This window comes from Erpetoichthys calabaricus, chromosome 4, assembly GCF_900747795.2.
Source record: "Erpetoichthys calabaricus chromosome 4, fErpCal1.3, whole genome shotgun sequence".
Lineage (NCBI taxonomy): Eukaryota > Metazoa > Chordata > Cladistia > Polypteriformes > Polypteridae > Erpetoichthys > Erpetoichthys calabaricus.
Window position 1 is genome coordinate 205,663,369 of NC_041397.2, and position 288,358 is coordinate 205,951,726.

The 288,358-nt window shown below is 37.8% G+C and overlaps 1 protein-coding gene and 1 pseudogene across 1 annotated transcript; both read right to left on the reverse strand.

Annotated features, from left to right (window-relative positions):
* Positions 1–24,298: 24,298 nt before the first annotated feature.
* Positions 24,299–146,045, reverse strand: sim2 (SIM bHLH transcription factor 2). The gene is made up of 13 exons (XM_051926864.1): positions 144,582–146,045; positions 84,351–84,433; positions 79,873–79,962; positions 63,658–63,766; positions 61,072–61,157; positions 44,656–44,855; positions 43,229–43,335; positions 40,703–40,850; positions 39,294–39,459; positions 34,325–34,327; positions 31,978–32,377; positions 28,777–28,803; positions 24,299–25,481 (listed from the first exon to the last, which is right to left on the reverse strand). The coding sequence occupies exons 1-13, from the start codon at positions 144,754–144,756 to the stop codon at positions 24,790–24,792; spliced, it is 2,286 nt and encodes a 761-aa protein (XP_051782824.1). The 5' UTR covers positions 144,757–146,045; the 3' UTR covers positions 24,299–24,789.
* Positions 146,046–249,102: 103,057 nt separating this feature from the next.
* On the reverse strand, positions 249,103–287,280 carry LOC114651193 (mesencephalic astrocyte-derived neurotrophic factor-like; annotated as a pseudogene).
* Positions 287,281–288,358: the final 1,078 nt, after the last annotated feature.

Here is a 288,358-nt window from a genome sequence, read left to right on the forward strand (position 1 = left end):
TGCATTTATGTTTTATATTTGCGTTGGAGGTATTGGTTGTGTTATTTGTTTTCGTTCTTTTTGGCTCTGAAATTCACACGCGAATACTTTTTAAACTTTTACTGTGTAACACTTCTGTAAAAACAATATTTGGAATTACCTTTTCGTTAATATCGCATTGAATTTTGATTCCGTGTTTGGACTTACATCGTGACAACGCAATATATAACTGCCCGTGAGTGAATATCGTTTCTTCCTCTCTACATGAACTGTGTCTGACAATAGCATTCACAAGAATGAGAAATGATTGTACCGTGTGCATGGTTGTGAATGTTTGAGATGTGGGCAAGACGTTTCCAAATCTCTTTGTATATATAATTTGAATTCAATAAATCTGTTAAAGCTAGCTGCCACCTTTGTTTTAAAAGGTTTAAATTTCATGAAGCACTGAATTTAAAAATGCCCTTTGGTCATGTATTGGATTGCAGTTATATGTATTTGGTGTTTCATTGTTGTTTTTGTTAATTCTGAATGACCTTTTATTTCTGATGTTAGACAGGTGATGATTATGTTCTGCTATTTTACATGTGTTCAGAGAATTTTCAATAGGATTGGTAGATTAAGTAAAGACAAAGATATATGCTGGCGTCCTAACTGAGGAAACAAACAATAATTTGCCAAGCAAAAGACAATAAACAAAAATCAAAGTTGTAAATCAGAAAGTAGTGAGGACACCATTAAAGAAATCAATAATTTAAGAACACACCAAAATGTTAAATGAATCTAAACACGCAGAAGCACCTAGCGTCTAATGATGGTTCTTATAGGGTCACGCCATTATGACACATGCGGCAAACTCCCAGAGCATTCTGGGATGGAAACCATAGCAACTGCCGACACAAACGTCCTATAGTAACAATGTGAAAAACAATGGAAAAAAGTTTTTCATGAAGTAAAATAGTGCAAAACAAATCTCAGAATTAAATTCTCTATGGTACAAAACAATAGACTAGTCTCCTAGAAAACTCTGAAACACCACAGGAAAGTCACAAAAAAATTAATAAAATACACTCATCATAAAATGTAGTTAATGTTGACTGTTCATGGTGGGTGGAGTCTCAAGAGGTGGGACCTCTGTGACATCACCATTCCTGGATCCTCTCTCTGGCTGTATAAGTGAAACCATAAGGCCTAGGAGGTGAGTTTTCTGTAGGTTTGAATTTGGTTGCTTAGGGGTTGCCTTTGAGGCAACTCCTTTTTGCTTCTTTTCTACTCTTTTGAGCTTTACATTTTATTTGGAAATTTTTGTTAATGAATCATTCATAATAATTCCTTGCTTGCTTTTCCAGTACAAGGTTGATAGTTATCTTTCTACCTTTCTCCTTATGGGGCTTTTGTTATAGATTATGTGATTTTAAGAGTTGCCTCAGGTGGGCTTTGCCTTGCTGTGACCCCGCTCAACTATTAGTTTTTCAGTCTGGCAGTTCAAATAGATGGAGAACTGTGCTGGGAATTAAACTGAGCTCTCTGCAGCTACCAGGCAACTCTGCTGAACTCCATTTCATTACATTAGTTTGGAGATTTTCTATAAATATACACAGAAAACACAGTATTTACTTTGTTGAATTTGTTTCACATTTTGTTCCTGTTATTAATTTGAATATATTGAAACAATGTTATAAGCGGTTACTTTTTTCTGTCTCCCACATCAGGTCATCCTTATATGCTTGATTTTTTCCTTTCAGTAAATATGGTCCAAGTGATTTGTAGCCCATAGCAGATAAGTAATTCTTAGTGCTTCACTTTTTCTCTTCCATTTATCTCCAAATAGAGTGGTTTACTTTTCACATTTTGTTCCTGTTACTCCTCCAAATTTTAATGCATTGAAATAATTATTCTTTCTTCATCAACTTAAGGGAAAACAGGGGTTGGTGGCAGGATTGGCACTCCATTGTAAAAAAATTCACACTGTTCCAGTGTGATGCTGAGGTGTCACCCACTGCACTTGGGTCCCAATCCGGGTGGTTTGTCATGTGGTGGGTGTGGCAACGCACTATCGGTGCATGCTCCCAACCCCTGTCTCTTTCTATTACTAACTGAATAATAATGTTTATGAGTCAAAAAATGTATTTTTTTTATTCAAGAACATTTGTTTCTCCAGGATGAAAGTCTTAACATTTCTTAATTATAAAAAATATTCACCCCAGTCAATACCATTAGCAATAACTACAGCCGGGAGTTTTCTTGAGTCTATGTGAGCTTTGCCATTTTAGATTTTGGAAGATTTACCTGTTCTCGAAAACAGATTAGATGGAGACTGTCAGAGGACATACCACAGATTTCCAGTTGCTATATTCAGTATTCTTGAACGATTATGACCGTGTTCTACCAGGACATGTGGTGTGTGCCACTTAGAGATCATTAAGAGAATGCAGTGTGAATGGAATTATGAATGTAATGGCAAATATCCAACTAAATTCAGCAATTAACAATAATTGTCAACCATTCAGAAAGTAAAAATCATCATTTTTGGTGTCCAATGAAGTGTTAATCGGTGTAATTTGCCAATGCGTTTTTCCCAGTGAATTTGCTGTGTTAACCAGTGACCTGGTTTGCTGAATATTTTCCTGGAAATTCATCTTGTTGCTGGCTTAGACAAACATTTTTCCCCCCAGCCTCTCATGATGCTTTGCAAGGCCAACATGACATTACAGAGCTGTTGCAACCAATGGTAGATGACACCCCCCTCCCGAGGATGTAACGCTGATCCTTGTAATGGGCTTAAAACTTGTGAACACATTTAAACACAAAATATGCATTTAGCTTTGGTGCATTTGCACACCCCATGCTTGAAAAACACTGCCTTAGCATATCACGCCTTCACATTAACTTTTATGTGGAAATCACCGTAGTCATTGAAACAGCATTTGTCCTTAATGCTTCTGTCAGACAACAAATTGACCAGCTCGTCTGCTCAACATTATTCTAGATGACCTTAAGCATGGTGGGATGGTAAAGATTTAAACGTCTCAGGGAGCACAAGTGGGTAGTAGCATCGGCTTTCAATCTAATTTATATGTGATGAATAATCAAGTGCTTCCTTTATTTTATTAGTCACTTCTATGCCATTCTAACTCATTGAACAATGTTCAAATTGTAATAAGTATACAGTAAAGCAATTGTGGTCAATAGCAACCAACAGATGAGGGTCAATGTGTCATAAATGGTGGTGTACAGTACTGGGAACTGTCCTGCCCCCCTTCCTGTGTACCCTCTACGCAATGGGCTTTCAGTATAATACCAGTCTTGTCATCTATAGAAGTTCGCAGATGACTCCTCCATCACTCGGTGTATTAATAATGTAGAGAAGTCAGAGTATTGGAGGCTGATGGAGGAGAGCCATGTGTAGATGAACATCAGCATGACAAATGAGCTGATGGTGGACTCTCAGCATGTTAAGGAACCCCTAAGACTAGTCACCATTCAAGGGGATGCCAGTGTGTTGATGTACATGGTGGTATCCTGCAGAAGCAACCTGACTTCAGGTGATGTAAAGTATCTGAACAAACCTACCATGAAAGCCTGTTCCCATCACAGGACTACTGGACACTGGAGACAGTTGTGGAAAAGGGAGTGGTGGGAACAAGTGGAGGCCATCATAAACAATGCTTCCCCTCACCTCTAGGGGGCACTTTCTTGGGGTACTTTTTTCTGCAGGCTCATTCCTCCATGGTGCAATAAGGCATTTCTCTAAGGATGTTTTCTGCCCGCTGCCATTAGGCACTTCAGTGCTTCCTCCTGACATCTCTTCTTTTACTACAGCCATGGCCATAGGAAGATAGCAGAAACTTCAGTGTATAACAGTTATTTGCTATTGTCCTGTTTATTGCAATAATGTTTTTTTTTTTGTTTTTTTTTACTTTGCTGTCTTATATTGTACTGTAAGCCGAAATCTGTGTTATTTTGTGTTTTTTTTTTTTTGTTTGTTTTTTTTGCTGCAGCACGCCTTTGGATTTTCTCTTTGGGATTAATATGGTTTATCTGATCTGATCTAAAATTTGTTAGATGTGCATAAGTGGGCACATAAAATGTGTACCAGTGTGGGGTGTTGAAGGGAGATTGACTGCCATGATAGGAGTAGTTAGATGAATTTGTTTCTAGAAGTACTGGGCAGTAAAAATCAACTTAATATATGAGAAGAGCCATATGTGGAGTGACCTTTTTTTTTTTTTTTTTTTACTTTTGTAACAAGTTCAGAGTGTTTCGCAAATTTTAGTTCATATCATTATACTGTATAAGTACTGTGTATGAAGAAATGCAGTCTAGTCATGGGGTGGGGATGTTTCAAGCAGACATCCCATAGGTTAAAATCAGAACAAGAAATGGCTCTGACATTGCAAGTCTGCCTTTTGTGTTGGCAGGCATCAACCACCGTAAGGGATTTGCTAACCAGAACCATTACAGTAATAAACTGTAAATGTTGATTTGCTAACGTGAAATGGAATCTGTTATTATTTCATTTCCTCTCAGTTAAAACTAATGAAGTGTGGACAAGCCAGTGCACAGGTGAATGTCATGAGTGCGGAACTTCCTTCTCAGATGTTTTGAGAATCAGCGTGGGGGTTTTTCAAGATTATGGATTTTTCAGTGGCACTTCATTTGTCTTTGAACATTAATCCCAGGTTTATGTTTGCCAGATGAAGTGAAAATGCGTAACAGAAGCTTAGGAAGGTAAGCATTTACTAGAAAGACTTGGTGTTGCAAAGTCAATAAGTATTAAATTTTTTACTCATTTGAAATGTAAATTTCATGATTTCCAGAAAATAAAAATTCTAAATATGTTTAAATTCTTTTATCAGCTTTCAGTGTTCCAATTCAGTTTATCCCTTTCTGTCAGGTTATGCAACTAAAGGGACAACTGTTAGAAATATATCATCACTTAGAAGACAAAAATACTGTATTCTGTATGCAAGATTTCTCAAATGTATGTTGCAGGTAGCTGTCAAAAAACAGTGAAGAGGCGATGAGGACAGGACCTGCATGACCCACCAGCCTGGCAGAGAGAAGCAAAGACATCGGTTTAGTTGGAGCCAGAGAGGCTCCAGGATTTTGGTCTGTTTTGTTTTGTTCCTTTGTGTTCTTCCATCTTTTCATCTATTCTGTCTATCAGTAAGCCTTTGCCCAACTCACTTTGTGACTGTAGACATGTCTGCTTTATCAATCTTTGGCTTCCTTGTTTGGTTGAGCATTAACTAATTCTCCAGATGACCCTCTGAAATGTCAAGACTGTCCAGTCAGTCCCTGACATCTGTGCATTGTTCGGCACTGGGCAGATTTTCAAGAGTGAGAAATCCAAGGCTACATCTCATTTCAGTAAGCCTGTGTGCCCAGCTCTGATTTCACCTACCAAGAGGATTAGCACTCTCCTGCTGGGTCCCTTTTGGTAACTCCACTGACAGTGAAAGCACATACGTCCCCTGTCTGCACAGGTTTCTTCTACCAGGGTTTTGTCTCAGTCTCCGGTTCTTGACGGACTTTACACCTTGTCCTGCACCACCCAGTCATTCTCTCAGCCAGTGGGTAACTCTCCACTAAGGATGAAGGAAACAGGTTAAGTTTTGTTGTGAATACTGTTTTGTGAAACAGACACTAAAATTAGTTCCACAGGTAATTTAACAATTCTACAATACAAAACTCGCTTAAAAAATTTTGTTTAGAGGTATTAAAGCATTTTATGGAATAGAACACAAGGAATTTTACTTCCTAAAGCCTCATTCATACTTCCGTGTCTACCTGTCTTGTTTTCTGCAGCATTGTGCTGCATGTAATCCATACCACACCAGTAAAATCATTTCTGTTTCTGCCTCTTGTTCAGATAAACATGAAGGAATGCAATACTTTTTCTTTCTTTTTTGTATTTTTTTATTGATTTTATTGAAATCACACAACATACCATACAAAATGTTATTGATGAGATCCTGCCAGGTTTTGAAAAAGTTCTGCACAGATCCTCTCAGTGAGAATTTGATTTTTTCCAGTTTCAAATAATATAAAACATCAGTTACCCACTAACTTAGAATAGGAGAGTTAGGATTCTTCCAGTTGAGCAAGATAAGTCTACGTGCCAATAGTGTAGTAAAAGCAATCACAGTTTCTTTGTCCTTCTCCACTTTATGCTTATCTGGAAGAACACCAAACACAGTTGTTAATGGGTTAGAAGGGATTGTGACACCAAGGCTGTCTGATAGGCATTTAAAGAGTTTAGTCCAGAATGATGTTAATTTGGTGCAGGCCCAAAACATGTGACCCAGTAAGGCTGGAACTTGACTGCAACGTTCACAGGTTGGATCTTGCCCTGGAAACATTTCGGACAATTTTAAGCGAGACAGATGTGCTCGATATATAATTTTGAGTTGAGTAATTCTATGCTTTGGACATATGGAGCTCAAGTGGATTCCCTGCATTGCTACTTTCCACTCCTTTTCTGAAATATTGAGTGAGAGATCCTTTTCCCACTGTCCTCATGGATCATTGAAAGGGAGGGACGGTAATAATAATAATAATAATAATTCTTTGCATTTATATAGCGCTTTTCTCACTACTCAAAGCGCTCAGCAGTTGCAGGTTAAGCTTAATTTTTTCCATACAGACAGCAAAATTTTGTTGATAGCGAGCTTAGTCTACTTGTGGTGTTTACCCCTAGGTATTTAAACTGATCTGCAATGATAAAAGGGAAGGTGTCCAATCTAATATTGTGTGCTTGAGAATTCACTGGAAAGCGCACACTTTTAGTCAGATTAATTCTGAGACCAGAAATCTTTTGAAATTCTGTAAGTGCTATTAGGACTGTAGGCACAGTATTTTGTGGATCTGATATATACAGTACCATATCACCTGCATATAGAGAAATTTTCTGTTCAAGTCCTTCTCTGATAATCCCCTTTATCTCATAAGCATTTTGACAGTGAACTGCCAGTGGCTCAATGGCGATTGCAAAAAGCAGTGGTGACAAGGGGCATCCTTGTCTGGTACCACATTCTAGTTTAAAGTAGTCTGAATTAATGTTAATACAGAATGAAGCTTCTGGACTAATACAGTAGTTTGATCCATGCACAAATGTTGGGCCCAAACCCAAATTTCTCCAATGTAGTGAAAAGGTAGTTCCATTCAGTCATATCAAATGCTTTTTCTGCATCCAATGATTATATTATTTCTGGGGTGTTTGACTTTGCAGGTGATAATATTACATCAAACAGGCGTCGAAGATTGGAAGCTAAGTGTCTGCCTTTAATAAATTTAGTTTGATCTTGTGATATTACCAAAGGTAGGAATGCGATACCTTTTAATAATTTTAAGTTACTTTTTAAAAAAAATGTGACACCCCAAAAATCCCATTGTGCATAATACTACTTTTTCTCCACAGGAGGAACTCTACACAAAAAGTTTCTGCTATCACACCCTGGCTCCCCCACTGTTATTCGGCAGCAGTCTTATCCTAGTTGAGGATATGCCCACTTCTGGGGATTTTTTTGTCCATTGAAGATCTTTGTTTAAAAGCTAAATGAAAGGCAGATACATGCAGAATGAATGCCTGAAAGTGCTTCTAGACAAACCAGATATCTTTCTGTTTTTATGAATGGCACAATTTTGCTGGAAGTAAAACACAATTTATTCTGCAAATTTTTTTGCAACACAAAACTCTTGAGTTTCACTGAAGATTGCACAGATTGTTTAGTTTGTCACTACTCCCCACAATATTTTGCCAAATTTACACACACTTTTTTTTTTTTTTTTTAGCACTTATCAGGACAAAATAAAAGGACCTGTCCAAAGGGATAGTCTCTCAAACTAGGAGTATCTCCGGAAAAACTGAGGCTCCGTCCATAATGGACCTGATGAAGCGACATCAACAGCTCACCTCCATAAAAAGAAGCAGGCCTCATGGAGAAAGTCTGTTTAACTTGCGTTAATCGCTGCTGCTCTTATTGCGATATTCTGCCTGATGAGCCACTGAGCTCTATCTGGGATGGTGTTGCTTTCAATTTAGGGGGTTTATCCATCCATCCATTTTCCAACCCACTGAATCCGAACACAGGGTCATGGGGGTCTGCTGGAGCCAATCCCAGCCAACACAGGGCACAAGACAGGAACCAATCCTGAGCAGGGTGCCAACCTACCGCAGGACACACACAAACACACCAAGCACACACTAGGGACAATTTAGAATCACCAATCCACCTAATCCGCATGTCTTTGGACTGTGGGAGGAAACTGGAGCGCCGGAGGAAACCCACGCAGGGAGGACCTGGGAAGCGAACCCGGGTCTTCTAACTGTGAGGCAGCAGCACTACCACTGCGCCACCATGCCGCCCAGGGGGTTTATGGTTTCTATTTATGTCCTGGTTGGGGTGTATTTAAAATGGCAGGTTGAGTGGGTGCCTATTAGACACCTTTTTAGGGAGTGGTGTCAATGTGCCAGGAGTGCCCCTCTGACTGGCATTTAGCAGCTTTGGGTATTTCTATCAGGCTGTTTCTCTTTGACTATTTGGTCAATATGGGGAGCCCTTTCCTGCCATTACTCACCTTGGGGAGTTCTACTAGTGTTCTACTAATATCTAGTAACCTTTGTCTTTCTTTAGTGTTCTTGGAATGATTACTTCTTTCTAAACTGCTGCAGCCTCCTTTTTTAATATGCCACAATAATACTGTTTAATATGTGCCTACATGCATAATATGTGTTTACAGTAATACTTTGGTTAACAAGTCATCTGATAACAAAGCTCTTTTATAACAATGTTGGCACTTGTACAGTACCTATCTGCTAGAATACAGTAGTAGTCGTTGTCTGTCATTGATATCATGCATACTTTAGAAGTTACTGTGTGTGAGTTCTTAGTCAATACATGTGTACTCTAGCTATTTTACTACTTTTATAAAGTAATAAATGTAATTTGGTCAGTATGTCACAAAAAACATTCAGCAATATCTTTAAAAACTAAAATGCAACTTATAAAGAAGATCAAAGCAGGAGAACAGAAATGCCATGTGGCAGAATCGTTAGGGTTAGCACCAGACCATGAAGGGAACTGGTTCTGAGCATGTATGAGGGGAGGCAGATAGGGAGTGCCTAGCTGTAAGACCTTCAAAGGCTCTTCTCCTTTGCTAAAACCCATTGGCCTTGGGTGAGGGGCTATTGGCAAGTCTCATTAAGGATCCTGACTTCGATTAACTCACGGAGTTACAGAAGTGAGGCAAATGGTGTTACCTCTGACCTCAAGTGATGTGCAAGGAGCAGCTGTCAGCAAAAACAAGCAGGCAAATTATGAGGTAGATGTGAGTGAATGCACTGTGGGTTCAGAAAGTGCTAAGACCACTTAACTTTTCTCACATGGTAAAATCGTTTAAATTATTATTTTTTTCTCTCATCAGACAACAGTAAACACCCTAGAATGACAAAGTGAAAACAGGATTTTAGAAATTTTTGCAATTTTTTTTTTTTTAATTTTATTGATTTTATTGTAATCATTCCATACAAATAGATCAATTTTTGCAAAAAAATTGGATTGAAAACAAATCAACCTCCACCCCTGAGAAAAAGAGCATGGCCAACGGAATAAAACTAAAAATAGTAAAAATAAATAAATTGATTTATTTATAAGTTTATTAGTAGGATACAGATAAATGGAGAAGAAAAAGAAATGGGGAGAGAATCTGCTTCCTCAGTGCTTTAAGAACTTATTCTAAAATATTATTGATTAGATCCTGCCAGGTTTTGAAAAAGTTGTGCACAGATCCTCTAAGTGAGAAGTTGATTTTTTCCAATTTCCAATAATATAAAACATCAGTTACCCACTGACTTAAAAGAGGAAAGTTAGGATTCTTCAGTTTAGCAAAATAAGTGCAAATAGTGTGGTGAAGGCAATCACAGTTTGTTTGTCCTCCTCCACTTTTGCAATTAAAAAATTGAAAAATAATATTTTCACCAGATATGCAAACCTTTTGGTATGATCCTTGAAACTTGGCTCATGTGCATCCCTTCCCATTCCATTGTTCATTAATGAGATGTTTCTGCACTTTGTTTGAAGTCCACCTATGGTCAGTTCCTTTGATTGGAGATGATTAGGAAGGCACACATCTGTCCAGATAAGGTCCAACAGCGGACAATGCATGTCAGAGCAAAAAAGTCATAAGGTCGAAGGATTTGACCACAGAGCTTTGGGGCAGAATTTTGTTGAGCTATAGATCTGGGGAAGGCTACAACAAATTAAGCAACATCGAAGTTTCCTGAGACCACAGTTGCCTTCATAATTGTTCAATGGAACAACAACAACACTCCCCAGAGCTGCTGGCAGCCTGGCCACATTGTGCAATCAAAGCAACAATGGCCATGGTGAGGGAGATAGCCAAGAACCAAGAAGGCAGAGCTCCAGAGAACCTAAGTGAAAATGGGAGAAACTTCCAAAAGGACAGCATTCACTGCAACACTCCACAACTCTAAGCTTTATGGCAGAGTGGACAGAAAGAAGCCTCTCCTCAGTAAAAGACACATGAAAGCCCACTTGGAGCTTGCAACAAGACACCTAAATGACTCTCAGACTGTGAGAAACAATGAAACCAAGCTTAGCATCATGCTTGGAGGAGACCAGGCACTACTCATCACCTGCACAATACCATTCCAGTGGTGTAAAATGATGGTGGCATCATCATGCTGTGGGGTTATTTTTCAGTGGCAAGAACTGGGAGTCTATATAGGGGTTTAGGAGAAGCTGAACAGAAAAAAGTACAGAGATGTCCTTAATGAAAACCTGCTCCAAAGCACTCTGAACCTCAGAATGAACTAAAGAGTCAAGTTATACAGGACAACGACCCTAAACACAAAGTAAAGCCAACACAGGAGTGGCGTAGGGCCAACTCTGGGAATGTCCCTGAGTTGCACAGCCTGAGCTCAGACTTGAACCAAATTGAACATCTCATGGAGAGACCTGAAGACAGCAGTCCACTGATAGTCTCCATCCAATCTGACAGAGCTTGAGAGAATCTGCAGAGAAAAATGGCAGAAAATCTCCAAATCTTGGTGTATGAAGCTTGTTGTGTCAAACTCAAGAAGACTCCAGGCTAGAATCACTGCCAGAGCTGCTGCAACTAAGTACAAAGTGAAAAATCTGAATATGTGTGTCAATGTTTTCTAATATGCGAGGGGTACCCAAAAATAACCACAATTGGAAAAAAAAGTTGTTTAATAATTTTTTCTTACTGAAACTTCAATCTCCTTCAAAGTTCTCTCCATGTGAATGAATGCACTTGTCCCACCTTTTTTCCCACTGGTGGAAACATTTTTGGAATTCCTGAAGAGGAATGTTGTCCAATGCCTGCAGCGATCTTTCTTTTAGTTCCTCCATGGTACAGAAACTCTTTCTTTTGAGTTTTTTTTTTTTTTTTACATATGCGGGAACAAGAAAATGACGCACAGAGCAAGATCAGGCGCATAGGGAAAGTGGCAAGAACTCAAAGTCACACTTGTCAATTCAGAAATCTCTTTTCACAGTCTGACAACGATCTCCGTAAATTGCATTGCAAACTTTTTCAAGATTTCTGTTATTCCTAATTGTGGAAAGTCTTCCAGATCTTGGTTGGTCTTCAGGTGACATTTCCCCCCATTTGAAATGTGAAAACCACTCGAAGACCTGTGGTTTGCTTAAACCTTCCTCTGTAAAAGCAGTTTCGAGCATCACTACAGCTTCAACAGTTGTTTTGCCTAAGAGAAAACAATATTTTGTGTAGACTCGCTGTTCTTTATGATCACCTATCACAAAAATCGCAGAACACGTTTAATAAGCGAGAAAAACCGACACGGTATGCTTTACGAACAATACAGAGCAATGCCACTTGGCAGACTGCCACAGAATACTGCAATTACGCTACACCTAGAGTTGAAATTCGCAACTAAGTCTAGACTTGTGCACCAGGAGCAGATTATGGTTATTTTTTGGTACCCCCTCATATTTGCAAAAAATTCTAAAATCGTGTTTCCAATTTTCTCATTCTGGGGTACTGTCATTTGATGTGAGCAAAAACTGTAGCTGTCATTCCAAATTTGAAAAATCCTTTGACTTTAGGGCCTGTTCCTTCTTTCAAATGCTTCCTTCATACTTCTTAAAGATTCTCTAAAACAGCAGATGTGAAAATGTCCTTTTCTACCTTTAAAATTCTTCCACCACTTGAATGCTTCCATCTTGTTTTGTTTTTTTCCATACACTTGAGATAAACTTGCTTGAAGTTTCTTCTTCAGCTGTTTGTATAATTCAGTCACATATCTTTGTCGTGCAGTTGAAGAAACGTCACTCGTGGCCACCTTCGATATATGGGGTTAAACTATTGGTTTTACAAGTCAAGATTAAACAGAAGCCCATTCCACTAATGGTACTCAGTCTTGAAGCTTTTCAGTCGTCCCTAATGCGTGTGTGTGTGTGTGTATAAAAAGCATTTGTGTGTGTATATAGGCACACGTGTGTGTCTGCGCAGTGCTGCCGGGGTCAGCTGTGGTCCCAGGGGATGCTGAATTGGATCAGGCTGTTTTGAGAATATTCTATAAAATGTATGGGTAATAATTGAAGTAATGCTCCCCTTAAATATATCGGTTCATAGCTGTTTGCATTTGCAGAGTGATGTTAGAACACTAGTTTTAAATTATGGATTATGTTTGTAGTTTTACTGTTGACTGAAAAGAAAATGTCAATACTTCAGTAGTGTGAGTTCCATTTGTCTACCTCACACTGCTGATCCAGCAGCATTTCGAAAGTTTATTAAGTAAACAGCTTACCTATCAGCTCTATTATCTCCGTATCCTATTAGGGAATTTAGAAATGGGGTCTGTTGGGTCAATAGGAATCCCCCTTGATAATGGCTTTCCAATATGAGCTGTGTAATAGCAAATTATCCAAAGGATTTTTCTGCTTTGCAAATACGCCTGGCTCAGCTTTCCTGTCATCTCTGACTGTCTTATATTAGGCTGCCATTTGAGTTTTAACTCACAATTCTTTGAAAAACTGTAGTGGGAAATATTTGCTGTGTTCTGAGAATATATTACTCCTGAAGGGAGTTTACATGCCCACTGTACATAACAAAATCTTTGTTCCTCAATCTTGTGTTGTATTCAAATATGACATTTGTGTGAATTTTGTTTTCATGTTTTTTATAATCTAGAATAGTAGATAACAGTAAACTGTAATAACAGTACATGCTTTGTAGAAAATAAGTTAAAGCATCAAACTAAAAACTAAACTAGTCGATTACACCATGTTTTTTAATATAGTGCCTTTCACAGAGCAGTCTCACACCCCGTTCTTGGGTTCTCAGGATGACTCTGATCTTTCTGACAGCGCCTCTCTATCTCTTTCTCTCAGGTCCATGTGGTCTGATCAGAATTTTTAGACCAAAAAGGTGACTGCAAAGGGACGCTCCATGTTTAATCTGAGTGAGAAATGGGTGCCGAGTGAGAGGTTGTGCAGGTGGAGGAGGGCTGCTGTAGGGCGGTGGTGCAGTGATTATGTGCCAAATGCCCAGCCCTCCCTAAGATGCGATGCAGTAGCATTAGTGGGGAAAAGTAGGAAATGGTGGTATGCGTGCCATGTTCCTGTGCACTGTTGTACAAGGCTGGTAGGTTCATGATGCCATACTGATAGCAGAGCTGGTATCTTTTGTGTTGTTATTTTCAAAACATCAGTGTTTTTAGTCATTTTTCTATGTTGGTGTTTCTTCCGTCTAATTTTTTTTCATTTGAAAAGCAGAACTAGGCCTAAGGTCTTGGAGGCATCTACCTTTAGGCCATTCTGGATGTGCGCCCAGGGGCCCATGACAGCAAGGGTCTGTTTCACCATATTCCCCCTTCCCTGATGAAATGATCGAGTCTCCATGTGCCAAAAAGAAAAAGAAGACCCCCCCCCCCCCACTCAATGAAACAGTCAAGAGAAATACCACAATGAATTAATAGACCGGGTGTCCATACGCAACAAAACTGAACTCCTGCAAACTTAAGAAAATGAGCTCCTGATGGTGATCTCATCAGACCTTCTTCTTGGCCTCATCTTTGATTCTTCCAACACAAACCACATTAAGAAACTTTCTTTGTTTCACATCTGTAACATATCCCGTGTTCGTATTTTCTTCTCCTTTTCTAATGCTGAGAAACTTGTCCGTGCTTTTATCGCATCCTGCATCGGGTATTGTAACTCCCTACTGGCAGGTGCCCCTTCTAATCTTGTATCACAGCTCTAGCTGATTCAAAACTCTGCTGCAAGAGTCCTTACACAAACCAGCAACAGCGAGAACATCACACCCATCCATCCTGCTTCGCCTTCACTGGATCCCTGTGTCTTACAGGATCGAGTATAAAATTCTAAACCCACAAAGCTTTAAATGGCCTTACAGGAGAGTACATCAGTGACCTCCTCCATCACTATGCTCCTGTTCGCTCACTAAGGTCCTCTGATTCTGGCAGTCTTGTTGTGCCCCACACTAACCTGCTCTCTGTTTGTGACAGGGCCTTCAGCTGTATAGCACCCAGACTTTGGAATGACCTCCCGAAATTAATTAGATCAGACAACTCCATTCATTCCTTTAAAAAGCAACTTAAAACTCATCTGTTCAGGAAGGCTTTTAACTTAACCCTAACACTCGGCCCCTTCTTTCAGTTTACCTCTTCTCTGTCCAGATGCTCAGGATAACTTGTGTGTGTGTGTTATATCACAAATGATATGATTTGTTCAGGCATTTCTTTTAATATTGAATGCAGTGTTATATACTGGTTTATATATTATATGTGCTTCTGTATATTCTATGTTTATTTGTTTTTTCTATGATAAACTAAAGCTAGCCTACTCCAAGATAGTGCAAAACAAAAGCAAACATACAGTAGAAGAAAATAATAAAATTAAGGAGATAATTTGCTAAATCAGATAAAATTAACCAAATTAAAAAAGTTAACTAAATTAAGTTAAAGTCAGAAAAAGTAAAGTATAAAGCGGCTATGCAGTAAGTTACAGTGAGTGTGCCCTGAGTTTTAGGTTCGAATGTTTCTTGGCGTGTCAGAGTTCAGGATCCTGATGGCCTGAAGGTAAGAGCTCCTCGTGAGTCTCTCGGTCTTTGCCATTAGGTCCATGACTATTTTACTTGTCATCAATTCCCAAAAGATGATGTGCAGCTCTGTGTTAGGATGTTCTCTATGGCACTGGTGTAAGAAGCTTTCAAAATGATTGGTGAGGACTCTTCAGCCTTTTCATGTGATAAAGGAGGTGTCTTGCCTTCCTGACCTGAGTTAGTGTGTGCTGGGCTCATGTCAGGTCCTCAGAGATGTGCACGCTTAGGCACTTGAAGCTGCTCACCCTCTCAACAGGAACTCCATTTATGCTGATGGCAGGTGCTTATCTCCTGAAATCCGCTGCTAGCTCCTTGGTCTTGCTGACATTCAGTAAGAGATTATGAGCCTGGCACCATGCTGCCAGGTTCTCTACCTCATCCAAGATAGGCCTCCTCATCATTTCTGGAAATGAGACCTAAGACCACTGCGTCATCAGCAAACTTAGCACTTGCTGGGTCATACAGTCGTGTGTGTAAAAGGAGTACAGCAAAGGACTCGGTACACAGCCTTGTGGAACTCCTATCTTGACAATGATAGTGTTGGAGAAGCTGCTTGTTAGAAAATCCAGCACCCAGTCACAGAGGTGGGGTGTCAATTCCCAGGTCTTTAAGCTTTGTGGACCAGAAAGTGAGGGACAATGGAGTTAAAGACTAACATGTATTCTATAAACATCAATCCTACATAAGGAAAGAGCAGATGGAGTCTTTAATAATCCCCTTGAGTTACTTCATGACAAGAGACGTGAGGACTGCAGTGTGGTAATCATTCACGCACGTGGGTTTGTTGTTCTTTGGTATGGGTACAATAAAACAGGTAGGAACCACAGAGTGGGCTGAAGAGTCATTGAGGATGGATGTAAACACTTCAGCTAGCTGATTGGCACAAGAGTTAAGAATGCGCCAAGAGATTCCATCTGGACCTGATGCTGTCCTGCAGTTCATACGCCTCAGAGTGCAGAGAACATTGCGTTCTGCAACAGAGATCTCAACTATGTTGTTTTGAGTGGTCCTAATGCCAGGCCTATTATCCTTGATAACTGGCCAGTTTCTAGCTTCATTAGTGTCAAGCCATGCATAGAAAGCGTTTGTCATCCGGAGAAGAGTCGATACATACAGTGGGTTTACCTCTAAAGTCCGTGATGATATGCAGTCCTTGCCACATTCGTCTGCTTTCCCCCAGATTAAAGTTAGACTCCACTTTCTCCTTGTACCACCTCTTTGCCTTCTTCACAACCTTCCTTAGTGACTAGCAGGCTGCCTTGTACTCACTGTAATCTCCAGTCTGCAATCCTGCGTTTTAAGCCGCAGTGCATACGTTCATCCCAGATGGTTTTGTCCACCCACGGTTTCTGATTCGGAAAACACCAGATTGTTTTTGTTGGAACATGGACTCCACTAACACAGCAACAAAGCTAACTGCTACATCTGCAAACTCAGTGTCATTAGAGTTGAACCAGAATGCATCCCAGTTCACATCATCAAGCATGTCCTCTAGCATGTTTCTGACTGGGCAGATCAGCGTTTGATCTCTCATTGTCACTGGACCCTTTCTCATAATGCATAGTTTATACTTGGGGAGAAGGAAAATGGCAGTGTAGTCCAACCTGCTGAAAGCCAGTTGTGTAAGCATTTTGGTGCCTGACTTAAGTGAGTGTAACAGTGGTCCAGTGTGTTTCCCCCTCTGGTTGGGCATGTGATCTATTGGTGAAAGTTGAGTCTGACCCATCTGAGGTTAGCTTTCCTAAAGTCCCCCAGCACCATAACCACTTTGTTCGGGTGCTTGATTAGATGTTCACTAAGCACATTGTGGAGATTTAGACAAGGCCTTACCTACATTAGCTGAGGACTAATATACACAGAGGTGACAATACCAGCAGAAAACTCATGCGGTAGATAACGAGGATGGCAGCGGAGCGTCAGATGTTGCAGATCAGTATAGTAGGAGTGTGAGAGAGTCCAAATATTCCTGGGGTCGCACCACTTATTGTTTATCATAAAATAGACACCTCCACCTTTAACTTTACCGGACTCAGCCATTCTGTCCATCTGAAAGACAGAGAAATATTTAGATGGGGTTTACAGCTTGGTCTGGTATTGCAGGTGAAAGCATTGTTTCAGTCAAACAAATAACATTGCAGTCAATGATGTCTCATTGGAATTTAATCCTGGATCAGAGATCATCCATCTTATTTTTGAGTGACTGGACATTTGTAAGCAGGGTACCAGGAAAAGGAGGCTGGTGTGGTTTATTCCTTTCGTCTGTTCTGCACACCGGCTCTTTTGCCACAGTGTTTCTTTCTCCATTGCCATAGTTTGGTACCTGTGGCGCCTTTGTTATTATTCCCCTCATCATGAAGGATCTCATGGAGAATCTCACCTGGACGCAACAGGTCAATATGTAGGTCACCTCAAAATAGGTATGTAAAAGTTCCCAATGTTTAAAAGTATGACCCTGTCATAAATAATAAAAGCAGTGGTAGAACAACGGAATCTGAATGATGTGTCATTGAAACGCACAATGAAACAAGAATTTCTGTTCACTTCCTTGTTCTGCTGTTTTGGATCACTTAAATGCCAACAACAAAAAAGTCTTAAAAGGGCATTTGATGGTCGAAACTAGCTATAACATGAAGCCAATTTGTGTGCCACATTTGCGTTTTATCATTCACCGCTTTTCTGTAAGAGATGGCTTATGCACATTTCCAAGCATGAGCCCATTTTACTTATGAGGCCCCAGGTCCTTAAGGCAGCCTCTGCGCTTCATCCCTTTAAAAGGCAAAACTGTTCCATCTCTTACACCTAGGAACCATAAGCTGACACCCATCTGGCCAGGTTTCCTGAACATCACTTTCATTCTATTTTGCTCTCCTTTGAAAATGTCCTGCCGTTCCCTTAAGTCACGGATAGTCACTCATGTTTCCAAATAGGAAGATGGACCTAACAGATAATGAGACTTGGTATCTACCTGTATTGATTTGTTGTGTTTTCATTCACACAAAACAAATTTTAATTTTGTTCTAGAGCAGGGATCCTCACATTTTGGCCTGAATGGCCGCATTGGCTACAGGTTTTCACCTCAGCCAGTTTCTTAATTAGAATCCATATATTTTCTGCTACAACATTATGTTTTTCAGGCTTAACTCAATTACAGTATTATAATTCATCACCCTGAAATGTCTGTACTAGTTTTAAGCAGATGCATTTAGGTTTGAATTGTTTTGTGTTTCATACCCAGCCATCAGTTAATAATGACGGGTAAATGATAAAGGAGCCACCAGCTCTCCAACTAACTTGGTTTCAATTACAATGGTGAATGTGCACCATGAAGTATTTGAGTTAACTAAATGTTTAGAAAGAAATGAGAAAATCTGTTCCGGTCCTCAAAACATATGGATGATGTTCTTAGAAAAGGACATTTTACAATGTAATCCTCATTTGTCTTGGATGAGTGAAAGTACTAACAGCAATATAGTTAAAGGCCAAGTTTTATTATCAGAAAGGACTGCCATCTAATTAGGAATGAAAACCTGAAGCCAGGACTGTGAGCGTCTATCTCTGCCTTAAGTGAAAAAGAAGAATCGTTCATCTCTCAGCACGCTTATGTCTCCTCTTGGACTGCTTCTCTCTCCGATGCCGACACCTGTACTGATGTTCCTGCTTCTTCCTAGTATACTTGCAGGGCTCACATTGTCTTACTTTTTGAGTTTATGGCTCTCTTTCACTGTTTTACTGGACTCTGTTAAAAAACCTTCAGATATTCACCGAGTATTGTTGTCTTACACACTAACGTTTGTCCTGGGTATCTGCAACACGTGAAGAGCAAACAGACGTCCACCATCCTGCACAGTCACTTTTCACACTAATTCACATTTGTGCAAGGAGATTTTGACAATTTCTATTCACAAATTGTCATAATAAATCAAACTTCATAATTGTGTGTGTGTATATACTGTATATTTATTCATTCTTTTTTTGTGTGTGTGTCTTTTGTTGATATTGTATTAATGGACTATTAATGGTAGTCAGTATTTTTGGAACTGTATGTTGTGAGAAGTCAAGCCCAATGACACCTTTTATTGGCTACCTAAAAAGATTACAACGTGAACGCTTTCGAGGCAACTCAGGCCCCTTCTTCAGGCTCGTTGTAATACAGAGACACCAGGACAAGTAACAACGTTGGTAAATCTTTAAGTGAGACATCTTAAATGTAAAAAATTAATAGACCTCTGCAGGCTAAGATTCATTTAATGTCGAGTCAAATGAGTGAGCACCTTAAACGTTTAGTTTTATTTTATGCTTTTTATTCCATAGTATATAAGAGGTAAGCATATCACAGGATTTGTAATTGTGCTGGCGAGACATAAATGACTTTTGACTTCTGTTTTTGTATTTATAAATTCTTTTGGCAGCCTCTATTAATTACTCATATTTGTAATGACCAAGTAAAGGAATCTCACAAATGAGAAAACAATAATACCAACATTTCACTGTCCTTTACAAAAGATTTCCTTAAAATTATATTCTTTATGTAATTTTTAGTATAACCACAATTTAAGAAAACTGATCATTTGTGGCAGACAGCGTAATAAATGAAATGAAACTGAAACCAAGAAAAGAAGTGCGTTAAATATACTGTACATGGAGCAGGATGAAGTGCTAACAAGGTTCCATATCTGAGTAAACAGACAAGTGAGACTTTTGAATACTTTTTCTTTATTTCAAAGAAGCCATTTTGGTGAAGTGTAGCAACAGATCTTACATTAGTTTGTAATTAAAATGTAATTTATTTGTTGAATTAAAAAAATTCCTTTTAATAAAATAACATACAGAAGATCAAGTGCACCAGTACATCAGGAAAGGAAATGTGCAAAAACTCCACAACGCTCTCTGATGTCTGAATGATTTTAGTTTCTACTCTAAAGCTCACACTTTGGGATTGTGGATGATGACGATGACGTCACGGAGAGGTGACGCCCTAAAGATGGAATGACATCTCTGAGTCTGAATTGTGCCAGGATGTGTATAAACTGGCCTAAAAATTGTCCTGTCTATTTTAGGATTCCATATTATTCATATTGTATGTTTACATAGCGAATCATAATAGAAATTAAAGGTTATTTTTGTTACATAATGTGTCAAAAGTGTTGGAAGTAAAAACTAATTAAGAAATAAAAGTACAGCAGATTGGGACATCACTGACTTATCCTCACCTTGCTAAAAACAAGTTATAAAAAACAAAACATTATTGGTAGACTTCAACTATGGACAACACACAAATGCAAATGAAATAAGTGCAAGTTCAGGAATGCTCAAAAACAGAACAGTACATCATGATGCAGGTTGGCCGAGTTCTCACGCTTTGTGCCAGGCTGTATGGGTCGTTGGCTTCATAGCGTCGTGCCCTGAAAGGAGTCCTCTGAACTCGGCCTGCTCAGTCTCGAGTTTTTGTCCCAGTTCTCGTCTGCTCGTTTCCATACAACAGAAAACTGGGAGAGAGCAGGACCCCCATGTCTAAAACACAGATGAGAGATTGATGCCCCATTAGTGCTTACACAAGACACAAGCAGACTGTACGAATTTCCTAAGGTACACTAAATAAACATATTCATTTATATTGTTTCATTGGCTCAACAAACCTCATATTAGGCCATAAATACAGGGGTGGGCAAAAGTAGGTTTACAGTTATGTGTATGCAAAACACAGAATTCATTCTTGTATTATTATCTGTTTATTTTATTCTTTGTCTTCTTCTTATTGTTATTAGCAAGTGGACTACAAGAATGTGTAAATAATAAAGGCCAGCAATTTGAGCATTTACGAGATTGTACCTAAGTCAGTGCACTGTGCCATTGTGATATTCTTTTAAGTTAATAAAGCTGTTGTAGTAATCATAACTTGCATGTGTTTTTCCGTATGAACAACTGTAAACCTACTTTTGCTCACCCCTGCATTTTTATAGCAGAAACTACTATACCATGGCATGTTTTTTCCTGTCTATCCTATTAGATTCTAAACAGATTTTCACTTTAAATAGTAAATCAGACTGTTATTTTTTCTTGCATATACTGTAGTTGGAACATTTCAAAAATGAAGAGGCTTCTATTTGTAACAGTTTATCATATGTGGGGAATCTTCAAAGACATTCTTTGCAGTAAATGGATGTATCGATATGTGTGTCATAATATATTTAATGCTCTATGAAACCTGAATGTTGTTTATAAAGATGTGAAACAGCAGCCGAGCTGGCTACGTGTATTTTATGTGCTGCACCAATTTGTGACCAGGGCTGGATTAAACAAGGCTGACAATGTCATTTTGTCTTTACTTCCATCCATCTCTTTGCTAAATCGTGTATTTAGTTCAGGTCGATGGTAAGCCTGTGCCTGTTCCTGGACCACCAGGTGTAAGATAAAAACCAACCAAGCCGTCTACCACAGGGCACAATCGTGTAAAGCCACACTTTCTCACATCTGATCATTTTACAGTCACCAATTAATTTAACACACAAGTTAGGGATGTGGCCAAAAAACCAGGGGACACACACACACACACACTGGGAGATTGTGGACCTGTAAGGTGGTAGTGCAGACCACTGATCTGCTGTCTGTACAGAACTTACATGGTGAATAACATACACAGTTATGTACTGTATCATATACGTGTATTGTTTCTCTATGTGAATATAATATAACATGATATATGTCACCTGGGGTTAGAATATGGTGATTGTACCCCTTGCTTGTTGTAAAATGCGACTAAATGAGGCTGGAGTTAGAAAGGCCATCTGGCTGTAAAAACAAAAATTCATTTGGGAGGGACACAACTGGACAACCTGGGTGAAAAACAAAATGGCTGTTAAACTGGTAGCAAGAATATAATATGATACAGTGTTTCCCAACCTTTTTCTACCTAAAAACATCCCAACACACACCACTATTTTACTAACTACAAACACATTATATCTCATACACATGCTCTGTCTGAAGGGGATGAAGCCAGTAAAAAAAGCAGCTCCAACATCAATAGTCACAGACACGGCACTTAGTGGGCACTTTGCAGGCTCCCCACTGCTTTGTCCCTTTGCCCACCACTCTCCGTTTTCAGGGGAAACTTGTATGCCCTGTGATACTCGCTAGTGACCACACACACAGGCAGATGGGCTCTAGCAGCCTGGCGGCACGTCTTATAGGCCAAGTCTGCAGCATAGCGATGACAGAGCTGCTCTTGTGCCAGCTTCCCCTGGTAGTTCTGTCCTCCTCAGTCAGGTTTGGACCACCCGAGGAGCGTGTTCAGACCCAGTTGGGCTACATAATGACTTCCATGGCACACCTGGGCAGCTCTCATGGTGCACCACTGTGCTGTGGCACACTGGCTGAAAAACACATATAATATGAGTTCAAAGCTGCATCACCCTACATTTGCAAAAATAAAAAATCTGAAAAGTATTTTACACCATGGCAAAAAACAAAACAAAAAAATATAAACTTGACAAAAGGGGTTCAGCTTCAACGTTGTGTCTCTACACCATTCCTTTGTATTTTTCCCAGTGTGAAATGGAATTTACGTGTTTTTTTCACCCCTAGGATACTGTACATGTAAGTGTACAGTATGTAGAGGTGTCACATTCTCCTTGCTCCAGTGTGAATTTTCCTTCGGGTACTCTCGCATTTCTCCCAGGTTCTAAAGCTGTGACTGTTCTCTTGATCGGCCAGCATGTGTGTCTGTGTGCTGGGCTGGACTGGCGCTCCATTAATGGCTGATTCCTGCCTTCTTCTAGATGCTGCTATGGTACACATTGGATAACAAAGAGGCCCTGTAGGAGAGAAACAGAGAAGGAGGCAAGAAGGAGGAGAACTCTGGTGCAGTACTTGGGCAGTGGGTAAGCTATTCTACCTATTAGTTAGGGATTGGCTTGTGTTTCCTTTCTGAGCCAACTTCTACGTACTTTGTATGCTCGTTTGTTTATTTATCTGTTGTGCGGTTGTTCTGAAGGTTGTGAAGAAACCTCAAGAAGGCCCCGTTATAATAAACAGATTAATGGATATGTAAAAAGACGAGGGTAATTATAGAAAAACAGACAGAGCAGTAGGGGTGACCTAATGATAGACAGAGACAAGCTAATGATTTATAGATCAATTGACCAAATCATGTTCTACTGTGTATGCATTCATTTTGTTCTGAGTACTTTGTTTTTTCTTTCCTATTTGAAAGTCATCTATTGCTGGGAAATCTCTCTGTTTTGTATTCTCAAAAAGAGTTAGGCCGTGAGCTTGGGGTCTGGAAGCCAGAAAGTACCAACTTACCAAGAGGACTTAAAGGAGCTCAAAAGATCTGCCAGGTATTTCTGGTTCTAAGGCCCAAGTTTGTAACCATTCTCTCTGTGTGAGAATACAAAACAGACAGCAGTATGAGTCCTTGGGTGAATTGCTACAAGCGACATTTAGGGTCTCATCTGAGATCAGTCAGGTGGAGGAGGTCAGTATAACGAATGGCAGCAAAGCTGAACAGAGGTAGCACACCTGCAAATATAACAGCCTCACAGTTGCGGTTAGAAGCCCACTTGCTCTATTGAGAAACTGAGGTCCCCTTGTACAGTAGCCCAACTGAGTTAGCCACTGCTTTCTGACTCCAAGGCAATGAGTTTTGGGCCGGAAAGGTTAGATTAACTGGCATCTCTAATTTGGCTAAAGTTAGGTGTGCCCTGCAATGGCCTGACATCCCATCCATGGTGTCCCATTTCTCCTGAAACAGGCTTCAGCTTTCCAGAAATTGGAATGAGTGGGGTGCAAAAGGAGGATGGAAGAGTCTTGTATATCATTTTTGTAAAAAAAACTGTCAAATAAGAAAAAAATCATTTAATACTGAAATGTTCTTTTAAAGTAAAACTATTTATGTCACTGCTTTAGTAATGAAGGGAGAATATGGCCTGACTGGTGTGTTTTTGGACGTTTTGTCACCAAGGAAGATTGCTGAAGGTGTGATTGAGTTGTCCAGGGTTCTATCTGATTATCATTATTTAAATTACTTAATGGTGTGCTGAAAAATAATGTATAGCCTAGTCTGCTCAGTTTAAAATGTGTGCCCTGTAGCATGTTTTGGGGACGGATAAGGCTGGGTAACTCAACGTCTGCTCTGGGATTGGGGGGCTTGCTGTTGATCTTAATCAGAAGCTTGTATTTGAGATTAATCAGACCACTTGCTTTTCTGTTTCTGCACACACAGAACCAGCTTGAAGTTTCAAACATTGGCCCGATGTGTGACAAGGAATGGACCCTTCTCCTGTTAGAGTCTCGATGTGTACTTCCATTTCCCTTACAAAGACAATTTACGATTAAGGGCCTGTAACAGAGCTGGGTGAACTAAACTTCCCACACAGGTCTCAGATTGCCATTTTGTATCCTCAGACTTGGTGTGGAAGTGCCAAGTGTATGTCAGCATTTAATAAGACACAGAACTCATCTCTGAGTAAGAAACTGACTGCAGTGAGAATCTGAAACCCCTGTGGCCCTCAAGAACTGAGACTGAGCACAATGAACTCCAAAGAAATGCTGTTGGTATCTGCTTGAGTCCAATTTGAGACTACACCTGTCCCATCCTGTCTGTGCAGAGTCTCCATATTTTATATTGTTTTCTTTGGGGTAATTTCTTGCTTGGATCCTGTGACCCGCAGTTTGTCACCTTTCATTAGTTATAATCACAGATGTCCCTATGTAGTGTGGCACTCCTGCTTCTCTGTGGCTCTCCGGTGAAGAGTTTGAAGCTGGACTTTGGCTTTTATAAATATATGGGTTCATCTCTTCAGACCTATAGGTGTAGCCTTCTGTTACGTGGCCTGCAAGTGCATAAGGAGGTCTTTGGAAGGAGCTGTGCTTGGCGATGACATGATGAAAGTTAACCGACACATAAGGCGCTTGTCCAGCCAGCCCCATTCCCACAAACATCTTCTGTTCTCCTCCATTGTCATGCTCAGTTAGCTTTGGTGTTTCCCTGCCGTTGTTATCCATTTGCTCTAAACAACTGTGATCACCTGGCGGTCCATAAGGAGGCTCTTTAATGCAGATTCTCCTTGTGTGTTCAAACACTGCCGGCATGGCTATGTGCTGGTTTACCTGCTTTGGGTGGTCACAGTTTGACTTCACAAGCATAGAACCACTGAGCGTCACAGAGAAGGGCTTTTCATTGCCTCCCAGGGTGTCCTCAGTGTCACGGATGAATGCCATTTTACTTTCTTCTTTAGCAACCTGCTGAGGAGTGTGCAGACTGGCTTCTATTTTGTTCTGCCCAACCGTGTTATGTTCGTAAGGTTCTTCCTTGAACCCGCTGTTAGGTCTGGAGGTTGAGCAGCTGGAAAAGCCTTCAGGTAGGGCTTCAGCACTGTACCTTCTGTTTGGCACGGGCCCTAGAGTTGAAATGAAATGGTACGTTACATACAGCTGAAATCCAACTCATGACATCATAGGAAAAGTCAGTTAAATGAAACTGCAGACAAAACTTGACTTTACTTTTTTCCTTGGGATGATTTACAAAACACATAAATAATAGTCTGTTCTGCCTTTTTATCATACTTTCATGCAGATGACAAATCACAGCAAAACTTTACTTCTACACGTTACAAATGTTGCTTTTGCTTATTTTTCTTTTCTGATAGATAGATAGATAGATACTTTATTAATCCCAAGGGGAAATTCACATTTTATGCTCTGTGATTTAAAATCCTTCATTCAATAACTTTCTTTACAAAAACAGCAAAACAACCCCCTCTGTAATTCAGGCATCTCTTTACTTAAGAGGGTCTCCCTCTCTACATAAATACAATGAACAAAATATGCAGCAATATTTGCAAGTTTTGTTTTATGTGACTGTCAAGGTCAAAGTCCATAAAAGTCAATAAAAAAACTGCTGATGTTTGAGGTGCCAAATAAGGGTTAGTAACTAGTCTGGAGTTAAGGCTATTAATATCTCGGGCAAGGATTGGAATTCAGTTATTCAATATTCATAATATTCATTCTTTATCATTATGAACAAAATTCATTCATCTTAAATTTGTACATCAGATGCACCTCTCCAAATTGAAATGACCTACAACACTGTATATCAGAGATTGTAACCAGAGCCATGCAGTGTATGTCCAACCTGTTTTTGGGACTGTATTAAAGAGGATTTCTGAGGAAAATGTTTGATTATCTGTCAGATAGTGCTGAATTTACAATCACCCCAAATCCTCTTGGAGATGTATTGGATGGGTTAAGACTATCCAGTGATAGACTCATTGTGATCTGCTACACTAAACTGTTGGCACATCTGTTAATCCATCTCAACTGAAAATAATCTTAATGTCAATAGGAAAACCTTATCTTATACTACCTAAAACTGAAATAAGTCAGATTTTCTTTGTGTGGAAGCAAGTGTGAGACTTTCTTCAGAATCTGGCAAGGATTCATTGATGTTATTACAAATAAGTCTGCTTCCGGGGTCTCTATTAAATCCCTGTTGGTCTATTCACCGTGAGGAAGTATAACATAATGGGCTCTCGTTAATAATTAACTCCCTACACTAGGTTAGGGGTATTGTAACTTTTTCTGTCATTTATTGGATTGTATATTTTTGATTGGACTGATTTTGCACCTTTTGGTTAAAAATATTTGTGTTGGATTGCCGTAAAAAAAATAAAAGCTCAACCTGTTTAAACTCCAAATGGAAAGGTGTGAGCAGTGGCTAGGTAGTTTAACTTGTAGGGATATGGTCATTCACACAAGCTCAATAAGACTAAGCAGGAGTATCGCCAGAGACAGTTGCTGAAATTGTCAAAAAGCTTGTTATCTGCCTGCATCTTCTTATGTTCTAAAGCCATCAAGTCGAAGGAAGATCCGTGACCACAGCCAGCTGCACCTATCTGCGCATCAGCACTATGTCGCTGCCTCCTGACTCCCAGTGAAATGCCAGGTGACCAGAAGTGAAAGAAAGACCTGTTATTGTTTTGAATGTGTATGTTCTAATGATCATTGCCAGTTTCTTGCATACCTTTCACAACTGTCACCATTAAACGGGGGTATCTCCTGGGGCCTGAAACCTTTTTCAGACCTCTTTTTTCTTTTTATAGAGCAGTGGTTCTCAATCTGTGTTATGGATGAAGAGAGAGCAGCTGTGTCAGTTGCCATTACATGGTAAGAAGCTCTTCAAAAGTTTGAATTTCAGTACGGGATTGTCTATTATTTGAGAAATCACACTTAATAATAAAATAATAAAGTATGAGTTTCCAGCTACGCTTTCAAGCCAGAAAAGGCTTTCATCATGGCCTCTTTGAAGCTATTATAAAATTAGAAATAAAAACACATGAATTGTGCATGTTTTGAGAGTGTGATGCAATGAACAATCAACTGTCAGTTGGATGAGTTTACTGAGTGGTGAAATTATTCACTTTTTAATACAGTGCCATTAACATAGCTGCAATAAAAGAATGGAAGCTTCACGTTTATCCTTGGTTTCTTAAGAACATGACTACAGTTGTCTATCCAACTATTAATTTTCTGACCAGTATTTCCAGCTAAAGGTTGCTGGGAGTCAGAACCTATACTAACTGCAAGGAGAGCAAGACAGAATTTAACCTTGGATGGGGTGCCAGTCTCGCACACATCTGTTCTTTTCAATTCTGCCATTGTCACCTTCTCATGCAGTTTAATGTAAGGCAGATGCAAACCACAGTAACTTTGTGGAGGTTACCAATACATTAATTTTTTTGTTTCACCAGCATGTATGATGTCATAAGTTTTTGATTAAGACCAAGATCAAGGATTTGTAAGTAATTATGCTGCAGACACTCTTAGCATTTTATGTTTAGATTAATTAAAAAAGATGTACATAAGAGAAATGAAAATGTGCACACACAGACACAAAAATTATCCATAACACTTAGTTAAAACTTCCCAAGTACAATATTTTTAGGCAGATTAAGTTTTGCCTAACAACAGTTCAGTACATAACAATTTAAGAGAGAAAAAAAAAAAAAACTGCTACGGCAGAGCATTTAAATTCATGGAGACAGTATACCAAGACAAAAGGTTGACAACTCCTGTTCTAGGCTGTAAAGCACAATGTTTCACTCATCGACTCACTCATGTAAGCCAGCCTGGGCCACCAGTCACTAAGTAGCCATGCACAAAGTTTAGTCAGTTGGTGTTCTCAGTTTAGAAAATATAATGTGAAGTTTTGTTTGGGGTCAGCACAAGCAGTTTTGAGATATCATCTTGAAACATCCTGATTAATTAAACCAGTGGGTTAGTGGGTTGCAAAGTCTATGGGCACTGACATTATCATTTGGAGGTTTCTTTACATTTTATGAATGTAAAGGCATTAGGGATATTTTAAAATCACTTAGAGTCATATTTACAGATCTGAGCTCAAGCGCATGCAGAAGGGGGTAAACGTTAACATTTAACATCATACAAAGTTATTGTCTGTTTTTTACCTGCATTATTATCAATCTTTAATTTAATATTGTTTATTGTATCAGTATGCTGCTGCTGGAGAATGTGAATTTCCCCTTGGGATTAATAAAGTATCTATCTATCTATCTGATCATGTTCCATCTTGACTGATTCTCTCATTACAGCCTTACACATCTTTATAAGGCTGTTGATCCACTTTGTAACCCAACTCATAACTGTCTAGTGCTGTTGCCTCTGAATCTGCTTCCGTCTTGACATAATAATGTTCACATGAAGTAGTGACTCCCTAACTTCCTGCCTCGTGTCCTTTAACACGCTATATCACATTTTCCCCACCTTTTATACTCTCAACAGTTTCATCAACCTTTTTCACTTCTCTTGTTTTTACTTTTCTAATTATTTTTGTCACATGTTTATTTTGCAGCTAAAGTGTCTCTGTCTGAACTACAATAATATGACTATTTAATATCTTGAATATAATGTTCAAGCTTAGCTTTTTTTCTTTTTCACATCTATTAAATCTTTAAAGCTACCTTAGCACATGGGCAAAACTAGTAGACTTAAACCTAATGGCTAGCTAATTTGCATTCTGTTCATCCTGACCTAGTGTACATTTAACAGCATGTCCATTTCACTCTTCTCCCTTATAACTTCCTCTCTTAGAGCCGTTCAGGGTCTGTTCTGCTTTAGCTTTAATCCCAATATTCTGACTGTTTTTTATCTGTTTGTATTTTTCTGACATATAAGAATTATAAGATTGATTGATTTGACCCATACTGGCTCAGTGGTCAGCGCTGCTGATTCCTGCTTCTGAATCCCAGCCTCTCTTCTGTCTATGTGGAGTTTGTACTTTCTACCCCATCTTGTGGATTTTTTTCCATGTACACCACTTTTCCCCCTACATGCCAAAGACATGGACATTAGTTTAACCCACAGCTGTAAACTGGTCCAATGGGACATCGTTAAAGTGAGTGTAACAGCCTGTTCTGTGGTGGTCCCTGCCTTGATCCCTAATGCTGTCACACCCCAGAGCTGGGGAATGGATGGATGGATGGATGGATAGTGAACAAATAGTATCACTTTAGAAAGGCTTACTCATTTGGCTCCACGGGGCTGAGAAAAAAAGACTTCAATATGTACAGTATATAGTTTCCACATATATCAGTGAGTTGTAAGTAAGTGCAAACAATGATGCTTACCCACAATACTGTGCCAGGAAATAAACCACCATTTAGGCATAACAAAAGATAAATAAAAGGAAAAGGCCAAGGTTAAAATCAGGAAAACAAAGAACAGATTGTCAGAGCACTAAGCCAAAGAAATTGTTGATGAAAATTCTTAACTACCTAATAATGGAAGTATGAGGATTCACATTGTTTTTTAATTGTCTTTATCCAATGTTAGAAACCAGAAGTGCTGGTTTACTGTAAGAGTATTCAGCATGTGACTGTGTTAAGGAGCAGTGATGGGAATATTCTGATATTTATCAGGGACATTAGAAAGATTTTTATTGTTTCAGAGGGAACTTTTTTTTGCAGCAGAAAAGTACAAAACATAAGTCAGTGTTACACTGATACAAAAAAGTAAGCCATGACACAACACTGACAATGAGTGTTATCATAAGTACACACTCTCACAGTAACTGAATTACTACAAGTAACTGAATTCAAAATGCTTATAGCTCTAGGAATACAAGAGTTCTTAAATTTTTTGCTCTTTCACATCGGAGACCTACATTTTTAGCCTGATGGCAATGGCTGAAATTTAGGAAAAAGAAGATGGTTACGGTCTAGCAGCATTGAGTCAAACTTCTTTCTTACCTGTTTGTAATGCAGCTCAGTGACAGAAGTCTGCTGCAAACCAATAATTTTACTGCCAACTTTTACAGTGTTGTCAAGATGGTTTATATTGTTAATGGACAGGTTGCCAAACCAACATAAAATAGAAAATGTGTAGAACTATGTCGGCATTGCCCATTCTGCTAGGCATTAGTGGCATACCAGGCCTGTAGATTTAACAGGTAAGCAGACATCCAGTTTCTCCTTCCCCCTGTCTACATTCTAGAAAGTGGCGGAACTGTGCAAACCAGAACCAGCCTGTGTTTTATCTGATAACAAAATCAGAGCTGAACTTAAATGTTTGTGGAGTCTCTTTCTGGCTAGATGGTGCAAAATAGACACCCAAGGACAAAAAGCTATCATTTTGCTGATGGACAAAATAATACGCCAATGAGAAGACACTGGTTTTGTAACTGGAAGTGACTTTAAATCCAATTATGAGAAATTATTCATTCCTTGAAAACCTAGCAGCAGTCAAACTTGAACTCTCAGGGTCACTCTTCTCACACACACCCCAAAATGACTATAACCATGTTCATAAGACATGAAGGATAAACATAAAGCTTCCATTCTTTCATGACAGCTATGTCTGTGGCACTATATTAAGAAGTAAATAGAATCAACACACAACTAACTGTTGATAGTTCACTACATTATACTCTTAAAGTATGCATAAATTGTGTATTTGTATTTATAATTCTATAATGGTAACAAAGGGGCAAAAATGAAAGCCTTTTTCGCCTTGAAACCAGAGCGAGAATCTCATGCTATATGAAGTTAAAGCAAACGTGATTATGTAAGTTAACAGGCAATCCTACTTTTGAATTCAAACCCTGAAAGTGCTACTTGTTGATTAACTGCAACTAAGGCTGCTGCTCTATCTTCCTCTTGTGCAGTGGGTCTCTCTATTTCTTTCTCCCCCTCTCACTGTGTCACTGGTGCCTGTGACTCCCCCCAAAAAACACACAAGCTTTTTTTGTGCCCCCTTGCATACCACTCAGTAATTCTTCACATACTATCAGTGGTATGTGTACCACAGGTTGAGAACCATTGATCTAGTGCACATAGGTACAGTACTTATAGATAACACACTTGGCATTGTTTATATTTTGCAATTTGGTATATGGAAACACACGCAGGCTAACACAGCATCCATGACATTTTGCCTATGACCATGTTCTGACCATTCTTCTGATATTGCCAAAAACTGTGTGCCTTATCCTTCTGAGTTACAGGAAGTTTAATGAATGCACTATTGTTAAATATGCTTTCACCTTGATGGGTCAGCACTGTCCCTCACTTAGTTGCTCTATCCATGCTAAAGGCCTGACTCGTACCTAGACTAATACAGATCATGCTTCTGTTGGATGCAAGCTACTCTCTGTGTATCCCATACCCATTTTTCACCTTACACTTTAACCTATGTGTGACAGACACTAATTCACATGAACACAATCAGGAATTTCATATCACTTGGCATAGCCTGACTGACTTAATTAAAAAACTTTATGCTTAAAGTTCATGATTTAAAATAAAGCAGATTGATATTGCTGGACTATAAAGCTTAACAAGAGAGTACCTTGATACAGTCCTGCTGAGTTTTGATGTGACACACTAATCGTCTGGCTGTGCATTGTCTTGCAGGCTGTGCGAAGTACACTAGAGCTGCCATAGTTCCAATGTCCTTCTCCCCTGCTTTGTATGGAGCTCAAGAGGTGCCGAGCCATCTCACATGGTGACCCTTGAGTTTGTCTTAGCTTGGAAGGCAAGATGGGTTTCTTTCCACTCAGCAGCTGAGACTCTACAGGAATGTGTCCATATGGGTAAGAGAATGCAAGTCCATAAGGTGATGTGCACACCAAGTCATTGCTGTCTAAATGGGACCCTTGTTCAAGGGGTGGTGAGCTTACATAGGGTGGGCTTTCCTTCCAGATGCCAGTCTGGTTACAATCCAGTTTTTCACCTTGAAAAGAGGTGAACTGTGGAATAAAAAAAGAGCATTGTGTTAACTGTAGTTTACCTTTAGCACCGGACTGTCTGAAACCATACCGAGTAGTTTTGTGAGACTAATTCTAAGTGTCTCTGCTCTCTCTTACCTGATGTACAGTAAAAAGTCTCGTACTGCAGTATTTGCTGAATTCTGTGACTTCAATGTTTCATTTTAAAAACATGTTGTATTACAGATCTCATATCACATTAAAAGAACTTTATGACTCCATGCCATCATGTTCATTTTTAAACTGCTTGATTTGTGTTGCATTTCTCTTTTTGTTTCTTTTTTGTTGATGTTGTAAATTAGATTATTGTAAATAAAACAAATGTATTTATGCATTTCAAAGTTAACTTTAAATAGCCATTGTGGAAATCCTGTTAACATATGATTTACAGGTGATAAGACAATAGCTGATGCTTCCTTGACCTTGAACTAAATGGCACTGGACAACAGAATTCAAAATAAAGTCACAAAGGATGGAGGATCAAAGGTATAAAATGCACACATGTAAAGGAAAAAAAGGCAATAAACACTGCCAGGCTACTTAGCAGTTTGTTACCCTCGAAACTGGACACAGATTTACCAGATATCTTCTGGTGGCACTATTGTCTTAAGATTTTCTTCCCTGTTGATTTGTTATGCTGTGTAATTCTTGAATATATACAAATTTAAAGAAGTTCAAACCTATTTAACCCTTTACCACTTGCAAGTCTGGAGATAAAAAAAAATACTCCCCTTGTATGTTTTCCTTTAGCAATTATTACTTTCAAGAAGCCATTCATTCTTTTCTAATGGATGCTGACAACGCATCATCTTCCATAACCTAGCATACCCTGACTAGAGCTACTGATTAGCTGTTCAAACTGAATTTGTGTTTGTTAGTTATTTTTACATAAATATAAATAATACAATATTTTTAAGCCGTTACTAAGCCTCATGTATTTTGTTTCTCCTGTTTGTAACTGGCTGTGACACTTGGTGCCACTGCTCTACTGCCAAGCTGCTCTCTTGCAGGTGGAAAAATCATCTTGGATAAAGGAACATAGGAATCATTGGATGGAAATATTCTCTCATCAGATTGGACGGCCAGCACAGACTCCATCATAGAATGCCCAGGAGCAGGTAGGTGGCCACTTGGCTGAGGTCTCCTGGACTGTGACTTTGTTTTTGATTTTCTCTTTTACAATTTTAATCTACTCCATTGTCAACTGGCCATAACTTATGAATTAATCAATGGATTGATATATTTGATTTCCATTTATGTTTAGTCAGTTCCTGCCTTGCTCTTCATGTGTTTTAACAAATCTATATTTATATGTGTAGCAGTTCTGAATTTATTAAGTCCGTCAGTCATTTTCTAACCCGCTTATTCCTAAATAGGTGGGTGCTGGACCATATCCCAAGCAAGCATAGGACGCAAGGCAGGAACAAGCCCTGGACAGGGCACCAGTCCATCACAGGGCAAACACACACTCACACTCCCCAACCACACACTAGGGCCAATTTGTATCGCCTGCCCACCTAACCCACACAACTATGGGAGGAAACCAAAGCACTTAGAGAAAATCCACACAGACAGAGGGAGATCATGCAAACTCCACATTGGGAAGAACCAGGACGCAAACCCTGGTCTCCCTACTGCAAGGCAACAACACTACCACTGCACCACCATGCCACCCTTCTGTATCTAGTAAATAGTGTAATCTATATTGTATTTTAACTGGAAATTATTCACAGCGCTCTGCGCCTACATTCGGTGAAAACCACAATGCAAAAAAAAAAAAAAAAAAAAAAGTTGTATGCTTTTTTTCAGCACTTTTTTGAACCTGGGTTTTTCATCATTGGAATTTTGCAAGTGGTCTTGTTTCCTTATTCTCTATTTTATGGACTTTGCTTTGGTTATTGGATATGTTTTTGGATTGTGGACTTTAACTGTCTGGTTTGTTACTGACCTTCATTAATGTTGTCCTTAATTAATTAAGCATGTTGAAACGCTGCTAACTTTTAGGATGCCACAATATCTTGGAGTGATTATTTCACATGAAAACATTCAGTTCTTTGCTCAGTAGATGGGTTGGGTTAGAATGAATTACAGTATACCATAATTCGCTCACTGTAAGGTAATTTTAAAAATGCAGTAACAATTATATATATGGATTGGCAGACTGGGGTGGTGGTCCCCCTCTTTAAGAAGGGGGATCGGAGGGTGTGTTCCAACTACAGAGGGATCACACTCCTCAGCCTCCCTGGAAAAGTCTATTCAGGGGTCCTGGAGAGGAGGGTCCGTCAGATAGTCGCTACTCGGATTCAGGAGGAACAGTGTGGTTTTCGTCCTGGTCGCGGAACAGTGGACCAGCTCTATACCCTTAGCAGGGTCCTGGAGGGTGCATGGGAGTTTGCCCAACCAGTCTACATGTGTTTTGTGGACTTGGAAAAGGCATTCGACCGTGTCCCTCAGGGAATCCTGTGGGGGGTACTCCGAGAGTATGGGGTACCGGCCCCCTTGATAAGGGCTGTTCGGTCCCTGTACGATCAGTGCCAGAGCTTGGTCCGCATTGCTGGCAGTAAGTCGAACCCGTTTCCAGTGAGAGTTGGACTCCGCCAGGGCTGCCCTTTGTCACCGATTCTGTTCATAACTTTTATGGACAGAATTTCTAGGTGCAGCCAGGGCGTTGAGGGGGTCCGGTTTGGTGGGCTCAGGATTGGGTCACTGCTTTTTGCAGATGATGTTGTCCTGTTTGCTTCATCAGGCCATGATCTTCAGCTCTCTCTGGATCGGTTCGCAGCCGAGTGTGAAGCGGCTGGGATGAGAATCAGCACCTCCAAATCCGAGACCATGGTCCTCAGCCGGAAAAGGGTGGAGTGCCCTCTCAGGGTTGGTAGCGAGATCCTGCCCCAAGTGGAGGAGTTCAAGTATCTCGGGGGTCTTGTTCACGAGTGAGGGAAGAATGGAGCGTAAGATTGACAGGCGGATCGGTGCGGCATCCGCAGTAATGCGGGCTCTGCATCGGTTCTGTCGTGGTGAAAAAGGAGCTGAGCCGCAAGGCGAAGCTCTCAATTTACCAGTCGATCTATGTTCCTACCCTCACCTATGGTCATGAGCTATGGGTAGTGACCGAAAGAACAAGATCGCGAATACAAGTGGCTGAAATGAGTTTCCTCCGCAGGGTGTCTGGGCTTTCCCTTAAAGATAGGGTGAGAAGCTCAGTCATCCGGGAGGGGCTCAGAGTAGAGCCGCTGCTCCTCTGCATTGAGAGGAGTCAGATGAGGTGGCTCGGGCATCTGATCAGATGCCTCCTGGACGCCTCCCTGGTGAGGTGTTCCGGGCACTTCCAACCGGGAGGAGGCCCCGGGGAAGACCTAGGACACGCTGGAGGGACTATGTCTCTCGACTGGCCTGGGAACGCCTTGGGATTCTCCCGGAAGAGCTAGAAGAAGTGGCCGGGGAGAGGGAAGTCTGGGCATCTCTGCTCAAGCTGCTGCCCCCGCGACCCGACCTCGGATAAGCGGGAGACAATGGATGGATGGATGGATTATATATATATGTACTTTCATATTATAATACAGTAATCCCTCCTCCATCGCGGGGGTTGCGTTCCAGAGCCACCCGCGAAATAAGAAAATCTGCGAAGTAGAAACCATATGTTTGTATGGTTATTTTTATATTGTCATGCTTGGGTCAAAGATTTGCGCAGAAACACAGGAGGTTGTAGAGAGACAGGAACGTTATTCAAACACTGCAAACAAACATTTGTCTCTTTTTCAAAAGTTTAAACTGTGCTCCATGACAAGACAGAGATGACAGTTCTTTCTCACAATTAAAAGAATGCAAACATATCTTCCTCTTCAAAGGAAACAGAGAGGAAAGCAAACAAATCAATAGGGCTGTTTGTTTTTAAGTATGCGAAGCACCACCGGTACAAAGCTGTTGAAGGCGGCAGCTCACACCCCCTCCGTCAGGAAGAGAGAGAGAGAGACAAAGTCAAAAATCAATACGTGCCCTTTGAGCTTTTAAGTATGCGAAGCACCGTGCAGCATACTTAAAAGCTGCACACAGAAGGTAGCAACGTGAAGATAATCTTTCAGCATTTTTAGACGAGCGTCCGTATCGTCTAGGTGTGCGAACAGCCCCCCTGCTCACACCCCCTACGTCAGGATCACAGATAGTCAGCGCAAGAGAGAGAGAAAGAACAGTAAGTTGGGTAGCTTCTCAGCCATCTGCCAATAGCGTCCCTTGTATGAAATCAACTGGGCAAACCAACTGAGGAAGCATGTACCAGAAATTAAAAGACCCATTGTCCTCAGAAATCCGCGAACCAGCAAAAAATCCGCGATATATATTTAAATATGCTTACATATAAAATCCGCGATAGAGTGAAGCCGCGAAAGGTGAAGCGCGATATAGTGAGGGATCACTGTAGTCCAGGAACTCCTTGGAGTGGAGGGCTGGAAGAGAGGCAGTCTGACGTTGCATCCATTGAAGCATGCCATTTGTAGCTTAGAAGCTGTTTCTATCCACAGGACAGAGGAGTATCCTTCTGTTTTTCAGTGAGATGCAATAGCTTCATATAATCAGAAGGTTATCAGTATGAGAGTGCAAGGAGTGCTTACAGAGCAAATCCCTGGATTAAAAAATATTGTGGTTTATTTTATATCACATTAGACATGGACAACATACCAGAATATCAACTAGAAACACTTTACATTACCTACTAATTGACTGAATGAAAATTTCACGCTAAAAACACACATTTAACATAAGTATGTTCAAATTGTTTTTGCTCTTTATTCCAATTTAAGCTTTTGTCAGACTATACATGTTTAGGTTCAGAGCACCAGTAGTAACTAGTAATGACTAGCTACTTAGTCTTGAAGCTCCTTTGCTCTAATTTTATAATGAAAGCAATTTCTAATAAACTAGATTTTTGTTTAATTATATATTTTTTTATTTATCAGTTGTTGTTTTTTTTGCAATGTCTTGTTTTCTTTTTGATTGGATTTCTGCATGTAAGTGTCACTCTTTAGTCCAAAAATAAAAAATGTCCAGTGCAGGAGAAATGATGGAGAATATACCCAGGACGAGACACCTCTTGAATAAGTGGCTATAGTGTTTGTTTAAATGAAAATATCCAGAATTGTCTTGGAATTCATTGATTCAACATTACAGATATAATAAATGTGTGAATTTTTATTTTTAGTATACATTTTATGCAGTATTTTTCAGATACTGGAGTGAAAAAGTCAGAGAATAAATTTACATGTATATGCTAAGCAAGGATAAATCAGTTCATGCTGATACTATTCTTTATAATTCCTATTCTGGAATCCCCCCAAAATTACAAACTCCCATATTTTTTGTTACACTGGTAGGTTTCCCACCTCTGCCACACATAAAAATTCAAGTCCTGCATTGTACTTTTACATTTATTAATGCCAATACTTGTTTACTTGAATGATAGTTATATAAGTAACTAATGGATAAACCAGTATTGTAAAACCTGTTGTTATTTTATGTATATATTTTGTATTGCATTATTTCAAAAATGGAGGTACCTTAATATAAACCCATTGAATGAGATTTCTATTTTTGCCGTACCATCACTGGTATCAGTATCAAATACGGAAATTCTGTGTGAATATGTATATACATCTTAGATAAAGAAAATATTGTTTCTATCCATCCTTGACTTTTATTTTGTATTTTTCCTTGCTTGTTGTTTTTGTAATTTAATTATTTTCAAGTGATTTACTTTCTCTCAGTGAATTGTCATAATGTTCCCCATATTTTCTCATGTACTTGTGCTTAATTGTTTTCAGCTTGTGCCTTTAGATGTGGAGCCCCTAAACTCTGTAGTTGTGCTGCTGTTAGTACAGTCACCTGAGGCTGCCCTATTTACAAACTCTTTGAGTCTCAGTATAATTGCTGGGGTGTTAAGTGTTCTTCTCTGTCTTTAGCTCGTCATCTTAATTGGTTTATATTTGCCACCTGACAATACTGCTACTACTTTAAGTCAGGGTATATATTTTTTTCTGTTTTGATGACTAAAGTATTCCCCCTCTCTTTAAAGAATTAAACTTAAAGCATTTAGCTTTGGGGCTTCCTCCCATCCTTTTCAAGGAACTTTTTTCAAAGAACAAAGTAATAGATTTTGGAATTTTTCATCTGTTTGATCTGAAATTAGCCTGAAGAATTCTCCTCATATGTGTAAAACTGAATTTAATTAATGAAAGTTTTTGGTTATAGGTTTCATTTTTTTATTTTGAGGGGCCTCGTTCTGTTGGTTATGTTTGCTTTCTTCTTTACTTTCTTTCTATGTTTTTTCTTCTTGCCAATTCAATGTTTTTTGTTTTGGGCAATATTTTTTTTTAATTATCCGGGCATGATCGTGGTTAACTGATTATTGAATTCAGTAAATTTCCTAAAAACATAACCATCACATTTTAGATTGAGGGTCTCCTTTTACTTTCTCTTAGCACTCAACAGTCAACTAATCACAACAGGTTCTTGTCTGTGTTGACCTTTATAATTTACAGGAAACCCTATTTAAGACAATTTCATGGGAAAACTCTTGTGACAGGCATTCAGATGGTTGTCATGTGAATTTGCAGCCTTGTCATCAGCTGAGCTAGTGTGAAGACCCATTTTTCTTAGCAAGCAATGGAAGCTGCGCAATGCATGTGATGCGTATGTACAGTATGTATGTACTACTCTATATATTTAACACAATAAATCTGTGGAACATGTATTTAGTTGGCTGTCCTGTGAGTCATATATAATCCTTGTCACTACAGTAATTGTCTAAATCTGAATGTATGATCATTTTGTCCAGTTATGCAACCTCAAAACATCTCGCATGAACAATGGCCAAGCTTAATTATTTCGCATATTGTAAATCTAGTACCTGAGGGTAAGGAGATGTTTTAAATTTTGGTTTCAATTTTATGGTTTTAGACTTCATCTGCTTTCGGGTATCCTGTGAGGTAGACAAGGAGGTACGGTATGTAAATGAAGGCTTTGATACTGTAGATTGATCCAAGGATAACTGGAGTTCCTTGTATTCAATATCCCTGCAGAAGAAAAACAAAAAAAAGGGCATCCATTCAGAATTCTAAAGTGAAAATTGTAAACTTTAAAATACAAAACATACTGAATTTCCACACTGACGAGCAGAGAATATGTAATTATTTTCTATCTGACAATCTATTATCTAATATTTTGTTTTAATTTTAGAATGTCCATATGTCAGTATGGACATCTGATGAAGTTGTAGGCCTTAAGCTTTTGCACAGATTATTTATTTCACCAACAAATAAAAATTGGAATATAATGGAATTAAGCTGAGGGTCCGTCCAGTGTAATCCACTTGATCGGACACTTCCGCACATTCATGCTGCACAGCTAATCCATTCTTTGTCACAGGCCTTCTGGGTTTTCACTTAACATTCCATACATATCTCCGGTCGCATCCATGATGCATGACCTTTACCTGTCTGCTTTCCACATATTGCCAGTTAAGCAAAACTGGAAGGAACATGAGACTTTAAAACAAGCAATCAAGGTGTTTGCCAAATGTAAAAATATAATGGCAAAGTTCAGATGAACACTTTTTTAGCTGCTGCAGACTGTGATCCATTTTTTAGCTTTCAACACTGTGACATTTCTCCTTTACATGTGATGGGTAACCTGATGTTGTGAGTAGTGACTGAGCCCAGTTACATAAATAAATTACAAAATTACACTAGTTTACTGTCACATTTTTGTAAGGTTTCCATTTGATAATTATAATTAATATATTAATATAATATTATAATATTATAATTTCTGTGGTGCTGATTATAACAATGTTGTATTCTGAAATCTGCTTAATCCATATCTGAGTTGCAGAGATGGAAGCCTATCCCAGCAGTACACAGTAAAAGATAGGAAATAACTTGGATAAGCACCCAGTCCATCACATGGCCCACTCACACACATCTATTTAGGAATTACCAGTTAACCCAAAGTGCATGTCTTGGGGGAAGAGAACCCAAACAGACATGCACAGATTATGCAAACTCCACAAGGTCAATGACCAAGTAAGGGATTTAAAACCAGGATGCGAGATCTGTCCTGTTGTAGCACCACCCATTGCACCATCAGTACCTGTTCTCAGTTAAATAACAAAATCATTATGAAAGTTATATTCAGTTCCTTTAGAAATTAATTATATGAAGACTCATTATTTTAACACTTAAAACATAGGCAGGTAAGATAAGTTTAAAATGTGTTGTCCCCTAATATGCTGAGAAAGCTCATAGCGCTGAGACTTACGTTAACACATAATTGACACTCACTATACAGTGAGGTCTGGATGACCGACTGTTGTGCACAATGGTGGCGTAGCTCTGGATCCACACCCAGCCTCCATGCTTCGTGAGAAGCCTGTAGTATTTTGTGGTCACTTGACCTTTTACCAACACTAAAAAAAAAAGCAAATGAACACTATTTTATACAAAACACCATGTATACAGGGAGCAAAAAGAATTATTATGTTGCTAAAAATCTGCTTGAGCTTGTACGCACTAATCCATTTTCTGTGACTGCTCTTTTGAAGTGTTTATCCCATTAGCATCAGGTAAAAATAGGAATTAACCTATGGCTATGAAAAATGTGTGCAGGAAGAATTAGCACAGCAAAAAAAATAAGCTCAAATTAAAAGGTTCACTTCATCCTTTCTGCCAGGCATTCGTCATTCATGTTTGCCAGAATGCATTCAAAACTACTTTCCTAGTGGCATATCTAGTGGATTGCTTCCATAAAGGGCAGTAATTTAGTTAAGTGGACACTAACTGTACTGGAAAAACATTTCATTGTTTTTCAGTCTATTTAGGACATCCTCCACCCCATCTGACAACACCCTTCCTCTCTACATGTGACAAAATGCCAGTTGCTCTCTGGTAAAACAACATCCTCCCTACTATCTCTGTGAAAATGGCATCTGTCCTTCAGCAAAATTCTCCTTCCACCTATGAAAATCCACCTTTTTACTACTGGTCATCAGAATAATGTAGAGACTTTAAAAAGGACTGATGGCTGTCTTGCCAACATACAATGTCTTCTTCTTGCATTATCATGATTTCTGTCTGAGGTAAGAGGTAGGATGGGTTTTTGCTGGAAGTTAGAAATTGGATGGCATTGTTTCAGAGATGAGAGGGGAATTGTATTGATGGAGGATGCACTACTCCTGCGTGTTACAATGTTATTAGCTTTTAGGTTTTATGGCTCTTGGTGATGTGACCTTTTCTATAGAAAAGCTTAAGGGATACTTCCACTCCAGAGCTAGAGGTGTCCTAAATCAAGATATGTCCAGCTTAAAGGAATATTCAATTTCCTCCAAAAATGATCATTTTGTAGTAATTGCCTAGACAAAAAGTTTAATAGCATGTTTTTTAGAGAATAGAGGTAACAAAATTCTTGACAATACAGGTTTCTTTGAGGACCAGTGCTGAAGAAAAAGCAGCCAATGAGGGAAGCGGTGGGTCCTTAATTCAAAGGTTGGTCACATGCTCCCCCTCGATTCAAAGAAGTATTTTCTGGAAGTAGTATATTTAACAATATTTTGGTCAAAATACATTCGTTTGGGACATTGTGAGTATACGAGTGGATGCCAATTATGTGATGTGAGGAAATGGAGATTGTTTTTTTTGTGGATGTTTTAATATTGTTTGCTGTTTGTGCGGCATTGGTCCATATGGAAGCCTAATGTATCAGGAACTTTATCTCTATTCTCTATAAAAACATGAGATTTAAAGATTTTCACAGCCATTACTACAAAGAAGACAGGATAAATAACATAAAAAATCATTTTTAGATGGAATATTTCTTTAATCATAGTTAATATCATTATATGGACAAGTACTCCCATTTAGAATTTTTACAAGATATTGCTCAAAATGTGGTGTTATAAACTGAACAGTACAGTTAATCTTTTATTTACATGGTTTTGGGCTTTCTCTCCATTTATGTGTAGTTTCTCCTCACATTGTAAGTTTTCATTTTGCCATATTTTCATTTTCATTCCAATAAATACAATTCTTTTCATTGGTAAAATCATAATTTACCTAATATTAAATACAAAGATTGTACTTATATGTGAATCCATCTGTAATCTGCAAAAATCATTACAAAAGAGGTTAACCTTACCTTACATGTTTTACATTTTTGACTTCATTTGTTGCTGCTTGCTTCTATTGATGTGTTGTAATTAGTTAACCTAATAGATGCGTACCTGGGATGTCAGAAGAATCTCCAGTAATTGTTGAAATTTGAAGAGCATTTGCAGTGTGAGAGTGAGGCAACAGCTCTGAGGGTTGCTTACAGTATGTATAAAATGTGCATGTATGAAGCTTAGTTGCCTTCCTAGTCTGTATGTTAAAAAAAAAATCAATTGCCTTGTGATAATGGATGCACAAAGACCAATTTTCAGCTCTTGCAGAACACTTAAAAACCATGGTACACTGAATCTGCACTTTTGCAGCAATATATTGTATGACAAAAACAAACCTGATGGCTTTTTCTGTGTACATGTTCTACTTTTTCTGAGGCTATGTAAAAGTATTATTTTTTTTTAAGTACACATGACAATAAAGTATGTTTCTCCTCTATAACCAATTGAAAAAATATTACAGCATTCTTTTCCTTGAACGATTTTACATATAAGCAAGTAGAGTTTTTTTTTTTTTTAATAACGTTGAACCAAAAATGTTTCCCAATTATATGATTCAGCTTTTCTTTGAATGTTTTAACTTGTTGATGTATGTTAAAAGTTGCTGATGCTTAAAACAAAAAAAAACTTACATAAATGATGAGCGTACCGCAGATGAAACACATCACATCCATGAACATGATGATACAAAGTCTTCTCAATCAGGTCCTGAGGTTCATAACCTGTTAGTTCTGCCACCCTAGAATGCAGGATTCATATGTATTGCATGAAGTACATAAAGTACAACAACAGCAGCTACTAATTTTCTTAAGCTGGTTGTCATCAACAACAACATTTATTTATATAGCACATTTTCATACAAATAATGTAGCTCGAAGTGCTTTACATGATGAAGAAAAGAAAAAATAAAAGAAAGTAAGAATTAAAAAAAACACAACACTAATTAACATAGAGTAAGAGTAATGTCCGATGGTCAGGGGGGTACAGAAAAAATAAAAAAAAACTCCAGACAGTTGGAGAGAAAAAAATAAAATCTGTAGGGGTTCCAGACCATGACACCGCGCAGCACCCTCTGGGCACAGCTGTTTTGATGCAAATTATTGGTACTAATTAAGAAGAGGTGGTATTCACAGCATTGGCACGCACACAAGTAATGTCACTGAGAACAGGCCTCTTTAGCTTCTCCTAGTAATGCAACCAACCATCACTGAAATATCACGGTGCCTTGTTGCATGTCAATTGACACATGCAAGTAAGAAGTTCACTGTACTCTGTGCATTTGACAATATTGACCCTATAAAGGTATAAACATTCAAACTTCACATACAATCAGCAGACAAGACCTTCCCTTCTGAAGCTCTGAGGTAGGATCACTAACTATTGCACCACTCAGAAATTGTCACTTCTACTATAAGTCACTTTTTTTTTTTAAGAGTATTACAGCTAATTCTGTACTCATATGAATTCCAGGCACAGTTCACTTTATTTTAAAGTTGTTTTTGAAAGACAGATTTCTGTTAATAAACTAAGAGACATTCCTTTATTTTTAGAATGATGCAGGCAAGACTGTAGTATGTTGCTATTTGGATATCATTCACTTCTGAAAATCATTTGTACCAATTGAAATAGAGAGTTAATCATTGTCTAGGTTGTATATCAAATAATAATAATACCAAATTATTTTATTTTGTTTAGATAACATAGATGTATGTGTCATTAGGAATTAACAAAAGAAGCTAATTTGTGTTAAATGTCTGGCTAGCAGCAGTGTGACTGGTGTGGCTATTTAAAGTGTGAAGTTTTGTATGCAGGTGTCTTTTTAAGGAGGCCCTTGGTGGAGTAGGACAGCAATGTAGTGTAATGCAAGGGGTAACCACATCTGACATTGGCTCATTTCTTTTCATATTTCGGTGATGGAGGCGGACACTGGTAAATGGTGCAAGATTTATCCATGCCAAGACAGATGTCTGATATGAGTGGTTTGCCTCTTTAACTTGCCTAGTTCATAAATAACCATTTGTATTTGTTGCAGTTGGCTGATGATTCATTGGTCACTTACTTTGAGTCCAAGAAAATGAGCTTCAGATCCAGGCTTGCACGAAACATGAACATGTTGCTGTGGAGTTTGATCTCTGTGATGGCACTAGGAGGCAAAGAGTGCCCTACAGCCACTAGCCCTACAATCTGGTAGCAGGAGTCATAGAGTGACATGTCCATCATGAACTGGCGGATCTTCAGATAGCCACTGCAGTGAATCACCTAGGATTAGAATAAAGAGATAGGAGGAGTTATTGGCTTCTGGAATATATAAAGTAAGATTGTGTAATTTACGCCTGAACAATCAGAAAAAGTGTTCATTTTGCTGGGGTTTAGGAGTATTCTAGGATTCAGATGTATTGTCCATATGTACAGCATTCATATATTCTCCAGAGTATTAACAGAAGCAGTTAACAAATTAAATAACCTGGGAGCATAACTGAAAATTAGGCAGGCTGATATGTGTTTTTTATTCCATAAAATGAAGTTTATCATGAACCCAGAGAGTGGAAATGTGTTGCATGTTGGTTGAACATGAAAAGTACAATTTCTCTGTACTTCATACATGTGACAATACTGCCACTAGTAATTAAGACAGTTGCTGCCTTGTAGTACTGGAATCACAGTTCAATTCCCTACAGAAGCACTTTCAGAGTGTGCATAATCTTTCTCCTTTTGTTGGTTTTGGGTGCTCTGGAATCATCAGCATTGCAAATTTGTATGTTGAGCTAACGTATGACCCGAAAATAGGCTGTTATGGTTGATTTTTGAATGTGCTTATGTATCCTCTGATGGCTGGCCCCAGGTCCATGATTTTTTAAATACTTGCACCTTATATTGCCCTACATGGGATTAACATATTTAAAAAGGGATAGATTGAATCAGTTATAGCTGACAAGGTCACACTGTGTATATGGTATAAAATATATTTTTTAACTTTTCACATTTGATTCATTTTGTGTTGATATTGTAACCACAGATGTGTGTCATTTTACTATAAGTAGCCCTGTTAGTGTGTGTGTGAGTGCTAGGATGTGATATCTGAAATTTCACTTCTGGACTAGAACTTTATTGTGTGAGCTAGAGCATCTGAATTTTGTTTATAGATGGAAGGGCAATTACTGTTTACTGTAAAAAAAATACTTCAGGTAGAAATATTGATTCTTTATTGTCTGATACCTGTTAAAAAAGTCTTGCCTTGAAGTTATCTCTTCTCCTCAGACCCTTTTAAATATTATTACATTCTCTGTACAATTAAAAAGGCAAATAAAATATTTGGTCATATTGTAAAAAAAAAAAAAAAGTTGAATATGCTTCCTCTTGAGCAGAGGAGGCTGGTGTAGAGACCTAATCCAAGTCTTCAGATTCTCATAGGCATTGATAAAATGTATCCAGCAGAAAACGTTCAGGTAAACAGTCAATCATATATGTAAGGACACTGACTGATATTTGAGGGGTGGTTGGGGGGAGTGCAATTAAATCACAACTAAAGAAGTATCACTTTAAAAAGACTTGTGGGAAGCTGGAACAAACTGTCAAGTGATGAAGTTAAAGTAGAAACATTTACAAGTTTTAAAAAAGTTTCTAGATAAGATATTGGGACACCTTAACTTTCAGTTAAAGAAATGAGGCTGATGGACTTAATTGTCTCCTCTTATTTGTAAGACAGGTCATGCTCTTACTGATGCAATCATTGTCTACATGTTGGTGATCTGATGGATCAAAAAAATTCTCATTAGCCTGTTTGTTTGTAGAGGTGCTGAAGTAAATGGTTGGTTTGTGAAATTGGACACTGTGTTTCGCCTAGAGAGTGCATGTTAACACTATCACTCAACCCTGTTGAATATTGTAATTACTCTTTGGATAGAAATAAATAAAATTGACTACAGGCTTATTAGTTAAAATTGAAGATAACAACATAACTGACACTGCAAGAGTTGGATGTACCCAGTGCTTCCAGGAGAGACTTTAGCCCCACTATGACCCTCAAATGAATTAAACAGACCTGATGATGAATTGGTTAAAAACAACATAAATTCTTATCTTTACCTAGAAAGACAAGATATCACACTTGAGAGGTGATGTGTTGCATGTTGATTGGACATGCAAGTAAGAAGTTCACTGTTGTCTGTATATGACAATACTATCACTGTACTACTGCTATCAAGTACTCTGAATTAAGAAAAGTTTATTATACAATGAAGTACAGTAATTCACAGTGAATTCTGTAAAGACACTGGAAGGAAGGAAGGAAGGAAAAAAACAAAATAAGTGCCAGGAGTAAGACTGCTAGGTGTCAGGTGTTAGGTGTCATTGTTCATATCGGAGTCCCATTAAAGTTAACATCATTGTGGTTTTCTGCAACAAGTAGTCTTTACTTTTACATTTGCAAATGTTTGTTTTGTTTGGTAAAATAACTATTAAGGTGGTTGTGTCCATGTGTAGTGGTTAAAGCCAAGCATTCAGGTAAACAGCACCTAGGGTATAAAGTCAATGTGAATGGAGATGATCTGCTGTGAGAATGATTCAAACTGCCTTACAGTCTCTAACCCCCACATTTGTGTTATTTGACTTTTGAAAATGGCTCTAATGTTAAGTTGAGATTTGACAGAAACATTTGCTCCCTTACAAGATGCTTTTTTCAATTATGAGTGAGTGTTGTTTTTAGTCTGAAAAAATAACTGCAATCATGCTTGAAATGCCTGAAGCACTATCATCTCATTTATAAAGCTAGAAAATTCTATCAATCATAATTTAAAAATGAAAAAGGAAGGAAAACATCATAGTGCCTTATATATAAATATGCTTCCTGTTATAGAATATTAGTTTTTTGAATTCTTTATTAAATCAGAGTTGCTATGTTTTGACATAATTAGAAAGACATTTTGACTGGAATGTATAGTCTGGATGGATGTATAGTCTTGCTGTAAGGATGAGTCATAACTGTAATGAGCAAAATATGACTCCAATAGGCCTATGGGGAAAACATAAGACCAGTAAATAGTATAGCATTACGTACTGCAGCCTAATGGTTCAATGCCCGTGTTTGCTCACCTGTGTGACTTTGAGGAATTCCCTTAAGCTGGCAATAAAAAAACGAAAATAACTGTACCAATTGATTTGTAAATTGCTCTGTTTAAAGGTTCATTGTATTCAGTGATGGGCATATTTAAAAACACTGTAAGGACACACTATATTTTGCGGAAACTTGTAGAGTGGACTTGGACGCCAGTCCATCATACAGACAGTGATAATTAAGTATTCCCTTAATTTTTTGAGCATTGTATGTCTGAAGAGGACAGCCATTCAAAATTTGGTTATAGATAACATGGATCAATGTTAATTGCATGTATAGTTATGTGCTTTCATGTTAACTTCAAACACCTTCCATATAATTTCAAATCATCTTCTTCAAGGTTTACAATGTATTTTGCAGAGATAATTGATTATGTCATACATGTGATAGCTGCATATGCAGCTCCTTAGTCATTGAAGCAGTCCGTTATTAGTAATCAGCAATTAATTCTTCTGCCTCATAGCTCTAGGATCATGGGTTCAATTCCCAGCTTGTTCATTGTTTGTGTAGAGTTTGCATGTTTCTTTGTTGACCCAAGGGATTTTGTTGGCTCACTTTCAAATCCCAAGGACATGTGGTTTAGGTTAATTGATTACCCCCATATGAAAGAGAGTGAGAGCACATGTGAGAGAGCCCTGTAATGAACTGGAGTCCCGCCAGGGTTAGTTCCTGCATTGTTTATTGATGCTGCCAAGGTATCAGCAACCTGCAAACATGAAAAAGGATGGACACTAAGAAAACCTTAAAGCATATAGGCATTAAGAGTTCTGAACCCTAATAATCTAAGTTGTAAACAAACAGCACTAACTACTATGCCACCAGTTTAATTTGTTCAACCATCCATCCTTTCATTTTCTGAACCAGCCCACCCTTTTCTGGTATATGTGGGAGGCAGCACCCTATCCTGATACCATCAAATGCAAGGCAGGAACCAATAGGTTACTTTAATATTACCCATGATTGTGTCCTTGATCTTCTTTCAGCTTAAGAATGAAATATGTCATTTTCTCTATTAAAGCTACAAAGCAGACAAAGACAAGTTTAACTACTTTTTTCTTTAAACAAGGCAAGAAAAGCATCTGAAATCCTTTTTAAAATCTTGTGGTTGCTTGGATTACAGAACAGCAATAACAGATAACAGCTATGCTGTGTGTGGTGATCCTGGCTCATCCCGTTTCTTATTGTATGATTTCGGACACATGCTGACACAAAGCGTCTTTTGTGGCTCCCTTTAAAGAACGATCCTTCTTTGACTTGCATCCAGAAAACAGCTACCAGCCTACTACTTTAGTTAAGCCGATTTAGCTTGAAAAGAAGAGCCACACGAAACAAAGAGACCTCTTTGCAGCCCAACAGCATTTCAAGCGATCACTGAAAATATGGAGGCAGATCTTAGTGGGTGTTGGTACTGACAGTCAAGGAATTTTTTACTGTTTACATTAACTGTGCAATGCCTGCTGGGAAATGCACATTTCCGAAAGACCAGCACCATGCCACATCTGGTTCTGTGCCCATTAAAATCCCATGACTTGATATATAGTAGTGTGCGTATTAGTGGCACTAATGTGAAATTGTTTGGAGATTATGAGCTGCCATGCTGGCGGCAAGTGCTGCCACAAGGATGCTGAAATTGGCATAATATTTCTGTTTGCTTAATTCTATTGAGCTCTTCACATTTTATTTATTTTTCTAAGGAGTTCTGTCATTCATCTGAAACCCTCCATAAAGAATAACTTATGCACTCCTTTAACCTGAATTGGTTATTTATTGCAGTGTCAACGAGTGGAATACTAAAATCATCATGTTGGCCGAATCTATTCACAAGTACTTTTGGAAGAAGTGAAAGAGCACTGTTTTTTTTGTTATGTATTTTTTTAAACATTTACAGTACGTGGTGTTATAAAAACACAGGGATGGCCTGCCTTCCCAGATGGGATGGATGGACCCTTGTCTGGCTGGAAGGCTCATATATTGGAAAGAAATTGAATGGATGTCCTGAACCTGGCTGGCTTCCAACAAAGTGGAAGGATGTGGGAGACTGCCTATCAGGGCTGTATACTCCCCTAGTGCGCGAGGTGGCAGAATCTCTTTACTGTATCACTCGTGCACACCTACTGGGCAATCTAGGAATTGTAGCCCTGTTGGACAGCTATGGTGGATGTTGCTAGTGGAAGTTGTAAAGATTAGATGCCCTTATATGCTCCTGATTCAGTAGTGGTTGCTCCATACAATGTTGTGACACTGGAAGTATTCAAGGGTCTGACATAAAATGAGGAAGGCAAAACCTGCAGAGAGGAATGGAGGATAGTAAAGAAAAGAAACAGAGTTATGCATTATGTGTGTTGTGGAGGAGAACAAAGACTGTTTAAATGTTATCTCCTTTAATTAACCCTTTAACCGCCAACTCCCTAAATATTCCCCAAGCCAGGCGAAATCTGAACAATTTTTGTTTTTTTACTTTTTTACATTTTTTTTACATTTTTTACATTTATTCAAGCAGTATTGACCACTAAATGTTGTGCAAGTTGCCAGTGTATACACGAAATCTATAAATGTAACCTGAATTCTCAGCTAAGCAAAACATCTTGATACCAAACCGTGCCCTTTTCAATGGTAGATACTGTCGAAACTGTAAGCGGCCCTTCCATGACAATAAACTTTCATCAACTGCAACTGACGGTCCTGGCATGTAGGGCAACTGAAATGCTTCAAATAAATGATCAATCAAAGGACGTAGCTTGAACAAGTGGTCGCGGTTTGGATCTTTCTTATCTGGCTCGTTTCTGTTGTCATTCAAATGAAAGAATTTCAGCAGCAAAGAGAATCGGTTACGTGTCATGACAGCTGCAAAAATAGGTGTTGCATACATAGGATCTGTAGACCAGTACATCTCAATATCTGGTTTTCTGATTATTCCCATCAACATCAAAATCCCAATGAATTTTTTCATTTCGTTTTCATCAGTGTCAAACCAAGCACGAACACGGGAATGTGGAGGTAAATTGGGATTTTTCTCAATAAACTGTGCTGCATACAGATTTGTCTGATGAACAAAATGTCTAATCAAATCAGGTGACACAAACAGCTCATAAAACTGCTCAGCAGTGTAATTGTTTACATCAACAATAAAGCCACACGTTCCCTCAAACGAATGCAGAAAAGGTAGTTCACCACGGGCAGCAGTCCAGCTGAGATGCTGGGGATACAGCCACTCAGCGCCGTCATCCGATGCGTCTTCATTCACAATATCATGCAGCGCACGTTGCTGCTCATCACTGTCACTAAAATCTTCTTCAGAACTGCTACAATCATGATCAGAACTGTCCAAAATCGCCTGCAAAGCCTCACTTGAAGTCAGTTTACGTTTCGCCATATTCACAGCTGTTACATGCGAATCACGTCACATGACGGCCAAAACAACCACAGACTTGTCGAAATACAACGTAGTAATAATACCCACGCCAAACCGTCAGTTATACTACTTGCCAGGCATTCATATAACCACAGGCAAATGTGCCGGATAATTCCGGCAGTATGGCGTTAGCATTAAAACAGCGGTGCCGGATATATCCGGCAGAGGGCGGTGAAGGGGTTAAAACATCACTTGAACCCAAAACTAGATTTTGAATAGTTGTGCGAGGGATTTGGGAAACAATGATGTCCCCTAGAGGCTACAATTGTATTTGGCAATCATGTCTATGTCACAGATCACCAAACGCCAGATACAATTACTCATACTCTAGTTTCGGGTTTAAACAATGTTTTATTTAAAAGAGAAACTTTTCAACAGTAATTTTTTTAAATTCTATTTCTTTTCATTTCTATCCTCCACTCCTCCCAGGTGAGCTTTGTCCTCCTCTGTAACTCTGACTCCCAGTGTGAGCTGAGATAATTCATTTTATGTTGGACCTGGGAATAATTCTTGTGTCATAACATTGCATGGAGGAAGCAATTCTGGGATAGGAGGAGACTCCTCAAAATAGGGACATCTACAGTATTCTCACCAACTTCCCCTAAATGATACTGTTGTATCCAGCATGGCTGTAAAACAGGACAACAACTCCTCAGTTGCCCCAAGGCTGTGTGCATGGGTGATTCAGTAAAATGATACCATCACCTAGTGCATTGAGGGAGTATATAGCCCTGATACTGTAAGTGGGCCCTGTCATCCTTCCACTTTGTTATCCCTCCTGGATAAGGGGACTTTAGCCCCTCCATTACATGGGTCTTCTGGCCAGGCAAAGGTCCAGCCATCACAGTCGGGAAGCCAGTCAGTCCCTGCCTTCTTTTACAGTGGCACATACAAAAATGACACAGTCTACATAATTTATAACAGACTAACACCTAATGCTTTATTTGTAATGCCCAGGTTAGCATGTGACGAAGTGGTCAGAACTTACCTATCCAGTGGGTTCTTATCATCAAGATTATATACTGTATTTTCTATCAATTAAAGTGAAATAATGTATTTATGCTATTTTCTGGAATCTGCACATGTGACAATGCCATCACTACCGCCACTATTAGTACTGTTATGATTATTGTTTTTTTCTATTTTATTTCATTATTATGTTATTTTCCTCCTCCTAGTAACATCCCAACTATTGGAAAACCATTCCTTGCCAGGAGATACAGTATGTGCCCTGAAACAGACAAATAAATGCCTTGAGAAAGAGAGTTGCTGGATTAATTACAAAGTTTTCTGCATACTGTGAATGACAGGCTGCTTGTGGACTGTTTTTTATAGCATATATATATATATATATATATATATATATATATATATATATATATGGAGAAACTAGGTATAAACATGGTGGAAAATACTTAGAAAAGACTAAGAGTTGAATGGTAATTTGGAACAGACAAATATATTGTCTGAGGAGGGCGGGATTGTTAAGTCCAGATAAAGATTTGAAAAAACGGATTGTAAAACATCCTAAAAGAACTGAAAAGCCTCCACCAGCAGTTTTTTTTTTTAGAATTTATTTGAAAGCCTGCTACTAGGGCTTCATGTTTTATATCAATGATGTTAGCTGTCATGTGGGCAGCAACAGGTGTCCTTACTATACCCAGCATAGTCATGGTAATGAAAAGTGAATGTAAAATGGTGGCACCCATGAAACAAACATGATCCAAAATGGCAGTGAGATGATTTGCCCTTATAACAACAATATATATATATATTAGTGCTGGGCAGTATACCGGTTCATACCGAAAACCGTTTTTTATTTTTTTTTATGATATGGATTTTTCTTATACCGCAACACCGGTTTAAATTGCCTAAACAACGTTCGCAACGTGGCGCAACGGGAAACTGTTCAGCAGACCTTTTTCACTGCTACACCGCTAAACACAGACTTGTTGCACTAGGGCTCTTTTTCACTGCTACACCACCAAATAGTGGGCGGTAGTATAGGTATGCCGTGCAATGAAAATGAACAGAGAGCCGAAAAAAAACAGTCACGTCTGTCACCTGGAGATGCTTTAGTTTTAAAAGGTCAGATGTGTAAATACTGTTTCTATACTACTGGATAATACTGCAAGCCAAGTTGTACTTGTTTTATTTGTTTTCAATACAGTGTAATGTACCTGGGTACTGTGTAATAGTGTGACAACATTTTGACTTTATTCTCGACATTTCCACTTTAATCCTGACGCTTATGACGAGAATATATTCTTTTGACTTTATTCTCGTAATTTGTCATTAAAGTAGAACATCGTAAACTAAACTTAATCATAAAATGAATATTTAATTTACTAGATTTTCTCAAACCCCGTCATAACTTATATAGCACATTAAATGCTTTGTGCTAAGTGATTCGTTCAGAGATGGGCGCAACTCTGACTGGATGGCATAATTAAACATGTATAACGAAGATATTTTTAAAGTTCTGAACACTCCGTGGGCTAAGTTTATAACTAGTTTTAATTTCACAAAGACGTTTATCGTGTGGTGATTGGTTATGTGGTGAAAGAAAAAGGAAGGATAGGAACTGGGGTTTTGGTAGCCTACGTCAGATAGAGACAGCATGCATGCAATAAAGATAGTCCGCTCAGAAGAACATGCATTGAATTCTGTGTTCGTGTCTCCGACCAGCAGATCACAAACCCAACATTTACACAATATTTAAGTTAAACCTGTGCGATAGCTATTCATACATCCAGTTTTTTGGAGCCTCGTCACACCTGCCATAAAGTTCTCTACACTGAACATACACCTGGGGACCGCTTACTGCGAGGGAGCAGCACTACCGCCTCACTACCGTGCATGTGTAATACCTGCTTTAATGCATTTCATCATGAAAGTGATATCAAGTATTTATCTTAGCATTCTAAATTTTCAGAAAGCAGGAATATCATGAAGTGAATGGATTCTGTATGGTGATCGCTGTCTTCTGTTAGCACGGAGGAAGTCAGTTTAAGAAGCGTAGTGATCAACCACTGGGTCGGGGAACGTAACACAAAGCATTTAATGTGCTGCATTAATTTATGACGGGGTAAATTAAGTAATTGATTAAACATTGATTCTAGGAAGAAGTTTAGTTTACGACATTCTGCTTTAATTATGAAGTAAACTATGAGAATAAAGTGGAAATGTCGACTTTAATCTCAACATAAACGGCGAGAATAAAGTGGAAATGTTGACTTTGTTCTCGACATATAGTTTGTTTTTTTCTTCCCAGTATAGCTTAGCTTGAAGCAAGGTCCATATTAATGCAGTTTGCCTAAATGATGGTTCAGCTGGTAAAGATGTCATCACCAAGGTGCACTTGTTTTATTTTATTTTAATTTGGTGAATACTGTGTAATGCACCTGGGCTTGAAGTCTTGAAGTAATAGTGCAACTATCAGTAATAATACTATTATTTATTTTATTGTTATTATTTATTAGTTTAAATATTATGCAGTTTAATGATGATAAAGTTGTTTAAAAAGTCACTTTAACGTGTCGGTGGACAGAGATTGTTAACATTAACAGAAAGTGTAGTTGGTTTACAAAAAATATTTACTATTTATTCCTTTTCTAAGACATATTCGGTGCAATACAATTTTTGACAAGCACTTCTGGATATTTTACTAAGTCTAAATGCCTCTTTGTATGGTTGAAAATATGTTGTCAAAATTATAGTTTGTTTTTGCAAAATTTGTTCAATAAAAAGGTTCTATATTTTGACTGCATCTGTCATGCAATGTGACACCTTCTCCATTAGTGCCACCCCCTTGAAAACTATCACTTTATGGGGCAATGCAAAACTGTATTAATACTTGGGTGCACATTAAAATGTTTTTTTTTGTACAATGTACAATACTCTTGACAGTGGAATAGGTTATTCTTAGCCAGTAATTGCAGTGGAAAATGTGGTTAACATCCATTCATGCATGGGGAAAAAAATACCGTCCAATACCGTGAAACCGGGATAATTTAGAAAAATACCGTGATATAGAATTTTGGTCATACCGCCCACCCCTATAATATATATATATATATATATATATATATATATATATATATATACAGTATATATATAATATACTGTGTATGTATATATATATATATATATATATATATATATATATATATATATATATATATATATATATATTATACTGTGTATGTGTGTGTGTATATATATATATATATATATATATATATATATATATATATATATATATATATACTGTATAAAGAAGAACAAAATATTTGTATTACAAATGTGTCAATTATTAAGAACAGAAAACTATGTGGACTTTCTTTTTAACACTGTGCCCAATCTAATACACCCAACATCTTATTACCTGTTTTATATATGAACTGGTTCAACACTCTGTCTTATATTAATTGTTCATGTTGTTCATTATTATTCTTTCCAACACTGTTTGTTAGTGGTTTTCAGATTAATTAATATTATTTTTAGTTTTGAAATAGTACTATATTTTGCCTTTATTGTTTCTTTACATTTCACCTTCATTATTGTAAATTGCATATTTTAGCACCCCACAATTCAATAATAATAATAGTAATAATAATAATATTCTACTGGTATCAAATGTAACACAAACTCACAGCTGAACTTGTTCTACCATTTCAACAGAAGGCCCCAATTTAAATGTTTGCAGTTTTGAGCAGGTTTTCAAATAAATGTTACAATTTTAGTGCAACTTGATGATGAATGAACATTTTTCTCAAAACAAAAATGGGTGTTTTAAGCAGACCTCTTGTATGATAGGTTCTACTTGACACCAAGGGGTTCCTGCAATGCAGCTAAGGCTGTCAATTCAACACAACTGGTTAACCAAGACTTCATGCTTCTACTTTTATCATTATCTTTATTAATATTATTATTCCATAACAATTTTAGGATAAAAAGTGAAGATATTGAAATAATAGTTTTTTATTTTATGAAAGAAAATGCTTGATGTATGCAAAATTACTTTAGTCTTCCAGGTGCTGTGCAAGCAGCAGCCTTTTTACAGAAGATCCATATTTTTCACTGTTTTTCTTTTTGTTTCTGAAATTATTTACTAGATTCTAGTCTTATTTAAAATTAGAATTGACCAGACTTCTGGCTTGTCACTGATAGTAGTTACTAGAAATTGGATAAATGGATTTCAAATGGATCTTAAATTTACCAATGAATGGCAATGCATGAAAGCCCAGGTTCTGGCTTGTCTTGACTGAACTTCAAATGGGCTCTGAACTTGGATGGAGTTGCGAAGAGGAGCTGAAGGCTACCTTATTTCTACAACACCTGAAACATTTAAAAAAAAACATGAATAAAATAAAACCGGTGTGTATTAAATACTCCTATAATCAGCTATTTGCATTGCGATAATGAGTGCCTAAGCAGCTCAGTTACACTTTATCGCAGGAGCGGTTTGTCCACAGATGGAGAGGGTGACGTTCTGGCATGAGAGTAAAAGCAAAGCGAAAAAGATTTAGAACTGGTCCACCATCTATTATAATGGGCAATGTTCGATCTCTGTCAAATAAGATGGATAAACTGTCCGTGCTTATAGCAGATCATGGAGCATACAAGTACAGCAGCATTTTGTGCTTTATGGAGAGCCAGGAAAAACCAGATATACCTAACACTGTTTTAATGCTAAATGGATTTAATCTTATTCGAGCAAACAAAAACCCAGTATGGTGTGGAAAAAAGACAGGAAAGTGAATGGTCATCTGTGTGAAAGAGGAATGGTGTAAAAGGGAGCATATTACAGTTAAAACTACAGTTTGTATTTTAGACATTGAAATTCTGGCTGTCAGAATTTGTTCTCAATATTTGTGAATTGCATCATCCTTATTAATATTTATATTCCTCCCTCTGCAAATGAGGACGTAGCAATGGAAATAATTCATTCTGTCATCTACACTTTAATGATGACTTGCTCCGACTCTGCACTTAATATATGTGGTGACTTGAACCATGTGATTTTGGAAGGAACAATGGCAAATTTCTACCAGTTTGTGACCAGTTCCTCTTGAGGAAATAACAGGCTGGACCTGCTGTATTCTAATGTCAAAGATGCCTTTAAATCTATTCTACTGCTTCCTTTAGGCAAATCTAACGACAACCTGTTTGATCCTATTCCCAGCTACAGGCCTGTTATTAGACGACAACCTGTTAACACCAGACTAGTGAGGAAGTGGAGGCTGAAATGGCTCTGAATGACTGCTTCCAAGTGACAAACTGGGAAATGATGTGCAAGTCACATGGGATCGATATTTACGGACTCTCTCACTGCATCACAGACTTAACTTTTGTGTTGTCACAGTGGTACCCACAAAAACAATGCATTGATTTCCAAACAACAAGCCCTGGATTAGCAAGGACCTAAACGGTCTCCTGAACGAGAGAAAGACAGCATTCAAATCCGGTGACAAAGAGGCTATGAAAGTACTGGAATCAGGTGGAGAAGTTTGTTTCTTGGTGCAAAAAGAACTGTCTGCATCTTAACATCAGCAAAACCAAGGAACTGATTATTGACGTTCACCACACCAAACAGCCTCTGTGTCCTCTCACTATTCAAGGAGTGGATGTAGACGTAGTCAACTCCTATAAATACTTGGGGACCCACATTAATAATGGTTGGATTGGTCTTGGAACACAGTGGAACTATGTAAGAAGGGCAGTGCCAGCTTTTTTTCTTAGGAGACTGTGTTCTTTTAATGTGGGAAGTGACATCCTTCACATCCATAACTCTGTGATGGCCAGTGCGATTTTCTAGCAAAGGAGAGAATTAAAAAAGAAAAAAAAAACTGAGTGCCATTATGAACCATGCTGCACATTTTCTCTCTGACACACTAACACTGAGTACTTTCAGCCAACAAATTATTCTGCAGTAGCGAGTCAAGAAACACTACTGGGACTCCTTTATATAAACAGCAATACTTCTGAGAATGCCTTACTGTGACAGCTTTTTAATTTTCTTGCTTTATAGTAATTCTGATGTGTGTTCAGGCGAAAGTGTGTGTATATTATTTATCTACTTATTAATTAATTAATTATTAATTTAAAGAGCTTTTGTAAAACATCAAATTACCTCCTAGAGACAAGTAAAGATCTATCTGATATCAGTAAATCAATCAATTATTGTTTATCTTTTATAGCACTCTCTTCATAGAGAACGACTCAAAAAACCCATGTCAGAGTAACAAGATGACATACAATACAGCAAGTAAGCAAGTTAAGTTTACTAATAAACTGAAGGGCAGATAAACAATATGAGTTGATAATATTGTTTAGTCAGAATCAATACAGAAGAGTTACATTAGAGGTGACGTCATTTAAGAAGCAAAAGAGTTGGGAAGGGTTTTAAGTGCCCACAGACTGAACCTCACCAAAACACCTAGAAAAAATCTTCCATACAATAGGATCCACAAAGCTAATAGCTTCTTTTTGAGTCATTGCAATGGAAAGGACACTGGTGTCAAAAGTTATCAGTTGTCTAGCTGCATGGTATATAATAATCCTGACAGGATAACTGAATTAAATGTCATCTTTCCAAAGTCAATGATTTTAAACTCCATTTTGCTTAGAAAGCCTGTATAATTGGTGCTCACCTTACAAGGATACTAATCCAAAATACATATTACTCTCAAATATATGCAAATCACCATAATCTGAAAAGGAATTAACACTTCTCATGGGATCTCAGATTAGGATTTGCTTTATTGTATGGCTGTTATGTACCTTCATACGAACCAGAGAGTTCATCCTTTACTGACTTCTCAATAATCTCAATTATTAGCCTGACTAATTATTGTACTTGTCAATATAACTTAACATTCTCAAATAAACTTACAGTTACACAGATTTATTGTCCATGAACCTAATACTCACTACTTCTGAGACATGGGAGGACACCCATGCAGATTAATAAAATGTGTAAACTTCACATGGTACAACAATCATGCATAGGATTTAAACCCTGGATGCTGAATCCATGAGTCAAAAGTGCTAACCATTGAACTGCAGTAGCTCAACATACTTATTAGGCCAATGATGGGCTGGTGCTTATTATATATAACAAACATATTTCCAGGTCTTACTTAAATTAAAGCAGAGTTAGACACTTAGCTGTTTCTTCAAAAAAACACACAGATGTGTATGCTATTTGAATATCCAGCAGTAAATGATGTGCAAGAAAGACCTTGAAAGCTTTTGAATCAGTCAGGAGTATCAAGCTAGTCACCCTGCTGGAAAGTAGGTCAACCTTTCATTTTCATGTGTTAGACAAATAATTGTAAAAAATCTTTTATCTGAACTCCAGTGTTTAACGAAGATAACATGAATAACGAACGTACATACTAAAATATATATTGCTTCATTGTTTATTAAATGAAATGTGTTTATTTAAGAGAAACTCAATGATCCCTGAGAGCAAAACTGCATGAACATGAATTCAATAAGTAGTGGCACCTCTTAGCAGCTATAACATAAACCAAGGTTTCCTCCAGTTACTAATCAGTCTACCATCAATGCTGAGGAAATTACAACCACACGTCCTATACAATATGACTTCAGTGACTCCACTTTTTTGCCTGCCCATATCTCATTTTGTGACAGCATTTGAAATGGGTTGAGATGTAGAATCTAGCCTCAGCTACTATAAATAAGATTTCATCCATTTACCGAATCTACTTATTCAATCTAAAGATGATAAGGCTGGCAAAATCTATCTAGACAGCATTTTGGCAGGAGTCAATCCTGGATGGACTGCTAGTCCACCACTTTGCACACCTATATACATAGTTCAGAATCACCTATCACTATAATACATACCTTCTTGGAAAGTATAAGGAAATCTGGAGTAAATGAAAAAAAGGGAGAATGCAAAATTTCACCATCATGATATCTTTTGCTGCTGCAAACGTCTTGCAAATTTGCTGAAATGTTTAAGATTTTGTTCATGCTGGGAGACCCATTTTCAACTGTGCTTCAAGTCTTGGATATTTTGTTGTTTTTTTTGTTTTGTTATGAATTTACTGTGCCCTCAAGAATGAGATCTCCTATAGGGGCATGTGCAGAAAAGTAGCCCTAGACCATAATACTTTCGTTGACATGCTTGATAGTGTAGGTAACATTATTTTGGTTAAATGTGATTTCAGGGAGTTTTAGAGCCGTCTCCAAACAAATGAGGGCTTATAAAACTCTTTCTGAGGTCACCTAAGGTTTTTTAAATTGTGGCACGGTGTATTAAAGCTCAACTTTCACATTAACCTGTGTAGAATTAATTTAAAAAACAGAGTTATCACAGAAAAACTAATGAATTTATCATTTAATATTTCAAATGTATGTTTTTTTTTCTCAGGCACTCCCTTGCTTTTATCCAGTCCAGGGAGCTTCAGTACATTAAGCCACTTTTCGTAGGACACAGTCACACTTCAAAGACAACTGCAGAAGGTACAGTTTACATATAAAATGATGACACTAGCCTTATCAAACTATTTATGCACAAAATTGACATATGTTTTTGCAATCAAAACAATCAATCCATTGATAAAATATTTTTTTTCTTATTGTGCTCTTCCACTCACATAGTCCTGTTTTCAAATACATTAATTTGATCAGTATTTATAGTAGTTTATAACTTGATTTGTGCAAAATTTGGAAATGTTAAAATATTTTAAAACATGTGAAACTGTTTGCATGTGCTGTGCATTTGTTTTATTCATTGTCAGGTGTAATATACATAATACATAGCAAATAAAAATACAATTTCAAATGTTATAATTCATTGTATAATAACACCTGACCTGTCACTGCTGCTACTGTTCTACCTAAGACAAGGCTGTCGTTTAAAAACAAAAATAGCGAAAACATATAGTGGACAGAGGTTTTATGTCATCATCTACCTTGTATCCTCCACATGTTAGTCCAGCATTTCTTTTTGCTAAGACACATTTCATTCTGAGAAAGAATGATCGTTCCATCTCATATTCTATGAAAAAAGAAAGCAAGACAGAGTATAAGCATGCGTTGTGCAAAACCTTTATACAATCCAGATGTCAGCCTCAACATAAGATGCCACAAACTAATCCTAATTCACCACTCTAGTAATTTATTACACTTTAAAACTTCACTGCCTTATGCTTGACCATACTCTTTTTCTGCACTTTCTATTTGCTGTTGACTTATAATGACAATTATTCTACAATTAATTATATCAGTGTTGAAGCTGAACCTTTTATTTCATTACTTACTGTCTCCTTTAGTTAATTAAATAGTTTCTTCATCTCTTTCCTCAATGTGCTTCTTGCTTTCATTGCCTATGACTATTACCTTTTCCTTTTCATTCATGGTTGTGTTCTTATTCTTCTTTTTATATTTTTCCTATACCTGACCATATCCTTTGCCTGCTGCGTTATGTTCATGTTTATTGACTTTTGTAAGCATGACTTTTTCCATATCTTCCAACAGGCCATTTCACTAAATCAAATTCATATTTGCAATTTCAGTCTGGCCATTTCTAAGTTATGTACCCTTAGTCCTGTGATGATTTATCTCTAGAGAAGTCACAGAAAAACTTCACTAAGCTGGTAAGCAGCACCCTAGGCTAGACGTGATGTGACAGAATGTGCACACCTATGCAATTTCAAGTGTCAGCTACAAGAAAAACTTAACCTTAATGATTTCTTTCTCATTTTTCACCAGTAAAATGGCACTGACTTAGAACTTTTTTTACCCTTATTTTTCATGAGGAAAAAATTACAATTCTATGGATGGCATTTGTAAAACTTAAACACTGTAGTTTAAAAAAATTTAACTTTTATGTATATAACTATAAGTCAAAATAAAATGTTAAACTCAAACCTGAACAGTAAATTTAGTAGTAGTAACTGCAGTAGTATTGTCATGTCTAAAAATTACTATACAATTCTTACTTGCATGTCTGACGGAAATGCAACACTTTGTCACAATAAACAAGAATATATTAAAGTATGTAACTTTAATTTTAACAACATTAATTTATTCATTTGGTCTCATAAAATTGCTTGGTTACATTTTCTCCTGTTCATTACTTTTGGTAATGTCATTCCCAAAGTTTTTGTATACTTCAAGGCATTTCTCACCCCAGCCCTGATAATTTAATGGACTGCTGTCCAGAAGTGGCTTGTGACTCCTGAATATCTAACAAGTTTCCAGCATACCACAATGTACTTCTTTCCTAAGAACTTGACAGCTCTTTTAAAAGAAATTCCTCAGTCCGTTTTTGAGATACTCACCCAGCATCAAATCACTGACCCTGCTTTATCCAGTTTCAGGGTTACTGAGAGCTGAAGCATTTTACACAAGACATTGACCAACCCTAAATGGGGAGCCAGTCAGTTACAGGGTACACTCACTCATTCACACACACATACCCTTGTACTGGGCAAATTAGCATTGCCAATTATACTAACGTGCATACCATGATGAAAACCTGAGACAAGCCACATACAGACACATGGGAAACCTAGAAACTCCTTACAGACTTTGTCCAGGCAAGGACTTGAATGCAGGATTCTGGACCAGAGCTTACCACTACATCACTGTTGAACTGTGTTTTATTCGACTCACACCAATAAAACCAGTCAAATTCTGCATATAGTTAAAAATCCAATGTAAATGCATTCTTTAAGCACTACCTACAGGATGTAGAGGAGCTTTTTGTTTTCTTACTAAACATTAGGGGTTGAGGTTGATGTTGTTTTTAAATTGCTCTTTGTATATTTTAGCACATATTTCAATAGAACACATTTGTACAAATAATAGTGAAATCAAGTGTCAATGGTCTGCTGCTCAGTACAAAGAGGTCACATGATTATCAACTATTCCCAAACAATGAGCTGTGCTACTGCTGCAGACGTATTTTTACAATGGTCAGGCAGAAGACTTCTGAAAATACAAAAGGGCTCTGTTCTGAGAACATAAACATTTTTTCACTCATGTTTATAATGACATATTTTTTCAGTGTTTCTGATTTCCTGTTCAACACAAGAACAAGTGGGGGTGTTTGTACTCTTCAGCTATAAGAACATCAAATTATCTTATGGCAATTACAAAGGACCTGCAGTAAGCAAGGAATATCTGTTTTACCTGTCTTTTTTGTGACTTTTATTGTTATCATCCATTCTTGTATCTAGATAAAACATAACTTTTTTTAATCATTATGTTCACAGAAAACAAAAGTGGTTAGAAGCCAGCTGAGCTATAAAAACAAAATTTATGATTGCAGGAGCCGTTGTCAGGAACATTAGCAGGAATTATCCCTAGACCCTCTGCTAGTTCATTGCAGGGCCTATTTAGGCATACATTCACACTTACCCAACATCAACTTAGAATTGCCAAGTAAGCAATTAGTTCTAATCTTTCTTTGAAAATTTGATGTTTTTTTTAAATCTTGGAATCCTACACCAGTAAATGAAGTGGGAATTGGCCATCAATTTAAAAATGATTACCTTGAAGCAGATGATGATGTAATGGTTGATGAGCTGTCAAAACTGAAGTCATCTCATCATGATCTGAAGGGTGAATATACTCATAAATACTGTTTCCTGTTAATTCCACCTAAAAAATAGACATAATGATTTATTACAAATATCTGGGACACTGTTCCCATTTTTACTATGTACTCTGTTTAGAGCTAAAGACACAATCTCAGTCTTTTTTCTTCCTTTTGTTGTTATAGATGCTATACTCCTTAGAGCTGCTTCACCAGAGTCACATTCTAATTTCATGGTCTTTAATAATAGCAAAACTAATTTTTTATTGCATGTCTACAAATATAACTTTAATGATTTACTTATATTTTAAAACAAACAACTGGACTCTTTACAGAAAGCAAAAAACACAGGAAAGTGTATTAAATTAAAAACATTGACATGACATTAAAAACATTGACATATCTACAAAAGTGAAATTAAAGGATCTTTTTAATTTCATGTTAAATTTTTGTATTTATTGGTAATGTTTTGGATTTTTTTAGGGTTTAAGATTGTCTTGAATTCAATTATTTTTTTATACTTTTTGTGTGGTTAATATATATTTTTTTATACATTGTCTTTTTTGAGGCATATGTTGTTAACAATGCAGATCCGTTGCCATCACATGACACCTATTTTCATCATATGACATTATCTTCTGAAGGATATTTAAAGTGGCCATACCAAAATGTTTAGTTAAATACAAACAAACTTTGATGTGTTCAGTAACCTTTCAGAGAAAAGATTATAAGGCAAACTGGATTTTTGCTTTGTTTCTTTTCTGTTTTAAGACTTCACTTTTGTTTTGCCCTTTGCCTGCATCTTCTGGTCCACCATGATGATAATAGTCTTTTAGGAAAAGATTTTTCCATAAAATCATAGTTGATGTATGAGCAAAAAAGTAAGCCAATTACATATAAACACCATGTCAAGGCATTTTATAATTTCAGCTGTATAGTACAATGGTTCACATTTTTTTCTGGATGAAGTTATGCATTTGATGCCCCTTACCCACCATGTGCTTTGCAACTTCTCAGCCTTGGAGCACTGAGTAGTCATACTGAGGATAAACCATTGTGAGTGAGAGAAGCACAGACAAGGTGCTACAAAAAATAAACAATTGTTTATTAAAAACAAGTGATAACAAAATATCAGTTCGTTACAATTATTTAGTGAAGTTAAAAAGCACACCAATAAGTCCATCCAAAACGTCACAGTTCATGTATATGAAAAAGTAAAAACCAAAATAAAAAATAAAAACATCAAAATAAACAGACCAAACATAATGACCCAAGTGCCGATTCCTTCTCCCTTGTTCAAGCTGCACAAACTGACCACCAAAAACTTTCAAATTCCAAAAATATTTTCCCTCTTCCAGGTTATGCAAAGGTCCCAAGGACCTCTTAAAAAGATAAAAACCTCAAATCATATTAATGTCCCAGCTCACCACATTATCCCCAGTTCACAATACTCCTGGGGATAATTAAAAGTATATGCATCCCCTCCTGTTCTTTCTTCAGTCTGCGCAGAAGTACCATGGTGCCTCCAACACTAGTGAGAGACCTTTTTTGAAACAAAGAAGTCCTCTGATGTCCTTCTTCCTTTACTTATACATCCTTGGGATACCTTCCAATCCTAATGGATGCCTCGTTCTGCTCCCTGTAATTAATAAGTGTGCTTACTGAAAGAACTCTTTGTACAGTAACCTGCAAGGAAGCTTTCAGAAGTAGTGATCTCATGTGTGTACAAACAATCACAGACACCCGAACCTCTGATTACTCTATGGTAAATAACCATTTACATGTCTCTCTCTGGCTCCTTTTCTTTCACTGAAAAGGCTTCACTAATTTTTCCTTTTACACTCACAGCTTGGTATCTTGCGCCTGGATGCCTCTTCATGTCCTGATCAGGCTGACTCATGTTGCGTCCCAGGAAACCAAATAAATCAACCCCGCCACCCACCCCCCCACGGGCACCCACACAGTTGAACTGCCATTTCATTCTCACTCCCAGAATTCTTTCTGACACCACCTCACAATGCTCAAGGAAAGTGCCTTCCATATAACTATTTAAACTACATCAGCTCTATAAATAATTAGACACACACAGGTAAACACCGTTGTCATAGCATTGCTTACCATAATGCCATGAAACAAACAAAAAGGGTCTAAAAAGTCCACAAAGAAGGACAGCTCTCATTCTTTTTACATGATCTCATGACTTAAGTGGCTAATTTAAAAATAATACATTAGCTATTTATTTGCCTGCTGGCTGCTCCAGAGACATTTGAGAGATTAGATGAAAAGCTTTTCAGTTTGCCATATTTACTTGAGGTGCCCGCAAAGTTAAAGCATCATTTAAGTACTTTCTCATTTTGCACCTTCATCAGGACTTGAAACACACCACAAGATCACAGATATCCAGTACAAATTTAGTAATTCCCAGTAATTCCCACACATCAGTATTTTTAATGTGCAAATTTGCTGCACACATATTTATTTGGCAAGCAATTTCTTTTGCTTTGTGCAAGAATTGTTCCTAATTTATTTTTTACTAATGAATTATTTTTTGTCTTTGTTTTTTTAAGCTCACATGTACAAGGTGTCACCTACTTGTTGCAGTTGCTCTTGACCAGAGAGTTCAACTGAGGAATGTGTTCATTTGATCAACTGTTCAATGAAGCACAGGAATGAAAGACATGAACAGCACATGATGGCCTGTGTTTAAACTGCGCTTTACAAAATATTCAACCATCCATTATCCAACCTGCTATATCCTAACTAAAGGGTCATGGGGGTCTGCTGGAGCCAATCCCAGCCAACACAGGGCGCACGGCAGGAAACAAACCCCGGGCAAGGTACCAGCCCACCGTAGAATATTCAACCAGACTTTGTTAAATTGAAGGCTAAAGCAAGCTAATGTATATTCTTGAGCAAAAATTGATATCAAAATTAAATAAACTGATTTGGACTGTTTAGTGAATTCATTTCAGTTATGCCCCCTTTTTTGATGAATGGACCAGTGCCAATGTGTGGCTATGTTGTAACTAACCTTAAAGACATTAGTAATCGTGATATCTTTAACATGTCTTTGGTGGACTAATTGCTTGCCTTTAACCCTGATCTGAAAAGTAAAATTACTGACAAATAAAAAGACCATCAATGCTCAATTATACATTTTAAGAAATTCAGCTGTAGATATATACATGACTAAGGCTGCCTCTAACTTTGGAAAAATAACATTTCATTATAAAAATAAGGACTTCTTAGGACACTTTTCCCTATGATGGCACATTTAACAGTCTTTAGAAGAGTTTGTTGGTTTTTGGCAATATTTTATAGTAATCTCAAAGTAAATATATTCACTGGCAAACTAGTAATAGTCATTGTCCTTATAATAATAATGATAATAATAATAATACATTTTATTTATATAGTACCTTTCCCATTCTCAAGGTGCTTCACAGAGTCTCATAAAAAAATCAGTTATATGTACCATTGGACACATGTTTCCTGAATAGAACATAGGTAGATACAGGATATACAAATACATTAAATAGAATAAAAGACAATAAACCAGAGTAAAATACTAAATTCAATAATAAAAGAAAGCCTAGTAAATAACATAATTTGTGATATAACATGCACACAAATTATACTGAGCATCTGGACAAGGAGGAAGACTGAAAGAGGAGGTAGATATAGTGTATATCAAATGTTAGTATGTTAGTCTATGGTAGAGTCATGTATACTGTGGCTAGAAACATTTAATTTGTTGTTGTTATTTTGACTATTGCGTAGCTATTATATATAAAGGTAAAATTATGTTTAACTATTGCAGTTGTAATTTCTTCCTGCATCATAATTACATATGATTGTGTATAATTTCATTTAATCTCTCGCATTTTACAGCTGTTGTGACATGAATATTTGGACTCGACAAAAATTGCAAGTAAACATTTTATATTATGCAAAGTAATTCAGGTTTGGAAAGGCTAATTCAGCTGGCATCAGATAATTCTTGACCAATTCTTTATTTCTTATGTGTTAAATACGAGTGTATAGTACTTAGTATGCAAATCTACTTATATCACAAAATAATAAGGCATTTCTTCTTTTTTGCATGCCTCCATCCCAAAACAAGAGTGCTTAAACTGGCCAAGTTTGCATATACTCAAAGATGTATGAGTCACTCACAGGTTTTTGCAAAATATTGACCTAAATAATGAAATCTGTCCTTAGCATTGTAAGATGCCAGAACCTTTGACGAGTGTTCATTTAGTTGTTTAGCTCTCAGTATCTAGAGCCGTTGCTTTGAGTCCTTTAAATCAAGGCTTTAGACTCATCTACTGTTCCTTCCTGGACTTTAGAACAGACCTTCTTGCACTACCTCTCTGAAGCTGTCATCTTTTATTGTTCTGCTGCTGCTTTTCATAAAAGGACATGCACAATTTTTAATATTTTTTTCAGTTTAATTCCTTGCACTATTTGTTAAGCTGAATTAAGTAACATCACCTTCAAACTTGCCAATTAAAGAATCTGGTCATATAGTATTCAAATTTTAAATGTCATCTTTGTTATAGTCAGGATTTAATTCTTGCAGCATTTGGAGGCTTCTGGTTTTATGTCATAGCATAGAAAATTCGAAGTCCTCTATAAAGCAACATTCTGTATTTCCTTTACTCTTCTGTAAACACTGCTGCATGGCTGTTTACACTGCTGCATGCACTGATGAGCGACCAGCAGAACTGTTCATGGATGCCAGTTCAGGAAGGTAAGATAAACTTGAGCACAGTAATGGTGTAGTGCAGGGGTCCCCAACCCCCGGTCTGCAGCCGTCTGACAGCCGGGCAGCGAGAGAACTGCCGGCAACGGAGACTCACTCAGACTTTTCAGAACGCTTGGCGGGCAGGGCTTTGCAGCGGCGCAGAGAGACCGAGGTGAGAGAGTATTACAACAAAGTATTTTGATGGTCCCGGCAGTTTCCTCATATGACATGAGTCTATAGAAATCTCGTTACTACGAAGTACATTCGGCAGATACTTTCATTACAATGAAGTGACTTTGAAATGCTTGAATGAATCATCCGCAGAGCAGTTAGATCTGTGGTCGCAGCTCAGATGTGCACATTTGCACAAAGATCCCCAAACAGAAACATTGTTAAAAAAATTCTTTCTTCGAACTTTCCTCGTACTGTTTTTTTTTTTTTTTTTTGCTGTTTTTGTTTTCTGTGGTTTTCAGTGATACCTTTTGCTTATTGCTTGTCAACATCTGAAAAACATCCATTGGAATTTAACTCATTGTCACCCTCCTATAGAAATGGCAGACACGAAAAAACGATAACAGTGTTAATGTCTGTGATGTGCAATCTATTGGAATGACAAATGCAATGCATATGTCTTTGTTATATGCAAAAAAAAGAAGAAAAATCTTGGGTTGCAAACGTATGCGAACTGCTTAATAACTTAATAATAATAGAAATGTAATGTAAATTGTGTATACAACTGCCCTACGAACCCGCCCTGAATTCTCAGAATCCCGCCCCTGGAAAAATTTGCTTCTAGTAAATTGGTCCTTGCTGTCAAAAAGGTTGGGGACCACTGGTGTAATGCCTATAAAACATATTTACTGTTTGGAAGTTCTCATGTTATTCTTACATAAGTTGAATAAATATAGCTTTGTCAATAATCAACAGAAAAAGACTTTATTATCAAACTGAAATCAGATCTCTGCAATATGGTCTAAATTAATTCAAATATAAAACACAAAACTATTTATCACATAAGTATTCATCCCTTTAATATGTGACCTTAAGCTACACAACAAAAGCAAAAGAATAACCCAATCAACTCTGTAAAAAGATGACTGAAATACACAAGTTAGGGGATGGATTGAAGAAAATACTAAAGTCACTGAACATGATTTGGAGTCCAGTTAAATCAATCATTATGAAATGGGAAAAGTATGGCACAGCTGTAACTCTAATAATAATAATAATAATTACATGTATATAACACTTTCTTCACTACTCAAAGTGCTTAGACAGTGGAGAACCACTTCAACCACCACCAACGTGTAGCACCCACTTGAATGATGCGATGGCAGATATTATTGCACCAGTATGCTCACCACACAATAGCTATTATGTGGTGAAGGGGTGAGAGAGAGACAATTAGAGACAGTGGATGCTTGGGGGGGCCAGATTGGACGGGGCTAGGAGATCAAGATAAACCCTAGTGTTATCAAAAGCCGCCCAAGGATCTTTAATGACCACAGAGAGTTAGGACCTCAGTTTTATTTCTCATCTGAAGGATGCTGCAATTTTTACAGGACAGTGTCCCTATCACTGCACTGGGGCATTAGGATCCACACACAGACCACAGGGTAAGTGCCCTATGCTGGTCTCACTAACATATTTTCCTTAAGCAACCCAAGCTTTTCTTAGATGGTCTCCCATCCAAGTACTGGCCGAGCTTGAACATGCTTAGCTTCAGGTGGATGACCTGTTTGAAGTGCATGTGGTACAGAGCAGGCTATCCACCAAAACTGAGTAGTCGCGCAAGAAGAAGAGTTGTGAGGGAAGCCACCAAGAGATATATGGTAAATCTGAAGGAGCTACAAGCTACATTGGATGAGACTGGAAAGATTGATGCAGTCTGCACCTTGGGGGAAGATTTACTTTCCAGCAAGATAACGACCCCAAACATAAAGCCAAACCATACAGGAATGGCTTAAAAACAACAATGCTAATGTCCTGGTGTGGTCAAGTCAGAGTCCAGATCTCAATCTAGTTGAGAATTTGCGGCTGGACATGAAAATGGCTGTTCACTTAAGATCCCCATGCAACCTGACAGAGCTTAAGCAATTTTGCAAAGTATTGGAAAAATTACAGTGTCCAGCTGTGCAAAGCTAGCGATTCTGCAATTATTTATTTAAGGTTTATATTTGAAATTAATTTAGACCTCTTTGCAGAGATCTGTTTTCACTTTGACATTAATGAGACTTTTTCTGTTGATCAGTGTCAGAAAAGCAAAATTAAGTCTTCTGTGATTCAACGCTGTATTATAATATCTTGTGAAAATATCCAAGGGGTTAATACTTTTTATAGACACTGTACATGGAACAAAAAAATTATATGTTTACCAGTTTTATCAGTCTAACACTTGCTGGTATTAACTTCTAGTCAGTTTTATTGTCTGGCTTCTTTTTCTATGTTTCTTTTCCTATTTTGAATGTTTGCATACTGATTTGAGTATGGGAGTGGCATTCAATACATTCTTTATTATTATACTTTAGCTAGAAATGTATTTTATTGTCTGTTTGTTTAATGCCTTGACAGATTAGAAGACTGCTGGCACCGTAAAATTATTTGGAGGGGTGTAAAAGAACGCTATATGAAATGACACGTTTTCGTATAATGACACAACTTGAGAGATGGCCCCTCACAATATATTTAAATGTATCCTCTAAATCCCATTGAGTGTCAGAATTTAAGGGTTTGGAATGTGCAGAATCCCCTTATGCATGCATTTTGTGTATGTATTTTCGTTTTGATTATGTTATTTTAATTGTTATTTGTGTTACAGTTTAACACTATTATTCTGTGCTATTGGGCAGTTTAAGAAGGCAACAATGCTGTCTCTGGCATGTACCTTTCAGTTTATAACAGGGGCATCATGCATGTTTTGCTCTAAGTGAAAAGCCAAGAATGTTGTCCATCTGTGATAGTTTGCCTGCTCTAAGTTTACAAGTATTGATAATTTTGTCCTTTGAACGATCTGGGAATGTAGTATATCAAAAGTGAGTATCATTTATTTAATATATCTCAGCCACCATTAATAAAATAGTTTAGATCAGAGACTTCCAAATTCTGCGGTGGGTTGGCACCCTTCCCGGGATTGGTTCCTGCCTTGTGCCCTGTGTTGGCTGGGATTGGCTCCAGCAGACCCCTGTGACCCTGTGTTCGGATTCAGCGGGTTGGAAAATGGATGGATGGATGGACTTCCAAACTTTAAGTCAAGGTCATTCAAAATCTTCTGGTCAGGGCCCCCACAATATAACGAAGTGGACCATGATCTCAGTTGCTGGTCACAGCAGTCACACTGCATGATTTAGTAATCTGCATGATAGCAGATCCATTAATCAAAGCAAATGCTTAACTACAGTAGACTATTAACACATACAGTATGTGATTAAATGTCAAGTGGTATCTCCAGGCCAGGGGTTTTCAATATTTTTTCTTGGTGTGTCACTTCCAGGAATTGAAATATTTTGAAGTACCACCCTTTTCTTTCAGTCTTAAATTAGTAAGTACTAGATACAATTAAAGTGACATTTCTTAACTCCTGTCCTTTCTCTTATATTTTAATTAGGGGTTTTAACAAGTGTTTACAGGCAGTTTTTGGGTGGTTGTGTAATAATAATAATAATAATAATTCATTACATTATGTTGTAATGCACATGAAATGACCCACTTGCCGGGATGGAAGATCATACCTTGCCTTGCCAGCAGAACACCATGCTAGAGGGAGACAGTGAGATGGATAGGCGTCCAGGTCAGCGTTTTTGCTGCTCTGTGCATCAAATTTAAGGTAATGGACTGTTCAATGAATTGACCCCCAGTTAACTAGGTGGCGGTGCTTTGCTTCCTCCCACAGACGTTCATGGGAGTTGTCGTCTGGGTGGTCAGCTGGATCGGGTGCCCCAGGGCTTGCCAGGGACACTGCCAGGGAAAGTCTCCAGTATTTTCTGGTAGCCCTGCCTGATCCGGAAGTGATTATAGAGTACAATGCTGTGGTATCAGAAGTACTCCTGGGTCCAGCATAAAAGGAGCCACACTCAGGTAGTTGGAGTCAAGAGGAGGTGGACAAGGCTTGCTTTGAAGAGCAGAACAACAGTAAAGGGAATAATCGGAATGCATCATCTTAATAATGTACATAATTCGCCTGCCTCCTCACTCACTCATTCACGTCCGTCCGAAGCCGAATGCGCAGTTGCCTTCTGCGCAGCTGCCCGAAAAACCTTACGAGACCAACATCCAACCCCAACATCGCGACAGGCGGCGGATTTATGGCCGCAAAAATTCAAAGAGAAAGGCGACTTCAATTAAAGCTCTAGAAGCCTTGGTCACGTGCATGTTTATTTAAAATCTAGGCAACTTAAAGACAAACTTTCAAATTGGAATTGATTTTTTTAAATAATAATAATTTCAGCATTGCTGGGGCTGTAGTCCCCTGTTTGAAAACAATGTATGTGTTAAATGAAATTAAGGGAAAAAATACATTATATCTATGAAAATTAACTGCATGCATTAAAGCACTAACTTTGACAGCCTCAGTGTTAACAGTCATGTCCATTAATAAAAAATGTACCATTCAATCTGACAGACTAAATAAATGCCTACAGGTTGCCTATATGATTTCTTGAAAGATACTGTAATGTATCAAAAAGAAATATTATTGCCTGTAAACATACTTACTGCCACTACTGTGGTGTTGTGGTAAAGGCTTTGGACTGACATTACTGTGCTACTGACACTGTGTGATCCTAAGCAAGTCATTTGACCTGCCTGTGCTCCAATTGGAAAGCCAAAAGAAAGGTAACTTATTGTACTGTATCATAAATGTTGTAAGTTGCCTTGGATAAAGATGTCAGCCAAATAAGTAAAAAAATAAATTATTATTTAGACTTCATTTTTCATCACTTTTGTTTAACAGTTAACACTTCAGAAAAAAATAGATATACTTTATTTTTTTTTCCATAAACATCCCTAAGCTATGCATTAAAATGCTTTAGAGTGTTTACTTTTTCCTTACTTAACTCTATTCATCACATCTCATTTTCGATCTGTTTCCCTTGACAAGGGTCAGGCAGCTATGGTAGCTTATTAACTGCCGGATATTCATAATATGAATCACTGGTCCAACTCCAAAAACTTCCAGAAACCATCCACTGTTTAATTCTCAATCTGGTGTATATGAAATGATATTGATATATTTTATTTTGGTAGCATTAAATTTTGACAGCTAACTGCCCTCTTTCAGCCTCAGTCAACCCGTACTGACACATGGAGGAGGTATCACTACTATCTTACTGAAAACATCTTGCCACATATAACACAAAGTAACACAATATTTTCAAATCCACTTAACCTAACACAGGGAAACTCTTATAGCAGGTGAGAGCCAATCCCAGCAGCATCAGGTGCAAGGAAGAAACCAAACCTGGGGCAAGTAGCCAGTCCATTACAGTATTCACTTATGCACACACCCACACCGGACCAATTTATAATCTCCAACTAGTTCAACAAACACATATTTATTATTAATAATAATAATAATACATTTTATTTTTGTAGCACCTTATTTAAGTGTGGTTGGAAAACACAACATACATGGAAAGAAAGTGTAAATTCAACATAGAAAAGGCCTGACTGAGGGATTTAGACCCCAAGTGCTTGATCTGTGAAGCAGGAGTGCTACCCATTACATGACTCAGCCTCCCTGATAAATAAAATAGAAGTAAAATAAAGTTTTATTCCTAGTAAATGGAATTCTATACAAAATGGTGTTGTATTTTATTTTTACTTAGGACTATTTTACATTCTTGTAAATTTTTGCAAATACTTTGTGAGTGCAAATATAAAGCTTTGGATCTATTGATAAAGGGGTTAGTTTATGAACAGCATTACCATGTGAAAAAATCAGCGGCACTTTGATGTATTTTCTTCTTGAATTTGAAGGTCAGATGAGACACTAGGCAGGTCACTTCTCAGCACTTCAAGTACAAATTGGTTTCTTTGCACTTCCAACTCCATGGGATTAGCTACACCCTTTGAGGTTGCAAATCTTTCTGATGGCTGCAAATGCTCCAGTGTTACAAAGTCCGGCAAACCTGAAGTATAATATATGGTCTACATCATCTCCATGCATAAGAGAACAGCAGGACTGACCAGAGCTAAATTACCTGGTTTCACACATGGCAACTGATAACAAAGTTCTAAATCTTTCCTCAGCCTTTAGAAGTACGTAGTAGTATTGTCATGTTTTCTGTAGAATTAAAAATTTCTGTTATGAAATATATCAAGAACATAATTTATAGAACACAAATGTCAAAATTTTAAATAAGGAAACAAAATTCTATTTTCCTTTTAATTTCTCACCTATTTTGAAATCAAAGTCTTCAACCAAAGGACTTTTCTAAACTTGTATTACTTCAAAAATGACACTTTTGTGAAAAGTATCCTTTCCAAGAAATGTTTAACTTTAATGTTGATTTCTGTTTGAACCAATCTATTGTACATTTTAAAACCCCTATTTTCTAAAGACTAATACTCTTTATTAAAATAAGGTTATCTCTGGCAAACAAGTGAAAAAACAAGTTGTCATTTTAAAACACATTCCAGGATCTTGCACATTCTAAAATGTCAATGTGAAAGCACATACAGTAACAGAATTATTTAGATCCTGTGATGCACCAAGAAAGCTATACTACTATGGTCAGCATGGTGAGTACACTTTAAAGTATTCTTGACACGGCACTGCTTTTGCCATGCATTAGTTCTAATGCTATTGCAGATCTAGGAAATAAAAGGTAATATTTAAAGGTGAAAAGGGTAGACCTTTACCTACAAGACAACTGCAGAAATATGACTGGAAAAGGAAATAACTTCCAGCATCATAGTCATTTGGAATGCTAAAGAACAAGCAATGAAAACCATGGGTGAATTCAATGTGGCTATAAGGTGCTAGAAAACCAAAAAACTGTAAAGGCAAGTCTGAAACTAACATGACCCCGCTTACTCTGTCTGTTATCAGACTAAAGAACATCACAAGATAACACAGCAAAAAATAAGTTAGTGTGTCTTTCTGTTAATACTTTACTGTGTTCATTTGTCTTTTTCCTTAATTTTTGTCATTTTGCAATACACATAGGAACCATTTTCAAAATCAACTTACCCAATATCTCACATTGAAGCTGAAAATTGCAGTAATTGCATATCTTGTACTGTAGCTGGAAAGTGCAGTAACTGGTAATGCAAATGTATGGTTAACAAGCAGTTATGAAATTAATAATTTGATGACAGAATGAATGAATCAGTTAACCAATTTTCATTTTATACTGTACCATTCATAGTGAGTACTTGGAGAAAGGAAATATACACTACAGTTTAACCATTGTGGACACTAGGAGGCATTCAGCTCCCTCAAACCCAACACAACACACACAGAGCACAAGTTAAAACACAAAAGAGCATTTTTATTGTGAGGAAAACTCTTCACAAAGCATTTCCCACCGTCACAGCCACAAGTACAGCACAAGTTTAGCAAAATGGCTCTTCTTTCATTCTTTTCTGGTCTTTGCTTCCTCCACTCCTTCCTGTAAGTTTTGGCCAGTCCCTGTGAGGCTGGTAAGTCCTTTTATACTGGCTAGCCTGGAAGTGCTTCTGCTCTTCTGCCCACGTGATCTGCAAGCACTGCCAAGTCAGGTGGAAACCTCATGCCATACAGCTCCTCCATTTTAACAGCACCCCCTGGCGGCATCCACGGTACCCAACAGGGCTGAGATATAGAACTCCAAGTCCCATGATGCCCTGTGGGAATCTGGGGCACCACTGCAATCCAGGGGAGCTGCCACCTAGAGTTCTGGGGGAGGCAGTGGCCTAAAGAAGCTGCCTTCCCCCATCCTTCCATTTCTTGGGCATCCCTTACACCATAAAAATGAACACACTCTAGGCAGTGAAATTTATAGAGTAATGCTTGAAAGACAAAATGCACTTAATAAATGAAAAAGACAAATTCCATTAGCTTAATTAAATGCAACTGATGTAAGCAGCATCTTTACCCAGTACCTGAAAACAGCTTTTAGACTATTCAGTATTATTATTGTATTTATTCTCTGGATTACTCACTTAATAGGTCTGTTCTAATATTGCCTAGTAGATTATTGTTATGCACTCCTATTAAGACTACCAAGAACAATTACAAACCTCCTATGGCTTTTTTCAAAATGCAGTGTCAGGAATCTTAATGAAAATGAAAAAAATCTGAACAAATCTAACTGGTATACGCATTGTTACAATGGCTGCCTGTGTCTTTACATTCTTAATTTTATGCAAGGCTCTGAAAAATCTTGCACCTCTCTCTATTTCAGAATATGTCCCCATACATCCCAAATTGTAATCACAGATCTTTAATCACTGCCTTATTCAAATTTCCTAGAATGAGATATGAAAAAAATGGTGATAGGGCCTTTTGCTTTTATGCATCAAAAATTGGGAATAGTTTACAAAATGGTTTTGGGCAATTATTGTTGAACATTTTAAAATACTTTTCATTTCTGTCTATTGCACAAAATTACAATTAATACTCAATAGTACCGAAAATAAATAGCTAACTTGTCTTTAATTTATGTTGTCTGATGTCCTGTAGTGGTGCTTTGTGTATCTGATACCGTGTCAAATGTTCTTAGAATTTTCATGATATTTAGTCAAAAAATTAATAACTTTATTATATTTCAGTATTGTAGAATGTCCAGGTGGTGCTGTTCGGTCATTTGGCCTTGGAACCCGTTAAGATTATTTTCACTGGTATCCTTTTGGCTGGCATTTTTGTTTTCTCTCCTACCTGGCCATTAAACTATGGCATCTGTTATCAAATCAAATGCTGACTCTATAACTATTGACTTACAAACTTAACTGAATTAAATTGTAATTAAATTTACATTCACCTCCTTCTTCCATGTTTGCCTTTTATTTGTTTTCATGATCATCTTTTACATTTCATCTTGCCTGAAGAAGGGGCCTGTGTTGCCTCGAAAGCTTGCATATTGTAATCTTTTTAGTTAGCCAATGAAAGGTGTCATTTTGCTTGACTTTTCACTACATTCATAATAGCTAACACGGTACAACACCCTAGTACTAGTGCATTATTCTTACAGATGTATATTTTATGCTGCCAGTGAACCAGACATCTAAAGTAGGATTTACAGAAAAGTTAAAAAAAAAAAAAAAAAATCATTATTACTGTTAAAAAATACATTTAAAAGTGTGTGCTTTCTAAGACTGCAACAAATATTATTTAGAAAATTAAAATCTATCCATCCATCCATCCATTATCCAACCCGCTGAATCCGAACACAGGGTCACGGGGGTCTGCTGGAGCCAATCCCAGCCAACACAGGGCACAAGGCAGGGAACCAATCAAATCACCAAATAAATGTCTATAAAGCTTAACAATATAAGAAGTTTGATAAACAAAAGGACATCATTCAGGCCATCCAATTTGTTTGGTTTGCTAATAGTTCCATTGTATCAAAATGTCATCCAAATACTTCTTAAAGGTAGTCAAGGTTTCTGATTGAACTACATGACTAATTTGGCCTAGATTCCTACAACTCTTGGCTTAAAGAAGTCCTTTCTGGTTTCAGTTTTAAATGTGCCTGATCTTAATTACTACCAGTTCCCAGGGGTACATGATTCTCTATTTAGTCAAAAAATTCTGTTGAATCCACTTTGTTGACATCTTGGGTAAGGTTTTCACATAGTCCTCTTTGATCAAGGCTAAATAGGTTTAACTTACTGTGTCTATCAGAGTAGGCCATCCCCTTTAGTCATGTTGTGCATTTAGATGCTCTTGTCACAGTTCTTTTTGCTGTATGGAATCAGGTTTTTTTTTTTTTTTGCTATGTGTAGTTTACACTTTTCTACATGTGATTCATTTTCTTCATTTTAAAACTGATGTTGTTCTGTAGCTTTCTTGTTTAGTAGCAATGGACCCATTGCTGGTTATGTCACTTGTACCAAAATGTGTGACACCATAGCAGCTAGAATATTTAAGATGTCACAAGATACTCAGTATCCTACGTTTTGAATAAAAACTCCACAATTAGTATTTTTGATGACTTCTTGTCAATGTGACTTTTCACCTGTCTCTGACTTTGCCTTTTTCTCTGTTCTGCCTTTTGCCAATTTCCACTTTCCTTCCATTCAGTGTAGCGGAAGCTACAAGGTGTTTCCATGAAGAGTGTAGTGTGGGGATCCTGATTCCTGTTTGTTTTCACCTTGTCTCCTCTTTTGTGGTGTTTCATCCTGTGAAGGCTAAGGGGTGCCACAGAGCCCCAAACCCCAATCACAGACACACAAAACAGTCCTGGGTTCAAATAAAGGGTGTTTATTATACAAAATACCTTTGTACAAACAAATAAGCAAGTTGTTTTCCTTGTTCTTTCTCCTGCTCTCGGTCTCTCTATTGCAATGCTCTCCTCCAATCGAGTGTTGCTTTCATTCCTCCCAGCTTCGACTCACCTGGACAAGGCAGTGTGGTCCCTTTTATTGAGGACCCGGAAGTACTTTTGGTGCCAGGGCTTTTGCCCGTTGGAAGCACTTCCAGGTCATATGGAAGTCCCAAATAACGGAGAGTTTCTCCCTGCAACACCCTTTAGCGGCACCCACGGTCCCCAGCAGGGCTGTGCAACTAGCCTAAAATTAACGGCATTCCCTGCTGGTTTCCAAAAGGGCACCAATATCCAGGGCCGCTGCCATCTAGCATCCTGTGGGAATAAACAACCCCCAGAGACGGTCCTTCCTGGATCTTCCTTTTTATCTCAGTCAGGGAAGGTACTACAAATATATACGGTCAGGACACCTGTCCATCTGCCTGGGGCTTCCCATCCATCTTTTGGCTGGAGTGTCCATCCATCTACCCAGGGAGCCTTGTTCGGGTAAGGCACCTTTCTATCTCTTAGTCAGGATGCTTGTCTGTCCACTTGGGGCTTCCTGTCCAGATAAGAAACCTTCCCCTTTCCTGGTCAGGATGCCCATCCCATGTGCCACTTGCAATTCCCTAGTCAGTTTCATCAGCTTTCCAGCTCCTGAACGCTCTGCACATGCCCATAATGGCTCTCCTCTGCATAGCTTCTAATACTGCTGTCATTTTAGCGTGGTCACCAGAATTATACAGCACTCCAGATGCAGTCTCATTTATTATTTCAATTGTTATAATGGATAGTCCAGAAAAGAACTGAGACCCCATGCAAACCTTGCAACAGAAAGGCTGCAATACCACCAATGTTGAAATACCACCTCACATCACATTATCAACGAGGCCTTCCCATTTTTATTTAAAATGGGCATGGCTCACATGCATCAGCTAGCTCTCGGAGAAAGTTGGTAAGCTGACTTTTTCTCACTTACCTGAGACAGCCCTAAATGGACAGAGGCAGTTTCTGAGATGTACATGATTTTGCCATCAGATGCTACAACGAATACAAATCCATCCAATGTCTGAAAAAAAAAAAAAAAAACAACATCTGATGCTTTCATAACTTACGAAATCTCTGAGCATATGTCAGCTTTTATAGAAGCCATAAAAACACACAGTATAAAGTTTGGACAAGTTATATAAAAATCTAAGATTCATCAACTAGTACTGCCATGTAGCATTAATTATCAAAATGGCAAATTACAGAGCTACACTCTTTTATTTTGTACAAGACATCACTATGTCATTTGAGATCACTTTAAAGACTTTGTCATGAAGATCCTGGGTGTTAAGGAGTTGCTAGAGTATAAGGCACCACCCAGGATGCAAAAAAAAAAAGTTTAGAAACCTCCATGAGAGAGAGAAACCCACACTAGGCGGAATTAGAATAACTCTGCATGCAAGTCAAGGAATACAAAACAGATAAAAGGGTTTGGCACCCAGCAAGTCAAATCTTCATGGACAATGATACAAGAAGTAGAGACTGTTGGCCTGTTTGGAAATGGGCAAGTGACCCAACTGATTTTGGGATGCTTCCTCCTAGAGAGAAAAAAACTATGAAGGGCTGTCCATTTCCTGGTGGAAATGTAGCAGTACACGATCTGTATCTAGGAAGACACTGCTGTTATTCCTCCCACAAGAAAGCACTAAAGAGGTGTAGGAATCAAAACAAAAAACACACAAAACCTGATCCTGTTCTTACTTCAGATCTGGGTCCACCGGATTGGCCTTGGCTCAAGCAGTCTAACCCAACTCAAAAAGAGGGATTCTGGCCTTTTCCTGTCCAGAAAAGGGGCTATGGCTAGGTAAACAATTACAAAAATTGCTGTTTTCTTAGATGGGGATAAAAGACATGATGAGCTAACATACTCAAATGAGAAATGTAGAGAATTTGCTAAGCTCAGATATAGAGTTTGTATAAAATCTTTGGAAAAAAATCTCTGGGCTAAAAAAAAAAAAGAATGTTTCTTAATATTTAAAAAAAATATTTTAAGTAAAAGAATCAAAAAGGCAGGGCAAGAAAAGGGAGAAAAATAAGTTTTTTGATTTTAAGCAAACAAATCCAATAAGCAGTAGTTAACAATGAATGCAGGGGTCAAAAACCAGCAAATCCAAACAAGAATCACAGATCAAAAACGAATCAAAAACCAAAACAAATTGACAAAGAACCAGTAAACTAGCGCTTCTCCATAAAAACTTGTTGAGGCAGTATCCCGGCTGGATAAGTTGTCTCTTATTCTTTTGTCTATATAAAAGAGGCAGGGCAGATAACCGACAAAACTAAATGTATTAAAATATAACACAAATACACAAAATAGTCAATAAACACATCATTAAAGAAAATCATAGTATTATAGAAAGACTAAATGATACCAAAAACAGAATTCCAAACACAATATATAAAATTATATAAATATATAAAACAACAAAAATATTAAATAACAGACTTGAGCCAGTGCATCAGCTGTGCCTGAAACATAACAGACAGAAAAATACTTGAAGGAGCAAGGCCAGTACTCTCCCTCCCAGCACAAAGTGGCAACGTAGGCTACTCATCACCGAAAGCTGCTGTGGGCTGCTTCATGGAGCTTTAGCCTCTTGTCCCTCAAGTAATTATACATTTTTTGGGTAGTGACTCTGGAGTTTAAAGCTGTCTTGGCCTAGAATTGGGAGTACAGGAAGCATGACTGATAAAAACTACTAGATACAGCTTTTTTCTCTTTGTAGTTCTATCCCTTACACATTTTATTAGTTACAGGTTAAGAGAGATGTCCTAAAAGTGCTTTCCATTGTTACTATTTTGTGCACTCCTTTTCTCCCAACACTAGGAACCTTTTCCAGTTATATCACCCATGGGTCAGCAACTAACATATTAAATGTACTATTCATATATTCTTAATAAGAATTATATTAACAGGTGATTTATTCAGTTTTATAAAACTTTTTCAGGAGCCTGGAAAGTGCAGGTGTGTGTCTTGTAAGCCAAACTTTCAAGCAAGCCAAACTTTTTAGGTGCTATTTCTGTCTTCTATCACTTTTTGTTTTTTTTTGCTTTTAAAATCAGTGGTGCCACAGAATGGTAATTATAATCTATTCCAATTCTTATATGTAGATTCATGCCTTAAAAGGGGACTATAGGAGTTGTAGAATAACCATCTCTACTCTGACTTTGGACCAAATGATGTGAATTAATGTCCAATGACATCAAGACTGGAGATGACTAATGCATATGCAAAGTTTCAACTGGAAGAACAAGGAAGATAAACAGGTTAGGGTCGGGGTAGTCTTCCAGCATGTATCCACTTTTGAGTCATTTTCATTTGTGCTTGCTCTCAATACCAGCTTTTGTAACTTTTTTTTGAACAATCAACTTGGACTGCCATGCTGTTTCAATATAAAAGTATAACGTAAAGCTATTGTTTTTATGTACCACTTTAGGGGTTTCTCATCTTGGATTTCCTTAAGATCAAATGATATTTGTTTTAGATATATTTTTTCAATATCAGTTAATGCACACCAACAAAAATTGGAGAATTTTATTTTAATTGTAACCTAGATAAACTGAAGGGAGAAGCTCTATATATCTACGGTGCAGTTATAATACTACGAGAGTGATAGAAAGTGTGTGAAATAAATGGTTTGATAAAGGAGAAACATGTACAGAGATAGCCATGTTAAGAAAAACAGAAATAATGTACCAGGCTGCTGACTGGGCTTTGGCAAAGAAAACCAGAAGATGGGAGAACAAGACTAATGCTTGGAGTGAAAAAGCTAGAGAAAAGAGTCCAAGTTTTGAGTAGAGAGAAAACATGATGCAAAGGGAAGGAGGATTGTGGATGAGAGTAATGTGATATGCCTTGTAGTCATGAATACTGTTCTTCCTGAGGAAACCAGTTAAGAATGAGAATACAGTTCTTCTTTAGTTTGTTTTAGGCTTCTTATTATTCTGACAAAGAAAGAGGTGGAACAGTCTCATTTTACCACCATATTCTCATGCAGCATGTAGCCCAGGCCTGACAACAGGTAAACAATTTGAACTCGAAGACTAACTATAGTTTTAATGTTGGGTCCCAAGCTGTAATAAGAGACTTGGAATTTTATGTATAGTGCACAGTATATATCACTAAATATATAAATTAAATATTTGTTTATTAACTTCTAAGCAGGTTATGTTTAGTGAAATGTGTGCTAGCAAAACATGTTTTGTTAAATTTGGCAATGGTGGAATTCCTGTGCTAATTTAATTCAAATACTGTTAGCTGCTCAAGAATGCTAAAAGCAATTCTTCTCTGTGGCAGAACAGATAAGCAGCAGACCAATCTGTTTTAGCTAAGAGCAAAAAACATGCTTTATTGATATGATTTTGTTCTAATGAGGACATTGCTGCATGAACTCAGGGAGCACCTTTCATTATCGATCTTTAACAATTACATATTTAGAAACTAAACCATTTCACTTTTTTTATAACTCATTTTTGGTTTACTACTTGTAAAGCTCTTTGAGCTATACTTACATATGAAAATGTGATACATATGAAAATGTTGCTATAGCTGTTTTCTTAGATGGGGATAAAAGACTTAATACTCATGATGAGCTAACATACTCAAATGAGAAATGTAGAGAATTTGCTAAGCTCAGATATAGAGTTTGTATAAAATCTTTGAAACTGCACTTCAAACAATCAGTGGAAATGTAGTTGTTCTGTTTCCACCGCAACATCCTCTCTACAATCTTAATTTTTTTGTCATTTTGATCTTTTTAGCAATTCTCCTTTGTACAATTTACTTTTCAGCCCAGTGCTAGCTCAGGTTATGTCCACCATACTTATTTGTCTGAAACCAAATGTTACCATATTGAGCTACCCTTTTTGATGCCAGCCAATGGCTAAGTGTGTCTTTTTTTAAAACTACCAGATAATTTTAAACTTCTTATTACATCTAGTCACAATCTACCCTTATAGTTTCAAAAGACTGCCATCAGATGACCCCAAGTAAATAGGGGAAGCACAGGTTTCATTCTCCTACTTCAATGCATACCCTCACAGAGAAGAGTGCTATGTGGGTCTGGCATCTCCTTTGTCACATTCATGGACAATCTGCAATAATCCATGCTTTTAGTTGTCTATGGTACTCTTCAACCTATATATAGTATAATATGCTGATATCCTAAAATCTTTCCAAAGGCTGTTTGTTATTGAATAGGTGCTATACGCTGTAAGCTCTTTCTTAAGGCAAGTATGTGTAATAAGTTCCGAGCATTGATTTATCAGACAAACTGTCACAATATCAAAAGCATATAATGTAGATTTTAGAGTTCGAGTCAAAAATGGTATCCTTTCTGCTGAGTATTAACACTTTGTATATCTTAACACTTTATAGCTTCTAGAAAGAAATAAAGATTAATTCATTACTTGAAGCAAATGGGATCCTAATTCTTTTGCCATGTTATCCAAAGGACTAATTCGGGTTGGGTGTCCCCAGGCATCTCCTAAACCTGCAAGCAAAAACAACAGACATTATTTGAAATGATTCATCTATCAGTTCATTTTTGGAGTCAGAGCCTCTTTTAGCAGCATTATGCCAAAAACAAAATCTGCTCTGAATTAAAATACTTGTCCCTTGAAGAGCACACTCATACATAATCTGAGAAATTTATAGCCACCAATGAATGTAATGTGCAATTGAGATCGGTAATGGAACTGGAATACCTGGAGAAAACACACAAAAAACACTGACAGTGGCTAACTTATGAACTCAACTAAAAGTTCATTACCAGTGAGACAGCAAAACTAACCACTGCATTACCAAGATGCTGTACATAAAATAATATTTGTATAAAATAATAAGTACTAAATCATAAACTTTAGATATGGAGATGATTTAAAATAATTATGTTTTGCCATGATTTTTCTATTTTGTTTGTTATGTCTAATTCTAAAGACTAGAATGTATGCCTCAGTTCACTCAGTGCTGAGTTCGAAGGAACTGAAATAAATAAATGTGACAGAGAAATAATAATGAGGAAAATACAGAAAGAATGGTCAAAAGGTAGGCAAAAGGCAGAGGTATTGAATCTCACAGGAAGTACATTGAAAACCAAGACGTTAAACTCAAGATTCCAATATACAGCCAGTACAGTAGTATTATTGTCACGTATATAGAGTATAGTAAAGTTACTTGCATGTCCACCCAACATGCAAAATGTCTCCAATCTACAGAAACATGGTCATTGGTAATTAACGACTAAGCACAGTTTATGGTAAGCAATTTTTACATTTAATGTTTCTTAATGTCTCTCTTATGCTAATACATATACATTTTCACTAGTCCAAATTCTACCTGTAATTACATTTTGACAAATCATGTATAAAAACCTAATTATGTACAGTATGAACTATAGCAATTTCATACACATTAAAAATATTAGTATACACAGGAAGGAGATATAGTCAGTATCACAACAACGCCATAAAAAACCACACAAAATCTGTGTATTTCTTTGTTTTTTGAAATGCATTGGTACTTGACTACTCACAGGGTTGTTCCTTTATTTTAAATCCAAAATTCAAAAGCCAGTCTGTCAGCCCACATAAATAGCAATGAGTATTGTTGATGTATAGAGGTACAAACAAAATGATACTGCAATGAAGTGGGGAAAATGATGATAGTTACCATCATTAAAAACAAATAATAGTAATAATAATAGTTCAGACAGTATTTAGTGAGATCCTAGCATGCACTGTTACGTCAGTCACAGAAATACATAGTGCTCAGAGAGAGAGAAAAGAAGCCAAAATCAAAACAGGTTGTTAAAATACCATGATCTGCAATGAAAACCAGAGTGCTAAACTGTTATTGTAGTTGGGCATGAACTGCAAGGAGTCACTTACTAGAGTACTATTATTCAACTGGAGTCGAAACGCTAAGACAGAGAATCAAGTCAAGATGTGAAAGCTATGAAATGTAAAACAAAATGCCAGAATTTAAATCACTAAACTGCATTTGCTCACAGGTTGAATCTGTAAACACGGATAAAAATGTTACTGTGCTGGAATTAGTGAGTCTTCATGACGCAAATCATTGTGCCTCTTGGGAGGTGAACCTTAGCAGCCAGCAAGGTTTCTTAGCAGCTCTTTATCTGACCACAGAGATTTTTCTATATAATATGGAGAACTGTAGTGTCCCCTTGGAGGCCAGTCCACAATGTGCCACTACCCTCCTGTTCGCAAAGCAGAAACAGAGAACTCTGGTACAACTTAGTGGTCCGCGTTATTCCCTATTTACAACATAAGCCGGGAGCAACAGCATAGCTTGGTCTGTTTATATGCTTGCATGGCTCATGAAAAGGGTCTCTTAAAAACAGAACCTAGAGGAGATGGACATTGTACATAATTCACAACATTATTTCTTTTTACCTGTCCTTATCTGGAACACGTAATTGTGCAGCCTGTAAACACTAATATTCTATGTAATAAGTTAAAGTAAACCATGATTCATTGTATACTATTTTTGATATAAACCTCCAAAACTTTATAACAATACAAGATTACAGATCAAAGTGTTAGTTTTAACAAGACTTAATCTGCTACAAGGTGAAATTACATTTATACCCAAAATTCCCATTTTTACTAATTACCTGTCTGAATTTAAAATAATACAGTTTCATCTAAAATTGTGCTTTGCAATGACTATCAACAAAACCTATGTTACTAGGAAAAGCAAGAATTGATCAATGGCACGAATGTTTTACTTATGTGTAATTGTATGTAGCATGTGATGAGAACGAGCAAAAGGTAAGATGTAACCAGTAAGCTAGTCATAGTTCATTACAGGGAAATGTATCTAAATCTTTCACCTAAACGAAAACAGTAACCAAAATTATAATTAAAAATTCAATGCAAAAAAGATGTTCCAAGACCTCTGAAGGAACAGATAAAAAATGATCATCAAATAATGTTAATAAAATTTAAAGAAAAAGCTACATCATAACAAACTTAAACAATTCTGCTGAATCTTTATTACAGATGCCTTTGTCTGTTACAAACACCATGTACTACTGTTAAAGACCAAGCGGGTTTAATTCCCTCATAGTAGGATGTGAGTTTCAGTTCAAGGGTAAGCTTGGCTGCTGTTCTCTGCATATTTGCATTGCTTGTATGGCTTTTTTATTGTGTGGAGATATTTTTAAACTTGATATTTAAATTAAAATGACCAAAAGGTGAAATTATGATAAAATAATATTGCGTTAATTAATAGGATCAGTTAAAAAGTTTTGTTGAATAACCCACTGATGATGCAGCAGCTGGACTAATTGATCTCTAAGCTATAGTACCCTTAACACTTGAAAAAAATAACTAATTGACTACAATGGGGTCCATTTATTATCTTCCTTCTCTTCATCATATTCACATACACAGGCTACCAGCATCACTCGTTTCAAACACATTAGGGATTCTTTGCACGTCAGTTATTTCATTTTACTTATTGAGTGAGTCAAAACAGGATTTTCATTTACTCATTTCTGTGGCAGAGGAATTTCATAACTCACAACACAATCACCTGCCATAGTCAGACTGTTAAATGACAGAAGTGAAGTACAAATAGACAGAGCTGCAGCCACAGTCAAGAACAACAAATTTTGAAGATCTCTTTGAAATGGCCATTCAAACAATTTATGTTCACCATTATGCTGTGCTTGTTTTTTGAAATTATCATTTTTATACTGTTTTCTTATATATACATACACAGACGTTCTATATATTTTTGAAAGGCAGGAGAAAACTGACAAAAGTAATATTCATTGTTGATGGAGTCACTCCTGTTAGTTTATTGATTCGTATAAGTGGCTGTCAATCTTCTCTAAAAGCCAAGAACAATAAGAATGGTATATAAGTATAATAAATTCTGCCAGTAGTCTTCCCAGTTTCTCTTCAGAACTGATCAACAGACATCCAATATAAACTAACTAAAAACACAAAAACAAGTTTATTCTTTTGCAGATTTTATTCAATATTTTGTTTTATTCCAGATTTACTGTAATTTCATATTGTTTTATTTCAGTCTAGCCATTCATGATGTACCTTGATACTGTACATGAAACTGAAGGAGTGATGATGGAATCAGTCAGAATTGCCTGCACTGATTTGCCAAACAGCAGCATAGCTCTGATGAACTGCCCTTTAAGCCCATTCCACTGCTATTTTTCTTTATAATCTAGTCACACTCTAACAGTGTTGTCACTCCAATAATTGTCATTTGAGTGGTGATAAGAATTTGAATTTTTAAGCTATAGCCCTTCTCCCATGCTAATGACACCCTGAGCAAGGAGGTTGCCTATGGTTCCAGAGGAGTATTCTTGGCACATGGACCATCTCTTCATTGATAAAAGACTCAATACAGCACTATCATCTGCTTCTGGTGCGAGTGATGGTGATGAACACCTTTCAAATAGCATCTAGCTTCCAGAAATGCCACTTTCTAGGATACATGCAACTTCAGGGAAAGACTTTGTCTCCACAGTTGGGTAAGCATATAAATGTTCCAAGGTGTGATAGACTGAACCCTGTAGGTGGATGTCATTCTGTTCATTGCCTGTATGGTCTATAATAAATGCATCTGTAAGATGAAAGATATCCCAGAGATTCAATATGTAGCCTTTTTCAAAAAAGCAGCATTTTTTCATATCTTTCAAGGCACAATACTCCATGCCAAAAAGTACTACGGCAGGGGTACATCCTGTTAAATGTACACTTAGCCTACAAGACATCATTCCCAGTCTTGGTAGTTAATTATAATGTATATTGATTGCAAATGCAACTTTCATTCTGCAGCTGTTTTCTTCTGTAGTTCCTTTTGAAATAATTCAGTTTACTGGAGATATGCTGTTACAATAGTTTCACTGATTTATATCTAGAAAGTTAACTTTTCAAATACTGCTGCAATGCTGTTTTCCTATTAGTAAGAACACAGCATAGCACAGCATTTGTGGATTTCACTTGCTGTGAAAAGGGCATGTCACTGCATCCAGTGGGTGAGCCACTATTAAATTGGTCTTTGTTGTTGTAAAAGGTTGTAAAAGGCAACATGCTTCACAAGAAAAATACCAATGTACTTTATAATTAGTAATTACTAACATAAAATGAAAGTGTGGTGGTATATTAGAGACTTGGATCAAATTCCAGCACAATCAATTTGAGTGTGATATTTGTATGATCTCCCAGTATCATTATGGATTTTCTCACAGTTACTCCATAGTCCTGAATAATAAGCAAGCCTGGGAAAGCGATAAATTGATTTATAGTAGCAGGGTCTTGTATACAGAGTATTGTGAAATTCTTACTTACATGTCTAACATACATAATAAATAATTATTAAAATATGTAAGTTCTTCATGCGCTTACTATCATTTAATAGAAAAAGAGGTTCAGAAAATGGATGGCTGAGCATTTTAAATTCAATAATATTTTTGCATAAAGTCTACTGTAGGATTGGATTAAGAAGACGGCCAGTCAGGCCCTTGATATACACAGTAGAAGGTGTAGCTGAATGATATACTGCTGGGTATGCAATAGAGTTTCAGTTTACACTAACTGTGCTATTATAACTGAGTTTCTCTATTTTCCACTTCTGTACTCTTTTCTATTAAATATTAATGTTACATTGAATAGGGTTTATATTTGTCTGACAGAGCACAGTATACTGTATTAAAGTTATCAGGTGTATGTTCCACTAACAGTTTCACAATTTAAACTGAAACTTTCAGTTTAGTATGCATACAAAATAATCTTACAATGTTCAATTAATTTAGATACAAAAGGTAAATCTAACCATCCCTCCATTTTCTGAACCAACTTCTTCATATTAAGGCAAGCACAAAAATAAACCTGATCATTTTATGTTGTGTTTTGCATATTTCTTTTACATTGAACAATTTGTGATACTTCAGTATATACATTAGTGCAGTTTGCTCTTTGAGTTTTTAAAAAAGTGGCTTTATTTTTAAGTACAGAGATTTGATTATTTATATAGACATGGAAATTGTTCCCTTCTTATTTTTATTAAAATATTTCTTATTCAACATATATTTTTGCACTTTGACAGGTTAATGTATTCCACTAGTTCTCTGGGGTGGAAGAGTTTTAAAATCGACATTGGTTCATGCTTAAAGGTGAAATATACCAATAGAAAACATTGTACAAGCCCTTGGCACACTTCAGCCTAGCTGTTTGATTGCTCAAGAGAGTTGTGCAATTAATCACAACAGTTGAATTTTTTTCCCTTCTGGTTTCACCTCATTTGCATGTCTCCGATTAAGCATACTGTCTGCAAAATCAAATCCTCACTAACTGCCAGCTTAATTCCTACAAGGCTTTTTAAAGAAACAAAATTGCCTTTATTCTCCAGTTAAGGATATGAAATGACTCAGACAAACGAGGCTCGGGATTGCATAATAAACCGTCTCTGTTGACTCAAAAATGAGCCTCACAAAATAAATGTATCATATCTAATAAAGCATGTTCAGAAGGTTAAAATCCATGTTCTGTCAGTACTACTTACAGAGAATGTTTCATATTATCCTTTCAATAGACATGAATGTAGTGAAGCTCACTAAACCATAAACATATACAGTTTAAATATAGCACAACCAGACTTTAAAATTGAGATAAACTGGCATTTTTTTAACACAGAGAGCCAGGGACTTCCTGTATAAAAACATCCTTAGATTTCATACTAAAATTTTGTTTACTCTATAAAGGCAAAAATAGTCACACAAAATAGTGTACGCACAATAAAAATCAGATTTAAAAAACAGAGTATGTAATGCTAGGACCCACCCCAAACTCTTTTTTAAACCTAAAATCAACTTAAAACTATGCACTTGTGCTCGCTCATGTAGCTACGTCAAGCTATGTCACCTCCCACTTCTTGTAACTATGTATGGCTTAAAAAAACTTTTTCTATATTTGAATTTGACTGTGTTTCTTAGTGACATCTTCACTATCAAATAATGGGAGAAAACAGAACACAAAACTTGAATGTGAACTTGAGGTATTACTGACATTGGGCAAACTGGGAGTTGCCAGGGGGGCCTGATTTCACTTGTCCCCCATGGATGCACTATGTTACTAAAATAAGTCTCAAATAATGTATCAATTTTTAAGGCCACAGCTAAAGTAAATATGTTATTAATCAACGAATTAAATGTACAGTGACACAGTTAAAGCTGCCTCGTAGTAATGAGCCCTGGGGTCATGCCATTTTGGAGTTTGTATGTGGGTCCATGTGGGTTTTGTTTGGTTTCCTTCCACAGTTCAAATGCAGATTAGGTGAAATGACAATGCTAAATGTCCCCTGATGTACACAGTATGTGTTTGTTCACCCTGCAATGGGCTAGGGCTCTGTCCTTAGGTTTTTCCTGCCTACGCCATTTACTTACAGAGATATGCCCCAACTGCTCCCAGCCCTGGTAAGTAGGTTTAGAGGATGGATGGATCAACAAATACTATAATCTGTCCTAGGCAAAACAATTCTCACTTGCACGACACCAGTGCTTACAGAGAAATGCTCTTTACAGTTACAATTACAGGTTAATTCACTGTTTCAGATTTAGCTCGAGAAAGGTTATTTCAATTTGTATATTTTGTCTACAGTATTTCCTCTTTTATGCACCCAATAGATGCTCCTGGTGGCAAACAGATCCTTGGTAGTGAGCAATGAGTGATTAAAATGGTAGTGTACATGGCTGCAATATATGCCTGCCAGTACAAACAGTGGCATGGTAGTCTGAGCCAGTCTCTAACACGTCACACTGTTGCAACATTTATAAAAAAAATTAATATATGTCTCTTTGATGAAGCAAAAAAATAATAGAAAATGCTCCAACTTTCAAATTACAACGTAGTTAACTAAGTTGCATTGAATGTTACGCTATGCACACATTTTCTAATATGTTAAAATAAGAAAGTGCTTATTTTTCCATAATTAAAATCCATAGACAAACTCAAAACCCATTTTCTATCATTTAAATATTGTTAATGGTATTTGTGTTCTTTTTTCATGATAATGACTAACTTATAAGATGTCCTGGAGCCAACCTCTTGGAGTTGTGTGCTGAACTGGAGCCTACATTACAGATACCATCACACAGAATTCACGCAGTCCCTGTTCAGTTACAGGTTTAGAACAACTGGGATGGACATCAGAATATGACTAACGCATAAATAAAACGATGAGCAGAATAAGTTGCATGCTAGTAGTGTGGTAAAGGCTATTGCAATCAATTTATTCCTATGCACTATGACCATCCAGGAATATACCAAATACTGCTCTTAATGAATTAGGAGTAATTATAACACAGAGACTATTTGTAAAGTATGTAAACATTTTATTCCAAAATTATGTTAATTTTGTGCATCCCTAAAACATATGGGCTAGTGAAGGTGGAGCTAGATGGCAACGCTCACAGGTTCGGTCTTGCCCTAAGTACATGTTGGACAATTTTAAATGAGATAGATGTGACTGATAAAAACCCTTCAGTTGAATTACTAAACACTTGGCACATATGGAATTAGTGTGCATTATATGTATGGCTTAGTTCCACTTCTTTTTTGAGACACCAAATGAAAGGTCTTTTTTCCACCATTCATTAGGATCTTTGAAGGATAGATTATATTAAATATTTTTATATAATGTTGAAATGCTACTGGAGTCTTCATTGAGACTAACCTCTGGAAGTTGGATAGGTTTCGTTAACAAAATGTCTAATTTGCATATAGGAAAATAAGTGTGTAGGCAGGAAGTTGAATTTGAAGCTTAATTGTTTATAACATGCAAATATGTTATATATAAAAACATGCCTTAATCATTTATAGTTTCCATGAGTTAAAAAGATAAATATCTTGTACAGGAGCAACAGAAAAGAGCTTAACTACCTTAAAATATGCACTGCATTGGTTCTATATTTTAAGCAATTCAAAGATGACTTGGTTACTGGTGAACAGATAGTAGTTAGTAATGAGTGGCACAAAGCATGATATTTAAGTAACACTTAGAGTAAGATTTGATTTCCATTGCAAGCCAAGCCATTAAGGATTCAAGAATTTTTGCAGATTTCCAAGATTTTATTGTGTGTATATTTGCTGCCTAGTACTAAAACTGAACATTAGCTAGTTCCATGCCACCTTCTGCTTTAGATCTTTGTACATTCACCTTTTGACTACTTAGCCATTTTAAATTCATTTTTTGTTTTAATTGAGTCTAATTTCTTAAAAAAAATATTTGTTTATGTATATCAGAATACTCTGGAATATATATTGCAGGTTACGGAGGATGTTCATTTTTGCATGTATTAATTCTCCCTGCTAAGGTGAGACAGAGAGTGGACCATCTGTTAACATCATGTTTGATTTTGTATTAGTTCTAAAATTATATTGGAAGAGATCTTTATATTTTTATATGATGGTTATCCTCAAATATTTAAACTGCTTTGATACTATGATAAATGGCTACTGTATCTACTACATACATTTTTTTTCACATATATAACAGTAAACTATTGGCAAGTTTAGACAAAAAATGACAAAACACATGAATGAAGTTTCTTGTTAGGGTGTTGGACCACCATGTGCCACAGGAACTGTTTGTATGATCTATAGCTTAGAATTTCTCCATGGAATCCTAGAGGAGGAATGTAGTACGGTTCTTTCACAATAAACACACTCTTTGTTAAAAAAAAAATTGAGATATTCCAAGCATCTCATGGATGGCTTTTAAGGTCTTGTAACTAAAAGTGCCACTCTTTTGGATTATTTTTACCAAGCAATTATGTAGCCATACATGGAAAAGGGCATTATCACACTGAAAACTCCCCTTTATTAGGAGGAAGATTTGCTTCACTACAACTGTAGTGCCACCTAGTGAGATAATTGTGACAAAGTTTAGTATTATTTTGCATCATAGCAGCAACTGTGATTAATTTGCAATAAAGCATAAAAAGTCTCAATTTCAGTAAAAACATACAGTATACAGTATATTTATATAACTGTCACAGATGGATCTGAAGCCCAGGTGAGATTGACCTAGTTCCTTTTCCTGGATGGAAGGCCATGATAACAGATAGATTGGAAGGGACCTGTAAAGTTTCCTGTCCTGACCAGGAAGTGGACATAGAAGGACACTGGGGCATTTCATACGCTGGGACTATCATCCCAGCTGCAGAGGATGGAAATCCCATATATGGCCAGGTGGCCAATGTAGTGGAAGGAAGGCTGCGACAGAGAAGCATCCTGACAGGTATAGTTGGTGATCCCTCAACCGGTTGGGACGTTAGAGGAAATAAGGGATGGAGGGACATTGCCTCCCAGACATAGGTCATCCCATTGTACACAGGGAAACAAACCCTCATGATGATCCCCCGTTTGGATGCCCATAAGGCAGCATGGGAATTTTGGTTCTATAGGGCTGCCCTGTTGGCTTCCCCTTAAATAGCCAGGGGGAGTTGTTGGGAGATGGATCCCCTGTTCCAGGGTTATTCTGCCTCACCTGCAAGTTCTTACTGGACACAATAATTTTGGTGCTGGAAGTACTCCCAGGTCATGGTTAAAAGGGAACCCTCCACTATGCCCAGGAGGTTGGAGCTGGGTGGAAGAGTACAAAGCTCAGATGGTAGAAGTGGAGGAGAAAGTAAACAAAACAAAATAATTTTATTGTGCACTGCGGAGTGAAAATACGCCTCTTAGAGGTACTTTTGTCAAAATAAAATAAGTTGATTTGCACCCGGGTATGTCTTTTTTTTAGTTATGTTCAGGTTGGGAATCAGTGACACTACCTAGTGGCCACAACATAAATGCTGTATGCATTTGAATGTTTTGCATGTGTATAGGTATAGCATATAAGATGCACAGTAAGTGCATTTTTAAGCATTCACTGCATGTATGTGTGATTTACCGTGATTTAACCCAAAAATGAATCTGATATTAGCATGTATGGGTGTTTGTGTGGCTATGCCCTGTTATGGACAAACATCCAGTTCATATATATTTTTTTGCCATTTTATAATTAGTTCTGTCAGGAATGGTCCGGTCCACCCATGGTCTTGAACTGGAGTTCAGAAAACCTGACAAATTGAAGTCTGTAGCATACAGTTTGTGTGATGGAGCACTGAAATGGTGAAAAAGAAAGCAGTTTAAAAGGCTTAGCTTTATAGTCTTGCTTTAAAACATTACAACCTGTCATTAATTAGAAGCCACTGTAAACAATATGCAAACTTGGTATTTACCTTTAAAGATAAACAGCTGGACCATTGATTGTTTTCATTGACAAATAAAATGATTTTTTTTCACAATTTTTAGTGATTTTTAACAGTAGTTGAGAGGGCTCAAAATTCTGTATAAACCTTGAGAGATGTAATAAGCAAAAACAAACAAACTAAAAAAGAAAACATATTTTACACTGTCTACATTTCATTCACACACCAAAGGCACATAAACTTATTTATATGACTATAGATGCTCACAAACAAGAAAAATAGAAGCAAGGTGGGCACAAGATAAGCAATTATCAGACAGAAACCAAAATACAAAGGATCAAGTAACCAAAAGTTTTTGCAAATGGAAATTCTAACATTAAATACAGTATTTGTCTTTTCTTTCTACCTATCTTAAAGTCACTTCAGTTTCAACAAATTTTTCCAGGCTGGGAGTCTTAGTGGCAATATGCTGATCTGGACTGACCAGGCCACCCAATTCTCAGCAATCATCATCAGCTCCTCCTGGAAAATTGCCAGAAGCTCCAAAGCTATTTGAGAGAAGTAATCACTCTTGCATGTTCTGGGTCTGCTGTGAGAGACATTGATTGTTACGTCCATGCGGAGTGGTGGCTCTGAGGCTAGGGATCTGCACTGGCAATCGGAAGGTTGCCGGTTCGAATCCCGTAAATGCCAAAAGGGACTCTGCTCTGTTGGGCCCTTAAGCAAGGCCCTTAACCTGCAATTGCTAAGCGCTTTGAGTAGTGAGAAAAGCGCTATATAAATGCAAAAAATTATTATTATTATTATTATACTATTACATTTTCATTTAAAAGTAGCATTTTTAAATGAAAATTATCTCTGTCAATACTAGCAATACTAGCATCACTTACAAAAGTTCCTTCATCTACACTAAAAGAACTGAAAATACAATATGACATAGATGTTCACCTACACTGGGCATGCACACATCAGGCAGAAAAATACTTAAAGGGACTGTGAAAAATTCAGACTCCTTTGTGCTTTATACACTTTCAAAACTATCAGCATATTTACAACAAAGAAAAATTCTTAAAAGGAGTTGCTGCTAATTTCCCCCTGTGGCACATTAATTTGCAAAGAAAGAAAGAAAGAAAGAAACTTTATTAATTCCAAAGGAAATTGCAGAGTTACAGCAGCAGACAAAAGGGCACAAATATACATGTAGCAAGAATTAAAAATAATCTTAATTATGCACACAATAAATACACATAACAGTTATCTATAAGTAAATAACAAAGTATAGTTATTTACTAAGTGTAAATTGATTAAAATTGCACATACTTATAAGTTACAATTTCACAGTATAGGATGTCAATAAATGGCACAGTATACTTCATACGGCATAACTATCTGTTAAGATGTCTGCTAGTATCATTCAAGACAAAAAGGGAACAATGCCACCTTGCTCAAGGGGTGCCTCGTTATTGAGCCTGATGGCTGAGCGAAGAAACAATCTTAAATAGCACTCCTTGGAGCAACACAGTTGTCCCAATCTGTTACTGAATGTGCTGCTCTCTTTAGCCAAAAACCTCATATGTAGATGAGAGTTATTATCCAGTTTCATAAACAGCTTCCTGAGTGATTACAGTTAAAAGTAACAGCCTTCAGTACTGTTATTGGTAGTCTTGTTATTGAATAAAAACACCACAAATGTTAAAGTGACCAAAAAAAAAGTGATCAGCTCTAAGTTCATTACTTAGAGGATTGATTATAATCAGTCCACAGCAATTGGAGAACATCAAACAACATTTGTAAAATCAACTCAAAAGAGAAAATAAATAAATGCATGTGCATGTGTGTCTATCTTTGCTTTAACGCATTGTGTTTTTGTGTCTCTGTCCTGTATTCTTGTGAGTTTGACTGTATTTTACAACCCTCCATTTTTTGTTAAGTTCCTTGTTATTAATTTTGCTGAGAAAAAAGTGTCCCTCCTTATTGAATAGTTCAGATTTATGTGATAAAATTAATAAGATGCTGTCAACCGAGTTATTTACGATTTGATTTTTACGAGGCTCTAAATTTTTCACTACAACGATAACTCCACCAGCAACAAAATTATCTCAAAACTATAGCAACCAGTAAATTATTTGGCTTTTGCTCATGTATGCAGCATTCAAATTGTACAGGACACAATTTAGATGCATACAGGTAAGCAACACAATGAGCACCATGTTGAAATATAGTTTTCTATCACGTAGGGTGACCAATCAGGGAATGAAACATTGCAATGAGTAAGATACTATCAGGGAATGGCTACATAATAAGCACTGTGGGGAACAGCCTGGATGCAGAAGGTTCGTACACCAACACACGTTTATTCATTTTAACACAAATAAACAGCACACATACCCGAGTGCCGCAGTACCAATCACCCCAAAGTCCAAGCCTCTCACAATGCCTTTTCTTTCTACTGGTCTGCCTTCATTCCTCTCCTCTCCTCTGAGCTCTGTCCTCTTCCACCCAACTCCAGCCATCAAATGGAGGGAGGCAGCCCCTTTTAAACCCACCCAGATGTGCTTCAGGTGCCTCCCAATGAGTGCCTGCCGGCACTCCCCCGGTGTGGCGGAAGTGCCAGCTGTGCACCCGGAAGCACTCCAGGTGTCCCTGGTCTTCTTCCCCCCAGCTCTTCCAGGTGTGGCGGAAGTGCTGAGGGCCAGGGCTCCTCAGGCATCTGGGTGCCCCCTGGTGGTGACCACGGGCCCCTATAGGGTTGAGCTTCTAAGCTCTGTTCCCATGGTCCCCAAAGCCACCAGGGTGGTCACCGCCTCGTGGTCTGGAGGAGGAGTAATCCCTTCTCCGGTCCTTCTGGGAGTCCCGGCTAGGAACCACGCCGAGCCGCTTCCCACACTGCCCGTCCGCCAGGTGAGACCCATAGGGGGCCAGCGGCCTGTTCCGCGAGGGCAGGTCTCCCACGAAGCGGGTCCTACTTTTGGATATCCGTTGCTCCTGGTGTGGTGGCGTGCCTCCGGGCAACTCAGCAGCTGCCACAGCCTTCCAAGCTGCAGCGACTCCTCCTCCGCAGCTCTTCCTGCTGCCACCGTGCTGACGAAACCCCGCAGATTGGCACGCGTCTGCCACCAACGCGGATCTGGGCAGTCCCTGCCTGCAACACAAAATGCAAGTCCGGCCCCCCAGGGCCGACTGCCGTTGGGCAGGGCACTTACCTCCCGAGTCCCGTCTGTCCGAAGTGCCTGCCTCGGCATGGTCTTCGTAGACGCGATGCCGTCCCAGGCGTCCTCAGCGACGGTGCACTTGTGGGAGCCCGCTGCACTCCGGCTACACCTGTTGTTGTCCTTCCACACCAGGGGGAAATGGCATTTCTGTGGACCAGTGGCGGTCCGTGGGGTGAGTCGCTCTCGCGGGGTTGTGTTTGTGCCGCTCCCATGGAGCGTGTGTGGGCTCACCTGCTGCGCCGGACTGCCCACAAAATTATTTTTATGGACGGGTCCCCGCCTTGAAGAAGCCGGAGAGTCCCATCTAGGATGCCATTGTAGGGAACAGCCCGGACACAGACAGGCGGACACTGAAGGTTCAAACACCAACACACGTTTATTAATTTTAACACAAATAAACAGCACACACACCCCAGTGCCGCAGCACCAATCACCACAAAGTCCAGGCCTCTCAAAATGCTTTTTCTCTCTACTGGTCCGCCTCCACTCCTCTCCTCTGAGCTCCGTCCTCTTCCACCCAACTCCAGCCAATGAATGGAGGGAGGCTGCCCCTTTTAAACCCACCCGGATGTGCTCTAGGTGCCTCCCAATGAGTGCCTGCCGGCACTCCCCCGGTGTGGCAGAAGTGCCGGCTGTGCACCCAGAAGCGCTCTGGGTGTCCCTGGTCTGCTTCCCCCCAGCACATCCAGGTGTGGCGGAAGTGCTGAGGGCCAGGGCTCCTCAGGCATATGGGCGCCCCCTGGGCCCCTATAGGATTGAGCTTCTAAGCTCTGTTCCCATGGTCCCCAAAGCCACCAGGGCAGTTGCCCCCTCGTGGTCTGGAGGAGGCGTAATCCCTTCTCCGGTCCTTCTGGGCGTCCCGGCTGGGTACCACCCCCAGCCACTTGCCACACTGCCCGTCCGTCAGCTGAGACCTATAGGGTGGTCGCCCCCTTGTGGTCTGGAGGAGGCATAATCCCTCCTCCGGTCCTTCTGGGCATCCCGGCTGGGTACCACCCCCAGCCGCTTGCCACAGTTGGCTCTACTCTGTTATACTCCTGTGTTGCAGAGCTCCTCAGTTTATAATAGAGAATGAGTCCAACATCCCTACACAAGAACTTTGTTTTGTTTGCTTGTACTTTCCATTACATGTTTTCCCAGAGCTCTTGACCAATAGCGTGATGGTGTCTACAAATAAGTCCTAGTGTTTCCATGATGACCTTTTGGAAACAACCATTTAGGAACTGCTCCTTGATGTTATCTCTATTGTTGATGCCTCGAACAAGATCCATTTCTGTATCTCTATCCATAACCTCTTTTTAAAGCAGGAGAAGCTCTTCTGGAGGTGAGATTTGAACTTCTCTTGAGCATAGGCTTCAAAGGTAATTTTTAGCACACCATCACAAAATATTCCTGTTGACCTTTTGTCTGACATAGGTCACCACCCATATGTGATATGTTAATAGTTCAGCACATCTCTTCATCTGGATATTTAGAATATATGGCTACAGATCAAAAAATATGACTACCAATTTAATCACTGACCTTTGGCTCAAGATTCTTTGGTACCAGGATGTACTTACAAAAAGTAGTGCGCTTGAACACAGTGTTTGTTATGAGCAGTCAATGACTGGGACAAAGTCTTATAACAATTCACAAGACAGACTCAGATCAAGTGGTTTGTTCCTCCCAGACTCACCCATATAGGTTTCCCTCTCACTCATCAAATGAATAACAAATTCTTCTAAGAAAAATATAGTGTCATTAGTTGGTATCCTTTTAAGAATTAAGATCACTATCTCTTAAACAGCACTTGTTTTGAATAACTGTTAGACACATGAACAACTTATCATTTTCCTCTCTGTATCTCATAGGTTAAGATGGCCCTCTTGTTCACCAGTGTAAATTCCGTCCTAATGTAAGTACTTCCACACCCACCAAAGGGTTGGTGTGGTGTGTTGATGTAGCAGAACAGGAGACAGTCTACTCTTAAAAAAGAAGTCAGACTGCAAAAACGTTACCTTCCATATTCTAAGTACCAGTTTCTATTACTGAAGTCTAGTATGCCTGGATCTGCCCTACACTTGTATCTCACACTTACCATTTGCCTTGAGGATTTTTTGGACTGAGCTTGACCAGACAGTGTGGCCACGTGACCAACTGGTGTTAATCAGAAAAAAACACTCTATTGATACCTGTCTAATGAGCGTGCATCTCTAAAAAAAATAGTTCTGAGGATCATTGAGGCATATAAGCCCATATGTCATACCAAGGTCCTTTATAATGTTCCTTTTCATTTTCTTTTTTTCTGCCCAGTCGAAGCTGGGTGGTCAGAAGTCCACATGACCATCATCATCAAGTTCTTCCATGTGAACCTTGAATACCATGAGGACTGATTGTTGTAATTTATGTTTGGTAGAATGCCTAGAGGGGGCTGGGCAGTCTCGTGGCCTTGGAACCCCTGCAGATTTTATTTTTTTCTCCAGCCATCCAGCCTGTTCTCCCTGGCCATCGGACCTTACTTTTATTCTATGTTAATTAGTATTACCTAATTTTATTTTTTATATACAGTATTTTGTATTTTTTCTTCTTCTTCATCTTGTAAAGCAATTTCAGCTACATCATTTGTATGAAAATGTGCTATAAGTAAATGTTGTTGTTGGAACCCTTGGAGATTTTGTTTTTCTCCAGCTTAATTGGAGTTATTTTTTGTGTTATCTGTCCTTCAGTCCATCTCATCTTATCACTGGACTCATCCTCAGAGACTTGCATCATGACACTGTATATAAGTATGTCACCCTTGTACTTGATATTTTGTGCTGTGATCATTTAGATTAATTAGTTTTTTTCTTTCTTTGCTACATATTCTTTAATTGTATTACCTAATTTGTTTTTCTTTTCTTATAACATTCTCTTTGACATCAAGTAAAGCACTTTGAGCAACACTATTTGTATGAAAATGTGCTATATAAGTACATTTTGTTGTTGTTGTTTTATAAGTTTAGGATACAGTCCTATATGGAAACTGTGTTTTAAGTATCTTTTTCCTTTCCTTTTATTCTACCTTTAGCTTTCTCACTGCATGTCTTGTCTCTTTTATTTTGCAGAAACTGGCTAACACAGTAAGCACTTTCTAGAACTATTACAATATTTATGGAATTCAGCTGGGTCGTGATTTGCAGCTACTCTAAAATTAGCTCGAGGTGCATGAAAATAAGAACCCAACAACATTTGTCTGTAAAAAAAAAAAAAAAAAAAAAAAAAAAACCACTTGATTCAGTACAAATGCAAAAAAGGGAATATGAGTATAAAAAATGAATGGTGTTACCTGTAATTCACAAAAAAAGCTATGTTGAAATTTTTTTTCCCATGCAGTGCAAGTCTCTATAGAAGTAGTAGTATGTGCTGTCACTTTCATACTTTTTAAAAGTTTATGCCAAAACTCCTTTATTACTTTAAAAGGCCAGGGATCCAAGGCCTTTCAGCTTATAGCACTACTGAACCTGGAGTTGGGAGGTGTATATTTGGCAAGGGCTTGACTAACAACCTTCCAGGAAGTGAAGGTGTTTGCTTTTGTGTTAAAGAAAGGTAACTACTAGAATGACATATATCGTGTTTGTAGACAGTTGATGAGCCAACCAAAATGATGGGCAGAGGCATCTAGTGTTTATAGCAGGGTTCTTCATCTATTGTCTTTTGAGGGCCATATTACCAAATGTAAAATGTTGGGAGGGCCAAGCATAATTCTTCACATATGAACAAGATGAACAACACTAAATGTAACACTGAGTATCATCAGGTGTTTATTGACATTAATATTGAATATTTTATTATTATTATTTAAATTGATTTGAGTGACTGTGCCACAAAAAAAAAACTTACACATTTGCCTTAGAATGCCATTTAACAGTGGTCTGGACTTTCAGTCCTTTGACACTCTGTTACTTTTTGTTACATTTGTTATAATTACATTTTATACATTGCTTGCACTTTTAATTATAGGAAAACAGAATACATCCACAAAATGTTCCCAATGTCAGTTAAAGCTCATTCTTTTTTGTTTACTTCTATTTTATCTTGTTTATATATGGTGCACATTTAACAACCAGTACTATATTTGTTTCATAATGACTAAAATTACACTTACATGACTTTGTAAGAGCATTAAAGTTAGGTTCATATGAAGTGGTAGCAATTTGTAGACATTCGTGGAGGTGTGTGCTTGCTAGGACAGAAAGCTTGACTCACATGGGTACATCATAGTAAACATTGTTAGATGAAAAACCCTTTAAGCATTTGGGAACTGGACCTGGTTCAATTCTGTCCAAAACACTTCTCACAGATCGAAGCACTTGTTTCAATTCAGATGATTCTTGCATGTCTATCAGTTCTAGCTGCAGGGAACGTTCCTTAAGTGACATAAGCAAATGTTTGGCTTTTGATGCAAACTCTCCTCCAACATCAATTGAAAAGGGATTCTTCGAAAATTGCAAGACCTTAGTGGGAATGTCAAAGCTGTCAAACCTCACAGCAAAGTTCGCCCTTAACTGGCCAAAAAATTCTGTCATTATTATGGCAATCTGCACAGATGCCAAGTCATTTATTAAATCACGCAGTGTTGGGAAATGAAGCATTTTCCCTGCAGTTAAATCATTTTAAAACAAGTCTAGTTTCTTTATAAATCCGTTACGTTTTTTTAATAAAATCAACGACTGTTTTGTCCTTTCCTTGCAAACCAAGATTAAGTCTATTTAAATGTTGGAGGATGTCATTCAGGAATAATACTTTGACCATGAGATTCTTGTCCAGCATTTTGAATATAAATGCTTCTGCTTTTTTAAGATGACAGATGCGGAGAAAAGCAATGATCTCTTGTGCTTGGCTGACATATCAGGCGTTTGTGAAACAAAGGGTGCTGTAGCCTCCAAGTTGCTCTGATGAAATTGATCATCAGCATAACACTGTCCACTGTTTTTGTAAGTCATCGCTGAGTTTTGCACACAGAATGCTTTGATATATCATGCAATTATTTCATCTGGAATTCACCATGGAAGAGGCGTCATCTGTTACTAGCAGATTTACTTGTTGCAAATCTAGTCCATTTCATTAAAAATAAAAGTTTTCTGAAAAATGACCGCCCCTGTCGTCTGTCTCTCCAGTGGAATTAGACTGAGCAAGTTCTTTCGAAAGCACTCCTCATCGAAAAATCTCATGAACAGATTCATCAATAGTTGTATCGGACATTGGAATTTTCTGAATGGATGAAGTTATGCTCTTCCGTACGTTGTCGTACGTTAGCTCTGAGTGGTCTACACTCCATGGGATCCTATCAGTGCTATCCACTCTTTCTCATTTCATCACAAAGTCCATCACAAAAAGCAACAGAAATGAGTAAGTATTCTTGTATCTGTTCTGTACTGCTTTGTGTAGTTCTTCTCTCTCTGGATGCAGCACTTTGAGACGTCATACAGGCTTCCAAAAATGCTGATGAAGTGCTATGTTACCTGTAATTTGCACATTACTTTCCAGAGGGAGTACTCTGCAGGGTTCCTGCAACTGGTAAATGATGTTGCTCAGAAAGAAGATATGATCTATGCAGGTCTTGCCTACTTGTAAAGCCTTCTTGTTCACTGTGAAGGTTGTTGTTAATGGTTATAATTTAGACTATGTAGCAAGAAGGGTGCAGGATGTCCTCACCAGTTGTTACAGTCTACCAAATTGCTTTTGTTTTTCAGCCTGACTTTCGCACCTTAAGGCAAGTCTGGCACTCGTCTCTCTTTCCATCATGTACTGAACAGTCTGGTGAAGTATTCTATTCTGGGGTGATGTTCTTGATCAATTTAGCTGTGATTTGATCTCTTCCTAGACTCTTATTATTACATACCAGTAACGGCGCACTGCACAATAATGTGCAATGAATACACTTGAGTATTCATAGTTTTCATACTCTTTCTCTGTACGTTTAGCATTTGTTTGCTCAGAGGTTGATGCACTTGCTACTTTCTGAGCAGCTCTTCTTTTCTCCACCCTAGTGGGCTGCTGTTTCTCTTCTTTCATTGGCATCTTTTAGCGTTAAAACTGATTAAGTCAGTTTTTGTGTTGCAATTACTTAGTACATTTTCCTTCATTTTTCACTTAAGCAGGCACTTAAGTCTTCAATCTGCCTCAAGAATGATTTAAGATATGAAGAGGTAGGGGAAGTGATGGTGAAGGTGGTAGGGAATGAGAACGGCGCCCGTATGCATGTGCTGCCCTGCTGGCCGCTGCCAGGAGTTGATTCCACAATAAAATAAAATAAAAATAAGAGGAATAACCTTGGAGGTCAATCATCACCCCGAAAGCGGATAGTAGATGTCACATAGTATATGTGTACCAAATTTCAGGTCAATAGTTCAAACGGTTTGCGAGTTACAGGTGATTTAAAATCCTGGACATACAAACAGATAGCCACAGTAGCGTATTATATAAGAAGAAAGCCATGACTGCCTCAGCATCTCCTCCACTAATATTTCCCTTATGTCAACATCATGTAATGACGGTGTTGGATCCTTAAATCACTGAGTGTGTTCAGTTGTTGAATCAAGGTTTCTTTGAAGTGTTCCATCCGTTTTACACCTTCTTCTTCTGTTGTTATTAGCAATTTTCCACACTTGTCCTTGATAAGAATATTTTTGTTGGTCCTTATATCAGTGATCTTACAAGGACATAGGGTTATTGTTCTTGGCATCTCTTTCTGCTTCTTCACCCTTTTTCTCATTCCTGCTGTTTTACCTGCACTTGCCAAGATGATCAAGTTCTCTGTGTATCCTTGACAAAGTCCCCTTCACCTCTGCTGTCTCTGTCTGTTCTCTCTTGTCCTTCACTGCCTTATACACATCTGTCAGCTCCAAGTTCTACATTGTATCCACTGATTGTTCAGCACGTCTCTTCTTCTGCCAATGACTTATTTTTTTCAGTCTTTAGGAACCATGTCCATTGTTCATCTATATCACTGATGTGCTGTAAGGTTTGAAGTGATTATTGGACTTCAGTTGGTACAGTTTATTGATTGTGCTATCTTTTACCCAATTGTCCAACTTGTAATTGTCCATTTCGCTACATATCTTGGTAAACAGGCCACTCTGGTATAGTATTTTAACATTCCAGGTTTTCATGGTATAATGCTGTACGTAGAATTCACACTTAAACATGGTGTACAGACAAAACTGAAAATGTGTGTATACAAAAAAAAAAAATCCAGATGCATTAAACTGAGTACGCCAAGTTCGGTGCAACTTCCCCCGTATAAATCCCAATGAACATGAAATTTAACACACTTGCACACGCCTACAGCCACACCCTGACTCTTCCCAGAATTTTGCATATTTGAATATGCAAATCATTATAAATAGCCCCTTCCATTCAGTGTTTGGTTAAAAGACAACAACAAAAACAGGTGGGGAAAAAAGAAGAATTTCAGTGAATGCAAAGTGGAGGCAGGGAAAAAAGTACTATTTGTTAGCTTAAGCAGTGGTATAAGCAACAAAAGGAAGTTGATGGAATGATACAGGGTGGCAGAAACACTTGAAAGTTCAAGTTAAGAAAGTCACACAGTGCCCGGAATAAAAAAAGTAGTCAGATTAGGGGTGGGCGGTATGACCAAAATTCTATATCACGGTATTTTTCTAAATTATCCCGGTTTCACGGTATTCGACGGTATTTTTTCCCCATGCATGAGTGGATGTTAACCACATTTTCCACTGCAATTACTGCAGTAGACTGGCTAAGAATAACCTGTTAGACTGTTATGAGAATTGTACATTGTATAAAAAAACATTTTACTGTGCACACAAGTATTAATACAGGTTTGCATGGCCCCATAAAGTGATAGTTTTCAAGGGGGTGACACTAATGAAGAGAAGGAATCACATTGCATGACAGTTGCAGTCAAAATATAGAACCTTTTTATTGAACAAATTTTGCAAAAACTTAAACTACATATTTTCAACCATTCCAAAGAGGCATTTAGACTTAGTAAAATATCCAGAGGTGCTTGTCAAAACTTGTATTGCACTGAACATGTCTTAGAAAAGTAATAAATAGTAAATATTTTTTGTGAACCAACTACACTTTGTTAATGTTAACTATCTCTGTCCACTGACACGTTAAAGTGACTTTTTCAACAACTTTACCATCAATAAACTGCATAATATTTAAACTAATAAATAATAACAATAAAATAAATAACAGTATTATTACTGATAGCTGCACTATTACTTCAAGACTTCAAGCCCAGGTGCATTACACAGTATTCACCAAATTAAAATAAAATAAAATATAACAAGTACAACTTTGTGATGACATCCTTACCAACTGTACCATCATTTAGGCAAACTGCATTAATATGGACCTTGCTTCAAGCTAAGCCATATACATAAATAAAATAACTGCAACTTGCATTTACTGTATACAGTAATCCCTCCTCCATCGCGGGGGTTGCGTTCCAGAGCCACCCGCGAAATAGGAAAATCCGCGAAGTAGAAACCATATGTTTATATGGTTATTTTTAGAATGTCATGCTTGGGTCACAGATTTGCGCAGAAACACAGGAGGTTGTAGAGAGACAGGAACGTTATTCAAACACTGCAAACAAACATTTGTCTCTTTTACAAAAGTTTAAACTGTGCTCCATGACAAGACAGAGATGACAGTTCTGTCTCACAATTAAAAGAATGCAAACATATCTTCCTTTTCAAAGGAGTGCAAAGCAAGCAGTCAAAAAAAAAATCAAAACGGCTTTTTGGCTTTTAAGTATGCGAAGCACCGCCGGTACAAAGCTGTTGAAGGCGGCAGCTCACACCCCCTCTGTCAGGAGCAGGAAGAGAGAGCTAGAGAGAGAGAGATAGCGAGAGACAGATAAAAAAAAATCAATACGTGCCCTTTGAGCTTTTAAGTATGCGAAGCTCCGTGCAGCCTGTCCTTCAGGAAGCAGCTGCACACAGCCCCCCTGCTCACACCCCCCTACGTCAGCGCAAGAGAGAGAGAGAGAGAGAGAGAGAGAAAGTAAGCTGGATAGCTTCTCAGCCATCTGCCAATAGCGTCCCTTGTATGAAATCAACTGGGCAAACCAACTGAGGAAGCATGTACCAGAAATTAAAAGACCTATTGTCCGCAGAAACCCGCGAAGCAGCGAAAAATCCGCGATACAGTGATCCCTCGCTATATCGCGCTTCGCCTTTCGCGGCTTCACTCCATCGCGGATTTTATATGTAAGCATATTTAAATATATATCGCGGATTTTTCGCTGCTTCACGGGTTTCTGAGGACAATGGGTCTTTTAATTTCTGGTACATGCTTCCTCAGTTGGTTTGCCCAGTTGATTTCATACAAGGGACGCTATTGGCAGATGGCTGAGAAGCTATCCAGCTTATTTTCTCTCTCTCTCTCTCTCTCTCTCTCTCTCTCTCTCTTGCGCTGACGTAGGGGTGTGTGAGCAGGGGGGCTGTGTGCAGCTGCTTCCTGAAGGACAGGCTGCACGGAGCTTCGCATACTTAAAAGCTCAAAGGGCACGTATTGATTTTTTTTATCTGTCTCTCGCTATCTCTCTCTATCTCTCTCTCTCTCTCTTCCTGCTCCTGACGGAGGGGGTGTGAGCTGCCGCCTTCAACAGCTTTGTACCGGCGGTGCTTCGCATACTTAAAAGCCAAAAAGCCGTATTGATTTTTTTTTGACTGCTTGCTTTGCACTCCTTTGAAAAGGAAGATATGTTTGCATTCTTTTAATTGTGAGACAGAACTGTCATCTCTGTCTTGTCATGGAGCACAGTTTAAACTTTTGAAAAAGAGACAAATGTTTGTTTGCAGTGTTTGAATAACGTTCCTGTCTCTCTACAACCTCCTGTGTTTCTGCGCAAATCTGTGACCCAAGCATGACATTCTAAAAATAACCATATAAACATATGGTTTCTACTTCGCGGATTTTCCTATTTCGCGGGTGGCTCTGGAACGCAACCCCCGCGATGGAGGAGGGATTACTGTATATATTTAAATATGCTTAAATATAAAATCTGCGATGGAGTGAAGCCGCGAAAGGCGAAGCGCGATATAGCGAGGGATCACTGTAATGCTATTTGTGGTATAGCCCTACGGAAGTGCATTAGGGCCATGGTGAAGAAAAAAAAATACAGTAAAGAGGGAAGAAAAAAAACAAACTACCGGTATATGTCAAGAATAAAGTCGACATGCTGACTTTATTCTCGACATTTCCACTTTAATTTTGACGCTTATGTCAAGATTAAAGTCAACATTTCCACTTTATTTTTATAGTTTACTTCATAATTAAAGTAGAATGTCATAAACTAAACTTCATCCTAAAATCAATGTTTAATTTACTTGATTTTCTCAAACCCCGTCATAAGTTAATGCAGCACATTAAATGCTTTGTGTTGTGTTCCCCGACCCAGTTGTTAATCACTATGCTTCTTAAACTGACTTCCTATGCACTAAGAGGAGGCAGCAATCACCACACAGAATCCATTCATTTCATGGTATTCCTGCTCTCTAAAAATTTAGAATGCTAAAATAAATACTTGATATCATTTTCATGATGAAATGCATTAAAACAGGTATTAAACAAGCACGGTAGTGAGGCGGTAGTGCTGCTCCCTGGCAGTAAGGGGTCCCCAGGTGTAAGTTCAGTGTAGAGACCTTTATGGCAGGTGTGACGAGGCTCCAAAAAACTGGATGTATGAATAGCTATCGCACAGGTTTAACTTAAATATTGTGTAAATGTTGGGTTTGTGATCTGGTGGTCAGAGACACGAACACAGAATTCAATGCATGTTCTTCTGAGCGGGCTTTCTTTATTGCACGTGTGCTGTCTCTATCTGACGTACCAAAACCCCAGTTCCTATCCGTCCTTTTTCTTTCTCCACATAACCAATTACCACACGATAAACGTCTTTGTGAAATTAAAACTAGTTATAAACTTAGCCCACGGAGTGTTCAGAACTTTAAAAATATCTTCATTATACATGTTTAATTATGCCATCCATTCAGAGTTGCGCCCATCGAAGGATGAATACAAGCAAAACATACACTAGCAGGGTCAATATAGCACAACAAAACCCCACATCCTACATGACTTTGAAAGGAAACTGAAGCGCCGAGTAAACCCACCAGAAAAACATGAAAATGCAAGGCAGGCACGCCGCCGTGCCCCCATATGATTAATGCATGCTTTAATGCATTTCACCATGAAAATTATATCAAGTATTTATCTTAGCATTCTAAATGTTCAGAGAGCAGGAAGATCATGAAGTGAATGTATTCTGTGCGGCGATTGCTGCCGGCGCCTCCTCTTAGTGCAAGAAGAAGTCAGTTTAAGAATCACTTAACACAAAGCATTTAATGTGCTATATAACTTATGATGGGGTTTGAAAACATGTCGTCACACTATTACACAGTACCCAGGTACATTACACTGCATTGAAAACAAATAAAACAAGTACAACTTGGCTTGCAGTATTATCCAGCAGTATAGAAACAGTATTTACACATCTGACCTTTTAAAACTAAAGTATCTCCAGGCTCTCTGTCCATTTTCACCACGCAGCATTCCTATGCTACCGCCCACTATTTGGTGGTGTAGCAGTGAAAAAGAGCCCTAGTGCAACAAACCTGTGTTTAGTGGTGTAGCAGTGAAAAAGGTCCCCACTTGAACAGTTTCCCGCTGCGCCACGTTCCGAACGTCGTTTAGGCAATTTAAACCGGTGTTGCGGTATAAGAAAAATCCATATCATAAAAAAAATAAAAAACGGTTTTCGGTATGAACCGGTATACCGCCCAGCACTAAGTCAGATATTAAAGTGGATGTGAAAAGCAAGTCGCTGCCCACTGTCACTTTATTATGTTTCAGACAATATTACAAAAGCTGACCCCCATGCCGAGGACATGAATCCACATGGTGATGGTGCTGCTCTATACCTCTGCTTCAGAAACTGCTGGGTGACCATCTGGCCATGTGCTTACAAATGCTGCTCTGGTGTCACAAAATGCTGCAAGAGATGTGACAAATTAACTAAGGAACATAAGGGCTGTACTATGTGATACTGACCACAAGTTAAATGGCTTGGTTAAAAACTAAATGCTGCATCTGATCACCTGTTTTTACATTCTGCTAACTACATTCAAACGAAGTTGTAACGCTGTCTGATTTGGCTGATCAATTGGTGGGTCAGGGTCAGGTTCATCATACTGCAACTCTTCAGGTACGAGCAAGCTACAATTGTGTGCCACATTATGGAGCATGCTACATACTTGCACAATGAGACACACTTTCAGTGGACTACAGAGCAGCACATTAATAGAGTGGAAATGTTTTCTATTTACATAAGCAAATTCTTTTTCTAATGGTGTCTTTATTTTTTAGCGTTGGTGGCAAGCGCCACAACAGATATATTCTCTGCTCTGTACATGGCTCTTTGAGGTGACTCAACATACTTAAAAGAACTGCATGACTTTTGCTGCATTAGCTGGAAAAAGCACCTGCAACTGTGCATAGTTACCATTTTTGTAGGCTCTCCTGCTATAGATGATGTAATGCCAACTCATCCTTTTGGTGAATCATCCCAGGCTGATATAACTTGTCCAGCGGCGTTGCAATAGCAATGTGCGTGCAGTCGACTGCTCCAATTACAGTTGGAAAACCGGAGATTGCTGTGAATTGTGCTTTGTTGTTTCCCAGTTCAACTACAGTGATTGTAAATCTTATATATCTGAATGACAAATCAGATAATACCATCCTATATAACTGGCAGGCTGCAACTCAGTGATTTTTGTGAAATACGCGATTGGTCAGCAAGTTCACTTTGAAATGTTCCTGTGGCTTAAAACCCGAGACTGGACGGAACTTGCAAAGGAGCAGGCACAGCACAATTCCTCAAAGTCTGCCTTTGTAAAGCCTGCGGTAGTTCAGCACACAGCTCCAGGATGATAGCTATTGGAAATCAAATTCGACTTGGAAGCCACTCATCATCATCTATAAATACATGCTCAATTCTAATTCTTCCATTTGTGATGTCTTGTAACAACACTAAAGCAGCTATGGTATTTGGAATAGTTTTGCCATTCCATGCACCTTTATATTGTTACAAAATGATTGCAATCAAGTGAGTTTACTTTGTAAACGATATGCAATTAATTTTGGTGTATTTGATAACAGCCATGTCATGGAAACGAATATGAAAAAGAAAGGTAAATGACCCAGAAACAGTAGCACTGCTTTGATGCTGGGTGCTGCTAGTTTGCAAAACCGAGCAGAAAAGTGCATATGCATGGTGTGAGGCTGTCGTGAAAATGTGCGTGGCTTTACGTCAAGTTTAGTTTTTATACTTCTCAAAGTGACAGTGGAAACAGACGTACGCAACATTTTTGTGCATACGCACCGTTTATACATGAGGACCTTTGCCTTTATGTGAATGTTAAGGATTTGACCTCATGTCGAGCATCATGCTCCCTTTCATCTTTGACCTCTTTCGGTCATTGTTTCTTGTATTGAGACTCCTTCCTTGTTCATTTATGGATTTTCTTTCAGAGTTTCTGTAGCTTGTGTTTGCTTTTGCAAGGTTAGAGTTAAAGTCTTAACTCTCAAACCTTCTCCTTTTTCTGAGCTTGGGATTGGATGGTCTCTCATCAAGTTACCTAATTATTATTATTAGCTTATTAATTGTTCAAAACTCAAAAGAGGTATGCAGGCATCAGATTTGCTTTTTGCTAAAGCCAAATTTTAAGACCACTGCAAGATACTGCATGGATCTATATTGCAAACGTCCAACATCTTTTTAGTACCACAAGCACTAGTTTGTACATAAATAAGAGGTGCACATGAAAGACAGGCCATTTCTGAGCATATCAAAGACATCCAAGCCCCTGCACTCAATGAGTAAAAAACTAATTTTTGAGTTGACTGTATTTGACGGATGGAAAAGCCTGAGTCACACATGATAAGCGTAAATAAATAGGTGAAACGTTTTGTGAGATTTTAAATCTTTGTGCTACACTCGGTTGCTGCTTTACTTTCTGAAGCAATCCAACATACTTTTTAGTTTGTGGTCTTTCCACTCCATGACTCTGAACCTAAAGATATCAAATTTTCTCAGACTAAGTTGTTGAGGTTTGTATTAAAGTGCAGACAGACCATTACTGCAGCAATGGAAGAATATCAGTCATTGTTGGAGGACAAGATTGCTACAGGATACTGCTGGGAAACAGACAAATGGATGCCTAGTATGATAATGTCCTCTTAATTTTCTGTAGAGCTGAGTGTGGTGAAGAAGCACTGACCTTCACTGCAGAAGTTATTTTTAAAATTACGAGGCACAAGGTATTTGTGAAAAGTGTTTCTAAGTAGGCAAAGAATGGTGTTGTAGATGGCAAGAAGAAAAAAAATCAGCTTACATGTCATTAAATGTGCTACCCAGTGATTAACTCACACCAGTATTTTCATTGATGGTTTTTATCAACAATTTGTAAGGTTATTCAGCTGCCACTCATATAGACAAATTCATTATTATTTCTTGTATATACTATACTATTATATGATTGTTACTTGTCTGTTGGAGTCAAACAAGTAAGAAATTCATGGAACTGTTTACACATGATATTAACAGAAACTAAGGTGTGACATGACAAAGCAATCTGCATGCAACTGGGAATATCTGCCCAAACATTATTGGTGTGTTCATGATAATGTCACAGTATGAATAAAATATTTAGAAAAATAATCATAGGCTACTTATACACTTGAGTCAATTTAACATTTCATTGATTTTTAAAAAGAAAATACCTTGACAGTAATTTCTGACTCTGCAAACTGGAAGGAGAACTAAGCCACTTTATTAATAATATTTTCAGTAACAGAAGGTGCTCACTTCTAATGAATAAACCTGTCAGAGTCTAGTGAAATTTGAAGTAATTTTAGCATTTTTCCATAAAATTAATTTTGTTTATCATTTTAAGTTACCTTCCATGGATGCTTACTGGTTGTGGAGGTACAGTTGTGCATATACTAGTTGGTTACAATTACCATCATATTTAGGAATAAGGGTATTCTTCTACCAACCATCTAGTGTATGAAATAACATCATGCTGCAAAAAATGATGAATAATTCTATGCGTTTTGCCTCTCTAAATAGCTCATCATATTTATGAATGGGGCAGAGCCTTCAACCAAACCACAATAATGAGTAAACAAGAAGCTGTAAAGCCAGATTTAGAGCAAATTGAAACTGAACCATTAATTACCCTAAGTTCTTGTCAATAAGCCGCGGCTTATCTAAGGAAAAAAGTTGTGAAAATGAAAAAATAGAATATCGGCTTATACATAAGTCCGGCTTATACATAACATCGCGGGGGTTGCGTTCCAGAGCCACCCGCGAAATAAGAATATCCGCGAAGTAGAAACCATATGTTTATATGGTTATTTTTATATTGTCATGCTTGGGTCACAGATTTGCGCAGAAACACAGGAGGTTGTAGAGAGACAGGAACGTTATTCAAACACTGCAAACAAACATTTGTCTCTTTTTCAAAAGTTTAAACTGTGCTCCATGACAAGACAGAGATGACAGTTCCGTCTCACAATTAAAAGAATGCAAACATATCTTCCTCTTCAAAGGAGTGAAGCAAACAAATCAATATGTCTGTTTGGCTTTTAAGTATGCGAAGCACCGCGGCACAAAGCTGTTGAAGGCGGCAGCTCACACCCCCTCCGTCAGGAGCAGACAAAGAGAGAGAGAGGGAGAGTTTGTTTTTCAGTCAAAAATCAATACGTGCCCTTCGAGCTTTTAAGTATGCGAAGCACTGTGCAGCATGTCTTTTCAGGAATCAGCTTTACAAAAGATAGCAACGTGAAGATAATCTTTCAGCATTTTTAGACGAGCGTCCGTATCGTCTAGGTGTGCAAACAGCCCCCCTGCTCAATCCCCATACGTCAGGATCACAGATAGTCAGCGCAAGAGAGAGAGAACAGTAAGCCGGGTAGCTTCTCAGCCATCTGCCAATAGCGTCCCTTGTATGAAATCAACTGGGCAAACCAACTGAGGAAGCATGTACCAGAAATTAAAAGACCCATTGTCCGCAGAAATCCGCGATATATATTTAAATATGCTTACATATAAAATCACAATTTAAATGACCGCTACGCGCTCGTGTTGACTCGGCGACGCCCAGAGCAGAAAGAACGCGCTCCGGCCGCTCCAACCGCGCCATGCGGGGAGTGAGAGAGACGGCAATATCTCACACTCTCTCCCCCCTTAAAGAAATTAAATGGGCGCGAGTGAGACCACTGACCTCCCTCCCTTCTATTAGTTATAGGTTATAGTACGTTCGGCTTATCCATGAGTCCGGCTTATCTATGATACGATTTTATTTTAAAAATTCATATGATTTTTGGTCTCCGGCTAATACACGAGTCCGGCTTATAGACAAGAACTTAGGGTAAATCAAGTGAAAGTGATGTGAATGTCATATTGGTCCTCGGATGTTGACATGGATAGTGAAATTCATAGCATTTATGCCTCTGTATATATCATGAAATTGAATTGAAATTGAATTCTCTGAAAGGAACCATGCCATCATTGATACTGAAACAGACATTCAGTATGACTTAGTTGTTAGCGTTAATATGTAGCAGTGTACTCTTTCCCAAAATACAGTTATTGGATTCAGAAAGGTCTCTAATCCTAATTGATTCATCTTTATTTTATATAGCACCTTTCACAAAAAGAAATTATTTCTTGATTTCTGTCTGTGTGCTAGTGACATTCAAACATGCACAGCTGACACTCTATTCAGTTAAAAAACATATCTTATAATAATGTTTCCTCAGGCAAAGCTGATAAAATTAAACATATTCCTTTTTTTCTCTGCTTAATTCACATATGTCATAAAGAATAATCTAGGCACTAACTTTCTTGGCAATGGCAGACATTGCAAAATAAACAATTCCTTTGGAAACCAACAACTTTTAGAATGTGGTAATACCAACTCATTTCAACAGCTAGCCTTTTATCTCCCATCTTTCACCTCTTATTTTAAATTAAAATAAACAATATTTGAAAGTCTGCGGTGGGTTGGCGCCCTGCCCAGGATTGGTTCCCTGCCTTGTGCCCTGTGTTGGCTGGGATTGGCTCCAGCAGACCCCCGTGACCCTGTGTTTGGATTCAGCGGGTTGGAAAATGGATGGATGGATGGATATTTGAAAGTTCAGAGTCATCAACACTTGCTGTCAGGCTAGGAAGAAGGTCAAATATTTGACACCTATCACACATTTATAAACACTTTGTGCATGCCACTTCTCCACCTGATTCAAATAAAAATTTTTCCAGTTATTGTCCATCCATCATTATTGTTTAAAAATTTTTTTAGTGTGTGCTATCAACATGAATGTTAAAATACAATTCACATTTCATTGTGCTTGTGCTTGCAGTAAAATAGAAGTTCCTTAATTAATTCAAAAGTATCCAGCAATGTATAAAATGTTGGCAAAGGTTTTCATATTTAAGCAAAGTTCTGTAGATTCCCTGACCTGAAAAGGACCTTCCCTTCACTTTTTGGTGCTACTGTTAGAAAAGGTTTGTATGTGTTGCTTCAGAGAAGCCAGGAAACCCCATATCCACCATCATATTTGTCTTGATGTTTCATTAACCCCTTCATGTTCTCCAAAGACAAGTTGTGGGTTAAATTCAAATGGAACTTTAAGATGACTCATCCCTGTGGATTCCTTTGAAAATGTGAATCCCTGCCTTTTCCTCTTTAGAATGATTCCAATGTTAATTAAAAATGGAAATGTATCATGCTTAGTTAATCTTAATTCTCTTCTAGGAGAGCACAGATAATTTACTGGTAACCCTGTACAACTGAGGATACATAAGTATGAAGATTCATTTTCTGTTTTTTCCAAACAAATGTATTAACTTCCATTGCATAGTAATTAGTACTGGGTGGTATGACCAAAATTCTATATCACAGTATTGAAAATTATATCAAGTATTTATCTTAGCATTCTAAATGTTCAGGGAGCAGGAATATCATGAAGTGAATGTATTCTGTGCAGTGATCACCGCCGGCGCCTCCTCAGTACAAGAGGAAGTCAGTTTAAGAAGCACGTACCGATTTAACATGGCTCAGGGAACACTTAACACAAAGCATTTAATGTGCTACATAACTTATGACGGGGTTTGAGAAAATCTAGTAAATTAAAAATTCATTTTATGATCAAGTTTAGTTTACGAGTATCTACTTTAATGACAAATTACGAGAATAAAGTCAACATGTCGTCACACTATTACACAGTACCCTGGTACATTACACAGTATTGAAAAAAAATAAAACAAGTACAACTTGGCTTGCAGTATTATCCAGTAGTATAGAAACAGTCTTCACAGATTTGAACATAATGGTCCACATCCAACCTTTTAAAACCAAAGTATCTCCAGGCAACGGACGTGACTCCTTTTTTTTGGCAAAAGTTCTTCTGTGTCATCATTTTCAACTTTATCATCTGCTACAGCTTCAGTTTCAGAATGTTCTCTGTCCATTTTCACCGTGCAATACCTCCACTACCGCATGTACTCCATTGCATCCCTATTTAGCGGTGTACCATTGAAAAAGAGCCCCCGCGCAACACCTCCACTAACGCATGTACTCCGCTGTGTTTGGCAGTGTAGCAGTGAAAAAGGTCCCCCCTTAAACAGTTTTCCGCTGTGCTACATTCCGAACGTTGTTTAGGCTTTTTAAACTGGTGTTGCAGTATAAGAAAAATCCATATCATAACAAAAATAAAAAACGTTTTTCGGTATGAACTGGTGTACCGCCCAGCACTAATAGTAATACTAGTGTTATTAATGCTTTCTTTATATACTGTGTAACTCTTCAGCCACCTTCTCCTCCTCAGGCTCCTGTCTTCTCCCTCCCGACTCTAGCCCCAGGTGCAGTACGGTGGCCTCCTTTATATAGCACCCGGAAGTGCTCCAGGTGCTTCTTGATTACCATCCAGCAGCACTTCTGGGTGTGGTGGAAGTGCTGCATGCCGCTTCAGCTCCTCTTCTGACAGCACTTCATGATGTGGTGGAAGTGCTGTCGACCTCTGTTCTGGAACTGTCCAGGCGCCCCCTGGCGGTGGCCGCATCCTCCCACAGGTTTGAGTGTCCTGGCTCCGTGGCCCCCATGCAACCCAGGAAGGCAGCCCACTCACGTTCCAGGGAAAATACTGTCCCTCTTCCGGTCCTTCCCGTCTCCCGGTGTCCTGGTGGGGCAATGTCCCTGGACATCTGTCACAACTGTATATGCCATAGGTCAGGGGTGCCCAATACGTTGATCGCGATCGACCGGTAGATCGCAAAGGTAGAGCAGGTAGATCGCGATGCATTCAAAAAAAATTTTTTTAAATGTTAGTCTATCATATATCCTCCCTATGGCATTTGCCACTTGATTGACATACAGGGCGGCCAGTCTGAGATCTCTTTTCTTCTAACACACTGGTCATCATGCACGCATGATCAAATGCGCGAGCTACTGCAAAACTCCGGCTATCTAAGTGATCTAGTTAGCCTTCCAATTTATATCGTCTAAAGAAGGGATTTAAAAAAAAATTGTTGGGTTATGAGCTGGATGTGGAATTGGAAGAGGATTTTTTTTCTTACAATGTCACAATCGAAGTGCGTTTGTCTGATCTGTCAATCTATCATTGCTATTCCAAAGAAGGAAAATGTGGAAAGGCACTTTTGAACTGTTCATAAAAACTACAAAACTGATCTCCTTCCGAAAAGCGATCTGAGAAAGAGAAAGGATAGGGAACTAAAATCACAGTTAATCGGACAGCCGTCATTTTTCACTCGGCTGAATTCAAAAGCAAAGGCAGACACACCGAAGCATCGTTCCAGGTGAGTCACTCAATCATTAAGCGTAAGAAGTCCTTCCAAGATGGAGAGATGATAAAAGAGTCCTTCGTTAAGGCAGATGACTAGGGAGAAATTCCTACTGAGATTTCGAGACCCCTGGCCGGAGAAAAAGGAGTTTCTCCTTGTCATTAAACATGTAGAATACAAGCAACTTAATAACAATCAATGGCTCTTAGACTTGGCATTTTTTTCCAGATCTGACCAACATGTTGAATGAGCTTAATTTACAGCTGCAAGGAAAAGACAAAACCATGGTCAATATGATTAGCTCAGTTAATGCTTTCAAATGAAAAATGCAACATCTGTCCTCAAACCTGTAGCACCACGATTTGGGGAACATCCAAAACCTTGCGTCAGAGCTGGAGACTCAATGGAAGGTGTGTGCGCAACTTGACAGCATACGCTACACCGAGCAGATTGAAAATTGCCTGTCAGACTTTGACAGACGATTTCAAGACTCAGCTTTACTTGAGCCAATCGCTACATTTAAGTGCTATCCATTTAGGGAAGATGTTGAGGGTGATTCATTCGCATCAAAAATTGCAACACTGTTTCACCTAAAACTCCTCTACAGTGGACGATGAGATTTGACACTACAGGATGACATTCAGTTTTGGAACTTACTCACAGAGGAAAAGTACCCAAACATGAGGAAATGTGCTACCTCCTTGACTGCATTATTTGGCTCTACTTATTTATGCAAGTCATCCTTTTCCCACATGAAGATTATTAAATCCAAATACTGTAGTGACCATAAATGTATTGAATTGTTATTGTGCCATAAGGGTTAGTAAGTTATGCAAGGAACGACAACATATATTTTATGTATAAAGTATACTCTGTATATATATATATATATGTATATATATATATATATGTATATATATATATATATGTATATATATGTATATATATATATATATATATATGTATATATATATATATATATATATATATATGTATATATATATATATATATATATATGTATATATATATATATGTATATATATATATATATATATATGTATATATATATATATATATATATGTATATATATATATATATATATATATGTATATATATATATATGTATATATATATATATATATATATATATATATATATATGTATATATTGTAGCAGATGAAGCTTTTGTCCACCTCTTGAACCCTCAGGTACCACTCTTGACACGAAGTAAAAGTACAACTTCTATTTATTTTATAATTATACAGTGCACCAAGCACTCTCCACACTACACTCATATAACCAATACACTATTCTCTATAAACCAATCCTCCTCGCCCAGACACGTCGCCACCCTACCTCCCAGTTCAGCTCAGTGTTCTGGGCTTCCCAGAGTCCTTTTATAGCTCCTGACCCGGAAGTGGTTCTAAGCACAACCCACAAGTCCATTTCCTTCCGGGTCAGGGCAAACAGTCCTCTTCTTTATCCCGGGAGCACGTCACTTCCTCCAGTCACGTGACTGATACACACTCCCGGGTTATAGGGCATGCCAGAGCCCACTAGCCCCCCTACACCGACTCCTGGCGGCCCCCAAGGTATCCAGCAGGGCTGTGTCACAACACTACAAAGTCCATGAGGCCCTGCTGGAACTCGGGGCACAAATATGCTGTCCGGAGGGCTCCTCCTAGCGGCCTGGGGGTGGCGACCGGATATAATAGCCGGTCGTCTGTCACAATATATACAGTAATCCCTCGCTGTATCGCGCTTCGCCTTTCGTGGCTTCACTCTATCGCGGATTTTATATGTAAGCATATTTAAATATATATCGCAGATTTTTTGCTGGTTCGCGGATTTCTGCGGACAATGGGTCTTTTAATTTCTTGTACATGCTTCCTCAGTTGGTTTGCCCAGTTGATTTCATACAAGGGACGCTATTGGCAGATGGCTGAGAAGCTACCCAACTTAATTTTCTCTCTCTCTCTCTTGCGCTGACTTTCTCTGATCCTGACGTAGGGGGTGTGAGCACACCTAGACGATACGGACGCTTGTCTAAAAATGCTGAAAGATTATCTTCACGTTGCTACCTTCTGTGCAGCTGCTTCGGGAAGTGACATGCTGCACGGTGCTTTGCATACTTAAAAGCACGAAGGGCACGTATTGATTTTCGATTCTTTGTTTTTCTCTCTCTCTTTCTCTGCTCCTGACGGAGGGGGTGTGAGCTGCCCCTTCAACAGCTTTGTGCCGTGGTGCTTCGCATACTTAAAAGCCAAACAGCCCTATTGATTTGTTTGCTTTTCTCTGTCTCTCTGACATTATCTGCTCCTGATGCGCACTCCTTTGAAGAGGAAGATATGTTTGCATTCTTTTAATTGTGAGACGGAACTGTCATCTCTGTCTTGTCATGGAGCACAGTTTAAACTTTTGAAAAAGAGACAAATGTTTGTTTGCAGTGTTTGAATAACGTTCCTGTCTCTCTACAACCTCCTGTGTTTCTGCGCAAATCTGTGACCCAAGCATGACAATATAAAAATAACCATATAAACATATGGTTTCTACTTCGCGGATTTTCTTATTTCGCGGGTGGCTCTGGAACGCAACCCCCACGATGGAGGAGGGATTACTGTATATGTATATATTATATATATATATATATATATACAGTATATATCATTTTTAATGTAGGTAGATCATTTCAACCTGGTCATTTTAAAAGTAGCTTGCAAGCCAAAAAAGTGTGGGCACCCCTGCCATAGGTGTATACTTACAGACAAATATAATGTAACAATCAAAATTTTGATGTTGAGTTATCAACAGAATTTTTAAGTATCCCTGAACATTTAACTACTATTTGACTACTTTCATAGTAATGTCTGTCCATGTTTTCATAGACACGATAACCCAAAATTTAATCTATTAATTTGAATGATACCTGGTACAGTTAATAGCATTTTAAAATGTCAGATGTCTATTGATTTTGATCAAAATTATTCCAGTAAATGTTGCTGTACAGACAGAGACATCTGCATTATTTGGGTCCATTTTTGCACTGAGTGAACATGTGGGGATAATTGTGATATATGATTTTTCCATTTCATACCACATAACAAAATATTAGTATGTCAAAACCACAGCTTTATGCAGACAAATCAAACACTGGATACATCCCACAAACAAACAGCAACTGAAATCCGCTGCAGTAAAGGCCTGGCAGAGCCTTAATTAAAAGAATTAAAATTAATTAAGAATTAAAAGGAGGAAACCTAGCATCTGGTGATGTCCATGAGTTCAAGACTTCAGGCTGTCATTGCCAGCAAAGGGTTTTCAACCAAGTGTTAGAAATGAACATTTTATTTCCAGTTATTTCATTTGTCCAATTACTTTTGAGCCCCTGAAATGAAGGGATTGTGTTAAAAAAATGCTTTAGTTGCCTCACATTTTTATGCAATCATTTTGTTCACCCCACTGAATTAAAGCTGAAAGTCTATACTTCAACTGCATCTGAGTTGTTTCATTTAAAATTCATTGTGGTAATGTACAGAACCAAAATTAGGAAAAAGTTGTCTCTGTCCAAATATTTATGGACCTAACTGTATATGCTTTACGCATATGATGCTAGAGTTAATTCTGTGTATGGCTGCCTTCCACTCCCTTTCTGAAATGTTGAGTAAGTGGATAACACGTTTCACATGTTTTTTCTCTCTATATATATTTTCAGAAAAAGGTGGATGAGGTATTTTTTAGCTAGTATCTATCCGATCTAAGATAAAATCCAAGATTAAATATGCTTTAATAAATTCTTAACCTAGAAGATGCAACTGAAAGTTATTTACAGTACAAACCACTTTCATAGAATGCAGGTCCTGAGTGCCACATAGTACAATTAAAAAAAAAAAAAAATCACATAGAATATGTAAGGTCAATCAATCAAAATATTGGTAAATTACAAATACAAAGCACATCTGAAAGTATAATATCCTGATTTTTTGATATTTCTATAACTATACTGTATATCATTTTAAAGACTGATTTCCAAGAATTAACCAAATCAGGAGATGGACAAGACAAAGTCACAATCGGAAATGTCAGCAGAGTCAAGAAATACTATAAATATCAAAGCCCATAATGTAAAGACAAAAGACAAAATCCAAGACACATACAGGACATTTTAATAAATTATTTCCCAGTCTAACTGCCATCATGAAAGTTTCCTGTCATTTTGAATTCAGTCTTGGCCAATCAGCAAGTGCACAATGATGTACTTTATACCATTGCTATGGTAACTGCATGTGGCACAACTTATGGATGTTACATAGTAACGAGAGTGATAGAAATGTCCATAAAAAAACAAAAGATGTAAAACAATTTTACGTCCTTTAAAATAGCCTGAAATAATCAAAATGATTACAGAAATTACCTGTATTTTAGAACCCTCAACAGGAATAAAAAGGTAAGAAAATGTATAACCCTCAGTCAGAGAAAAATTAAAAATAAATTCAAAAGTGTGTACAATCATAATATTTTACCTCACATCTATCAAGACTAACTGAGTAAACACTGTTTAGATTAGCATTTGATGTACTCTAGCTTGCTAAGACACAAGCCTTGGCCTTTCTACCTAGATGGGTGCAGTTTAAGAATCAGCGTTGTTTGATATTGCTTTTCCCCTGAAAATGTTATGATAAATGATGTTATGATACTATAGCTAGAGTTTCATCCAGAGCTGAAGTTTCTTTTCTTTTCATTTATTCTTTTTCATATTGTTTACATATTCTGTACATTCTGTTATTGAACATGGCTTTTTTTTCTATTTTGTTTTATTTTGTTTATTAATTTGATATGTTTATATGTGAATCATGTATCTTTATTTTATGTGCCTTGCACACCTCAAGCAGAACCAGACACTGCTTCTGTGGGACTGTTTCCAGACCTATAACCCTGTAACAGGCTCAGAGGGCTAGTGCTATGGCATTAGAGGATATTACTGTTGGTTTGTGCCTCTCTGTGGTATTTATGGATATGATGTGTAAGTGGTTACTTCTGGTACACTGAACTTTAGCTTTTTTAAAGAACTAAGAGTTTTAGATCATGAGCGGACTTTTCTTTTTGCAAGATTTACCTGTTTGTTAACTTTTTGTTCTTGATTTCTTTTTTAAAACAAATTCTTTAAAAATAAAGAAACACTATTTTTGTGTTTTGGGCTGGAGCTGCAAGCCTGCTTCTCGAATTTGGAGTAAGGCTGATTTTGGTTTCTAGGCCTTTTAGAGTACTGAAGTTTTTTTTTTTTGGGGCCCAGCAGATTGTAACAGATATAAAAAAGCAACTGAAGATTACAGCATAGATAAAAAGTAAGATATCTGCATAAATATTTAAAGCAGAAAACTTACATATTTATTCTGGTATTTATAAATGATTGCTTCAGTGATTAAGAATGGACATATATTTAGTACATGTTATGGATAATGTTAATTTGAAAATACTTTTGATGTATGGCGCAATAACACTTCTTACAATCTTCTTGCTTATGATCATATGAGCTCCAAGGGGAAGGGTCTCAACAAGTGCCCTTTAGGTTTTAGTTTCAACCTCTTATTCCATAGCACTTGGCACAAATTAAGACAGGGTAGAATGGTTTTAAGGGTTATAAAACTCTTCATACAGTTGCCACCTGCAATGCTAGCTAGCAGTTCTCCTGTAGTTGGTGTCTTTCAGCTTCTATGCAATAGTATTATGCAGAGTACTTACAGCATGTGTCACCTATCCATGTATCCAAACTCCTTTATTAGTTTAGTATTTTTAATTTCATCTGTCAGCCCTTCTCATGTTTACATATACCAATTGGTTCTCTTTTACTTTTGATCTTTGCATTTATTTGTCAGGAATTAATTAGCTTATGATTTAATTCAAAATATGCTATACTTCTGTTATATCCCATTGCTATTCTGCAGTCCTATAGATTTCAACAAATAACCACACCATAGATGTCTCTGGGAATAACATTCACCATCAGCCACATATTACCAACAGCTCTCCTTTTCCTTTTTATTAATTTTGTGTAAAATAGGGGACCCATGTATTGTATTAAAATGCAAAACTGTTTTTTTAACTGATACTGAAAAATGTCAATAGTGTACAAGTTTTATTTAAGATATATTTAGAACTTTTATAAATCTATGACATCGGCATTTTCAAAGTTTACAGTGTCTCTTGTCTTGTGTACTCAAAGTGTTTAGCATGATGGACTCCAAAAATTCTTTTCATCAACTACCATTAGATGTATTTCTTCAACCCTCCATCTTCATCCATCCATCTTTCCACACATCTTCTAAACCCACTTTATCCTGAGCAGGGTCATGGGGTAGCTGGAGCCTTTAATGCTAATCCCTATTCAATGGAAAAGGTTTACTAGTAAGTATTGTTTCATGTCGCTAGATAATACTACTGTCTTAAATTTCTTCTTTGATTTGTGTTATAATTTTGATAACTTTAAAGTAGCTGTCCAAAATTATGCTCAAGTGATAATACTCATGGCTAATTCTAAAACAAGAAACCAAACCAAAAGTCAAAACCAAAACAATCACAAGCACATGCACATTTTTGTTGAAATACAAAATTTAGGATACTCTGCATATCACACTGCCATTTTAATAGCTAATGTGTAACTACAGCATCCACTAGTAATAATCTTACATGAACTAAAAAGCCACATCTATAATTCTGTCTCAGTTAAAAGAAGAGACTTCTGTCATTTGTTTTTGAGAACAAAGCTTATTGGACCACTCCAACAGAAGAAACACTAATTGGGAATGAGCAACTACAAATTGCACTCACCTAGCATGCAGAATTAGCCACGTAGCACGGTGGCAAGTGAGCGCTCAGATATCAGCAGTTTATACTCGGCAGTAGTGCTTGATTTGCAGCAGTACTCATAATATTCCCATTATGGTCAGCTAATATACCACTCAGATGAAAGTACTGCAACTTACTCATTTTTAAATGAATGTAGAATGCAAATCTGGCTAGAATATTAATATTGTAATGACATCATGCATGTGTGAAGCAGATCAGGGAGCACCATAAAATGAAGTGGAGTACAGAGAATATGCAAATGTGAAATATCTGCAGCTGCACAATAGGATACTAACATCCGCATCTAATGGAGTGCTGTGAAAAAAAAGTTTGTCTAAACCACTCCCACAGCAAATTACCAGGAAATTATTAGTTGAATGAACAAGATCACTGGTGAACCAATAATATTCGCTGCAAAAGACGCTTTTGTCAATCAAAACTATTCCTTAGGCACTGCAGCCAGTAGGGCTGCAGTAAGACACCTTCCTAATGTGGCTCTTGCCTGCTATGCTGTAAGGCCCTTTGATTCTTTGCTTTCATCTTTTAAAACCATTGTTTTGATTTAGAGACATTTTGTAATGTTTTCAAATTCTGGACTATCATGAGAAACACATTATTGCTGAGATTGTCTAGTTTTGACCTTGCCTTTTTTGATCTTCTTTTCTTAGTAGTATACCTCAGTTCCACATTTAACTATTTCTTTTACATGTGTGCAAATTTTGTTTCACTTTCATTTAACTGCTGATTTTAGATGTTTAGAGAAAGGGTTCTTGTTTCATTAAGTTTAGTTATCACATTTTGTTTAATTGAATTGATCAGTTATATATTTCTTTTCTGTTAGTTATCAGTTTATTAATAGACTACTTAACTCATTCTTTTAGTTTTTTTGGGAAGGTTCTTTTGTGGTTTTGGCTTCCCCATCAGGTGGAAATAAAAACAATATGTTTACTCTTTTCATGTATTATTACCTTTTTTGATATGTCACCTGCTTTAAGGTCTTAATTTCTTAATTTTCTGGTTTTGATGTGCACCAGAATTTTTCAGTGAAGACGAGCAAAATATATTGTGATATAAGGAACCATGATGGTAAACTAAATTGTAAACAAAAGTACCAGCTGGTTTTGGACTAAATTCTTCAAAACTAAATAAGTCATTTGTTAGGGGAGAAGCCAGAATTTCTAGCTTGGGACAAGTCAAGCACAGAGACAATATATATTTCTCGTCTTTAACTCTGAAAGGGGTACAAGTTTTGAAGAAATTCAGACAGTAGGATCAAAATCAGAACTTTTGAATACCTCCAGTATGCCTTTCCAAATTCTTAGCTTGCTTTGAATGTCCTTTGTACAATGTAATACGTTTGTTTGGTTTTTAAAAGCCAAAGTAAACCATGTGTTTCAAACATCTGAGCCTCACAGTTTCATGCATCCAAGCTTTGTGCTTCATCTTCTTCAACATTTCTATGCTACAGACGCACACTTCTGTTAAGCATAAGAGCATTTTCTTTAGTCTTTTTCCTCAAAGACAAGTTTTCCAGTGCTCAATTCCACTATTTCATAATCTTATATTTGTTAGCACTGCTGCTTTACAGTTCTAAAAAACTCAATTTTAGTGCTGGCCTGATCTTTGTCTTTATAGAATTTGCACATTGTCCCTCTGTCTACATGTTTTTTTCTCTAAGTACTCCATTAGCATCATTATACTAAAGGTGTACAGATGTGTTTAATTGCAGTTGTATGTGCATGAGTGTGCCCTTTGATGAGTTACTTCCCACCTTTTACTCAGCATTGCCAAGACTGGCCTAAACTTTTCCATTGTTCTATTATACTAGATATCACAGTTTCACTGTTTAACCTGCTACCCCAAAAATTAAAATTGACTTATTTTTTTTTCTCATCAAGCACAATGTTTCTTTGCATTTTATTACCTTACTTGCTATTTCCTTTATTTACTTTTACCTCTTCTCAGTAATCTCCATACACTCTAAGGCCAAAGCTCCTTCAGCATAGTCTTCTTTCTTTCTTTCTTTCTTTCTTTCTTTCTTTCTTTCTTTCTTTCTTTCTTTCTTTCTTTCTCATATGACCAGCCCTCATTATCTGAACACTGTCAAGTTTTTGACAATGTTTTTTGTGTATTATGTGCTTTATATAAAATAGCAATAGTGGCAACACCCATGACCCACTGATGAACCCAATGATACAATCCACATGTGATACTGCAAGCACTGAAATCTAAACCGGCCTATGTAAAGGGTGCATGCAAATAGCCAAAGTAATAGGAAAACTGCCTAAAAGACTTCAAACTAAACTGATAAATTAATCAGTCACCATTTGGTTCTCACTTAAACGACATTTGGGATTCCAAATAAGAACATACCAAATGACTAGAAAAAAAAACCAAATGTTTTTCAAGGTTCTTCCCTAGTTCTTCCATAATTATCTTTCCTACCAACTAATCTTATTATACAAGGCAAGAACTTAAAAAAGCAAACCCAAAGAGGTTGAAAAAAAGGTTTCACTACAGTAGACAACAGGTTTCCTGTTGAGAATTTAGTCACATCTAGTAAAAACTGCTTATGATTATTACAAAGAAGTGTCTCAAAATTGTAAGTTATTGTTTTTCATAGTGTAGCTCCAGTAAAAGTTAAGAAAATCTGAGAAAGATTCTTGGAAGAAATTGGGGGTAGGGTTAGGCTTAATTAATCTAGCCCTATTACAAAACAGGATTTCTATTAGCATTAAAAAAATTGTAACTTTAAGAAGTTAGACTCATTTCTAATATCATTTATTTGGAACTCATAATGACCACATATTATAAAGGCAACCCTAAACTTTTTTTTTTAATTTAACAAGAGTGGTTGTGGCCATTCAGTACTTTCCCAGCTATTTCCTGCCCTATAGCTTTGCCTGTTTAAATCACAGAGAACCTTATTCATTGTACCTCTTCGTAAATATGCATATTCCATTAGTATCCCAAAAGTTTTGAGCCAATAAAAATCAGACCATTCATATTTGTATATGTCTGTGGATTTTTAAAGGGCATTAAAATTACCTTTCTGGCACACATTGTAGCAAGACAAAATGTACATTTTCAGCTTGCAGGAAAACTGAAAGATCTGTTGAGTGAACCTTCGGTAAAAGCCAGGATGTGCATTTTCTACTTGATTCTTAACCAATGTGTTAAATAAATTTGAATAAAATGCTGTCAGCTTTAATTTTAAAATACATATTAAAAATAACATCTGCAACCTTCATTAGAAACATTCTAAAATAAATCACGTCATTACCTTACCAATCCTGACATTTGCATAATTAATTATACTCCTATAGTATGGCTATCTTCACCCTTCCAAATACACAATAATAAAAAACAGAAATTGGGAAACCAAGACAGTAAAAACACAGGAACAGTTAATTTAATTACTAAACAGTAATACCATTTTACATAAAATAAACACACTAACACTGCCTCTAACTTTTATGCCAAATAAAATAAATTTGACTGTAGTGTAAGAAGTAGTTTAATATAGTAGCTCCCTCATGTCAACATTTAGGAACATCCTTCTTTAAACAACTGTAATCTCTACAATGACTACATTTACAAAGCTCAGCCAATTTTCCACACCCTTAATCCGAAAAAGAGCTTACAATGTCTCTGTATAGTCAATCTCCCAGGGAAATGTCTGATTGTACTATGCTAACTTCAGACAATCAGTCACTTAGCATCCCATTAAGTTATTCTGCAGTAGCTGTGTGTCTGAGGGTTTTCACTCTAATGACTTAAAGCACTGAGCCTTATATTTCATTACAACAGTGACAAGACTAAATGGGGAGTTTAAGATGATTTATTATTATGAAGTTAACTGTTACACCTGTGAACATGACCTTCTCTGCCAACCCAAGGCAACAGTGAATATCATCTGAATCATGAGTTGCTTATAACAAACAAAACTCCATACAATACAAAGTGCCTCGATTTTTTTAGTTTTAGTTATACATAAAACTGCTTATTTCCTCTGTAATTTACATCACTTGTTCTCACTTTGATATTGCACTTAATAGTTGTTTTTCTTTATGAACCCAATCTGAAGATCAGCCTTGATGTTCCTGATTAACTTCTTCCTGAAGACACAGAAAATTTCAATTTTACATTATGCGTAAACTCAGTAAAGGTAGTCTTCTTCTTTTGGAAAAAGTGATTTTCTCCAAATTTTACAGTTTTGCAGTGATGAGATTGTAATGCATTTTCTGCAGACTGGTAGGTTTGGACCCTAATTCATTCAAAATGTTTCTCTTGTTCCAACAATATACTGTACTTAGTCTTTCTTTCAAAATTATTCCACTTAAATTTTACTGAACAAATATTCAGTAAAATATCCCCTACACCATATAGGGAATCTACTTAATTCAGTTTTAAGGATACAAGGAGGATAAGACTGTTCCAGTAGCACTGAGTGCAAGACAGGAACCAACCCTTTCATTTACAGAGCAAACTTCAGGCATTCTGATTCATACTAGGCCAGTATACAGGTGCTGGTCATAAAATTAGAATATCATGACAAAGTTGATTTATTTCAGTAATTCCATTCAAAAAGTGAAACTTGTATATTAGATTCATTCATTACACACAAACTGATGTATTTCAAATGTTTATTTCTTTTAATGTTGATGATTATAACTGACAACTAATGAAAGTCCCAAATTCAGTATCTCAGAAAATTAGAATATCAATTAAGACCAATGCAAAAAAAGGATTTTTAGAAATGTTGGCCAACTGAAAGGTATGAACATGAAAAGTATGAGCATGTACAGCACTCAATATTTAGTTGGGGCTCCCTTGGCCTGGATTACTGCAGCAATGCAGCGTGGCATGGAGTCGATCAGTCTGTGGCACTGCTCAGGTGTTATGAGAGCCCATGTTGCTCTGATAGTGGCCTTCAGCTCTTCTGAATTGTTGGGTCTGGCGTATTGCATCTTCCTCTTCACAATACCCCATAGATTTTCTATGGGGTTAAGGTCAGGCGAGTTTACTGGCCAATCAAGAACAGGGATACCATGGTCCTTAAACCAGGTACTGGTAGCTTTGGCACTGTGTGCAGGTGCCAGGTCCTGTTGGAAAATGAAATCTGCATCTCCATAAAATTCGTCAGCAGCAGGAAGCATGAAGTGCTCTAAAACTTCCTGGTAGACGGTTGCGTTGACCTTGGACCTCAGAAAACACAATGGACCAACACCAGCAGATGACATGGCACCCCAAACCATCACTGACTGTGGAAACCTTACACTGGACCTCACGCAACGTGGATTCTGTGCCTCTCCTCTCTTCCTCCAGACTCTGGGACCTTGATTTCCAAAGGAAATGCAAAATTTACTTTCATCAGAGAACAAAACTTTGGACCACTCAGCAGCAGTCCAAAGGCGAGACGCTTCTGACACTGTCTCTTGTTCAAGAGTGGCTTGACACAAGGAATGCGACAGCTGAAACCCATGTCTTGCATACGTCTGTGCGTGGTGGTTCTTGAAGTACTGACTCCAGCTGTAGTCCACTCTTTGTGAATCTCCCCCACATTTTTGAATGGGTTTTGTTTCACAATCCTCTCTAGAGTGCGGTTATCCCTATTGCTTGTACACTTTTTTCTACCACATCTTGTCCTTCCCTTCGCCTCTCTATTAATGTGCTTGGACACAGAGCTCTGTGAACAGCCAGCCTCTTTAGCAATGACCTTTTGTGTCTTGCCCTCCTTGTGCAAGGTGTCAATGGTCGTCTTTTAGACAACTGTCAAGTCAGCAGTCTTCCCTATGATTGTGTAGCCTACAGAACTAGACTGAAGACCATTTAAAGGCTTTTGCAGGTGTTTTGAGTTAATTAGCTGATTAGAGTGTGGCACCAGGTGTCTTCAATATTGAACCTTTTCACAATATTCTAATTTTCCGAGATACTGAATTTGGGACTTTCATTAGTTGTCAGTTATAATCATCAACATTAAAAGAAATAAACATTTGAAATACATCAGTCTGTGTGTAATGAATGAATCTAATATATAAGTTTCATTTTTTGAATGGAATTACTGAAATAAATCAACTTTGTCATGATATTCTAATTTTATGACCAGCACCTGTATATGCACCATTTAACAGACAGTGGTTGGGCTAAAAATCAAAACCAGTCCTGTAGTTGTGAGGCAGCAACACTATCTGCTATGCCACTGAGCCTCTCACAAAATAAGTCAGAAACTTATTTGTCTGAAGCACGAAAGCAGTGTTAGTATGGGCTAACTACACATTACAAACAAATGAATGCTACTTATGTGTGATTATGATCACATTTTAAGTGGAAGCAATTTGAGAATTAAATAAATACAAGTGTACTTAGGCTGCCCTAAGAAGCATAATGCCTATTTTCTGGAAGACAATAGTTAAAAAAAGAAAAATAGCATTATATATTCACCAAGGGCGGCACGGTGGCGCAGTGGGTAGCGCTGCTGCCTCGCAGTTGGGAGACCTGGGGACCTGGGTTCGCTTCCCGGGTCCTCCCTGCGTGGAGTTTGCATGTTCTCCCCGTGTCTGCGTGGGTTTCCTCCGGGCGCTCCGGTTTCCTCCCACAGTCCAAAGACATGCAGGTTAGGTGGATTGGCGATTCTAAATTGGCCCTAGTGTGTGCTTGGTGTTTGTGTGTGTCCTGCAGTGGGTTGGCACCCTGCCCAGGATTGGTTCCCTGCCTTGTGCCCTGTGTTGGCTGGGATTGGCTCCAGCAGACCCCCGTGACCCTGTATTCGGATTCAGCGGGTTGGATGATGGATGGATGGATGGATATTCACCAAACTGCAAAAAGGACAACAGGTTTTTGCATGCAGTCTCATCTTAATACTTATCCAGTGTTAAATTTTATTCCTATTTACTTTTACAGTTCTACTGAAAATGTTCCATAAAACATACCAATTGTATCCCTCTGTAATAAAGATGTTTTTCTTTGAAATCCATACTGTACATCGGTTTCTGACTAATCATGGGGGAAAAAAAAATCGCTAAAACAAAATAAATCAGAGGGTATCGAGAAGAAAATGAATTTAGATTTTCTTTTATTGTTAAATATTCTCTTATGAATATGTTTCATGATTGACCCTCTAATTCATTGTTTCCAATTCCATGAGCACAACAATTACCATAAATTTTGGAAACTGACTTGTGTTATGGGCTCCAAAGTAAAACCTCCTATCAAAAAGTATATCCTGATATTTATGTATTCAAGAGTATAATCACTTACAACATCACAGTTTACAATATACTCACAATGCTTTACAATAGTACTGTATCTCAATTAATTGCTAAGGTAAGAATTTTCTCTTTTTTTCTAAGACACTGGCACCCCATCTAATCTGGCATGATAAAAGAAGGAAAGGATGGAAGGCATACCATTTGGTCAAGTCACCTTTGTAAACACAATACATTGCTATAAAATGAATTTGCTAATTTATACAAAAAATTCAGTCTCTTGTACATTCCACATGTAGAACACAGAGCCACTCCTTTCACATGAAACTGAAATTATTCAGTAATCTCTTGCGAGGCTACAAAGGTGGAAACAGTTTTTGATTATTCAAATTTTACATTCCTCAATTTTGCATAACACACAGTATATAAAAATTGAATTACTGTTTAAAAGTTAACAGACGTCAAAGAAATCTGTAAAATTTGCAGGTTCAAATTTTGCTCTGACACAGAACAGTTAGCTATTAAATGGAGGAAAAATGAAAAGCACTCCGTATCGCAACGACATCTTTGTTAAAATGACAGTGTTGCACTATTTGAACTTCAAGGTTACTAAACACATAGGCAATTATTAAATATTAGATCGACTGTGTGTGCATATATGGCGGGAAACATTTACATTTGAGAAATAAAGAAACTACAATTAAACATATCTCTTTTGTAAAAACGCAACACACTTTATAATTGTTGTAGTTAATGAAAAAAATAACATTCTTAAAGGAACACATAATGCAGAATCGGTAGCTGATGGTTGACTGGCTGCCTTAAAATGCTCAGCAAAGTTTGGAAAAAAATGAAAGTAATCGGTGATATTTTCTCTATCATATTGGTTATACTGCATGTAATATGTGAATATGCATTTTCTTTTGAAATCGGTAAATAAAAGCGATTAAAACAGTATAATATATGATAATTATTCTGCTATCAACCACTCTAGTTAGACTTGCAAATCCCTAAACAACACAGCTTGGATTTATTGACGATCAGAAAGTTAAGGCTAATGAGGCTGACTGCTGCTTTATAGCCCACCAGGGAACAAAAAGGATAAACAAGCAATTAGTCTCGAAAGTTGCTTAAACAAAAGTGTTTCCTAAAATTCTGCCAGCATGTGTGTGTTGTTATTATTAATAACAATTATAAAATCTATTATTGTTATTATTACACATCAATGAGCATGTCGTCACTAACACTATTGCTTTTTGCTTGTCTCGAAAGCCTAAACTTTTCAAATTAAACAACAACCCTTTCATTGGAGCACAGTGAAATATAATCGAAAATTGGGGTCATTAAACTCACAGGGTAACGCAATGAACCGTGCACTAGAACATTATACACTCTATCAACAAAACCACCAAATTCCAACACTCCACTTATACTTCTACTCACTCACAGCAGTTAGTGATGGACTAGCTCCGTGGCTGGCGTTGATTTCCGCACTGTGCTCGATGATTACAAGATGAGTTCAGCACTGCCCTGTTCCCCAGAATTGGAAAGCAAGTATGGAAAAATGAGAAGTACAATATAAAAAAATACAATATTTCCACGGGAAAAAACCATAGACTAGCGGCTTTCCAAAGACCATGAGATGCAAGACCTGTGCTTGTTTTTTTCCCGCACTTTTTTTTTTTTTTTTTTGCCAGGTACTCAACGTCTTTTCAGGGACCTCGCGAGAAGAAAAGCGACCAGGTGAGAAATTCACGTGGATGTAAGGAAACCACGCCCCTCAGAAAATCTCTCCATCCCTAATCTATTCAGGTATATCTCGATCTACTTGCATATAAGCAGTAAAAGGCGCGGGGTTAAAATCAGAGTAACGCACGAGGCAAATAAAAATAGTCTAAATAAGGAGTACAACTATAATAGCTTAACACTTTTCCACTCAGACATGTTCTCCATATTGAAATGTAACTAACTGGAAGTGTAAAATGTATGTAAACGTAACCGCTTAATGCAGTTCAAGGACACGGAGGCTGCGTCGGTAAAAAGCAAGAAACAATCCTTAAGCTGGCCGCCTGTTTATCAATAACCAAAATGTAAAGAGAAACGGATAGAAGGATAGATGGAATTAGAACTTAATTCCTTAAATCTGGATACATTGTAAATTAAAGATCAGGCATAATGTCACATCGAGTCAATAAAGATCATCAAAAGGGCAGTTGTATGGGGACGAAGCTATTGCTGTCTTGTAGATGAAAAATACAAATCACTGTTGTTTTAACGTATTCTTAGGAATTAACGTTTTCATTTTTCTGTTATTCAACGAATCTTTTGTACAAACCGTTCGCAAGCTTATATCAGCAGGTTTAAACTGCACAGGAGGAGCCAACTTTGGAAAGGATCTCATACCATTGCTGGACACGCTTACATAAGCGCAGATTCACCAGTATATCATTTAGTTTTATATAAATTCTATGAATATGTATGTAATTGCATATTTCTATATTCATATTGCATGGTATCTGTAGCGTTCAGAATTGTTTGTGATGCACTTAGCGTGTTTTTATTTCGAATTATATTGCATTTGTAAATCGTTAAACTCCGACTTTCGCTATGAAACCAATGAGATTAACTAAGAGGTTTTTTAATTATAAAAATAATTTCTTTAGATTTGTTAGCAGCGGGCAAACAAGGTGGTGGTGGGAGTCCTTCGTACACTTCATGGTTAGGCTTATTTCCCTCTTACGTGACGTCAGTCGGCTCTGAAAAATCTAATTGTCATTACACGTCCGTCATTTTATTAACTGGCACTGACCACTACAGGATCGAAAAATGTAATATTTGCTTCACCTATGGTGTCATCAAAATTAAACAAGCGGAACATTAAAGATCTACACTCTTTAAAATAACGGTTCTTTTAATGGCATTTTATGGTTCTTCACTAGGTTTTGTGGTTCCCCGCAGAACCATCGCTTGGCAAAGCACCGTTTCTTTCTGGGAAGGGTTCTTTGCACATGAAGTTGGTTCTTTGTGCTTTGAAAACTTCCTAATATGTAGGATGGGAAAGGCTGAAATCTTTAATGAATGGTATAGGCTACCTAGCAGGCCACTAACAGATAGGATTACCTGGACTTAGCCTGGGTTATTTTATGCTGGAAGAGTCCTTTCAAAATCCTGACCCATTGGTATTTCACAAATCTGTTATCATTTATTCATTGTTATTTACTATATGGAGAATTTTGCAAATCTAAATTTAAAAAAGGTTCTTTCTGGAAATGTGGATAGGGGCTTTAGGAACCAAAAATGGTCTCCCAAAGGCATAGCACTTAATAACCACTCTGGCACTTGTTTACGGTCATTTTTGTGCTAACAGTTATATACTGGATATCCATGCACCCAGCCTCGGGTTTATTAGTGTCTTGTGTTGTATGCTAGAATAGTCCTGAAAGGTGCATAGAGAATAATAATAGTTTATGGATTGATGGATGAACAGGAGTAGATGGTTATCTGTGTTGGTTTCGGCATCCACTTTGCCTGCTCATCTCAAGGGGTTTCCCTCCAGCTATGTCCGTTTTCGCAGTCCACAGACTTGAGTAAGTGAATGGTGTATTAAACCAGCATTCCAATCAGGTGGGGTTCCTGCCTCTACCTTACTAAGAAGTTAAACAAATTCCGAATGATTGGATAGATTTTCAGTGTAAACGGAGATTTCCATTTGAGTTGCAAACCTAATTTTAGGCAGATAATGTTAGCCTGTGTGGTGTAGTGGCTAAAGCTATTGACTTTGGATTTCAAAGCCTGAGGTTGTGAATTTAAACCCCACTATTGATATTGTGTGACCATGAGCAAACCACTTCACCTGCCTGTACTCCAACGGGAAAAACAACAGAAATGTAACCAATTGTATCTCAGATGTTGTAAGTCACCTTGGATAATGGTTTCAGACAAAATAAAAATAACTTTATAAACTAAATGATGCTAAATATTCAGTCATTAAATATTACAAACATTTATTACATACTGTGGAGGTGATGAGGGAAACCGTTGATTATCTTAAATATGAGACTTGTTACAGCGCATGTATTCGTTACTTTTTGTTTTTTTTTCTATGTAAAAAACGTAGCTTTTAGTGAGGATTTGTTATAGTAAGTGGTTAATGTATATGCAATATAGGAATTCCTTAATTTTAATGTCTTATTAATGGTTCTCTGTTAAGTTGATTATGACTAAACAAAACGTTTGTTTAGATTTTTATGATCTAAATGAATAAGAAATGTGCCCAGCTGGCCTGTATCTATTTTCAGTAGATTTACAAAATACATTTATGATGCTCGATAATAAAGTTACTATGATAAAAGCCCGTTTGTTGGGTTGATTCATTTCAGACCAATATTAATGGGTATGAGGTATTGCAGTGTTATGTTCTGGGCATGCGATGTATACTGTTCCTTATTTTAGCTGTTTACCAAACTGACTGGCTGTACACATTTTTGGCAAGATTCTTCAATGAATGTTAAACTGTTGGACTATTAACATGCTAAATTGTACGAATGCGTTTTGGCAAACAACTCTGAGGTTGGTTGTGATCACAATGCTAGGGAAGATGCTAGCACCCAAAATGGAAGATGATGCGTGAGATGTCTCAGTAGACCAAGAATTAAATTATTACGTCTCCTGTAAGTCCTTACACTTACTATTTGACTGACGCCTTTATACAAGGCGACTTGCAACATTTATGATACATATAGTTTCTTTTTTTTTTTTTTTTTTTGGTTTTTCCAATTGGAATACAAGCCGGTCAAGTGACTTACTCATGGTCACACAGTGTCAGTAGCGGGATTTGAACCCATAGGGTTTAAAATCCAAAGCTTTAATCATGCACTACACCAATTTCTAGCCGCCCTCGGTTGTCTGCATCATTTGCGCAGTAGTTGCAGAGTATTTTTATTCTGCAGAACAAGTTTATTCTGTTTCTGATTAATAAATATCATGCGGCATATTCCTTTATATAACTCATTTTTCAACTGTTACAAAAAGTAAAATTCAAAACCTATTGATCCTGTTTATTTAAACTACCCTTTCAATGCCGTTTGAAATTAAACTCAGGCGAATTTTTGTGAAGTCATTTTTAATTTTTATACTCTTTGTAGGACAAACAATCTTTTTAAATCACACAATGAGATGTCAAAAATATTTCAATCATGTAATATCATTACAGAATATATTTAGACTACAATGGAGAGTGTACATGAGCAAAAAAGAACCATTCTTCTGTCGCCGTTTGTGTTTAAATAAGTTATTGGTTATGGATATCCAAAAACATCCTCTTATTGTCAACTGTTTCTCGCCTTTCTATCCTTGTAAATTTCAGGAGAAAATCGTTGATCACATTGGATGGCATAATTAAGTGAAATATAAACAATCTAAACCGTATGTTGTGAGAAGTCAAGCAAAATGACACCTTTTATTGGCTAACTAAAAAGATTACAATATGCAAGCTTTCGAGGCAACCCAGGCCTCTTGAAAGGCTAAAAATAAAACACTTCAGAATTATACAAATTCCGAGAATTTTAAGTATATTGTCTAATCGTGTACACTGTTCTCCATGTTCTTGGCGTTTTGTTCAAATTAATACATATGTTAAATATGCAGACGTTTTCGTGTTCAGTTCCTAGTTCAGTTGTCGATTATAAGGCATCACCTGACTTGTTATGTCGTTTGCAGTCGAATCAGCAAACCGTCAAATACTTCTTAACGGGAGTTTTGTAAAAGCTGTCAGAGTGAAAAATCTAACTTTACCAGCATTTCCTTCGCTGGTAATATACATAACTTTTTTCTCCATTCTAAAGGGCATTTTTCGCAATGTTCGAAACAGACCAGCCCTGATTTCGGGTATTTAGTGGTGTACTCAATTCGCTGCAGGCAGGGTTTGAGACTTGCCTCATAGCAACGGCAGGATTGTCATTGAGGGCCTGAGCGCAGGCAATATGCGCCCAGCATACTAATAGGGTTTTAAGTCTGAGTTTGATTAATCAAGCCAATGAGTAAACCCAACAGGGCACCACAGCTGACCAACAAAAAAAAAAAGAATTTTTTTCAACAACTTACTTCTAACGTATAGCAGAGGACTGAAAAAATTTAAATCTTTAGATTCTCTCTGCGCCTCATCAAGTGTTAATTGCGATGGCCGAGCGCAGCCACACTTTTCTTTTTACACAAATGCGACTAACCATAATCGAGGGGAATTGACGGTTATGTCACATTGAATAGAACATGCCCCGATTTTCTCGTTTATAAATAATTTCAATACCCTATAAAAAGTCGATGGTTTAAAAAAAAAATCACCAAGGGAAAATAGTGCAGCGAAAAGCAGCAGCACATATGACAACAGGTGCGGTTTTGACTGTTTTTGTATCCCGAACACCAAGTGTCTCTCTCTCTCTGTATATATATATATATATATATATATATATATATATATATATATATATATATATATATATATTCACGGCATTCGTAGTCTGAATCACAATCTGATTGTATGGGTGGTTAACGTGTCGCGTACTCTTTGCATTATTTGACAGTAAACTATTTCAACCATATATATATATATATATATATATATATATATATGTGTGTGTGTGTGTGTGTGTGTGTGTGTGTGTGTGTGTGTGTAACAAAAACATTTACACCATATAAGCCTTCAGAATGTATCTTTTTATTTTTACGTAAGCAGAGTACATGATCGACAGTTTCTGTCGTGCCCTTCAAACTGCTCAGTGGAAAACTGTTCTGGCGGTAATTCAGATTTTGTCCCTTCTAAAGATGGAAACTACTTTTTATATTACTAGGAAGAAGCTGCTTGAACTTACTCGTTTAATCTCTTCCAAATTTTGCTATTAACCCCTGGCTGTAGTTTGGGTTTTGATGTCTAGCGAGCGTTTTTAACCACGATCTCCTAATTGATCACCATTCTTGTTAAACTTCTAGAAAAGGCTGTTTCACAGTTACTTAATACCATTAGTGTTAGAGATTAGCTGAATAAGTGTAGTCGTTTTTAAAAATTGTTTTCATTACCAGCTTTCAGTCCTCGATTATCCGTACTTTATCCGTATCTTTACCTCGAATGTATTACCTTAAAAAATTAATAATTATAACATATATTATTGGTGTGTGTACCTTTTGTAATTTCGGTAAAAAATAACAATATTAATAATAAAGTTATTGTCCATAGATGCCTATATATATATATATATATATATATATAGGTGGCGCAGTGTTTAGTGCTTCTCACTCTTAAATGTGAAACCGCCATGTGGTTCGTTACAGCTGTGTCCGCAAAAGAACCGTCCACATTAAGGTTCCACAAATAGCCTTATGTATTTATTGTGATCTTTAACGGGTTGCACGAATATCCATGAACAGAGTATGACAGTTATATAAAATCCCAATGGGTTCCTGATTTTAAAAGGAGCCTTACATAACACAGGCTAATTTCAACTTTTGTTGCTCTGTTAATATCCTGCTAGGTAGTCAACTATACAGTAATATTTCTGTTTTGTCCACATATTAGGAAACTTTTCAAACAGTAAAGAATCAATTTGACATGCGAAGAACTATTCCCAGAATTAAATGGCGTTTTGTCAAGTAATGAGGCTTGATGAACCATACAATCCAGTAAAGTGAAATTAAAGAGTCGTAATTTTTAAGAGTGCACTGCTCTCAGAGTATATTTTGGATTTTTGTCTACATCAGAAACACTTGCAGGTAAGATTTCCGTTTCTGAAGAGAAAGTTTGTCCGCATCGTTTTGCCTCCTACCTTTTTGACTGGATAGGCTGTGTCTTCCCAGACCCAATGTGCTCAGAAAATGAACGATTTGTTCTCAGAGTAAAAAGTGAAAACTGTATCAGCTTCTGCACGTTGGAGTAGTTTTTATTTTCACCAGATTTTAAATAGGAATTACTCGGATAAGCGGAAGAGGATGGATGGATGGATTTACAGGAGATGTCATTTTTGACTGCCAGTTGTTTTTTATTTGTTTAACGTTACTGTCCCTAATAATTCACTTCAATAAAAATGTGTAAATTGTTCTACACTGTGTGTGTGTCTTTAATTATAACATAATTTAACAGTTCAAATTCCGCTCAGTGCAGTTTAAGGACGATTAGCACCAGAGACAATCCCAGCAGCACTGGGTTCGTCATTTTACTGTATAAACATGTTTAATATTGACATTTAATATTAAAGTTACTATTAATACCGATATTCGGATTCGCGTTTTAATCAAACAAAGGTCTTCTTAATAGTATTACACTAGTGTGTGCATTTTTGGAACACAAACAGCTGTTTCCTGCCTTGTGCCACATGCTACACAATATGCTATTGAACAGACTTGCCTTATTAGACTAACCGACCTGTGTCTTGAAATCGCGCATCTGTACTAGTCAGTCATGTACATTATAAATATAAATTACTAAAATGAAGATTTAGAATGTAATTTATAAAGTTTTATATTGAAATTCTTGCATTTTTCGCTTTCTGTAAACAAATTAATAGATTATTATTGTCTAAAAATGACGGGTATGCTCACAATTACTTTTTAAAATTTATTTTAGGCAAAATAATAGTTCATACCAATATCAGTTGTCTTTAAAAGTCTCCATTAAAATTATACTACTGTTTAATGCCAGTTTTAAATTGGTTTCATATACGAGATAAGATTTAACCCTAGTTTAGTCTGCCCTCCAATCTTTAAAATGCTTCACATAATATATATCTGATAAATCGTAAATTTAAAAAATACTTCATAATCATAAATATTCTCAGCGCCTCTTTCCTATGATTGAGCTGAGTTCAAAATTGCAGGACGCAAGGAAAAAAATATTTTATAAAACGACCAAGGTGGAAACTATTTATTTTATGTACATTCATTCATAATATTAATTTGGCCAGCATTGTAACTTGTGGTGTTTTTCGATTTTCCAGCTATTACTTCTTTCTGGCCATTTTTTGAGAAAACTTGTCTTAAGAGTCCGCTGAGTAAGACATGTATATCCCTGTCAAGGTAAAACAGCTAACGTGTCTCCCATACTTACCAAGGGATTTTTGAAATTAAATCAAGTCTGCAAAGTTCAAAAATTTGCGTTTTCTTGATTGTGCTTTTCCTTTATGGGAAAAAATACATGGAGTATTACTGCTGTACAACGGCCGTTGAGTACAATACCCCACCGCAGCGCAAGTTTGCGCATGTAAAGTCTTTCTAATTGAATTTATATTTGTGTAACGCACTTCTCAGTATAGACTATAGCGCTTGCGCAAGTTTCCAACTGTAAAGCAATCACAAAATAATTAAACCATACATCGTTTACAAGCATAATGTAAGTAAAATATACACAGTAGAATTGTAAATGTGATTACCATAAAATTATACCAATAATTCGCCCTTAAAAGGCTCAATAATTACTCTATTAATACTTATGTCAAAAACCAGCAGATCATCATCGTTTCTGAAAAAGACTTGAGAAGGCTTAACATGATGGTTAGATCATAATTCTTGATCAGTTTTAACGCAGATTGCAGCCTTCAGTATTCCACAATTAGTATGAGAACCTACCATAGCACACGTTTGAGTAAGCGGAGCTAATCCTTTTGAGTAAGTGTAAATCTGGAGAAAATAAACACAAATCAGATAAATATGTTTCTGTTGGTACAGAACATCGGAGCGTACAGCGAACAGCTTATAATGTATTTACAAAGCACGCTATCTCCTGCATCTTAAATTTCATACTAAAAAAGTATGAATGTCTCAAAAATATTTCATTGAGAAATGTTACTTTAACATTTCACATGTTTACAGATTCTGTGAATATCTCGAAATGTGTGCAACGAATTCTTATAATAAATTAATTCTAACTGTAATAGTGTGAAATTGTGATAAGAGGAAACGTGGTATATATTTTAAGATATATGTAATTAAAAGGCTATAGAAATTTAAATGTGACTGACGTTTCAAACCAACCAATAAGTATATAATTAGAATATAGTATGGTTCTTTTCAGTCTAATGTACTTTAAAGCTTTCTTCTTCAGTTAAGTAAATAATTTGAAGAAGCGAGTTCATTAACGTTTATGAATGTTCTCGGCAGAACAGTATTAATAATATCAAATTAATTTGAAACACCCAGGAAAATGCTTGTTAATTTAAGTGTTCATATTTGATTCGAATGTTTTAATCTTTATCAAAATCTATACATTTCTTCATTTGTGTAGTGATTAAAATACGTCATGTGCATTGCATTTAACTTCACCGTTAATTTATAAACAAAAACGTCAATATATCAGACATGTTAGTTCAGTAATTTACACTACGTAAGTCCCCAGTTAGATATAGTAAGATGTCAAGTGCTGGTGCAAATTTGTCTTAGGCTTTCCAGCAACAGATTACTCTTTAAGAAATCACACGTGCGGTTTATATATAGTCAAATACTAATATTATATTTGTCAGCGCTGACCTGTGTTCATTTCCCTATTAGAATAACTTGTAAATGTTGTTTTAAATTGTTGAATATTATACATATTAGCCACATACGTTTGTCCTACATTTAGACAGACGGATTAGGTTTCTTGAGAAGAGAAAAAAACCCGGCCATACAAGCTATACAACTGGGCAAAGTTCGACAACATTTATGGCTGAAACGTATTATGGACATTAGCTGATATATATATATATATATATATATATATAATACTTGACTTGAAAGATGAATCAGTTGTCTTCTCCACTAGTTTTACGAAGACCTTGAACAGTCCAAACAAAAACGAGAAATGCCACTGAATTTTCTTAAAACTGCTTCCGAGAAAGTCGAGAAAATAACATCTCGGTTTTCTCACAATTAAGAAAAAGCTATAGGTACTTAATGCATATGGATAAAAGTAAAACAAAAAAAAAAACGTTTAACAAGAATTAACAAACGAATTAGCGGTGTTTGGTTTATCTAACATTAAACTCATCCTATAATAATCAGTAAAAAAAAATAATTAGGCGGTGAAATCAGAATATGCACACCGACACCAAATTGATCCTTAATGCCAATTATCCACATATTTTAACACAACTTCAGAATAACGTCTACTTAAAAATTGTAATTATGAATGTCCTTTTAAAAACACATAAATACATAACTCAAAAGTTTAATTACTGAGGTTGGTAATCAGAAATGACATTCTTAAAGGTGAGTTCTTCATAAAGACACTAATACTAACCACTAAATAAAAAAATAACAAAACATAATTTTGATTGTAAATAAAAGCGGTATACCTATGCACACAGGGCTTTTAACATTTTTTTGATCTCATTAAAGTCTGTTATCATAGGTTGCCGTGTGCAAAAAAACCCAAACAAGTCTGTTTCTTCGTTTATTTAGACATCTATAAAACATTAACTAGGGTTTAATTAAAACTGTAAGCTGTGAAAACTGATTGTTGAAGCAAAGTACACACAGAAAGAGCCCTGCCGATAGCATTTGAGAGCGTCGACTGTTTCAGCTCTGTAGCAGAGAAAGCTAATAACAGTGTGAATAAAGGAAAAAATATTAATATTTAATCCTAACAGTCCTCAAAGATATTGTTCACGTATATGCAACAGCAAACTTTTGGTGGGAAATTAAATGGAATGCTTTGAATAAATACTGAAGACAGGTGGTCAGTACTAATTATCTTTTTCTCTGTATGTTAAACAAATTACTGTTCGTATTTATCCGGTAGAGAAAATTAATCCAACTTGGCTTTAAGTGAGTCCAGGAAATCGTTACATTCAACTGTTTTTTCGCTTGTTTGTTTCTGTATTTACAGACGTACTGTACTTCTCATCAATTAATTTCACTGAGTCAGTCTTGTCATTGAAATAAAATCTACGTAATTATCACATATCATCTAATAATATAAAGTATCGAATCTATCTATCTATCTATCTATCTATCTATCTATCTATCTATCTATCTATCTATCTATCTATCTATCTATCCCGTCATTATTTGGAGTTAAACAAAATGTCATCTTTTGCAGAAGCTGAAATGAGTGCCACATTGATTATTTTCTTTCATTAACTTTATGCCCAAACGAGTACCCAGTTAGGTAGCATATTAAAAATATGCAGTATTAAATTTGAAACTCCAAAAACAGAACAGCAAAAAAAAAGACCCATATCCAAAAAGAACAGTATCTCCTCCGGCAGTCGTAACGCCCAAACTTACCTTCAGGAAACACAGCTCTCATTTTGAGATAACTGGTGGTCAGCCTGATGATGGAGGCTTTATCCAGCTGTGAAGTGATGGCTGAAGGCAATGGTAATAACTTAGCCAGTTCATAAAATTCTCCATTTTCCTTTTCTCGTCTCGTCTTGGCAGCATTCTTGGACTTTTCCTTCATCTCTGACGGGTATTACAGATGAATAGTACTGGCATAATACATGTACAATACTCCACTTTTCAAGTCAGTTTTTTTTTTTTCAACTGTAGGAGTATTTCTTTTCCACTCTTTGGATTACAAAGTTCTGATTGACATCTTGAATTGTAAGCCTGTCAAATTGTCCTTGAATAAAAATCACGGTATGATCTGTTAAAATTAATTTTCGTCATCCATACATGTTTATTCTCTCTACACGTGATGCCAAGGACTCGTGTGAGCATTTTTACAACAACGTCATGTTTCAGTTATTTGGATGTCTTTTTTTCCTATGTCGTTTCGCAGTGTATCTTTTAAAACAAGTCGGTAGCCGCATTCAGCCTCCCCGTTTGTATTTTCGGCAATGGTGTGAGAATTCTTCTCAGTCCATGGAAAAGATGAGAGCTAAGCACCTCTTAACTTTTGTGTTAATTGGTGTTGATCCTCGTAGGCTAGTTTAAATAAATAAACAAACGCATATGTTTTGTTTTCCATCAGGATGGTCCAAGTCTGTTGCAACGTCGAAGGATTTTCTATAGCGATAAAAATGAAGGCAGGCGAAATCTAGATTTTGAAAATACCTGCTACAAAACCAGAGTATTATATCAGCATTGTTCAGAAAATATTTTCTTAAGAAAATCATTCAGTCATTACTTGGGCGCTTTTGCAGATCCCAGGAATGTAACGGCTTTGAGAATCCCGGATTGTACTCTGAAGGTGCTGACCTGTCTTTGTTACGCCGAAATTAAAAGAAGAAGCAATAAATGAGAGGAAACAGATTCTCTGAAGGAATTATGCATGAGGCAACGATGGGTTAGGCACCCCGGCATATATCAGATATTCCTTTGTTTCTGTTGTATTTCATTTTCCTTTTATATTAATTGTGTCTAGTTATATACTAAAAAAAATCGACCAATACGTTGATCCTGGAGGAAACGCGCAGCACTGTGGTCCCCTTCCTGGTCGTATTGCTGTAGCCTGTCAGGTGGCTGAAGCCTTTGACCCCTAGCTTCTGGATCGTACGAAGTATCGTCTTACTCCTCAACCAGACCCTAGTGTTCTCTCCTTCACAGGTCTTTCCAGTCCATTTGCCAGCTCTGAGAAAATCGTGAGAAACGCGCTGATTTTTCTAAGCTGGATCGTGCAGTTTGCATTGCCAAACCATACCGGAGGAAGACGGGGCGGGGCTTAGACTAGAGGGGTACTGACGTCACTCTGCGTTCCTGCACTTTGGAAGAACCGAGGCATCTTTTTGACAGGGGTCCCGTTAAAAGTGAAAATGAGCTTGGAATGGAGTGTTGAGAAAATTGCGCAATTACAGGGAAAGTGGACAAGAATCGGAGTGTTATCATTTCGCATTAAGGACTGGCCACGAATATACATGATGGTCGTTAACAAGTACTTCACGCAATTAATAGCATGTACTGTTTGTGAGATGAGTTTGCACTTTTAAACATAAAAAGAAAAATACTACTTTCAGACTCATATTGAAGTGTTCTTTCATTTAGTGATGAATGAAGGTTTAAAAAGCACTTATAAATATGTACATACAATGTTCCCTTGGGATTACTAACGTTTATCAAATCTAATCAAGTAGCACATGCACTGGTATATTTATTTTGAACAGCTATTGAAAATGTATGATTTGATGACAAGTACAGTGCAGCTTAGCACTCCATGGCAAAAATGTCAGATAAAAAACAGCTTTTTTCTTTAAATATACTGAGTAAATGTGTTTCCAGCAATGAATTGCGTAGAGGTAAGTTGAAATGGAAGTAGCCTTCCTACCACTAATCGCACAAATGTAAGTGATAGATTATACAAAAATTTGTATGTTATTTCAATTAATAATACTTTTTTTAATTTATTGTTAATTTTTAAATTAATTTACATTGATGTTTTGATAGTGAAATTTATATGACGTGCGGTGACGATTTTTACTACCTAAAATGTTAACAAAGATTGCAATAATAAGAATAGTCTTCTTGAATGGACTAAATAAACATTAACAAATAATGGAGAATATGCCTGTATATTCGCTGCTGAAGATTTTTTTTACTGATCTTAAATTACATGATTTTCAATATAGAATAAGTCTAGTGTATAAGCTTATTTGTAAAAACATATTCATGAATGTGTTCAGTTTTTCTTGAAAAATACAGTTAATCTCGAACATTGAATTGATTTGCTTATTCATTGCATGAAACCATTTGCTTCTTCTAACTTGTTTAAAATGGTGATCACCCCTTATCAATGTTTTAAATACACATCATTTTACATGATTTACTTCAGGAATTTTTTAACAAATGTTTAAATGCTGTCAGTTGAAAGTACATTAGTGCATACGTGTTACACGCACGCGTCCAGAAGTGCACTGGCGTGCGCAGCCCCTTAAATTGCGGCTCAGTTTTGGTTTAGAGTCGTTTGTGAGACTTTTTTCTGTTATACTGTGTTTCCATGTTTTTATGCAGCATTACCAGGAGAGCTCATATACTTTTATTACATTTCAAAAGTGGATTTTTAGCCACCCCATGTTAACTTTGTTTTCCTTTCTTAACGAACTATAAAGTTTTCAAAGCAGCTACACTTTACGTCGTATAGTTGCTACTTGTGGTACTGTTTATGTTTTCGTTCATTTAATTACAATATTCAGAGGATAGTGATGGTTTGATGTATTCTGTTTTCCACATTTTTTACTTCATGGTGTAAACATCATATTCTCAAAATAAAAGTTTTTATTTACTTTACTGTTCTTTTGGATACAATTGAATTGCAGTTTGACACATCTGTAAGCAGAGACCAAAAAATAAAATTATTCGCGAAGATTGTGTTTCCTTTAATGCATGAAACTGTTACCGAAACCTAATGATGAGCATCAATTTAAATATGTAGATAAGACATTTTGCCTGTTTCATTTAAAAAATAGAAAAGACCAATCATTTTATGCATACAGTATGTAAAACACGAAAAATACATGTGATAGTGAAAAGGTAATAACATCGTGTGAGGCATAAGGTTCAGTAAAAAGTCAACAGAAATGCATTTTAGAAACCAACAATGGTTGGGTTTTTGTGTCTTTTTCCTCTGAGATCTGCAGGTATTTTGAATTTCTCAGATCCAGCCAGTATCTTAGTCTTTTACTGTCTCACACTGGCAGCTAAAAGAAACGAAATAGTAAACGAAACGCTGACTGCAGACTGCGCTGTGTACACTTCAGTGACTGTGTACCGATTGTGCTCGTGTGCAATAATTTAAAGGGTGCACGACGTCTATGAAATGTCTCCTTTATTTTACATGTACTAAATAGTCTATCTAGAGGAGTCTAACCGCTTCATTCATGCTATAAACATCCATCCATCCATTTTCCAACCCGCTGAATCCGAACACAGGGTCACGGGGGTCTGCTGGAGCCAATCCCAGTCAACACAGGGCACAAGGCAGGAAACAATCCCGGGCAGGGTGCCAACCCACCGCAGATGCTATAAACAACTTTATTTCAATTTTAATGGTAAATATCTTTGCCCTTTTAAAATTTGAATTGTTTAGTATTATAACCACGTTCATAACTCTTTTATTCTATAACTTAAGAGAAATTGGTTCTTTTTATTTTAAGCCATTAGTCCCTCGTTTACTGGGATAGACTGCTGACTGTCAAAAGAACTTACATGTATAATTATTGAAACTACTATGAATCTACTACAAGGAGTGTTTCGGCTCTACCGAAACTTAATTAAATAATTTTGCACTTTTATTTGTTGATATTATGCCAGAAAAATCACAGTAAATCGAGGTACATCGTATTTTTTTCCGTGCAAATATAAACACCATTTGAAAATGCAGTATACCATGGGTTGAGCTCCACAGTGTACCTCCTTCAAGTGAACGATTGGTCTAATTGAAAGCCTGTTTGTCTTTGGCATTAAAATACCTCAAAAAAGTCGTGTTTACTTTTCTTTATAAACCGTCATAGTTTGAGGTTGGTTATAAAGACAAAATACATTTGTGCGTCTGCTACTAATAATAACAATATTTATTACTATTTTATAATAATAATTGTATTATTCATAAGAGTGGTAATAATATAAAATCCAAAAGAAATATGACACTGAACCTTTTTAAACTTTAGATTGTCTCATGGCCTGAAAATGAAGTGAACATTAATAGAAATTGTTCTCATAGAAGAAAAAATCAGAAGGTGTAATATACACAGTGATCAGTGTTGGCATTTGACAAATAAAACGCCTGCGTTCTTAGTCTTACTTAAAACCCGGCTCTTTTGTAGGAACAGGTGCAGTTTATCACTTGCCGTATTAGCTTTTCATTGTTTGCAGAACTGTGCTGGTTGAGGGACCTGCGGGGGGTCCCTTCATTGATTAAGCGTCAGAAACCGTCAGTCTCAATCTTACACGTCCATTATGTTACACGCCAGGTTGAAACATTCAAGTGTAGGACTTTCTGGGCGAACGGCATCATACCTTTACCGCACTGTAACGCCCACAATTTTAAGTTGAAAAGAAAAGTATTTTGCATAATGTTTGAGCGCTTTAAGCACCGTTCCTTTTTAGTTGATTATCCCGAAAACGCCTGAAAAACAAACCTAATATAATCTACACAGAACTGTATACCTTTTGGGTTGAAAGTTTATTATTTATTTTACTGATCTTTTAAAATCCAAATGAGGTTTTATTGAATGATTTTCAATTGCGGCCTTTATAGTTTCTTACTGGCTGCGTGTTCAAACGAGAACCCAATTAATTAAACTGAAGACATAAGCATCAACAGGTTTTCTCCACCATGCCGAAAGCTATGCATTCCAATTCATAATTCATTGCATCTATGCAATTGTATACAGCTTTTTTTTAATGATCAGAGTTTATCTTGCCAGGTTTTCTGTTTGTATTGTCAATGCCCAGCGTTGTCAGTGCAAGTTCACAAATACAGTTTTTTTTTCTTTGTACTTGTAATTACATGGCTTTGCATGATATGCTATTTGGGGAAATAAAACAATTTATAAAGCCAGTGAAATTCTTTACTAATTCGCGAAAAAGTGGCTCCTCGGAAAATTCTCAGACCACAATTTTTTTTGGATTCCTGATTAGCATCCATACCACACAGTTAAACTCGTTTTCGTAAGTATTAGGTATCATATTGTTTAGCGGAAAAAATGCGCTTTAATACGGCACGGCTGGCAAATCTAAGAGGCGTAACAAATGCGCTAATGTATTAAGTAAACATGCAAGTGGCTGTGCGCGTGTACATACAACATGAATACTCTGAACACTTCATTTAACTGAAACAATGTGATATTAAAAGTAAATACGACCTATGTAAATGTTTGTTGTATGGCTAAATGAATAAAGATCAGTTTATCATCATTTACATTTCATTGAATTGTGTATTTGGGTACAATTTAATCTACGCTGTCTGTAATACTTGATAAAGTGACCTCGTCTAATGCAAAGAGGCTATAGGCACTCTTAAAGTCCAATTTTCAGCTTTTAACAAATAGGATTGGGTTATTAATATATTTTTGAAGCTATATAATAATAATGCACACATTTAAGAAAACACATTAAATACAATAATAGCAACAGCACTGTCTCTCCGTTAACGTTTAAAACACACACATAAGCACATAGAACGTGTATCGTGTGCTGAAAGACTGAAGCAACGTTTCCTGTATGAGAGTAAAAGTTTGGTTCAGTCCCGTAGGCGCCCGGCCAGCGCGCATGCAGCTCTAAGTCGCCAGGCCCACGGTGCTGAAGCTGCAAATCGCTTTCTCTCAGAGCCAGCAGTCGCGAAGAAAGAGGGCCACACAACAGAGGCGGATAATGCAAAGCGATAATAACGCCTTCTCGGCATGTGAGTCCCTGAGATCAAATACGCCCGGCAGTCTCCTCTCATTTAAAGTGAAATGAGTTTGGGTGGTCTCGATTGTGCATTTGTTACGGCCAATTGTTATTCCGCGTTTGAGACATGATTTACGTATTATCCGAGAAAGACAGAAAAGAGCTTACATTAAATAACAGACGAAGTAAGCCAGTCCGAATAAAAGGATAACAAAACGGAAAGGCATGTTTAGAAACTCGACACCAATAACACAAGAGTTACGCGCACTTTTCGTTGCACTTCGACACAGTGCTGCATCTTTCTTTAATATAAAAGGCGACTTTATTTCATGCAATTATAAGACAACTTGTCCATATTTGACGCTTTACCGTGCGACAGGTGACACATGCGGGTATAATTGCATGTAGGCACGATGTTCGCAAATGAGTAACTGTAATAAAATTGATGTGATTTCACCATTTCACGTTTAATGTGTTATGTTTAAGTGACACGAGAAGTACTCATTGTGTGCTTTAAGAGTACAATTTATGCATTGCTTTACAACGAAAAATATTCAGCATCAGTATAATTTAAAAAAATCACAATATCGTTTAGTACTTAATTTTTTCATTTATACATTGCTTTGAAAAGAACAGTATTCTGCTGCATCAGAATACATTTTTTTAAATCGCAATACAGTATCTCGCACAGTACTTATTTTCTACCTGACATTGAGTTTTATTTCTGAAGCCACGATTCTAATTTCTGATTTCCAAGCCAATTCATGTAACACCAATAAATTCCATCTTCCCCACAGACGAATCCCACATGACAGCATAAGACCATAACACACACAATGAACAATATATTGTAAATTATTGACTGAATTAGTCTTGCGGTGACCAGAACACTTAAAACAACTAACATTGTCCTCTGGGTATCAACACGTCACGTGTGTGTGTGTGTGTGTGTGTTTTTAGTTTCGTAGCCTTCAGATGTTTTCATAAATGCGCCTTACGCGAAACAATCAACAAAATCATGACAAATGTATGTTAACATAACATCTTCAAACAGAATCCAATTAAAAGTTCCGGGGATATCAAATCTCAAACTAGTTATAGGCACAAGGCAGAAAGCATCCCTGTACACTGCGGTGGTCCATCGCACAGCCCTCTCACATGGAGGGCAGTTTCAATTATGCAATTAACCTTACCTGAACTTCCTTAAAATGTAGAACTCGTAAAAAAAATCCACAGGAACACAAGAGATCATGCAAAGTACAAACTTACAACAGCTGAATTCGAATCAATGGATTCACCCAGCTGTAGCTCTACCTGCTGCGCCACCGTACCGCCCAACTGTTACAGTAATATGGCGTTAAATACAAAGACTTTTGTAAATTAAATTTTTAAGTAACCACCCAAATCCACGCATAGGATCCGAAAACATCGATTACACGATTTTTCAACCCAGTTGAATGAAGTCTGGGTACGGAAAAGAGGGTGTGTGAGCGGTAGAGCCTCTGTCGACCATAGTTCATTTATAAAGCGCCTTCAGCAGAAATTCAATAGAATACATACATTTTTATAATACATGTATATACATTTTAGCTCTTGCTAATGGAGACACCGAGGGCTAGGGAGTACTTGAACCGACAGCGCTGACATTTAAAGGCCAGTGCTTATCAACAGCACAACATCTACAAAAATTGTTAATTTGGCCTAAATGTTCGTCCCTCTATTCAATTCCATCCAACTATTCGTTATTTGTCAAAAACGCTAAAAACGTGCTTAAATTATACGGAATAAACGAGCACGAACATATTAAAATTAAAATCCATCCATCCATCCATTATCCAACCCGCTATATCCTAACACAGGGTCACGGGGGTCTGCTGGAGCCAATCCCAGCCAACACAGGGCGCAAGGCAGGAACAAATCTCGGGCAGGGCGCCAGCCAACCGCAGTAAAATTAAAATGATTATTAAAATATAATGAAATGACAATGGAAAGACAAACGAAAATGGATCGGGTGTACGCACAGCACAGACTGGCATCCCGTCCAGACCTGGCTTTTTCTATCTATTCTACACTGATGTGACAGGCGTGTCACTCCGCCACGCTCACATGGAAAATGAGCTGTCCGAATGAACAGGAGACTGAAACTGGATTACAATACCGTCAGTTTTCCTCTTTGTCATCAGTTGAACAATTGCACATTTTTCGCACATTTGGCTTTTCAGTCTGCTCGGACTCATTCTGTCTCATTTGATAAATATAAATTATCCAGTGGACACTGTTTTGCCCAGTACAATGCCAGGTAGCTTTATAATTTGCTTTGTGTTTAACGTTATGTTAAATTTATTGTGTGTTTAATGTTTACATTTATGTTATAGGGACACATGTTTCTTTAGGGGTTCACCTGTCCGTGACGGTGAAACTGAAACAAGCGGTTTAGAAAATTAATGGATGAATAAAGTAGATAAGGGATGGATTTTCGTGAGCTTTTAAAAATATTCATACACTTTTTCTGTTGAATAGCGCGCATTGCTAGTGGAGATATGTCTTTCACTGCTTTGAGCTGACGCATTTGTTGAGTGGAAACATTTTCCCAGTTTATTCTGTTTGGTTTTTTTGTGACACTGGTGTGATGTCCTCATCTGGTCAGTGCACTTCTCTTAGTCTCTTAAGGTTTGTATAAGTAGAGACAGAATTTGTGTATCTTTCTCAGCATTTGTTTTATGTATTCTTTAATACCCACCAGCAGTCTGCTGAGGCATGAGGAAGCCCTACACTCTTGAAATAGAGTGGTTCCTCAGAGTGATGCCATAGGGGAACCATTCTTGGTTTCCAAACGACCCATCCATATGAAGGTTCCAGAAAAAAAAACGTTATTTGTTTAGATCTGTAATAGGCTCCATACAGTAAATAATCATGAAGAGATTGTAACAGATTTGTGAAATACCAAATGGGTCCTGATTTTAAAAGGACTCTTACTGCAAAGAATAACACAGGCTTATTCCAGGTTTTCTTAATCTGCTAGTGCCCTGCCAGGCAGCCTACAGTACATTCATTTCATTTTTTTTTCTACTTATTAGGAAGTTTTCCAAAGCACAAAGAATCAACTTCACACACAGAGAACCCTTTGCAGAATGAAATGAATATTTATCAAGCAATGGTTCTATGAGGAACCAACCCGGTAAAGAACCATAAAATGCCATTAAAGAACCATTATTTATAAGAGTACACTAACTGCTGTGACACTGTACAACCTTAAAGATACTGGTTCTAAAAGGGCACTTTACTTGGTTTGGTGGTTTTTTATCAAACTATTGCTTGACAATGAACTATTTCATTTTGGGAGGGGTTCTTTGAACATTAAATTTGTTCTTTAGGCTTTGAAAAAGTTCTTAAAATTTGCATAAAATAAGAAACTTTACTGTATAGTAGGCTAGCAGGATAATGATAGATCAAGAAAATTTTAACTTAGCCTGTGTTGTTTTTTGAGACCTTTTAAAATTGTGAACCTGTTGGTATTCATCTGTTCATGGATATTGATAGATGTTAATGATCAAAATAAATACATCTTTCTGTAATTCTCATGTAAGTGTTATAATGGGAACCAAAGATGCTTCCCCTAATTGCGTCCCACTGAAAGAACCACTTTGTCAACTTTATTTTTAACAGAGGCCTAAAAACCACAGCAACATCCATGTCATCGTCTGTATCGTGGATACATTTGTGTGGTAAGCCCATTGTTGCTTTGTTCATAGTTATGGTATATTTTGCTCAGTTAATGCTGTTTCCTCCCACTTCTGGTAGACATTAATCATTAAATTGAGTGGCAGTTCCAAGTTGACCCTAGCTGTGAGTGAGTGTGGACCCGTGTGGCCTTTGGTGCACTGCTCTCGGACTGCACGTGGTCCTCTAATGCAGGGGGGTCAGATGTAGATCTTCAAGGGCTGCAGTGGCAGCAGGTCTCATTCTAGCCACATTTTTAACTAATAAAAAAACAATTAGTGTTGCTTAATTTTTACCTTAATTTTACTTGGCTTGCTTTTTAGATTTCTAACTATTAATTTTTTTCTTTTTTCTCTTAGCCAGTGCCTGAAACAATAATGCAGTGCAATGTGAGCCAACAAATGACCAGCGAACTGAAGAGTATCGAACTCACTTCCTGGAGGGTCTCCATCTTAGCTCCAACAAATTGTTTAATTAGATGTCAACTATTGCTGTTAATGAATCATGTTATTTAATTCTATGGCTTGTTGGTGCCCTCATTCTGGTGTCACAGCAGACATTTATAAAACTGATTTTTTTTTGTGTGAGGTCAATTTTTCCTCAAACATTTCTTTTCAAATATTTTATCAAAATAAAAACAGCTATTGTATAATGGACACAGAGGTGTAAATGGGATTGGGTTAGTTGGTCATCTGTTGGCTCACTTTGCACCTCATTATTGTTAAGTAAAAAACAGACAATTAAAGATTCAGGATCTTAAACAGCCAGTCAGTTAAAATGAACACAAAGGAAGTGCGGTCCATTAGCCACAGTAATTTCTTACTAATTAAGGATATGGCTGGAAGGTAAACCTGCAGTCACTGAACTAAGTTTGACACCTGCACTCTAAAGGAAAATTGAAGAACTGATGGACTTTTCCAGCATATTGCTCATAAGCAATAAATTTGTTATATGACATTAATTTCTTGTGTATTTCAATTTGACTTAATTGTATTAGTGAATATTGACCATATAAGCCAATTTTATCTGGGAATATAGTAGGTTATTAATTTAACTACTGTAATAATAAAACACACTTTTAGATCCTTGTTATTATAAAGTATGCCCTTAATTCAGTAACCAAATGCTAATGATAATGGAGCATATTTCCTTCTACCTTGCAGAAAGGAGACCAGGGTTCATGTCCCGGGTCCTCCCCGCATGGAGTTTGCTTTTTGTCAAGGTGTCTGCTTGGGTATCCTCCTACTGTCCACAGCTGGCAGGTTAGACGAATTGGTGATCCTAAATTGGCCCTTGTGTGTTTTTGGGGTGTGTGTATGTGTGTGTGTGTTTGCCCAATGATGGACTGGTGCCCTTGTTCCCACCCTGCACCCTATGTTAGCTGGGATAGGCTCCAGCATTCCTCCATGACCCTGGTCAGGACTAACTGGGTTAGACAATGACTGACTATATTGCCTTGATTTTAAGTACATTTATTATTATTTCTTTTTTTTTTTCTTATTAACGAGCAGCCAAGCAATAACGAGAGGCAAAGTGAATCAACAGATGACCAGGCGAATTTAGATCCCATTTGTAACCATGTCTTTTGTACACCTGTCTCAATAAAATATTTGAAATGAAAAAGAGATGATCTGAGAAATGCTGATCTGCCATGGTCCACAAAGCTTTTGGATGGTGATCTCAGAAAAAAAAAGAGTCTCAATGTTGGAAATAACAGGTATGGCACTAAAAGCTTTAGAATTATGTAGGATACTTCATTAGCGGCTAAATAGGATATTGGTTGGAGTGAAAATGGTGGCCTTCCAGGACTGCTTGAGACCCCTGAGTTAGCTGGTCATCTGTTGGCTTGCTTTAAATCTTATTGCTTGGTTAAGAAAGACACAATTAAGCAAGTCAGTTACAAATACACATAAGAAAAGGAGTAATTAATTACAAATTCCAGCCACTGAGACACTTTAAGATGTGAGTTTGGCACCCCCTATATTAGTGGTTCAGTGCTAAATTCATGTCCACTACAACTGACTAGCTTTCATTTTTATGTTTCAAGACGTTACATTTGATGATCCTATTCCATCATAAATAAATTGAGAATAGGAAAGGTGGTCTCTACATAAAATGTATTCTTCTTTTTATTTAATGTATGGCCCCAACACTATTAAAAATATTTAGATTCTTAAGATAAATAAAACTAGTGATTCTCAGCCTTTTTTTTTGTTGAAAGATTCTCTTATTAGCAAGGAATGATACTATATGGAATTCTTAGCCTTATTATTATTGTAATATTATTACATAATCCAGCCACAGGGGATGCACAAACCAGTGTGATTCTTTGTGCTGGTTCCAAGCCCGGATAAATGGGGAGGGTTACGTCAGGAAGGGCATCCGGTGTAAAATTTTGCCAAATCAATATGCGGACAAGATGATCTGCTGTGGCGACCCCTATCAGGAGCAGCCAAAAGAAGAAGAAGATTATTACTGTATTTCATAAGTAATTAGAGTTTTTTAAATACTAATCTGTTGCAGCATGCTTTTTGTGTCAAATGGACATGCCCACATCTACTTTCATTCTGTACTGACACAAGTTGCTGTTCATTTTCAAATCACTGCCCACCATATTGTATTTTAGTTTAATTAAAACCATAATCTCTTGCCAAAGTTAAGTCTTCCACAGTGTACAAACAAGAAGCTCATGGTTTACGTGCTCTCCATGTATCTAGAACATACATAGCCTAAATTCAGAGACCAGTTTTATCCAATTCAGGGTTAGTGGTGGTCGGGGCCAGTGTTTAGCCTAGTAGACCTGAATACAAGGTGATATACAATCCCAGACGGGCCACCAGTCCATCGCACACTCCTACACTCACTTCTAACCATAATATATCAGTATGTAGCATATTTTGAAGGTTTAAAAATATTTATTTTACAGAACTTTACTATAAAAAATAATGAACTGTATTGTTGAAGATTTACAGGTAATTTTCAGTAGAATATAGGGTAACTTTCCTTTGTTCAGAAAATGTATTTTACTTTCACAAGTCACAGTATGTTTACTGTAATAGAGCATGGTAGATTTACAATATAGAGCCAAATTAGAGATGCCAAATACCCTAACCTGCACGTACTTGGAGATAACCAAAGGAAAACTCCACACCAGTTGTGGGACTTTAAGCAAGAACACTGGATAAGAGAAGTAGAAGTGCTAACCAATGTGCCACTATGCTGTCCAATGTTTCTATTTGAAAAATAATCTTAAATTAATTACAAAAATTCCAGAACACTCACATATGTTATTTATTCTTATATTTCAAACTGTTACAAATTAAATTATGACAAAGTAAAATTCACGTAATTTTGATATTTTGATTAATACACACAGACCTTCATTTTCCATTGAATGGCTGGGCTATTAATTTGTACCTCCAGCATACTTGTTGAAAATTCCTCCATATTTGGGACACAAACCCAGATGCTACTCTCCTAAAAAAAACACAGCTTCTGCTGAGTATACTGGAAATATTTTTAAAATATTTAATATTTAAAATACTTGAAATATTTTTTGTTAAGTGGTTGTTGACAGATTTGTATTTGGATGCAAGTTCTAATGTTGCCACAGGATCACTTCATGTCAAGCCTTGTCACTAAAACTCCTTTGGACCAGTTGATTGCAGATATGTTCACGTGGTATCCTAGCACATTCCCATAACATCATTAGACATATTATTACAATGACTGCTCAAGAAAAATACTGTATATTAGAAGACTCAACAAAGACAAATTCAACAATAAAAGTTAACATTATCTGCTATGAGTTTCCTTGGTTTGATATGTTGAAGCAGAAATCCTATACTTTGAATTAGCCTATTTTTTTTTTCTTCTACACATTCCAAACTGAATTAAACAAATAAAATTTGCTAAGAAATTGAAACCACAATTTTTTGCTTGCAAAGTGTGCATAAAAATCCCCCCTCTTCTCTGGACTAAAAAAGTCAAAGAAATATGACAACCACTCTTTTTCTGCTTGGAATAATAATATTGTAATGTGAGATGGTTTTTTGACAAAAGCAAGAAATTTGTGGTTTGGACTTCATATTTTAATAAAACCTCTTCATCTTCAGGAGTGCACACTAGCATAACGTATGGTATAGAAAAGGAGCTCAATTTCCTTGTTTGTGTAGGTGTCTTCTAGGGACAATGGCTTCTTCTTACAGGCCAGGTGCCTGCAGTGGATGGGCCCGGTGGAAGTCAGTTTACCTTACATAAGATTCTCTCCAGGGCTCGTTCCAGCTTGAACCTGATTCAGCAGGCACTGGCTATGGCCCCCATACACCTTCCTCAGTAACTATATATTGAACAAACATCTTGAGAAAATAATGGAAATTTGAAGGAAGTGGTGTGCAAAAATGAAAAGGTACCATATAGCTATACTATTCTATCATATCCCACACTATACTATACTAATAATAACATTTCATCACATAATATTTCCAAATCCGCTTAATCCAATTTTGGGTTGTAGAGGGCTTATTTACTGCTTCTATTACTACTATGTCTACTAATATTACTAATAATACTAATAATTACTATCATCATCATCACAGTAATCATATTGAAAATTTAACGTGAATGAAGAAATAAAATCTCTAGAACTTGCACCTGTTAGTTACTAAAGAGCCAAAGTGTTATGTTAACTTGTTTCTTTAATTCATTTTGAGCCGAATGCATTTTTCATTCTGTTCTAATATTTTATTTTAGTTTTGAAATAGGGTAAATCAAATGGCATCTTCATTGTCTACAAATAACATATCTCTCTATTATAAAAAGAAATCCTGTTCCCTGTCCTGATAGTCTACGATACATGTTCTTCTCGAAAGATAATTTAAAGACCCACGAGACGAAAGAGACCTGCCACGGTGCATCTCACGGGAACATAGAACGAGAGTCTTGCAAGACACACCCTACTTACAAGCAATATCAAAAAAAACAAATCAGTAGTGTAAAGGCAGTCATGCAGCACACACGGCTCCAGGGCTCTCAGTGCATATAAAGTGTATAAGGTCAATACGATAGAAATGAATAGGGTAGAAATGAAATGAATAGGATAAAAATAAAACGTCGACGATTAAACGAAGAAGAAAGAAAAGCGCGGAGAACAGAGACCCAAAAGCGATGGAGAGAAGAAAATGCTAAAAAGAAAAACAATAATCTAGGTGCAAATTTAGAAAATAAGGAACGTGATGATCAGCCCGGAACAAGTGAAATGGAAAAAAAAGCACGTCCAATCGGGCGCGGAGAAAAGAGACTCAAATGCGTTGGACAGAAAAAAGAGCAAAAAAGAATAATCGAGATGCAAATTCAGAAAATAAGGAAAGTAATTATCAGCCCGAAACAAGTGGAATTGAAAAAAAGCGCGTCCAATCCGGCTCAGAATTAAAAGACAATGAGTAAAAGTAAATGGAACTTCATAAAGACGTTTACAAACGTTGATGCTAAACACATGCAGAGCAGGTTAGAGACTATGAAACCAGGGAAATTAGAAAGGCCCAAAAAAAAAAAAACGGCACTATACACATGTGGGGAAAGCTGCAACAGTAGCTACCCCAACCGAACGCGAGCAGCGTTATACATCCTGCAAGAAAGAATTTAACCACCCCCGTGGCCAGAAATAAAAGACAGGTATTGCTTTTACAACGTCACGCAAGACCAGGCAGTGAGCCATCATTTAAAACAAGTCAACAGACCTCTATGCTAGCAGTTGTTGGATTGCTTTTGGCAGGCAAGCATCATGTGCTCAGAGCTCTTAAAACAACGACATGCGACAGGCAGAAGAGGCAGCTAGCAAGCAGCAAAAAAACAGCAAATGATCCAAAGGCACATCCTTAGCGTACGTTCAGCCGCAACACCCTTCACAACACGAGCAGCATTATACGTCTGGTAAGAAAGAGATGTAACCTCACGCGGGGCAGGAAATAAAGAAACAAGTATTGTTTTTACAAAAGTTTTTAAAGTAAAAGTGAAAATAATGCATATGTAACAATTCACAAGAAAATAACAATCTCTTTAAATTGTAGGTTGCCTGCCTAAGGTAAAGTCATCCCTGATGAATGGGGACGTGGGAATGAGGGGTTCTTTCATCGGATTAGCGCTATTTCAAATGTGGAATGGCAAAATGGGGGAGGCAGCTTGATGAATGAGGTCTCTAGGACTTAAAACAAATCCAAATCATATTATGTGATATGATCTAATGTGAAATTCTACTTCATACTTCTAGAATTTTTATTTTTATGCTGTATTGAGGATTTATTCTGTTCTATGTATTGTACTCTATGGCTCAGAATTAAAAGACAATGAGTAAAATGACAAAGTAGAACTTCATAATGATGTTTATAAACGTTGGTGCTAAACACATGCAGAGCAGGTTAGAGATTATGAAACCAGTGAAATTAGAAAGGCTCAAAAAAAAAAAAACGGCACTATACACATGTGGGGAAAGTTAAAGGATATGAAAGTAGGAAAATTAGAAAATATAAAAAAAGAAAGTAAAGATTGCAGTAGCGCAAACAAACAAACTGCCTCATTTAACTATGCACCAGTCTAACTTTGGTTTTGCACAATAATTACTACACTATTGCACCTTAACACTTAATTCTACTTTATTCACATAATTTTACTTATTTATTATGTTCTACTATACTGTTACCTTTCAATCTATGACTTTTTGTTAATTTAACTGATATTCTTCTAACTTTGCACAGTTTTTGATAAGCGGATCAGGATGCATTTTACTGCGTGTTGTCCTGTATAACTATGCATGTGACAAATAAACAATCTTGAGAATTTCAAAAACAGAATTTACCGCACATGCATTTATTGGTTACTTTGTTCATGTATATATATTTATCTGACTGCTTATTTAAAAAGCTACATTTACCCCAGGAGTCAAAAATGTTCTGTCTAGCCCTTGTACAAAAACCTAGACAAAAGCTGGGGTATCACCCTAGTAACCCCATGTACTTTAGGAACTGGGAGAGGAAAATAGCACGACTTTACAGACAGGAGTCCAATGCAGAACTCTACTTACTTTTTTACTTTGTAAAAAAAAAAAAATATTAAATGCTGATGATGTAGATCGTTTTGTCTGTGCTGAAATTCCAAACAGAGAAACCTGTCCTGACCTCATTAAAAAGATTCAGCATATTGGGACTTGCAAGATTACAAATATCGTTTTTACAGAAGTTCTAAATCCACTCTTATAACTCCTTTCTCCATCTCTTACATAGATATTTACTTCTCCCTTTCTTTTGTTTAATGTTGCCTTATTAAAAAGCCTTAAGCAATTTTCCTTTAGCTAAGCTCTCCTTCTCAGGGGTGGGGTTTGATTTGTCTTCAATTTTGTTGGGTTATAAATTGATCTGTTTGTATGGAATGATTACAATGAAAATTAATAAAATAAAAATATAAAAAAAAAGAAGTTCTGAAATAAATGTGAAACTAATGAAATAGCAACAATTCAAAGAAAAAAAAATCTTAAAAATGTGTATCCGTAAAACCAAACACGGGGGTTGGTGAGCGAAGCCCCCTAGTGTTTAAAAGAATTGTTATTTTTTTAATGGTTTGTCTGGAATTTTCATAAACTTTTTTGGCTTGCAACTTTAATATTTTCTGTCTGTCCCTCTGTCTTTTTTTAGAAGCATCGTTTCCACTGTTTCAAAGAGCAAGGGATCCGTTGGTATGGTCTGTTTTTTATTTCAAAGTGTTTTTAATGATGTTCAAAAGGAATTATGTTCTTCCACATTGTTGTGTTGTTTTCTTATGGGTGCTGCCATTTATGTTGACAGCTGCTATGCAGTTACCTGGCAAGATGATGTCATCAACATAAGTGCATAAAGGTCAGTGTGTGAATTCCTACCATCACCTGAGATTAAAAAGGAGTTAAATAAAAAATACTTAGAGATCATTCTTATTAGTATATTCTGGATGCAAATTATTCATCTGTGCTTTTGACTTCATTTAATGTCTGCTAGATTCAGGTCTGATTATGTGTTTCTTTTTGTCTAGGAAATCCTGGACTGTAGCTTGACTTTGATTTTCGATTAATCTCCTGAGCTTTATTTATTTATTTCATAGTTTTACTGTTGGAACTTTGGCTTGTTATTTTGAGTTTGCAACTTCTCCCACTTACCATTTCATTTAAAAAAGCTGCTACTTGGTTCAGAAAGTACACAAAATTTTTTAATATGTTATTAGGTGACGTAGGTGTACTTGCTAATCATGGTGCCAGAGACTGGTGGCTATTTGCCTATTGATTAGCACATACAAGTAAGAATTTCACTGTACTCTGTGCATGTGTCTAATAATAACCCTATAAACCTATGTTTTTGAATTCCTGCAACACTAATTTCTTTCACTGTAATTCTGGACATCAGGCGCTAGGCCACATTACCCATAAGCAGTTTCACTAGCACGACACAGTTTAAGCCGGTGTCATATCACTTTCTTGTTCATGATTGCAGGTAATTCATGTGCTTGCACTTTCTAAAGAAACCTCGGTTTATAAATATCATCCCCTGTTTCTTTGCTTCAGTAATTTGACTTAGATGCCCATTAGATATGATTTCACAGTTTTAACCCTTAATTTGTTCCTTGGCTATATCTCTAACACCTGATTTATGTCTCCCTCTACTTATTTCTAAAGACAGCAAATATGGTATATAGGCAAATAAAATACCTAAGCTACTATGCTGACAAAAACATTTCTGAAAGTTGTCAGCATCTAAATTTGTTTTTGTTTATTTTAGTGTTTTTGGGGATTTCTTCTTTGTGAACATTTCCTTGCAATTAATTTTTCTTTCTTTTTTGTCACACCATTAATTATGTGATTTTGTGCTGCCATCACAGTGTTTTTTACGTGTGATATTGTGCAGCTGCTGCTACATGTACTGTACATAAATTTGTGACAGGAGTTGCAGTTAGTATTTCTTTTATCTTTATGGCAATTAAAAAAATGCTGTTCATGTTACCTAAACATACATGTATCATTCAATTAAAGAACTTCAGGTTTCTAATTTTGCTAGTTCTTGACTTTGAATTTGGTTTGTTCTGAATGTATGTTCATCAGATCATATTACCATTATAAGCCTGTTTCACTTTTCTGTTACGTGGTTTCCATTTTTTAATGTCTGTCATCAGTGAATACTGATAACTTTATTTAATAATACAGTGGGTACGGAAAGTATTCAGACCCCCTTCAATTTTTCACTCTTTGTTATATTGCAGCCATTTGCTAAAATCATTTAAATTAATTTTTTTCCTCATTAATGTACATACAGCACCCCATATTGACAGACAAAAAAAAGAATTTTTGAAATTGTTGCAGATTTATTAAAAAAGAAAAACTGAAATATCACATGGTCCTAAGTATTCAGACCCTTTGCTCAGTATTTAGTAGAAGCACCCTTTTGAGCTAATACAGCCATGAGTCTTCTTGGGAAAGATGCAACAAGTTTTTCAGATCCTCTCCAGTTCTGTCAGGTTGGATGGTAAACGTTGGTGGACAGCCATTTTTAGGTCTCTCCAGAGATGCTCAATTGGGTTTAAGTCAGGGCTCTGGCTGGGCCGTTCAAGAACAGTCACAGAGTTGTTGTGAAGCCACTCCTTCGTTATTTTAGCTGTGTGCTTAGGGTCATTGTCTTGTTGGAAGGTAAACCTTCGGCCCAGTCTGAGGTCCTTAGCACTCTGGAGAAGGTTTTTGTCCAGGATATCCCTGTACTTGGCCGCATTCATCTTTCCCTCGATTGCAACCAGTCGTCCTGTCCCTGCAGCTGAAAAACACCTCCACAGCATGATGCTGCCACCGCCATGCTTCACTGTGGGGACTGTATTGGACAAGTGATGAGCAGTGCCTGGCTGTCTCCACACATACCGCTTAGAATTAAGGCCAAAAAGTTCTATCTTGGTCTCATCAGACCAGAGAATCTTATTTCTCACCATCTCAGAGTCCTTCAGGTGTCTTTTAGCAAACTCCATGCGGGCTGTCATGTGTCTTGCACTGAGGAGAGGCTTCCGACAGGCCACTCTGCCATAAAGCCCTGACTGGTGGAGGGCTGCAGTGATGGTTGACTTTGTACAACTTTCTCCCATCTCCTGACTGCATCTCTGGAGCTCAGCCAAAGTGATCTTTGGGTTCTTCTTTACCTCTCTCACCAAGGCTCTTCTCCCCCGGTAGCTCAGCTTGGCCGGACGGCCAGCTCTAGGAAGGGTTCTGGTCGTCCCAAACATCTTCCATTTAAGGATTATGGAGGCCACTGTGCTCTTGGGAACCTTAAGTGCAGCAGAATTTTTTTTGTAACCTTGGCCAGATCTGTGCCTTGCCACAATTCTGTCTCTGAGCTCTTCAGGCAGTTCCTTTGACCTCATGATTCTCATTTGCTCTGACATGCATTGTGAGCTGTAAGGTCTTATATAGACAGGTGTGTGGCTTTCCTAATCAAGTCCAATCAGTATAATCAAACACAGCTGGACTCAAATGAAGGTGATCTCAAGGATGATCAGAAGAAATGGAAAGCACTTGAGTTAAATATATGAGTGTCACAGCAAAGGGTCTGAATACTTAGGACCATGTGATATTTCAACTTTTCTTTTTTAATAAATCTGCAACAATTTCAAAAATTCTTTTTTTTGTCTGTCAATATGGGGTGCTGTGTGTACATTAATGAGGAAAAAAATTAATTTAAATGATTTTAGCAAATGTCTGCAATATAACAAAGAGTGAAAAATTGAAGGGGGTCTGAATACTTTCCGTAAATTTGTTGATCACAAAAGGGTTACAAAATATAGAATTACACTTGAAGTCACCTATGAAACTGAGCTCGAATGGTCCTGGTTGCTGGTAGGCAATAAGTTGAACATGATATTGTTTTTGGGAATTGGAACATTGCGAGAATAACGTGGTCCTCAACATTATTTAGCTCCTATTTTGTCCTTAAGATTTTTCCATGTGTGCCATGCAAATCAGACAGTCCAATAACAAAGAGTTAAATAAATTAACAAGTTGTGATTCCTTCCCTGACCACAGCTACTATTACTGTGACTTATTTAAGAGATAGTTTTCACAAGAAAATGTAGGATTATTGACTTGTTAACTTTATTATGTTACTACTTACACCAATATAACATCTTTGTTTGAAGCTGTGCGGTCAAAAGGTGTAATCTAATTTATAAAACACACAACAGCTTACAAGCAAGGTGTGCCAAACAAGGGGACCCAGCACTAATTACGGTAACTCTTCAGACCTCTGAAAGCCTCAAAAATAAAACTGTAGGGGGTCCTTAAAAAGAAACAAAAAAATGTTATGGTGCCATAAATCGCTCAATGCTTTGTAAAAAAACAGGCTCAAATACAAATTTGGAAGAAGTTCAATTGTTAGGGTGTTTCTTTTTATTTTAGCCTGTTTTACCTTTGAAATGACGGGCTTCTGTTGTCCATGCTGCTAACTAACAGTGTGCAGTGATGATTTGTGGTAGGATGGTGTTGATGACATTTCATTGAGCCTAAATCCACTCTGAGATGAAAGAAAAGAAAACAAAGCTCTCTGCTCTCAAATATTGGATTTACTTTTAAGAAATTAAACAGAACAATGAAAATGGCTTAAGAGAAGAGATTTCAGTTGAAAGTTTCCCAAGCATCAGCACACATATGGCAAGTGTGTTGACAGCTGCTGCTCTCCTAAGCTGAAGTGTAGTGTGTATGTTTAATGGAAAATGGCTGTTCTGCATGAAGCTTGACAGAGGTTCATTGTGGCTTTGGCTTGTAAATTTCTGTTCAATGTAATGTGCAATTAGCCTATGTAAGATATTCATATTCCAATTGATAACATTATACAGTATATAGCTAATTCAATAAAAGAGTAAGTCTCTGGTGTTCAGCCAACAATGACAAATTAATGGGATCTTCTGAATACCATGGGAAGATTTGCACATTGCTCACAAGTGTACAGTGTTTAAAAGGAGCACTCCAATTATGAGTTGCAATATAATTTGCTACTTTCTCCAAAAGTAATAGCCTATTAAAAGAGGTAGCCTTATTCTTTAATGGGATTGTATGATCACCAGTGTTTAGAAGAAACCTGGTATCCTATAGTTAGTAGATTTATTTCATGAAAGCATCAGATGCTTATTATTTGCGAATTGTTTTATAAAATTGCATCCATTTCTATCAACAAATATTGAAACAGCCTCTTACCCTTATTCTGTTGTTCAGCAGAACTTCAGAGAAAGAGCATCTCTTGACTGTCAGTTTAATGTTTGGCAATAAACATCATTCGATGCGGGTGACAGCCATATTACCAAGAGTAATGCGTTTCTCTTGCTACTGATGGTCGCTTAGTTATTGTAATGAAATAGTAAGCTAAATCTGTTCTTCTAAAACAAAAGTGAACAAATGTTGACTTTCAAAGATGAAATTTGGAAGAGAGACACGTTTTACTGTGAATGTTTTAAGATATAGATTCTTGTTTATCTTACTCCTACCCTTAAGAACTTGTTTGTTGTTATCATGAACCATTTTGTGTTTTTGAATGTGTAATTGTAAATGTTTTTATTATTCTTTATTTTTAAAGTTATGTTGGAGGTATTATCACAAATTTATTTTGTGGCTTGTATTTTTCTAAATGGCATGATTATTTACTTTGTTGTTGTTAGTGCTGATGTCCATTGTCATTTACATGATTATCAGCAGCACCATACTCGACATCAACCCATTTCAATTTTTTAAGTCAGCAGCACACATTATTTGACATGCAAACTTTAGACTGAAGACACATAAAGGAAGTACTAGTGCTAGTGAGGGAAAGACAACCAGATAAATTAAAAATTATTGACTATAGGTCATTACTGACTTTAGGTATTATTTCATCTTGGTTTAGGCAATTGATCTTTCTGTTTAAATGTGTTGGGACTCCTGTCTCCCTCTACTTTTCCCATTCAACTAACGTCCTCAGAACACTTAAGTAAATAGTGAACCTGTGATGTATATAGATTGATGCTGTTGTTACTTTCTAAGGCATGCATTCTAGAGGCAGGCAATTTAGTACTTAACTGAGGTTCAAAACATTTTGGGTTAACTCCAGTGAAATTATCTGGATCTGTCAATCACTTATTCTTTGATTGAGTAACACAATGTACATTCACTACCATGGCTAACATGATTAAATGACTAAAAAATAACAGCAGCAAAGTTTTTTTTAAAGAAGAAACCGAGGTGAGACAAGTTCTGCAAATGTACTAAAACCAAGCCAAATGTAATTTCTTTGACCTTCAATTACCATGTTGTCTGTGGGTTGTAGCTGCATATCCAAGACATTGGCTCAAAAGCGGAGCACCCAGTTCACTAAAAGATAATTTCACTTAACTAACTGCTTATTCAGCATTTCAGTTCTGAACTTTATTTTTTTCAGACTGATAAACATGACAATACAAACTTATCTGGACATATTTTAAATCAGAAAGGATTCCAGTGTAGAGTACCTCCATTGACAAAATAATAGTATACTTCATTTTCTAAAATGTTTCTTCCTTTTTTTACATTCATTTTGTGAAACCAATTTTATTAGATAAGGAAGAGCTGCTGCTGATGAGTTTGTTCAATGTTGTGAATGTTCCATTGTACAGATAAAGACAAGGGATATGGCTGTAGACTTTAGATGTTACCGTTCTCCCCTTTTCTCTAAGGGCAGTCGGTAGAGTTGGTGGATCAATACAAATATTAGAGACAACCATTGAAAACAGACTTATCTTTGATTACAATACACAATTTTTCTAAAGAAGATCAATTGTTTTAGAGTCAACAGATCTCTAGTGATACTTGTCATGTCTTTTATTGAATCTGTTGTTTACTTTTTATGTTGCATTGGGAATATTATTATAAAGAACAAAGAATGTCTGTTAAAATTAGTAATACAATTATTAGCTTGCAGATGCCCTCTCTTACCGCGCTGCATCATGAACAAGTTAGAAGAAGACCAATTTGATTCCGTCAGACAGTAGCCATCCTCTGTATCAAAAGTTTCATTTGTTGCCTTTATACTGCAGAGTTAGGTTTCCAATGGGGAAGAGCAACAGATTCAGGAATTCTTTTGTTCTCAGAGCAATGAGCATTTTGAATTATAGTACTTATAAGGATCCAGCTGAGTTTTGAATTATTACAGTGTATTGTCTTAGTTCATTATTCTTATTTGTAGAAGTCTTATAGGTGTTTATGCTGATTGTAAAAGTTGTTGACATATCTTGGATTATTTTCTGGCATCTTTGTAGCAATGTCCTATGTTTTGAACACTCCTGCTGCAAACAAATGTTCCACAGGGAAAATAAAAGTCTACTTACCCACTTCCCTAGTTCTTCATGGTGTAAGTCATTATATTGTGAGAACATTTACATTTATCAGTTGTGGTAGCTTAAGTAAAACATTTTAATAATAGATTATAAATATATGTTATTCTTGGCTATAATTTGACCAGCCTATGCTTTAGGAAGAAGAGGAATATTGCAAAATGGGTCAAAAAGGTTCACATTTGTTACTTTGTAAGAATCAGCACTATATAAAAATAGCAATATCTGTATTTCCTTTATGAATACTATAGCCACAATGTGCGCCTGCCAAAAATGGGATAAGTGACCATTTTCCAGACATTTATTTCTACACTTCTGCATTTGCAAAGTGGGGAACTTTTGGCTCATTCAAGAGCATAAAAATCATAAACTATGCTGCTCCCTATAGAAACATTACGGCTTCTGACTTGAAGAAATTGACAGGCAACTGGCACCAGCATGCAGTTCAATGCTCTACTATGACTTAAACAGAATTTGGATCAAAGCTTATAATAAATTGATTAATTTTAACTGTTTAAACAATACAGAAACTGAAAATATTTTAAAAAGTAAAAAATGTTACGCAGATTAATTTTGTATGCATTTTTATAACTCTACACTGCAGAATATAAGCAAAAGATTCAAGACCAAACAAATATAACAATAATTCAATAATTAAAGTCCATTGCAGTAAAAAAACTATTTAATATTCGCTTTCTTAGCTAGTTAATAATACTCTCAAGTAATATGTCAAGGGAACTTCTTAGTTATTCACAGCTTAATTCATCTCTCTGTTATAAAAGAAATCATGGAAGGTTGGAAGGAGGCGAGATGTAACTTTGTCAGAGAGACACTTTCACATCCCACAAGATGAGTCTTTGTGCCAAGAGATTTCATCACGCCTGGGGCTGGAAATTAAAACAAGGAGTAGATGACAAAGTAGAACGTCGTAAAGAATTCAAAAACGTTGGCACGGTACACATGCAGAGCAGATTAAAGACAATGGAAGTACAAAAATTCGAAAGTCTCCAAAAAAGGATAGTAAAGATAGCATTAGCGCAAACAAATGGAAATTATTACTTGGTGAAATAATGGAACAGTGAAAAGAGATTGACTATATTGTTTGGATTTAAACTTTAAGTCGTAGATTTGTAGATTGTATAATTCGTGTTGCTATCAGGGAAAAAAAAGGAGTGTTTCTTCCCAATGAAGAGGCATATCCATGAGAATTAGAAGATTTGTTGTTTGGTGAAAGAGAAATCCCGCAAAAGAAAATTTCAAGCATGCACACGGTTCAATCATTTCTCATTTGTGTGAATGCTATTGTCAGACACATTTCTTGTAAAGAGAAAGAAATGATATTCACTCACAGGCAGTTATACGTTGCGTTGTCACAATATAATTCCAAACACAGAATCAAAATGCAATGCGATATTTATAAAAAATTAAAAGTGAAAAGAGATTGAATATATGGACATAGGTGATATGACAGAAGTGCACTGCGTGAGATGCAGATCACACGGCACGGCAGCAACAACAAGCCAGAAGCTGATCGACCAAAAAGGAAGTAAAAAAAAAAAAAACTGTATCTGTTTCCCATTGTATATTTAAGAGGGGGTTCCAGAGGAGTGACCGCATCTCCATGGGGTGTGTGCAGCCCCCCTCTTCACAACACGAGCAGCAGAGATGCAAAGTGGTTAGCGTGTTGTGCAGGCCAGGGGGGATGGGGGTGGGTGAGCGAAGTGAGCAGGGGGCGAAACCCCCTAGTTTAATATAAATTTTGCCAGACTTGCTAATGGTAAGAACTATTAATGTTTGTCTCCCTTTTCTTTTAACACATTTATAATTTTAAGCATATGTAACAAAATACCATAATTCATGCAAGAAATTGATACCAACAGCTTAGTAAATGCTGTCTTGCAGACTGTAAAATAAAGAAATAAACAGGGGTTTATTTGTAGAAACAAGGCTCATGATCTCAATTTCACAGTTTAACACAAAAAATCCAAAAAATCATGTCTCTGGACTTATTTGGACTTATCTGGACTGTTGCAAAAGTTTCAATGGTTTGAGCCAACTTAGCTCCTGTAATATTGTCAAAGTTATACATATATGTAGGACTATTTTAGGGTTTTTATATATACAGATTCCATTTCTAACATTAGTTTCATGTTTTGTTTTCAAAAAGTTGTTTTTCTTTATCATTTTGTTCTATTTTTTTAGTGCAGGTTTTGATTCTGGTCACATGACTGCACTTGTCCCTTTGATGGCATCACAGGAACTGATCATGTAAATTGGTGGTGATTGCACTATTCCTTATCTCTCAGTGGATACAACAAATTTTTTAGTGTTAGTTCGCTTCTTGTTCAAGTATGCCCTAATGGTAGAATTTTTAATTATAGTTACGGCGTCCTTCTGACTTTGGTTCTTATTCTCATCTTGTTCTAATCTAGTCCTTTTGATTACTGTTTGTAAAGCTTTGCTTTACCTTTCCAGCTTTGACACACTGTTTTTTACAACCATGTCTCTGGATTTTGAAATCATTTTGGGCTTTATTTCTCTCACAATAATTCTTGGACATCATGTGTGTTTGTAACAGCTGCATAGACACACCAAGGACAATGTTCAATTACTTTCAGTGTAAAATCTTTACAGAGTCTGTGTCTGTAAATTGAGCATCATTAAAATAATTGAACATCATAGTGATTAAATTAATGTCAGAATTTCCACATTGTCTTAAAATATTTTTAGAATGTTTACAGTGATTTTTCTAACCTTTACTGATCATTAAGTGAAACTCTAAAAATGAGCAGGGGCTTTGCTACATACAGCAGTTTGTTCTTCACAGTAGCAACACAAGCAAATGTCTGGCTGGACTAGAGCAGCACTTGAAGACACTTTACTGTTATCTTGCTCTGTGGTCAGCACATGTGCAGATATGATGACATTTTTCTTGAGAAAAACAATCTAACAACAATAATGGAGGTAGTATCACTAATGAAACTATTTATTAAAATATGTTGGTAGTACTAGGGTGTTGTACCGTGTTAGCCGTTATGAATGCAGTGAGAAGTCAAGAAAAATGACATCTTTTATTGCATCTTGCCTGAAGAAGGGTTGCCTCAAAAGCTTGCATATTGTAATCTTTTTAGGTGTCATTTTGCTTGAGTTCTCATTAAAATATGTTGAATATGTTCTTCCAGTATTAATTTTTTCTGGTTTTCACAATGCTCGATATGTGAGGTCACACAAAAACACAATTTCCCCTCAGGGATTAATACAGCGTACAAATACCAAATAACAAATACCGAAAAATATTAGGATGAGATTCCTCATGTAATCAACTGGACACACATGCACCCAGCAAGAAGGAAATGTGAAAATTTCTGCTTACTAAAGTTATTTTCAAAATAGTGGCAGAATGAGAATATTCAAGAACCATTATTAAATGCAATTTTTAATACATATTTGAGAAGCATTTACTCAAAACTATTTTGTTCTGCTTTCATTTATTTGAGGGATTATATTTATGTAGCCAAGTTATTATAAAATAATTGGTGTCATGTTTGAATAGATGAAATGTTCTGTTCAACAGGTTTTAATAATCTGGAGCAGCAGAAATAAGCAAGCAATCTTTTGTGGACTATACAAGATGACAGTCAGAGCTGTAATGATAGGTGAGAAGCTTTAATAGTTGTTTTAGTTTTTTTACCAAAAGCAAAAGAATTTAACAAAAATCATTGTAAAATAAAGTCAAACCAGAAATTAATTTCCTAAAAAATTAATGACTTCAGCAATAGTCTTTTACAGTGTATTTCCTTTTAATGGTCTTAAAGTTCAGATGCTTGTGCAATGTGAGTGGCCAGCTGTCATGATGTCATGTGTCACACTGCATGTGCATCAAATGTTTAGCGATCACCTGTCTGCTAAACCTTCAGTTTTCAATATTCTTTCTTTCTTTCTTTCTTTCTTTCTTTCTTTCTTTCTTTCTTTCTTTCTTTCTTTCTTTCTTTCTTTCTTTCTTTCTTTCTTTCTTTCTTTTCCTACAGCTATTTGGGGTCGCTGTGCTTGATCAACCTTCTCTATTAAATTTTGGTCGTGCAACTCCTTGCCAATCAAGTCCTTTTCCTTTAGATCTTCTTTTACTTTATCCATCCACCACTGTTTTGGCCCACCTCTCTTTCTCTTCCCCTGTTCTTCCATCTCCATCATTCTTTTGCCCACATATTCATTGTCTCTCCACATCACATGTCCATACCATTTCAACCTATTTTCCTGTACTTTCTTAAATATCTTCCCCACTTCTGCTGTACCTCTGATTGTCTAATTTCTTATTCTGTCATTTTTTTGTAACTTCACATATCCATCTCAACATTCTCATTTCTACCACATCTAACTTCTCTTGCATTCAATTTACTGTTCATGTCTCAGCTCCATATACCATTGATGATTTTTTTATATCAGGATCATTTGTGTGAAAAATCTACTTTTGTTCTTTTCAGATACTATTTACACATATGTTTTTGTCTGTGAATTGATTTTATTTATTGTGTCACAGGTGGCTGGGTGTGGTCGGCATTCGGCTGCCTATAAAATGGTCCGCCTCCCGACAATCAAGGCTGGAGTCGGGTGAGGAGGTGGACGAGGTCGGAGAAGGAGGTGGGCGAAGAGAGGCCTGAGTGTAAGAGAAGAAGAGACAGAGAAGGAATACTGGGCTTTGGGAGACTGTGGGGGTGTTTGGTGGCGGTGCACATAGTGACTTGTAAATAATAGTTGTGAATAAACGTGTGGTGATGGCTACAAACGTGTCCTCCTGTCTGTGTCCGGGCTGTACCCTTTCACAATTGATTTCACTCTTTTTATTGTTTTGATGATGACATCACTTACGTTTTCATGTGTTTTCTTTCTCAGTGATGGACAAGTCAGTTTAAAGCAGGTGGTTGACATTTTTAAAGTCATAGTGTTTTTTTCCCCCCGTGACCCTGTGTTCGGATTCAGTGGGTTGGAAAATGGATGGATGGATAGTGTTTTTTTCCTAATCGGGGTGTTAGGAACTGGGAGTTCCTAGGAATAAAAGTCCCATATACTGTTGCAAAACCCCCCACAACTGGAAGGCTCTGTCAACCCTTGACTTGAAGCAAAAAGAGACAAACAAATAATCTTTATAAATAAAAAATTTATTTTTAAAAATGTTCTTAAACAATGAAGTCCCAAAGAGCACCAAAGGCCAAGAGGGAGTTGACTTACACAACAATGGCAATCAAAGGCAAAAAAATCCCACAACATAATCCAGTAATTTCACAAAAGTACAGTATTAATTACAAAAGAAAGTCACCCAACCCATGGTATTCAAATGTACCCACCACAAATGACAGTGTGTTTCCTCAGGGTTTATAAGATTGAGGGCAGTCCCTTGATGGAAATGGAAAGTTGGCCCTGCAGGGGAACCACCCATAAAATACACAGAACATAATACATAAAACATATATAAAACACATAATTTAAACAAATACCAACAATAAACAAACAAATGAAAAATGAACAAAAAAAGACACAAAACTGGAATTTGAGCCCCAACAAGGGGAGGAATCATGGGTGAAACATAACACATCACACAGATTGATTTCCTGCAGAATTGTGATGCTATATTAAATAGCAATAATTCTGACAAACTGACAAAAGGTGATTAAGCCAATGGCAGGTTAGACAACACAGGACATATGGAAACTGTGAAATGATGCAACTAAAGCTGGAAAAATTACAAGATGCACATTCTAGTTGAGAAACAACACCAAATCATGAAAGATGAATCCCCAATCATTGTGTTTCTGCAGTGATGAATTCTGTAATAATATATAGTCCTGGGACTTGTTATCTTTTATAGCTACAACTTCATATTTAATATTACATTTTTTTTATTAGACTGAATTCCCTTAAATGATCTGTGTAAATTTATGGATAGTGACTTAGCAGTATATTTTAACTATATACTTTATGTTAGATAACCCGCTTATAAACACTGTCATTTTTAAAGATGGTCATTGTGGACCAAACTTTGTACAGGTTCTCTACCTGTTTTTTCTGTCTTTTTTTTAATCATCCAGAACTGTCCCGACTGCTTTTAAAAAGTGCCTAGAGATGTTTGTGTTATCTCAGTTTTTAGACAGTGGTATGAAAAGATTACTTCTGTTGAGAGTACATGTGAAGGATAAATTGGGGTGGTACTTTTTAATGATTTCCAGGTGCCAATGGTAGTGTAATTTTAAAAGAGAAGTTAGTAGTTTGTGTCTGGAGAGGTTCATTTTGATAATTTTTACTTGAAAGCATGAGTGTTAATTACCTATGTGTTGTTATAGAACACAGTTGATGAACGTGGGCATATCAGTACTACTTAGGTAGAGCTGATGCATCCAGTTATCATGTCTATGCTTCTAGTAAATCTAGTGATCTAATTTATTTTTAAATAACAGATACAATACATAACATACTATATGCATAACCCATTAATCCAATGCAGGGTCTTTACATGCATAAATACAGTATATAGTGTACATGCATGCATGGGTACTACCATGTTCCCAATGAGGCTTAGGTGGCCACTTGTCCAATGTCACCCTGAATTAAATCCTTGAGAATGCCATCTATCTATCTATCTATCTATCTATCTATCTATCTATCTATCTATCTATCTATCTATCTATCTATCTATCTATCTATCTATCTATCTATCTATCTGAATGTTTTCATTGTCATTTTCAGGAAAAATGTTGAAATATTCTGGATTCAATGTTGGTTTACCTTTTCAATAATTACTAATTTTGTAGGACCATCATCTTGACTTTTTGTATTTTTTATATATATTATTTCCCTAATTAGTGGGTCCAGAACATTATTACATTCACGTCATTTTTGCCGGTTTCTTTCTGTATCCACAGACGTACTGTACAGTACATCTCCTCAATTAATTTCACTGATTCAGTCTTTTTCATTGAAATAAAATGTGTGTGATTATCACATACTATTTAATGATGCAAAGCTTTGAATCTATCTATCTATCTATCTATCTATCTATCTATCTATCTATCTATCTATCTATCTATCTATCTATCATCTTTAGAATATTTTCATTGCCATTTTAAGCCACAAATGTTAAATTATTCAAAATTCAATGTTGTTTACCATTTCAATAATTGCTAATTTTGCAGGACCATCATCCTGACCTTTTCTATTTTTATATATATACATTATTTGCCTTCTAGTGGCCATTCTTGTTTGAGGTCTGTGTAACCTCTCCATGACCCCAATCAGTGGAATTCACAAATTAATTAAACTTTAACACTTCCAGGTGTGCTGTGCACACTAAGGTCTTATTGGCATTGACAGGTTCAATTAGCAACTGAATCCAGGAATTTAAACCTGATTATCTTCCTTGATTGTCCTGAGGTTAGTTTAAACTTTACACTGTGGTTGATGTATTAAGCATAACATCTACATCAAGATAAATTATGGAGTCAATACATAAGTAGTAGTAGTAGGAACTAAATGGGGCCTGTTCAAGAACATTAAAATGTTTTTTTTTTATCTTGATAAACCTTTTTGCAATTCCTTTTCAGTGATTTCTGGTCTTTAGTTTATTTCCTGTATTTGAAATCTTATATTGCCTTTCCATATTAAACGCATTTCAAGAACATTTGATCATAGCAGGCTTGTTAGTGATTTGTGAAGTTTAACAGCATCCCAAGATGAATACTTTAACTCCTATCTACTAGTGTCAATATGCATATTAAATATTGTTAATGCTTACAGTGCTGAAAACTGACAGAACATTTCCTCTCGGAAATTCCTCTTGATACAATTGTTTCTGTATGACACCATTAAGAAAACTATATCCAAGCTAGCATAAATTAGAATGTGTGTTTTGTTTCTTGTTGTTCCTTTTAATTTAATGTGTAAATGCTGATGAATATATTCTAGAAGATCAGTAATTAAGGACAAAAATCATTGGTAAATGTTAATGTTTCAATGCATGGGTTACAGATGAGCTGAAACTAAGGTCATAGGATTTGTCTCCATTTAAATTTAATTCCAAATATTGAACAAATCTGAAAAAAAATCATTAATGACAGGAAACAATGAAACATAAGTATTGATGGATGTATTGTTTTTGATAAGCGTTTATATTTTCTGAAAGTTCTGCTGTTTTTATTCCCATTTTAATTTAACTCCACTAGTTGTATCAGTATTTCTTTTGGACCTGGAAGACATTAAAAGAGAACAAAGTATAAGGAATATATCAGGTATCTGTATATTGTAGTAATGTCAAATGAAACTTGCCAATTTAGATAAAGAAGAAAGAGCTATAAACATTTTCCAGACATGCAAATGATAATGAAGTGCCTGTAGTAAAATTGAAAGAAAGAAAGAAAATCAAAGGGGATATTTTGGTTTGTTGAGCATCATAACCCATAAACTGTTTGAGATAAAGAAAGAAAAGAGGTGGTAAAGAATATACAGGAAAGTGGAGAAGAGTGACCAAAGGATTTTATAAGTAACCTGAAAAGTAAACAACATAATGGAATATTTAACTCATATGACAGTCAGTTTGATTTTATGTGTCAAAAGAATTTTGAATGTTTTGAATAGATAGAGTGGAGTGGAAAAGGAAACACTAAAATGGTATATTGCAAGTAACATAACAACATAATAACTTTATCTTTTGAAGCATAAACATAAATCAAGTAGCGTCTCCACAATACAAAGTAATAGTCACACTGGACAAAGTATGAAGCAAACAGATGGAACATTTATACAGAGGGACAGGAAATTGAATTAGGAATGCTTGGAAAACTGAGATGCATGATGGGAAATAGACATCATCATCTTGGAACTGGTGGGTAGACGGGAACCCGGAAGTATGGCTTCTTTTTGTTTACTTCGGGCTTTATTACAGCGGCGAGTCCTCGGTCTTGCTGATGAGACAAAAAGAGAAAGGTTAGTGCGCCACCACTGTCCCTCAGCATGGGTTGTCGTGATGTGGTCTGAGTCCTTAAACCGCTCCCCATGTGCTCGTGCCTGACATGACCCCCCCTCTAGCCCAGACCTACCAGGTGGGGCGGCCCGAACCGAGAGGTCGTGAGCCCTTGAGAGTGCATCTGCATTGGCCTGAAGGTTACCCCGACAATAAGTGATGGTAAACTTGTATGGCTGCAGGTCCAAAAACCACCTGGTAACCCAAGGATTCGACTCCTTATGAAGGGCCATCCACTGGAGGGCAGCATGGTCCGTCACCAGGGTGAATTCCCGACCCAGCAGGTAGTACCGCAGGTGAGTTACCACCCACTCGATCGCCAGGGCTTCCCGTTCTCCACCGCCGCATACCTCGTCTCCCAGTCTAACAGTTTCCGGCTCAGGTACATCATGGGGTGTTCGACACCGTCAATACTTTGGCTCAACACGGCACTGAGGCCAGTATCCGAAGCATCGGTCTGGAGGAGAAAAGGACGGGAAAAGTTAGGCATTCTCAAAATGGGTGCCAAAATGAGGACCAGTTTTAAGTCACTGAATGCTTGTTTCGCAGTTTCATTCCAAACCATCTGAAAAGGGGCCTTCTTCTTTGTCAAACATATCAAGGGTGCTGCCTTTTCAGAGAAGCGAGGCACAAACCGGTGGTAGTAACTCGCTAACCCCAAGAAAGCTTGCACCTGTTTCTTGAGTATCGGATGGGGCCATTCCAAGATGACTTTTATTTTCGAGCACTATGGTTTCACCATCCCCCCTCCTACCAGGTAGCCCAAATATTTGGCCTCGGTCAACCCAAAGAAGCACTTCTGGGGGTTGATATGTAGGCTGGCTTTTGGCCTATAAATGCTCCTCCCAGGTACCGGAAAAAATGAAGACGTCATCGAGGTAGGCGGCACAATAGGACTGGTGGGGCCTTAGCACTCTATCTACCAGACGTTGGAAAGTTGCCTGGAGCCCTGTGCAGCCCGAATGGGAGAACCTTGCATTGCTAGTGCCCACTAGGGGTACTGAAAGTGGTTTTCTCTTTAGCGGATGCCATTAAGGGAATTTGCCAGTACCCTTTGGTCATGTCAAGTGTAATCAAATACCAGGCCTTTCCCAACTTCTCGAGGAGCTTGTCAACTCGGGGTATGGGATAGGCGTCAAACTTGGGGACCTGATTAAGACACTGGAAGTCATTACAAAACCTCCAAGAGCCATCTGGTTTGTACACCAGGACAATGGGACTGGACCACGGGCTGTGACTTTCTTCGATAATGTCCATGTCCAGCATCAGCTGAATCTCCAGCTCCACCTCAGCTTTTTTTGCCTCCGGGAGGCGATAAGGTCTTTCCCTGATAACCACTCCCAGGTCTGTCACAATATCATGCTCAATCAGCGCAGTCCGGCCTAGTGCTTCGCTGACAACTTCCGGGATGGACAGGATTGCTCCTTCAAGCTCCTGTTGTTGGAGGGGTGTCAAATTGTTGCCGAGGTTAAGTGACATTTTTTGGAGAAAAGAGAGAGGATGGACTCGGAAGGAGGTTGTTCCTCCCTTGTCTTCCACAACTTTAACAAGTTTACGTGATACACCCTCTCAGTCTGTTGACGATTTGGTTGGCTAACCAAATAGTCAACGAGACCTTTTCTTTCTTTAACCTTGTACGGACCCTGCCAATGGGCCAGCAATTTTGAGTGGGAGGTGGGCCAGTACCAGTACACGATTTCCCGGCTGGAATTCGCGAAGGGAGGAGTTCCTATTATAATTCTGGGCCTGCACTGTTTGAGCCCGAGACATGTGATCTTTTAATATGGGTCTGATTTTATCTAATCGATCGCATAATTGCGCGATATATTCCAACAGATTTGTGTTGGGAAGTGCCTCCCCCTCCCAACCTTCTTTTAGTATATCCAAAATGCCCCGGGGCTGGTGCCCATATAGAAGTTCAAATGGGGAAAATCCTGAGGAGGCTTGAGGCACTTCCCGATATGCAAAAAGTACTAAAGGTAGGAGCTGGTCCCAATTCCTTCCGTCTGTATTGACTACCTTACGGAGCATCTGTTTAAGGGTTTGGTTAAATCTCTCTACCAACCCGTCCGTCTGAGGGTGATAAACAGACGTTTTGAGATGCTTAATACGGAGTAACCTGGCCACCTCCCTGAACGTATCCGAAGTAAAGGGTGTACCTTGATCCGTAAGGACGACTTTAGGTATACCCACTCGGGAAAATAATCCTACTAATTCCCGTGTGACATTTTTTGTATTAGCAGCTCTCAGGGGAACTGCTTCGGGATACCATGTTGCGTAATCCACCATGACCAATATATATCTATGGCCTCTGGCCAAAGGCTCTAGGGGACAAACAAGATCGATTCCGATCCACTCAAGGGGAATGTCAATAAGGGGAATCGGGATTAGAGGAGCTTGGTCCCTCCTGGGAATCTGGCATAACTGACAAACTGGGCAAGACTGACAGAAATGGCGGACCTCCTCATTGATCCCGGGCCAATAAAACCGGAGTTTAATCCTCTCCAACGTTTTTTCGGCCCCAAGATGGGTGTCTAAGAGGTGGGCATATGCTAGGTCACAGACCTCCCGCCGGTAGGTTCGCGGCACTAACAGCAATTTCTGTACCTCGCCTTTGTGTTCCGCAACTCGGTATAACAAGTCATTTTCAAGGACAAAGTAGGGTCCCGGAGGTGTGGAATTTAACAACGCCAGGTCGTCCGTGGATACAACAGCATTCCGGGCAAACTTCAGGGAATCGTCATTCCATTGTTCTCTTTTGAAAGATGCCGGCGTAGAGCAAAATTGAAAGTCTAGGCCGGCTAATTCATCAGGGCTTAGGCCTAGAGCGGCGTCCTCCCGAGGCATGACCCCACCCGGTTGTACTTCCAGGTCGAGGTCCATCTCTGAAAGGTGTCCCTCCTGGCCGTCCACGTCATCAGTTGCCAATGAGAATGGCGTGGGAGCAGTTTGGAGAGTCCCCTGACCATCCATAATTAGACCCAGTTTGTGTACGGGAGTGGTGGTTTTACCACATTTATTTTTAGACCAATCTTGTCCCAATATAACCGGATAGGGGGTTTGGGCAACAACGCAACTAAAAGTTGTTTTTGAGTCCCCTTCCATGTTATATAACATCTTGCGGACCTATATGATCTGGTTTCTCCATGCACACCTGTTATACTCAACGTTTTAGCGAGCCACTGTTGCGGTAAAACATAACGGTGAGCAATAATGGTAATATTGTTCCCAGAATCAAATAAAGCGATCACTGAGTGCCCATTCACCAACACCATTCCCATATTTGTAAGTGCCAGAAGGTTTGACGGCGCACAGTACCTCTCAACTCTCGTATAGCTGCAGTCCAGTGGGGTGAGCACCCGATCTTTTGACTTCGCTGGTGGCTCTGTGGTGACAGCACGACGGGGGGGCTCCGGAATGGCAACCCGTCCCTGTTGGGCCATGTGAGCAGGCTTCTCAGAACCCCCAGAAGGTATGTCTCTGGACCTGCTGGGCGAGGTAGTCTGGCATGGCGTATACTAATGCCTCACACTAATGCCCGAGTTTGCCCCAGAACTCGAACGCTTGGGCTCTAGCTGGAAGCTCCGGGTTGAACCGCCAGTGTCGCCATACCCTCGCCTGCTGGCCGGAGGTAATGCCGTAGGCTTATATAACTCGGCTCTCAGGAGGTTGTATTGGGCGGTTTCTTCCTCAGGGAGGTCGTGATAGGCCCGCTGCGCTGGACCCTTCAGGTAGGGAGCCAAGATGGACACCCATTCCGCTCGTGGCCACTAGTTTCATGCCGCTGTCCTCTTGAACACGGTCAGGTAAGCTTCTAGATCATTGGTTTCTGTAAGGGGAACAATCTGGGGAGGTGAAGGCCGTGTGAGGTCTGGCCTCCCAGCTTTTGCGGCCGCCAACCGTCTCTTCGTTTGTGCGAGCTCCCTCTGTGTAGTGGCCTGGTCTAGCCTGACTTCCTGGAATTTATTCGCCAAGGTATTTAATACTGCATTTAGATCCTGCCCTTCCAACATCTTCGGGCTTTTATCCTGCCAACTACGCCAATCTGTGAAGAAATCAAAAGGACACAGTATAAACTTTTTGGGGTTTCCGCCCCGGTTTACTGTAACATAAATCGAGTAACGTCTCCACAATACAAAGTAATGGTCACACTGGACAAAGTATGAAGCAAACAGGGGGAACATTTATACAGAGGGACAGGAAATTGAATTAGGAATGCTGGGAAAACTGAAATGCATGATGGGAGATAGACGTCATCATCTTGGAACTGGAGGTTAGAGGGGAACCCGGAAGTATGGCTTCTTTTTGTTTACTTCGGGCTTTATTACGGTGGCAAGTCCTCGGTCTTGCTGATGAGACAAAAAGAGAAAGGTTAGTGTGCCGCCGCTTTCCCTCGCCATGGGTTGTCGCAATGTGGTCTGAGTCCTTAAACTGCTCCCCATGCGCTCGTGCGTGACAATATATATATATATAATATATATATATATATTGTGGCTGGGGGTGGTACCCAGCCGGTACGCCCAGGAGGACCGGAGGAGGGCTTATGCCTCCTCCAGACCACAAGGGGGTGACCGCACTGGTGGCTTTGGGGACCATGGGAACAGAGCTTAGAAGCTCAACCCTATAGGGGCCCGTGGTCACCACCAGGGGGCGCCCCAATGCCTGAGGAGCTCTGGCCCTCAGCACTTCTGCCACACCCGGAAGTGCTGTGGAGAAGAAGACCAGGGACACCCGGAGTGCTTCAGCTGCGGTGCGCAGCTGGTACTTCCGCCACACTTGGGAGTGCCGGCGGAAATGAATCGGGAGGCACCTGGAACACGTCCAGGTGTGTATAAAAGGGTCCACCTCCCTCTATTCGATGGCTTGAGTCGGGAGGAAGAGAGACGGAGCTCAGGAGGAGAGGAAAGGAGGTGGCCTGAAGAGAGAGGCAAGGCACTGTAGAGGCCTGGACTTTGGGGGAGTTTTGGGGTTGTGTGTGCATTTTATTGTAAATAGTCATGTATAATAAACATGTGTTGGGTGAACTATCGGTGTCCGCTTGTCTGTGTCCTTGCCACTTTCCACAATATATATGGAAGGTCTGTGATACGGTTTGCATATTTGCAGCTGGAGATCCACAAAGGGAGAAGATGAAGATGAAGATTGCTATAGGTTTGTGTGTTTTCATTTAAGGCTGTAAAGCAAAACTAGTGGGAAGAGTTCAAAGGGGGTGATTCTTTTCTATACCCACTATATACATTATATATATATATATATATATATATATATATATATATATATCTGTGTTTGTATGTATACATGTTAGCAGTGTATGTATATACAGGGTGATTCACTCGAAAGAGGCTCCAATTATTCTGTAATAACTCTCGCTAGGATGAAGCAATCTGAACGAGACAACGTGCAATGTGCTCCTTAGTATATGGAGTTTCAAACAAGCCAGGATGCCCCTGCATTGGAGTGATGAGGTAGGTGCCAGACAGCTGTCCCGATGTTTAACTTCTGTTTGCCAACTTCTGGGTGCATACCTCCGGTACCCCTTCACTCAGTCTCTCAGCTTCTCATCAGGATGGTGGTGTACAGTATTGAGCAACACGTTTTCACCTATTAGGTCACCAATTCTTTTAAGCAATGTCAGAATCAACTGGATGATCGTGAGTTAATGGAAAGTTACTTCCAGAAAGATGGAGCAGCGTGTCACACATCAGCAAGAAGCATGGCAGAAATTGAGTTCTTCTTCAGCAATGGGGTAATTTCAAAGGGGTTTGGGTGACCACGGTTGCTGGATCTGACACCACCAGACTTCTTCCTTTTGGGTATGGTCAAAGGAAAAGTCTATAAGAACAAGCCTTGCACTGTGGAAAATTTGAAGAAAAACATCCAATGTGAAATTGCTGCAATTTCCCCCGAGACGCTTGCCAATATGTTCAGGAACATGGAGCACTGCGTCGAAATGAGTCTGGCAGAAAATGGAAACCATTTCCAGGATCGCATGTAATGCAATGCATCAAGGTATATAGCGTATTTTTTGGGTCAGATTGCTTCATCCTAATGGGAGTTGCAACAGAATATTCAGGGCCTCTTTTGAGTGAATTTCCCTGTATATATACAGTGCTTCCGGAAAGTATTCACAGCTCATCACTTTTTCCACATTTTATTATGTTACAGCCTTATTCCAAAATGGAATAAATTAATTTTTTCCTCAGAATTCTACACACAACACCCCATAATGACAACGTGAAAAAAGTTTACTTGAGGTTTTTGTAAATTTGTTAAAAATAAAAAACTGAGAAAGCACATGTACATAAGTATTCACAGCCTTTTCCATGAAGCTCAAAATTGAGCTCAGGTGCATCCTGTTTCCCCTGATCATCCTTGAGATGTTTCTGCAGCTTAATTGGAGTCCACCTGTGGTAAATTCAGTTGGTTGGACATGATTTGGAAAGGCACACACCTGTCTATAATGTCCCACAGTTGACAGTTCATGTCAGAGCACAAACCAAGCATGAAGTCAAAGGAATTGTCTGTAGACCTCTGAGACAGAATTGTCTTAAGGCACAAATCTGGGGAAGGTTACAGAAAAATTTCTGCTGCTTTGAAGGTCCCAATGAACACAGTGGCCTCCATCATCCATAAGTTGAAGAAGTTTGAAACCACCAGGACTCTTCCTAGAGCTGGCCAGCCATCTAAACTGAGCGATCGGGGGAGAAGTGCCTTAGTCAGGGAGGTGACCAAGAACCCGATGGTCACTCTGTCAGAGCTCCAGAGGTCCTCTGTGGAGAGAGGAGAACCTTCCAGAAGAACAACCATCTCTGCAGCAATCCACCAATCAGGCCTGTATGGTAGAGTGGCCAGATGGAAGCCACTCGTTAGTAAAAGGCACATGGCAGCCCGCCTGGACTTTGCCAAAAGGCACCTGAAGGACTCTCGGACCATGAGAAAGGAAATTCTCTGGTCTGATGAGACAAAGATTGAACTCTTTGGTGTGAATGCCAGGCGTCACGTTTGGAGAAAACCAGGCACTGCTCATCACCAGGGCCAATACCATCCCTACAGTGAAGCATGGTGGTGGCAGCATCATGCTGTGGGGATGTTTTTCAGTGGCAGGGACTGGGAGACTAGTCAGGATAAAGGGAAAGATGACTGCAGTAATGTACAGAGACATCCTGGATGAAAACCTGCTCCAGAGCGCTCTTGACCTCAGACTGGGGCGACGGTTCATCTTTCAGCAGGACAACGACCCTAAGCACACAGTCAAGATATCAAAGGAGTGGCTTCAGGACAACTCTGTGAATGTCCCTGAGTGGCCCAGCCAGAGCCCAGACTTGAATCCGATTGAACATCTCTGGAGAGACCTTAAAATGGCTGTGCACCGACGCTTCCCATCCAGCTTGATGGAGCTTGAGAGGTGCTGCAAAGAGGAATGGGCGAAACTGGCCAAGGATAGGTGTGCCAAGCTTGTGGCATCATATTCAAAAAGACTTGAGGCTGTAATTGCTGCCAAAGGTGCATCGACAAAGTATTGAGCAAAGGCTGTGAATACTTATGTACATGGGATTTCTCAGTTTTTTTATTTTTAATAAATTTGCAAAAACCTCAAGTAAACTTTTTTCACGTTGTCATAATGGGGTGTTGTGTGTAGAATTCTGAGGAAAAAAATGAATTTAATCCATTTTGGAATAAGGCTGTAACATAACAAAATGTGGAAAAAGTGATGCGCTGCGAATACTTTCCGTATGCACTGTATATATATATTGTCACACACATGCGAGTTGGAGGCAGTCAAAGAGCCTAAAGGTGAGTGAAGTATTGCGAGACAGAGGGTCATCATGTGGTACTTACCTGAATCTCTTTCCCTCTACAGAAAATCAGAAGAAAAATAAAGACCTCCATTTCCGGGTTCAAAATGGCCACCATGATGCCACTTCCGGTCCATCGTGATGACGCCACTTCCGGTTCCTACAATCCTTCACTTCCGCTGACTTCTGATGACTGTAGTTCTGCTTCCTGTCTCCACTCATCACATCCTGCTAACCATTTCCTGTCCCATCATTCCTTGTACTATGTAAACACCATTTTGTGTTCAGTAAAATGTTCTATGTCCTGAAAAAGTCTATAGAATCAGTTTCTTTATTATTGTCTGATGACAATATACAGGGACAGTCCCCAAATCTTTATCTGCTTCGTTTGAAGTTATTTTCGTCAAGACTGGTTTCTCACAATATATATAGTGGTTGATGCAATGAATTGCAGATCCACAAGGTGCAATGCTGGGATGGCATCCCAGTTGTCTCCATTTAATTGATATAAATGAGCAAACAAATGGTGCACTCGATGGCACCAAAAGAAATAAAAATCAGGATCCTTGACTCAGGAAACTTTCTTGGGTAACAAAGCTTGCTAAAGCTTGTTATAGTCATGGTGAGAAGGAACTCTGTCGCGCTGCACATTTTTGTAACAAGTGATGCCTCCAAGTGAGAACTACGGGATATGTAGTGGAAGGACTGTAAGGGGCAGATTCAATTGCCATAACTGAGAGCGCATGTGTCACTATGTTAACTTTAAAATGATATACTGTTTAAAAAAGAAACAAGAACAAAAACACACTAGATCAAAGTTAGCAAAATTAATATCATAAGCTTCAAATAAGTAATCCATTGTCTGAATGAAGGCTTTCAGTGTAACACATTTCTCTTTAGTTGACCTACAAAAAAATCTCAAAGCTTTTTAAACAACATACTTATCCTAAACATAATATCCATCCATCCATCTTCCAACCCGCTATATCCTAACTACAGGGTCACTGGGGTCTGCTGGAGCCAATCCCAGCCAACACAGGGCGCAAGGCAGGAAACAAACCCCAGGCAGGGCGCCAGCCCACCGCAGAAACATAATATCCTCAAAATGTTAAAGGTAACATGGTAAAGTATCTAAAAAAGCTTGGCACATACAAACCTAAAATGTTTTCCTTTGAGGTACCCATGTTGTTAATAAATGCAAAAGCAAAACAACAAAACACCTCACAGCGTTCTGCATTTGGCATGCTGTATCTTATCTGATCAGCAAGGCTGCCTTCAGTTGCATTGTGTAATGACCATTGCACCTCATGTACGCTACATCCGCCTCTGGATTAATGAGCTGGTTAGATTCCTGAAAAGTATCACGTTATTCATACCTGCACTGAAGAATATTAATTTTCCCAAATGAAATACATAACAAGCATAGGATTTTAGTGAGCCAAAAAGGTTATTTGTGTCCTTTATTTACCAAGAATCACAATTTCAGTGGAAAATATCATATAAAATTGCAGAATACAAAAATCCTTACAGTACTTAAAATTAATACTACCTAAATATTAATATTATCTAAAAATAAAATAACAAATGGAAAAATGAATAAAATTTCTTTGAAAGCTTTACCACATACCCATTTTTTTAAAAGTGTTTTGAAAACTAGAGGAGCTGCTTGGTGTATAAAACATGGAGACAACCTACCTTGTGAAAAGGCATCAACTATTTCCATTATTGATCCAACAGGCAATGTTTCACTGCTACATTTCTTGCCCGTGGTAACCTGATTTGAATCATGCTATTAAAAAACGTTTAATGTATTTTAGCATAAAGGATTAATCCCTGTATCACGCTTTTATCAAAATGCATAAAATAATTGCATTTGAATTGTGAGGTGAACATACTACAAAAATACTTGTGCAACATGGAGGCAAGAGGATTTCACTTCACCCATTACCATGGTAACAAATGCATCATGGTGTATAGATTATGTTTTTTTTCCCATACAGTGCCCTCTACTAATAAGCAGTGAAAGTGAAAACTTCCTTCAATAAAATTACACCAAGCTTTTAAACACTATTTTAAAGTATATCCAGTATTGTAGTATAAGTGAGACACAACAAAATGTTAAATAAGATATAAAGCCTAATACCTTTTCTTTATATGCTAAATTCCATGTGTTGATTTCTTCTATTTTGATTCATAAGATGTTAAAAAGGGGAGACAAATACAAACAAAAAAGAGAAACAAGGTAAAGAACACACTACCAAAGTAAATGTTTCAACATGTTTAGTGCATGAAACTCTGTTAAAATAGGACGAGCCAAATTAAGAGAAACTCCTTTACCGAGTTTAAAGTGCGTAAGAGAACAGACAGACTACAATAAAGAGTTGAGCACCACCCTGGTGACTCAGTATAATTGGAGTTGAAAAAAAAAACAAAGAAAACCATGTAATAATTGAGGAGATGTCTTTCCAGACGTGGGTTCTCAAATGAACTGCCTCAAGATTGTCTATGTTCTGGGCTTAAGTCCTTCCAGTAGGAAGAGGCAGGTCCAGGTGGATGGACACTGGAAATGGCGTCTGTGGTTTTATAGTCCTCTGTCTCACAGTTTGCAGAGTGAGGGAGAGAAATGGCATTAGGACACAGCACCAGCACCTGGAGTGTCGGGGAGTTACAGTCCTCAGAGCCCTTAAGCTGTCCCCTATTCACCCACGTGTGAAAGTGCATCTTGCTTGAACAGTTACAGAGATTTTGTTTGCTCCTATATTTCAATACAGAAATGTGTTTTGAAGGAACAATTTAATGTAAAAGGATTACATCTGATTATTGTGTAAAATAAAAAAACTGGACTATCTTTTTTTTAAATGTGCATATCTTGTGGTTTATAACAACTAAAAAGTTTTTTTGGCTTCATTTTTGTGAGTTTTGAACGTCTGGATTTGAGGACTGTTGTCTTTTCCTGCTTGTATGCTTTCTTGACTGTCAGTAAAATAAGTTCTTTTTTCAAAAGATTTATGACTGGGTGGTGTCTATCTGAATCACTCCGCTGGGATATTCACTTTGTTTTGAACCTGCTTCAGTAATGCTGTTACTGTCCAGTTAGTGTCATTGTCCTGAGTAAAACTTTTTTTGTCCATGTCAAAGATCTTGTGTAGACTGAAACAGATTCACCTGTCTTACTCTGATGGGCTTAGGGAACTTTCTTTAGTCTTGAGCAGAGAAGGTTGTGTTAGGATCTAATCCAGGTCTTCAAAGTTCTCAGAGATATCGATAAATCTGATCCTGCAAAATGCTTTCAATTAAATAACATACACATACAGAAGGGTGGAAATAAAATGCATTTAAGACCAGAAAGGAAGCCATTTTATCTGACAAAGAGCTATGGGAATCTGAAACAAACTACTGAGTCTTGTAGTTGAAACAGAGACCTTGAAAAGGTTTAACAAGTAAAAAATGTGTGCATGGTGTAAGATTCATATGCATTTTACTTTTTTAGTTACTTCATCTAACAGTTATCACATTTTTGTTTATAAAACATTTTTGTAACAATAATTCATATACAATTTACAATTACATGAAATAGTACTACATTGAAAATATGTTTTTCAAGAGCACTTTACAGCATTATGTACTGTAGTTAAAAATGTAGCCAAATACAGCTGTGGTCGTTCAATGTCTTTCATAGACAGCAGACTCTGAATTAAGTGATGTAAAAATGGCATTGATTGTTGTGCTGTTGTTAGTTGTAGAGAGTCTATGACTAACAGTTGTTCAAATATCTTAAACATTATATTTTTAAAAGATGTTCCTGACAGAGAGATATTTCTGTTGAAGTCTCAGGGCAAAATTGTTGGCTGCTTCAGACTAAGATGGAGTGCCGGTCTGGAGCTTTGCTGTGTCACACACGCGTGTTTAGGAGGCAAGTAAAGTGCTTGAGTACATGTAATTCCATGCCGGACCAGGGGGTGGCGAAGTGCACTAATTCTCTCTCTCGATCTCTTGCAGACCATTCTAGGGAAATCCCGCCCGGCTCTGGGGCAGCCAACAATGTCACTTCCGGTTCCAGTCCCGATGACATCACTTCCCCTAATGGCCTTTAAAGCCACCATATTGTTGATACTAAGACAGTTCTGTTTTGGACTCAGTTGTGTGAACATGTCTATGATTTTCAATCAGTTTTGCAGCCGGGAAAAATTATACGGGTGGCTGCCCCAAACCTTCGCAATGTCTGATGGTCATTTTTGCTCTAGCTGATAAATTATAGTGTCAGAGAAATATTAAATCATTGTGTAATGTAAGTTTTTCTTTTATTTCAATTTTTAAATTTAGTTTTCTTTTTAAGTTTTTTAAATGTAAAGGTTTTTTAATAAAAAAAGAAAACTCCAATAACCATCCCCAACAAGTATTTAGCACAGTAAATACATTCCCCCCTTTCACCATTACAGAAACAAAATCTCATCACTTACTTAACCCCCAATACCACACACTCAATAATTATGAGTGAACCCTGTGGAGTTTGGCAAAATCACAGAAATGGTTGTGAACTTCACTGAACTCTGCAAAATGTATTGGAGTCAATGGAGAAGGAGGAACTAAACTAATTTTGAGTGGCTTATAATTGTGATTTAAGTGTCCCCAATGGCAAGAAAAGCATCTACCAACTATATTATATTGGAGCAAAAATGTGATCTGAGCTGTGATGCAGTAGTGCTAACCACTTTGTCACCGTGCCTCAAACAACAAAAGACACAAATGGAAAATAACAATAGAACAAACAAAATACAACAAATGGCCACAGACTAACAGAAATAATTATATATATATATATATATATATATATATATATATATATATATATATATATATATATATATATATATATATTGTGACAATTAGAGGCACTGTCGACCCCTTGAACCCTCAGACCAGACGTCAGACACCAGATAAAAGTCCAATAATAATATTTATTTGAACAAATACGTGCACAAAGCACCCTTCTCTCCACAATACTCATAAACTACTCAATAACTAATCAATAATCAATCCTCCACTCCCAGACGCGTTGCCACCCTTCCACCCAGCTCAGCTCATCCTCTGGGATTTCCCATAGTTTTTATATTCCCTGACCCGGAAGTGTTTCCAATCCCTCAGTCCATGTGATCTCCTATCACTTCCGGGTCAGATAAAAATCCTCTTCTTCATCCCGGAAGCACGTCATTTCCCTTGTCACCTTGCCTATGACGTACTTCCAGGTTATAGGGCATGTAGAATTCCCTGAGCCTCCCTACAGCGTCTCCTGGAGGTCCCCATGTTATCCAGCAGAGCTGGTTGTAAAACTACAAGGTCCATGATGCCCTGCTGGAATTCGAGGAACCTCTATGCCGCAGGGAGTGCTCCATCTGGCGGCCTGGGGGTGTTGGCCGGGATGACAGGCCAGCCATCCCTCACAATATATATATAATTGCACTCACTGAATTCCAGTCTTGGGGCACAAATTAACCCTGCAATGAAGTAGTAGCATGAGGCTGGCTAATTCCATTGTCTGAAGTTGCAGCACTTGGTGCAACTGCATATCTTATTTGGTTCTGAACTTTGTAACTATGCTTTACACTTTTTTCTTCCATAAAGAAGGTAAAAAATGCCTTGTAAACAGTAGTAAATCTTTCATTATTTTTACTATTTCACACAGTAGTACGTTTTTTTCCTCAAGGTAGGGGGAAGGGAAAAGCTCCTTTAAATCTTGTTTTGAGATTGTACTGTAACTGGGCACATGGCTAATTATGCATTCAAATTAGCCATGTGCCTCTAGCCAGTGCACAGTGTTTGGTGTTATACATTTGGTGGCAGTACTCATAATTTTCTTATTACTGTCTGCCAATGTACCCCTCTAATCAAAACAGTGCAAGTTTTTTCTTTTTTTTTTTTATAAAAACGCATGCAGGGTGGAAGGTCACATAGTTTGGCAAGGATCTTACGGTATGCCTGCATGAAATTTCTCTGTATGTCTGCTGCAGCTCTATGATGTCAAACTAGCTTTTCAAAGGATCATGGGGCACTAGGTAGAAAAATGTTTGCTTAAGCCAGCCGTGGGGCAAATTTCCAGGAAAATATATTTTTGACGCACAAGATCACTTGCAAATACAGTATATTTGCTGCAGAAAAAAAAATTCTGAAAGAAATAAAACTACAAAAATAAAATGACCAATACTAGCATAAAATCAAAATGAACATTTCTCTATAAATGGAGAAAAGCAACTGCACTAAGGTCCCTATGCCCTTGTTAATTGTCACGCATGTGCATTGGAGGATTCCCTCACCAGCTCTGTCGAGGTATGTAATAACCTGCTGGGACGAGAGGGAGTACTGCCAATAACACTGTCTTCGTCTTTTTCTCTCACAGCAACAAGAACCTGCCCAATAAGGGTAAGTAACTCTGCCCCTTCTGGTCTTGCTGACATAAAACCCAGGTGTCCCTGAAGGAGGTGTCACTTTTGGCCTGTGGGATCCACAGGATGGAGCTTCCTAAAAGCCATATCACATTAAAAAGCATTTTTGAAGCCCCTGTTATAGGATATGTACGAAGATATACTCTTTGTTATTTTTCAGCTTATTTTTTTTTTCTTGTCCTTGGAGAACTAAGGGATGACCTTTTTGGTGTTCTAAAAATGATCTGCTTTTGTGTCTGTCATTGCCAGAACTGACCATGTAATATTAGTAAAAACCAAACAATTCATTAAAATTATCCAAACAACTAAAAACTTGGAAAGGAACTGATTTATTGTATAATGGGAAAACCAAAATCTAATCTAAAAGATTTTAATTAATTAAATCATAACCCCAATTCAGCCTTCATCACATGTTTTGCCATTAAGGCCCACATATCAATTGCAATTCCCTTTCTAAACCCATCCTTTACATTAAGTGAGCTGCAACTTTTCCGTGTAATTACAAAGATCTTATTCTTTACAATAAAAATGTGCAGATAATGCAGCCATGAGGTTGTTTTTGATGTAGTGTAAATACTGAGTATATTCATGGTCGTTGTCTGGCTGAGAAGCCAGTGGGATGGAAGGACCGGGGAAGAGAGCACCTGCAAGGCGTTACCTCCCCTGGGATAATGGAGGACAGCTCTCCTGGGCAGCTGCATCACCATGTGTTCCTCCAGCATGTACTGGGAGTGAGACTTTCATGTAGCCTTGTTGGTTCCCTTGGGGGATGCCAAGGGGAGTTGCAGAGTCTGACTATGGATTTCCATTACACCAGAGAATGATTCCAAGTAATGCTGATGAATCACCTGGAACACTCCCAGGACCTGTTTAAAAGGAGCCAGCCACTGCTAATCGGGGTCAAGAGTCAGGAGGAAGAAGACACAGCTTACCAGAGAGGGAGTGGAAGCGGAAAAGAGGAAAGAAAAGAAAAGTAAGAAGATAAAGAATAAGATGACCTTGTAGTGTTTGATACTGTACTGTTTTGTTGGGAATGGAGTGGAAAGGTTCCCAAGGGGTAGATTAATAAAACGAGTGTTGTGTGGTAAAGGTTTGTGTCTCTGCCTGCCTGTGTTGGGTAGGGGCAGCTCTGCATGCCCCTGGTCTCCACAACATATCTGTTCACTCTATGCTTATAGAGTGACTCTTATGTATTTCCTTTCCTCTTCCATTTATTTCTTTCTTATTCAATTTTAGCATTTACATATTACTTACCTGAAGCAGCAGGAGATGTGAGATTTTGTATGCATGGCTTGTACATGTGTGCCTCCCCTGTAGTTTTGCCTAATTTGTACTGGGGTTCTGAACAGTTGATGAACTATTAAAGAAAAGAAAATATACTAAATACACAAAGTGAAATAACCTCTCTCAAACTGAATTTGAAACACAAAACTAATCCATAATTGAAGTTGCACAGAATGTTTTTCTGTTTAAAGATGACAAGTTTGCAAATTTGCTAATGCTTTTCAATGGGAGGTTTTGAAAGTCTGTACAACTCGTCGTATTTGAGATACCAAAGAGAATGTTGAACTATCCCGACAAATTTTCTCGAAGAATTAATGTGCCAAATTTAAAAATACTGGGTAATGAGTTGTTTCATGTAGACAGGCAGACAGTTGTCTATCGCAGTTGGTGCTTTTACCATTATGTGTGATTGCACCTAAAAAGCATCTAGATGAGATATTGGGGAAACTTAGCTACTAGTTAACCAAACAAGCTTGATGGAATGAATGATTTCCTCTTGTTTGTCAACCTTTTTGTGTTTTCTTACAATTATGGCTCACTATTTTATGCACCATTTATGGTCTGCTTACTGCTGAAAAGCCTCCTCAGAAATTTGCGCTCATTGTGCATTGTTTTGAAATAAATCAGACAGTCAAACAATCTTTACTCGATACAGTTCCTTTCAGAGAGCACATCATCACAAGGTATTTTAAAGATGCATACACACAAAGAGGGGCGGCACGGTGGCACAGTGGTAGCGTTGCTGCCTCGCAGTTAGGAGACCCGGGTTCGCTTCCCTGCTTGGAGTTTGCATGTTCTCCCCGTGTCTGTGTGGGTTTCCTCCGGGTGCTCCGGATTCCTCCCACAGTCCAAAGACATGCAGGTTAGGTGGACTGGCGATTCTAAATTGGCCCTAGTGTGTGCTTGGTGTGTGGGTGTGTTTGTGTGTGTCCTATGGTGAGTTGGCACCCTGCCCGGGATTGGTTCCTGCCTTGTGCCCTGTGTTGGCTGGGATTGGCTCCAGCAGACCCCCGTGACCCTGTGTTCGGATTCAGCAGGCTGGAAAATGGATGGATGGATACACATAAAGAACAGCAGTCCATCAAAAAGTTCAGTTAATCCAGGTCAGGATCATGCTGCACTATAGCATATAAGGCAGATGCCATACCTGAAAAAGGTCCCAGCCCATTACAGAGCATACTCATTCATACCCCCCACCTGGGGACAATTTCATCAGTTAACCTAACCTAACTGTGATGTCAGAGGAAACTGTGAATGCTCGGAGGAATAAAATGAAGAGAAAGTAAGTAATCTAACATACAGTATTTGAAGGGAAAAATACTTCAATAGACAAAAATGAATGCCAAAATAAAGCTAATCATATTTTTAAGAAAGTATACAAACACTGATGTGCCTTTTTTCTCAAACTAAAATGCATAATATATTCAGTGTTATATATCTTTAAATAATACAGCGTATACACAATAAAAATGATTGTAAAAATTTCAAGAAGATCTTCATACAATGACTAGGTGATACATAACACATCAGCATGTAGCATCAAATTTGTAGTACAGTTAAGTGCAGGTACAAATCAGGGTAGCTCACAAATATTTGTTCAGTGAAAGACATCTTACTCACAGGCGCAATAAAACTGAGTTCAAACATGAATGCACTCCACAAATATATCACTTTAAAATGTCTTTGTATTTTATATGAAATACCATACTTTTCAGAAAAAAATGATAGCTGTTATTTTAATCTTCAGTGACACATCCTGCCCTTTTGAGAACAGTTGGTGGAAACCTCAGGCTCCCTCCAGAATAGACCTCTATAAGGATGGGAAAGTAAATGATCCCACAAAAACAGGTGGGGTCAGTCTGGCGTATATGACTTAGGAAAAGGAAATTGGTTGATTGTTGGATAGGGAAAAGTCCAATAAGGATCCAATCGAGCGTCTGACTGAAGTTTTGCCAAACTATCTTTTGAAGAAAAGTACTTTTCAGCCCTCAACTTGGCAATAAAATGTTGCTCAGTCTGCATTCTCTGCATACAGTTGTGGGTACAGCTGACCAGCACAACATTGTGTTAACCCATATCCCTGTCACAATCCATTTCCACAATAAGTTGAATTTTACATCGCATGGAAAGTGCACATTGCATGTTGATGTTTTTTGCATCAGAAACTAAAAAGAGCTTCTAATATAATAATACATTGGGAAAAGATAGTTGAAAAAATAGAATGGATACTTGGTTATGTTATTTACAGTGTGGCTCATTACTTAAATTCATATTTAATAGTACATTTTAAAAATGTCTTGCTTTTCCTTTTCCACAAAAGTAAATAGAAGGAGATTTATAGTAAAGTCGTACATTATTATTTTGACATGTGATTCTAAAGATCATATTCACTTTCCTATCTAGAATGCTAATATTTTTCTATTATTTATTGGTACTTAAACAAAAGGCCTTTTTCAGTGAAATTGTTCAAATGAAGAATATTGCATACATACATACTTACATTCTTAAAAACCACATAACCCAAGTCAGGGACACAGGGCACTGGGGCATATCCAAGTAGTATTGCAGTTGTTTTGAATTCTTTGTGTAAGTACAGACACAGTAAAGAAATAAATGAAATTAAGCCTGGGGTTCAGTAACTCTTCAACTGCTATGCTTTATTGATCCATAACCTAACCCACTGAACTCACCAAACATTTATTTTATTTGTTTGTTTTCTTTTAGATAATTTTTCCTAGACTGTTCATTTTATTTATTGTTTTCATTTTATATTGCTTTGTTGATGATATTTTCAAGTTAATTTTTCTTTCCAGGGCTTCTTTCCCATTGCAGCATGGTCACTGTGCATGTGTTAATTAATGACGTATTAAACGCCATGTTACTTCATTAACTGGATGAAAACTCCACAAATTACAGTCATTGTACCTGCACTACCCTTTCCTCATGAAAACATGCAGTTGCACAAATCTGTGATAAAATGTATTATTTGAAATTTTCTTATTTTCATAAGCATAATTTTAGAAATGCAAAGGCATATTGTCTAAGTAGAAATTTTTGCCATTTCAAATCGGGCATGAAAAATTCTAGGGCTTTTGTTTTTAGATTTGTGTCCCATAGACCTCATTTTAGGCCACAAGAAGAGGCTGTGTGATTCTTGATTTGTGTTATATTTTTTTATTGTGAATATTTTTTTCTGTGTTTATAGGTCTATTATTTGTTTTTCAAATGATTCATTGTTTGTTTTGTTGACTTCCAGTTGCTACTGTTTTGCCTTGCAATTGCCATTTTGCGTCAGTGATTTTCCTGGAAGTTGCATTATCGTTTAAAGATTGGCATGATGGGACCGTACGTTTTATGGACTCACACATTTGCTTTCATTATTTCCTGAAGACTTCATGGCTCCTTGCTCATGTTCTTCAATTACGGCTCTTGGGTACGAATTGTGATAACCTCTCTCTTATGTTGCATTGCATCTACCTCTGAAGTCGGATGTCAGAGCTAGCAATGATGTCACTCCTGAGTTGGGCGCATTCCAGCAAAATATTTGGAAAATCAATATGGATGCCTCCAGGAAGATGTTTGTTGTGCTAACTTTTCAGAATAAATACTAGCTGGTAACAACATATTGCGTGGTATATTGTGCATCTAAACACCATAGCAACACAGATAGAAATTAGACAGTACTGTGCGTACAACTGATTTAATGAGTCACAAATAGACAGAAGTGCTAACAGTATATAATACTACAGCTTTTACTAAAGTCTGCAGTGTACGTCAACATTTTGGATTGTCATTGTAATCTGAAGATAAACAAACTTCGACTTGACAAATCAGGCCTGAATTTCCATGTAGGAAATTTGACTTGTGGGGGTGTTGCAGTTGACTATTCTGACTAGGAACTTGAAATTTCCAGTTCAAATGGAATACAGCATTAGTCTACTGGTTCTCCTTTCCTGGTCATTCCATTCAAATTTGTTTGCATCATGGTGCTACCTTAACACGGGCATGGTATTTTTTATTCTTCACTGGAGAACAAAATTTATCATGGCAAATTAATGTGTACCATGATCAGGGAAAAATGTTAAATTTAAAAACACAAATCTTATTCTTTAATTCACAATATATGATTAAGAAGCACATATAATATAATGGTATTTAAAATAATTTCAGGAAAGGCCACCTGCTGAAGTGTAAATAATTAATCCAGGTGGCCTCACAAAAAGATCATTTATCTGCGCAAAAAATGGCCTAAAATGAGGGTTTTTCAGGTCTAGGTGACCAAAAATAGGGGGAAATAACTAGATATCAAGATGAGTCAAACAACTAATAATATGCGTTGTTTTCTTGTAGTATTGGTGAGTCAGAAGGTGCTGGACAAAACAAAAAACAAACCGAAGTGTTGTATGGAACTGACTATGACAAAAACAACAAGAATGTCTGGCCGTTTAACTGTGTTTTAGGACTCAGGAATGTAGAGATGTCTGGGATTTCAAGTGAGGCCTTGGAGAGGTGGATAAATACTTTCTTGAGACATATCTCACCCTGGATGAGCATTGCACTGAGAGAAGCCTTGTATTTTGGGCAGGGTTTCATTTAATCTTAGCACCAGTAGTGTTAGGTCCAATGCTTAGTTGGCAGGGAGTTAGCAAAGCCAGGGGTTGGAGACAGGATAGGTTAGATTTTGGAAGGCTGAGTAGGAAAGTGTTTTGGTTCTTGTATGCTGTATTATGGATTGTGGGCTAGTAGGTGAGTTACACAGTTTTATGGAAGGGAAGTTAGAACTTTATAGCTAACTCCAGTGGACATACAGAAATTGATCCTGACATTAATTTCCGTCCATCTATTTTTTTACTTTGTATTCTGCCTATAGACATCCCTTTCTTGTTTGTTTATAAAAAAAAGCATTTCTATAAATCCTGTAACTTGCTGAGGCACTTCGTTCCATGCTACTTCTATGTTGTGTGACTTATATATGGGTCCATCCATGTTGATCCATATTAATTCTATGCTAGTTTGACCCACCGGTATAAAAATAAAGCATGCATATAAATTATGGTACTGAAACATTTATAAGTTCTCCCAGGAATCACATGCTATTGCGATCAAAACGATAAAATAGCATGTGACATAAAAAGCTAAACAATGTAACAGATGTTAAACCTGACACGCAGGCATACATTTAAACAAACAAACAAACATTAATCCCAGAAGAAACAAATCACCAATATGCCTCTTGCAGCTTTCCACAACACCTAGAAAGTTTATGATAGCTTACTTTACAGAATACATTAAAGGCATATTCCAGTATTAGTAGCTGTAACCATCTTTTTTTAGCTAGTGGACAGTCAGCTGTAAAAAAGGGCAATATTGTCTCTATAATGCCTTTTACCAACCAGATACAGTATATAAGGACTTAATGAATGAGTAGAGCTGCAAATAACTGTAATGTGCAAAAGCTGTCCTTTTATGTGGGATACATCTGTTTTATAAGCACACTATATCACAGATTGTCATTGTGGACAATCTTCCCACAAGTTGTGTTAACATGAATAGGGATGCTTTAGCTGCCATTTAAATTTATCAATCCATTTACTGAACCTGTTTAGTCTAAATTAAGGGTCACAAGGGGTACAGAGTCTTCCCTAGCAGTAACTTAGATACAAGACCCTGCATATGCTGTATTTACTCTATGAGAAAAATATGAGAAATATAATCTTCCCAGTGGGAAATTCATTTGAACACTCTTCCTAGTGGTAGCTCCCAATGAGACAATTTGGAGATGACTCTAAACTTGTTTAATTAAATAAAATTTAAAAAACTAATAATCAGCTAGAAATGCCATTTTACGTTCATATTGTATTATATAGGAAAACAGGGAAATTTTGTATTGCTTTTTGTGTGAATCAAGCAGGAAATTAAGAGCAACCTTGTATTTCTCCTACATTTACTCTTATTTTTTTTTAGTTTATCAAATGAATTAATTGTACATTAACATGTTCATGAAAACACCATTGTTTTAGTTTGTTTGCTGCTGAAGCTGTATTTACTTTTTTTCAAATGTCAACAAAATATGCAATTTGTCCCTGGGCACCCAAACTTTTGTATGGAACTGTATATACAGTGTAAAAGAATACACAAAACAATGTGAAAGGTTTGGGGATCCACCCCATATACAGTACTTGAAGTAAGACTGGTGTAGAATAGGTCTTTACAGACAGACATGAGCTCAAAACAGAACTGAGGACAAAGAAAACATCCATCCATCAATTTTCACACCCGCTGAATCCGAACACAGGGTCACGGGGGTCTGCTGGAGCCAGTCCCAGCCAACACAGGGCACAAGACAGGAACCAATCCCGGGCAGGGTGCCAACCCACCGCAGGACACACACTAACATACCCACACACCAAGCACACACTAGGGCCAATTTAGAATCGCCAATCCACCTAACCAGCATGTCTTTGGACTGTGGGAGGAAACCAGAGAACATGGGTAGCATATATAGCAGGTAGACAGGAGGTGATGTAATGGGGTCAGTGGAATTCTGGGACAAAAAATTATATCAGATGGAGGTGGGATCTGGAGGATCGGAAGAGGAAGTGACATTGGCTGTCTTCTGAGGACCAGAAGTGACTTTAGGCTGAGGGATTGTCGGCTGGTCTGCAGAGAATGAGGAGAAAGAGTTAGAGGACAGCGCCAACCCTTGTTCTGGTAGGAACATACAGGTTTTTGAGCCCGTGAACTGTTTCCCACGTGCATGTGTGTGACAACAGGTATATAGAAATAAATCAATAAAAAGTATATGTAGTACGCAACATACAGCATATGTACATTTATATGCCTTCAATGAATTCAGAAAGTATTCAGACCCCCTTTATATTTTACCTTTTCTTATTTAAATTATTTAAATTAATTTTATTCCCATATCAATACTCAATACCCCAAATGACACAGGGAAAACAGGATTTTAGGAATTTTTGCTAATGTATTAAATATAAAAAGCTGAAATATGAAATTGACAGAAGATTGAGAACCTTTCCTATGACACTTATAATTTGGTTCAGGTGTATTACATTTCATTGATCATGGCTGATATGCTTCTACACCTTGTTTGGAGTCCACATGTGATAAATTCAATTAATTGGACATGATTGGGAAAGACACACATCTGTCTAGATAAAGTCCCATTGTTGACTTTGTGTATCAGAGCAAAAGAGATTAAGTTAAAGGAATTGCACACAGAGCTTAGAGACAGGATTGTGTCGAAGCAGAGATCTTGGCAAGGCGATAAATAATTTTCAGCTGCACTAAATGTTCCCAAGAGAACAATTAGCACCTCTAATATTTTTCAATGGAATACATTTGGAACAACCACAAGTCTTCGTAAAGCTGGACACCTGGCTAAACACGTCAATTGTAGAAAAAAAGGGCCATAGTAAGAGAGGCAACCAATAGCCTGATGAGTACTCTGGCTGAAATCCAGAATACCTGTGTGAAGACGGGATTAACTTTCAGAAGGACAACCATCACTGCAGAACTCCACTAATCTCAGCTTTATGAAGAGTGGCCAGAAAGAAACTTCTTCTCAGTAAAAGGCAAGTGGAGGCCATCTTGGAATTTGTGAAATAGCACCCTACTGACTCTCAGACAGTGAGAAAAATGATTCTCTGATCTGAATAAACCAAGATTAGCATTATTTCTGGAGGAAACCGGGTAAAGGCTGTGCTCATCACTGGTTCAGGACCATTTCAATTTTGAAGCCTGGTGGCAGCATCACCCATCATGTTGTTTCTCAGTGGCAGGGACTGGGAAACCAGATAGGGTTCAGGGCAAGCTGAAATGGAACAATGTACAGAGAAGACCTTAATGAAAACCTGCTCCAAAGTGCTCTGGCACTTAGACTGGGCTGCCAGTTCACCTTACAGCAAGACAAAGGAACTAGGAACAAACCAAAAAAAAACACAGGAGTGGTTTAGGGTCAACTCTGGTAATGTTCTTGAGTTTCCTAGCCAGAACATATACTTGAACGCAATCAGACCTCACTGGAGAGACCTGAGCAGAGCTGTCCACTGACAGTCTCCATCTAACCTGACAGAGCTTGAGAGGATCTACATACAAGGAAGGCAGAAGATCTGCAAATCTAGGTGTGTGAAGCTTGACAAGTCAAACCCAAGAAGACTCCAGGCTTTAATTGCTCCAAAGGTGCATTAACTAAGTATAGGGCAAAGGGTCTGAATACTTGTGTCAGCTTTAGCTTTCTATTTTTAATAAATTTGCAAAAATTTATAAAAACCTGTTTTTGCCTTGTCATTCTCTGTTAGTGAGTGCTGCTTGATATAGGGAAGAGTACATTTAAATGATTTTAGTATAAGTGTGCAACATAGCAAAATGAAAAGTGAAGGGTTCTGAATAGTCTTCTGAATCCACTGTATATTCAATTTGTTAAAACAAGTGGTAGCTCTAAGTCACAGCACGAGAACATAGTGACGGTGTCCACACCTACGTTGACCTACATTTGGTCCAATTAACACTATCAATTTGCAAACTTGCATATCTTTAAAATGGGAGTTAGAGATGGAGTTAGCAGAGTAAAAGCTCCACAAACATGGATAGAACAATCAAACTCCATATCCACTCTATAAAATATTAAGTAGGCCAGCCACAAACTAAGTAGGCAGCACTGCTAACCACCTTGCCAATTTGCCATTCACACTTTTTATTTCAGATAATATTTACTGTAAAAAGGAAGAAAAACATTTTATATTTATCACTAAAATAAGCATGGAGTCCACATACAAGCCTCATTCCCACATGCTGCTTATCCCAGTAATTTATAAGTAAATTGCAGGGTGGATTACATAATTGAAGAAAACTGGATTCAAGCATCCTGGGAAGCTCGACCCAGTAATGTTCCAGGTCAGGACCTAGCATAACTCCTGCCAATTTATTGCCTTTGCTTTTGTTTTTATAAAGCTGAAAAATTTCCAGGTCAAGCATGCAAAACATAAGCCACGTTAATGCAAGTGAACCATTTACAGCAGAGTGCAAAATGTTGTATTTAAGTGCACAAAAGTAGGCGTGAAATTTGCTTTGTGGTGTTATTTACTTAGATGAAAAATATCTGAGAAATGTGCAGAAAAGATTATTAAACCAGTGTCATTTACATAAGTACCCTAAACAACATCAAGGAGGCCAAATGTATTCAAATAATAAAAAAGAAAAAAATATACATTTTTGTATTGTTTTATTAAATGACAAGTCACAAAGAATTTGTAAACAGGCAGAACAAAGTTGTCAGCATGCACTGATACAATGTGTTGCCGCCCACACCACATAACTAACCACCTCAGGATAACAAATTACGACCTGAGGGCAGTCATGTAGCGTGTGACACCTCAGCACCACACTAGTTTGAATGGAATGGAGCAGCATGAGGTTTTTTTTACAGTGACTGGAGTGGCAATCCTGCCACCAACCCTCATGTTTTCCCTACAAGTTGGAGAACCTACTTACAGGGCTGAATGCAGATTAACGTCTTACCCAGGATAGAACAATTGCAGGTTAAGGGCTTAAAACCACCTAATAAATATTAAAGCAATAGGCTAGCAGTCTCTCTGTGCTACCTGTACAGGTAGAGAGTGCCTTGCCATTACATCTCTATTTCTCTCTTCCTCTTGCTGTTGTAGTGTGTATGCCAGTTGACTAGATAGATAGATAGATAGATAGATAGATAGATAGATAGATAGATAGATACTTTATTAATCCCCAAGGGTATTATTAATTAATCCCCATGGCTCAAAGTTCAATGTGTCTTTGGGTTCTGCTGCTGTAAACCACATCCCATCCCATCCCAGCTTTGGGTTATTTACAGTGGTTACTTTCAGTCAGGCCTTAAAATCAATTCTGAGTCAGGATCGAGTCTCTACATCTTTGAGAATCCATGTTTTTATGGCACCCCTTAGAATCCATCAAAGGGGCAACCTGGTGTGCTTCTCTCTACTGGTTGTGAGTGTTCTAGCATTTCCTGAGATCACTATAGCCTCACTCTCCATTTGCCACACTGACTAGGCATTCTAGTGTTCTTTGACCTCTAAGGTGCTCTGTGGGTGCCTCTGGTCACCTTTCTAGGTGTTGCTGGGTTTTTTTCCCTTTGTGGCTTTAAACAGTACATTTCACAATTTATTACTCCCATTTTGACCATCAGTTGTACACGTTTATCCCTTCTAGGACATTGGCGGGTCATTCCTCATTCCTCTGCCAACTTTTCTGCCTATAAGCCATCCATTTCCACCAGGCACGGCTATGTGCATTCTACTTCATGGCCACTTCTGTGCAGTAAATGAAACCATTTTCAAGAGCAACAGAAAAACCTGATAGGCAAAAAAAAAATTGTAAAATGTATTGCAATGTTATTTAAAACACATAAAATGAAAAGTGGTAAAGTGTGATTTAACCCTTTAAAATCCTCATTAGGAATTTGTCACTCATTGAACAGCATACAATAAAGAGTCAAATGGCCAATTTGGGTTATAGCACCCTGAGACAAAGCAGATCTGACATTAAATGTTGTTGCATAACAAAGTTAACTGCATAAAAACAATATAAATATTTTAAAGCACTGTCTTTTCTGACATTTGAGCACAGTTTATAACGCAATTAGTTGAGAAAGTCCACATATTTCCTTTTAGTCAAGAAATAAAATCAGTCATAACTTTGTTGGTACTGGGTCACTTAGTCACCTTATATATGTAAGTGCTATCAACCCAATGAGCCGTGAAAGTGTAAACTTCACTTAATTTCAGAATGGTTAATGTGAGAATTTCCCAGATTTCATGTGTCAGACAGACTACATCCAGTAGGTAATTCAGCAGCTAAAAATCAAATAGCAATATTGTAAAAATATATAAATCTGCAATAATGCCATCACGGTGCTGAAAATTTATATCAGCTGGGGATGACTTCATTGCTGAGTCAGCAGAAGTATGAGCTGATATTCCATCATTCAAATGAGCAGCTGCAATGGAGCCTGTCATAGTCACATGATCCAACTAGTACAGCTAAGACGAGCCATCCTTCTAAGGCCGGCAAGCTACTTAAAAGAGCGTGAATTCATGAAGGCATAAATTCATTGGATTTGCAATGTATCTCAGCGCTGCATTGGTGTTAGAAGCAGGACAAGCAGAAGATCTACAGTCAGACACTGTAAACCTCTGTGGATGCCCCCAGTGGAGTTTCTGGGCTCTTTGGAGGAGTTAGAGGAAAGTCTTGAGGTTGAGATCCAGTATCTGCTTGAACGCTGACAGAAAGGATCAGCTTGGACAAGCTTATGGAGGTGAGGAAAGGTGGTTGATGATGTTGGCTGGTGGAAGCCAGAAATCAAACCTGAATATGACACCTGGCCATTAAAGACATGCACACTCATTCAACCTTACCTGCATTTTGTTCAAATTAGGACAGTGTAGAGTCTCCAATCAACATAAGGAGTCCATCTTTGGAATATGAAAGGAGTATCCAGTCACTGCAATCCTGGGGTGAACATGAAAAGCCTTCCTAGACATTGAATGGGCTTAATTTCAATTCAGTCTCCTGGAAACTGTGAGGCAGGGTTTTGGATTAATGAATGTTATGATAGTAGCTAGTAGAGTTAAATATTTGTCAGTGTGGTTGAAGGTTCTATATCAGACAAGCTGATGCTTTAGGGTCTACCTGGAGTGGTCTGATGACACAAATTAAGAGATTTGCCAGAAAGAGTGGTCCACTATTTCAGTGGTTAAATCTTCTACAGCACCTCAAAGTCGAAGCAGCATACAGTCCTGTCACTCTCCTCCCATTACAAGCATACCTTTCATTATGTACATTTTTACATAATTATCAGTTTTGTGTTGCTCTAATCAGTATATTGTTTTTTGTCATTTTAAACATGTTTCCCTAGACTGGCTAACAGAGTTTATGCCACAGGTCTATGCTGCCTTGCAAAGTTGGTTGAGACAATTGTGAAATTTTGATGTCCTTTTGTTAAATCAGACTAAAGACCCTGCGCTCAGTAACTATACCCTTCTTAAGAACATGTGCTTGTTTCCATATTTTATAAACAGGAATGAAATATTTCACTAATTCAAGTGAGGACATATAATTACACTGGGCCATGTTTTTCCAGAAACCATTTAACTCAGGTATTGAGTATGCATCAGTTTAGAACACTTTATTTTTGATACCCAAACGTTTCTGGCTACCACATTGACTCTTAGACTCTCATAAGCACTAACTCTAATATTTGTTTTACTTAGTTGTTTAAGACGGCCGGCCAAGTTTTGTATGGACTCGTGAATGTTTAGGCATTAAACTGGTGTATTGATTATGTTATGTTCTTTTAAAGAAATTCTAGTTTCAATGAGTTAGATTTAAGGATTTTACCTTTTGCTGCTTGATTAGATCATCTTTCATCTGAATCAAGGGGTCGACTAGAATTTTCCCTTTCCATTTTCACAATACTGATATGTCGTAATTCACAGAGCTCATTTTTTCTTCTCTTATATTGTGTCGTTGCCAAAGAGCTAAAGGGTCTGTTAGAAGTCAGTTAGGACAAACAAAAACGCTGAAATATGCAAAATTTGGAAAATACAAGTTAACCAACACAACTACATAAGTTTACTTACTTTAATTATAAATGCAACCTAGATGGTGATCACCTACAAGAAGTAAACTCTGGAAAGTTGGCACCTTTTCACCCTTCAAGCAATAAAAAGGTAAATAAAATATTTGGCAATGTTTTAAAAACTGATGAATACAAATCAGGAACATTAGGCTCAAACTCTGTGTTAAATATGAGAGAACACATCCAGGGCTTTGAAATTCTGCAAAACTTCTCCAGCAGAATTCTTTCAGTTGAACAGCAAATCAGATAGACACGAACAACAGCGAAAATGAAAGGATGGTGAAGTGCATATAAAATGGAAATTTTCGTAAAATTAGTTATGGAAAGCTGGTACACACTATTGTACACTGTGGTAAAATTTCTCACTTCTTTTACTGTATTTAATGTTCATTCACAAGCCACTGAGTTCCACATCACCATGTCTACTTTTTGTAGGACTTTCGGGAGTACACAAGCTTGCGTGTACATTTTTATTACTGACAATATTTATTGCCTCTTTCATGTATGGGATCAGTGTTTTTTTAGCTAACAGTAATAATAATGTTCATCAATAATAATATTCACTGTGTAGTGTAGAGATATGTAAATTCACAAAATTGCATAACAATCTGTATAACATAAAACAACTCTAACCTCAAAGTTAAGAATTAACAATAATTGTTCACTTATCTAATGAGTACTCTTTTTTAGCAATTTAAATTGAGATTTTGTGCAATTATTAACTTAACTCCATAAAATGAAAGCAACCAAGTACTTAACTTACATGGTTCTAGAGAAACAATAGACAAAAGACCTTCTTTGGGAAGGCCATAATCTTAAATAGTTTTTTAAAAACTTCTGTATTCATGGAGCTTTCCTCAAATTACATTATTAACATTGTAATTAACCAACAACTGTTAACTAACTAAATGTGCTAGTTTATTTTTGATACAGCATTTTTGTTCCATAATCTAAATATCCATTCAGATATTCAGATATATTATCATATTATCATCAGATTAAATGCATTTCTTTATAAGTATGATTTTTTTGCAAAGGAAATAATTTTGAGTACAAGTAATTTTTTAGGAAATCTAATTATAACATGTAGGTCTCCACGCTACATTATGTACAAGATGCAGCAGCAAAAGAAATGTTGCAAAATGTAACAATAGGGTGCATGCCTTCACCTGTCCTCTTCTGACTAGCTACTCGTAAGAGAACTTTGCTACTTTGTTCTTGTAGCTACAAGGCTATGTGACGGAAATTTTCATTAAGTGTGAAGAATTCTTTTAACAAGTAAAGAAGTCTGTTTTGTTCAGATTGTAATTCCAGACTGTATAGAATTACATTTCGTTTTGCAGCACAGTATTGTTATTATTGATAATCCTGATGAATTTTTGCACGTTATTCTGAACCTCTTTTTCACTTTTTTATTAAGTTTAAGATTTTGTGGAGAGTAAAATTCACTTCTGACATTGTTTTCTTGCTTGAATATTGCTCACAGCTTTTTGCATCCTTTATGAACATTATTTTACATTTAGAGCAGCAGTTGTTATGAAGCTGTCATGCAAAATCTCCTGGAGGTCCATGCTGCCGACATCAAAGCAGTGACAGGATAGAAGGTGAGTATTGTGCACTTCCTGGTCATCTAAGTGTGTGGATAATTCAAAAGAAATCTCTGTGAGATTGTTGTTTTTGCACATTATATGGTTCAGAGTCTTTTTTGGCTTTGACTTTGATTTTTGATCAGCACTTAGGTTTTGATCAAAGATGGGATTGACTTTCAGTAACAATCTATTTGTTGTTATTTCTTGACATTTATTCTCCCAGTCACCTCCATCATTGTAATTTTGCTTCAGTTTTTGGCAAAATTTAACATACATGTTTTACTGATTTTCAGTGCAGAAAGAAATGGTTTGAATTTATGTACATGTCTTTTCATTTACTTCAAGAAAAGATGTTTTAATTGTGCTTTTTATTTAAAAAAGGGATAAATCTTCACAGGGGAACAGCTTCTTCTCTTTAATATAAGCTGCTATTTTCTGAATTTTGCAGTTAGCTCAAGGTCACAGAATTGTGCAGTGGGTAATACAGCTGCTTTACAACTCTTGAGTTTGAGATTCAAAGTTCAGCCCATGTGCTTCCTGTATAAAGTTTTCATGTTCTACCTTTGTTTAGTTCTGTCATCTTCAAGTACATAAGGCAAAACATTCCCTAGGCGTGTGTGTCTGACAGTGTGAACTTGTTACAGTGCTCTTAGCCTGCACTCAGTGAAGAGCGCTATAGAAAAATAAACGAAACTGAACTGAATGGATTAAGAGAGGCCCACTGCCCAAATTGTAATTTGAAATAAAATTCCACATCAAGTAAAGGGATTAACTAAATCTAAGTTGAAGAATCTAGGCTAAAACAGAAAATAGTAACGATAATGATGTGACCCTGAAGGTGTTAAAAGCTGTCAAACAGTGGCACAACTTAAGTATGTGAGACAAAAGCACATTGTGGTGACAAACACGCAGGAGCAAAAAGACCACAACACCAAATGCATGCCACTAGTAAATTCCCCTTCACACTCCTGCACTTGAGTCTCAAGTTCTTCAGTTAGAATAATTAGAACTCCAATTTGACATCTGTCACTTTTCATTTGCTAACTGTTTCAGTTGCCAACTGCAAATATAATTTGGCTTAAACTTTTCAGGGCAGACTCCCTGCTTTACGCTACACAGTACACACTAGACATCCAAATGAAGCTATGGAGTGAGGTATTGCCAGTGAACACAGTATCAAATACTGCTTACATAGTTCAGCTCTATTCCTTCAGAATCTCAGACCAGTGAAAGGCTGCATCAAATCTTGAACTTCCTTGTCTTTTTTACTGAACTATATTATTTGGTTTTGATTGTCTTCTGCTTCATTTTCTCAATATTCATTGCATTTCTGGCACTCAGAAATAATATAAAAGTAACAATATTGTGATTGTATTTTTAATACCTAAACAAGACCTTTTAAAATGTAATGGTTTTTACTCATATTCCCAGCCATAACAATTTTTATTGGAATTTTATTGTACTTATTAGACAATTTGGCATCCTGTGTTGCTCAATTCTTGCTCATGTGAGCATGAAATTGTCCCAAACCCATAGCATTTACATCAAGTCCCCCAGCATCCCAGGTCTGATGCATGCTTTTTACACACATATTCATCTGCTAGTCATTTGATATATGCCATATGCTATATGACCTGAGGGTGGGTGTCATGATTTATACTATTACAAAATAATAATTACCAAATAATCAGAACAGTAATGCCTCCATTAAAACTATGGTTTGAAAGATGGCATAAACTAAAGCTGGAGTCTCAGTTATAATTGGTGTAAGGCAGTCAGAATACAAGAAGCTTTTTTCAAGAACAACTTCACAACCCCTCATATGCAGCACACATATAAATACTGACTCCTTCGATGTGTTTAAGAAGTGTTTGAAGACTCTGTTGTTTGATGAATTTCTGTTTAACTTAGCAGTTAGGTTTTGTAACCTAGGAATTGTAACTCACTGTGGTGATCAATTTCATATCCTAGTCCTGTAACACTTGTTCTCGAACAATCAGTCAGTCAGTCATTTTCCAACCTGCCATATCCCAACATGGGGTCACGGGGGTCTGCTGGAGCCAATCCCAGCCAACACAGGGCAGGAACAAAATCACCCAGTCTGATATTTACTTGATTATGTTGTCCTACATTGTAAGTCACCTTGGATAAAAGTGTCTCCTAAGCAAATAAATGTAAAAATGTAAATGAAATAACTGATAATAATATAACCCTTTAATGAACTGAGAATTAAGAACTGAAACATAGCGTTATTAACGAGGGAGAAATTATTTGTTATAGTAAATATATACTGTAAATGAGATAAAGAAAATGTGGAAAAACAAAACATATATTGCTTGAACAAACACAAAATGCAAACAGAAAAAAACACAATGCCATGTCAATAAAAAAGATAATTGTGCTGTACAATTTATGGAGGCACATTAAACAGAAAAAGTATAAATGCGGCACCTGTCCATATGTCAGCATTATCTGCGGCAGGCAGTGATTAAATTGATTTAAATACTTTTTGGTTAGGAGAGAAAATATTGTACAAGGCACAAAACTTAAAGCTAATAACAGTTTAACATGCAGGTTTTTTAAGTATGCGTCCACTAAATTCAATTTCACTAGCTGCTCATATTTCTTGTATTTTTCCTTACATTTTTCACCATTTCCTTTTACTGATGCACTTTTGTCAGTGTGCCCTGCCAAAAAGTTCTACTAACACCTTATTTATCACTCTGTCAAAAATCAAGTTAAGATAATGGCAGGACAGTAGTGGAAAATCTGAATTTCTACAACATAAACTGGGAGAAATCAATAAAAAGTTGAATTAGAAATGAATAAGAAAACTAAGAGTAGTTGTCAGACATGTGCATTGGAGGACCTCCCCATGGGCTAGATCGAGGTATGTGATGATCTGCCAAGGATGAGAGGGTGTGCTTTTGCTAACATTTTCTTCTCCTTCTCTCTCCACATCACTGAGAAACTGCCCAGTGAGAGCACTTGGCCCCGCCCCTTCTGGTTCACCTAATGTAAGAACCTCGGCTGCCCAGAAGGAGGCGTCATTTGCAAACAGAGAGAACCGCCAGATGTTCCTCCAGTGATTGACCTGGATTTCCACATCAAAGACTCAGATTGCTTTTGCTGTTTGTTGTTTATTTTTGCCAAATCGGGCTGCTTATTGAAGCCAAGAGGTATTTTTATTGGACTTTCCATTATTAAAAGGGATGTGTCCCAACTATTCATCTGCTTTGCAACCTGTCCTTCCTGTACCAGGCCATACAGTGTTAAGACTTACAAACATATAACAGAAACAACATGATAACAATGTTAGATAAATTCCAAAGATCTACAATTAGAATGACTTTAATGTTCTCAGCTAAGTCAGAAATTTCTGGGTTATCAGTCCCGGGAATTTAATGAGATTGGGCAAGTCTCACAATATGTAACTGAGCAAGACACCACCAGTCGGAAACCACATCTTTATAAAATTCACACTTTTATTCATCCACAGATAATCACAGGAATTAAGTCCCGATCATCACACAATGCACACAGCAATTAATCACCACAATAAACCTTGTTTTCCTTAGTCTTCGGCCGCCTGTCTCCTCCTGGGAGCTTCGTCCTGCTCCCACTCCCAACTCTAGCTCCTAGGTTGCTGGAAGGCGGCGCCTTTTATCCCTGACCGGATGTGCTCCAGGTGTCTAATGGCGTCCTTGGCAGGTTCCTCCGCCATCTTGCTGAGTGTGGCGGAAGTAACTATTTCCAGGTCCCACAAGGTTTAAGGTGCCCTCTGGCGGAGGCCATGTGTCCCAACGCGTTATAATCTTTTCTCTCTTTTCCCGTGGTTCTCTCCTGCTCCAGGGCGGTTGTCCCCTCGTGGCCCGGAAGCTATTCTTGCCACCTTCCGGTCTATTTAGGCGTCCCTGCCAGGTCAGAACCCCAGTCGTCTGTGACAATATATGAAGAAGACATGGTGATTTCCTAGGCTGAAACCTGACAGTCCTGTGTAAAGTTTAGAGATTCTAAAAGTAACACAAAATGTTCGTCATCACCAAAGATACCTTTTTTTACTTTCAAAAAGTTAGATGGTAAGCAGCAGTGGCAGGTGTTGTTTAATTTCTATTACTTAAATTTTCCATAGAACACTGATAAAAACATATAAATATACACTTTTCGATTAAGAAATGGTTAACTCATAGTCAGGGATGCCTAAATTGTGTAAATCTATCTAAAACTGAAAGCCTATTTTGAAATTTCTTCTTGTACTGCATTCAGAATAAGTAAAAAGCATGATGTTGAAGTGTTAAATCAAGCTGATTCTTCAACAAGAAATGAATGGTCAGTTAGGAAGAGGGCTATCAAACAGTGCCACTACTTGTAAAGTTACAAATGGAGACCATTTATGATCTTCCATATATTAAAAAAAAAAAATTAGGATGAAAGTCTGATTTTGAAAGTCCATGATGGTCTCAGCTATGGAATGGCCAATTGGGGGAGGCAGCTTGATGGCTGAGGTCTCCAGAACTCTAAACAAATCCAAATTATATTATGTGATATCATCTACTGCTAAATTCTGCTCCATCCTTGTAATGTTTTTATTTTTATACTGTATTGAGGATTACTTGTGTTCTGTTCTGTGTATTGTACTGTATTGTATTGACTCCCTTCTTTTTAACACCCACTGCACACCCAACCTACCTGGAAAGGGGTCTCTTTTTGAACTGCCTTTCCGAAGGTTTCTTCCATTTTTTCCGTACAATGGTTTTTTTGGGACTTTTTTCTTGTATTCTTAGAGAGTCAAGGCTGGGGGGCTGTGAAGAGGCAGGGCCTGTTAAAGCCCATTTCGGTACTTCATGTGTGATGTTGGGCTATACAAAAATAAATTGTATTGTACTGTATTGTATTGTACTTTTTAATAGCTTTTCAAGTGTCTTCTTCGGTGTTAAGTCTTTTATAACAGGTATGAAGCAATATTCACATTTCCCTGGTTTTGTATAAGGAGTAGCTAGCTGTCATGCTTACAAATTCACCATCAAAGGAGCTCTTCATTTTTTGTGTTTTCCAAAAGGTGTATTCTGTTAACTTGGCCACCCTGTAAAGAAGGGCAGAATTGTGGCACAGGCTGAACTTGAAGCTGAGCTTTAAAAAAATTAGGCAAGGTGATAAAAAGTATTCCAAATGAATTAGGAAATAATTTAATAAATAATATTATCTGTTGTAAAATAATGCATTAATAACAATTTTAAATGGTTAGTTATTTTAAAAAGTGGAATCTATGGCTTTTAATTAATTCAACTGAGGCAGAATTCCGTATTGTACCAACTTTTCAATGTAATGTAAAAAGTCTGCCCTGAATCTTAGGTCAGAGGTAAGCAAACCTGATGCTGGAATTTTTCTGTGGCGGTAAGGTTGTCTTGCAAACTAACTTCTCACTTACAGGTTGTTAGTTCAGCAATTTATTTAATTTCCAATGTCTCAAAATGAGTTTGCCACATTTGCTTTGCAGACACCATTTATGTTGTGCCCTCATCCCAGGTCTTGTCTGTAACCACAGACTTCATGTGTGATTTACTTTTTGATGTTCCCTGTTGTTTTGTGCTCCCTAGCCATGGTTATTTGGCAGTTACTTTATAAAGGGGAATGTGAATACAAGATGTGCCACAGCATTTGTTCAGCACAACATCCAATGTTATTGTGCAGTGTTTCAGTGGTTCCTCACATGCTTTTATTTTTGGCTTTTAAACTGCGTGCTTTTTAATTCACATCCATTTTTATTTCTGTGTTTTTGAATATTTGATCTTCATCTACTTTTTCTTCATTTCATTCTAGTGTTAGGCACCTTCTATGGGGTGGCAGAAGAAACTATTTACTGTTTTAGATATTGCTATTGTAAAAAGACAAAAGACTTAGATTTTATAAGAGGAGCATGTGACCAGACAAGAAAGTGTTTGAAAAACAGTTCAAAACAAAGTGTAGTGGAAACCATTGTAAAACAAGAAGCAGACATGGTAAAAGGTTTAGGACACATCCATGAACCCCAAATAATAAAAATAAATAAAAGAGAATGATCTTTTTATTAAGACATTGTTGACATCTTTTCAGATAGGAGTCCAATACAGAATTAACCCAAAGATGGCTGAACTGCTGGTCGTAGGGGCGGACAACTGACGTGATGTCAGAGGAGGAACGGCCATCAGTCTTTTTTTCTGCTGAGAGTGGAAGAGAGACCACATTATCACACATTGCCAACTCCTGGTTCAATGAGTAATTACCATCACCAGAGTCCGTAAGCTGCCTCTCTAGCTCATGCGCATGACATCATTTATAGCAGGCTCTCTAGCAGGATACCTGAAATTAGGTATAATTATTATTATATGCAACAAAAGAACTTTAAAATCAAAAACCTATTGAAATTTCACTAATCTTTTATCATCTAGTCCTAGTTATTTAGTCAACCTGTTGTGGATCTAAATAAATAAAGGGTCTTTCTGCAACATTCAAGTGAATATTTCATTTGAGAACTAAAAATGGTTCCTCTATGGCATCGCTCTGTGTCTGTGAATTCTACTTCCAGATGAGCATTCACTGGTTGTCAGCTCTCATGCACACACAGCTCGCCCCTGTCACTAAACGAAAAAATCAAACCTGTTCGATTTTGTTGGAGCAAGTTGTGGATTAGTTGGTTATGTCACATTATTTGAGAGACTTCATAGGAATGCATCACAGACAGCCTCAGACTTTGTAAGGTTATGTAAATGAAGGCTATGAATGAAAATCGCTGAAATAGTTACATAATGTGACATAGCCTTAAGGTGAATAGTTGGTATACACTGTCATAAGCTGAGAGAGAAAAGCTCCTCTAATGGGGAGCTCCATCAGAAGCTGGTCCAGCAATAAATGCCAACTTCAGGGAGCTCTCTGTTTAAATAACATAGCATTGAAAGGGTCGGGTTTGCACTGTGGAGATCATATTGATGTCCTGTGATTTCTTCTCCACTGTAAGGATGATAAAGAACATGCAGTTAGAGATTGTGCATCATCCATAATTCTTCCCACTTGTTTTCTGTTACCAGAGACTGTGAAACACTCTTGATGCTTGTGACTGACCTCTTGATGCTTGTGACTGACAATATGTATGCATCTAATTCTATTCTGAAACCATTAGATGCAATCTGACATTCTGCTGTTAGCTTTCAAACCAGGAACACTTATGGTACTTGCCCAGAATGTAGGCTGACCTCCTTTAAATGTAAGGAGACTGTAAGGAGATTTGAATTTGCTTTAATGCATTTTATTTTATTTCTACTTTTCTATCTTAATTTTGATACCTGATTTCAGAACTAATTTAGATCTGATTATCAGTGAGTTGATTATTACTATTTTTTTAATTCAGCATTTTACTTCATATACATGAAAACGGTCTGTCCCTCAATGTGTCTTTCAAAGCATAAATAAATAAATAAAATACAGTATTAAAATAGTACTAGAGTGTTGTACCGTGTTAGCCATTATGAATGTAGAGAAAAGCCAAGCAAAATGACACCTTTTATTGGCTAACTAAAAAGATTACAATATGCAAGCTTTCGAGGCAACTCAGGCCCCTTCTTCACATCTTGCCTGAAGAAGGGGCCTGAGTTGCCTCGAAAGCTTGCATATTGTAATCTTTTTAGTTAGCCAATAAAAGGTGTCATTTTGCTTGGCTTTTCTCTACAGTATTAAAATAAAAAGTTTATTTTGTACTATTTATTTTGTTATAAAGTTGTAATAAAATGATAAACCTGGGGAAGCATATTGGTAAAGTATTAACTACAATGCTATAATTTTGTTTGCTCTTGCTAACTATTTGAAAAAGAAATAAAATGTCTGTAAGCCCTAATAAACTAAGTTTTGACAAATTATGTTTTATTCCCCATTGTCTTTTTAATTCATTTTTACTTTGTGATTAAGTTCCCTGGAAAAGAAAACTTCAAAATAAAAAATCAGTGTCCTCTAGCCACTGGAATAATAGCAATCTGTGGAAAACTTGTTCTCCTTTGGTTTGTGTAAAATGTAATACATAATCTATTGCTGAACACAAATGTCTGCTTTTGTCAGATAAGCATTTGACTCTGATAATCATTACAGGAGATTTCAGTAGGTGTTATTCTTTTATGGGTGTTAAAAGACCATAGGTCAAAAAAGGTGTGATGATATTAGAGAACCGAGAGAAGAAAGCAATTCAACTGATTGTTTAAATGAGTAACAACCCTCCTATTAACTTATACAGCCTTCAAGAGACTTTATTATATAAACAGTTCCACCTCTTCAATATTTAGGTTGACTTGATAAAGAACAATAAAAATAATCAGTCTGTACATGTACGTTCCTAGGAAACTTTCAACTGAATCCATCTGATTATGAAACATGTAGGATGGCACAGTCTTTTCTCTAGTGCTGACTCAACACTCAAAAAGGTGAGGAGTCTTGGGTATTTTATTCCAGAGTGAAGAGTGTCCGCTGCACTGGTTAGACTAACATGTACCATCTCTAAGAATGTCTATGTCTCTGTAATACATGGTTAGTGATGTCTTTTAGTGCCATGCTTCAGTCATTGGTAGTTTTGGACCTCCATTCGTCCATTCATTACTGTAAATATCTGGTTAGTTTAACTAACTCTTGGTCACAAAATGTGATGCTGACATGTTGCTCAGAAATCAAATGTTCATCCTTAGCTAATACATTTACATATCACCAAACAACATCTGAGTACCCGTAACTGAGAAAATGCTTGGCACTATAACTACAGCTATATGTTTTGTGTAGATGTATTTATTCCACAGTAATGATGTTTCCTGATGTTTTATTCGGGTATAGCATGGAGCTTATATTGTAAAAAATGTTATTGACTTGTGTAGGGTAATTTATAACCTTAGAGACTGTTCCCTGTGACCCAGTGGCGGTCTGTAATGCGTGGGGATGGGCGTTGAGTTGCAGCCTCCCACTCCAAATATTTTAATAACTCTACTTAAATTAATTAGGTAATGCAAAATAATCATGCACATCGTGCTTGGTGTCAACGCATTTCAAAATCCATTAAAAATTGTTTCGGACTTGTATTTTTTTAATTCCTATACGAATACCTATATTTTCTGAGTGAAGGACGCCAGCCAGATGAGAGTGTTTGCAAGTACTTGATCTTTTGGCAATCGGATGACCTGAGGCTGCCCTTTAATTGGTTGCTATATAGATTTTTTCAGGGATGCAACTCTCTGCGCCCTGGACATTCTCTCATTTATTGGCAGCGAATTAGTATTGTTTTAGGTTTTTTTAATTTAATGTGGTTGGACAATTGCAGATGAACTATTTCATGTTCACGTCCATGGTTTACAGTTCGCACATGCCATTCGCGCAACTACAGAGGAGCGAGCGCAACATTAGGGGGATGGCAGCTTCAAGTGGAACTTCAGAAATCAAAGAAAATTTGGTTATTTCTTTAATGAAACACCCCTTCATAAATCATTCATTTGAAGAAAAGAAGAAGATAAAGGTGCTTGGACCTGACCGAACTGACTTAAGCAATTCATCACTAGACAAGTGATGGAGGATGATCTTACACTGGGACTTTTTCTAGCTCTTGTTATGACAACTAACTGGATGTGGTGTAAGTAATGCCTTTTTTGTGTTGGTACTGAAGCATTGTGGACAATGACGGGTGTACAAGACCTAAAACATCTTTCAGCAAGTGGCATTAAAGTAGCCGAAATCATCTAGACCAGTGTTTTAAAACCAGTGTGCTGCAGCACAGTGGTGCACCATGAGAACTACCCAGGTGTGCTGTGGAAATAATATTGTAGCGCACCTGGGTCTGAACCTGAGAGAGACAACCTCCTTGGGTGTTCAAGACCTGTCTGAGGATGACATGACTGCCTGGAGAAGCTAGCATAAAAGCAGCTCCAGGATCGCAATGTTGTAGATGTGTCTCTAGGCTGCTAGAGTCCAACTGCCTGGGTTTGTGGTCACCAGCAAGTCTCTCAGGACCAGTGGATGTTGGGCATACAAGTTGCCTCTGTAGGCAAAGGGACAAAGCAGCTGGGAGATGCCAGCCAAGTGATCACTAAGTAGTTCCATGTCTGCAAACACCAGTCTTGGAGCTCCATTTTTTACCGGTTTCTCCAGTACTTCCACCCTTTCAGACAGTGGAGCATGTGTATGAGATATGATGTGTTTGTGGTTTGTAAAATAATGGTGTGCCTTTAGATGTTTTTGGTTAGAAAAAGTTTTCCACCAAAGAAAAAAGGCTGGGAAACCCTGATCTAAACATTAGCATGAGGCTAAATTGTTTTGGCAGACTTAGTGAAATGACTCAATTTAATTAGAAAGTAATGAAGAACTTTTCATGTGTGAAGGAAAGAAGGGCAGAATTTATGCTCAAGAAAATATATGTATCCTTATCATGAAGGCAGAATAAAATTTAGTTTGGACTTGTCCTGTGGGTGTAGAAATCAGGTTGGGGGTGGTAAGTTATGTTGTAAGATGTGGGGGTCTGTGGATCTTACAATGTGAATTTGTGTCTAGGTGAGATAAGTTTGGCAACCTGCATAGGTCTGGGCAGACTGGCAGCAATTGTAGACTAAAATTAGGGTGGTAAATAATAAACTGGGATGCAAGACACGAGAAAAATCAGAGAAATAGTGATTGCATGATGTGGATTTATGGAATACAGTGGAGATGGTCAAGGACTGGACACTCTATTAGCAGAGGCAGAAAAAGATTTGAATTGGACATATGCTATGGATGTGTTATAGGAGAGATTGAAATGCATGTTATTGTAAGATTACGGAAGTGGGGATGTGAACATTATGGTATGGGCTTTGATAGAATGGCGAACTTGGCAGAGGATTGGGTAATATAGAAACAGATGTAGTATAAAATTTGGGTGCACAGGTGCACCTGTTCCTTTCTACATCTATAGGGCAAGTTATGGGAAGAACAAAAGGGACTGTGGATGTCATGGACTGAAGTTTTGGAGCACAGCAGAAATGGGAAAGTTGGAATTAGATTGGGCAGCATGGTGGAAAGGGTATAATACGTTTTAGCCTAGATTTGTTCTATGGGTCTGGTATTGGACAGGCCAAGACGTGCGTTGACTCTATGATGAGGACCACAAGAGCATGTGGAATGATCAGATAGGTACATATGAAAGGCACTATATAATAGATAGATGTGAAAGGCACTATGTAATAGATAAGTGCTACTTCAGTTTGTTCCCCCAAAAACTACACCGCTGCCCAAATATTTTTCACCAACTGCCTCTGCTGTGACATTTATTTCACAATGTGAGATAACTGATGTTTTAATAGAATTAAATTTTCCATACTTTGATAATTAAAATAATATTCTGAATATTTAAATTGTTAATATATTCATAATATACATCTTATTATTGATGTTTTAAAATATTAGCATTGCCCATTTTGACATTAAATAATGAATTAGTACATTATTCCTTTGTTACAAAAAAGGCAGACAGAGTCTACTGGATTACCAAGAAGTGTTGTATTAAGTGTTTTAGTCATAATAAAAAGCATAATAAAGAAAACTAGCAGGACAGGCAAAACACACCAGCTTTAAAAGAAGAGACTTTCCAGTCCAGATTTAATGCTGAATATAAAGAAAAGCTATGTGTCCAACAGTCCATTTTACCAGTTACATTTAAGCTAAAATGCTAGAAGGGTATTGAAAATGACAGAATTAAAGAAGCATACAAGAATGTTTTTTACTACTAGTGTTTACTATTTTGACCAAGCAAGTGTGAACTGGATTTTGGTCAATTTATTGAGAACATAAAGTTACTGAGAGTAGAATGCTGGGAATCCATTATAACGATGTGCGTTTGAGCTCACATTACATCATAGAGTACTTCATACTCAATTAGTTCTTATAAACAAATACAATTATAATGGCTTGATATTATATTTTTGAATGTCATAGCATTGCTTGCTAAGCCCATTCCACTTGATGCTAGGCAGCTGCTGTTAACCAGCCATTGAATAGCAGCCATAGGTAGAGGATTTGGCCAGTTGTAGGAAAATACAAAACCATTTAGAGAAGGTTTTAAAAGATAGATGTATATCTGCTGCATGGACTAAAGGATATAAACACATGGTTGTAAAGAGCTAAGGTCAAAATTATGTTTGAAAAACAAAAGCAAATGTGGCATGATCAGTCAGCCTGATGTAATGTTGAATTAATTTTCATTTTCATTAAGTCACTAGCCTGAAAGGTGGTTATGTGTAAACAGTAATCAGACTTTGTGGCAATATTTGAAGAGCATGCAGGGAGAAGTAAATAATTTCTTCATGACTACTGTTGAGAGTCATTCCACCTTTATGGAGACTAAAATAAAGGGAACACAAAAAGGGTCAGTTTCTTGTACTAGTAGAATAATGGGTCTGTCTATTTTCTTCCTAGTCTGAATATCTCCGACCTGGAAGAGAAGGAGGATTAGCCATAGACCTAACCCTGCCTATTGGTGGCCATATAATGCTGTTTATGCTAACGGTTAGTCACACTTTCATTGTTTCAACATTTCAGATTACAGCTCGGTGATACTCAGAACACTTTTTTATTGATTCAGATGGTAAAAATGGTGAAGAAGGCAGATGTAATTTGATAATTTTGATGTTTCAACCAGGTTTCATTCCCTGGCTTGTATTTATTTTCCTTTTAAAAAATATTGTTAACTAGCCAACCCGCGGCGTAGCATACGCCGCATAATTATTTATTGATGGGTGAACTATAGAAAAAAAAGTCTATTCAGGGGTTCTGGAGAGCCACCGTCGGATAGTCGAACCTCGGATTCAAGAGGAACACTGTGGTTTTCATCCTGGTCGCAGAACAGTGGACCAGCTCTACACCCTTAGCAGAGTCCTGGAGGGTGCATGGGAGTTCGCCCAACCAGTCTACATGTGTTTTGTGGACTTGGAAAAGGCGTTCGACCGTGTTCCACGGGGAATCCTGTGGGGGGTGCTCCGGGAGTATGGGGTACCGGACCCCCTGATAAGGGCTGTTCGGTCCCTGTACAACCGGTGTCAGAGCTTGGTCCGCATTGCCGTCAGTAAGTCGAACCCGTTTCCAGTGAGAGTTGGACTCCGCCAGGGCTGCCCTTTGTCACCGATTCTGTTCATAACTTTTATGGACAGAATTTTTAGGCGCAGCCAGGGTGTTGAGGGGGTCCGGTTTGGTGGACTCAGGATTGGGTCACTGCTTTTTGCAGATGATGTTGTCCTGTTTGCTTCATCAGGCCGTGATCTTCAGCTCTCTCTGGATCGGTTTGCAGCTGAGTTTGAAGCGGCTGTGATGCTGGCTCTGCATCGGTCTGTCGTGATGAAAAAGGAGCTGAGCCGTAAGGCAAAGCTCTCAATTTACCGGTCGATCTATGTTCCTACCCTCACCTATGGTCATGAGCTATGGGTAGTGACCGAAAGAACGAGATCGTGAATACAAGCGGCTGAAATGAGTTTCCTCCACAGGGTGTCTGGGCTCTCCCTTAAAGATAGGGTGAGAAGCCCAGTCATCCGGGAGGGGCTCAGAGTAGAGCCGCTGCTCCTCCGCATCGAGAGTAGTTAGATGAGGTGGCTCGGGCATCTGGTCAGGATGCCTCCTGGACGCCTCCCTGGTGAGGTGTTCCGGGCACGTCCAACCGGGAGGAGGCCCCGGGGAAGACCCAGGACACGCTGGAGGGACTATGTCTCCCGGCTGGCCTGGGAATGCCTCGGGATTCTCCCGGAAGAGCTAGAAGAAGTGGCCGGGGAGAGGGAAGTCTGGGTATCTCTGCTTAAGCTGCTGCCCCCGCGACCCAACCTCGGATAAGCGGAAGAGGATGGATGGATGGATGGATGGGTGAACACTTCCTGAAAGACACAGTTGTCCAAATGGGGTGGGTTTGAGGATACGACTGTGAATGAATGAAAAGATGGAACTCTGGAGAGAGCAACATACAATTGTCTGTGACTGAAAACTGGTTTTGGCAGATACAGGCATATCTTTTTGAAAGTTTGTCCCTGCGCCTTATTAATTGTCATTGCAAAGGCCAATCTAACAGGAAATTGTCTGTGTGTAAACGTAAAAGGCAAATTTGAATCTGATGGGGTCAGGGAAATGCAAGGAATATGGACAGTTTGTCAGGTAGCAGCTGCGATTGTTTTACACTCTAGTACATTGCGGTGAATGCTGGTAACAGTCAATTTAGTGCCTTTACAGAGACTTCTTGCTGGCATGAGGTTTCTGAGAAGCATGACGACTGAACCAATTTTAAGTTTGAGTTTATGCGGAGGCATGCCAGTGGGAGTAAGACTGCTAAGAAATTCTTCGGGGAATGAAAGTTGATGTGCAGGATCGTCTGTGACGATGGAGTCAACGCTGGTGAAAGTTAATAATTAAATATATATAAGATAAATTTTAGTACCTGTTCATTAAGGTGTAGCGAGTCTTCGTTAGTGACGCTTAATATAGCTCGCGTACTGAGTTGTTCTGGAGTCACAGTTGAGAAGTCGATGTCGCCACATAGTTGTTGAACGGGATCAGAAATAAAAGGAAAACAATGTGAAGGTAATGTTGCAGGTGTTCCGTTTTTCCCATCTTGTGAAATCTTGTTCGTGAGGAAGAGCTGTCATATTTGTCGTCAGTGTAAGTACATGCATGTGACGCCACAATGGTTGCTTGCTAATGAAACTGACGACAGTAAGTGTTAGAGTTGGTGGGCGGGGCTTGTGTGCGTGTGCGCGTATCCCATGGTCGGGCAACTTGGTGGATTATATATAGACAAAGCAGCCGGAACCAAAAAGAACAATGAAAAGTCAACGTGGCTCAGAGGTGCATGTGGACTGTAGCAGAGACGAAAGCGACTGAGGCGGTGTTTGGTGAGGTGCTGCGTGCCTTGAGAGCGAGGGTGGATTCGGGAGGAGGGTTAGAGTTGGCGGATGGGGCTCTGTCATGCGTATCCCATGGTCTTAGAGTTGGTGAGCAGGGCTCTGTGAGTTGGCGGGCGTGGCTCTGTCGTGCGTATCCCATGGTTGGCTGCTTAGTGAATTGTTGGTGGGTGGGACTTTGCGAGTTGGCGGGTGTGGCTCTGTCTTGCGTGTGTCTTGCTTGCCATGGACTTAGTGAATTATATATATAGATTTTTATGTTAATTTTGCTTTTTATTTATTGTTTGTTATTAATGGACTGTGTCTTTAACTGTTTCTCCGTTCCTTATCTTTTGTGGGATGTCACAGATGCAGGACTATCTGCAGCTTTCATGTTTGAGGCTAGGCTTTTGGCCCTGTAAGGATTATTGGTTGCTGTAGGATCGTTTTTTTGTGAGTATTGCGATTTTCTAAGTTCTTCTCAGTTCTTGGTTTTTGTTTTTGCAGTGTGTATTGGGACTTATTTGCTCTGGAGTGCCTTTTTAGGCAAACTTTATCTGCCCTTTTTTTGCCTTTTGTTTGTATTTGCAATTTTATATAAATACATTCTTTAATGGAAGATGTTTTGTTTGAAATTGTCTCATGGTGCCAGAATATGTATAGTTTCTCACCCTAGAAAAACATTTTTGTATATTTTGGAACTTTTATAGTATTATGAGCTTTTAAAGGTAGCTCACCATTTTTGGGCTGGTGCAGGAAGCAGCCTGACAGTAGCGTTTGGGGGCTGACTGCCTGGGGTGAAGCCTTTTTTAGATGGGTTGGTTGATAAGGGTCCTGCTTTATGGGTCTTTAGGATGTCGCATTCCCTTTTTGCCACGTTTGTGACTTCATTACTCAATTGATTATGTGAACTAATATATTCAAAGAACATTCATTTTCCAACTTCTCTGTAAACGGCTGGAGAACAAAGCATAATGTAGGTGCTTAAATCAAGAAAATTGATAGGAGAGGACAAATATGTATAAAATTATATTTCCTTTAAAGTACAAAGGTAAATATTATACTCACTAGTACAGTTGCTTTATATTGGAATTATCCCAGTCTTATAATGTGTACAGAATAACACCTGGCTTTTCTTAACAGTTGTACTTTTGACAGAAGATAACAGGAGATAACATACAGTATGTCTTATAGCTGCTATCATTGATTTGCTGATGGCAAGAGAAGCCTTTTATAATTTAATAATCAAATTTGAAGTATAAAAAGGACAAAAGTACAATCTATGATAAGAATCCAAAAATGAGTGTTGCATTGTATCTCTCTTTTAACTAATAATTCAATGAAAAGCAAACGTAGGAAAGAAAAAGAAAAAAATTATGTGCCCATAGCCTTTGGCAAATGCAGCATTTCAAAGTAGTAGCATCTTGAAGTTTATTGTTAACTCATCAATCAATTGACTATCACCAAAAAAGAGCAACAGTAGGAAACTTTTCAGAGATCACAGTAGAATAGCAGACATACACAACTGGTCAAATATAAGGATTTTGTTTTAATTAATCAACTCACATAAACACCACCGTTCAAAGTACACACACAGTATTTAAACACGTTTTAAGGATTTTTTTTTTTTTTAATTTTATCGATTTTACTTGAAGAAAACAATATTCTATACATTCATGTCAAATTTTACAAACCAGAATTCAACCCCTGTCCAAGAGAAAGAGAGGACAGCCTAGAACAAGACCAAATCTTTAAAAACAACAAAGAAATTAGACTGTCCTTTTCCCTGATATAAATACTTATTCTAAGATTTGATTAATTAGATCTTGCCATTTTTTAAAAAAAAATTATGAAACAGATCCTCTAAGTGAGAATGTAATGTTTTCCAGTTTCAAATTGTATAGAACATCAGTTACCCACTAACTTATAACAGGTGGGCAGGGATTCTTCCAGCTGAGAAAGATATGTCTATATGCTATGTAAAGAAAATACAAGAAGACAACATAAAGCGTTGGGGATTCCACCCCATACAATGCCAGTAAAGTACACTACACAAACAAAGTGAGTAGCCATGTAAGATTAAGTCAGATCATGACTGACTAGCAGAATGAAGAGTCGGGTTTTAAAAGGTGGAGGACAGGAAGAGGTGGGATATCAGGTGGAAACAAGGTCTGCAGGAGGGAGTAGAGGAACAGTGGAAGTGGCCGCAGCCTTAACTGGTCTTTCCTTCTGGTGGTCTGTGGAAAAGGGAGAAAAGGCATTAGTACCATTCATGAATCCCTGTCTCTGCATCTTACTCCCAGCTAAGCCCTTAGACTGCCTCCAATGTGCACATGTGTGACAGCTAGTAGAGTGGTATAGGCAATTGCATTCAATTTGTCCATCTCAATTTTAAGTCCATCCGATAGTACGCCAAACACAGCTTTCAATGGGTTTCGATTGGTTGTGACACCAAAGCTGTATGATAGGCATTCAAAGATTTTGGTCCAGAGTAATCTTAATTGGGTGCACATCCAAAACATGTGGCCCACTGTGTTTGGAGCCAGACTGCAGCATTCTCAGGTTGAACCTTGGCCTGGATACGTTTTGGACAATTTTAAATGAGATACATATCCTAGATAAAAGATTTTAAGTTGGATAATTAAATGCTTTGTGCATATGGAACTTGAATGAATTCTGTGTATAGCTGCCTTCCTTTCCTTATCTGAAACGTTAAGAGAAAGATAATTTCCCCATCGTACCCTGGTATCTTTGAAAGGAAGAGACATTATTGGGATGCTGTCTGAGTCTTCAAGACTGATCAGTATTGCCTCTGGAATAGAAATGAGTGGGAAGTGAGGAAAATTGGGCAGGTTTCTTTTAGTGACATTTCTGATTTGAAAGTAGTGGAACAATTGTGTTGATGGGAAAGATGCAAAGACACTATCTATAAACAAATCTATAAGTGTTTTAATCCCAGGTGTTTTCATGAAAAGGTGCAACAGATAAAAGTTTCTATGTCTTAAAATACTTCCTACATTGGTTCCATATTCTGAGTGATCGATGAACAATTGGATTATTAGTATATTGATGATAATTTGCATTTACTGGGGCACAAAGTATTGAATGTAAAGAAGTAAGCAAGATTTTATTTCTATTGCACAAAAAAATCCAGATGCATAAATATGTGCAAACACCAACTTCCACATTCTTCCGCTCCATAAATCCCAGTCAGCGTGAAAAGTAACACACGTGTACGTGCCTGCCGTCCCACCCTGTTTCCTCCCAGAATTACGCCACTTTGAATATACAAATCAATATAAATAGCTCATAAGTTCAGTGTTCTGTGAAAAGCCAATGGCAAAATCACAGAATTTTAGTGAATACCCAGTGGAGGCAAGGAAAAACGAACTATTAGTTTGTTTAAACAGTGGTATAAACAACAAAAGGAAGTTGATCAAGTGACGCAGAGTGTTGGAGAAACTCGAAAGCTCAAGTTCACAAAGTCACACATTGCCCGAAATAAAAAAGAAGTTGTCAGATATCAAAGTCGCCACGAGTCATAGCCCATTGTCTGAGTGTCATATGAAAGCTTATTAGGGTAGAGAGAAAAAAAAAATAAGCACACAGTAGGGAAAAAAGGGAAAAAATGGAAAAAAGGGAAAAAAATGTCAACTTTAATCTCTAAATTTCAACTTTAATCACGTAGTTTATTTTATCATTAAAGTAGAACATCATAAATTTCATCTTAAAATCGTTTATTTACTAGATTCTCAAATCCCATCGCAACTAAAGTAGCACGTTAAATGCTTTGTTTTGTATTTGATCTTCTATGTGCTCTATGTGTGTGAATCACTACATGCTTCTTAAACTGACTTTCTCTTCCTCCGACAGGACACAGAATCCATTACATTTGCGATATTACAGCTCTCTGAATAATTAAAATACTGAGATGTATACGTGACATCATTTTCATGATGATAGGAGTTGAAGCATGTTATTAAACATGGGAACACGGTTTTTCATGTCTCACGCAAGATGCTTGCTGCACAGCCTTCGATGAAATGCTTTATTGTAGTAGTACTGTCTCTTTCAAACGTACTAACCCCCAATTCCTGTCCTTACTTTTCTTTCTCCAAATACCCAATCGCCACACAATCAGCTTTGTAATAGATGTTAAGCCACCTGTAAGCTTAGAACGCCAATGCTTGAAAACTTTTAAGGAACATTGAAATATCTTTGTAGTACATGTTAAATTATTCTATCCATTCAGTGTTGTGCCAGTCCCAGCAAGAATAAAGTGAAAGGCAGGAACAATCCGTGAATGGAGCGCCAGCTCCTTGCTAGCGCTGCGACACCGTGTCCTCACATATTTAATTATTAACAATATAGATTATTTAAATTAAGTTAAAGTTATATCTGTATAATATAATAAACATATTCTGCTGCATTTCATCTTAAAAATGATATTGTCATCATACTGTATGTAAATACGTGCTTTATAAAGTGGCTCAGGTTGTGCAATTTTATAACTGTATCACAAGTTTACAGTGAGGTACTTATAAGTACAAACAGTTCTACCAGGAGCACTTGATGGAATGATTGAGTGCGTTTATAGTTCTTGGAATGAAACTGTTTCTGAACGCAATGTCTGTACAGGAAAGGCTCTGAAGCGTTTGCCATATGAGAGCAGTTCAATAGATAGCATGGCTGAGGCAACGTGTGCTTGATGCTGTATACTGATAATTCTCTTTCCAATCAGCTGCCGTACAGCTGTGATTCCCCACTCAGATACAGTGATATAAATACTCCAAGTAGTGCAGTGAGAGTAATATGGAAAAAGATGATCCGCTGTGGAAACCCCTAACAGAAGCAGCTGAAAGGAGAAAAAGAAGGTGCAGTGAGAGTAACAGCGCTAAAGCAGCTATTGTATTTAGAATAGTTTGACCATTCTGTGGACCATTATATTGTTGCAGGTTAATTACAATCAGATTCATTAAACTAATAAATAATATGCGGTTAATTTCAGTGTATTTATAAAGCCGTGTCAGGGATGTAGATATAAAAAAAGAAAGGGTAACCACACAGGAACAGTAGCACTGCTTTGATGCTGGGTGCCGCCAGTTTGCAAAATCGAGTGGAGAACTTGCATACACCAGGGTTGGATCATCCATGAAAATGTGCGTGGCTTTACGGCAAGTTCAGGTTTTATACATCACGATTTGAGGGTGGAAACGTTCATACACAACATTTTTGTGGGTACGCACCAGTTATACATGAGGCCCCAGGTGACTGCAGAATAGAGCACTCCAAGCAGGTGTGGAAGCCAGATTTAAAAAAAGGATATTTAAAAGGTGTTTGAAATGTTCCACAGATTTAGCCTGGCATATTTCTGTTAGTAAAGTATTCCAGATTCCTCAACAGTTCTTTTATGCTTAGATCTAGAAATAATGAGCAAACCAGAATTTACAGATCTGGTGCATAAGGAAACAGGCATTCCAAGATGTAAGTAAAGACAAGATTGTTTAAACGACACTGGCAGCCAATGTAAAGATTTTAGTATTGGGGATATATGCTCATATTTTTTCCTTTTGGTTAAAATTCTTGCTGCTGCATTTTGGACAAGCTGTAGCCGATTTACTTCCTTTTTAGGTAGTCCTGATAGGAGAGCATTGCAGTAATCCAGTCGGCTAAATACAAATACATGTATTAATTTTTCGGCATCTTTACATGTTATAATATTATTAATATGCAATCTGAAATCAATTAATATGTGATCTTAACATCATTATTCAGAAGTGAAATTGGTCTGTATGGTGCGCATTGTAATTAGTCCTTATTAATGCCTGGCAAAAACTTTGAGGTAGAATTTTGTTGTCTCTGGCTTCTGTAAATGTTGCTAATAGTAGTGGAGCTAACTTATTTGAATATTTTTTATAAAATTCCACTGGATAGCTATCAGCACCTGCTTCTTTCCTACACTGGAGTGAGTTTATAGTGTCTAGTAATTCTGAGATTGTCAGAGGTTTATCCAGTTCCATTGCACTAAGAGCATCTACAGTAGCTGTGATATTTGTAATACAGTACATTAAAAACTCATTAGATTGTGTCTTATGATCTTTAAACTGGGTAGAATATAAGGACTTCTAGTATTCTTTAAATGCGTGTGTTATATTTTTATGGTCAATGATTTTATCTGTGTTTTGGAATTTTTAGCCTTCTCTCAATGTTTATAGTAGCGATGTCTTCTTTTTTGTCAAGAGGTTAAATTCTGATTACAAAACTTTTTTTTTTTCCTATAAAGTACCTCATTTGGAGACCTGGCATATTCTTGGTCTATTCTGGTAATTTCATTGATTAGCTCTGATGCCTTCTTGGTTTACAATTTATGTTTATAGGAAGGATATGAAATAATCTGTCCTCTTACAAAAGCCTTTAGAGTTTCCCATAGTATTTCTGCAGAGACCTCTGATGATACATTTCTCTCTAAAAAATAATCAGTTTGCTCAGAGATAAATTCTATACAGTTCCCATCAGACAGGGGTTAAGATGCCGGGCTACGAGATGAGTGTGCAGGGCATAGTGACTTAAGCTTCATGATCAGAGGGGCATGATCAGAGGTAACAATAGCATCATACTTGTAAGATATGATAGGGGTCAATAAAATATTATCTATAAAGTAATATTCAATTCTTGAGTAACTGTGATGTACTAGTGAGAAGAAGGAATATTTTCTTGAGTTTGCATTTAACAAACTTCATGGATATGATAAGTTATGATCCATTTATAAACTGTGTGATTATTTTTGCATTGTTAGATGTTATCGCCACTGTAGTTGAAGAACTATCCATGCCTGGATTTAAAACACAATTAAAGTCTCCAGCCATTTGTCAGCCAGTGCTCACATTAGAAATTGATACAAATACACTTTGGATTAAATCTCTGATTTTCACTTTAGGTACATAGGTATTTATCAAAAGTACTTACATTGAAATAAATTACCCATCACCATGACATATCACCCTTCAGGATCAGATACTACGTCTGATACTACAAGTGAGATTGTTTTGTGTATTAAGATTCCCAAACCACTAGTTTTCTTTGTATAGCTGGAGTGAAATATTTGTCCAATCTAATCTCTTTGCAACTAAAACTGGTCCTTACTTATTAAGTGAGTCTACTGCAAAAATACTATCTTGGCATTTAAACCTGTTAGAGGAGAAAATATATATTTTTTCTCTTTAGGTCATGATTGAGACCTTTGACATTCCAGCTCACAAAGTTCACTGGTCAGAGCGACACTGCTTCCAAACTATTGAGGACATTTTGAGTTGTAAACTTAGGTAAAGGCAGTACATTGTTTCACACAATAGCTTTTACCTTGATTTCAAATGGTTGGCAAGTATTATGGCTATGGAGCCTTGTATAATTTTGGCACTTATAGTTGTTGGGGTAAAAGGGAGTAAGTTGCTGTCATTCTAAGGCCCTTCACAAAGTCCCAGTCCTCTGAAATGCTAAGAGACAGGGCATGTCCAGAATAAAACAAACCCACCAACAGCAGTGTAATTATAAGGTTAAAGTTGAGATATATTATGATAGTGTAGCCCAAATGCAATAAACCTAGGGTTTAATGTTAAGTAGTCACTGTGGAAATTGAGATAAATTATGATAGTACAGTCCAGATATAATAATTCTAGGTTATGATGTTAAACACTCCCCTTAGGTGACAACAAATGAAAAAAGAAAGCTCTAATAACATTGTAAATAACTAGTTACTTAGTGGTTGCCAAAATATACATATATATATATAATAGAACAAATTTCCTTATTGTAATTGAAATGAAAAATGAAACAAAAAAGTGGCCAATAAGGAAATAGAATGTATAGTTATAGCATATGTTGCATTATAAATCGACCGAGTTGCAAGCAGAGTCTTCTTTGTATTATTAGTACATGATATGACTCATGTTCATCTTTTAAAAGATGTTAAGATCACTCTTTTTAGCTCTTTTTCTGCTTCTTTACAAGAACTGAAGCTGTAGAATTGGTCATCAAAATCAATTTCAATTTCAATTTAACAGGAAACAAGAGGATGTATCTTATTTTGGATTTGTGTAAGTGACTCGTTTGCCATCTGATAAAGGAGAGAAATCTGGGAAAATACTAATGCGGTGTAACAGTAGGGGGAGCTAGAGCTCCCTTGAACCCTCAGGTACCACGCCAAACACCAGGTAAAAGTCCAAGACTCTTTATTTTTATAATAATTACGTGCACAAAGCACCCTCCACTCCACACTACTCCTATAATCAATATCAATAAACAATCACAATTCCTCCTCTCCCAGACACGTTGCCACCCTTCCTCCCAGCTCAGCTCACTTGTCTGGGGTTTCTCACAGTCCTTTATAGTCCATGACCCGGAAGTGTTTCGCCCTTCTATCCATGTGACTTGGAACACCTCCGGGTCATATAAAAACTCTTCTTCTTCACCCTGGAAGTACATCGTTTCCCCTGTTGTGGGTATTAAGACGCACTTCCGGGTTATAGGGCACATATAAGTCTTTGAGCCTCCCTGCAGCGTCCTCTGGTGGGCCCCACAGTGTCCAGCAGGGGTGGGAATAAAAACTCCATTGTCCTTGATTCCCTACTGGTCTTTGGGGCACTCCCACGCTACAGGGAGGGCTCCATCTAGCGGCCTGGGGGTATTGGCCGGGATGAACAGCCGGCCATCTCCCACAGCAGTTATTTTCAATCAAGATAATCTCTTCTTTCTGTCTGAAAATTGGCATGAAATTTTCTTTAACCTGTAGTTTATCGAAATGGACAATCAGGCTTCTCGGTTTTGAAGCGTTCGATCCACTTATGCAGTAAGCCACTGAGTCCTGTCCAGTTATTTTAGAGAATAATTCAGCTATGAATTTCAGTGGGTTTGGACTTTCACAGTTTTCAGGGAGACCTTCAGTTTTGATGTTGTTCTTTCCATATCTGTCTTCCAGAACAGCTAGTTTATCACCAAACACTTTGCATTCGGATTCAACAGCAGCTGCTTTTTTGTTAGTGGTGGATGTCAATTGTTCAACTTCTTCAATACGAGTCAAGAACGTTTGCATACCTTCTTCAAGCTGAGCACCAAGTACTTTAATTTTATTCTCATACTGTATTTTCCTGTATTTTTTCATTAATTCTTGCTAAAAATGTTTTTAAAGTTTACAGCAAAGTTATTACTTAAAAGTATCTCCTGGTCTTTTATATCCTGAAGCAACTTGTCATTTCTCTTCTGTATATTTGTCTTTATTTTTTATATCCTGCTTTATGTTACTCCTTATATCATTAATATCTCTCTTTATATAATTTATATTCTCCCCATGTGTAGTAATCATTACCTTAAACTCAGTCAGTTCGTTTCCATCTTCTCTGCACTCCAAAGGCAGAGTTGCGAGTCTGGTTGAAGTTGATGCAATTGACTCATTTGGGATATTGGTAGTAGCTGACAGTGGGGATAGAGAGGTAATGCTCAGTTCCAATAACCCGCCTGGGATCAGTGAATTCTCATTTCCTGCCTCACTCTCAGTTTTGCTGCCACGTTCCCTCTTGACTGGAGCCAATGATGCAGTGTGAGGTTTTGGCAGATCCTTTCCTTTGCCTGTTTCTTCCTTGTCAGTCTCTGGCAGACTGTATTATGAACCTGAGACCGGTTTAGACTTTGATGAAGCATTTTACTGGCAAACTTCCTTTAACTGTTTCAGAACAGCTTCGGGTGATCTTTCCTGACAATAAAGGATATTAATGTTAACAATGTTTGCAAGATGCTGAAAAATGAGTTTACGCTTTTGTTTTTAGTTCACTTGATTACTGTAACGCCGTCCTCTCAGGACTACCGAAGAAAAACATCAATCGGTTGCAACAAGTGCAGAATGCAGCTACCAGAATCTTAACTAGGAAAAGAAACTTTGAGCACATCTGTCTAGTTTTGATGTCATTACATTGGCCCGAGCTATTTAGAATTGAATTTAAAATATTGCTAAAAGTTTACAAAGCCTTAAATTATCTATATTTTATATATATATGTCACCTTACACTGCAAATCGTAACCTTAGATTTTCAAATGAATATCTGCTTATAATTCCAAGAATTAAACTTATAAGAAGTAGTGAGGCAGCCTTCTGCTGTTATACACTTAAAACCTGGAATAGTTTACCGACAGAAATTCACTAGGCTAATATGGAGGAGCATTTTTAAAAACTGCTAAAAAACCATTATTTTAACATGGCTTTCTCAAAGCTACATTTTAGAGTATCCCTGTTAAGCTATATGTGCATTGAATTATCATTTTCATCAAGGCTCCGCAATCCGTACTAATCCCTACTATTATCTGCTGTGCTTTTTTCTGTGGTGGCGATCTGTGAAGGCAGTACCCCAGCACCCCACGTGACCATCATCATCAGATTCTTTCACGTGAAGCCTGAAAACCATGAGGACTGATTGAGATCATTTATGTTAGGTAGAATACCCAGTGGGGGCTGGGCGGCCTTGGAACCCCTGCAGATTTTGTTTTTTTCTCCGGCCCATCTGGAGTTTTTTTTTTTCTGTTCTCCCGGCCATCAGACCTTACTTTATTCTTTGTTACTTAGTATTGCCTAATCTTACATTTGTTTCATAGAAACTCTTTCTTCATCTTGTAAAGCAATTTGAGCTACACTATTTGTATGAAAATGTGCTATATAAATAAATGTTGTTGTTGTTACTTAGATTTCAAACAGTCTTAGGCAAGTTGCAAAGTTGATTATAAAGTTCTTATTTAAAGTTCTAAAGCCCTCCACTCCTTCTGTTTAATTGACATATAATTTCAGTTTAGCTTGTACCATTTAGCCATCTCATTTCTCCAGACTTCATTTGTGTATTTTGCTGAGCAACCACACTCAGAATGAGAGGTTCAGAAAAATAAAAGTAATTTCAAAATTTGTTTTATCTAGGTAGTAAGCTCTTATTTGCTCGCAAAAACACTTTATAACATTAGAACACAGTAAATAAAGAATTATAGTAATTTCTTGTGTTTCCAAAAAACGCTTGTGAGTAAAATAAAATAATACAGTTTACATTCCCAGAACTCCCCATGAGGCACTTCCATATATTTGTTAAATCCCACCAATAACATTCCTGATTCAAAATTATGAAGTAATCATTAATGAAACCAGGTGTGCTGGAGGTGAATTTAATAAACAGACATATTGGATGGTAACCACAGATACTGGAATACCTTGAGGATAGGTTTGGAAATGTTTAAGATAACATACTTTGTGGGCCTTACAATTATAGCTTTGTATTAAAAAAATTATACTCAGACAGCAATAGCATTACAAACTGGATTTTCAAGATGTAATGTCATTAAGAAATCTGAAATAACTGTGCAAGGTGATAAACAGTTGTTAATGGACAGAAAGAAGTCCAGCGATGTGCATGTTCAGCATCTGGCAAGCACCAAAGTAGACACTCTGATTGTGCAAATAAGGTTTAAAAGAAGTGGTCTTGTAGGGCATGTTGCAGCTAAGAAGTGTTTTTTTAAACAAATGATACAGTAGTCAAATTAAAGCAAATTGCTTCAGTTTTGCATTCTAAGGAAGGCCACTCAAAATGCTGTTTTGTTGCTACTTTTTTGTGTCCATGTTTATTTGTGCTTATTTTAATATTTTTCACAGTTAAATAAACACTTAATTCATAGATCACATGCTTTAAGATTCATTTTCTTGGGTGGCCTAAGGTTTTTAAACAGTAGTGTAGGCCTATTATTTTGTCAAGAAGCTTGCAAGGGAGGGATAATTGTGTTAAAAGCAGAGCTGTTGTCAGTAAATAGGATCCAGACATATGTGCTTCATTATACTAGTGTAGATGCCGAAGGATATCATAAAGTTTGAGGAATGCTGTGTCCTTCATTAATCTGTTTGCAAGTTTATATGCAACACGGAAGATGTCTTTGAGTCACTCAGATAACTTCATTAAGATGCAGGTCATTTTGACATGTCTGTTGTCACCTAGGGAGCACATAGTGCATGCCTTTTTGCAACAGGAATTAAAACTGGTATTTTAAAGTAGCTGCTTAAGTCATTGATTAAAAAATTAGGACAATAAGCATCAGTAGGCTTTGCGCTCTAGGAACCAAGTTACCCACACTATTCTATAACATTTCAGTAATTATTTACCACTCTGATGCTGATCTTTCTGATCATAAAATATGTAATTATGATAGCAATTGATGACAAGAATTCATAATTAATTGCAGAATTTCGGTATTTCAGGGTTCCTCTACAGTGCCTCTTTCTCTTGGACAATTTGTCTCCAAAACTAATCAGCACATAGCCATCTCATAACAGGCTTAAGTTTCAAGTTTGGTATTTTTCCGTTCAGCCATTTTAGCTCTAGACCGTCCTCAAGAAACTGTGACACACAGACACACACACACACACACACAGACAGGCACACACCCAATCATCGAGATATTGATGTTTTCGATATCAGGAAACCCTAAAATGTTGAGGTCCATCGAAAACCGGAGATCGAATTTTTGACAAATCTAAACCTTTCGCTTCTCCCCCATCGAAGATAGGTTATGGTGGGGGAGGGGGCAAAGCCAAAATATTTGTAAAAATAGATTAAACTGAGTGGTGTGTGATTTTATTGTTAAAATGCAGTCAGCCCATATAGTTTCCTGCTGTTTCTGATGCCTTATAATGATCATACATTATGTTCCCGAATGATAAAGCATGGCCGGAAGTATCCCTGTAGTTTCCTATTTATACTGCTTTGTGCATCAAACCTTTAGTGGGAAAATACAAAAAAATAACAGAAAAAGAGGATTAGAAATGTGATTTTGGCTTTGTATCTCCATCAGCAATAGATTTAAAAGGTTGTGTCTCTAGTGTTTTTTTCGTTATGGAAATGACATTTACTAAATGTTTCCTTTTGCAGATGCAAACTGATGCAGCCCTTCACCAAAACGTGAAGTATAAATCATTTGATTTGTCAGAATAACAAAGAATCGTCAGCAGGTGCAGTGTGTGTGGTTTTTTTTTTTGTAGTCAGTAATAAACTGAAGACTTTTGAAAACACTTTGCGATGAATGCTCATTTTATCTACTATTTAACTTTGACCTCCTTTAATGCTACAGTTCATATTTAAAGTAGAAAGTAGTCTCATCCCCTACCTAAAAAGCCACATTTTTGCTTCCCAAGTTTTTAGTTGCATTTGCACATATTGCAATACACACCTACTGCAATCTGCCTTCATGAAACAACTCAGCTTTCAGTGGACCGATTTTGTTGAAATTTGGTATATTTAGGAAATTTGGCTGGGCAGTAGAAGTTTTGTTGAAATATCTTGTCAGCTGTACACATTTTTGAAATTTCAAAATTTACTTTTGAGAAACATTGGCACATTTGCAAACCCATAAAACAGAGAAAAATTCTCTGCAACCTCAACTACAAATTAGTTTTACTGCTTCAATTTTACTTTGAAAGCAGTTACTTTAATGTGTTTCTTTCTTTTACTCATTCAACAGTGGATAACGGCTATTCTATAATCTATAGCTATGAAAGAAAATTATCTTCTTCTTTTGGCTGCTCCTGTTAGGGGTTGCCACAGCGGATTATCTTTTTTCATCTCTTCCTGTCCTCTGCATTTTGTTCTGTTACACCTATCACCTGCATGTCCTCTCTCACCACATCCATAAACCTTCGCTTAGGCCTTTCTCTTTTTCTCTTGCCTGGCAGCTCCATCCTTAGAATTCTTCTCCCAATATACTCAGCATCTCTCCTCTTCACATGTCCAAACCAACGCAATCTTGCCTCTCTGACTTTGTCTCCCAACCATCCAACTTGAGTTGACCCTCTAATGTACTCATTTCTAATCCTGTCCATCCTCGTCACCCCCAGTGCAAATCTTAGCATCTTTAACTCTGCCACCTCCAGCTCTGTCTCCTGCTTTCTGGTCAGTGCCACCGTCTCCAACCCATATAACAGCTGGTCTCACTACCGTCCTGTAGACCTTCCCTTTCACTCTTGCTGATATCCGTCTGTCACAAATTACTCCTGACACTCTTCTCCACCCATTCCACCCTGCCTGCACTCATTTTTTCACCTCTCTTCCACAGTCCCCTTTACTCTGTACTGTTGGTCTCAAGTATTTAAACTCATCCACCTTCGCCAACTCTACTCCTTGCATTCTCACCATTCCACTGACCTCCCTCTCATTTACACACATGTATTCTGTTTTGTTCCTACTGACCTTCATTCCTCTCCTCTCTAGAGCATATCTCCACCTCTCCAGGGTCTCCTCAACCTGCTCCCTACTATTGCTACAGATCACAATGTCATCAGCAAACGTCATAGTCCACGGGGACTCCTGTCTAATCCCATCTGTCAACCTGTCCATCAACATTGCAAATAAGAAAGGGCTCAGAGCCAAACCCTGATGTAATCCCACCTCCACCTTGAATATTTCCGTCACTACTACCGTAGACCTCACCACGGTCATACTTCCTTCGCACATATCCTGTACAACTCTTACGTACTTCTCTGCCACTCCGACTTCCTCATACAATACCACAACACCTCTTGAGGCACCCTGTCATATGCTTTCTTCAGGTCCACAAAGACGCAATGCAACTCCTTCTGGCCTTCTCTAAACTTCTCCATTAACACCCTCAGAGCAAACATCGCATCTGTGGTGCTCTTTCTTGGCATGAAACCATACTGCTGCTCACTAATCATCACCTCACTTCTTAACCTAGCTTCCACTACTCTTTCCCATAACTTCATGCTGTGGCTCATCAATTTTATCCCCCTGTAGTTACTACAGTCCTGCACATCCCCCTTTTTCTTAAATATCGGCACCAGTACACTTCTCCACTCCTCAGGCATCCTCTCACTTTCCAAGATTCCATTGAACAATCTAGTTAAAAACTCCACTGCCATCTCTCCTAAAAGCCTCCATGCTTCCACAGGTATGTCATCTGGACCAACTGCTTTTCCATACTTCATTCTTTTCATAGCTGTCCTTACTTCCTCCTTGCTAATCTGTTGCACTTCCTGATTCACTATCTCCACATCATCCAACCTCTTCTCTCTCTTGTTCTCTTCATTCATCAGCCTCTCAAAGTACTCTTTCCAGCTGCTCAACACACCCTCCTCGCTTGTGTGTACGTTTCCATCTTTATCCTTTATCACCCTAACCTGCTGCACATATTTCCCAGCTCGGTCCCTCTGTCTAGCCAATCAGTGCAGGTCCTTTTCTCCCTCCTTAGTGTCCAACTTCTCATACAACTCATCATACACCTTTTCTTTAGCCTTCGCCATCTCTCTCTTCACCTTGTGCCTTATCTCCTTGTACTCTTGTTTACTTTGTGCATCTCTCTTACTATCCCACTTCTTCTTTGCCATCCTCTTCCTCTGTATACTGTCCTGTAGTTCCCCATTCCACCACCAGGTTTCCTTTTCCTCTTTCCTATGCCCAGATGTCACGCCAAGCACCCTTCTTGCTGTCACCCTTACTACATCTGCTGTAGTTTCCCAACTGTCTGGTAATTCTTCACTACCACCCAGTGCCTGTCTCACCTTCTCCCTAAACTCAACCTTACAGTCTTCCTTTTTCAACTTCCACCATTTGATCCTTGGCTCTGCCCTCACTCTCTTCCTCTTCTTGATCTCCAAGTCATCCTACAGATCACCATCCTATGCTGCTTAACTACACTTTCCCCTGCCACCACTTTACAGTCTTCAATCTCCTTCAGATTGACTCTTCTGTATAGAATGTAATCTACCTGTGTGCATCTTCCTCCACTATTGTACGTAACCCTATGTTCCTCCCTCTTCTTAAAATACGTATTCACCACAACCATGTCCATCCTTTAGGCAAGATCCACTATCCTCTGACCTTCTTCATTCCTCTCCTTGACACCATACAAACCCATCACCCTCTTGTCTCCTCTGTTCCTTTCACCAACATGTCCATTGAAATTCGCTCCAATCACCGCTTTCTGTCCCTTGGATACACTGTCCATCATTTCATCCAACTCACTCCAAAAATCTTCTTTCTCACCCATTGCACACCCAACTTGTGGTGCATATGTACTATCAAAATTCATAATCACACCTCCAATTTCCAGCTTCATTATCATTACTCTGTCTGACACTCTTTTCACCTCCAAAACACTCTTGACATACTGTTCCTTCAGAATAACCCCTACTCCATTTCTCCTCCTATCCACACCATGATAGAACAATTTGAATCCATTTCCGATCCACCTGGCCTTACTCCCCTTCCATTTAGTCTCTTGCACGCACAATATATCAACCTTACCAGTCATACTGTCAACATTCAACGTTCCTACCCTTAGTTACACTCTCTTTACCTTCCTCCTCTCCTCCTGCCTCTGGACACGTCTCCCCCCTGTTCTTCTTCTTCTTCTTTGCCAACAGTAGCCCAATTTCCACCAGCACTCTGTTGGCTAACAATACTGGTGGCGATTGTTGTTAACCTGGGGCTCGACTGATCCTGTATGGAAATTTGTATTGTTGTCCGCATATTGATTTGGCAAAATTTTACACCGGATGCCCTTCCTGACGTAACCCTCCCCATTTATCCGGGCTTGGGACCAGCATGAAGAAACACACTGGTTTGTGCATCCCCTGTGGCTGGGTTACATGAAAGAATATTATATTCTATTCAAATTAAGCAAACACTAATATTAATTTAACTTAAAGCATGAACTCTCTAAGACTCTTACACTTCTGGCCCCTGATTGTTAATGCTGGAGCACAGACAATTACTATATTTTATTTCAAAAAGAGCCATAAGTTATTCCTATACTCTAAAGAACTAGTAATTTAACTGCAAACAAACATTTAAAAATTTCTTATTTCATGCATTAGCTATTTCTTGAAGCAGGCACAGTTTATTCACAGGTCTGTCCAGTGTGCTGGTTTTGGTTTGGACAGAAACCCTTCTGATTGCGTCTTTGGCATCTGGCATTGTCTTGATGACTTGACCTATTACCCAAGAACTGAGGGGTGCAGAATCATTCTACAAGTGGAAGAATTCTATTATCCATAGATTGAAATATTTAGAAATTGATAAGGTTGACTTCAAATAATAGTCACTACTGTGTTTGGATTATTTCAAGATGTCTTTGTAGAAATGGAGCAGTACCTCATTAGTAAAAGAACATTACGCCAATTTGGATTACAACAGGCTATACCAGGAGTGGGCAAAGTCATTCCTGGAGGGCCGCAGTGGCTGCAGGATTTTGCTCCAACTCAATTGCTTAATTAAGAAGCACTTTTTACTTAAGTAACACTTCTGCTTCATTTTAGTTGTCTCGCTCATTAAGATTTTGAACCCTTATAGCTTATTTTAGTCTTGAAGAGCTGTTTTCTCAGATTTTAATTGCTCCTTATTAGTAATAAGATTTAAATGATAAAAAAACAGCATTTCTCGATTTAGCTTGTTTCCATTTATACCTGAGTGTATTTATCGTGCAGTATTTAGCTTATATAGTTGGAAGGAAAGTGAAGAGAAAAAAGTGAAGGACTGAGAATTACTCATTTATTTTAGACTTCAGATCATTTGGATGATATCCTTAGAAAAGAAAAAAAAATCTAGGATATGAGAATGACCTGACATGGCAGAGTTAAAGCACTAGCAAGACATGAAATTAAATTACTGGCAAGGATAGTTTTCTTATTAAGCAACTGGGTTAGAACAAACACCTGCTGCCACTGTGGCCCTTCAGGACTGACTTTACCTACCCCTGGGCTATACAGTCCAGCATTGCTTCACATTTCTCTGTTCATCTAACTTTTATTAAATATCATCCAGTCAAGTTTAGAAGGTCCTCAATGTACAATATCTATAACAATAATTGATATTTATTCTATATATGAGCTTACTGCATGAAGGAAAGAGTTCATGACATTTGCAAGAAATTTACCCTTCATTTGCCTTGATCTTTGCCCCAGTATTGTCGATGCTCTTCAGACTTTTGCATGTTTCTTCCTCACCTCTGTTTGCTTAAACTGAAGAAAGCTTTCACTTTCAGTCCTTCCTCATAGTTCCTACCCCATAGTCCTGGATTCAGTCTTTCTCTAATATGGAGAACAGACTAGGACACAACATTCCAGATATGGGTTTACTTGTGTGTTGTATCATTTAAGAATAACCTTTCTAGATTGTGAGTCCACTGAATGCCCTAGATCATTTTTATAAAGTGTACTTTCAAGTTTCAGATCCCTCAACTGAGTATTCATGTCTAATACTTCTATTTCCTACATGTAATACATTAACAGTATTTACATTAAATTTCATGGCCATTTATCTGTCCAAGTTTAAATTCTGTCTAGATTTCCTGATAATGATTCTGCTGACTCTTTGCTATCTGCCGTACCAACTAATTTCATGTCACCAATAAACTTAATCAGTGTAACCATCAGAGAATGCCAGTGAGCCCAGCACTCAGACACAGTAATCCCAAAATTATTGTGGATTCAAATAAATGGTTTTTGTTTGTCCACCACACCTCTCCAATAATCACACATGGAAAATAACAGTAATTAAAATTACAAAATGCTATCATTTCTTCCTCCTTCCTTCCTCCAAGAGTGTTGACCACTGTTTCTCGACTGTGACTCCCTGATGTGAGACAGTGGGCTCCTTTTCAAATTGGAACCAGAAATGCTTCTGATGCCATAATGTTTCCTCTTGGAAACATTTCTGTGTCATATGGAAAGCAGGGAATTCCACTCCTAGCAGCACCCTCTTCCGGCACCCAAGGATCCCAAAAGGGTTGCACTTCCAGGCTCCAACTCCAACTCCCACGCACCCCGGCTAGTGTCCAAACTGGGATGCCACCAGAAGACCACTGCCACCTACCATCAATTATGCTTACACCGGCCGAGCATGCAGCCTTTTCCTTGCCCAGCTGGCAAGCTTGTGTTCCATTCTGGCCTCCTGTCCAGGATTCCTGTCCATCCTCTTGGGCACTTATACTACAGAAGCTTATTGATTATATTCTTTTCTAGATCATTTATGTATATTAAATACAGGAGTGGCCTCAGCTCTGACCCCTGAGAGACATCATTTTTCACACTGCCTACTGTTCACTAATACAATATTTCTCGATCACTGTGTTGCGTCCCAAATGCTGCTGGTGGGTTGTGAGTTGCTATTGTTTATAATAGTAGTGGCTCACGATGGTTCAATGGGTTGTGAAGACACTTGTATTGGAAAGTGATTGAGGAACACTGCACTAATACACCATCCAAGACGTTTTGCTCAATCTTGTCTTTAATAAATACCGCCTTTAATTTACCCATTAACCAGTTACTATTATTGGCCTATACTTATTTGGATCAGCTAGCCTTCATTTTCTATATTATGACACATTTGCTGGATTCCTGTCTGTTGTAGTTTTTTTTTAAAATATGTGTTAAGGGTTTATATATTTAATCACTAGCTTCCTTAAGCATTGTAGGATATCTGGTTCTGGTGATTTTTTTGATTTCAGCCTTCTAGTCCCAGTCTCTCTTTCGGTTCTTAATTGTCCCTGCAAGCTACTTCAAGGTCATCAGTTTCACATACTTATGGCACTTGCTATTTCATTTCTGTGAGTTTAATTTCTCTCTCGTTGTTTCTAACACACTTCATTTCCCCTTTGAATACTTTTACTACTAAAATTTTAAAGAATATGTGTTAACCCATATTCTTTCAGAACTATTCCAACTGTGCATTAACATTCTATTAACATGTACTTTTTTATGTGTTGCAAGTTGGAATCAATATTCTTATACGTAATATACAGCCGAATTTTCATGGTGACTTCAGCACATGTGTGTGTTTCTCCATGAAAACATATCGACTACATAAAGTTGGAACCATCCCATTTACTATCATGGCAGCACAAAGTAGAAATGCATATGATTGTTTCCAGTAATAAATTGCCAGTTTTCCTTCCCCATGAGCACTTTAAAATATCAGACTTGATATGATTCCATTAACCCCACCTTGGTTATAGCTATGTGAAAAAGTCTCTTCCTCATGTTGTTTACTCACAAATCTGAATTTTTTTAGATGCCATGCAAAACTTGTGAAACCTCTCATTATGTGATCTCAGCAACAAAATCACACAAGATTGTCCCTAGCACCTTATGAAGCATAAGTTAGATTACTGGTCAGTAATTATGAGAGATTTTGAAAAAACTGCAAGGGTTGGGAAATTATCAAAATAGATTAAATACAGCAATATCACTTGCATTTGTTTGAACGTTTATTTTATGACGACTCAGATAATGTTACAAAGGAATTCAATTCCTAATTATGGGCCACTCTCATGAAAACTACCCTTCAACAAACAAATCACAAGCAAATAAATGTAAGATTCTATTTCATGTACTTCCTCTAAAACTATAAGAAGCCGAGACAAAATAATATATACTAAATTGTAATATAAACAGAAACAATAGAACTATGAAGTTCTCAGGGACTTAAAGAGGCTGTGTAAATTACAAAGAGGACAAAGTTGTACTTGGAACTCAGTTTTGCCAGAAAGCCATCTAAGTGACAGATAAAATAAAGAAAGCACTCATATACATTTTCTTGATGAGGTGTCGGACAACCTTCAGCCACTAGAACATCTCCAGGTTCTATGTGGTGCTTTCAAAAGTGTAGTCGCAGGGGCTGCTGAAGACTCTTCAATAATTGTTGATGTGAATTTAGCTCTGTTAACTTGAATGACTGTGGTGAATGATTTACACTTTTGTCATGCTCTTAAATCATCTTAGAAGGGGCTATTATCATCCTGGAAGATTCCCCTGTCATCATGATAAAATTCTTCACCATAGGATGAACATTGCCACTATCTTTCTTTGAATTTGTAATTTAATTTAACTTCTAAAAACAATCATTGGATTAACTATAAACCACCCCAGATAAAAATGATACCCACATCATTACAAAATCTGAACCTTTTGCCTGTGAAAAAGAGTCGTTCTGATCTGTAGATGCCTTTTGTTATGTACCAGAACATTATGGTGTTTTGAAGATGACACCACAGTAAATACTGATAAATAATCAATATGTCACTTAATGATTTTAGAGACATACAGTACAATGCATTCAGAAAATATTCAGAATATCCCTGAATATCACTGCTGAATTTAAATTATGTCTACTCATTTACAGAGCCTTCAGAAAGTATTCAGACCACTTCACTTTTTCTATAATTTGCTATGTTGTAGCCTTGTGATAAAATCATTTATATTATTTTATTCCTTCATCAAGCAATGCTGAACTCCCCCAAATGACAAAGTGAAAAACAGACTTTAGGAATTTTTGCAAATGTATTAAAAATAAAGAAGTGAAATATCACTTTGTTACAAATATTCAGGCCCTTTACTCCTACTTTTCTGAAGCATCTATGGCAGCAGTTCCAACCTGGAGTCTTCTTGTGTCTGAAGTGACAAGCTTTGCATACCTGGATTTGGGGACTTTCCTCCATTCTTCTCTGCAGATCCTCTCCAGCTCTTTCAGGATAGATCTCTCCAGAAATGTTAGATCGGGTTGAAGTCTGGGCTCTGGCTAGGTCACTTAAGAACATTCACAGAGTTCACCCTAAGCCATTCATGTATTGTCATTGTTTTGTATTTAGGGTCATTGTCCTGTTGGAAGGGTGATCTTTGGTCAATTCTGTGGTCCAGATAGTCTGGAGCAGGTTTTCATTAAGGATATTTCTGTATTTTGCCCCATTTAGCTTTCCCTCAACCCTGACCTGTCTCCTAGTCCTTGCCACTAAAAACCAACACCGCCTGTTACTGCCACCACCATCCTTCATTTTTGGAATGGTATTGCACAAGTGATGAGTGGTGCCTGGTTTTGTCCAGATGCTTAGAATCTTGGTTCAGTCTTGGTTTCATCAGACCAGAGAATCTTGTTTCCCATAGACTGACAATGCTTTAGGTTCCTTTTTGCAAACTCCAAGTGGACTTTCATCTGTCATCTGGCCACTGCCGGAAAACCCACATTAGTGTAGTGTTATTTGTCCTTCTGAAGCCTCTCCAATCTCTGCACAGGTTCTCTGGAGCTCAGTCCGAGTGACCAACAGGTTCTTGGTCTCCTCTCTTACCAATGCCCTTCCCCTCCGATTGCTCAGTTTGGCAGGGCAGCCAGCTCTAGGAAGAGACATGGATACTTTCAGACTTATTCCTTTTAAGAATTATGGAGGACAGTGGCAGAAATTTTGTGTAGCCTTCCCCAGATCTGTGACTTGACACAATGCTCCCTCTAGGCTCTGCAGGCAATTCCTTCGACCTCATGGCTTGGTTTTTGCTTTGACACACGTTGTCAACTGTGGGACCTTATATACACAGCACAGGTGTGTGCCTTTCCCAGTCATGTCCAAATCAATTGAATTGACCTCATGTGGACTCTAAACAGAATGTAGAAACATCTCAGTGATGATCAATAGAATAGGAAGGACCTGAGCCATATTTCAAGTGTCACAGCAAAGGGTCTAAATACTTGTATAAATGTGATCTTTCAGCTTTTTTTTTCTTTTTAATAAATTTGGAAAAATTCCTAAAATCTTATTGTTGCTGGTGTGTTATTTTATTAAGGGTAAAAATACTTTTAATTGATTTTAGAATAAGGCTGCAATGTAGCACAATGTAAAAAAGTGAGGGGATCTGATTACTTTCTGAAGGCACTGTATATGCTCTGTTTTTTAAAATATATAAATGTTTGCCCACCCAAAGGATGCAGATTGCATTTATACAAACATAAATATGTTTAGGTTACACTACAAATATTAGGTGCTACAAGCTGTAAAACAAGTCCCCTTTCAGACGTTGGTAGGTATTTATATTTACAGAGAAAAACAGTGCCAAGAAGAGGTGTTTAAAACATATATCATTTATGGACTAGTTGTTGTAAAAATAATAATACAATTAAAAAAGCAGCCACCACACTCAGCCACTCTCACTGCTATTCATAAATTTAATTCTTCGGAACTTTCTAGAAAACAAGTCACACAGCTGAAAGGCCAAGAACTCCACAACAAACAGGAATCTCTCCTAATAATCCTATTCTCCTGCTTGACCACATGCTCTTCTGTTGAGGTGCTGCCATACTATACTTTCACAGCTGTTTGTTTCAAGACGATGCATTAGGATTAAAAGTAAAGATAAGTTCTTTTTTCTGTAATGTTTTAACAGTTTTGATCTTCTAGTGGCTGTTTTAAGGTGCACACATACAGTATGGGTAGGGATTAGGCAATCAGACAATATTTTGAAATTAATAAGAATATTTTTCAATGTTGATGCCCAAAAGCAGCAACTTACCCACATTTCTTTTGCTTTTAGTCTGTCTCTGCACTATGGTGAGTCTAACCTGCAAAACCTTAAGTCTAGTGTACACTAAAGAAGGTCTACCAATAGGATTTTCCTTATCTCTATCTTGGTTTCTTCATTCACAAGTTCTCAAGCATTTCCATAGCTTTATGCAGACACCATGATTATTTAGGATACTAAAGTTGGTGCATTAGTTAGGATTACGTTTGATGCTATGTAACTTGTGAGGGAAGAATGGAGTGTGAGATAGACAGGCGGATTGGTGCAGCGTCCACAGTGATGCGGGCTCTGCATCGGTCTGTCATGGTAAAAAAGGAGCTGAGCCGCAAGGCAAAGCTCTCAATTTACCAGTCGATCTATGTTCCCTACCCTCACCTATGGTCATGAGCTATGGGTAGTGACCGAAAGAACGAGATCTCGAATACAATCAGCTGAAATGAGTTTACTCTGCAGGGTATCTGGGCTTTCCCTTAAAGATAGGGTGAGAAGCTCAGTCATCCGGGAGGGGCTCAGAGTAGAGCCGCTGCTCCTCCACATCGAGAGGAGTCAGATGAGGTGGCTCAGGCATCTGATCTGGATGCCTCCCTGGTGAGGTGCTCCGGGCATGTCTAACCGAGAGGAGGCCCTGGGGAAGACCCAAGATACGCTGGAGGGACTATGTCTCCCAGCTGGCCTGGGAACACCTCGGGATTCCCCCTGAAGAGCTAGAAGAAGTGGCCAGGGAGAGGGAAGTCTGGGTATCTCTGCTCAAGCTACTGCCCCCCGCAACCCGATCTTGGATAAGCGGAAGAGGATGGATGGATGGATGGCTATGTAACATATGAATAGCACTTAAGACAAAAAGTAAAATTTTAGTGTCATCAGATTTTCTGTATCCCTTCACTTTCTTGAAAAGAATAATCAACAACTGAATTTTTTGAAGCTCAGATCTGCTAAGCATATGGTATCGTAAAGAAGGTCCTACCCATCTTATAGATGAGACCTACATTTTTGCCTAGAAACCAAAAAAAAAAACGAATACCTGTTCAATTCTTTATAAGCAAAAAGAAATGTGTTCAAATAAATAAAAGTGCAAAAACATTTGATTTCATTAAGAACAAATGAGTCTAAAATGAAAAAGAAATCCTGGTGCTAGCCATTCATTGTCTCTGCAGGCAGGGGGGACTGCATAAATAGCCCTAGACATTACTTGAGCAAAGTCCTATCTAGTGATGCAATTAAATCTTAATGCCAAAAACAATCCCAAATGAAAAAAGAATAAAACCAAGTGTTAGCCCTTTAACCTCTCAATAAACTGGGTTGGTAGCTCAAGACCTTTTTGATAAAACGAGTAAAAAAGCTTTTCTGGAAAACCTGGGCTGGCACAAAAACAAGTCAGCACCAAGTGGCCTAATAAACCATTGGATTATTTCTCTTACTGTGCAAACAATAAAGAGTATATGACAGTGAAGCGCCATGCATTATATGTACTGTATAGGCCTGTCATAAATCAACGTTATTTTGTTGATGTACAAAAGGATCTAGCAGGAACATGTTTATCACCAAAACGTTCATCAAACCTAATCTTTTTTTTTTTTTTTTTAGATAAAAGACTCAGTAAAAGGTTGATAGCTATAAAATTATTGAAATGTGTCAGCCAGGGTGTGTTCACTGGCTTCTGTTTATGTTCTCTTTTCATTTCTTCTTGGTTTATCTTTAAATGTTTTTCATATCTTCACTATAATTATGCATTTTATTTTAATTGCTTTCAATTTATTTATTTCATTTCTCTGTGTAATGTGGCATTTTCTTATGTCCCTTGTCTTCTGTGGGTAGCACCCCAAGAGGCGGGACCACCCTGGCATCACCACTCAAGACTTCCCAGGACAACGCAGCTCAGCAGTGGTGCACCGTATATGGAAGCAGTCTCTGTAAGTATTGTTTTTCGTTTTGGATATTCGGGCTCTTCTGTCAACTTTTTGCCTTGTTTTGTGGATTCTGCCTTCGGATTGTGTTTTTGTGACTTGGTTGCTTTGGATTGCCTTTTAGGTAACTCCTTTTTGTTCTTTTTGACCATGTCTAATTATGTGTTCTATTGATTTTAATAAATGTTTTATTTATAAAGATTTGGGTGAGACGTGCCTCTGAAAAAGCAGGAGTGTTTCATGGTTCTCCCTCATTTTTGAGTTCTTTGTACTCTAAGGCCAGTTTACACCTTTAGAGGCCTAGCCAGGTTGAAGCCTGTCAATAATTGATGGGACAAGTTGGATTGCTGTCAGTCTCTCCTCTGGACAGGTCAGAGTAGGTCCTGGCCTTGTTTTTGTGGGTACTTTCGAAGGTCTCACAACCTTTTGTTATTTTGGAGACTCCAACCTGCAGGGAAAACCTTTGGGTTGGTGGCAGATTTGGAACTCCAGCCATCATAAAAAAAATCTCACTGAACTAGTGTGGTGCTGAGGTATCATTCATTGCACGGTTGCACTCAGGTCCTAATCTGGGATCCTGAGGTGGTTTGACATGTGGTGTGTACAGCAACCACACTGTATCAGTGCCTGCTCCTAACATCTCTGTCTCTCTCTCTGCTTATAACAATTTTCTACCTCTGCCCAGTTGAACTGTTTTGCCAACAAATAGACAGTGTTGTGTTTGTTGGCAGGATGATGATAAACTGTGGACTACTAAAACTCAAAATTAAGTGACATTGGGTGCAAAAAAGAGTTATTGAAAATATATTTTATAACAGTTATATATTATTATCTGCCTTATGTTTATTTACATTTTTTGTCAGTTTTGAATTATTTCTCATGATTGCTGGGAACTCTGCCTTGGATAAGCAGTTAAAGAATGATCCATTGTTTTAGTGTTATTTCTATTATTTTTTTTTATTATATGCTAATTATATACTATGCCCTTTAAATTTGCTGCCATACCAGGTACTTTGTTGGTTGAACCCCAAGAAACATGTCATACCTTGGTGTCACTGCAGCTGGGTCTCTTTTTGGCTTTAAATTCTCATCCAGAATGAACTTTAGAGCATTGAGTTTATGGAGATGATTGTACAGTAAGTATTACTGTTTTGTATTGATTTTCTGTTTTTTGTGATTTTATTTATTTTTTTGCTCATTTCTTTTGTTCTGCTTCTTGATTACGCATCATTACTTGTTCGCTTTGGATATTTAGACAGATCTTTTTCGATTTTTTAAATTTTTTTTCTTGTTTTGATCTATTTGGCAGTTACTTTGCTAATTTAAAATAAAATTTTCTTGTTTATTGCTATTTTTAAACTAAATTTCAAAGGAAACTTGGCCAATAATAAATTATAAAACAGCATTAGGTTTGAATTGATAACTGCTTTAAAGTCTTTCAAAAATGCAGAAATCAATGGACTACACTGGGGGCATACTGTGGATCTTGTGCATAAACTCATTTTTTTCCACATATCCCTTGCAGGACTTCCCCCATATTTCTAGGATTTTTTCAAATCTTAAACTTTTCATTTTTTCAGGTTCACTAAGCTAAGATCCACTTGTTTACGACATCTTAAATAACATATTTGGTCATCTTTTTTCTTTAGATTTTGACATATTTTTTTTCCACAGGTACATGTGAGTTTAAAGGTTTAGATACCTCATTGTTGATTTTGGTTGCTGTATCCATGTTTGCTTCTATACAATAGCACAGTCAGTTTCCTACCCCCTTGGCATCCTTGCATGCTCCAAGAAATTCTTTCTTAATTGCCTGCCAGGGTGAATTTTACATCCTTACATTTTAGGGACTGGTAGAACCTTCCCAATAAGCTGACACAACACAACAACAACAACATTTATTTCTATAGCACATTTTCATACAAACAATGTAGCTCAAAGTGCTTCACATGATGAAGAAAGAAATAAAGGCAAAATACCACACTTTCTTCCTTTTTTTAAAGCCAAGCTGGGGCTTGATAGAACAGACAACATGAAAGCTGACGAAATCCCACCAAAATATAAGATTGCTGCTGAATTTATAAGGAAATAAAAAAAATAACTCAGAAGGGGACTGAAGAGAAAAAAACTCACATCTGCATTCTATCCAGAAGGTGGTCTTCTTGCCATCCTGTCATCCCAGTGGGGAAGTGGTCTTCTCGCTGTTCAGTCAACCCAACCAGATGCTGGTGTTCTCCCCATCTAGTCATCCAAGCTAGGAGCTGGTCTTTCGATCTCATCACCCCCTTGTCACCCATTTTGAATTTATCCATGTGGATGCTTTCTTAACATTTGGTCCTCTTTTCAAATTGTTTGCTTCTTTTCTGACACATGCTTGCTGTATATTGTATAATTATGGACAGCATGTATTTGTTTTCTTGAATGGTTTCGTTCATCATTATCAAAAATGGATTTATTGTATTCTTTTTACTGAATCATTATATTAAAATTACCTTTTCATTTTTTTCACTTTTTTCTTTTCATATTTTTGTTATAAAATACATCTACCCTCTATTCAGTAACTATATAATTTTTCATGCAAGTGTAGCTGTTTTTATAGTTTTGTGGATAATTTTTTGATTTGATTCAGTTTTAAACAATGTGCAGAAGACCGGACAGCTGGCCAGATCATCATTAAAAGTAAAAAAAACATAAAATGGCCTGGCAAAATAGTAATCAAAAACAGGTTGGAGGTTGAGAGCAATAAAAGCTTATGATTGTCAAAGCCAAAACTCTAAACAAAAAAAAACTTTCAGAAAAAGTCCTAACTCTAACTTTTTTCTTTACCCCTTTGTATTTTTTTCTTAAGAAATTGATCTGACACTAGGATAACAAGTTACACACTGCCATTTTACAGTATATAAGCAGAGTGTTATGCTGAGTTATGTTGCGTGACCTTTGTGTGGCATAAATGACAAAAGGAATAGAAACAACAAACAAGTATAAACAATAAAACTCCCACTAAATGGCAATGCCTGTAAAAACCAAACATTCCCCAAATTACATTAAGATGACATCACTATTAGAATGATAGAAATGATATACAATTTTTAAAATGGAATGAAACCTTCCAGAAAAAAATCGGTACAATGTTCTGATTTGCCATTATGAGGATTCATCATAAAATCAAGTCACCTATCATTCAACAGTGACTCAGAGGCACAAGAAAAGATTGCAGTATTTGGTTCAATAGATTTGGCATATGCTACTGTTTGTATGATAAAAAAAAACAACCATATGTCAAGCTTGCTTTGCTTAGGAAGGTACTAATGTTGGTAGGCACTCGAAAATGGCCATAACATTACATCATAATGCACATGATCACTCTCCATGTGTAAAATCATGACAACACAGTCATTATAGATCGCTACGTTAAAGGACTCATTATGAAGAAAGAGACAATGGATACAATTCCATCAGAACACTCAGCCATTTGTAGAACCTGACAGCTTTACTGCTGATCCAGTGGAATTCTAATGGATTCTTTCTGTGTTGACTTTGTAGGTTTTCAAAGAAAAGCATTAGATTCCTACATAGTCTCCTCTCCTTAGACTGTTGAAGTAAGACATTCCCTTTAATCATGACATGTTGCAATTCTTGGGTAATCATATTAAACTTTGCTGCATAGTTGACCAAAATAACACCTAAAGCTCTAATTTAGAGTTCACTACTAAATGACGCTTTACTGATCAAACAATTGTGTTTACAGAAATATCTAAAACCTATTAAATTTTTGGTCTATTATGGTAAACACCTTCAGTCTTCATATATTCAACTTATAAATAGCCATTGCTCAGGCTCCACATATTTTTGCCCATTTGACATTTCAAGAAAACTGTATAGTAATTTAATTGCAAACAATTTTCAACAAAAATCTAGTTTTGCTTCCACATCACAGCCCCCCTAAAAGCTCTTGCTAATGGTCCATGTAAATGATAAGTTGTTGTTCATCCCAGTAACGGATATGGTGTCATCCACATCTATGATAGGTGGAATTAACAGGTTTTTTTTTTTTTTTGCAAAAATGTCTACTTCTCTGAAAAGCTTACACGTCTTATTCTAAAAACATAAAAGCAAAGGAAAAGTCTGCCAAATTAGTTTTTTCTTTTTTTTTTCAATTTAATTCAGCCATTTGAAGACCCACTTTTATCCATATAAACTGATAATCCAGAAGGACACTTTATTACTTACTTTTAATCTTCAAAGTCTTCCGGCATTCTCCCATGACTTCTCAAAAAGTTTCACTTTGGCATCTAAGTGCTTTCCTTTATTAACAACTTTGAACAGCTACCCCCTCACACACACACATACACACTCACGCACACATTCTCCATTAAGATTAATTTGGATTTTCTATTACACACATGCAGTCTTGGGTCACACGATTCAGGCCCTTTGGAAAATGAGCTAAAGCCTGTAAACCAGGCAGCTGTACTCCCAGTTCTTTGAACAGTGGCTCTTGTATGGAAGAATAGAATGGCTAATCTGTCCAGCAAACACTGTTATTGGAGGCCTGTAATCAGTAAAGAAAGTGGCTGCAGCAGAAGAGAATGTATCAATTTGCCCCAGGCAGAGCTTTGCAAACACGATTTTCTTGAAATTACGCTGCTGTCGCAGAGCAGTTGTTATTTTCATTACAATTATTAAAAGATAAAAATCCTTCTATTTAGAATCCCCTTACAGATTACTTGTAAGCGATGCCAAAGTGTGTAAATACTTACAAAAGAAAGACCGTTAAATTCTTTTTTCTACGCAAACTATTACAAAACAGGTTTAGTACCCATAAATATTTTTATCAGTATTTTTCTACCTTATATATATTGTTTATACAGCTGACTTTTTTAAAATTACAAAATCATTTATTTAAGAAAAACATTGTTGCTGTGAAATGATGCTGCTGGGTTTTATGCACAGGAATCAATAACAGTTATTCTGAACCACTTTATTTGTTCAATTTGTTCTTGGTAGAAAATTGTGGAAATTATTTTATTGTAAATCATATATCAGTAAAGCGTGTGTGGGTAGAATTAATGAGGCAATAGGAACTTTCCATCCTTCAAACTAGTTCCTGAACCTGTTTTATCCAATTCATATGATTTATTGACTAGTGCCAGGAGCAACCAGAACAATTTTAAGCGTAAAGGCAAGAATTCTTAAGGAGGTGTTACTTGTACACTGATTAAAGCAAAGGTGAGTGGTACACATTTGAGTATGTACCATATATTAGGTAGTAAATAAATGATCTTATTTCCTATTCTGAAAACAAAGTGGGAAATGAGCTAGAGATCACAATTGGACACATTTGATTTTGAAAAACCACGTCATCTGATACTTTCTGCTTAGCCAGGCTCTTGCGCGGAGGGATGTTTTTCAAGGGTACATGATGAGGAGATTTTGAAAATCTATCAATTACTACTAAAATGGTGGGATTACCTTGAGAAGGTAGAATGTCTATTATAATGTCAATGAAGATGTGTTCCCATGGTCTGTGAAGTGGCAATGTTGGAAAAACTTGCTGGTGCATTAACCTAAATGCCCAAAAAATGAGACAAAAGAATATAATAGACCAGGAAATAGTGCTAACCGAAAGGAAAAGCTACAGAATAGCCTTAATAGGCAAAAGATAAAAAAACAGAAGGAGCAAAAAATCTGGTATCAGTTCAAAAGTTGAGGAAATCTTGGTGAAAAGACTAAACCAAAAGTCCTGGTTTCCTATAAATACAGGGTGAACCTAAAAGAAGTACCACATTTGAAATGTTTATTCTACAAAAATGCTACAAGATAAAATACATTTCATTACAACACAAGAAAGGGTATAAAAAACAGATTTTTTTCACTGTTTTAAAAATGATGTCTTCAAGGTGGTGGCCATCATTAGCAATACCCAATGATTTCTGAACGCTTGCATGATTCGTTCAGCCATTTCAAGGGAAAGAGTGGTGATTTTGGGGTGAATAGCGTCCTTGAGGGCTTCAAGGTTTGAGGTTGGTTTGTGTATACCTTTGACTTCAGATAGCCCCACAAGAAGAAATCGCATGTTGTGTGAGATCAGGCAAATTTGAAGGCTACCCGACATCGCCGTGCAGGGAGATCAGCTTCCTTGGAAAAACATCTCCTGCAAAACTGATCTCTGCGCCATATGAGGTGTTGCTCCAACATGTTGAAACCAGGCATCCACCACATCCATTTCTTTCAGTTGGGGCCACAAAAAGTGCTCTAGCATTTCAATGTACTGTAATGTTCTGAAGTGATGGTGAACATTGCTCCCACTCCTCAAAAAAAACAAGGGCCTACAATGCCAAAATCTGTAATGGCGCACCAAACTGTAACCTGCTCTCTGTGCAGGGGTCTCTTATGAAGTTCACGAGGGTTGGTTTGAACCCAACAGCAAATGTTTTGCTTATTTACACAAACTTTCAAATGGGAAATGTGCCTCATCGCTGCACATGATGATGGCAACTCGATGAACAGTTTGCAGAATGTTCGCACACAACTCTACAGCTCTCCCAGTCTCTCTCAGTGAGTTCCTGCACTACCATCATTTTGTATGGATGGAAATGAAGGTCCTCGTGCAAAATCCTCCTCAAAGACGCATTGGAAATTGCCTAAGGCAGAAGCATGTTTGTGCACTGAATGTCTAGGAAAGTGCAAAATTGATGCCCTTACAGCTTGGATGTTTTCAGGTGTTCATACTGTCCAAGGACAGCCTGGAGATTTTCTGTTCAATGTTGTACCTGTCTGTCAAAATTTAGCCACCCACTGAAGAATTGTCACCTTTAGCAGGAATGCTGAAGTGCATTCAGAAGGGGCGTTGCATAGTGATGATGGGTTTGTTGTTTTTGAAGAACTCTTCGACAGCGAAAATGTGGTGCACACTGGACCAAGGCATGTTGCCTACTGAAAACTATAAGGGATTCCCTATCAAAGGACCCCCACCTCAACCCATTCGGCTGCCTCTTCCTCTCGCAATGACTTTGAGAAATGTGGTACTTCATTTTGGCTCACCTTATATCATAAATATTTTTTCCTGAATAAATCGCTAACCAATAGGGAGTAGTAGAATGTTAAGAAAAATAATCATAAACTTGGACACTGAATATACTGAATTGCTATCTCTTATATCCATCATGTGATTTGAAAGTTATGGGGTAGAATTAGATGCTAGTAGAAACATGTAATATACATACATGGAGACAACTGTAACTGACTTTTGCTTAAAATTGGGTGGGAACAAGTAGACGGTTCAGGGAGTGTCACATTTCAAAACCAATTCAATTCCTCATGAAGGTAGCACTCAAAGTAGGGGCAGTGATTTTGAATTGCGAAGATCAGAGGTACTCTCGTTAACCTGATCAGACAGCGAGCAAGCTTCTGATTACAATAAACTATCTACAGCCAAAATGTCTCTTAAAAAGACCCCTATTAAACATTGTATCCCTTTTTATAGCCCACCTGGAAGCGTTCCAGGTGTTTGACCACCTGGTCCTAATTGCACTTCCGGGTGGGGCTGAAGATTCATCCAGCCGGGCTGTTGACTCCATGCAGCTCACCCTAGCGGCCATCCGAGCTTCCAACGAGGCTGTGGAAGACTCCATCTCCCATGGAGCCATGCAACAGGTTGGGGGATCACTGTCTGCCAGGGAGGCTGCCACCAAGCGTCCCGGGGGAGGTATTGAGCTGCCCATGGTTGCTCCCCCGGAACAGATGCAGCAGGGGTGTCCCTGCCAGGCATGGGACCCGGCTGTCCGTCACAACATATAAATGTATGCTCCATGTGCAGAAAGCACATTGCACATGTTCAAAATAAACATAAACTATTACAAAAGAAAAACCTTTTTGTAATATTAGATTATACATTGACATTTGAAGACATCAATGGACTAGATGTAGATGGTGAACGATACATTGTTGTAGGCTTTGAGCGTGCTCTCTCTTGTTAAGTTAGGGCGATAGTGTAGGAGTCTATGTAAGGAATTGTCAGCTACATTTGTAAAAATATGAATTGCAAAATTTGCAAAGTAAATGATGTGTCACACCCCATCAAAAGGAGGTGAAAAAGACTGCTGTTAAGAGAGTTGATAACGAAGAGCCACAAGAGAGGCAGATTTCAGTACTCAAAATACCCAAATCAAGAAATCTACCCTGTGGTGGGCTGGCGCCCTGCCCGGGGGTTTGTTTCCTGCCTTGCGCCCTGTGTTGGCTAGGATATAAGCGGGTTTGCTTCCCGGGTCCTCCCTGCATGGAGTTTGCATGGGTTTCCTCTGGGTACTCCGGTTTCCTCCCATAGTCTAAAGACATGCAGGTTAGGTGCATTAGTGATTCTAAATTGTCCCTAGTGTGTGGTTGGTGTGTTGGTGTGTGTATCCTGCGGTGGGCTGGCGCCCTGCCCGGGGTTTGTTTTCTGCCTTGCACCCTCTGTTGGCTGGGACTGGCTCCAGCAGATCCCCGTGACCCTGTAGTTAGGATATAGCGGGTTGGATAATGGATGGATGGATGGGCATAATGCCTTAAATTATGATTGGAAAAGTTCAAGACATATTCATTAATTTACATATTGTAAAAAGTAATAGCAAAACATTTTTAAACCTGCTCAGTTCGATTCGGTATTACGTCATCAGAGTAAATCTCAGCAGCACCAGACACAATAAAGGAATCGACTCATGGACACTCCAACACGGGACCAATTTAGAATCCTCAGTTAATCTAACTAGTGTTATGCCAGAAATTAATATGTGCCACCACAATACAAATATTTGTAGATCAGAATATAAACCTTAAGTTTTATGCACCTAAAATCTGGAATAGCCTGCCAATAGGAATTCGCCAGGCTAATACAGTGGAGCACTTTAAAAAACTGCTGAAAACACATTATTTTAACATGGCCTTCTCATAACTTCACTGTAATTTAATCCTGATACTCTGTATATCCAATTCATTATAATAACTATTCATGGTGGCTCTAAAATCTGTACTAACCCCTACTCTCTCTTCTGTTTCCTTTTCCAGTGTCCTTTTGGTGGTGGCTTGCACCACCACCATCTACTTAAAGCACCGTGATGTTCCAACAGTGATGGATTAATAGCCAGAAGTCTGCATGACCATCATCATCAAGTCTTTCCGTGAGAACCCTAAATACAAAGAGGACTATTTCATTTATGTTAGGTAGAGTGCCCCAGAGGCGAACTGGGCGGTCCTCATGGCCTGGAACCCCTGCAGATTTCATTTTTTTCTCCAGCCGTCTGGAGTTTTGTTTTTTTTGTTTTTTCTGTCCCCCCTGGCCATCGGACCTTACTCTTTTTCTATGTTAACTAATGTTGTCTTATTTTAAATTTCTTATTTTTTCTTTTCTTCATTATGTAAAGCACTTTGAGCTACTTTTTTGTATGAAAATGTGCTATATAAATAAATGTTGTTGTTGTTGTTAAGTAAAAAACACACTTGACAGAAAAACCAAATATTCCTAAACACAATTGCCAGGGCCAAAATATGAGCCTATATCAAGACGGAGAAACTTTACCAGGAGTCAAACAACCAATAAATGCTGAATTAATAAATCAGAGAGAAATCTTTTACTTGGTATTCATAGTCTTGGACTCTGCATAGAATGAGGCACTAGCTTTTAAAGCATCACAAGTGTAATAACATATCGTGCAACTTTCAGAAATACAATCTTAGCAATGGTGTCTGAAAATGAAAACAAAATAGTATCACGAACACAAAACAAAATTAACTTTGTCCCAGAATAATTACATAATGTAAACAATTAAAGATTGTGAATTCTCCACCATTGCAAACATACCAAAAAACATTTAGAAAACAAGAAAAAAATATTTGAACCTCACAAGTCCTGAAAATCATGCAAATCAGGACAACAAATATGTTTTTGCATAAGTTGGAGGAAAAGTGAAGTATCTGAATGAAACCATCAGTAGAGCAGTTGAACTCCAGACAGACAGGACTACCAGTCTTATCCAAACCCTAGAAGTTGGATCCATAAAAACAGAACATGTAACAGAACTGGTTGCTGCATATTGTACAACCCCCAGACTTTTTCCAGTGTTCTAATTTATCCTGGGTATGGATAGTGTGATGGACAGTCGGGACCTTGCCCGGTTGGGACGCCCTTTTGAGGAAAGGTCTGGGGGAGTGGACATATCACCAGCAGTACCGCCCCCGGGACATGATAGGGCAGCCCCCCTGGTTCACATTGGGGCTCCTGGACAGCTCCAAAGCCATGGTCTGCAGCACTTTCACCACACTCGGAAGTGCTGCCAGAAGAGGATCCAGATTCCCATGCAGCACTTCCGCCAAACCTGGAACTTGATTGAGGAGCACCTGGAGCACTTCCAGATGCAGTATAAAAGAGGCCGCTTCACTCCACGCGGGGAGCCGGAGTTGGGAGACAAAGGACAGAGCTTGCGAGAGAGGACTGGAGGTGGCAGAAGAAAAGGACAGTAAAGAGATAAGGACTGAGCATTGTGGAGTTTGTGCACTGTGTTGTTGTGCAGAACGTTAATAAACGTGTGTTTTTGTGGGACATTCTGAGTCCGTGTCTGTCTGTGTCTGGGCTAACCTTCACAATAGTTATTTCAAAAAATAAGAACCAGACATGAGAATTTATTGAATGTTGTGTATTCAGCTCTTAATTCATGGATTAAGTCATGCAATCGATTTGATCATTTAATATTTTTTTATAGATTATACACATTTCATTTCCCAAATTAATCAAAACTTGGGACAGTTTGACACAGTAAAAGATGCAAGCTACAAAAAGTGCATTATTGAAATTCAAAGTGAGAGATCTGCAATAATCAGCAGCATCTCTAACAGCAAAATCTGCAAAACAATATGCATAAACTGCTAGGGAAAGTTTAGCCACCGGAATCAAAGCATCCATTCTAAATGTGCTCAAATGTTATCAATTATTTTGCTTAAAATATGATGAAGGAATTTAAGGCAAACTGTTTTAATTATATAACTTTATGATAAATTTAATAATGATTCCAAGAGCAATAGCAAATGTCAGGTGTGCTAAATATTCAATTATGCATTTTTCTATTTATCCTGATCTAGTTTTTCTATTGTACTGGTGTTTAGGTATTCTCTGCTTTAACAGTTCTTTAGTAATTAAACGACTTTTGTATTTTAATATTCCTTCTTCTCTACATCACTGGTTCATTAGTGCTGGTTATTAGAAAGGATCACATCAGTTACAACAAATAAACTGCAACTCAGTGGGTAGAGAAACAATTAAAAAGAAGCTCTTTGGATTATTTTTGAATTCTTCGGTGGCCAATATTCAATTCATCCAGCAATCATAAATATGTTCAAATGTGTGTGATGTCATGGCACTGCTGGTTTAAAACAGTGACACAAAGTTTTTGGATTAACCTCAGAACTAAACAGAATTGCCACTCGCATTTGCGTGTGTGTGTGTATTTACGGATTCTTGCTAATAATGGTTTTGACTTTTGGTATTACGCTTTTTGACCATTTGAATTCCATCCCATTTTTTGATTTTGATTATTGTGATGCTTTGCATTTCTGGTAACTGTTACAGTATTTATCAATGTGAATGTACAGGTATGTGCGTTTTATGTTTTATTGTTGTTTTGGTTGTCTTTGTATTATTATTTTTCATTTTTTTTTTTGTTATTTCTGTTGATTTGGTTTTATTACAGGCTAATTGTTATGTCTCGGCCAGGGTTCCTTCCCAACAGGGGTTTCAAATTCCTTTTTTATGTCTTTTTTTACTCATGTCTGATTCAGTTGTGTTAATATTGCTTTTTTTGTCAATTATTTGCATTATTATGTATTTGTTATTAGTTTTGGGTATTTAATATTTATGTTTCATGCTTATACTATGCTCCATGAATTTTGTGGGAGGTTCCCCAAGTGGAGGGGCCATCTGTTTATCTCTGTCAAAAGACGGCTCTGAACTCTAAAATGGCTCTCCCTTGCAGTACATTGTATGCATTGGGAGTTGGTGAGTTCTCTGTGATTGTTGCTTAGATTTGTTAATAATTCTCCAGATTTTTTTTTACCGCTGACTCTCTTTCTTGACACAGGTCTTTGTACTTTTTGGAGTTTTTAAGCTACAGAGCATTTTTCATCATATATATATTTTTTAAACAGATTCTTCATTTGCCCTTTTGTCATATAAGCTGCACATTGTTGGACGTTCCTGTTATGAGGCTTTTTGCAGGTTCATGACAGAATATACTGCTGAAAAATAAAAAAGCCCCTTTGTAGCAACACCTTGGATTCTGTGGATAACTATTTCCAAAATTACTATGATGCCTTGAATGTCTTTTTGCCTTTGATTATTCGCCTTTTCTACAATTCTACATTCTATGAAAATTCTATATTTAAGGACTCTGTTTCTCTTAACTGTATATCTGTCTGATGTAAGTGTGCACTATTTATTTTTTGTATACTATTTATGAATAATTTTTCCTACATAATTTGAATTTGTTTTTCTTTGCAAGTAATTACCTCTTATAAAACACTTGGAGCTACATTGTTTGTATGAAAATGTGCGATAGAAATAAATGTTGCTGTTGTTACCTTGCCTTGTCTTTAGGGATTTGGATGATGATGACATTTTTGTTTTGATTTAGATAAAGATGTACAAATATGTGAGAGAAATATCCAGTACCTGTTGGAGCTACAGTAATCCCTCCTCCATCGCGGGGGTTGCGTTCCAGAGCCACCTGCGAAATAAGAAAATCCGCGAAGTAGAAACCATATGTTTATATGGTTATTTTTATATTGTCATGCTTGGGTCACAGATTTGCGCAGAAACACAGGAGGTTGTAGAGAGACAGGAACGTTATTCAAACACTGCAAACAAACATTTGTCTCTTTTTCAAAAGTTTAAACTGTGCTCCATGACAAGACAGAGATGACAGTTCAGTCTCACAATTAAAAGAATGCAAACATATCTTCCTCTTCAAAGGAAACAGAGAGTAAAGCAAACAAATCAATAGGGCTGTTTGGCTCTTAAGTATGCGAAGCACCGCCGGTACAAAGCTGTTGAAGGCGGCAGCTCACACCCCCTCCGTCAGGAGCAGGGAGAGAGAGAGAGAAACAAAGTCAAAAATCAATACGTGCCCTTTGAGCTTTTAAGTATGCGAAGCACCGTGCAGCATACTTAAAAGCTGCACACAGAAGGTAGCAACGTGAAGATAATCTTTCAGCATTTTTAGACGAGCGTCCGTATCGTCTAGGTGTGCGAACAGCCCCCCTGCTCACACCCCCTACGTCAGGATCACAGATAGTCAGCGCAAGTGAGAGAGAAAGAAAAGTAAGTTGGGTAGCTTCTCAGCCATCTGCCAATACCGTCCCTTGTATGAAATCAACTGGGCAAACCAACTGAGGAAGCATGTACCAGAAATTAAAAGACCCATTGTCCTTAGAAATCCGCGAACCAGCAAAAAATTCGCGATATATATTTAAATATGCTTACATATAAAATCCGCGATAGAGTGAAGCCGCGAAAGGCGAAGCGCGATATAGCGAGGGATCACTGTATATACTTTTAGAGCCATTGAGACTCAATGGAAAGCTAAGCCTCTGATTGCCAATGCCACGTCAGTTGTGGCCAAGTCTCCTGATTTTGCCACTGCTTCAGGTCTGTCATTTCCTCCAGTTGTTTTCACCAATACCTTTACATCATCCTCCCTAAGGTCTCATCCTTTTAGCCTTCTATTTATTTTCGTGCCACAGTTAGTAGGGACCTGAGGCCCCAAGTAACTCTGACTGAAATCATGCCCCTGAAAGCTGTTGAGGGTGTCAAGGAGCCACCGAAAGTTGATAAGGGTGCCTAAGGGCCTCGAAAAGATACAGTGGGTGCCAAAGGCCATCTGAATGATGCTGATTGTGCAAAGAAGTCTCCTCTGAAAGTTGCTGAGTGTCTTGAGGTGGTGCCTGCTTTTTCACATGAGAGTTAGGAATCAGCATTGTTGCTGCAAAGCACCAAGATGCTGTTAAGACTCCTGTGCCCTGTACTTCCCAAGGTGAGTAGGTGTATAATGTATTCTTCATTTCTATTCAGTTGTTGCCACCAGCTGCCTGATATCCAGTTGTGGCCACCAAGATGAGGTCTTATTGCCTCATCTACCCTGCCAGGCCAAAGTCTTCTTGCCTTGACTTACCCACCGGGCTAAAGTTTTCTCTTCTTACCATTAAAAGTGGGGAAAAATGTGTTTTATTTGGACTACTGGGAGTTGGTTGGGGTGTCTGAAAACCACCTCTTAAGAAGGGGACTATGTTATGTTTCTGCTAGAGTTCCTTCCCTGGCTGGTGTTCAGATTCCTTTTTTATGTCTTTTTTTGCTCATGTTTTGTTCCTTTGTTTGTGTTAATATTGTTATTTATGTTAATTATTTACATTAGGCAGTATTTTTATTAGTTTTGTGTATTTAATTTTCATGTGTCCATGCTTCTATTATGTTCCATGTATTTTGTGGGTGGACCCCAAGAAGTGGGGCCACCTATCCCTCTCAGTCAAGGGACTGTCCTCAACCTTATAAAGTCTGAGTAAAATCCAAATTTCATTGTGGTACATTATTTGCACTTGGGGGGGGGGGGGGGGGGGATTTGTTCGCCTGTGGATTAACTATTGAACTAAAGCAACTCCTCCTTGATCTTTTGTGCTTCTTGGAGCTTTTGTGCCATTGGGCATTTTTGTTAATAAATATTTTATTTTATAAAGATTCTTCATTTGCCCCTTTGTCATACAAGATGCAGGTTGATTGGCTCTTCCTCTCGGAGGGCTTTTTGTAATATTTTTTTTAGTTTTTTTTTAATGGAACTCTCAAGTTCACAACATTAATTATGTACTGTATCCCTTCATTTCAGGGGCTCAAAAGTAATTGAACAATTGACTCAAAGGCTATTTCATGGGCAGGTGTGGGCAAGTCTGTCGTTATGTCATTATCAATTAAGCAGATAAAAGGCCTGGAGTTGATTTGAGGTGTGGTGCTTGCATGTGGAAGATTTTGCTGTGAACAGACAACATGCGGTCAAAGGAGCTCTCCATGCAGGTGAAAGAAGCCATCCTTAAGCTGCAAAAACAGAAAAAACTCATCTGAGAAATTGGTACAATATTACGAGTGGCAAAATCTACAGTTTGGTGCATCCTGAGAAAGAAAGCAAGCACTGGTGAACTCCGCAATGCAAAAAGACATGGACGTCCATGGAAGACAACAGTGGTGGATGATCGCAGAATAATTTCCATGGTGAAGAGAAACCCTTTCACAACAGCCAACCAAGTGAACAACACTCTCCAGGGGGTAGGCATATCGATATCCAAGTCTACCATAGAGAGAAGACTGCATGAAAGTAAATACAGAGGGTGCACTACAAGGTGCAAGCCACTCATAAGCCTCAAGAATAGAAAGGCTAGATTGGACTTTGCTAAAGAACATCTAAAACAGCCAGCACAGTTCTGGAAAAACATTCTTTGGACAGATGAAACCAAGATCAACCTCTACCAGAATGATGGCAAGAAAAAAGTATGGAGAAGGCGTGGAACAGCTCATTATCCAAAGCATACCACATCACCTGTAAAACACGGTGGAGGCAGTGTGATGGCTTGGGCGTGCATGGCTGCCAGTGGCACTGGGATACTAGTGTTTATTAATGATGTAACACAGGACAGAAGCAGCCGAATGAATTCTGAGGTGTTCAGAGACATACTGTCTGCTCACATCCAGCTAAATGCCGTGAAATTGATTGGGCAGCGTTTCATGATACAGATGGACAATGACCCAAAATATACAGCCAAAGCAACCCAGGAGTTTATTAAAGCAAAGAAGTGGGAAATTCTTGAATGGCCAAGTCAGTCACCTGATCTTAACCCAATTGAGCATGCATTTCACTTGTTGAAGACTAAACTTCAGACAGAAAGGCCCACAAACAAACAGCAACTGAAAGCCGCTGCAGTAAAGGCCTGGCAGAGCATTAAAAAGGAGGAAACCCAGCATCTGGTGATGTCCATGAGTTCAAGACTTCAGGCTGTCATTGCAAGCAATGGGTTTTCAACCAAGTATTAGAAATGAACATTTTATTTCCAGTTATTTAATTTGTCCAATTAATTTTTGAGCCCCTGAAATGAAGGGATTGTGTTAAAAAAATGCTTTAGTTGCCTCACATTTTTATGCAATCATTTTGTTCACCCCACTGAATTAAAGCTGAAAGTCTGCACTTCAACTGCATCTGAGTTGTTTCATTTAAAATTCATTGTGGTAATGTACAGAACCAAAATTAGAAAAATATTTATTGACCTAACTATATATACACTAGGGGGCTTAACCCCCTTCTTGCGTCGCTCGCCTATCCCCCAGCCTGCCACATCTCTGCCGCTTGCGTATGTGGATTTCACTTTCACCAAACAACAAATCTTTTAATTCTCATGGATTGGCCTCTTCATTGGGGAGAAACACTACTTTTTCGTGATGGCAACATGAATTAGACGATCTACAAGTCTCCAACTTAAAGTTTAAATCTGAACAATATATTTGATCTCTTTTCACTGTTCCGTTATTTCACAGAATAATGCGCTAATTATATGTTTGTTTGCGCTAATGCAATCTTTGCTATCATTTTTTTGAGACTTTTGAATTTTAGTACTTTCATTATCTCTAACCTGCTCTGCATGTGTATCGCACCAACGTTTTTGAATTCTTTACAATGCTCTGCTTTGTCATCTACTCTTTGTCTTTTATTTCCGGCCCAGGGCGTGGTTAAATCTCTTGGCAAAAAGTCTCGTCTTGCAAAAGTTGAAAGTACAGTATCTCTGAAAAAGTCACATCTCGTCCCAGGCTAAAAAGTGTTGTCTTGCCCCAGGATTTTTTTATTATAATATATATATATATATATTTGCTTTTATGATAACTCTGTAAACCTTGTGTTTATCAATAAATTGTGTTTTTCTTTTTCTAAAATGAGTATGTCTCTGTCATGACTGGGGTGTCCTAAAAGCACAAAACTTACACAAAAACACTTCAAAGGTTGACCTATGGGGGGTGGAATATCATCAAAACCCTGACTAGACTCAAAAGGGCCTTGAGAAATCTTTATAAAATGAAAGGTTTATTTTAGCAAAAAGGTAATGCAATACAAGAAAAGCTCAAAGATTGCCTGCAAATGCAAGGCAAAAACAGCAAACAGAATTCAGAGGCGTAGCCAAAACAAAGCACAGATTGAAAGATCCTTAAACACAGTCCCAATATTGAATCCAAATATGTTGATGAAAACATCACAAGGCAATAGGAAAAGCACAGTAAATTACAAGATACACTCCACTCCCTGGGCGGCACAGTGGCACAGTGGTAGTGCTTCTGCCTTGCAGTAAGGAGAAGTGGTTTGCTTCCTGGATCCTCCATGCATGGAGTTTGCATGTTCTCCCCGTGTCTGCGTGGGTTTCCTCCCACAGTCCAAAGATATGCGGGTTAGGTGCACTGGCGATCCTAAATTGTCCCTAGTGTGTGCTTGGTGTGTGGGTGTGTGTGACCTGCGGTGGGCTGCCCTGCCCAGGGATTTGTTCCTGTGCTGGCTGGGATTGGCTCCAGCAGACCCCCGTGACCCTGTGTTAGGATATAGCGGGTTGGAAAATGACTGACTGACTGGTTCCACTCCCTGACGTGTTCGAAATGAGCTGTCAGGAACTATGGAAGGCCCTCCCATAAATAGGGTGGAGGGCTATTCCTGGTGGTGACTGACATGTCCCTTGGGGAACCACCCACAAAACACAAGGGACATAACCTTGGCCAGTTCCCCTTACAAATAAACATAAAGGAAAATATATCTAAACAAAAGAAATATTAATATAAATAAATAATGCAAAATTAGACAAAACAAACAAATACCACTGTGAATTCCAGCCAGAGGAAAAACATGACAGCCTCAGTTACCTTGTCTAACTCCCTTCTATAACAGAGAAAGGAAAGGTAAATAAATTAGGAGCCTTGCCGAATTATTTGATTAATTACTGGTATTGTCAAAGGCAAAACTGATGTTTAATTAACGAAGTTAACATTTCTTTTTCAAATCCTATATTATTATGCCATCTTCTTGCGTAGCCATCTTCTTGATTATAAATCAATCAAATTTACTATAGTAATGCTATAATATCTCTACACCAGATAGTAGCAGAATTAAATAACTTTCTGCAAAAAACAGACAACAACAATCAGCTGCATGCTGTCATACAAAATAGACATCTACCGGTACTCCTCACCTCACCTGTTATACTGGTGACCCACACAAATACAGTTTTTTTTAATCCAGTCCCGTATGGTGTTTGATTTACATCCATGCACTTTTGCAACTAATTGTGTCTGCATAGCATACATAATGTCATTACTGAATTATAACCTTCTGGAAATGACTTCCACTATGTATGATGCAGTCTGTTGATGCATTTATAAAAGAATTTAGGAATGTTTTTTTAAATTCCAGTATGGTCTGAAGTTGTTACTAACAGATTGCTGGAATTTAACAAGGGTCCAAGTCAGTGAGAGAATATATTGTGGCATTTCACATGCAACTTAATTAGGATTTGAAGAATCTGCATTAATTGTGTTATGTAAGAAAGGTCTTGCACCAGAAATTAAATAAGAACTTGTGAAACATGATGTCTGCACTACAGTAGATGAATTAGTGGATTTGGCCCGGAAAATTAGCCCATTTAGCTGAATGAAAGCTTAAGGAAAAGCTGCAGTGTAGCTTTTCCATCTGCTTACCAGAATGAACATTATTATTATTATTGTTATTATTAATTTTATTATTATTATAGATTGAATTAGCAGCAATGCTTATAATGTTTAGAATCTATATAATTTTTTAAAATCAAAACACCTTGATGAATGAAAAAAAAAATCAAAGGCCCGTAACTTGTAAAGGACATTCTTGTACATTTTAGTCTTTTCTGTGGGAAACAATACTTCTTCCTGTACTTATTGAACTGACCATCTGTCTGGAGATTTTATACATCAGATGTATGGAAATCAAATGGTTCAATTTACATTCTGATTTTCAGTGACATTTAACATCATGATTTAATAAATATTTAGAAAAGAGACGAATATTTTCCATGTAAATTAATGTATCATTTACTTCGCTCAGGATGATCTTTTGCCCATCTGACAGAGTTTTGTAATGTGAGTTCAGAAATGCTATGAAAAATGACATTAAAAATCTTTCTTATTGCAAGGCTGTAAAGAGACCTTTGAGGGATAGATCCAAAGAGAGCTACATGGCATATATCCTCATAGTTTTAAATAGGTGCTTTAAATAATAATAGTGTAAGAGTTGAGAAAATAATATTCCATTTTTGTTTTCTGATTGATATTATTTGTGTTGCACATTTTACTGCTGTATTGATGGTCCTTTATGCAATTTAAGATAAGACAAAGGCATATTACTTTTATACTTTTGTACCAATATGTACACTGAAAAAAATGCATATGCAAAAACTAGACAAAAAACTTTAAATTTTGCTTTTATTTAGCAAAAGATATCTGCCAAAGGGGTAAGCAAAACTTACTTAACAAGATTTCTTAAAGTAAGATTGATAAATCAATAATTCTTACAATAAGAAAAACAAGATTTAATGTCATGGTATATATACTTTTCACTTCCTTAGATTTCATTTTTTGCAGTGTAATCCAAAGTCTATATCACTGTCATGGATGACCGAATGAAACAATTAAATTAAAGAGTTCAGCTTGCTTATGTCAAGCACCCTGTCCAAATCTAATCTCTGTAAATCATCCTTTATATCAAGTAACACTTTTTACAAAGAATATTCTACATGATACTTCACAAAGCACACATGAAAATATTACCAAGCAGCATAACATAACAAAGCTGAAGAGCTGCATCATAGAAGTTTGGGAGTTTATAGAACCTTAAATGGTTCAAAGGCTGGCATTAGAAGCAGACTTTCAAAGAAATATGTTCTACATACACATTTTCTTTGAGTTGGAAAAATCCTCACTTTGTATGATATTTCCAACCAGAGAAGTAAACTATTTAACTGCAGATACTAAGAACCCTATTAAAATGTATTAAAATAATATGCTCAAGACTAACAGCTGAAAAAATATTTCTTCAGGCTTTTTAGAGAAAACTGAAAAGCCCAATGACTAAGGTCAATTTATCCTAAATGCAAAAATAATAATCATAATAATAATTATATTTAGTGAGTGCAATTTAAAGTGTATGTAAGATATAATTCTTTTTACGCCTGTTCTTCGACTTTCTGTACAATATTACATTTTATTTTGACTTAAGTTTGCTGTGCTAAAATTACTTTTCAGGCCATTATATTTCAAAAGCGGGTGCATTTCTTAATAATATTGACATATTTAAGTTGTTGAGAAAGTAGGTTTGCCCTTTTAAAATATTTTCATTGCTGTCTTCAATGTAAAAACAGAATAGGTTGTATGAAATTATAGACGTCCCTCAGGTCGTGGTGATTTATTTTAGCTCTGTTACAATAAAACTCCCATTTTCAGTACATGGAAACAGCTATGCAATGCCTCTACCATATATTAAATGATACAGATTTACAGTGAATTGCAGAAGAATGATAAGTATTAATATTTTTCTTTTAATGAAGTGACTCCACAATAGTTCCTCATAGTGAATTTAACACAGCATTGTGTTCTGCACAATTAAACAGTCCAAGATGAAGACTATTGCACGCTTACTTTGCTGCAGCTCACTTTTACTTTTATGGCAGCAAGATGTGTATAACGTGCATGCCTTTGAACAACAGAGCAGAAGTAGAGGAAATTAGGTAATGGTATGGCCACCTCTGTGTTAGATCTCTGCAGTATTATTATTTTAGTTTGTGACATCTTTGTGTTCCAAATTATTGTATCCAATTATTTAAAGAAGGATTTACTAATATTTTGTAACCATAGGGTTGAGGAGGAGTAATGTTGCACTAAACAGCACTATAAAGATATGAACTTAGCTTTAAGATTTAAATTAAAGCTACTAGAGTTCAAGGCCCTTCTTAATCAGACTCAAAGGAGCTTCTTATGAATAAATGAATTTTAATGTTGGGGACTAAAATTTTGTCTCTATGTCATGAGGATGGCGATGCTGGATTCTCTGGCCGGAGTGACGCGGTTCTTACTACCTGCACTGTACAAAAAAAGTGAGACCCCAGCTAAAAGAACCGTGATGTTGCTGATTGGATTCAAGTAGCAGGGGCTCCGATAGTGGATGCGGCGGTGATGACCGATCGCGTGGTGAGGGTGGAGAGAGCGAGAGGGCAGTCAGGACACCAGCTGCTGTGTGCCAGCGTCGTTCTCACGCCACTCTACAGGGATGCCGACGGCATGGGGTCTCTTCCTTACCCATAGGGAGACCCAAACAGTCATGGCGTCCCAGAGAAAGAAGAGGACCCGGAAGAAGAGAGCCGGCTCCTCCAATTGAGAAGGACGTGGGGCTGGGAGCTCACGACCGGTGACGGGCCACCCTCTTCGGAAACAGAGGGAAGTCCCGAAGCTGGCTGGGAAGACGGGGGTGCGAGCGGCCCCGTCAGATGTCCCAACCCAGGGGGCATGGTGGTTTCAGAGGGGGGGCCGAAGTGGCAAGTGCTGGGGTACCGGTCGGAGGGGGGAGCATTGCCTGTGTATGAGACAGAGAGACGCCAAGTGGCGGCGGCAAGGCAATGTCTCCGCCCTTTGTTCTAGCTTGTATTTTGCAGGACCGGGCCCTGGACTGACATGTGTGAGCTCCCCGCCATGGGAGACTTGCCCTCGTGGGATGGGCCGCTGGTCCATAGGGGTCTCAGCTGGTGGTGGGGCAGTATGGCGAGTGGGTGGGGGCGGTACCCAGCTGGGACGCCGAGAAGGACTGGAAGAGGGACTACGCCTCCTCTGGACCATGAGAGGGCGGCCACCCTGGTTGGCATGAGGACCACAGGAACAGAGCATGGAAGCTCAACCCTATAGTGGCTCATGGTCACCGCCAGGGGTTGCCCAGATGCCTGTGAAGCCCTGGACATCAGCACTTCCGCCACACCAGGAAGTGCTGCCACTCCAGGAACCGTGTACACCCAGAGTGCTTCCGGGTGCAAGGGCAGCACTTCCGCCTCACCAGGAAGTGCTGCCGGAAGCTCATTAAGAGGCACCTGAAACATGTCCGGGTGGACTGAAAAGGGGCTGCCTCCCTCCATTCGTCAGCTGGAGTCGGGTGGAAGAGGACAGAGCTCAAAGGAGAGCAGTGGAGGCAGTGAAGAGAGAGAGAGGCATTGAAAGAGACCCGGACTTGAGGGTGTGTGGTGCAGGGGCACTGGGTTGTGCGTGGTACTTGTAAATAGCAAATATGTATAACAAACCGTGTGTGGTGTTTAAACCTTCGGTGTCTGCCTGTCTGTGTCCGGGCTGGTTCCCACAGTCAGCTGGTTTCTCCCCAAGCCCATACAGATAGAGATCCTGTTTGCAGATTACACACTCTTCTCGGGATCAGAGTGGAGTTCTTCTTTTAATGCCTTGAGGGGAAAGACAGAAAAAAATGAAAGTTTGTGGCCCAAAAAGCTCAATTCTATCTTTTTCCAAAGACTAGTCAGAAACCAAAATTTATAACCGGAAAACAACATGAGAAGTCACGGGGGTCTGCTGGAGCCAATCCCAGCCAACACAGGGCACAAGGCAGGAAACAAATTCCAGGCAGGGCACACACGCACGCACACTAGGGACAATTTAGATCGCCAATGCACCTAACCTGCATGTCTTTGTACTGTGGGAGGAAACCCACGCAGACATGGGGAGAACATGCAAACTCCATGCAGGGAGGACCCGGGAGGCGAACCCGGGTCTCCTAACTGCGAGTCAGCAGCGCTACCCACTGTGCCACCGTGCCGCCCTACTACAAAGTCAAATTTTATAAAGCAAACCACACTGTACACATAAAGTATCTTTATCCAATCTCAGATGACTCGGGAGTGTTGACCTTTTACTCTGTAGCACTGATGACAACACACATTGTGCATTACTGGTAACCATAACAACTGGAAGACACAAGTTCACAAAATGGCGATGCCCTATAGAAACAATATGGTGTCGAAAAAAAGACATGAAAATAAACAAAATGCTTTGATTCAGATTGATCCTGAGGTTTTAAAAATCTCCTTTAATGCACTTAATGCATATGGCAGTTATGAATTTGGATTAGAAAAATATAACACCATATCATCTCTATAGAGAGAAACATTTGTTTCAAACCCTTCCTTCATAAATTACTCAAAACTCAACTTGCTTATGTAAACAGGTGGTAAAAGGTTCAATATCAATGGCAAATTGAATTGGTGACAGGGGACAACAGTTTCTAGTTCTTCATTCTTGAAATGAAATAATCAGTTACCAGAGTTTTTTTGATTGAACTACAAAGTTATACTGCTCCTTTGAATGATGAATTTTTGTATATATTATACAGCATATATTAAGCTGCAATGATTTTGTTTTGAATAAGATCAATGTTATTTCAACTGCCACCAATGACATATGACTTTCTGTCTTAAACACCGCATAAAAGGTAGACCGCAGCAGCTACTGCTGAGAAGCAAAAACCCCTGGGCAGTGATAGACTTATGCAGGATTCAACACACAAGAAGAACCTTTGAGGATATCCTGGCTAAACAGATAAAACACTAGATGTTCATATTTTTTTCCACAAGAGTATTACTGGACAAGTGGTATGGAAACAGCTTATTTGTGCTTTCTATCAAATAAAATGGAGTTTGGTCTTTTAATATGTTCTTGTTCCTCACAGCAACAGAGAGTGGCAACATGCTATATGTTGGTTGGACATGCAAGTAAGAATTTCACTGTGCTCCCCACACTTGGTAATACTACTGCTATAGTGCATTCAGAAAGTTTTTAGATCCCTTTATTTTTTCACATTTTGTTATGTTTCAGCCTCATGCTCAAATTACTTATTTTTTACCCTCATCAAGCAACACTCAATATCCCAGACTGACAATGCAAAAACAGATTTTTAAGAGGTTTTGGGACATTTATTAAAAATAAACAATTGAAATATCACATTGACATAAGTATTGAGTTCCATTTCTATGAGACTTGAAATCTGGCTTAGGGACATTCCATTCTATTGATCATTATGGAGATGTTTCTACACTTTGTTTGGAGTCCACCGGTGGTCAGTTCAATTAATTATACATGATTATGAAAGACACAAATCTGTTTAGATAAGGTTTCACAGTTGACAGAGTGTATCAGAACAAAAAACAAGCCATGAGGTGAAAGGAAATGCCTGCGGAGTTTAGAGATAGCTTTGTGTCAAGGCGCAGATGTGGGGACGGCTACAGTACAAAAAAAAATTCTGCAGCAGTGAATGTTTCCAAGAAAACAATGTCCTTCACAATTCTGAATTGAAATAAGTTTGGAACAACCATGACTCTTCCTAGAGCTGGTCACATAGCCAAACTGAGCAGCTGGAGGAGAAGGGCATTAGTAAGAGAGGTGAGAATCTGGTGGTTCCAGAGAACTTGTGTGGCGTTGGGAGAAACTTCCAGAAGGACAACCATCAGTGCAACATTCCACCAATCTGGGCAGAGTGTCCAGAAGCCTCTTCTCAGTAAAAAACACATATGAAACTCTGCTTGGAATTTGTAAAAAGGCATCTATGGAGCTCTCAGACTGTGAGAAACGAGATTCCTTGGCCAGAAAAATCAAAGATTGAACTGTTGGGTGTCAGTTTTAACTGTTATATCTGAAGGATACCAGGCACAGGTCATCACCTATGCAGTACTATTGTAGCAGTATAGCATGGTGGTGGCAGCATCATGCTGTGAGATTGTTTTTCAGCAGCAGACTTGAGGACTAGTCAGGGTTGAGGGAAAGCTGGGTGGAGCAAAGTACAGAGGCATCCTTAATAAAACCCTGCTCCGCAGCGCTCTGCACATCAGACTAGGCCCAAGGTTCACTTTCCAACAAGACAACGACCCCAAGCACAAAGCAAAGACAGCACAGGGATGGCTTAGTGACAACATTTGGAATGTTCTTGAGTGTCCCAGCCCAAGCCCGGACTTGAACTCAACCAACATCTCTAGAGAGACCCTAAAAATAGTTGTCCACCTACAGTATTCATCCAACCTGACAGAGCTTGAGAGGATCTACAGAGAACTGCAGAAAATCCCCAAATCCAGGTGTGCAAAGATTGTCATATCAAATCCAAGAAGATAACCAGGCTGTAATCACTGCCAAAATGGCTTCAACAAAGTACTAAAGTAAAGGGTCTGCAATACCTATGTCATTGTGATATTTCAGAATTTTATTTGTAGTAAATTTGCAAAGATATCTAAAATCCTTTTTTCACTTTGTATTGAGTGTTGCTCGATGAAGGAAAAAAATATTTTAAACGATTTTAGCACAGGGATACAATATAGATAACAGTGAAAAAAGAGGACATGCAAGTGGTGGGTGTAACAGAGCAAGATGCAGAACACTGGATGAGATGGAAGAAGATCATCTGCTGTGGCAACCCATAATGGGAGCAGCCGAAAGAAGGAGAAGAAGAAGTCAGAAAAATCAAGATAAGGTTGTACAACTTGCTAATCATGGCACCACACAGTGGCAATTGTTTGCATGTTGATTGGCACATCTAAGTAAGACATTCACTGTACTGTAGACACAAGATACAAATGACCCAATAAAGATACAAATAGAAACTTTGGAAAATGCATTCCTACTGTATCTACAGTTTCATTATGTTATGTGTAGACTACACTGTAGTTCATTTCCATGTTCATATCCAGCAGCCCCGATATTCACAGATGTAGGTGTCTATGTATAGATAAAGTAGGGATAAAAGCTTTCCAGAATTTGCTTTGGTTTTCTTCAGATGTTGTGAACAGAAAAGAACAAAGTCAAAATGAAGGCTGGGGTCCGAAAGGATGCCCCATTTAATGAGGGTGTCCAGAAGACAAAAGAAAAGCATGAAATGTGCTTAAGCAATCCTACTGCTGTTAACTGAGGGTGAGAAAGGCTTCAACTCAAGGAACTCCATCCACTTCTGAAGCTTTTCCAAGAATGAACACCAACTTCCGGTTGAACAAAGATTTAAATATTAGGGAGACTGGCAGGGGTGGGGCTTTAGGTGACCCAGCAGAACTGACATCAGAGGTATTCCAGGATTTCTTCTCCACTTTAAGGGAACATATGTTAGCAATGGTGTCAATCTTTTATCCTTTACTGTATTTTCCCTTTTTCCAAAGCTTGTAAAACACTCGGCATGCTCGCCTGTCTGAAACTCTTTAATCAACTATATACACTTAGGCCATGTCAATACTATTATGTTTTCATTTAAAAACGTCATTATTAAAATAAAACAATCTCTGTTCATACTAGCGTTTTCACATTGATTACAAAAGGAATCCATTTCATAGTAAGTGCAAATGACCTAGATATTCACCTACACTAGACATGTGTACATTAGACGGAAAAATCCTTGATGGTATGGTATAGTGAAAAATTTAGAGCCCCATAAAAACCCAATTCTCTTGTGCTTTATGTGCATTCAAAGCTATCAGCATGCAAAGAACTCTAATTGCACCTTCACAGCATAAGAAGAAAAGAAATAAATTCTTTATGGAGCTTGAGTGAATTGTCTCTGTGTCACGATAATGTGCTGATTACAATTGAAGGTAACAATTTTCAGAAGGGTAGTCTATTTTTTAAATAAAAACACTGCAAATGTTAAAGCTACACTTAAAAAAAAAAGTGATCAGCTCTATGTTTAGTCGCGAGAGGATTGATTATAAGCAGGCCACAGCAATTGGAGCATATTTTGTACTAAACAATAGTTGTAAAAACTAACTCAGTACAGAAAATAAATAAATAAATGTGCATGTGTGCCTATGTATTCTTTTTACTGCATTGTGCGTTTGTGTGTTTGTCCTATATTCCTGTGAGCTTGGCTATATTCTACACCCATCCACTTTGTTAAGTGCCATATTATTAATTTTTCTGAGGAAAACATCCCTCGTTACTGTATGGATTGAGTCGTTCATAATTAATAAACATTGATAAGATGCTATCAACTGAGCTATTTATAATCTTATTTTCATGAGACTCTGAATTTTTCACTACTAAAGATAATGCCGCCAACTACAAGATTTATTATAAAACTTTAGCAACCAATAAATCTTTTGCTTTTTCTGCACGCGCCCAGCTTTCAAATTGTGTAAAATGCCTGGGTAGTATGTACAAAAGGCGAAAACAGAGAATATCTGCGTTTTTAAACAACAGTGCAGTAGTGTGGATGGGACCTTAACCTAACCTCTCAGAGGTTTAATGAAGAAAAAGGCTTTTTTACAAGACAATGTGGTTTTCACAATGTACAGGAATGACCAAACTTTGATTGTATTTTCTTTACATTATAGCTTTATGAAAACAATGCTTTTTCAAGTCATCAGATATTTCATTTTCAGTCCGATGTGAAGGATCTATTGTAGTAGCTAAAACCATCTGTACTTAACTTTTAGCTACCTCATTGTGCTTCCCACAGCTACAAAAATAATGGACAAGTTCTGCATGAGCTAAAATATAATACACAAGTGGCCAGTTTACACTTCTGACTTAATCAAACATACATAAACCACACAGCTGTAACTTTTGCAAATGGTAATCTTCTTACATGTGAGGAAAACCCAGTGTCCAGACATGCATGCCTTAATTCTCTGATGTGCTGTATGCTTCATTTTCATTTAGTGCCCCTTAAACTTAAAGCAATTTAATTTTTTTTCAGCGCAGAAAGTGTTATATTTCTTTATGGAGCACAATTTCACATTGAAAAAAATAATGAAAAAATTGCCACACAAGACAATATCTCTTTATTCAAACAGCTGTTCTGTTTTCCAGTGTTGAAACTGGAGAGGACAGACTCAGAACTGGCTGGTCAGTATGCTAAAATCTTTCCCAAAGGGTTTATTGTTCTTTATCCTACCATTTACTATAGTTTTATAAATGTATCGTTTTAGAGTTTACAATTTGAAATCACATATAATAAATAAAAACATGTTAATTTATTAATTTGTTATGTAATATTCTGACATTTTCTAAACTCTTTTGACACTAAAGATCAATTCTGCAAGAGGCAGGATATCCTTGTCAATGGAGAAGAAGAAAGAAAGTTTATAATGGTATATTTCTTGTGAAAAATATGAACAATAAATGTTAATACATTTCATAATTATAGCAAAATCAATGATAATCTGATTGATGCTAGTAGAAATGGTTCCAATTTTTTGGAAACAATAGGTGCATATAAATTGAAAAACTTTATTTGACTTATTTTGGGCAAAGCTTTTCCTTATGTTCTTAAATAGTGTTTGGACTAAGATGACAATGTCTTACATTTTGCTTTCTCCATATTATTCATTTTTTTGTTTCATATGTTGTATCTAGTTTTATTTAATAATGTAATTGGAATCAAGATTATTTTAAAAAACAGATTAAATAAAGGTACATTGTGTTTCAGTAGATACACCATGTAGAGTATTGTAGTGGGACTCAAATAGAACGAGCCTGTTGGAAGATGTCTGCTTCTCTGCATTCTTCATGGCACAGACCCTTGTGAGTCTTTCCGAACGCTAATAGGAATGTGACACTTCAATCAAGACAGCCCAGTTAACAGTATCTTATGCATAAATATAAAATATGTACTTATTGTATCGTAGCATTTATTTTGTAGAGTGGACTATGAGTAAGACATACAGGCTTATTCCATAAGCATTACTGTGTCTTTATTGTTGATTTTTAAGGTGGGTAGAAAGGTGGGAAATCCTGCACCTACCTGAAGTTAGCATGTTCTCCTCAAGTGAATTTTGTTTGTCCACGTTTGTCCTCCCACATCACCAAATTGGAAATCCACCATATTAAGCGTGAGTGTGGTGTATTCAGGAACAAGCCTATGATGGTCTCACACCCCATTCATGGTCAGTTAATGTACCTTAACTTCTGCACCTCTCAATCAAGACCCAACTCTTTTCACCACATTTTTTTCTGTTTAGGTTCAGATCATCATGCATCATGGCAAATGATATTGCACAGACAGCCCAAATAGCAAACATAAACAAATCAGTAATGTCCATTTGATCGTCAAAATTAAAAATAAGGTCATTTTGTTCACACATCCATGCTTTTTGAGGATTGTTGATTTGAATGGTCAGTATTTATCACAACATAATAATGCAAGGAATTACAGAATATTTTCTTCTTCTGTAAAGTACCTTGGCTATGTATGGTATGTACAGTAGATAATACAGTAATATGGCATCCATTGTAACAAGGCCTGACTTTTCAGCCACAGGTGAAAGAAGTCAACAGATAGTTTCAAATATTGCCATCCATCCATTTTGTTTCACTTATCCACATCGCAGCACCAGCAGTCTAAGCAACAATGTCTAGACTTTCCTTTTGCCCACCACCTCCTCAAGTTCAGACAGGGGTAAACTGAGGCTTTCCCAGGCCAGCCAAGAGATATAATATCTCCAGCATGTTCAGGTTTCCTCCTGGTTGGACATGCCCAAAACAACTCCACAGGGAGGCATCCATATCAGATTGCCAAACCACCTCAAATGTCTCCTTTCAATGCAAAGGAGTATTGGCTCAATTTAGTGCTCCTACCGAATGTTTGCACTCCTCACTCTATTTCTAAGGCTAAGCCCCTGTCACCCTGCAAATGAAACTCATTTCTGCTGCTTGAATCCGCAATCTAGTCCTTTCAGTCACTATCCACAGCTTGTGACCATAGGTGATGATAAAAAAATAGATCAACCAGTATATCGAGGGATTGAGAGCTTCTCCTTTCAGCTCACCTGTGTTTTCCTCACTGACCAGTACAATGTTCACATTACTACAGATGCTGCTCCAATGTACCTGTTGATCTCCCGTTCCCTTCTTCCCTCACTCATGAATAACAACTTAAACTTTTCCACTTGAGGCAGAACCTCATTCCCAACCTGGTGAAGGCTGTCCTGTATTTGTGGCTGAGATTCATGACTTTGGACTTGGAGGAGCTGATCCTCATCACAGCCACTTTACACTCAGCTACAAACCAGTGTGTGTGTGTAAGGTCACAGCCCGATCAAGCCAACAGGACCATATCATGCGCAAACAGCAGAGATGTGATTCTGAGACCACCAAACCTTGCACTCTTCATTCCTTGGCTGTGCCTAGACATTCTGACTATAATAATTATGAATAGAATCTGAGACAAAGGACAGCTCTGATGGAGTCCTACACTCACCCAGAACAAGCCTGACCTTACTGCAATGAAAACCAGATGTACAAGGAATAAATTGCCAACAACAGTATCCCAGGAAATCACCAACTTGATTTTTCCAAGGTTAGAATGATGATAAACTAATGGGAAAGCCAAAACACCCCTTCTATGAAGTGGTGCTAAAATCAATAGGACAGTCTGGAAAACACAGACTGAGGAAACAATCAGATTAATTCAACAGGAGTCAGAAAATACTGGTGGCACTAGTTGTTTGGATGAAACAATATAGCTATGTATATTAAGAGACAGAGAACATGATGTATTAGATGAGGCAATAGTAATTGAAAAGTGTAAAAATAAATTAATTGTTTAATTGATTGCTCACTCCGTGGACTGAGACATTTATGCATGGGCTATGTGACTGCCATGTTTGAAGATTGAAGATAGTTGTTTTCCACAACAATTTGAGGCTTGACCAAAAGTCGGGCCCTCCTTTCCAGAACCATGGCATAGACCTTCCCATTGAAGCTGAGGAGTGTGATTCCCCCTAATCCTGGAACACACCCTCTGGTCCCTTTTCTTAAAGATGAAGACCACCACCCTAGTTTGCCAATCCAGTGGCACTGTCCTTGACCTCCACATAATGTTCAAGAAGTGTGTCAGCCAGAACATCCCTAAAACATTCAGAGCTTTTAAGAACAAATATCATCCTCCTCCGGATCCTTGTCACCATAAAGTTTTTTTTAACTACCTCAGTGGCTTCAGGTGCAGTGTTGAGTGAGTACTCCTCCAAGTCCTTGAATCGCTCCCTTCCACCACCCGATAAATCCTCAAGTGTGGTCGGAAGCACTCTATCCCTGCTATAAATTTCACAGGCAAAGATCATTCGACCAAGGTACAGTACCTGCCTTCAACTGCAACCCAGGCCACAAAGCACCGGACCCTTATGGCTCCTACTGCAATTGGTGGGCCCACTGGAGGAATGTCCCTTAAATATTGCCAAATAGCTATAACAATTAATATCTGTGACATTTATAAACAACTTATACTTGGAGAAGATTCAGTTACCTATATATGCCCATGGTGTTCCTGAGATTGCTGCAGTGCATGCCTAATTATGAAGGTGACATTTCTTCTGTATAATGCACAATGAATGCTCACTATTATTACTTTTTTCATGCACACTTAAGATAGGTACACCAATTCTGATGGCTAATGTCTGACAAATTAGGTCATTGATTACTCAGAAAATGAATCCTAACATATTGCTTGAATTTAATTACTTGTGTAAATAACTGAACAAATGACCTTGAAGGGTCTGCGAGACCAGTCTGTGGGTAATGCATTCTTTTTACACAGGATAAAATCACAAAGTGAAAAACATACCGGTTTCACCATAACAGAAATGTAATACCCTGTGAATGCTTAGCCTCTTCAGATACCACTTAATTTGAAGGGGCAATTTATTGTCAAGGTGTGCAGTTAACAATACACTCTTGAAGGCTGAAATGTGACAACAAATCCACTCATAAAGCAAAGCTGATAGAGTGTAGCAATACTTGAGTCCTGATATATGATACACATTTCCACTTCAGATCTTGAACTCAAGGACGCCATTCAGTTGGTATGTTATTGATGAGCCATTCTCTAAGCTAGATTTGTTCTGTTCATTGTTTAGCTTCCCATTTAGTTTTATTAACAGATGCTGCAGCTGTGACCATTTCTTTACATATTTTTATATACTACACAGAAACACTAAACTATGCTATGACAGAATGAAGGAACATTTAGTGGGTTACAGTTGTTGTGTCGTGGACTAGGAGTCCCAAAGCACATAAGTCCCAATAAATTGCAAAAGAAATTCCAAAGGATGCCCACTAGAGGGGAATATCATTGTCAAACCCCAGCTAAGAAATAGGGCAAACATATAGTCTTTATCAATGAAAACATTTATTACCACAAAAATGTTCTGTCTCACAAAGAAGCTCCGAAGAGAACAAAAAGCATAATGAGTGGCCAGAATGGCAAGCAATATTCCAAAGACATAACTCACCACTCCCAGGCACATTTGAAATGAACCACCATGAACTGTGAGAGACTGTCCAGAATTATAGGATAAAGGACAGTTCCTGGTGATAACTGGCAGGCACTTGGGGAGCCAGCCACAAAACATATGGAACATAACACAGGCAATTTACATACATAATATAACCAAAAATCAAAAACAAATTATAATGCACATAACCAACAAATGTAACATTGAACTAATCAGCATAAATCAAAGAATCAAAAATGAATAAAAGAGACATAAAACATTAATTTGTACCCCATCCAGGGGAAGAAACCTGGCTGAGACATGGTATATTGTTTGTGAAGTATTGCCATTTTTAGAGCCTTACCAATGAGAGTAGATGGCACTCATGTCAGCCCTGTGCATAAAAGGGGAACATTTTGTTAAAACTGGAAGCATAGGCAGACAGAGGGCCTCAGACAGTGCAGAGTGCTTTTCTGTGTTTGTATATTTTAGGATATTTCTGTCTTTCCATTGAAGTATATATTCACTAAAACTTAAATTGATGATTTTATAGATTCAAATATTGACATTTTATAAACTGGAAGAGTGTGACTGTCCAGCACTGATGTCTACAGTCCATGTATTTGTAATGGACAATATCAGCTGCATCTGATGGATGGATGAATGTTTTTCACTCTGTTTTTTTTCTCAGCTTTACTCTAAAGCAAATTCTGCTAATGGGACCCAGGCATTATATTGATTACTTTTTGCAATAAATATTAGATTTCATAGTCACTGTGAACTTCTTCAGTAATACAAATTACACTTAAGAAAAGCTTACAAATACAGCAATAGTGGGAGAAGGTGCAATAGTTCTTTATACCTGTTAATTACTTTTGTTAACAATATCATTCAATTATCCATTTCCAAATTCATTTAATTCAGTTCAGGGTATAGAAGCTGTAGTCTATCTTACCTGCATTGGGCACAAATCAGATGCTGTTTTATTGTGTAATCAGACCACCTCTGACAGGCACCTGACATGAAAAGTACCAGCTAATCTCTTTGGTAGTTTTCTTAATAGAGGATAGAAAGAAATCCAAAACCAGCTATACACCTGTTACAAGTAACCCCTTACCTTTTTGAATGTCCTTATTATACCCCAAATATTCAACACCAGAGAACTCTAATGGCAGCCTGCTTGCTGACTGGGTCTTTTATATTCACTTTTTGCCCATAAGGGACCGCAGCTAGACAAAGAATGTACAATCATAGCCTCTCACCAATGCTAGTCCTCCTTAATTAAAGAACAAACATCTGTGTATCTCTGTGCTTATCCAGTTGCTATGACTCTATTATCCAGCAGATGGCGCATCACAAACATTAGCACTTTTCTGATGAATCTCATGCCAAATAACATATAACAGAGTTACATAGCAACTGGACTAACACACTGCTTTGCAAACATTAATGCTGAATACATCTAACAGAGAGTAACTGCCAGATGGACAGAAATCAGCTTATCCACCTTAATAAAAGAACATGTATCTGTGTGACCATCCAGTTGGTATGTCTCTGCTATATGCCATTTGGTATGGGATGCGCCATCTGTTGGAATGAAAAATGCAATACATTTTACTACTATATACATTACAAAATACATTCCAATAGATGGTGCACTGTAAACATTAATACTGAGGTCTAGCACAGCTAGTAATTATATTTTTTTTAGAATCATAATTCACCAGTTCTTAATGTATAGGAATTTGACTTGGCAGATATGGAGCTGCTTCTAACGGAACATAACATCATATACAAATAACATAAATAGCATAAGTTAAAAAGAAAAACTTTAAACAAAGTTGTAGAATAGTACAATTATAAAGGAGATTTGCAAATTATGATGTGCAAGTGAAAGTGTGAGTGTATAGTGTGTATGCACGTGCACACACATACATGGACATAAACTGTAAACACACACACCTTCATAGAGTATATGACAGAACACATGGACATACAAAGAAGATAGGCTGCATTACTGGTTTGATAGGGCTATGGCTCTCGGAAAGGAACTATTGAGATGTCAGTTAGTTTTAGTTTTAATTGACCTGAAGTGTTTACCAGAGGAGAGTTTTTGGACCAAGTGATGAGCTGGATGAGATAAGTCTGCAGTGATCCATTTCACATGGTTAGCCGCACGAGATGTATACAGGTCTGCAACAGATGGAAGAGCACAGCCAATTATTTTCTCAGCAGACCTCACAACACATTGTAATTTAGATCTGGAGTGAGCTGTTGCTGAACCAAACCAGACAACAATGGAGAATGTGATTACACTTTTAATTATTGTCTGCGTAGGTTTCCTCTGGGTGCTCCGGTTTCCTCCCACAGTCCAAAGGCATGCAGGTTAGGTGGACTGGCGATCCTAAATTGTCCCTAGTGTGTGCTTGGTGTGTGTCCTGCAGTGGGTTGGCGCCCTGCCCGGGACTGGCTCCAGCAGACCCCCATGACCCTGTGTTAGGATATAGCGGGTTGGAGAATGACTGACTGACTGACTTTTAATTATGGCTTTGTAAAATTGAACTAGGATTGGCTGGGAAATATTTTTTTTAGTTGGTGTAATAAGCACAATCATTGCTATGTGTTTTTAATGATGTAATTGGTGTTAATGTCCAAGCTGTGAAAGTTTTTGATAGTTGTGCCCAAAAATTTGAAGGATTACACCATATTGATTACAGAATCATTAATTTCTAGCGGGAGAGGTTGTAACTGCTGTTTGTGAAAGTCAATGACCATTTCCACTGTCTCGGTGGTATTCAGCACTAAGTTTCTTACCCAACTTAAGCACACAAACCTGACTTACTGTCCGCTAGCAAAGAAGCTAACATTTTCCAGTTTCTCAAAACACAGGAAACTTATTATACAAGCTTAAGGCCAGTTCTAATGAGAATCAAAAGCTGCACTAACAGACCGGTTAAACAAAACATTCTAAGGTCTGACATTGCCTTTCAGCTTTCCCAAAATACACTTCACTCCTGTCCAGCTTGACAAGTCTTTCAGGCCTTGGCCATTTAAGACTATGTCAGATTATGCAACTTTTCCAGTGATTTTCAGTCATAAACTTTATTTACATAAATTTTGCGAGTTGGAGGCAGTTGTTGGTGTTCCCCCAGGAAGCTGGTTGTCTAATGTGACATAGCCAGTGACTCACACTGATAAAATCAAACAGGTAGATTTTGTCGTTAGTTGTAGGGCCAGGCTGTTTACACATGAGAGCTGATAATAAGTGAATGTTCATCCAAAAGTACAATGCATTTAATGTAGCAATGAGGAATGAGAAACATGGGTGTTTTAGACCTCACAAATAGAAGAGAAGCTTGTCTGTATGATAAAAAAGAGCCAACATTGTGGCCAAACTTACCCTATGTTTTAACTCTTTGTACAGTTCCAGCTCTGCCAGGCAGCATGCTGTTAGTGGTAACAAAAAGTGGTGAGTGCAACTGTGCTGGAAGATCAGAATTCAGTCAGTACATTTGACTTGGGCAGTCATTTTCAGTTTCTTAATCTAACCTGGTCCTGGTATGTGATCAGCAGCTACAGTCAGCTATTCTCACATATCACACTAGAAGTTGCATAACGTGAAATTGGCGTTACCTGAAATCTTTCGTTTGAAAAGGTTAAAGCATTCCCTCATACTGGAAACAATAATGGACAGGATGCCAGTCCATTGCATGTCTCATGCTGGTTCGTATTCATTCTCTTATGTACATTATAGCAATAATGTATGCTGTTATGTACTCAGTCAGCATTAGGTAGAATTCAGGATACTATCCTGTACATAGATATTGCTTTCTTTTTTCTGGCTAAAAAGTTAAATATATGAAGTGGTCTAGTTTTTCCTGTACTTCCTTATTCACTTGTTTATTTCTTAGGGATTTTTTTAACAAGATTTAATGAACTGGTAGCATCAGGAAAGCTAATCTGAGTTTTTTATTCAATAAGCTTATTGTGTTACATGTTGGTTGAATGTGCAAGTAAAAATATAACTGCATTGTGTACACATAACAATACCACTATAACACTATTATTCATTAATACCAGGCCCAATTTAGAGTCACTGGTAAACTTAAAGTAATGTGATGTGAGACGAAAATTAATGCAGACACAGGAACAAAATACAAACAGATAATAACAATGGCTGAGACTTGAATCCTATCACCGGGCATAGTGGCCACATCAGTTCAGGCTGAGATGTACTATTCTTATTTGTTTGGCAAAGGGTTTCTACTTCTGATTCTTTGGGACTCTTTAGTCCTCCAATGTAAATTATGGCACAGGAGAAAGGTCAACTTTTCTTAAAGTGGAAAAGTACTATTGATGCATTTATCCACTCATTAATTCTAATGACTGCCTAATGGACCTGTCATTTATTCAAAATGGAACAAACTCAGTTCTTTAATGATTGTTTATCTAGTAATCAGAGGTATCCACTGTTTATTATTTAAACATTAAACTGGATATTACTAGGAGTTTGATGGCTTTTCAGCTATTCGTTTAAATGAAGTGTACTGTAAATTTTAAATAAATTATGACAAATTACCTTGAAAAGTGGATGGTATAGCATTTCAAATGATTTCCATTGTATGCTGCTCAGGCTTTGGACAAGCTAATGGGAACTGATCCAGGTAGTGAGTGTCAGAATTCCACTGTGATATAGTAGGAAATTCTTCATCTCCCCCAGCCCCCTAAAAATCTCCTTGAAATGTTAGGATATCATTTTTTAACAAGGATTTCCAGTTAATACAGTATGCAATAAGACAATAGAGTGGTGGAGGTTTAACATTGCTGTACCACAACTCCAGGAGCCCATGGATTGATTCTCAGATTGATTGCTGTCTAGCCTATTTACATGGAGTCTGCATGTTTCTCTTTCTTATATGTACTTTTTATTTGGCACTAAGGTTTCTTTTTCCATTTTAGAACATTAGAACAGGCCAGACAAAGTCAGGCCAATCAGCTCAGCAAAGCTTGCCAGTCCTATCCACTTAATTCTTCTAAAATAACATCAAGTCTACTTTTGAAAGTTCCTAAAGTCTTACTGTTTACCACACTACTTGGTAGCTTATTCCAAGTGTCTATGGTTCTCTGTGTAAAGAAAAACTTCCTAATGTTTGTGTGAAATTTACCCATAACAAGTTTCCAACTGTGTCCCCGTGTTCTTGATGAACTCAATTTAAAATAACAGTCTCGATCCACTGTACTAATCCCCTTCATAATTTTAAACACTTCAGTCATGTCACCTCTTAATCTTCTTTTGCTTAAACTGAAATGCCTCTTGCAGGTTAGATTGACTGGCCATTCTAAACTGTCCAGGCAGAAGTGGTGCATTATTGTGCCCTGCACTACCACTGCCTTTGCTAAGATAGGTAATTAGTTCCTGCAGCATCCAACTGCATTCATTTTAGTGGGATAAAAGTAGATGATAACCATTCAAACACAGACAAAATCTGCTTATTCCACACAAAGTAACCAGGCCAAGAATTAAATCCAGTTACCTGAAGTTGTGAGGCACCCCCAGAAATAGCCATTTCAGCTAGAGCACCCAGTCTGAAAATTCCTTCCATCTGCAGGCATTATACTTCATTGGAAGGAAGCAGACTTTTTAATGGATTGGACCTAAGATTGAGATGTTAACTTTATACCCTTACAAAAATAAAATGTATTGTAAAAATGTGTAGACAGATCTTACAATGTAATACAACGTATACAGTATGTAGTTCAAACATATATATACAGTATACTAGGGGGCTTATCCCCTGCTTGCTTCACTCACAAGCCCCCACGGTTTGCGCTACCCGCCAGCCACTTCGCGTCTCTGCCTCTCGCATTGTGAAGAGGGGGGCTAAATGCACCCCAAGGAGACGCAGTAGCTCCTCCAAAACCCCCTCTTAAACAGTGATACAATGGGAAACAAATAGTTTTTTTTTACCTACTCTTTGCTCGATCAGCTGCTGGATTGCTGCTGCTGCTGCCGTGCCGCATGATCTGCATCTCACAAGGCACTTCAAACATTTAAAAGCCTGTACAGCAGCTGTCCTACTCTTTGTCTTTTATTTCCGGCCCTGGGCGTGGTTAAATCTGTTGGCACAAAGTCTTGTCTCGTGGGATGTAAGTTATTAATATTTTAGTTTATAATTTAAAAAAGGAAGAATCTGAAAATCTAACAGCACCACATTAAAGTTCAATAAATTCTGAAAAGAATGATACCAAACATATATATATATATATATATATATATATATATATATATATATATATATTGTCACAGGTGGCTGGGGGGGGCGACCTGGCCGGGGTGCCCCGGAGGACCGGATAAGGGTTATGCCTCCCCCAGACCACATGGGGAGCTCAACCCTGTAAGGGCCCGTGGTCACCGCCAGGGGGCTCCCCAATGCCTATGGAGCCCTGGACTTCCGAGTGTGATGGAAGTGCTGGGGGGAAGAGGATCGGGGACACCCGGAGTATTTCCGGGTGTGCAGCCGGCACTTCCGCCACACTGGGGAGTGCTGGCAGAAGATTGTTGGGAGGCACCTGGAGCACATCCGGGTGATTATAAAAGGGGCCCCCTCCCTCCATTCGGGGGCTGGAGTCGGGAGAGAAGGAAGGACAAGGTCTTGGAGGAGGCAAGGAGGTGGCCCGAAGGAAGAAGAAGCATTGTTGAAGGGCCTGGACTTTTGGGGACTTTAGGGGTTTGAGTGCACTATTGTAAATTATATATAGGTTTTAAAATAACCCCAATATAAAGCGTGACAAAAAACGTGACATAAAATTGTTGCACAAAATCGTTGCACTTTTAGGCTTAGGATTTTACATATTTATATATGTTTTTTAAGAATATCTGAAATATAAGGAAACATATATGTCCCATAATATATTGTAACAAACACATTTCCAAATACAGGGCGTCCTCGGGTTACGACACAGTTCCGTTCCTACAATAGTGATGTAACCCGAATTTTGGTGGAAGTCGAAACACATCCTAGCTTAAGTCGCTTACCTATCCTAAAACATTTGCAAAATCATAATCTAGAACATAAAAACACAACTAAGCCACAGAAAAAAGAAAAGGACATAAATGTACTGTACACTGTACTGTAGTAACAGAAAAAAATGACAAAAAATGAGTGTAAAAAAAAAATTCCTTACCTTTATTCCTTCTGATCTCATTACAACATCTAATTTCACTTCCATCGTGATGGCTTTCCTCTTCTTCAAAACACTACCATCTGACAACTCTGACTTTCGTTTAGGAGCCATGATAAGGGCCAAAAATTCGGCAAACAAAGCAACACAAACAGAACACATGTGCTGCGTGCAACCAGACTAGTTTGCCAACTCCCTCACTCAAACGCCATGTACTTGCCGTGTGCAGCCAAACTAGTGTGCCCACGTAGTCTGTAAGTATGATGCTAATGGCGTAAGCCGAAACACTCATGTCCCAATTTTCTTTACGTTTTTATGGGAGTGAGCGTTGTAAACTCAAAACGTTGTATATCGAGATGTTGTAACCCGAGGACCCCCTGTATATTGTGACTGATACAAGACTGATCATTCATGCCTATCTTCTGACCTGCTTAATCCAGTCATCCCAACGATTCCAATTTATTTTGAACTCACTAAAAGTAGTTAAAACAGGTTGCTCTGCCAGCATACTGTACATAGGCTTCAATTTACTATACCCAAAGTTCATTTCTAGAATTTCCTACCTACCTTTAATCTATCTAATTTATATAGAAATCATATCTGAAACGTCATAGCCAAAGATCAATACACTTAAGTAAAACTAAAGAAATGCACTCTCAGGGGGTTAATTCATTCTTGGATGACCAGGAAGTGAATCACGATGACCTTTAAACTGCCATGTTGATGACATCATGTAGCACACACTTCCAATTAGAAAACCGTAGCAACAGTCAACAAAACAGTCCACGAAATGCTGATGCCCATCAAAAATAATAATTGCTCCAGAGTAAGAAATTAAACATTTTTAATAACCTGAAATACACTTTAAATAATTTTTAGGTAACAACACTGAATTCTACACATATCCAAATCCTCAAAATGAATTTAGGAGAAGGTCAGAAATAATTAAAAATGAATTCCAATCATAACAGCAGGTATCTTTTGTAGGTAGCAGTGAAGATTAGTAGCATTTAGTGTGTCACTGTGGTCTTTATATACTGTACTGTATATCTTATTTCTGATTGTTGTTATTATGTTACACTATGTTTTTTTTTTTAATTATGTTTTTGTCATAAATTGCTTCCCATTGATTTCAATTTGTGAAAAAGCATTTCGGGGCTTAACCAGGAATAACATCAACAGGTTCTTTGTT

Bases quoted from the DNA above. Each gene is read 5' to 3' on its own strand.
- sim2 (XM_051926864.1), bottom strand. From the start codon at position 144,756: ATGAAGGAAAAGTCCAAGAATGCTGCCAAGACGAGACGAGAAAAGGAA. The intron at 61,158-63,657 runs GTAATCATTTTT...CTTTTTTCATAG, and splicing joins ACATCATCATCTGCTTCAAG to AATATGAGATGGAACGATCA. The intron at 40,851-43,228 runs GTAAGTTTTTTT...TTTTTTTTTTAG, and splicing joins GCGGTACGCTCATCATTTAT to TGTTGGTAAAAGGTCAAGTG.